We start from the raw sequence: 232,324 nt of genomic DNA on the forward strand, positions 1-232,324 counted from the left end.
AAGTTTGCTTGCATTGTTGTAAATGGTCAGAAGTTCATGTAAGTTTTGATAAGAATAAGCTATTGGAAGATCACACAATAGAGCACAGATACAGAAATAATAAAAATGCTGCTGATTGGTTTAATAAAACATTAAAACGATTAAATGATCTTAAGGTTTCAAATTCAATGGCACCTGCGGCTGTATCCTGACTAAATTATCTTTCTGAACTGGTGGAACAAGTCAAACCACACTAGCAATGTATTGACTTTATATACTAAACAGGACTCGGCCATGCTGTTAAGCAGGTCTCAGCTTGTGTCGGCAGAGGAGTGGCACTCCGCCTCTCTCACTGTTAGTGCCTCGTTTGGCTTCAAGGAACACGGATTATTAATTCTTCAACAACAACAGTAAGAATCCTGCTTTATCTCACTTCTGTCTCTCTTTTTTTCCACTTCTATGAAGTTTCATCATATTTTACTGGAGGAGTCCGTGTTGGAATTGGTTCTTAAGAGGCGTGCGCACTTTTTTTTTGGACTAAATATCTATCTGTCAAGTGTCTGAGCAGGGGCGGAACCAGTTTGGAGAAGCTACAAAAAAGTCAGTTTTGCAGAGCGTTGTGACAAAATACATGTATATTCTTACATGTATTTTGTCACAACGCTCTGCATGTTGTAAATAGTCTCGTCATATGACATGACGCAACTGGTAATATGATAAAACAGAGGAGAGGTTGCTGGCACTCTAAAGCGACCTGTACCTTAAATGCAGGTGGGACATTTTGTTTAATACTTTCTAGAGCAAACAAAAATAAGCAGTGAAATTTAGAATACAAAAGTACAGCAGTGAATTAAATTAATCTGTCCCTGTAGTTATTATAAATCATCATCTTACAGATAATAACTTAATTTTTGTAGCACTTATCTAAACAAGGTTAACAAGTGCTTCACAAAATACATGGTAAAAAAAAAATAGAAATAACACTGCGGCTAAAGCTAAATCTGACTGACTACTGGCTTGTATTGCAGTGCTATAAATACATGGCCTGCTCAGAAGATCAAACATTACCTCTATGCCTTTTTAAACCAAACACATACTGTCATAGGCAACAGAGTAAAAAGCTACCCCATTTAAAGTTACAGTGTGTCTAATTTTGTGATATCTAGTGTTGAAATTGCATGTTGCAGCTGAACACCCCTCACCTCACCCTCTCCTTCCAAACATGAAAAATAAACTGTGGTAGCCTTTAATTGTCATACAAACTCAAAAGGTGTTTAGTTTGTCCAGTCTGGACTAATGTAAAAAACATGTTAAAAACATGGCGGCCTCCGTAGAGAGGGTCCCCTCGATGTAAATATAAAGTATTTGAATATAAAGTATTTGAATATAAAGTATTTGAATATAAAGTATTTGAATATAAAGTATTTGAATATAAAGGGACTTTTCTGGTGTAAAGAAAACTACAATTCATACAATTTAGATGAAACGAACTCGTGAAATTAAATTAAATTTCAGCCAATAGTTATTAATTTTCAATTCAGCCTCCATCTTCTTGTGCTGTTGTTCATCCCTTTGTAGTTGTGGATTCTTTGTTGTAACTGACTGGCGCCATTTTATTTTGCGTGCAGCTCTGATTTGCACATTGCTTGTTTCCTCTTGTGAAGCAGGTGTTGGGTCCTCAACCCTCCCCTGATTTCTATTGTGCAGACTTCTCTCTGTGGTTTGTGGCTTCACTGTTGTTGACTTCCATTGATCTGCATTTTGTATTGTTCCTCACCTCACCAAATGTTGAAGTAGGAAAGAGTAACACATAGCAGAGCCTGTACTGTACCATTTTGTTTTTTAAAGCCCTGGGATTGGAAATAAAAAAGTGTGAAATTCCCAAGTGTTTTTGAAGGACGGCTACTAACTTACATTTCTGCACCAATATGCTATAAATATTTTTTCCTAAGAATGCAATGTATATATCTTTGTCTTTCTTTATAACTTTGCCATTATTTGAGGTCTCTTCCTCTAACAATATTTTTGATTATTATGAATAATACAAGATTTGGTGATAACAACAATAATCAAACGTGTGAATTCATGGGGCATAATGCAATCAAACTCAGTTATGTTTAAACCAGCACTGACTGTCTATGCTGTTTGGCCCACATGTGTAACACTTTAGTATTAATCCTCATTCCAGATGCGAAACACCTGCAGGAAGTTTCTTGGACTGATTTTCATTGTCGGTGGGCTGATAGCCTTGTTTCGTACTTTGAGCCATGAAACCAGTTCAGGAGTTGACTTACGACAGAGACACGGAAGTTCAGTTAAGAAACTCCTTGCGGAACAAATTGAAGACATCACCAGTGGCTATGACGACATTTCCTTCCTTATAAAAGACCAAGTGGCACGGTGTGTTAATTATTTGACTGTAATTTTGACTAAATTCTGTTTTTAAATCATATTTTTAATCTTTATCAACTGACTGCCGTTTTCTCTCCACACAGACAACTGACTCAAAACACATGTGTATGTCTGGCTGAAAAGGAGATGTTTCAACTGCCGTTCTCCAATCTGCTTTTCCCGCGCGTGTGGGCCCACAAACTCGATATTGCGTTTTTAGAGTCCCATCCTGACCCTGAGGGTGTAAAGCTTCACAGAGCTCAGGAGTACAGCAAATTGCAGATCAGGTAAGGTTCAGTATAACAAATTAACAGTAGTAAACCCTTAAGTAATCTTCTTGACTGTCAGCTTGGCTCTGCAAAAAGAGATAGTCATGAATAGCTAGGGACTAGTTTCAGTCCATCTTTATCAGTAACCACTCACTTTGTCTCTCACTACACTGACTCTGTGATCTATTTAAAGGCCTCAAGTTGTGTCTGCACAATGGTGCACTTTACTGTTGCCACTGCAGTGTTCACCTGGTTGTATTGGTTTTAGCTATGCCCACATGTAAGCTAAGGTATGTACTTCAGTGGGGCTGCATGGCGGTTATCATGCAAGGATGCATTGCAGGCTTTTATGTACCCCAAATACTGTGTTTGTCATAAGTAGCACAGGCCCATTAACAATACACTACACTGTCTGTGTGTTCACTGCAGCTCAACCACAGAGCTTCCTAATCTGCTGTTTGTGATATTTGCTATGCAAATTATTATATTTGCCATGAAGGAAACTTCAAATCATCTAGTCCTCGGTTCCATATTTTTAGAGCCTGACCAAAATTGATATTTTGGGGGGCTGCTGCTGATAGTGGGGAGTAAATAATATCAGATGACGTGGCATATTTAAATATATATGTAATTCGGCAATGATTTCTAAGTTCAAGTTAACACCCAATACAACAAAATATATAGAACTTAAATCAAGAAAATATACTATATTGTGACTATTATACCTTAAAGGTACAGTGTGTAGAATTTCATGATATCTAGTGTTGAAATCGCATGTTGCAGCTGAATACCCCTCACCTCACCCTCTCCTTCCAAACATGAAAAAGAAAACTGCGGTAGCCTTTAATTGTCATGAAAACTCAAAAGGTGTTTAGTTTGTCCAGTCTGGACTAATGTAAAAAACATGGCGGCCTCCGTAAAGAGGGTCCTCTCGATGTAAATATAAAGTATTTAAATGTAAAGGGCCTTTTCTGGGGTAAAGAAAACTACAATTCATACAATTAAGATGAAACGAACTATTGAAAACTTCTCAGTTGCTCCAAATCAGTGACAATGATTGATAAATAGATAGATAGATTACTTTATTCATCCCCAAAGGGAAATTAGGTCATCATAGCAGTCCGGTATTTTGATACAATAAAAATACAATAGAATAAGATACTGAGTCAGAAAAAATAAGAATAAAAATAAAAACACAGAATAGGACAAGGACACTTAAAAAACACAAGATAAATAGGTAGATAAGGTGCAGTGGCAAGATGATGGTAATAGTACTGATGATATGATGGTAATGTTATTGTTACTAAACCGTATATAATAATAGTACAGTATATATAGTGTATAATATAATACATAATAATAATAATAATAATATATAATATATATATACAATACCAGTATAATAACAGTATATAATAATAATAACAGTATATAGTAATAATGGCAGCAACAGTATATTATAATAATAATAATAATATACACATAGAAATGTGTCATATATTTGGCTGTGCAAGGTGTGCATATGTACATAACTGCAATATATAATATGTACACATGTATAAATATATGTATATATATATAAATATATATATACACAGGATATGATATAATATAATATATAGTATAGGTATAATATATGTATATAAATACTTGACTATACATGATATACATACATAGATAATATACTATGAATATGAATATGCTAGAATGTGCAAAAAGATAAGAATATTGTATGAAAAAATGTATATAATCTATACGGTTAATATACGGTTATTAACACATATCACATATGATATGAAGTAAATGTTCCAGTATTGGAGCAGAGTGTTGTACAGGGTACACAGTGCAAAGGTGACAGGTAGATTTAGTGCAGTTTTGTGATGGTGGCTCTTACAGAGGTAGATGAGTTGTAAAGTCTTATTGCGGTTGGGAGGAACGAGTTCCTGTATCGTTCCTTAGAGCAGCGGGGTTGAATGAGTCTGTTGCTGAAGCTGTTCTTTAGCTTGTCCAGTGTTTTGTGGGGGGGGTGAGTGATTGCCAGCCATTTTTGCCAGCATCCTGTTCTCCACCACCTCCTCCAGGGTGACAAGCTTTGAGCCAACCACAGACTCAGCTTATCTGATTCGGTGACTAGCAGCCGGTTTGCCAACATGTGTGTGAGTGTGTGTGTGTGTGTGTGTGTGTGTGTGTGTGTGTGTGTGTGTGTGTGTGTGTGTGTGTGTGTGTGTGTGTGTGCGTGTGTGTGTGTGTGTGTGTGTGTGTGTGTAAGTGAATGAATATATTCAAAATGAAAGTAGTGAGATGCGTGCAAAGAGAGTGAACAGCACAACAGAACTAACATTAGCTTTCACATATAACCAAATATCACAACACAAATCAAACTTAGAAACATGACACAGATAGAACAGTCCTTTGCTCAGCCCTAGTGTAATTACAAAGCCCAGTGGTGTAACCCGTCCATGAAAAAGGGGGAAAGGTCCTTTTTGATGTGCTGTTTGAGGTTCAGTTAAGTGGTCTTGTTGGTTTGTTGGCTCCTGTTGTGCATCTGCTGGTCAGACCTTGTTAGTGGCCAATTGCCCATGCTGAAGTTCATAGGCAGGCTCTTAAGTCACTGCCTTTGGAAGGTTTAAGCAGTCTGCTCCAGGCAGGCCTACTAGAAGTTGGAGAGCTTGGGTAGGTAGTCTCCCTGGCTGGGTGAGCAGGAGAAGTACCTACTCCTCCGGGAGAGGTCAGTAGGAAAGAGATAGAGGAGAGGGGAAGCTTTATTGGCCTCGTGACTTCATGGGTCATGGGGCACACAGTGACCAAAAGTGGTTGAGAGTTGTGTCCAGGAGCAGTTTGAACACCTAAACATAAATGCATTAGTGCCCAAATCAGCTCTACAATGATTACCTTTACCTCAAGACTCTAATCATGCAGTGAAATCATATTGATTGTGCAACTACATCTCTGTCTGATATTTTCTTTAAGTAAAGGTCCTACAGTCCTGCAGATGTACCTATTGTAGCCCAGGCCAACAATCCTCTTCAGTATCCTACCCAGGGTGTGGAGGTGCGACCCCTCAAAACAATAATCATTCCTGGTAACAGTATATTTAACATAGCAAAATATCAAAGAAATATGTTGATTAAACACTTCACAAATTATTTATTGAAATCACTAACCACCATCCTGTGTTGATGTCGATAATAATTTCCCTTTTTCCCAAGGGTTGGGCCTTAAAGAAGGAAAGAAATCAAAGCATACGGTAATTTCTTCCTTTTAGGGTTTTCATGTGGGTACATACAGGAATATGAAAGTTTTTGTTTTATTTTTTTACTTAAAATCATTTTACTTGTGCAACAGGTGTCTTTAACTGCAACTCTTGGGACTTTTGATGTTGCTGCTACAGTGGACAGTGTCTCTGTCAAAGGAGAAGGAGAGAAGCACATGATATTGTCTAGTCCTGTTCTCTCCGCTCTCAACAGGCAGCTACAGTTCGTCACCTACAGAAACACAGTTTTCCATCCAAAGACAGCAGATACAGGTGAGGTTATTATGTGAATACTAGTCTAAAAGTTACAGTGTCATTTGTAAATTCTGACTTCATCTTATGCACAGTGTAGCACATAACATTCTTTTGGAACAAATAATCAATGGATTACTGGACATGATGGTAAATAAGCAATGGAGTTCATGAAGTATCAGAGCTTATCTGTAAAGTACACTGCATTTAATTTCTACGAGATGGATGGTAATGGATGGTACGGTAGCCATCCCTGTGACCAACACTACACACTGCAAACAACCAGCCTGAGGAATAGCCAACTTAAGCAACGCCACAAGTCACCATGGCAACACATCTCTGTGTGTTTGAATTGCGAGAATTTGTTTTTATTGTGAGTGTTTGGTTGAGTTGCGATCATTAACTCACCCATGTTAGATGCATTGACTCCTTGGTGGATGTGGGAATATTCATGAACAAAAAGTCCCTATGTGGGTGGAAGTGATAAAGTAGAAGTTAGAAAAGGCATAAAACCTTGAACATTCATGGGCAACTCTCCTTGTCCACGGTAAAAATGAATGTTTGATGACTTAGTGGTATTGGGCATGTCAAACAGTAACTGGCTGTAACTCATCAGCAGAAAAACCGCCCAGTGATTTTTCCCCCCACACACTGTCACACATGGTTTTTGTTTGATAAGTGGTTGATAAGAAGCACTAAACCAGGAGCAATATAAGGACTATGGACCCCTTATCTATACATTTCATTTCACCTTGCACAACAAGCGCTCAAAATTATTTTCATTCTCTCTTATTACAATGATAAATGTATTACTTTCACTGTGTTCTGCAGAAACATCACTATATACATTCTGTTTGTTGCCTGATATGGTGAAATTAGGACTGGACACCATATTCACAGTATAGTTTGAACTCGAACAAAGCCATAGTTAGTAGATCATTTGCAGACTATGATTTCCTGCTTCTGACTGCTCTCTGACTCTGCACAGTTAGTGCATTGCTGCCCCCCACTGCTGTAGTTATGCCATTGCTACTTTAGATCTGTGAGTCAAAGGTACAGTCCTACCATGCAAATATATTCATATCCAAGACCTTTCTATACTTTTATACCATCCCGAAATTGTATCATACATTTTCACCTAACATTTTTACTAATATCCTTAAATGCAGAGGTTCTGCATAATTATATATCCACAGGGCAACAGGATTGGGACGAGTGTGCAAATTGGAAACAGTACAACCTCATGACCACTGTTTCTTCGGTTGTTCTTGGTTAGAAGAGTGTTTTATTGTGTGTTTAAAGCTCAGTGTTCTTGATTCATATATGTGTGTCTGTGTGTGTGTGTGTGGGGGGAGGGGGGGGGGGGGTGATGCTGTTGATATGTAAAGAATAACTTTAAGCAGCAATAGTGAGTGTCACAGAGTAATTCAATGACACAGTAAATACACAGAGGCAACAAAGTGATGTTTTAGATCTTCTCCACTCAAATATGAAAAAGTATGACAGGGTTATTTTGCTCTGCAGTTGAGTTTGTGACTGATGGTCACCGCTCATTCTTCACCATTAAAGTTGGACATGGCTCCATCCCTAGACTTTACAACACCGGACACCAAAAAGGTTTGTGATAAATTATATCGCTATCATTTTAATTTGATGGAAAATGTTTGAATGCCACATTGCAACATGTTTATTGATGTAATTTTCTGATTGTTTGTTTCCACTCAGAGTACAATATTAGTGCACTTGTCACCATCGCCACCAAGACCTTTCTACGTTATGACAAACTCAAAGATCTCATCAACAGCATACGTCAGTATTATCCCAACATCACCATAGTGATAGCAGATGATTCTGAACACCCTGAGCCAGTGAAGGGGCCTCACATTGAACATTACATCATGCCATTTGGAAAGGTAAAGAAATTTGAAGTTTGTCTATGGTATCATCATGATCACTGAGCCAAAGACTATGACAGTCAGGTCTTGTTTCTACGGCTTGAGAAAAATAATGTGGTTTAAATGTTTGAATACATCAGCTAAATGTGAATAATGATTTCATATGCTGTGCACCTGCAAAAGCTCAGCATTGTTAGCAACCCATCCATCCATTTTCTGGCACCCAGAGTTGGATCGTGGTGGCAGCTGGGTCGTACAGACATCCTTCTCATTGGCAACATTTTCAAATTCTTCCAGGAGGAGTGTTCTTTCCATCACCCTGATGATATCCCCACACAGAATCAATACTTCCTCCTCCACAGCCTGTTTCGGCCTGAATCTTCTCTATAGCCCTCGCAAACTCCTCACACTTCCGGATGTTTTGTCCAAAACTGCTGAATCTGCGGCACGTTTGGCCCTCCAGTACCAATCTACTTGTACTAACATAAGATAAGATCTGTAACATAGTGTTTCACATCATTCCTTCACTGTAGATCTTTGTACAGTGGATTGATTTGCTGAGTGCCTCCATGCCCTCCTATCGCTATTTCTTTCTCACAGATATATTGACAATAGATCCATCAGCCATAGTAGTACTGGCCATTGAGAGCAAATCCCACAGCATTGGGTGGATTATCATAAAATCAATAATATTATCACTGACCTTGGCAGGCAGGCAGAGCTCCACGAACACCTGTAGTTTCTGCTTTAGATGTGCATTCTCTAAGGAGAGAGGTGCTCAGTAGCCATCCTCTGACTCCTCTGTGTACCTGACATTCACGATGCACGCGAAAGTGTCCTTTGTGTTGGTATGTTTGTGTGCTGGAACTCTAATCATTGAGATTTAAGGATTGTTAAATCACAAACATATTTATGAGACTCAAGCTCACCTGAGATATCTTATATTTGCTGACTGATAGCAATTATGAAGCAGTTCAGTTAATGTGTTGTGGCTTTTGTTCATCCATTCTATACAGGGTTGGTTTGCAGGAAGAAACCTAGCAGTGTCTCAAGTGATCACCAAGTATGTTCTGTGGGTGGATGATGACTTCATCTTCAGTCCAAACACTAAGTTGGAGAAGCTGGTGGACATCCTAGAGAAGACCTCTCTAGATCTGGTGAGATTCATCCCCAGATAGAATAGAGTGTATCTGCTGAGTTAATGGTGAAATCAATACTGCACTAAAGTCTGCTCCTGAGAGGATGAGGAGCGTGCCGTTGTGTCCATTGTGCCTGTAATGCTAAAGCAAGGCTCTTTTCATCTGTAGTTCGCTTCTCCTTAATTTGGCCAATTGCCAATTTTTTCCTTTTCATCACTTTTCCGCTTCAATACAAACATTTGCATAAAGAAAATTAAACAATGTCAAGAAACAAAATTTTCCTGTTCTTAAACTCATTTCAATTTAAGGAGATCTATGCAGAAAAAACAGACACATACATAGATGCTGCAATGGCAACTTCTACCTGTTGACATGAAAACACAATTTCCAAACCTCTTTTTTGAAATTGCAATAACCAAGTTTTAATTAAAGATGCGTTGAAAAGAATGTTCACATTCTCAGTGTACATTGCAATTTTTCCCATCTGTATTATACAGCCGAACCTTTATATCTTATGATTACATCTGAGTTCTTGTTTGCAAGTATCCACAGTCCTAACATTGCCACGTAACGACTGTAGGTTGGTGGTGCAGTGAGAGAGGTGACAGGTTACACTGCGACATATCGTCACACCATCTCAGTGGAGGAAGGAGGAGAGGAGGGCGACTGTTTGCACATCAGAAAAGGCTACCACCATGAAATCGAGGAATTTCCCAACTGTGTGGTTGCTGATGCTGTCATCAACTTCTTCATGGGCCGGACATACAAGGTGCAGCAGGTCGGCTTCAACCCCCGCTTGGCACGGAAGGCTCATCTGGGTGAGTCTATCTGTATGTAACTGCAGAGTTGCCTCAAATTAAAAAGCCAGAAAACTAAACATTCCTTTGATGCTGCAGAGTTCTTCATTGATGCTCTGGGCTCCCTCCACATCGGCTCCTGCAGCGACGTCATTGTAAACCATGCATCAAAGATCAAACTACCCTGGGGTGAAACAGACACACAAAAGGCCTACAAAAAGTTCCGTTACACCAACGTTGAAGACAGCCTTAAAAATGAAGATTTCTACTTCAAGAACAGGTTTCAGTGCATGACTAGTAACTGAAACTCCCATAGAGTCAATGATACAAACAACTGCAGCAACTATATCACACAAATTCAGTGCCTCCAGCTGCCAGACTGCACAGAACAGAACTCAGTCTGTATGTAAGTGTAGAAATGTATTTTTCAATGTGTATATATGAGTATGAGTGTGTCTGTGTGTGTGTGTGTGTGTGTGTGTGTGTGTGTGTGTGTACAAAATAAGTCAATATCGCAGTTTGGATATTCACCAAACTCGGTGAGAATACTACATGGGAGCGTATCTACGGATGATAAACGTACAGAGCTAACAGTCAAGGTGAACAGAGATATGTTGCAAAAAAAACCACAAGCAAATAATAAGGCAACAGAGAATAAAAGTAGAGGTGTCATTGAATATATAGATACAACATAAAACTATATGGTGAATGCTCTGTATTTATGTGGTGGATTTTCAATGTATTGTTAACTGTGAGCTTTTATCCATTCCTAGGTGTCTTGTTGCCTTCATGAATTCATACGTACATATATGTACGTATGAATTCTTACAAACATAAGCACTGATCCAGTAATCATTATTTAGGCGTATAAATAATGATTTTGCAAACTTGGTGTCAAGATGTCATGAATGGGGCAGGAGGGTTTTCTGTGCTGCTGCTCGCTGGAATATTTATGATTTATTTACTTAAGATCATCTTGCTGCTTTGTAAATGTAGTAGTGTGTTCATTTTTCACCAGTCACAAATGTATGAGTTCAGTAAATATTTTCATGCATATGAAATATAAAATCATTTTCTCCATATCCAGACACTGTACCTATAATAATAAGGCTTCCTTTTTGCAGCTTTGATTTAAAACTTGTTACACTTGAATTTCCAACCATCAGGTATTCTTTCCGACCACTGTTTAATACTTTTTTTGAGACTCAAAAATATTGAGTGTGCATTTTCTTTGTTCTGAAGAAACAACTGCCCCCTGTAACCAATTGTGTGAAAAGTTGTTCAAGTCAAGACAACAATAGTAAATGTTTGATTGCACATTGTTCCATTAAATATCTGACAATGCACTTTGACTTGAGTATTGACGATTTGAGTTTGTAACTTGGTGACAGTGACGTTACCTCAGGGTAAAGGACTTGCCATTCCACCATTTCACCACAAGATGGAAACAAAAGACCAAACAAAAATATCTCTAGATGAGTCACTTCTTGTACTGTTGCCTAAATAAGTACTGGTAGGAGGAGGAGGAGGAGGAGGAGTAGAGGTATAGTAATAGTAGTTGTAGTAACATTTGAAACTATTAATGAGCAGTGTTAACAGTCTGCTCCACCACATCTTTGTGTTGCTTTTTCCACATAAGTAACAGAAACAACTTGATGTCATAAAATCTATTAAAAAACATTGCTCCTCTTTGTTTGACGTCACAGGCACTGTGAAAGAAGTGTTATTTCCTTTCTTTCATTTGAATATGTTGATTTCTCCATTTGAACAGCCTTGTATGGGAACACATTTTCATAGGTAAATCAAAGCTTGTCATTAGATTGCTGACCTCCTTGGAGTCATTTGTGTGTGTGTGTGTGTGTGTGTGTGTGTGTGTGTGTGTGTGTGTGTGTGTGTGTTAGTAGGTCTGCCGGTAGAATCTGGCGTGGTAAACATTTGGCCAGAGCCTTGTATACCATGTTTTAATTGAAGTGGACTACTTCCTGCCAATTAGTGAAACACTCCTTGAGCTTTAAAGGGAAAACCCAAAGGGTGCAGTGTCTAGAGGCCTCTTTGAAATATGGAAAAAAATAATAACTTGGCTATCCAACATCAAGCAAGGAAATAATTAGTTTTTTTTCTTCTTTTTTTGTCCTGGTTTTGAGCTCACACTACATATACTTTTATCAGGTCAAGGTATCAGGTCTCAGATGAGGAGCAGCGGAGGGGAAAGCTGTGTTTGTTGAACAGCAGAGGGCAGCATGGTGGTAAAACATATCTCCAATGTGATGTGATGACATTTACATCTGGTAAAAGATTCATGTTGCATGATGAATAAAGCAGAATGCTCCAGGACAAATAGCCTGGTCTTAATTCCCCAATTTCATTATTTTCTGTTGCACAACTTCCCTCTGTCTTTGTTGTCATATGAATCCTGTATTTTTTTCATGAAGTCTCAGTGCAGATATGCAGGTAAGCTGCACTTCACCAAATACAAAGACTGCTCTTCTTCTCTCTCCAATATCTGACAGACTGGCATGCTTCACATTCCACACTTTCTTTCCTCCTCAGATGTATCCATATTTAATAACCATGCTCATCCAAATATTGTAGACACTTATAACCCAGTTCTCTTTGATATTTAATAAATTTAGTTTGTAATCACTACAAACTTCTTCTTCTTTTAGATACATTTATTGTCAAAACAGCCCCTGCTTGTCACAGTTGCTGACAAATACAAAATCAGTCACCAAGTATTTAGTGCAGGAGTTAAAAGCCAGAATGTTTTTAAGGCTGTATTTGATGCTGTTTAATGTACATATTTGCATATTCAACCACATATTTATAAAAAAAAAAACAAGATATAAATATACAAACTATTTAAACAAAATGTTCAGTGCACTTCATGTATATTTATCCATATTGCAAAAGACAACAGAAACACAACAGAAACTAAATAAATATCTCTATTGTAGTGTTCCAGCATGTATGACAATAAAAAACACACAGCAACAAACAACTGATATCCGTCACATATAAGTACAAAATATTGGATTTCTCAGATGTGTTTATACTGAATATATGATTGTATGTTGTTTCTGCGGCATTGACAGCTCTCTGAATGTGTGACTGTTTATTAGATTAAAGTGTGACACGGTGTAGTCTTATGGAAACTAGTTAACACTGTAATATATTTATAATTTTAATTCATGACATAGTGCTACAACAGGCTACACTGGAGACTCAGCAGGTAAAACAAATTGTCGCCCTCCATTAGAAGGATGGTTCATCTGCGTCGTCGTGCCTCATACCCAAACAGTTGTGGTGTTCTCTGGAGGTTTTTCCTACAGTAAACAACATCATGATTCCTTAACAACAATCTAAGCAAATAAGTATATTGTATATTTGTGTATATGTGTGCTTTCTATCTTACCTTCTGCTGCTGAATATACATCACAGCATCATGAACTGTGACGAAAATATGTTGAGGATTTATGTAGTTCATTAGACCGCTGGATGTTAGGATCTTTAAGACACTTTCTACGGGGGACAGAAATCCCGGATCAATACTCAATCATGCAGGTGAAGTCTGACAAATGTATTCTGTATATAAATATCATCCTTACCATTGCAATTGGCCAAATATACATGAACCCCAACTTTCTGGCATTCAGTGCACATCTGCAAAAGCAACCAATCATGTAGACACAATGAAAAAACGTCGTGGAGAAAAGCCTATAAAGTGTAGTTGACACCATGTCATGCTTTATCAGGCTCACCTGTGTGAAGAGTCTTGCTCCAGCAACATCAACGAATATCACGCTGCTGCAATCGATTAACACTGCCTGGACGTCACTCTGAGACGTTTCTGCAGGACAAAACATAAATTCTAGCTTTCCTTAAAATGATCTGCAGCACAGGAGTAATCACAAGAAAATACAGGTAATCTGATGAAATGCAGAATTAGAAATGCTGGTAAATATAGTGATCGTTTTTGGAACCTTATTTAGTTAAATATGTTAATGGTACATATTTTTTTTCGTGCACACAGGCCACAATAAAGTCATTACTAACCTGATTTGAAGAAGTCGTTTTCTGAGGAAAACGATGTGTTTGCGATGCCTCTTTCCTATAGAACAATAGAGGAGGGAGAACAATAAGAAATTTATATTGAATTATATTTTACAGTGTGTTTGGTCTGAGCTGTGGCAGTGATTACAGTAGAGTACCACGGTGTTGATGGTGGCCTCTCTCTCCCGTTTCTCCAGGGCTTTCCTGGCCTTCTCCCAGCTGTGGATCTTCTCTGGCGTCAGGCCCAGCAACCTGCTCATCTCCTCCCTGAAGAAGCTACGGTTGCCATAGTAAATCGGCCCATTGTAAGTGAGAATCTTCACTCCAGGCACCTCGTAGCACTGCAAAGAAACCAGCACGAGCTCATGATCTACTTTCTGAAATTATGAACATTGTATTTAAGTTGAATAAGAAATTCCAAATTCATGGGCCTTCGAAATTACAGTAACTGTATTTAAACTTTCTTGAAGTGGAGGGTTTACTTGCTCATACTGCATGGAATAATGCTCAGAGAGCAGCTGGAGTACGTTCTCACCTTGCTGTGTTTCTCCAGAGGTCTGTAAATTTCTGTGTTGCTGGCTCGGCCAAGTACTGAACAACCAGCCCTGTGGAATCATGGGTAACACATTATGAAACGTGATCTACTTAGACTGACAGACAAGATGTGTCTGATGAGAAACATCTAAATAGATTCATATCATTGTCTTTGTGGGGTTTTAATATCTCAATAACAGATGCAGATGCGTGTGCTCTCAGTTCAGGTCTCGTGTCTCTCAGATATACATCATGTACATGTACGTTTGGCAAAGGTACAAGCTGGACTGTAACTTAATATTGATATTGTGCAGAGGGAATGACATTGTACCTTTGTGTGCGACAGATGACAGTCATCATGGAGAAAACCACTCCAATGGCTAAACCAAGATCCACATTTAGCACCACGACAGACAGCCAGGTTACCAACCAGACCATCTGCACAAAAACAGGACCATTAAAACATATCGTCATGTCAGGTTGCAATAATTATAACATCAGTCAGGCTGAGAAGAGGAGGATGAAGATGATTTATTCATTTACTAGAGGGGCATTTATTTCAAATAGCCTTGCAAGTTAATGTTTGAATATACATGCATCATCAGTTTGTGACCGGATGCTAAACTGCAGCTCATGCAAACCGTATAAAATCCCTCGATAGCAGCAAACAGAAATGTTTCAAATAATCACAAGAATGAAATTGATGTGTGTCCATCTGCCATTTAAACTATGAATTACAGAGGGTAAAAAGCTGCTGAAAGGAATAATGTTTCACTCAAGATAGAATGCATTAAATACAGTTTTTAATGTTTTCGATTTTTTACATGTTCTACTTTGTCAAGTTACTGTTAAAACCAATAAACTGCACTGGATCAGTATAATTAACCATCTTGCCTCCACGCTCTTGTGTTTTACTCCAATGCATGGTGAACCCATTGCAGAAAACCTTCATATCTCTCTTATAGTGCTGATAAATAGTCTTACGAAATCCATCTTGCTGATCCTCCACAGCTCAGGTAAGTCCTGGAACTGCAGAAACATCTGCCTGAGGCTGGTGACGTTGATGCATGCCAAGACTGCCTGAGCAGAGAGAGATAAAGGATGTGGTGAGTGAACGTTCCCTCGCTTGTCCTCTGTCCCATGTTTGTTAGAGACACAAACACATAAAATGCACCTTGGGTAGGAAGTAGAACAGAGGTCCAATCAGCAGCAGGACAATCAGAACGACCAGACTGGTGAACAAGCCAGAGAGCTGCAGGAAAACACACACACACACATGTCTGAATATCTGTGTGACAATCTTTGCTCCTCATTAGCTGCATTTTCTTTTGCAAGATAAAAGTTTAATAAATGAGCAGTTAAAAAACTTGAATATACATTTAATATTAAGGTTTTATTCAATTTCAAGTTGACATTAAACTGTTTTATAGATTATAAATATAAGGTACACTGAGATATTAATGATCGAACAATGATTGGAAATCAGCATTTGTATTTCTCTGTTTAGCATTAGGATGAATTTGATGATAACAATTAAATGTGCAAGACTAATCTGCTGCTGTTTTTAAAGGTTATGTAATCATCTAAATATAGTGTCTGTTCTTATTTTAACTGATCGTTCAATCAGTTTAGTGATAGCAACACATTCAAATGACTATATATATATATATATATATATGACATAATCAGTATAATATGCACAGAAGTTCCTGTATATCATGTGCACTACCTGTGTGTATCCTCCAGCACTCTCCAGTATGTTAGTGGTGGCTAGAGTGGCCGAGCTGGGGAAGCAGGTGAAAAACGAGGACACTGTGTTGGAGATGCCGTGAGCCAGCAGCTCCTGAAACCACACACAGGTTCAACACAGAGAGTTAACAGATTGGTGAGATTTCAACCAGCGGCTGTTTCTTCCCATTGTCATACTTTACCTGGTTGGGATGGATAGAGTATCCATGTTTATCAGCGTAAATCATGGCCAGCGAAACCGACACGGCATAACCAACAAATGTTATAGCTACTGTGTCTCCAGCAATGTCAGGTAAAGTGTGCAAGGCAGGCATCCGTGGCCGTGGAAATCTGAGGAAGAGAGAATCAAAAGTCAGTTAAAGGTTAAAATGTCCTTATTCAATATCTCCTTATACATAATGCACAGTATACATCCTCATCCAGTTATAAGTACTTTTTTCTACCCATGAAAGATGTATATAACGTACTGTATTTTTTATTCCATTTATTTAGTTTTATGGCCTGTTCCCTATTCTATTTCATACTTTCACATGTTCTCTTGTCTACCTCATTTTCATTATCTGCTGCTGTATCAAGTGAACTCCTCATTTATCTTATCTTATCTTGTCTTGTCTTAATTAGTATTTTACAAATTGAAAAAGAAACCTACCCAGCTGGGATGTGACCAACTATTTCGATGTTGTAAGACGAGTCCAGTGAGGAGGCATAGGCCACACCTGTAGCAACAATCACCTGAAGAGTGAAGGATAAAAAAACCCTTATAATCTCTTACTTTCACAGTAAATATAATTTCTACATTCACACAGCCACTTCACTAACCGTGAGAATCTCCACAGGAATGGGTGTACGCAGGCGGTGCCGGTAACGCATGTTGATCTCCTTAACTGGGACCAGGACGGCCAAACACATCAGGGAGATGAGCAGCTCAGCCATGTTGGTGTGAGGCAGGTTCTCCATCACTGACGCTAACGTCTGAACACACAAGTTTGTGAGCTGTGAGAAAACAGACAACCTGTTGGACTAAAGCATTGAGGCCTTGTTGTGAGGCACTGCTTACCTTGAAGAGGGAGAAGGTCCCAGTGTGGCGAGGGAGCCGCAGGCCCAGCATGCTTTGCAGCTGTGAGATGGTGACATGGAAGGCAGCAGCACTAGTGAAAGCCTTAACGATTGGCTCTGACAGATAAGTGGACAGGAAGCCCAGCTGAAGCCCACACATGCAGAGCTGTGACATAAGACATCAACAAAGCATCATGAGCTGTGTAACAGTGGGACTGTTTTTACTTACAGATAAATCAGAAAACCCAATTGTATTATTATTCCATTTGGTGTCCTCTGGACTTTGTGCGTCTGCCTTTACCATGATAATCCCTGAGAGGAGTGCTACGGCCGAGGCCACTCCAATTCTCTGGGCCTCGAAGTCAGACGCTTCAGACGCAGTGGAGTTCAGAGGACTGGGAACCAGCTGCTCCACCACGGAGCCAGTCATCAGACTCACCACAGCAAAGGTACCTGAGAGAGGATCCATCATCTCAGACAAAGACATCACACACAATGCTGTATAAAACAATGTTTTTCTAAAGTAAACAACAGATGTTATGTGGGCATGAGTTTTACCTGTGGACACATGGCGACCTGTGCCAAAAAACATATAGAGGATCACAGGGAAGAAGGAGGTGTAGAGGCCGAATATTGGTGCCACTGACGTGAGTAAAGCAAAAGCCATGCCTGTTCAGTGAGGGACATTTAAAAGAAGAGTTACCAATAAACACACACTTTTTTCACTTCATCCACATTCATAAATTAAATCTGTCCCTTTGTGGGATCATCATGCAAAATGATGTGGACATAGGATAATAAATAATAAGCCAGTATTTATCTGCACTAATTAATTGAATGGACATTGTTGTAATTTCATTACATATATTTAATTTCTATTCGTGCAGTTCAATGGCAAATTAGTCCAGTTACACTGTATATATTTTATATTTATATTGCATAGCCCATATTCTGTTTACACTATACATATTATTTCTATTCTATATAGAGTTTTATATGTCTTTGTGTTTATATTAGATGTTTACTTATTTTTAGGTTTACTGATCTGCATTGTGGGATTAAAAAGGGATTATTTGATTTGATCTGACATATCATTATTAATATTAATATTGCTTTTGGTGTAAAATATTGGCTAAATTGATTCTAAAATTAAATATTACATGTATACAGTAATACAATATTTGGATCATATTTAATTTAGTTACCTATTAATTAATAATTCAATGAATCCATAGATTTGTCTCTCTCCTGTGTGTGAATGGTCGTTGACTCACCCTGGGGGATGTGAAGAATACCCACAGTCAGTCCCGCCACAGTATCTCCTAAGATCCACTTCCGGAGCCTGTACCTCGGCAGCCACCTGAATATGGGGACTCTCTCCCTCAGCAGGTGGAGCCAGGCCCGCCTCGAGCACCTGCACCTCCCGGCCAGCTTCTCCCGGAGCCGCACACTTCCATCCGCGCTGTCCTCGGAGCCGTAGGCCTGTTGGAAGCGGTCCTCCGTGTAAATGTTCCTGTACACGGCCACAGACGCGCTCATCTTGTCCCTGCTGGGGTGGAGGCTCATGCTGTGGAGTCAGTGGAGTCTGTGATTATAAATATATAGCAATCTCAGCTGTGACCTCAGGAGCCATTGTGTTTTCCTGCCAGACCCTCAGCAGCCAATGACGTGGCTCAGAGCTCCAACTTTTTGTTTTTTTTGTTACAGTCCTGAGCAACTTTTTTTCTCCACATCTTGGCCCTGCCTCACAACATCAAGGTGTGCTGGGACTTTTTTTTTTTACAATAAATCCTCTGGGTCCTACTGCTAAGAGTTTTTTTTTTCAGAAAGTAAAACTTCAGACACACAATCTGCCTTTCCTTCACCCACACCCCCTCCTCCACCAACACACAACCATCCTTAGCCCTGCACGCCCCTGTCCTCCCTAATCTCCTGCCTCCTGAGAGCTGTGCGGGAGGTACAAACTCAGAAGAGGCACAGTTGACTTATACAATGTAAAGCACTGTGAAACGCCCACAGGGATCAAAGTGACATTGTTGCTGGAGATGAGGTGTAACCTCAAACCATCGTCTGTTAGCAAGGAGTTCATTTCCGAGAAGGATGGATGTCTGTAATAGCTTTGGGAGTTTAAACTGTGTGGCCATAAGAAAGAGTCCTGTACCCGTGAGACCACCTGTGAAACCCGATCACACATGGCAGCCTGGTTCATGGATCAAACTGCACCTTGACTCTGATCAGAGATCTCGTGGGATGAGTGAGATGTTGTTCTTTGTCTTGCAGGAGTGAATACACGGGAACTTTGGATAATTACGATATAAAATAGATAAATCTGGATCTATGTGTTTACTGCTATTAATATAATGTTTTTAAAATGTATCTAGAAATCAGCATCAAATGTAATCAAAATAGAGATGTTCTCATATGTAGGAGTGAGCATGAGGCATGAGGGTGATCGTGAAACAAAGAAGACGAAAATAATTTGTTTTAGATTTGTGACCTGATTGTGGTTCTTTGAATGAACCTCTCCCATCTCACGAGGCTACGTGAGGCAGTGCAGGCAATGCCAACATTTCCTATTGTTGCGCTGGGCAACACCCAAGGATTTGAGCTTGAACGCGCCTAGACCTTGGGCAGAACGATCGAGCGTTTGAAGCTGGAAAATAAACCTCACTACACTTCAAACAAAGATGGCAAAGCATTGTATTGTACTGATGTATCTGTTAAGACGTTTAACCTTTGTTGTAATTCAAAGTAAAATCATACCATCCACACACGTAGCATGAACACGAGGATACAGTTCATTTTACTGTCATCGTCAACTTTACTCTACACAGTGACAATGAACTATAAAGACTGTGAAGTATAGAAAACAAATAATATGGGTCTAAAAAAATTTCTAATGCTGCACATAGGAGAACATGCATTTGTTTCATATCGAAGTCATTGCATCAACTGTTACCCATGATACCCTTCTCTGCATAGACTGGAATGTTTATGCAGAGAAGGGTATCGTCTCTACAAACGTTGCCATCGTGCACATTTGGAGCCAGTGGCGATCAGGTGGGATGGAGCCGAGGTAGTGAGGTCCCCCGATACACATACTCGACCAATCACGGGTCAGACTTGGCTGTGGATCAAAACCAAATTACTGGAAAACATGAACTTGAACATCAACACAATCAAAACACTTGGGCTCCTTTTTGGGGGGGGGCTGTCATGTCATCCATCTTTGTATACGGTCCATGGCCTGGACTTGCAGACATTTATGTGTAAAAACTCAATGAAAACACTGTGATCCACCACAGACATTATATCACTATAAAAGCTTGGTAGCTCTTGTGTGTGCAGACAGTAGACATTGGGCAACAATAATGTTTATTAAGAATTCTCCATAAATAAGTTTAATATTCACTCTTTAGCTCCATATTGGTCTCCAGCAATTGAGGACAATTATAAAATCAGTCTGAGTTTTGAAATTGGATTTTGGAAGATTTGACTTAAAGATTAAACCAAAACAACAACATAAAAAAAGTCAATAAATGCTGGATATGAACTCATCATTTAGATTTTTGTCACTTGATGAAGTTATAATTAGCAGAGGAGGTTTAGTAATCCTACATACAGCAACAATACGAGACGGGTCAAACGATTTAACCCTGATAAACATCTCAATGTCTTTCTAATGAGTGTTGCTTCTAAATTTAACAAATTTCGCCCCATGCTGTTGTGTTTCCATCAGGAGAAAACATTACTGAACATGTATTTGAAGTCAAACAGTTAATAGGTGAGAGGTCCAGAATGAGATGTGTCCCTACCTCCAATACGCTAAATGAAATAAACAGGTGTGCTGCATTGTTTTCGTTCCAGTGTCATATATTCCTAGAATTTCTGTTTCTCTGGTTTAGAGGAGACACAGTGATATAAGGAATTTCCTTTAAATGCCAGGAATGTGGGCCATTGTGTTGATCAGCTCCTGAGGATTTATGAACATGCCGATGGCCTGGTGTGTCTGTGGGCTGTTTAAACAAGATATTAATCAGTGGTAAAGGGAACAATGTGTTGAATGGAAAAGGATATGAGTGTTAACCCCGAACCAGAGACGAAAACCCTTCTGCCCCATCAAAACACAGGCAGCACTTTATGAATTTCAAACAATGACAATGTGAATACCTGAGTGGCACGACCAGACACAAAGTACACAGCTGAGCCATTCATACAGCGCAGCTTGCATTCAATTAGCCCGGCAGCACCAACAAACAGGGTCTCAACACCTTTTCGTGCGCAAGATGTGTCAAGTGATATGACCTGTTTTTTTTCTCACAAACATACACAACACGCATACTTTAAATGTGAAGTCACGGGTTTTAATGGCTGAAGTTAGATGAAAATGAACAACAATCTGTTACTCTGTGGTATGTGTTTCCATTTCTGTTTCACGCTTTGACAACAACTGTAGTTGTGTTTGGCAGCGTAAACCTCATGATCCCACTTTGCTTGTTACATTAGCATTAATCAAATTATAAAAATATCTCTCCCACCCTGTCCCCTTCATGCTGAGTGTGTGTCATGATCTCGCAGGGTCTTTGTTTTACTCTCGACCAGGGAGAGGCTCCAGTGATTTTTGTGGCCTATAGTTCCTGCTATTGTTCTTTATCTGCTTTATGGGATGCTTTTCCCGACCCCCCATGGCATGTTGCTTTGGAAATGACCTTGTCTATGAAGCTGACTGCTGGCAGCCAACCCTCTCCTTGTATCCCTGTCTCCTTACCTCTCCCATCCCTTTCCGCCCCGTGCTCCTCTCCATCCATTAGAGCCTGTTCAGACCGGTTTACATTGTTTGACTTCATGAATCATGCCTCGGTGCAGAATTCTTCCTGTCAGTTCGAGAAGTTGTTGTGATCTGTCACTCACACCATACAAAGTTTCTGCTGGGGTTAAGAGCCGAGCACAACCCAGGAATTTGTCATACAGCCCTTTGATGTGTGTTACAGTGGCCTGTCATTATTAAGGCAATACAATAATCACACAGTTCTTGCTTTCTTTAATCTGTGATTCCTCCACTTATTCTTCTCCTCTTGATTGTACCTGAAATTACAAAACATTATAATCTAAATACATTTACACAAAGCTCTGTGGGGAATCTCCCTTCCATTATGTTAATATTCTCAATTCTCATACAGTGGTAAAGCGTCATAGTTTCTCATTCCTCTCATATTCTCCAGCTGCACTTTTAACTTTGTGTGAGTCCAGTATGTTTCGGAGTGATTCACTGATTTCCCTCTCATTCTTGATGAACGTCTCCTGACCTCCACCACACCTACACTGGTCATGGCCATTTTTCAAACATCTGGGTCATGCATCTCCCGGGCGGGTGAGGCAGCGAACGCCCAGATCAGCAGGCTCCCCAAGGCTCTCCACTCACAAAGCATCCTCCACAGTTACATTTTTATGTTCTCACTGAGGTTAAAACAAAGATGATGATGACTTGACGACACAAATCATTTAATCTGGGTTGATGCTGTTTCCATTTACATGAGGTGTGGATATGTTATTGTTTACTGGTGACCTATAAGTCTACATTACTTGGCAACAGATATGCCGGGCATCCACACTACTTCAGCCACTAAAATGATAAAAGTTTGGTTTTAATTTGAAAACTCCAGCATAGCGTTTTTTAGTTCTGATGGGCAGAAACGGAGATGTTCAGAAACAATGATGACACTTACAACCGCCTGCCGATTGGGTCTTTTCGGTCACGGCCTTTGCTGATTCGTGGGACTCCTATCACTAGACAAACAACCAGACTCGGCTAAAGTCTTTGCTAAAAGATGTGGTGCAGTTTAAGTTGGCATTTTACAATAATGCCACTGTTTACTTATGTAGGAAACGAGCTATTATTCAAGCAATCTCCGACAGTTCCCATGTCCAGCGGGCGTGCTCATATAGACGGGGATTAATACTGATAAGGAACCAAAACACTTGCACTGTTAATTTAAAATCTGCCTTCAAGCACTTTGGTCCTTTCACAGTAATATTAGGATAAATTACTATATTATTACAACTAATAATAAATAATAATAATTTACAAAACCATACAGGGGAGTTAATTTGACTTATAGAGGCCACTTGGTTGGCTGGAGAGTCTGGTTGTAGGATGTGTCCCTTCCTAGCCCATGCCAAAGCATTGTCCAGCTCAAGTACACGGCGGCGACACAGCCTTGAACCACATTGTGAGCATTCACATTCACATTGTCTGCTTCACCTCAATACTTCTGTCAACACTAGATTCACTTTCAGCTGTCGAGCGGAGAAATATTTCCCTGTGTTGTCATTCAAAGCCTTCAGGAAACTCCCTAAGCTTTGATTTGTATAACTGGTGTATTTAGGCTAGAGAATAATACCTAGCTCCATATTCAGTACAAATAAAATAATGGGCATGAAAATGGAAGAAAGACCTCCATGTGAAAATTCATCCATCCATCAATCCATCATCTATACCACTTATGCTCTTGAGGGTCACAGGGGTTGACACCGGGTGAGAAAATTTTTGTATGTTACTTAAAAATATTCTCATACAACCAGATATTCAGCCACAGCACTGGGGGTTGAAGTAAATGAGATTTTGCGCCGATCCACCAGTGACTCTGGTGGACTTTGTCTTGTGCGTGAGACTTCGATGGAGTGGGTCCTTGAGAATCACCAGTGCAGCGAGGCTCACCTCACTCTGGGTTCAGAGCAGGCAGGTTGTGCTCACTGCCCTTCAACGTTGACTCAACAGTTTTCATTAATTTGATTTGTGTGCACCGCAACAAAAAAAAAAGAAATATATGATTCTGCTTTTACTCCAGTACAGTGGAAGTGTGGAATTTAATTTATGATGCTCAAAGCATTGCTGGTGCTCAATATGATGCTCAATCCACTGACCTCCTCATCCATCAATGACTGTTCATACTGTCAGGTGTTGGTCCAATCAGAGCTTAGTGACTGTAACGCTGCTCATATCAGCAGGTTATGAATGACATAATGATAAAGTAGTAATTTGCCTAAAAAGTAAATGAAAGCTATAGTATCCAAATTAAAATCTGCCACCATTTTCAGTTTGAAAAAATAAACAAGTGTACACAGTAATTTAAAAAACTTAATTTAACTTAATCTGAGAAACATGAGATTTTCCCAAATTTTATTGAGATGTCCAAAACATCGGTTTACAATGGATTTTGAAGTACGTAAAATATTGTCTATATTAAGTTATAATCTTTTAATATAGTCTCCCAGTGCAGTTATAAATAGGCTGATCACAGTAGCAGAGCGTGCTCAGTTACAGTTGGGATCGTATCCATTTTCAGTCTCTTACGTAACCCCTATCGCTAATTCGTCATATTCCAACAGTGGATTTTCCTGACGTCCTGCAGCCTGTGAGTTGTGTGGATGTGTTCACAGGGCTGCTGCATCACCAGACACCGTCTGCAGCACGTATACCCGCCTGAAAGCAACAGGGTGGAGGGCAGGGAGACGTGGACCCAGAGCTGTAGTGGCAGTCGCTGCCAGACGGCCTTCCTGCCACAATGTGCCATCACTCATGCATGAACATCTGAGGCCAGACAACAAAAGTAAAACAAGGACAAGGGCTTTGGAATTACAATCACACTGGGCAAGAAGTCAGAACCAGTGCAAAAAATAAACATCTGATGAAGTTATTATGAATGAACTCTGGTGTCACATGCAGCCAAAGCAACAGAAACAATGTGCTGAAAAAAGACAGTTTTAAGATGGATGCACCATAAGGCACAGAGTGTTTTGTGTTTGAGTATTTTCCTGATAAATCATCACAGTGTGGCCATGTGAGCGAAACCTAACGAACACATTCAACATCAAAAGTCACACAATCTGCATGGTGGTGAACAATGGAGCAATCATTCTCCTCAGATATCAGCCTGATGATTTGGATTTGTTTTTGTCATGAACACCTTTTGTTTTGAGGCGCTAACACCTGAGCTGGACCCAGATCAGCTTCAGAATTTTATGATATCATCTCTGGAGGCCTTCATTTTTTCATTTTCTCCCCTCTTTCCTCACCCTTCTCTCGTCTCCTCTCTGCTCCTCTCTGCTCCTCTCTGCTCCTCTCTGCTCCTCTCTGCTCCTCTCCCCTCTCTCCTCTCCTCTCGCCTCTCCATCACCTTTCCCTTGCTCCCACCCGTACTTATTCAGCATCAAAGGCCACCCGTGGCTCCGGCTGGGTGGCCACCAGCTTCTCATTTCCTCTCGTGCTCTCCAGCCATTCAGTAGTGGCGTGCTCCGTCAGGGCTGAGCGGACCCCAGGGAGTCCACCAGAAGCCTCCACTAGGCGCTCACCGCCGCTTCCTGCTCATTTAAGAGAGCCCTCAGAATGGAGCACCATTGTCCTGACTGTTATCTGATGGCCCCACTCAACAGGCAGACAAAGCCAAGGGCCTGGGGGCTCCCCCCGCCTCGCTGGTTGTGATGAGACTCTCCCTGATTTTTTTTTCTTCTTTTTTTGTTAAACATGTCAATAGAAGAAAGGAGTTCTGCAAACACTGATAGATGCATTACACTACACCACTACACATTTAAAGATTAATTCTAACCAACTGGACTTCACAGACCAGTTGATAAAAGTCATTATGCAGTGATGGAAGGAAGACTGATCTGTGCAGGTATAATTAAGATTTTATTAATAAAGTAGATTTGGATAACACACCTACAGTTGTGTGGAAGTCAAGAGAATTGTATCATTCAACAGAATTAAAATAGGAGCAAAATGTAACCGATTCATCCGTGGAACCAGACGTCAGACATGTTAGGAAAATCAGAGCAGGAAAAAAGATGTCACATCAAATGAAGAGTTAAACAGCCAGATGTTAAATATATAAGATTAAATCTTTGTACATGTTTTATTGAAAATGAAAGTAGGAGCCTTAAGTCATGGGGTGGCAGGTCAGTCTAACATGACACAAGCCTGTCAGATTCAAGTTCCCAAAACAGGAAAAATAAATATAGTGTTAAAAAAAATATAAAAAATACTTTGAAGGCTCTAGTTGTGTTATTCTAGGAATAGAATATTTTTTGGTGTTTTTTGGTTTTCACGTTTATAGTCTCCCAATTTTCTAAACTGATGTTTATTGATGTCACTTCTCTTCTGTTTTAGAAAAAGATTTTGTTTTGTTACAGTTTAAATTTATATTTTATGCCTGTGTTGTGAACCACTTTGTTTCAAAAAGTTTCCTCACTCACTGAAGATAAAATGCTTTTGAAAAGTGGAGCGGTATTTTTTCATGGGAGCTTTGTTTATCAAAACCTTCTGTTCAAATCTAAAATGTTATTAGTATTTATCTGTCTATTTATTTTTCAGTCAAATCAATTTTATTTGTTTAGCTCAAATTCATAAATCACACATTTGCATATAAAAGGTTTTAGAATCGGTACAGCACATGACACCCAAACGTGTCAGGTTGGGGAACAAATAACAAACTCACCCTCTGTGATGTTCGTTTGTTTATCTGTGTGATGACTTGTTGTTTGAGAAAAATTCAGATTTATCACATAAAAGGTACAAATCTGCAGCTAATGTGCCAGTTTATATCATGACATGATGTTTGTCTAGTTAGGAGGCACAAACTAATGAAATAGAGTTCGACCAAATGTTTCAACTTAATCATTTCTTACAATTTTGTTATTTATACCAAATAAACTTCCCCAGTTTTGCAAACAATGCAACACACATGCTGAGTGACCGTCTAACTGGAAGGAAGCCTGGAGCAGATACGATATGGAAGCAGCGTCCTCTTGTGGTGAGGTATGGTAAAGCAAATGCAACAAAGTATTTTTTTTCCTTTTGATCCAGAATTAGCTTTGTCTCATTGAACATTTTTTTTGCAATGGACTGGTTTTTTTTCTGCTGACACACATACACACACACACACGCACACACACACAAACACACACACACACACATTACACACACACACACACACACACACACACACACACACACAGACTTGAGGGGTGTCCTATAGAGACATCATTGTGTGTGCTGTATCAAAGGGAGATTTGTTGAAGGGGCTTTGGTGTGTGCTGTGATATCACCCACATCAGTCGGGACTGCCCGTGCAGGTGCCTATAACCAGGGTGGGGGGAGTTTGTGGACTAGCTGCCTACTCCAATTTCATAGGCTTCTGACCTGAGAGGAGAGACTGTAACTGTAGAGGTGAAGCTGTATAACAGTCAACTTAAAGCAAAATAATGGATCAGTCTCCTCTTCTCTAACAATCTCTTTATGAAACTGTAAATAGTTGTTTTATTCTGTAAAGTGATGCAGTTGTGATTCTGTTTGGTCCTGGAACAGTCAGTCGGTGAACTGTGTGGCCTCCACCACAGCCCTCTCTACTGGGGTGGTAATGAACTGTATGGTACCTCACAGTACCAGGTAAAAGATCAGGTGAAATTGTAATACTGGTGGGAAAATAAAGTGGAACAGATTGGATTTATTCTCTCTAAATCACATGTGCACGGTTTATCTCACAGCAGAGATGTGACGGAAAACTATTTGCACATGGTCACATCTTGAATAAATATTATTTCACATAAATTTGTATAAATGTTTGATTAAATATTAAGAGAGACTCCGGCAGGATAATTCAGATATTTCTCTAACATTATGTGGGTATTTCTCATTGGGGATTAAGAGTTGCATGAGAATACAGGATGCAGCTATAAAGCAATTAGAGCAACTAGAAATGTGCAAAATGTCTGAATTTATTTTATTTATATTACACAATACCAGATATGCTGATATATGGGGAAAGAGAGAGGTCATCTTTATGTAATGCTCTGGTTTCCCCAAAGCTGGGCAACAACAATGTATGTTTCAGTTATTAAAACCTACACTGATATTTGAATTTTCTTAAATTTACCCTAAACGTGTCTTTTTAGATATTTAAAACACTTTTACTTGAGATAGAGGACGGGATCCAATTCTTTTAAGTATGCTTTGGAGTAAAAAACCCTTGAGCATGAGTCTGTTTTACCTGCACAGTGAAGCTGCCCAGAATGAAGACATTAAAGTCATGATGTAAATACAGTGGATAAGAAAAAAGACAGCCCATACAAAAACAACGAAGAACATTCAAACTGATTCATCCATCTATCTCCTCTACTTTTCCTTTCGTCTTTTTTGAAGATCAAGCAATGGCAAAAAAAGTTGAATAATTCTGCCTCTTTGATCTGCACACACAAGTGAGAGTTCATTTCCATTTTTGATTTTTTTTTTTTCCCTCTTCCTTTCTGTAAGAGTGCCAGCATCAAGATTTACCTTGGTGTGCAAATGTGCTGGAATAGGTTAAAAGGAAATCTCGCTGCTCTCTCAAAGCACAAGTGCAGATGTTATGAAGTTAATTAAAAATTTAGCAATTCGTTTCTCCTGTCCCAATTTAGGCTGCATCAAATAGAGGAAAACAGACGGAAAAATGAGAGAAGTCTGTGTAGTCTGTCTTCTTACATGTATGCTAATGTCCACAAGGAGGTATGAGGCTTCAATGTGGAATTCAGGATAATACACCAATCTCTTCTGTTCTTCATGAAGTGTGTATCTTTAAGACATGCATTAGTGTGTGGTATATCTATTTCTGTATTTGATATTTTTGAAGACAACCCTTCATTCGGACTTCTTCAATCACCATATTTCTATTTCTGCAAATCTGCAGGTTGGGCCTGTGAAGTTACTGAACGATCTCACATCAGTCACGTCAATAACCATCAGTAAACATTTCACATGGCCTGCCTCATTCAGAACACAACAGTGATAAACACATTTTAAAACCTCCCCCCATTCACCAATCAGCCCATACAAGTATCCTTGTTTACTAAAATTGCATCAGTGTGTTGACATCGGCCCAGAATCTCCTACCATCTCTCCCATCTCCTCCCAAATAATAGTGCCATCCACGGGAAGGATGTCAAGTCTCAAGGTGCTGCCCACCCCTCTCCACTCCCCCTGCGTGGATGCCGCTCCAGGAGCGTAGCAGAGGGAGGGGTAGCTTCTGCACAGGTGTTGCAGCTGCATTCGTACATAATTCCTTTCTGTGTGAGCAGTGCTCGGCGTTAGCCCTCTCTGCGCTGCTTCCCCCCTGTGGGACCCCTCCTCCACTGAGTGATATTACAAGCGGCAGCCGTGCGCCTCTGATCTACAAGCGCCGGGCTCCCTCCTGGTCCTGGGTGAATAGCGCTTGACTTGTTCAATTTGTTTAGAAGCCGCGTTGGATGCTTTGAAGCCACACATTTTAGCATAAATCATAACCTGTCTCCTTGCTCACAACTGCTTTGAAATGCAACATCTGCTTTTGAATCCCCCTGCCTTACAATTAGTTAGGCAACATCAATAGATTGACTTCCTATAATTTTTCTTGATAATGAACTGCTTTGTACATGTGCACGGGCATTAACGGTGGGGCCACTTGATTTTTTTTCAAAGGCCACAGTCGGATCAATCTCCATCAGCCCTGCAGGCCGGAGTGCCCTGAACTTCCTGAAGTTCTCAGCGTGTTGTGCGCAGACACACGTGTTAAATTGGGTTACCCTCCGTGGTAACCTACTTAGGAAGTGTCATGGTTGTGGGGCATGGTACCGGGCCGTGTTGTTTACTCTTTCATCACACTCTTCAGGTTCCCTGTTTGTTGGTTTGTTTTGCAAAGCACAGCCTTCTGTTCAGCTGTGGGAAAAGTGCGGAATCAAAGTCCCGGAGAGGAGCCGAACATTGACACTGATAAGCTTGGCCTGTCACTATCCATTTGTCTGAATGACAGTGATGCTCAGGTTGGATCTCTGGAGGAAGCACAAACACACACACCAAAGAAACCCAGGTGCTGCTGCTGTTGCTGCTGCTGCTCCACCATTGAAAGAAAGAAAAGTCTACTCCATCCAACTTTGCTTAATGAAGTTTGTCGCAAAGTTGATGGAGTATAAAAGGAAATAACACAATATTGGTATCAGTTTTAGTAAGTCAGTTCTGTACCAAGGTTCAAACTCTCAAAAACGGATCCATCACTCAGAAACCTCTCATCAGGTGCATTAAGAATTCTTTTTGCAGGTTGAAGGGGAAACTAACAATCCCAAAGATTTTATTTTCAAAGGCAAGCATTTGATCAGTAGTCATCAATTAAACTTACTGAGGTGCAAATTACACCGCAAGGATTAGATGAAAGAGCCTCTGTGTCATTTTCTCCCCTCCTCCTCGGAGCGGGGCCTGATTTGCAGTACACACAAACAGCAGGCTGATCCCTGGCATGGTGGTGACAGGGTGACACTTCCCCTCACATTACGCCGGCTGAGCTGACTGAGGGGCTTAACAGATAGTGGCATCACAGGCGTACATTTACAACAAAAAAAAAAAAAGATCTACTGCTCTGGCTGTGCGGCACTCCTCTGCGTATGTAGCCCTTGTATCTCTGCCGCCGCTTTGCATTTTGGATTCCAGCTTGAGCCCATTGCCTTTAGATCTGGTTACTATGCTGATGTGAGTCCCACTTCCCAGATGGCATGTTTGGGCTTCTTAGGTAATGTTTACGAAATGGGATGGATGACGTTTTAGGTCTGATGCTACTGTAGGGGCCTCCTGCAACAAAAATAGCTCTGCAGAATATTATTTTTTCTGCCCAGTGATCTTCAAATTGAAAGTTAAATACGATAAAACACAGGCTTTATACATCTTCTTTTTGAATAATGTGTTATTTTATTCCTATTTCCTACTGGAGTCAGTCCCACCTGAGTACAGTACTTTAGATCAGACGCCAGCATCTCTGTGACAGGTGCTCACATCTCCCACAGCCACTGAACAAAGCTATAAGATCACTTGGCGCGGGTCCCTGCCTGCAATACCCATTAGCTTGATGGCTGTAAGTGATACTGTCAAGTGCTAGAGCTAATTATTTACCTTTGCTCATCTTTGTCTAAACACGTTTGGAGACGCTTTATGATTGATAATCCCATTGTTTCTGTTTTTTCCTTTTGTCTCCGCGTTTGCTTTTTTATTATTCATTTTATGTGGCGTTGCACAGACAGGCATTTGTAGGGGAATTCATCGTTTTAGGGAATTTGCACAGCAAACCCTATGAATAAACAATCCATTCTTTTCCTGGGTAAATTAGTTATCATTAATTTTGAATGTTGGGTTGGTTGAAAATGAATCAACATAAATGTACTGTGCTCAGAAAGGGTCCAACAGTGGATACTTAGAGCACCAACAGGAAATTCACAGAGGATGTCAGACAGTTGACAAACATGCTGCCGGTGGATTTTATCAAACAGAAGTCATAATCAATGTCATCAGTTAACATGACAGATAGAAGGATTGACTGCGGTTTTCAGTAGATGCAAATATGACACACAAAAAAACAATAAAATTAAGATTTAAAAACTATATTTTAGATTAAGTCATACCTATAATTATACACGTAAATATTGTATATATATTTTCAAATGTACATATGTATTTATAGTCTACATGAAGGATTACTTAAAAAGAAATAAAACAAATTTAAACAGTCTGTTTGGTTGTACGGTTATATATTCAGTACGTACAATACAAGATGTTTGCTTTATAATAACAAACTAAAATATATCTATTTTTGTGGTTATGTCTAAATTCACTGAGCTACCACCCTCATGTCAGTGCACACAAATTTGACACACTCATATATCTCTTTTTTAAATGTGGCTAAAGCTGCTAAGAAAAAGGCAATTGTCTCCCTTCCCATTTCAAGCAGAGGAGTTTGCCTATATCCTTTTTTCCCTGTGAGTCACTCTCAAGGCCAAGAACCCAGGAACCCACCTCCACCTTGCTGTCTTGCTATATTACCACATTCACCCGACTGACATGTTTCCATCACTGCTCATTCATCTGCTAATTAAAATCTTTGTCTGCAGAGTCATTTGACCTGGGAGTGAATATCAAAAGCCAGATGTTAGCAGGTGTCAGTGGGTTTTTTCACCAGTGGAAAAGAGGCCCTACATAAGTCAGTTCCCTAAACATGCCTGATCTGATTCTTTACATCAAGATCTGTGAATTGTTCCCAGGGAAATCTGTGAAAATGGTGAAAAGTGGCTTTTCTCACATTGTTAAAGAAAGTTTAAAAAAATCCTGGATCTGCCCCAAGATCCTCCCCCCATACCACATCCTTCCATGTTCCATGTTTTATGGAAATCCATCCAGTAGATTTGATGTTTTATTGCTACCTAACAGACAAAAACTCCTTGTTGGTGGTATTAATCTAAATCTTATTGTGGAATTTGTTACATCTGGACAAACCCAGGCTGTTTCCCGCTGTTTATGGTCTTAATGCTCACCTAAGCTAACCAGCTTCTACGTCCAGCTTCACACTGAGCGGAGAAATATGAACAGAACAGTTTCCATTATATCCTCTCACTTTCTGCACAGAAGCAAATCCAAAATGTTTAATTACACTTTCACACAAGTGCAAATGACATACATTTACAGAACCATACAACTCCAGTCTTTGGTGGTGGTTGTCACTGATTATCTCTTGATTGACTACACGTCTCTTCGTGCAACTTTGCCACAAGTCTCTTTTCAGATCAAACGCCATATTTTATAGGCCGAAACCTTCAAAGCGCGTCGTATCCTGTCGAGATGATGAAATGATTATGAAGCACCATGAAAGTGACATTTGGCAGATGGACCGTATTCATCTTTATCACTGCAGAGTTCCTGTACTACTTTCCTTTGATAAAACATGAAACATATCCTCTGCTCAGATTTCCAGTCTGTGTGACAAGTGTTTCAGCTTCGTTGCTGGTACAGAAGTGAAGTTACTGAAGTTACTGTGACTCTTGAGTCTGTTAAAGAAAAAAAGTTAATGTCTGATTCGTGGGTTCATTTTCATCTTGTGGCACGGATTTGCCGGGTAACTTAACATGTTGTTGTACGCTGACTAAAATGTGCTGCAGGATGAAACATGTCGACTTGTGCTGCCGTGTTTCAGTAGATTACATTAGTAATGTAAAGGGCAATCCAGTTCATTTTATATAACTTCACCACAAAGGTGAGGAAGGAAGCGATTTCTTCAATCTACTCATTTTATATGTACTTCCCAAACCCCCTCCATCTTCCCTGGATCCGTCTCTCTCTCTCTACTATCTCTCTCTTTCTCTCTCTATCCCCTTTCGTCTTTCGTCTCTGGGAGTATGGGTGCATGTCAAGTGATTGTTGAATTGAAATATTGATGTGGAGTATCAAAGCGTGGTGTAGCACTCCTGTGTTTCCAGAACTAACCACGAAGCGCTTTGATCAGATACTCCTGTGATCTGACTTCTGAAGTTGTTAAGAGTGCTGGAAAACAAAATGCAAACAAACTTCAAGTGCTCTTGGTATTGATAAAAGTTTTCTTTGACAAGTGGAGATGCGTGCTGTCTGCCTGCGTCTGCCCAAGACTGGAGATTTTGGGGTTTTCGTACATGCTAATGGACAAGAGATGAGGGAGTTATTATTATGGTTTTTCTGCTTCCTAGCGCACCTAGAGATGTAAACTGTGGTAAAGGGGTGGGAATCACAACACAGAATCCTGCTGCGGTAGCAAGGTAGATTGAGTAGCAGTGCAAAAGTCTCACAATTCTCTGATTCATGCTTTCGTGTTAGAATTTAACCAAATTCTACCTTAATTAAACGGTTTCATTAAGACAGCTGAGTAATAAAATCTTAAATGAAATCCTTTTATGTGATGACAGCTGCATTTAAAAATAAAATACTATGAAAATATAATATAATAAAGTATTCTTTTGAATGAGTTGAATGTGTTTTCATAGACAGACGTAGGCTACTCTTCAATATTTAATGCAAATAAAGTATCCAATTTAAGGTGTGAGGTATTAATTCAGAGTGTATCTTTGCATTATCAGAAAATTTTTTTCCTTTTTTTTCGATCATCGTCTTGAGACAAAATATGCAGGAAGATTATTGAGAGCAAAAATAACTGAGGTTAGATAAGAGAGGAGATTTTCAGAGGTACGTTTGCAGCAACCTGGCAAGAAAAGTGTGAGCTTTTCAGTTTTCAGGCTCCTAAGTCTTAACTGTCGGACGAGGACATGAACCTTCAGAGATCAAGTGACACAGCTGATTAACTGTGGCCGAAGAAGAAGGCGGCAACGTGGTGTCGTGAAATTCTCCAGTCCGCAGAGGTGAAGCTAAAATATCCCTGATACGCAAACATAAACATCAATCTTTGCTCGTTCGTCTCCCTGTCAACACTCAATAGGAGACAGGAAAGACACTCCTGATGGAGGTACATCAAATTGTCGCCCTGAAAAGTCCAGCTGTTGCTGTTGCCGCTCATCCCAATGAAGCCGAGTGTCATGGTAATTACGACCCATCTTGTCCTGTCTTGGCTCGCTGAATGGTTAAAGAGTGGAGCACTACAGTTAGCAGCAGGCTTTTACATGCTGCTGCTCTCATCCATTAGGCCACATTTGTCACATGAGGGCCATTGAGGTGGCACAGCGCTATAAAATTGGCTTTTTGACATGGCCACCAGTACAAAGGCCGCTCTCCACTTACGGCTGCCCTTTTCGAGTGCAGATGGTCAAGACAGCTGGGACAATTTAGTGATCTGAGGCTTTTAAACTGGCCCCCAGGCATGATAAAAAAAAAAAAAACAGCTCGAGTGGCCACTTGCATATTCTACGCACTGAGTTTAGGAGTAAGATTATGTCTGCAACCAAAACAACACCTTTTGCTTTCTACAATTTACTAAGAGATATCATCCCAGATTGGGGACTTTCTGAAACATTAAACTCTCACAAAGACGCCCGTTAGACCTTTAAAATCTTTTTTTTCTTTGATTTCTTTCTGTCTGTTTGGAAACATGCATTTGAACACGTGTGGTTGGGATTTTTGGGGAGTCTGTGTCGGTTTTTGAAGTTGAAGACTCAGCCACCCAGTCATAGAGCGGCTATGCTGTGTATGACGGAGCAGACCTGATTACCAGCAATCTCACCAGCTGTTTAATGAACACAGGGACCTCTTTCTCTGGAAATGAGTTTTCCCTTGAAAACTGTGGAAGCCGTATCCAGGTCTATTTAAATGAGGTAACATGGGGAAGGTAAGCACCACCACATGAGCATTGTTTTCACAGTTCAAAGTGAGGAGAGGGTACTTTGCACTTCAAAGCCGCTCATCTGGGAAGCAGTACAGTGGGGGTGGGGTGGTGTGGGGGAGAGGGGACAGGAAATAAGAATCAGGGTAATTAACAACTTCTGCTCCGTAATAAACCAGAGACGTGGTATAACTCTGCCTGCAAGATACACTCACCGTTTCCATGTCCTCCCTGCTCTTTGCCGTTTACTGCTGTTTTCTTTTTATCTCATCCCATGTTCACTTTAATTTGGAATTAGGGTTTTCAGTTTTGTCAAAGCTGCTGGAGCTGCATCGTGTTTGTTAAGATCTGCTCGGGAAATTTGTATCATTAATGCATCAATGCATTTTCATTCATTTCTTTTTATATCATCGCTGCAGTATTGATCTGCAGAGGTTGCTGAAATCCTCTTTAGCCAGAGTAGTTGGAACACATCTGGAGTTCGTCATTATAATGATTTATGAGCCATGTTGTCCTTGTTAAATGTTAATCTGGTTTACCATCCTGCAAATTGTTTTATAAAGGAATTGAATCATTTTTTTAAAACACAGATTTCAGGGTTTCCCCAATCCAAAATAAACACAATCTGTAAGATTGATAAAACATGCTGCAGCTGAAGTCTGTAAGTCATCGGGAGTCTGGAGAAACCTTTTGTTTCAAGCTGGGGTGTCTCTTTGTCAAGGACATAACATGGTGTTGCACTCTGTCTGCTCGGCTGTCGCACCAATAACTTCAAAAAGGCCTGACCCAAATGGCACAGGTTAGTGACTATCTTTACTGTCTTTCACTTGTGTTTAAAAGCTGTCAATAATTTACATGGAATAGAAGGAATTTCACATTTCTGTTCAATTAATGTATAAGTGTAGATTTTGTTTAGTTATTTCTAATTTTAGCTGGCATCTCCTCAGAGTGTGTTTATTTAAGGATCACAGTCTGTGAAACAAGGAGAAGCAGATAAGTGAGGAACCAGGAATTTACATGAGAAACAGGTTCCCAGCCTGGATTTAAACTCCTAACATTGTAATGGTGAACAGACTTCCAGAATGAGATTAAGCCTCAATCTGCATTTAATGGAACACATCTGAAGTGGCCTCTACTTGAACTCCGAAATGTGAGAGTGTCACACAGGGCGTCCTATTTGACATGTCACCTACTGGTGAGAAGTCCGCGGCTTTGATTGAGTTTTATCAATTAGCTTTGTGAGGGAAAATACCCTGGCTGTCTTCAGAGAGGCCGGTGAGCTGCCTGCTGCTGCAAGAAGACACAATGAGTCTGTGTCATCATGTAAAAAAACTAAATATCAAACAGTAGATTAAATAAACTCTAAACTCCCTCCTGTGTCATCTCAAACAAAAAGCACTTTATCCAGCAGGTGGTGGGTTTTAAAGTGCATGGCTTACCTCACTTAAGCAGAGATTAGCATGTTATTGTTATAAAACTCACAATTAATAAAATATAAAATATAAACTAACTTTACTCCCCTTTTTGTGAACCTTGTGAACCTTGTGAACCTTTATGTTGTCCTGTGAAATATTTTATTAAAACACGATGGTTGTTTGTTTTGTTATTTGTTGAATGGGATCATACTTTGTCCAGCTTTTCATGTCACACAGCACAGATTGTTTTCATTTGTTGCCACAAATAAATAATAACACATTTATTTACTATCTTTACTTGAATCCCCACAGTGGAGTTGAAGCCGTATGCAAATACTCCCAGAGTGATAAAAGTATTTTTGACTAAGCCGGCTATGATAATCTTAGATATTTTAACAGACGAAGCACTTTGTTATTGTGCAAGTTGCTGAAAGACTAAATGTTAACTTCATGAAAAGTGTGTGTGTGTGTGTGTGTGTGTGTGTGTGTGTGTGTGTGTGTGTGTGTGTGTGTGTGTGTGTGTGTGTGTGTGTGTGTGTGTGTGTGTGTGACCTTATTTAAAAATGAAAGAAGTGGCACATACCAAAAAAACCCACCTCCAGAGATGTTGAAATAGACATGATACAGTGAAAACTACATATTTGACAGGACTATTTGCATTTTAATCCTTTCTCTGTTCAGAACAGTTGGAGGAGGAGCCATGATTTTGGGGTCAGCATTTGGTTGAAATTGAGTGAAATTATCAGTAGCCCACCCCTTCACCTAACAACCCCCCCTCCTCCTCCTCTTCCTCCCCCTCCTCCCTCCGTCACATCTCTCTATTGACTGGCTCTCCTGCATCATACTGGAGACCCCGTTGAGAGGATCTTTCCTCTCTATAAAGAGAAGATGCAGCTCGGGCGCCTGTGAGATGATCGCGAGGATTTATTGCGCGCCTCTCCTCTCTCCTAACTTCAGACGAGCATCCTCGGCTGCAAGTGATCTGGATCTGATCTGAGCTGTGAACTGTAGTGGACTGATGGGCGTTTGAGTGACACTGGATTTCCCAATCTGCTCTGCAAAAAGTGCCGGAAGAGCCGAATGTGAGCATCTTTTCTCTGTCGCGCGCTGTGATCTGTAGTTGAGACTTTGCGCGGCGCAGTTTGGGTTGCAGGTGCGTGGAGCAGCAGCAGCGCGAGGACAGATGGCTGCGCTGACGATACAAAGGACTGACAACTTTTTGCACACATTTTTACAGGTTTGTTGCACCATCGTCTCTTTTTTATGTAGCAGGGCAAAATATAGTTTTCAGAATACCTGCTTGTGTTTGTGGTGGAATCACACTTCTCCACAACTTGTGCGTAATGGATGAATATGTTTGATTTCTGAGGACATGAATAAACTTGTTGTAGTGATGAAATGTTGTATTGTAATTGGATAATTCATGTTATACTTTAAAATAGAAAACATGTCTTATTAAATCGATTACCCGTTTGGCTTGGAGTGACTATTTTTGACTTTTTACGAGAGTGCCGCGTAATAGAAAAAGTAGCTTTAAATCCTGTTGTCCTAACAGTGGCGCATGTAATCTGATGTGTTTTTGAATCATCTCACAGGACCGGACGCCCAGCTCCTCTCCAGAGGGAGCACCTAACGCCCTCTCCTTCCTGGCCACCACCTGTAGCCAGGCCTGGCAGGTGGGAGGCTCCATGGGCTCAGAAGGTTCCCAGTTTCCCTACGAGGGCACCGTCAGTTCCGCATCGGGAATGTTTCAGCTCTGGAGCAACGAAATGACTCCCAGCACGGCCCTCAGCACACACCAGATGACCTTCACGGTTCCTAAGGTGCAGTTCCCCGGACACATGCAGTCCGGCCTGGGTCACCACCATCATCATCACCCCCATCACCACCACCACCATGAGCTGCCTCTCACCCCTCCCGCTGAACCTCCCTCATCGTACTCATTCGAACTGTCCCCCGTGAAAGTCCTGTCCTCGCAGCCGCAGCCCAGCGGCCCCTACTACCCTCAGCACAACAGTGTGGGACAAAACTTCCCCAGCTTCCTCCAGAACTCCTCCGCCAGGCATCACCTGCCTGGTGGACACGTGGAGGAAGGGCAGCAGTGGTGGAGCCTGCCCCAAACCAATGCCACCCCTTCCAACCACCCCTTCTCCCTGGGCAGACAGCTCGTTTTGGGCCACCAGCCGCAGATCGCCGCTCTTCTCCAGGGCACCTCCAAGGGGCTGCTGAGCTCGACGCGCCGCTGCCGACGCTGCAAATGCCCCAACTGCCAGGCGAACGGCGGGGGGTTGGAGTTCGGCAAGAAGAGACTGCACATCTGCCACATCCCGGAGTGTGGCAAGGTGTACAAGAAGACCTCTCACCTGAAGGCGCACCTGCGCTGGCACGCCGGGGAGAGGCCCTTCATCTGCAACTGGCTCTTCTGCGGGAAGAGCTTCACTCGATCCGACGAGCTGCAGCGGCACCTGCGCACGCACACGGGGGAGAAGCGCTTCGGGTGCCAGCAGTGCGGCAAGAGGTTCATGAGGAGCGACCACCTCTCCAAGCACGTCAAGACGCACCAGACCAGGAAGAGCCGGTCTGCGCAGCCCGCACAGAGCACGGACCCCCTGCTCACCAACATCAAGAGAGAGTGACCACCACCATTCCAAAATAACCATCAATGAACACAGAGTGACAATGACGCACACTTGCTGCCATAGGTTTGCACTATAGTGGGTAAGCTTCCAGCTCCCTGAACATCTCCTCTTGTTAAAACCCAGTAGAACCATGCCAATATATTTAGAGACCATTTTTAAATCATAGAAAGTAACTGTGTGCTGTTTGAGGCAAGCCACCTTTAAAGAAAACTTGAACTCTTCTGTTCAGTGACATTGTGAGTGTGTTTTTTTGCTGCATTCATTGTACTTTTCATGATGCCACACAAACAGGTTTCACTGGAAAGAAAACAGACTTCATGCCTTTAACAATTACTTTCAATTCCAGCTGGTGGTGGAAATCTGTGCTGTATATATTTTATCTATGTGAAGGACGCTGAGCAAAAATATTATATTTTGTCCATATTTCCATGTTCAAAATAAACGATTGCCTTAGTACAGTGAAAGGTTGCTGTATAAACAATATCATGTCTGCTCAGAGTGGAGAACTGACTGTGTTGCTGTTGGTAATTAGATTTTTATTCCAAAAGAAAAACAAAATCCTAATTTGTCTACTTCAAGGTGAAGATCTTTTTTGAAATGCAGACATGTGAGTGTTAGATGTACAGATCTTGTCAGCCTTGAGAAGCATCATTGCTCCAGATTAGCAAACGTTTAAAATGTTTAAGTTCTTTGTAAAATATGTAAAAATATCATTAACAATTTTATCGGGGTCATGGCCGCATGTACATTTTAATAAACACTGTCCTTGCCGAAACAATTTCCCTGTTTCTAATGCTGTTATTCTCTTACATCTCAATGACTGATTGTTCATTAAATATGTGACTGACAGTGAGAGTCAATGTCTTAACCCTCTAATACCAGCTGATCCAGTAAATGTGTGAATTTTCAAAGATGCCCCCGGAGCTCCTCAAAGATTTAACATTTTATTTAAATGATGATTTATACATTCAAGCTGCAAACACTGCTCATTGTGCTGCTGGTGTGAAGGAAGAAGCTCCTAAAGAAAGAAGCCCCACCATGGTATTGGCTGTTCAAAGGTTTTCACACCTCAGAGCAAATACTCATCCCATTGACAGGGCTGTTTGTCTCGCCTGCTCCAATCAAGTTCACAGTCATGTGGTTTTTAATGAGTGTTTTCTTTCTCTCAATGGAGAAGATTGAGTCAACAGATGCAACAGAGGGCACTGGAGAGGAATTCCCTGTGAATGGGACCCCTGTTGCTGAGACCCCCTCAGTGGTGACAGGAACTCCCTTTGATTTTGCACCCTTGTGAAAGTTAATACCCCTCCTGCCCCCCTCCTTCCACAGCCTCCATATATCACAGCCGTGTTACGATCGACTCTGCTTTACTGCCCAGAATGGGGCTTTATTCAAGAGGCCAGTCAACCAGATGTCTGCTCATCCAGGGGTTTCTTCTCTTTGTTTTTAATCCTGTTTGAACTTTCTCCAAAGGGGGGGACACCAGAGCAAGCAAAAAACTTTGTCTTTGTCAGAGGTCCCACAGTGGAGTCCAAGGACCTCCACGGCTAAATAATACTTTCATTTCACTGTGTGAACAAGTATGGGTGAACGCATTGATCAAATATTTCCACAAAGTTATTACAAAGCACCGCAACAGGCTGTCGACTTGAAAAGAAAATCATGGTTATTGCTAAGGAGAGCTTGTGTAGAGAAGCACAAAGACGGCAATCAGCTTCAAAAAGACACTTTTTATTTGATATGATACAACAGTTTCTACTCAGTCAAACATGGCGTTAATCAACCCTCTCCTGGTTTTATATGTCCTTGCTTTTGCTTCTCTGTAGTGGTATTCCTTTTGTGTCACATGCAAAGCTGCCTGATTGGTATTTCCCATGAAAACCCACCAGTTCACATCACCTGTAGACTAAAGCTGCGATGTCTGTAAAGTCTAATGTCTTCACCTTTCAGTTTACTTTTATGTCTCAGAATGATTATGAAGTGACTTGCTAGCACTGAAACATGAGGCCTATTGATCTTTGGTGCAGCTGTATGGTCCAACTGATCTGGAATCGAAAGCCTTGTGGGGACCTCTACTGGCCACAAAAGAGAACAGACCTGATATTGACAGAATAAGTCCCCTTCATTTACCCTGCTTTCCTCTTTAATCCAGATAGGAACTCATATATCTACAATTATTCCATAAGAGTAATGGCAAACTGAACTATCGAACAAGAGCACGAAATATCTGAGTCGTGAGTTGCAGGTTTTTTTTTTTGGCACTGTTGTCTGAGGTTGCATGCAGATTCGTCAGCATCACATTATCCTTCATTTCAACCAACTGGAGCGGAAACATTTCTTGGCATAAACTGGGTCATCCTTCACCTTACAAGTGGCAATGTATGATTCCTGTAATCATAGGCACTGCACAGTGTTTAACCCATGCAAGCAAAAGTTAACAGAGGTTATATAAATGGTGCACAGCCTTGACATGACAACAGTGGACTAATAAAACAATCAGCATTTAACCAATGCAATTTTAAGGATGTGTCCCCAAATCTACTCCAGCCTGGACAGAAACTAGCATCGAGATGTAGCTTGTAACACATTGGGTCAGCACAGCAGTCCCCTTTGAATGCACCTATATAGCAACTCCTCTGGAATTTGCCCCAAAGTGCAAAAGTATTCTGGAGTGACGTCATACCCACAGAGAACCTCCAGGGGGCTCCCTCACGCCTTTTTTGTCCAGATCAAAAGGAGGGCAGGTCAAACAGAATAGGAGAGCACAGGGCCTCTCAAAGCTGTGGCAAGAAAGAAGGTTCTTTCAGAAGAAGCTCGAGCGGGCAGAGTCCTTGTGGCATGTTCACATCAAGTGTTCTGCCCTTTTCCTGTTCTTCTCGACATAAACAGCAAACTCAGTCGTCAGCAGGGGAATGACAAAGTATATTTATGTAGCTGTACTTCACAATGGGGCATCAGAAAAACCATAACCAAGAAAATTTACAAGAGAGTACGAGAAGAGCCACCAGCGCTCCGTGCACACTCTCATGCACTTATACACATCCGCACAGCTTTGCATAAACATACATTCAGGCACACGCAACTCCAGTGACCGCCCCGAATAGGAATGGATATTTCTTCATCAAGCAAATCCCCCTTGCCCTTCGAAAGAGAGAAGATTGTAGCGTACAAACTCTCAAAATGGTAAAAAGCAGAAATCGTCATAACACTGAGTTTCCACTGAGTGCTTCTCTTTTCATTCTGAGCCCAGTGGCTGCTATGTATGTACACTTATGTGGCTCTCTAAAAACAGGAGCAAAGTCTTTTTTATAGATGCAGCTCATAATTCCTTCATACGATCCTTCAGTTTCCTCGGTTATACTCCAGAAATGATTGTTGAACCAGGTAAGAGTCCAGCCTGGTATTAACAGACAGTGGACAAGTCCTCTTGTCTCCACAGCGGTAGCTTTAGCTGCTGTTCTCCACCTGACCCAGGGGACAGGGTAAGGGTGAGAGTTCATAGGTCATCCTCGTCTAGCTGGGCCAGGTTGCTGGGGCGACGTCCAGCTGAGAGACCCGACAGTGGACCCTGGCTCCCAGCGTCAACAGGCTGACCCCTTCGACAGGCCTCTCCTGCTCTCTGCTGGGAAGAGAGGGAACAATCATCACACAGTGTATCCACACAACTCTCTCAGATCCAACTCCACCAATTATTTTCACTTTCACACAAAACTATCCTGTACTGAAGCAACCACCCGAGAGATTGTGAAAAAGGTTGCATATCAGCAATTTTTAAGTTCCATCTATTCTCTCCAGTACAAGTACGGGAAACGATTATTTGCCTTCGATAGGCATCTCCCTCTGACCCAGTCTGCTTCCTGTTTGTTATGTGCCAACCCTAACCAAATAGAGCAAACAGAGACAAGAGGCGGAGAACAACAAATGCTGTCAACAGAGCTCAGTTCTGCCATGATGACAGAGAGACACTAATGGTGATGCAGAGCCCAACAACAGGATGGCCCTGTTGTTTGCTGCAGCAACAGATGGATGAAGACGTAGATTTCGAAAGATTTAAAATTCCATGTAAAACACAGATGCTTTGGTTGCATTCAACAAACTGAAACAAGTGAGAAAAGAATCAAAAAAATATATGGAATTTGATCAATTCCCTTTATTTCCAAGAGGGGGAGAAATAACTCTTCTTATGAATTGACACACCCACACAAACACACACACACACATCCACCCACACACACACACACACACACACACACACACACACACGCATCCACCCAATCTGTGTGTGTCTAAATAAATTGTTACCATTTGATTCAGTCTTTCATCTTTTAATTAAAATTAATGAGTGTATTGGAATTATTGTCAGTCGTTTTACAATGGCCCATTACTCCCCCAGTGGTTAGCTTCCTGTGGCTTGTTTTGTCATTAATTTTTCCCAGTGCTGCTGTTGAATAATGACTGTTGGACAACCTGGGAGAAAAATTTTCAACTATGTGCAAAATAATTGCATATTAGCTGCAACACTGAGGCCCTCAAATTAACAGCCTTGTCTTGAAATGCATTTATTTATATGCATGTATATATACACTACCTGTGCACTTTGTGTGGTGGGTGTGTACAGCCCATTTGACACAGCTTGACAGTTTGGCTGATCAGTGAAGCCCAGTTGGACTTGTGAGAGAGAAACAGTGTGGGAATCAGCAGGGCACGGCAGGACTACAGTGGGCTGTGGATGCAAAGGACAGGGTAGTCAGTCAATGCTGCAATGCATTGCACACAAAGCCAATTTTTATCATTTCATTTGATATTTAGTCAGTGTGTCATGTGTCTCATAGCTAAAAACAGTGTTTGAGAGCGAGGTAACTGCAGGACAGCTGGAGAAACCTACGTCCCGCGCTGAGTACGTCTCGTGAGATCCTTGGCCCTGGCCTTGACTGGGCAGGTAGAGGGTGGGCAAGGAGGTGTTGTGGGAGTGAAGGGACGGCAGCTTATGGCGGTCAATGGAGGCGGAGGAGTGGGGCCGCAGGGCACTAGCAGCAGACAGAGGAGGCCTCATGCAGCGGCCGAGGCTGTTAGACTTGCTCTCTCGCCGCTGGTACTCGATAGGCGACTGTAAGGCTGGAAGACACAGACAGCAAATAGCAGTTATTAATACTTTCACCTTCATATGAGTCATCATGTAAAGATTTATTAAATATCCAGTATTAGAAAACTATTTTTTTAAATTATCTCTACGACTTTGTCATTCATTTATTTGTTGTTCACCTCCACTAACCTCCCCTGTCCACAAGGGGCGTTTTAATTGTAAAAACAAATAATAACATTGTAGTGTGTTATAAAAATATTTGTTTGATGTTTAGGCACTGTATTTAAAGTTTATCTAGTCTGAAAGTTGTCCACAAGTCTCATTTCGACAAGGACATTAAAATTAGAAGTTACTAAAAGTACAGTAAGCTTATAATTAACCATGTCAAAATATAGATTTTTCTAAATATAATATTATTATATAATATATACTAAAAATATCAACATGTCACTTACTAGCTTATAGTTTTGACCAGGAATATTTTTGTTTTTTGTTTTTTATTTTACCACACAGCGAGACCGACTCAGCAACATGTGACCTGACAACAAAGTCAATAAATGGATAATATGCCAAGCTGAAACATGATTTATGGATCTGGGAGCATAATGGCATAGTCTTCAGAGAGCAGCTGGGAGTTACCATTGAGAAAGTTGCGCTGGGATTCCAAGATCTGCACCACATCATTGAACCAGGCCCTGCAGATGTCAGGGGAGGAGGCCTGCAGCTGGAAGCGCACGACACTCCCATCAGGGTTGCGTGACGTCAGCACAAAGCGCGCTTCATCGCTGTCCACGCTGGGCTCCACTCCTAGACAGCTCACCTGGAACATATCACAGTTGATTCACGTCTGTGAGGAATCTGTCCTGCTGAGTTGCTTGTTAAATACTTTGCTAACACATGCACATGCTCTAAAACGTCTCTGCCATGTGGGATTATGCAATGTGTGCTGATTTCTGCAAAAACTAGCGTGGCGTGAATCTGTTGTGTAACGCAGAACCTGCAGGAGGAAGTTGGCCTTTCTTATTTTTGGGGATTTTATTTTGCTACAACAGCACATGTGGCTGATCTGAGTTCACTGCAGGTGCTCACCTTGATGCTGTTCTTGAAGATGTATCCAGGAAGTGAGAAGCCTTTCTTCCTGTCGATTGGCTCACTAAACATGACCAGCTGCTCAAACAGGAAGACCCGTCTTTCCTTGGCCCGGGAGAGGAAGCTACTGTCCTGCTCCGTAACAGTGAAGGTGTCTTGCTGGAGCAGTTTGCCCTGAGCTGTGATCTTACCCTGGTACCACAGCGAAGACAAACATAACAGAGGAAGTTATTACAGTGCAGTTTTCATGGGCTGACATGAGAAATGTTTGGAAGACTTGAGGGATGGCCAAAAAATCCCTGAGACGTACCTCGAAGCCTTGTAGTCTGCCCACGTTCATCATGTCGTTGCAACGTTTTGGCACAAAGCACATCACTTCCACTGCTTTCTGTTTGAAAATAGTACGGTTGATGTCAGGAAAACGAATAAAAAGAAAAAGTTTGCAAATATAAAAACATCTCGACATATGCATCAGGACACCCACCTCCAACTCCTCCGTGTCCATCCCAGCTTTGGTGTAATACTTCAGGAAGTCCTGCTCAAATAAACACAGCATGGTCACCAGAGCATTCCGGGTTTTATGCTCAGAATAAGGTGAGGACATCTGGAGGAGTATTTATGAGTGTTGAACTCACCTTTCATTTGAATGCCAAAGGGCAACATTTTATAAGTTTTATACCAGAGGTGTCATTTTATGATCATCTTCAAAGACATATTTAAATCATGTGGTGAGAATGGAGTCTCATGATGTAATTGTTCCTCTTCCTCTCTGACTAGAAAGTAGTCAGAGCAGACAATACACCATGTGTGCCATTGCGTGTACGTGTGCGATTGTGTGTGTTTGTATGTTTACATCCTCGAGGCCGACCCTGCTGTGTGCCAGGCAGCTGCTCGTTGTGTGCGTGTGCATGGGTGTTGGTGTGCGATCAACAGCGCAGCAGTGTCCTGCTTTTCACCTTGAGCAGCAGCTGGTACTTCATGATCCTCTGGACGGGCTTGATGAGCAGGTCATTGAGCTGCAGCCTGTGGCCGAGCTGCTGCCGCAACTCCTGAGGGTGCAGACAGACACAACAACACAACACCAGTCATCGTGATGGCCGGCCGCAGCACAAAGCACAGAAGCTGACAGCCACTGCGGTCTGTCTTTAACAATATATCTCATTAATTATCCTGTTTGTCTATTTGTCTTGCATTTACTGACAATGAAAAGGAGCCGATTACAACCTGAATAATAAATGGCAGCTGAAAAGACATCCACATGTATAATATATAATAAAGGAACAATCAGGAAGTCATGCATATTAATGTCCTATTAACTATAGACTTGAGTGGCCAGTGACCAGTGCATGATGGGTGTGGGAATTTGCTAGTTTTCATTTTTGAAAATGTATTGACTTAACAAAGATTAAATATTGAACTAGAATGACACTCAGTAAGGTACATACCTGCTCCAAGGCCCAACAGTACCTTTATTAAACCACATTTAAATTCACTAGATCTGGATTTTTGTTTGGATGAGCACCGCAATTTGATGCTCTTCAATATGAGTCTCCTAAACAAGTCAGATTTATTCAAATATTAATTATTTGCTGAGAAATCTGTGAAAATGTTGAAAAACAATCTCACAATGTTAAAAAAGGGGACTAAATTCCTGGATTCACCCCCCCACATCAGAATATAATGGGTTCTCCCATAACTCACACCACATCCTTCCACCAGGTTTGATCTAATCCGTCCAGTATTTTTTGCAAAATCATGCAAACCAACAGACAAACCAACAGAAAAAGAGACAAACAAACCCATGAAAACATAGCGTGCAGTTAACAGTGGAAAAATATCTGAACATGTGCTCACCTCAAAGTAAGTCTCGATGTACTCTGAGACAATGTGCTCCGACTTGGGCTTGTTCTGACAGTACACAACGTACATATGCAGACGTCTCTCCTGCATAAACAAACATCTCGTTAGAAAATCATTCAGTCTGACCTTTGACACACATGATGACTTTAACATGAAACAACTGTGTCTTCTATTGCGTTACAAATACATGAAAACGACTGAACATGAGCAAAAAGCCTCAGCGATCGATGTGCAGCGTCTGGTTGCTGTTTGGGACGAGAGAGCGAGCGGAGCTAATGATTAGTCTCAGAGCGAGGGGCCTTTGAAGCTGACTGTCTGGTTAGTGCCTACTCTTCTGTGACTGATTGACATGGGGGCGCAGATGTGGCGGTCCTGAGCACCCTAATGGAGTAACATGTAGATGAGCATCAGGTTATGTATAATTCACCCAGGTTACCCTCAGTGTAACTGGAGCCTTTCAGAGCCTGCTGATGGAAGGCTGTACCTAGCAACAGGCTGCATGGCTCTGTATCCTAGAGACCAGTAAGCCACTCCACCTGAATGTGGACATGGTGTAACACTGCAGACGACAGCTGCATGTCAAATACAAGGCAGCGACTATGTCTACCAGCCTTCTGTGTTGCCACATGTTTACATGTGCTAATGTTTCGCATGTGCTAATGATCACACATGTCCCGTACTGGTAACAAAGCTCCTGTTAAAAGCAGACTGGGTGTCTGCTTCTCCTTCGAGCCGTGTTCTCACTCTGCCTGTCTTCACAGGTGGAACCATGCTTAGATCTAGTTAAAAGTTTCTTTATGCCCCCATAGGCTTTTTTTTAAAAGTTATCCAGTGAACTGAGCTTGGTTGGATTGTGTAAGGAGACTGAATAAAGCAAAAGAGCGACACAGGCATTAAAGTTAATCATTTCAGAGGCAAAGGCAAGTTGGTCAAATTACCAATCATGTTTTCCCAGAGTGAGTGTGCCACCACTTAACCAATATGCATGAATCTAATTTTTCTCCTTTTAAACCTCATGACTCCATGCCGGCTCAGGCTCTATCAGTGTACTCAAAAGTAGATATAAAAAATTCTTGATTCCAGATATGTATAGAGAAGCAGGCTGCTCTTTATGTTAAAAAAAACTAACCTTCAAATCAAAGGGCCTGAGCTGAGGGTGTGTTATTCCTTATCCTATTCATGTTGTCTCTTGGCTGTTTTTTCCCTGGTGTTTCCTGACCAGTCCAGCCCAGACTGGAAATCGGCCAGTGTGTCATTTGTGTGTGTGTGTGTGTGTATGTGTGTGTGTGTGTGTGTGTGTGTGTGTGTGTTTTGCCGTGTGCACTGTTGTAAAAACACAGCCTGGACGGAGACATATCAGTAACAGGGAAGTGGAAGGAGAGACGCTGGCAGTTTGAGAGAGAAGGAGAGACGTATGGTAAAGGATAAACAGGAGCTGTGCGTGTTTTCTTAGCTCTATTTACCCTCACTCCAAACAGCACAAGAAGCAGACCCAGACACTTCTACTGACTGTGTGTGTGTGTGTGTGTGTGTGTGTGTGTGTGTGTGTGTGTGTGTGTGTGTGCAGTAGTCATACTCACATGTTTAATGAAGAGCTGAGCCAGCCTCTCTGGCTCCACCAAACACTTCTCCAGCTCTCCCAGGAAGTAGCTGCAGAGAATATGCACGCACGCACACACACACACACACACACACACACACACACACACACACACACACACACACACGCACATGCACACAACCGCAATCATCCCCAAAACGGAAGGTCAGATTTGTCTCCCGACCTATTGTTCCTTTGTCCCCCACTCAGTCACAAACACAATTGTCTGCAAATCCCTGTTTGTCTTCCAGTTTGAATGCATCTAAAGCATTTACCCCCCTGAGGAAATATATATTTCTTTAAATCACAGACTTACTCTTTGTGCCAGTCAAATATTTGGTGGATGTTCCCAAAAACAATCTTGTCTTTTCCCTTCATGTCCTCCGGTATTCCTTTGGAGCTCATGGTGGCCATGTAACCCTGCAAGGGAAAACACACACAACCCTTTGATGAGAGATGGAAGAGGATACAGAAAAAACACACCCTGATGATGATGATGATGATGATGATGATGATGATGATGATGATGATGATGATGATGATGATGAGATTGGTGTAACTGCTTTGTATTACCTGTTCTAGCCCTTCTTGTAAAATTAAAACAATAAAAACCTCCCTGAGCCAAACCTAATACACTTATTTATCCTCTCTCCCTTTCCCTTCTTTTCTTTTATATATCCCTCTTGTTTCTTCTTTTACTGTTATTCTTTTTAACTTATCATTTCATTATTATTACCATTGTTATTATGCTGATGCTGATTATTGTTATTATCATTATTATTATCAATAATATTAATATTGATAAGCCTTGCAACATATAACTCATAAATCTAAATAGTCACAATTCTACGGTGGGATGGAGACACAAAGTGTGATGGGAAGTGGAGACATTGCATAAATAAGGATTTAGAAAGCTCTTTCTGACAGACGGCGCTCGATGTCTAAGTTCCGTCTTCTTCGTCTGTCGGTGCTGATTGTGTGCTCTCAGCTGGCAGACTGAGAGGTTTACCTCCACTATGTATCCCAGGTCTCCCACGTAGTGCTTCTCTGTCTCAACAAGCTCCTTCAGTACGTACCTGCAAAGTCACAAATGAGGGAGGATTAGTGTTAGAGTTTATTTATCAAAATCTCAGAAGCACTTTATTTTACAATTCCTGGTTTCTGAGTAATTTTCCAGAAAGGAACCGATACAGAACTGTAAATTTGTATATCCTGGAAAGGAGTGAGTGCGATCTGGTAACAGTTACAGAGAAAATGCAGCCAGGTTTTAAGTGCGCACTGTCAGCTAACTTAATCCAGTTCACCGCAGCCTCTCAGTAAACAAGAGGTAAACTGAACAGACAAACATGTCTATTGTAACAGAGGAGAGCATCTCACAGTCCTCATCAAGAAATACAGTTTATATTTGTAACGGAGGGGGCACTTTACATGAAGACGGTATGAAACTTCAGCTGATGAAGACCATGAGATGATGCTGAAAGTTACAGGAGGTAAGTCAACCCCTGAGATAAGATAAAATTGGTCTTGTTGTAAATTATGGACAAACACACAATTATATTCAGCAAATATGAAGAATAAGGACTGACACAAATAAATTAAGATTCTCATCAGTTAAATTTCTTTTCAGTCTTTTCAGTAATTAAGATTTCAGGAGCTCATACATGAAAAAACTAGTCTATACTATAACTAACTAACTATATTTACTTTTAATAATGTCCTTGTTTTTTAAAACTCTGGAATGTGAGGTTATGTTTTCGTTTTTATTTATTTTTTCTTTGTTTATTAGTTAGCAGGATTATGCAAAAACTTCTAAACCAATTTCCATGACCCAAGAAAGAAGCCAATGAATTCTGGATCCAGATCAGGGGGCAGATGCAGGAATCTTTGTTCATTTTAACATTTTATTGATTTCTCAGAGAATCATTTGTTCATGTTTTTAATTCATGTTTGCGTGGATGAAGCACATACAAGCTTTTCTCCAAGGCACTTCTCCTCTCCTCCTCAGTGTCCGCAGCAGCCGACCATTGGCTGCAGGTGTCATCCATCAACACGGAGCCGCTGTCATCCGGCAAAACATTGGTGGACTCCGTGTCCTGAGGAGACAGAGACGGACGGTGTCATGGATCATGCCAGAAGATGTAAGCGAGGGGAGTTAAAGCGCAGCGAGAGAGATGATAGTGATGCAGGTTTCCAAGGTGACCAGCGAGAGCAGAGCGAGACATGGTACAGAGATTGAATGATAAGAAGATCAGATTCAGATTGTCACCGTTAATGATCCGTGCTGTGCACATCAGCCACAGATGGATGGAGAGAGAGAGATTGAAAGATAAAAACCAAGAGTGAGAGGGACCAACACAGGAGACGTCAAAAAAAGCTTTGACGGTTCCTGATGGAGTTAAGAAGAATACAATTACACCATTGTCCACTGGATATTACATTATATTTCTGATTTACGAATTTACGAATTTATAAACAATACTCCCTTGTTTTGCCACCTGAGGATTCAAACCTATATGTAAACACATCACACATCATCTACAATAGTAGCATCTACGTCATAAATTCCCAGCGGCCTACTGCTTTATGGCTGCAAATAGAAATGCATGCAGGATAAAGCCAAGGCTACTGTGATCCAATCGATTGTGTTCATGTGTTATATACATGACCTCCTTTTCACGCTTTTTCCTGGAATTCAAATCATTTCCTGTGAGGATCCTGGCACAAATATAGCCATTGTGCACACAAAGCCCACAAAGACAAATATCATCACAAACTCAATGGATACAGGCTTCACATCTGCTCTCAACCCTTAACTCTTATCCGCCGCCATAACCTATATCTCATCATATTCCAGTTTCTTTCTAGCCTTTCACTCTCCTGACCGTGTAAACTTATAGGAGCAGCCGTCTGTCTTCACCTAAATCCCCACGTCCCATTGTCCCTGTCAAGCAGAACCTCCCCACCTTAAACACATACACAAACCTGCTTACCCACCACAGATATTCACCTAATCCCCAGACTACCCTGGCAGGCGGATGGAGAAATAAATAGATGGATGGATGGACAGATAGACATTTAAGCAAATGGAAAGATAGACAGAACTTTCTTTTCCACTTGTTCACCTGCCATTTCCCTGATAAATGTGCTGGTGTCTACGAGTTGTGAGCCTCCTGTCACAGTGATGTGTGTGTGTGAGAGAGAAAAAGAATGAAAGAGACATAGCTGAGTGGAGACACAGGGGTGTGGGGGGAGAGACAAAGAGGCTCCATTAAGACCCTCGCTCCCCCTGCTTGTCTTGCCCTGCTCGGAGTGCTCCAGCCTGGCTGACAGGTCTCCCTGGCTCCCTGATCACTTCCAGATGTGCAGTGGCAAAGCCCACAGGAAAGATCCCCCCCCCCCACCCCTTCTCCCTCTGTTAAAAGTTTTGTTTTTCTACCCAGAAGCTCACAAACGGAAAAAAATGAAAACAGTTTTATCAAAAGCTGAGAGTAGATTTTTTTTTGAAAATCATTTAGAGAATCTTATAAAAATTCAGTTATTCTCAAAATTTAGATGAGAGGAATTTCAAGTAAAACTATTTGTGATTTCTTAAAAATCTAAATTGTTGTAAACTTTTTCTATGGGGCTGATGTGTAATGTGCCTTTGTTCATGTTTTTATATTGGATGTGTTAATTCAACAAATGCAGATAAATTGTTTTTTATAGTTGTCTACGAGCACAATATTCAAGTCACTATAATTCTACATCTATTTGAGTTTTTACATTTCACATCACATTTAATTCAATGCATTTTTTACACAATTTGCTTTATTGCGTTGTTCCTTAGTTATGTGTTTATCAGTGGTCAAGATGACAGACTGCACAAACTGTTCTATGATCTGTGGTTCTGGATTTCTATTTGACACCACAGCTCAGTTGACTGCTGACACACAATCACAAAAACTTTCCACTGACCATGGAATAACAAACCTTGAATCAAAATGTTCTGAGCTCCTCTGCGGTCGACTTTAGAGACAACAAGACAAGATGAAAAACAACAACGCGTATTACACTGGACATGTGGCCAGTGACGGATGTGGAGAAGAGAGAGACAGAAACCACATCTTGGAGGTGACTGACCTACATAATTCAATTTCTCTCTCTCTCTCTCTCAATGCAAGAGATTGGCAGTGGAAACAAAACAGTGTTGACCTCATCCCCCCCATGATGTAATCGAATAATGGCTTTTGATGTGTTGTTGAGACTGAAATTAGGATTTAAGCGCACCGGTGTCTAACAGGAGACACTCCAAAGCGCTCGAAGGCTCAGATATCATTATTGTTTTATATTGACAGGACTCAGGCTCTGCTGATTCATACAATATTGTGGCTGCTCGAGCGAATCCCGGTCTCTGCCTCGCCTTCACCTCACAGACAAAAAGGAACCCTCTGACTGGAGACAGGTCTTTGCCATGAGCGACTGACTCAGAGAGGTTGATGGAAAAATGAAAGCGTATGTGCGCACACAGTATTGTTTTTCACTTCACAGAAGCGGAGTCATCTCTCATCTTCTCTGCCATTTCGTGCTATTTCCTATTTATCTCCGGGCATGTCCTTTTGTAACATTTTGAACGTGAGTCATGCATCAAACGGGCCACTGTCAAACTCTACCCTCTGGTTCTCGGCTGCATTGATCTGCTCAGAGAGCGCCTTGGATTCATTTGGACTCTGTTACGTGTGTGCTACAGTACGTCCATTGTGTGTGTGCGTGTGTGTGTGTGTGTGTTTGTGTGTGTGGTTACAGAGCAGAGATCTCCTGTGTGCTTGTTTGAGTTGATAGTTGAGCTCGGCCAGCAGCAGTACACTTAGTCATTTCCAGATCAGGCTGGGGGACCATGGATACAAAGAGAACTGATGTCATTGCCCTGCCAGGCTGGGTCCTCACAGAGAAAACATTTCTACATTACTCCTCTCACAGACAGTAAAATGTTAATTAAAATAAAAACTTGAAACCATTAGATGGTGACTGATACAACAGGTTAAAGTGTGTTAGTTCTATAGTATATCATGTGGACAGACCTGAGTGTTTGGCAGTGATGTGCAGCCAATAAGTGAGTCAGTTATGTAGCTGGGGGACTGCAGTGTAGCGGGTGACAGGTCCTCAGGGCTTGCAAGGCCATCTTTCCACTCCTGCAACACACACATATGCATATATACGTCCACGGTGTCAGAATAACACAATATCAACATGATGCAAAATATCTGGAGCACACTCATGCATTCAGGCAACAGAAACACACTCAAACAGGAAGCTGCAGAACATGAAAAGAGAGCACATGAGTCACAGAACATGGGTTCCTGCAGGCTGAGCCAGTAATGCTGCTTTTATTTAATATCATTTCCAACTGCCATCAAACCTGTGTCTCTGCTGATATTCGTAAACTACCCTGTGTTTATTTTGCCTTTTTACTTCAGAACCATACAGCACAAAGTGCATGTGACCAAGAACAAAATCAAAAAGAATGCATCATCATTACAACTTCAGATATGACTTCACTCACCAGTTCTCTGTGGGTGACAGGCAAGATGGTGAAGGTCTCATCAGGCCTCGGGGGGCTGCCAAGATCCTGGCTGTGGCTCTGGGATGGAAGAGACGGAGGTTTCCCCTCTAGTTTGCGGACCTGGCGCTCTCCTTTGGCAGTGGCCCCGGCGCTGAGTTTGCGGACGGGATTCGTGAGCCACTTCTTCAGGGTGCTCACAGAGCGTCTGGAGCCCGGGGAGCTGGGAGCTGAGCTGCCTGAAGCCTGGGGGGGCAGGGACGCCACAGAGGTGGAGATGCTGCCCTCACTGCCTGCTGCTGAGTACGAGTCTGGAGGGAAGCGAAAGAGAGAGAAAAAGAGAATTAGTAGAAGCAGTAGACACTCAAAATAATGGTTTAATGGGTCAAAGCGCATATTCTTCAAATTCAAACTTCAGTTGATGAATATTTTAATCTTTGGACGAAAACAATAATGAAAATATGAAAATATGAATTGACCATTCATTCAGAACAGCAGTGTTGGTCAGTGAGAGGTGATGGAGCACTGACGGCACAAGACGAGTCAACTCACCAGGAGAGAAGTAAAGAGAGTAATCAAAACAAAGTGTGGATATATAAATAGCCCTCCTCCTCAAACACAGCTGTGCAGCTGTGAGCTCCACTATAATAGACACACTGTTCTGTTTATGTCAGACAGACCTTTTTTTTTTCTTTCATATTTGAGCCGTGCGTCCAATCACATGACCAGTGCGCGCTCTGATGCGAGGCAGACAGCTGAGGTCAGGATGTGAAAAATACTCCGTTGCAGATCGACTGCTGCTACATTGTGATGTCAGGAGGACATGGGAAGTGAGCTGAGGGGGGGTACTGAGACCGGACATCCACTTTAATCCTGTGTAGGGAAGGTCTTTGCTTGGGACTGTTTGTTTTTTCTGTCTTGTCCTCCATTCCCATCCTGCCTGCCGCCCTTCCTCCTGCCTCCTTCAGTCCCGAGATAGCGCTTCCTCTGAGCTGCATGTCTGGAGTGTTTTATCTGCTGTGTGCAAACGCAGGTCAGTCATGCCTCCCCTCCATCTTCTTGCCCTAGACCCGACCTCTGACCCCTGATCACCACTCTCCTACAGATGGAAAAACACTCTCCTCTGCTAAGACTCACTGCCTTGGTGGATTTTCACTAAAACGCAGCAGTGATTTCACAGCAATTCTCTGAGTTCTCACAGATGGTGGAAAAACTAAATAACTTGCCTTTGGTTTTGCAAAAATGCACTTTCCAGAAAGCTTTTATTAAGTCTGTGAATTTGTTTATAAGAAGAAAACACTGACCTCATTTCTGGGCTCCTTATGTGAGCCATCGAGGAAGATCTTATCACAGTAATGCCCAGACTGCAGGAGGCACACTAACACAGCATGGCCCATTTTGAGTCCTGACTTCAAAGACAAAATAAATTCACAATCCTCCTCCCGTGTTCATACTTAGAAGATTGAGCTTTTCCAAACTTTCTTCATTTGATTCAACGCACTGATCAATGCAAATGAACTGTGTAAAAATGGCCCCTGCACAAACATAAGTCACAATGTTTGAGAGAGGGTTAACCTCAGAGCATAAATCTCATGTTCATGAGTCCACCGCTCACAGATTTGGATAAAATATGTATTTTGTGGATTCATAGTACAAACAAAAACCCTGTAAATCGTCTGTTCATCGCCACCACAGACATTCCCTCAGTAATCTTTCTCCGGCATGTCGCATCATACATTTTACAGGCATCATGCATGCATGTGTCTGATCCCAGGGTGGCCAATTTCCCCATCCGCCTCTCCACCACCAACCCACCCCCATCCACATGAAAGACTGGAGACTGTAAGGAGATCTGGCAAGTTGGGGGGGGGGGGGGGGGGGGGGGGGGCAGAGAGAAGCGATGAGGAACAGAGAGGGGTACAAAGAAGGGAGACGGCTAAACCCTGCGGGGAATAGACAGAAATTTAAACAAACACTGGATGGGTCCACAGACCGTGAGACGACATAGCAAAGAAACAGCAGTCTCAGTTCAAGCCCTTTGCTCTTTTGAAATGTCGGAGCTGTAGAATGCAACTGGAAATCAAAAAGCATCTGAAAGCCATTGCATTTACGACCAGTGATGTAAAAAAGCCTGAGGCAACGCCTGCACTGTCTCCTAAGGGGTCCTCAGTTAGAGAGAAAGGAGAGGATGTAAAAAAGATTCTGAGCACATGTGATATGTGTGCAACCCCCCGTCCTCAGATTCTCTGACCTCTAACAAGGTCCAGACCCAGGGGTTTGTGTTTCCTTTAGTGTTCCCTGCTCAGGTTTGAGTCAGGCCAGGATTTAAGGAGGTCACAGTGCAGAGACACAGCCAGTAACTCTGTTCCTAACCATCTCCAGACATCAGCTGAGATAGCTGATCAACAAAAAAAAGAGACGCTGACACCCTCTCTGTGTCTAGAAGCAATTAAATATGAGCAGAGACAGCAGTGCAGCTTCATGATTTCTAACTCTGTGTCAGAATGACACAGTGGCTCCGTCAAATGTACAGATTTACACATGCAGTGTGTACATAATTTACTGATTTTATAATGAGGATAGTTACATCAGCATCTGTCACCATGGCAACCTGGCAGCTCTCATGTCGGATCGTTGTGTATTCATGGGTCGGTTTCCCTGTTGACCCACAGAACTTAAATCTCTGTATTGTTATAAAACCTTACGCAAGTGATTACAGCGACATATATATAACAGACCAGTTTTTTCAGAGTGACAGCAAGGGAAAAGCACAAGGGGAGGTGATGAGCGAAACCTCAGAGCAACTCTGCTCCCCCACACACCACAAGATGAGAGGAGTTGATAGCATTTCACACCTACACCACGGAAATCTTCGTTTCGCTGTGTGCTGATAGAGCCTTGTGACATTCATCTCCATAATGGCACTGAGAAGAAACGGTTCCCCCGGCTGTTTTTGTTAATGCGATTGGTTAGTGTGGTTGTGATCATTAACAGTTGAAGGTGCAGTAACAGGATCAGTGGGGATCAGTGACCAGCTCATGGCTGCTGGGGTGGATGAGTGGGTTCTGCTCAGAAGATGTTTCAGACTTTATCTTGATGTTCATTCAAAATATTGTATTGCAAAAGGGCAATGAAAGGTTTAATTCAGGCCGTCATTGGTTCAATAATCACCTTGGCCAAAGACATTATGTTTTCGTCAGCATTTGTCTGTTAGTCAGCAGGATTATGTAAAAACTGCTGGACAGGTCACCATGAAACTTGGTGGACAGATGTGGAATGTGTCAGGGAAAAAAATCCATCTTTTTTCTCCTTCGTTAACATTGAGCACTTTTCAACATTTCTGTTGATTTCACAAAGAATAAGTAAAAATCTGACATGTTTGGGGGACTGATATTTATGACTGTTTGCACTTTGGTGCAAATCCAAATAAAAATCCAGATCCATTTAAACGTGGTTTCATAGGGGGACTGTTGGGCCCTGGTGGAGGTATATGTGCTCTCTGTCTGCTATTCTAGTTCATGATATGATTAGATTACAGACGATCGGATCATCTTTTTTGTTCCTGTTGTTGTATAATTTGCAACTTCTTTTGTAGTAAATCAAGCTTTTGAAATGAAGGGCAGCAAGTAACTATTAATTATCTTGATTAAGTTGTCATCAACTCATCACTTATAAAATTGCGAAAAATGTCCCAGAAAGTCCCAAATAAATCTATTTATATGAAAGAAGCAGAAGATCATCACATCTGAGATGCAGGAAGCATCAAAACAAATATTTTCCTTTGACAGCAATTCCAATATAGTTTTCTTAAGATTGACGCATCAACTCATCACCTGATATCTGCAGCTCTATATCATTTGATTTCCCTGTTTTTCATGGAGTTCACGGAGTAAAGTTTTGAATTTGACTGCACTAAATTTAATTATCCAGTAATCTGTGACACAGTGCACAGTCATGTGGAAAAGGAAGTTGCCTGATTCTCTCCTGAAGGTCACAGAGGTTCAACTTCCTGACGAATTATGCTTGAAGCAGAAAACTGGAGCGAATATAAGGTAGAATCTCGGAGGTGAGGCAGGAGTTTGTGAGTGGATGGATGTGTTGGTCCCCCCGTAGAAGTTTGGTCTGGCTTCCTTTTATTGATCAGCGGATAAGTGAGAGCTGCTGAGCTGACTAAAAGCGTTGGCTGTAATGGAGCAAACTTGTTCACAGCCGCTCCACTCTGGATCCCTCTGTCAATCCTGCAGTCTCTCGGGACACATACACACACACTTGCAATGGCACATGCACATTTTCTCCTGGGCTGCTGTCCAGATGGGTTGCCACAGACTGTTCACCTGTGTTCCAGGCCTCCAGTGTCACCCATCTGTCAGAGCAAACAACGCACAGCACATCAGAAGCACGCAACCTGCTGGTCACCACAGTGCCAAACCTGTCAAACGTCCAGCTGAGTCTGAGAGACTGTCGGACTTGTCCATCAATGCAGGCAGCCTTGATGATAACAACCCTGAGGGGGCCTGAGAGTGTGACGGTTGACCCACAGGCACCAGACGCCCACCTGCATCGTTGCTAACAACTCTTACCTTCTCTATTCTCTCGGTGGTTCATTGCCCTTCTACCTTATATGCTCTTCAGCCCCGGCTCTACTTGAATATTACATTTCACCCACTCAGAGGAAATGGACACTCTTCCCATCAACCAGCAGGACCTGGGCAGCACTCAGGCACTCAGATGTGCAGACTGAAAGACCTGGGAGACAATGAGGCACTTAGTACCTGAAACATATGACCGGAAACCCTCTGAATGTCCTCTCATGAACCTTTATAGGAATATTTTAAGATAATCTTAATCTTTAAATCATAAAGATTACATTAGATTAGATTAGATTTTAAAGATTACAACATAATATTTAAAATCTCCTTTTATTCTTTTGAGCTGAACAAACTCTCTTTAGAGCTTTTTAAACTCCTGACATTTTGTCTTATATCTTACTATTTTCTCTCATTATACTTCATCTTATCGGCCACAAACCAGATGTATTGGACTGCGTCTCATTATTAAATCCTGGTCTTGGCTGTTCTCTCTCCTCCTGTCCTCCCTCTTCCTCTCTGATTGTCTCCTCTTAAACTCTGCCACCTTCTTTTTCACTCTAACCCTCTCTCTCCCTCTGCATTGTTCTCTACACTGCAGCTTTGTTTTTGAGACTCTGACTGCAGGTCCGGCCTCGGGATCAGGACACGCAGCGCTCCCTGCTCTGATGCAGTGCCCTGCTCTGCTCCAGGGGCTGCTGAGATCAGCACAAGCTCGACATGCAAAACCAAACTGGCCAAGAAACTGCTGCACACCACAGGGATGGAAATGTATTGCTGTTTAAAAAAAATCTAAAATAGGTCAAAATAGGTTTGAAATATATATATTACATCATTTTTGTAGCAGTAGGATTACATTATTTAGTGGGTGATATAACCTTGAGATATTATTGACTATAACTTCACTCTTTAAAGATGGCATTTAAAAAACTATAGTCCTGCCTTGGACCCACCATCGGGAGTTTGCCTATTTATCACCTTTTTCACCCCCTGATGAATTTACATCTAGCAAAAGAAAAAAGTAATAGAAAAACCTCTCCTCTCCTCTCCTCTCCTCTCCTCTCCTCTCCTCTTGACAGTTCACAGTTTAAGCAACTGAGCCCACTGCCTGAATAATCCTCAGCAATTATCGAGCCAACGAATCTTCATTGAATATGAACTTGTATTTTAATGAACAGCGTAATGAGGGAGAGGGATACAAGATGGGTAGATGGACCTGAGAGCTGGGATTTATTCATGATTTTAAAGTGAGCAATAAATTAAGGTAAAGCAGGAGGAAGGCAGACAAATGGCAGCCAGATGGAAGCTGGAACCTAGAGCGAGAGCAGAGGAGAAGGAGGGAAGGAAGGCGAATCAGACACAAACTACCCTTTGAATATAAATAAATATTTAAATTAGAACTGTGCTTATTTCTTATCTTACGCATGGGCATATGCAACAGCAACAATGTGCATGTGTTGTGTCCTGTGCAATAACTTTGGCAGTGACACACTGCATTCACCGGAGATTTCCTGTCCTCCTACTGACCTAGACACACATGCACACGCATCCGTGGTTCCAGGAGCACTGTAGGAAATACGTAGTAGACAAGGGACATAAACAAGTCATCAGGGTGGGTCTCCCGCCGTCAGCCCTCGCTGCCCGACTCTGTGTGGCACGTTTTTCATCAGATTAAAGCATTAAAGCGAGGTCACTTACACAAAAACCCTGAATAGAGGATTCTGCCATTAATCCTATTGTCTGTGGAACAATGTGAAAGAGTTAATTCGCACACTTCTCCTGATGAAGGCTTATGGAACAGCCCTAAGTGATAGATCTAAAACTGCCCTTGTGCCGCTGACTGAAGGTCAAAATCAGGTCAACATGTGTGGAGATGCAGTTCAAGTGGTCAAGGTTGAGCATTTACATCACACTCACTGCTTTCCTGTTGAGAGACTTTGTTCCCACCATCCCAAATGAGGTTTCACTCATTCCTCCTGCATATACTGTGCATTTGAATTGTCAAAAGCAGTCCATCCGCATGAGTGGGCGGTGGCATCTCACCGCAGACACTGGTTTTTCCTCCAGTTGCTGCTGCTGCTGCTGCTGGCTCTTGACAATGTGAGACCGTGTATGTGGTTAGTGGCTCTGAAAACTCAGACATTCCTCCAGAACCATTCAGAGAGAGAGAGACCAGCCAAGTTGCAAGAATCATCAGCAGTTATTTCTCTTGGTGTAAAATCCCAGGAACCAAATGCATATTATATAAAAATATAAACACACATACTGATGGAGACACCGTTGAGTGCACCAGGATATTTCCTGTTGGCCTGAGGGTTGTTTTGGCCATTAACAGTCAACCTCACCAGGGCCAGTAAAAGTAAAAGTACCCCATTAACTTTTCTTCTTGAGAAAAATGAAGTAGCCTAATCTGTAATAAATATAATACTACTCCATCACTTACAATGCCTATTACATATTCCATTAAATACAGGAATAGTACAGACTCAGTCATATTAATAAAGAATGCTGCAGCTGATGCTAGTGAAAACCCTTTGCATTGTAACCTTCATCAATGAAGAATGAATGAATGAATATTGTTTGCGATGTTATATGATTCAAATATTAAACACATTCTGAAAGTGTAGTCCTATTTGATGATCAGGAACAAACAGGAGTGATTAAAATGTCAGAATATGATTTTGATTATGTTACAGTGCTGAGTATCACACACAAGTTCATTCCTTTGTAAAACAAACTTTCAGACTCAGTGGATGAGCCTAACACTGATATTACAGCTTGAATTAGTCCAGAAAAAAATATTTACTTTGCTTCTCTTGATCTGATAGAGATGTGGAACATGGAATTTTATCCAATAATACTAATGGACTGGATTTTATTCAGTTACTGTATTTATATAGTGCTTTTCCAGTCAACAACTGAAAGCACTTCACAATTTAGTCTCATTAACACACACATACAGCGCTTCTATACAAAACGCTTTCTCTATCAGACACCATTCACACACCTTCGGCGCATTTAGGGTTCAGTGTGTTGCCCAAGGACACTTCAGCATTACGACTGGAGGAACCACAGAACCTCTGATCGGTGGAAGACCAGCTTGAAAAAAGTGATGTGGAGCACTTGCATGACCTTACAGTAACTACATGAATTGGTGTGTGTGTGTGTGTGTGGGCCCAGATAATTATAGTGATGATCAACACTACTATTTCAGCCTCTTTAGCAGCAGGCAGCAAGCACTGTGTGATTATCTGGGCACTTACATATGCACACACACTCTTGCTCTCTCTAAAGGAAATTCAAAAATGAAAGCGAGAGAGAGAGAAAGACAGAGAGAGACTAACACTTGTGATGAGGGGTAAACAAAGCTGCCATTAAGCCAGAGGTGGCTGAGAACACAGAGCAAATTAAAAGCGATTGTGATTCCATATGGCAGCTGTGACAGTGCCAGTCAGGGGGCCTGCGAGGAGAGCTGGAGACAGAGCTGTGGTGCCTGCTGGGCCGTGGGGACATGGAGCCTCTCCTCCCGGCCCCCGTCTGCTCTGGTACTTTTAGCTCTGGGTTCTGTGCTCACGCTGTTTTTCACGCTGGCTGGTGCACAAGGTCACTTCTCTGAACCGCACGAAGCCAGGACTACTGTATACAATGAAACAACTCGGATGTGACCTGCGGGAAGGATTCGTTTGAAGCCTCTAGCAGGCAAATCGCTCAGAGGGTCGCGATACATGTCTTCCTCATCCCAGCTTTCAACACAGCCTGATATGTTGTGTATTTGAGTTGAGCAAAGGAGTTTCACATGTCAAAACCACAGAACTAAACAAAAAGCGAAGCACAATTCCTCATTCAGATGTGGCACGCTGTGTTGACCTGCGCATGTAAAGATGTGTTAGTACAGTGATTCTCAGTCAGACTTGATGGACTTTCCAGACACATATTCTCATTCCTTTCCATGACTCTCCACTTCTCCCCACTCTCATCGCCATAGCAACTAAACCCACAGGAGAGAGAATGAGGCACGGCCGCACAAAAGATATCAGCAAGACATGAAATCAACCTACACATGTGGGCACACACGCATTAACTCACATTGCACATAAGGACACACACAGGCACATATGTTCACAAACACACACACTAATAATTTGCATAGATTTGCATGAATATTTCCGTGTGTACAGTAACACTCCACTAAATGTGTGGCATGCCTTCTGGTTATTTGCAAAACAATGATGTGAACACAAATGATGCTTTTGAAAAGCTAATTCCAAATTCAAGAAAACCATCTGCACCTGTCAGCTTTTGTCTATTTCAGTTCCAAATCCTGCATTTGTAGCCAGAGCTCTCCATATGGTAATTAATTAGGTGGCTGACTAATGAATGCTAAAGCTTAGAAATCCATTCGTGTTACAGAAAGTCCTGGGGATGGTCCACCTGTGATCCATCCACAGATTGAACAGTGCTGACGACCTGGAGGATACATCAGATCTAGAGAGCTTAAAATATAAGGATGATACTGAAGCAAAGCAATAGAAAAAGTATTAATGTTGCAGTCTGAGTTTTCCTCTTTTTGTCAGTCGGTGTCATTCAGTGCAGACCCACATCTCTGTATTCTGAGATAGCCTTGGGGCAATGTTGCTGAATAAGTTCTTTTAAAATGTTCATAGCTGAGGTAATGTTTAACTGCTATCTGAAGACAAGCAGCTGAACAAAAATAGAATAAAACTGATTGCAAAGATGTTTATTACATAGTTGAACAGGGATGATGTTGATAGGGAACATGAAGAGAGAGAACATGCTGCTCATTAACTTTGAATGTGGTTATGCGTTGCCGAACTGCATTGTGGTTCTGTCGTGTCACGTTGCTCATGCCAAGTAGTTCAACTTTGAATGTGGCAACAGAGGCACCAACCAATGACATGGTGTTTAAACAAACACTTGAGAACAGGTGGGGGGGGGTGATAGTAAACAGATTATTTGAAGATTAGAATGATATTTGGTATCACGTTTTTCTTTAAGGATTATCGGGGGTGTTTGGTTTGATTCGCTGTAGGGCCCTTCTAGGTCCCTTTTTGCCTGAGGCCTCCGAAGTCCTTTTAAACACTGTTAACTGTAGTGGTAAAGACATTTGCTGTAATGCTAGGCTGCGTGCTCCATCTGAGCTGTGTCTGGTAACTATCAATAGTAGCTACTGATAACTGAAAATCAATGTCATCTGCTGACGAATAAGGAGAAAACAGATCAATTGTTGGTTTGCTAACATTGTTGTGGAGCAGGCAGTGACAGGGGGAAAAGGTTTATTGAGAGCTTCAGGGTCCTCTCCGATGTTTTCTTTTATCTTTTTTCTTACTTTATCGTTGAATTCCCCAGCAAAGTTTTATCACATAACACATTTTTTGTTGAAGTGAACAGAGCTAAAAGGCTATAGGTCAACAGGGTTTGTTAGTTGTGTTTCATACCAAGAAGTCACTATGATTTACTTATACTTAACTGATTAACCATGACTTTGTTCAACTGTCATCACAGAGATGAACAAGAGACGTAATCTAGGTCAGAAGTCAACACGGCAACAATGCTCCATACTGATCTTCTATTTTTAGACAGTGGAACCAAAGCTGTTAGAGCTATCTTTAACATAAACTGTACAACTAACAAACTGGTGGAGGCTTATGTCCACTGTCTGAACTGAAGATTTGATTAAGAATGCAACCTTTCCCAGACGCAACAGTTGTTCTCAGGGTCGACTAACAGAGATCAGCAAACTCACTTCATCAGCACAACTTTACATTGACCTCAATATTGTCACTTTCCATTGTTTGCTTTGCTTAGAGCAGTGTTTTGGAAAGTTTCTCAGCAGAGGCGTTTATCAAGAATTCTCTGAGGAGGATCGCTGAGGAGACAATCCAGAATCAGAGACTAGTCTGAAGGGGCGTCGTTGTAGGAAACCTGTTACTGAGGCCTATGGTGAGCATGCTCCAGTCTGACTGGATGAAAAGAGATGTAGTAAAAAGCACTGGTGGAGTATTCCAAAGTACATTGAGCACTTTTTTCATGTGTCTGTACATAAGTAGGTTTATTTTCTGCTACTTCTCACTTTTACTCCACTACATAAATAAATAAATTTTTATACAATTTCACAATGCATTATGTACATGAGTTAACTAAATAAGCTTATTTTCATCTGTTGTCCCTTGTCAGTTTTACAAGGAAACCTAAAATAAAATGACTATCTAATACAAATATATAGCATGCCGTTATCAAAATTAATTAAAAGAATATGGCCAATTATTGGTAAAAAGATGGAAAACCCATGATTAAACACTATGCCTAGGCAAATAACCCATAATTAAAATACATAGTAGAGATACTATACAAAGGCAAAGATACAAATGTATCTAAATCACATAAGATAAAGTGGAACGTGGAACATGGAACATGGTTTTATATATAAAGTCATCAATAACGAGAGGGGAATTGGTCCATTGCCCAATCAGAGTGGGCAGGTTACATTGGTCTCCGCCTCCTGCAGCAGCAGCACTCACTCATAACAATGAAGTTGAACGTTGCGTTAGGAAATAAACTACATTTGGCAGGTACTTTTAATACATTAAGTATATTAAAAAGCAAGTACTTACCTACTTTTACTAGAGTAGAAAATTTAATGCAGTACTTTTACTTTGACTAGTGATTCTAAGTTTCCACTACCGCAGTCAACACATTTTGCACTCCACTCAATTGCACCTCATTACAGCAGCATTAGAGCTTTTTGATTGAATATAATGAGGAGTGAGTGGGACACTAAGACTCATATCTAAGCTTCAGTGTGGTAAGAACATGTGTAACAGATACCCCTAAAGACCACAGACGTAAAAAGACCCATATGGCCTGAAAGCGGGGGTAGAATCGTAGGGGGAAGTGGCTCCTCTCCCCCTCTGCACTGTTGGAGAATTCTTTCTAAACAAGGTATGGAATGCACTCCTGTGTTTCATAATTTGTTCCCTCATTCTTCTCCTCTGCACATTTACAAACAGAGGCCTAAGCAAGAGAAAGAAAAAAGAGAGAGGAAGAAGTGCACTGGAGCCCTGGAAATATGTCAGGGCAAGGCCATTTAGTGAAGCAAAAAGAAAAGGAGAATGAACTGTGAGGAAAGGGGAGATGGTGAAAATGGTGAAAAGGGGAGAAGATATAATTAATAACTGGCTGACTGGCTGTTTGCCGACCAGTCTGAGAGACAGAGAGAGAGAGAGAGAGAAGTTGGAGACGAACTAAGGGAAGAGGAGGTGAGAGAGAGAAAATGAGAATGCCCCAGGAATGATTTTTAATGCTCCACTTGGTGTTCACATTCCAAAGCCAGCAAATCATGCAACATTCAGCCCGAAATTCAGACCGGCTGATTTCTTCATCCAGCCGGGAGACTGGGAGCACTGGGTCGCTGTATGAGCGCACTCGTCCCCTCTCGCTCCATTTCTCTGCGTCCTTGTCTCCCTTACATGAGTGAGAGAGAAACAATGTGGAGGAGATCGGTTGCCCGGCGCAGAGGAGACAGGGGGTTGGGTGGGAGGTCAGGAGGCGATGACGAGGTGCAGGGTGGGCCGGGGTGCAACGTTTAAAAATATCTCAGCCTGCCGAGCACAAGGCCGGGCCCACAGCAGTGCAGCAGCATCCCTTCAATTTCAGCTATTTTTGTTGCTTTTTCCATAATGTCTGAGTTCTGCCTTATAAGACAAAGAAGGTTTCTCCCGCTGAGACATAAAAAGACAAACTGGTCAAGGCAATTTTCCCCCAGCATTTGCCAAGAGTGCTGCTCTATGTCAAAAGTGAACTCCAGTTGTTATCAAGATGTATTCAGGTCGTAGGGTCACAGGTTAGCTGAGGAAACCCTTGAGGATCATGTTCCTATGTGTCTAAAAAAAAACAACCACACTGCTAAAGTGCCCTTGAGCAAGAGGGACGCTGAACCCTCCCACATGAAGGGGCTGTAACTCATCCAGCCCTCAGAGTCTGAAATGGAGGGCAAGTGGACAAGAATAATTTTAACGACTATGATCAAGTATTTTTTTTTTAAATTGTCAAATGAGCCGTGTCCTCTCCTGAACATAGTGAAACAGTTGACAAGTATGAGGAGCGGATACAGAACATACATTACAAAGTCGTACAGGTCAGTTACAGGGTGGAACGATTAGCCGATTGATCTGATTTAGTTGTGAAAAGTTGTTGCTTTTTATTTGATACTTAATAAAGAAATCTTGAAGGTTTTGGAATGTGGGTCAGTCAAACAAATTAACAAGATGATGTAGTTATTCACAATTGTTTGATATTTAAGACCAGTTTAGGGGACTATTTGGCATTTGCAGAGGTATATGTCCTACTGAGTGTCATTCTAGTCGATAGACATAAGGTTCCATTGGCCTAATCTATTACAGCAACTTCATAATCTAAGATACATTTCATAAAATAAGTTTCTCTTCATTGAACTAGGTATTTCTGTTTGTTTTGTCCATGCCTGGTATGTACAGTGATTGTTTAGGTAAAGTAAAAATACTTTTTTCAAAGATACAGATGATGCAATTTATGGTTTTGGGCTATAGATAGAGATTATATAATACACCATGCATGTAGGCAAAAACACATCTGTACGTGCGTATGCCTTTTTGCATGCAATGGACACACATACAGCACTTACGGTTCCATTTAATGTTCTTTGAATTAAAAGTGTCTTTTTAATCTTTTTCCTTGAATTTGAATTTGTCCTTGTCATTCAACCATGTAGATAAATCTGCATGTGGGGGAGTGTGTGTGTGTATGTCATTGCTGGGGGGGATCCTTGTCCTAACTCATCGCATGCATGAGTCAACACCAGCCCCCAATGCCCACAAATAAACACACTCACAGATGCACAGGGAGCACATATAAATGCAAAATGCATGTACAGGGCAGCTGTGGAAGAAAACAGAGAAAGACAAGGCCGAAGAAGGACGGCAGTGGTGGGAACAGAAAGATTGAGATATACTTATTCAGGGTAAAGATGGATATTCTGGGTCTATAGATAGAGAAGTTGTTCTTGTTGCTATGCTGCTGTTACAGTTGCTACCAAGTCATCTCAGACACAGGTAAAGCTGCTTACTGTCGCACTGTGGAACAGAGCGGGCCAGGAATATTTTGAGAAAATCTCGCAACCACAAAACTGGAGACATCTGTAAGTGCATGTTGAGAGAAGAGAAACAGAGTGAGAGTGAGAGTGAAAGGGAAGCTCAGATAGAGCCTTTCGTGTTAAGTTGAAAACTAAATCTCTCTTTGCTGATATATATGGAAAAGCCTTCTGATGAGAGGCAGCAGAGTTTGTATTTAAAAGATTCAGATTAACATTCAAATATATTGATGAATGTTAAATCAAAAACATTTGAGAAAGATTGCTTCCTGGACTCAAACTGAGTTTGGTGAGAGTGATTTTATTTTATGCTAGCGTGTGCCAATTTTATTTAAAGGTATATTGTGTATCTCAACAGATTTCAGAAGCAGTTTTCTAATCATCATCATTCATCTCATGTGACATGTTTTCATAGAGGAAATTAAACAAAGAAAAATATTTCACCACGGCTTAAAATGTATATCCTGAAAAATGAATTCAGACCAACGTCTGCAGCAAAGAGGCTTATATTCAAAATACATATTTTTTAAGAGTTGACAACCTTGTTTAAGCACAATCCAACCTCCACTTTATCCTTATTTTTCTTAGATTTCTGTTTCTCTGGTAGTCTGCATTCACATGTGACAGCTTCCTCTTCAGTGTGCACCCCGATGTGAATGTGTGTGGGAGGCTGTTCCACACTAAAGATGTGATTTAGAAAAAGGTTGTGTTGTCTTTGAATGCAGTGGTAATATGTTTATGTACTGTATGTAAAGGAAAACACTGTCAGTGTCATGGATGACAGTCTGCAAATGGCTTTTTTTTTTGTTGGAATATTTGTGTTTGATCCTCAAAAAGAAGTTGAACACACGTGCAACCCTCCCATTAGATGTGATTTGATGAATCCACAGGTTTCATTTCCTCCCTCAGGACTGTGAAAATCATTGTGGACCATACGAAACAATGGCACACCATCTATTTTTATGTGGCTTGTCAACAGTCTTTTACTGGGAAACAGCCCTCACTAATGGCCCTCTGGCAGCCAATCTGCTGATGCGACCGGTTCTTACATCAGAGCTTAATGATACATGCTTTTCTCTTTCATTACACCCATCTGTCCACCTGTCCATCGCTCCGGCCTCCTCCATCATGTTCAGATCAATAACTCCTCCCCTTCCCCCGCATTCATGTTTATAAATCCTCATACCTCCTCTGTTTTTCATGCCTTCTGGCAACTGTCTATCCTGTAAGAAACATGAAACATACACACAGAGCCCCCACACACATCCAGACATCCACATGTTTAGCTAAGGCCCATGGGTTCATCTTTCAATACACATAGATTAAGAAGTGAAAAAAACAAATGTGTGGCAGCAGAGTCAGTAAAGTAACACTGCAAACCATTGATTCATCTGTTTTTCTGACGCACTGCAGTCCCTCGTCTGCACGAAAGAGTTGTAGGAAGAACTGATGACCATCATCTAGTCTGACTGACAGCAGCTGAATGATTTAGTTTAGCTATTTATTTACTTTAAGCTACAGGTGCGTGTTTTGATCTGAGTGTGCGTGTGGATGAAGCTAGGCACCAAGATGGAGTCATGTAATGGCACACTGCACTGTGTCATCACATAGCGTACAAGTAAGTGTTATTATCCCTGAGTAGGGAATGAATCACACAGTACACTATCATTTCCTCTAGTGTAAGTGGAGTGGCTTCTTTTAGAATCAATGAATGGTGTGGATCCATTGTAAACAATTACATCCGAGAAAATAGAGCAAGGCAGCCTGGGAATTTTTTTGTTTGCTGCGGATATCAGTGTCACATTAGAAATCTGTTAGCTCACACGATAAGCCATCGTTTTTGTATTTTGATCTTGATTATCTAAGGTCAGTCAATCCAGGCACGTCTTTTATGTTCGCTACGCAGAGAAGGTTTTGTTTTTATCTGCGTTTGTTTGTTTGTCTGTTGGTTAGCAGCAAAGAACTGTTGGACGGATTACCACAAAACATCAGAGGATGTGATATGGGTGAGGGAAAACACCAATTAAATGTCAGTGCGAATCCGGATCAGAGGACAGATCCAAGATTGTGTTTTCCCTTTCTTGAACATTGTAAAAAAAAATCATTTTCACAGATTTGAATAACTGGCTGCTCTTGATGAAGAAAATAGGGCAACTTATATCTGAATGTGTGAAATTTGGTGCAGCTTGATTGAATTAGACTGTTGGCGGCCAAAGGTGATGAGGACTCGATCTAGAGAAGTCAGACCATCATTGTTCAGTGTTTTTCCTGTAAACACCACAACAGAATCAGCCGGGTCCTGAGTGTCAGAGCAGGTTGTGCTCCCACTGGAAGTTTCCCAACAGACAGATTCAGTAAATGAGTTTGAAAAGTCAAAAATGTGATGTGTCTCTCAGTGAAGAGACAGAACTGTAAAGAGATTAGATTAAAAAAAGGGAGAAAGAGGAAGTGCTATTAAAGAAAAAGCCCACCAGCCGCCCCTTCTCCACCAGGTTAATTATAGAAGCTGCTTTACAGCAGATTAGAATAGCACTGTATGTGAGCTCCATGGCATAGTAGTGAGTCGTAGCAACATAAAAATGTACTTTATATGCTATATGAGGAGACTTTATAGACTACACAGCTTCACATTAATAGTTAACTTACTCTAAGAGACTGCTGTAGTTTTATTATGTGGCTTCTCTAGAGGAGACAGAGGACTCATATTTCTCCTGCTCCAGATCATAAAGCAAGATCAAGAGATTTTCTGACTCCAGCCCGTGATACTGCACCAAAACCAGCCACATGCAAACACCAAAAGTTTTCTTGTAAAATAAATCCATTTGGAAAAATGCTCTTATCAAAAGTTTATAGAGATTTATTTTAATAGTCTGAAATGTTTCATTCCTCCAATCTCCCACATGTTTATATATTATGATCTAAGTGTGCATGTGTGTATTTTCTATGATAACATGGTGGAGGTGCAGCAGGGAGCTGCGGGTGATGGAAAAGGAGAATATCCATTACATAACAGATTAAACTGGAGGAATCTGAGGTATGTATCCAGCAATGCATGCCAATAATATGAAAGCTTACTTCATGAGCCCCCCTATGTACAGCGCCTCAGCGGGTCGGGCCACACTTTATCCCTTTGATGTAGGCTTGTAAAAGGGAACAAACACATAGCGTGGCACCACAGTGCAAACCCGTACGCTGCTATTAGACTACAAGCCAAGTGGCAGGGGTCATGTGTGTGCACGAGACAGCGACAGAGGGGAAAGCGACAGGCAGACAGGAAGTATCCAGAGAGAGATCTGATTTGTGATTCGCCCTGCTCTCAACTTGATGCTACACTGAGCCCAGAGTTTTGTATAAACTCTAAACAAGCAACACGGCCTGCAGTGGACGACTGCGCGCGTTCACCAGCCTCGTTGTTATTACATACGCCACCCGCTGCTTTTACTCGACCACACCATTCTAATGGACCGCTGCTATCCGTGCTGCACTTCATTACAGAGAGAGAGGATTACTGCTGTTTTTGTTCTCTGAAAACACTGTTTGGGGTTGAGGAATGTTTCTCCCCCTGTGTGTTCCATCCATCCACGTGCTGCACATACCCAACTGACACACACTCATCATGATGAGGATGGTCACTTTCCAAATCACACACACACACACACATACACACACACACACACTTCCTCTCCCTCACTTTTCCTTCTCTATCTTTAAGCGAAGAATGTATAATTCTTGTCCTCTTTCCTGTTCCACACTGGAGGAAGGACGTCTTTTATTTTTTTTTCATATGCTTGCTCAGATGTGTGTGTGTGTGTGTGATACACATCTGTTGCTGTAGCTGGAGGCGAACAGACCAAGTGAGAGAATCGAGGTTTACACTTAAACCATTAGCACACGCTCAGAGGGAATGGAAAGAGAGATAAGGGAGAGGTCTGTGGACATCTAAGAAAATGTGGAGGAGAAATAAAGAGCGAGGTATTAAATGGAGAGGAGACGAGAGGAGTCACTTATTCCTTCAGTTCAGTATGATCAACAGATAAGCGTACAAAATACTCGAAACAACACTCACAAAAGCATTCTTCCCACCTAAATGTAAATAAACTTCAGAATGACAATGACAAACTGTGTGTGTGTGTGTGTGTGTGTGTGAGAAAGAGAGAGAGAGACTGACCTCTGACTCGGGCATAGCAGCAGCCACACTTGGCGAGGACTTTACGGAACAAGTGTTGGCAGCCACAGCCTCGGTGGTGGCGATGGTGATGGTGGCCCCCTTTCATGCTGGTGAACCATGAGCAGAGGTGGGCATGGCCCGGCACTCTCTCTTTCTCCTACTCCCCCTCTCTCCCCCTCTCACTGTCTGTCTCTCAGCCTCCCTCGCTCACCCTCTCCTAAGTAGAGGTTCCACTCCTCAAAGTGTAAATCCCCCCCAAAAGGGTGAAGGTTGATCCTGCTCCTCAGTGGACTGCAGACAGAGTTAAAGCCCACATCCACACAGAGAAGAAGAGGAAGAGTCCGCAAAGAAAAAAAGCAGCAGCCAAGAAGAAAATCCACTCTCAAAGGTTTTTTTTTCTTCAGCTGGTGATAAACAGCCAGGGAAACATTCCAGCAAGCTTATTGTGATATTGAATGAGCCCCCGTCCCTCTGTTTTCTTTTTGGTGCTGAGCTCTTGCCTCTGTGAACTGCCTGGTCAAATGACAGACTGGGAGACTGCTTCAGAGAGAGAGGGGGGGGGGGGGAGAGAGTGAGAGAAAGAGAGATAGTAAGGGGAGGGGTGAGGAGGGTGGAGTTAGCAGCTCTAGTTGCTGGCTATTCTAGGATAAGGTTCCCACTCCCCCAATTTTCTCTCTCCTTCTCCTCTGTTTCTCTCCCCTCCTCTCAGCTGTTTTCTCTCCCCCCTCCTCCCTTTTATTTCCTCTCTCTCGTCCACTGTCTTCTCTTCTTTTTTTTTCTTTGTGCATGCTCTTAAGTATCCAGCACTGAAAGCAGATTAAATGCCATGCTCGCCACTCAGAGCTGACCCTGCTAATAGCAACGTCTGTAATGATGCATAATGCTATTTACAGAGAGGAGGCCATGTTGGGTTGGAGGTGTCATGTATTTTCCAGTAAGGCAGCCACAGCGTCAGAGCCACAGTCTGTCAGTGTTACACACTTTCTGAAGAATGTGTGTACATATGTTCACTAAATGGATCGTAAAGGGCTTTCCTGGCTGGGACCTCTCCAATACTGACTCCTGTGTTCACTTATCATCCTGGGGGGTCAGTGCTGTTTTTTTTTCTTAGTGTTTCCATGGAGTGAGCAGGAGGTCTCACGTTTCATAATGTTGGCATTCTGTGTGTGTCTGTGTGTGTGAGTGTGTGTGTGTCTTTCAGCCTAGCCTATAGGCCAAAGAACAGTTCACAAGCTTAACTGAAACTAATCCCCAAATTTACATAATCAGCAGTATATGATATAAAGATACATCACAGGACAAGTTTGTTTATATTATGAGTCATGTTGATTAGAAAATATGTGAATTCATCACTGAAACTAGTAGAGCACATACCTCCGCCAAGGCCCAACAGTCCCCTTAAGAGACCACATTTAAATTCAGTAGATCCAAATTTGGATCTGCACCAAATTGCACACACGTAAATAACTGTCCCCTAAACAAGTCTGATTTTTATTTATCATGTCTGATTCATTCTCTAAATTATGGAAACATTTTTTAAAAACGCCCTATTTCGCAACGACAGTGAAACAATAATCCTGGGTTTGCCCCCTGATCAGTTTTCACACCAAAATTTAAGGGATTCTTCTCTTTAGTAATCCTCCTAGTTAACACACAAACGCAGACCAAAACATAAGCTCCTTGCCGGAGTGATAAAGAAACCTATAAACCTATAAACTATTCTTGGAATAATGGCCTTACACATTATAGAAAAACGTCTGACATGTTTTCCTGATAATAAATTGTCATACTGCCCAACTGTGCTCTCAAAATCTGTGTTTGAAAGTAGATTTCAAAAAACCACCATAGGTCCTGTTATTTATTGATTGACCACATTCTGCTTGCATGTATGTGACACTGACGCAACACATCCATGTATGTGCGCATGGGTCTGCATACATGGACATCACTGAGATAAAACACACACACGATACACAATCTGCCAGTCTCAATCTTTTCATCATCAGTATAATGTCACTTCCAAGCCAATGTGATGAACCTAAGCTGCAGATGTGTAATCACCAACATAGTATTACCATATTTAGATGTGCGCTTTGCATCAGAGCACATTAAACTGAATTAACACTAGACTATGAGTCATCAGCTGTTGAAATCAGAGTGTTGAAATGTCAGCGAGATGACTTGTCCAAGGAAACAACTCATGCAACTACAACAGGACAGAAACCGAAAATGGTCGTCAAGAATGCTTTTATGAGACGCTGCTCCTTCTGAAACCTGACTAATTATTTTCTGACCAACAAACAGCATTTCTTAAGCCTGAGGCAGCTGAGCTCATGACTCAGCGAGTGATCTCATCTCACTTTTGTAGGATGCACTCACACTCAGTTGTTTGGAAACCACCACACCATGTTGGTTCTGTGCCAGCACACATATGCTGCTTTCAGACATGCGCTGGACTCCGCAGTTCCTCCCTATTTTTTCCGGAGGATGTGCATGTGTGAACGCATATGTCCAAGTGAGACCCTCCATAGTTTCCAAGGACTCTATCCGCCTGGCCGTCTAGTGTAAAGTCTGGAGAAATCAAGGAGAAGTCGAAGTGTGAACACTGCAGGGTATCCCCCGCTGGATTTACCGCAAATTCAGGTGCACTGTCAAGAGCTTCAACAGATCGCAGGACTGTCTCTTCAGCATTCATCTGTCATGGGAGACTGCTGTCAAGATGTGCCATTAGACTCCTCTCTCTCTTCCTATCTGTTTCTTTTCATTCACTCAAAAACATTCAGAGAAAAGTAAGACGTTATAGAAGAAAGTTCTGCAGCAGAGAGAGAAACCCCAATGTGACAGATACATTATCCATTCTCAGGTGGAGGCAGCACACTGATTTGCCACATGCAACACTTACACATAGATCACAATCCTCCCCCCTCACTCTCTCTCCTGGCCTCCGTCCCTCCCTCCCTCCCTCTCTCCATTTCTTTTCTCATAATGGATGCCTTAAGCGACTGTGATTGAAGGGGCGACTCAGCAGAGGAATATTGAATAGTGCTGCTGGAATGGCTCCGCTTGTCTGATACTGATGTGACTGACAAACACTGTCGAAGCACGGGAGCTCAATTCAAAGTGGGTTGAGAGACACAGAATTTGACAGCAGAACAGACGGAGCGAGGCAAAACAAAGACACGCAGATGAGAATCCAGGGGGCAAAGCAGTACAAATTGAATGAACACATGCCTGCTCAAAACACAGGGGAGCGGTAAGTGTTTTTCTGCGAGACACCCAGTAGAGGGCATTTTACTTGTTGCATAAGGTTGGTTCACCCAGTCGGAGGGGATGTTTCAAATGCAAACATTAAATGAACTGTTTTATTTTGGGATACAAAGTATTACACTATGGAACATACTGACATGCAACTGATATAATCTTATTTCTGTGTATTCAGCACCATCAGTATCTTGTATTTAATGAAACCACACTGAATAAATGCCATTGGCACAGGCACCGTGTACAAAGCTTGCAGAAGTATGGAAAACATTTTCCTCCCCTGTCTTAAAGGGAGGAGCAGGGGATGTGAGATGAGGCATACATTAACACCGATTCATCTCTCTCCTTTTATCTCTCCCCTTCACTCCCTCACGCCATCCTCCTCTCTATATCCCCCTGACGAGTCACATAGTCACACTCAAGATGATTCATCTGCACACGTATGCTTGTGCAGGTGTGTCGAAAGAGACCCAGACGGCTAAATGGAAATCTATATAAGTACATTCACACTGGGATGGATTAAGAGGCTTGTCTGCAGATCTGTACACTTGCAGATAAATGGGTGTGTTTTTCATTTGAGGCGAGCGAGCCAAATAGGGAGAATGCAACTTTCCACCAGAGACACTCAGTCACATTTAGGAAGCGTGTTCAGAGTGGAATCTCAACAATGATACATGATGTAAAGCGGCTCATGCCGAAGAGTGGAATAAAGATACTATAAACACAACGTTCACTGCTTGATTAAACTTAATGCACTGACTACAAAACATGCACCTAAACTATAGGAGGAACAAGCAAATACATGGAATACATGTGACATAAACATGCACAATAATACTGTAGCTAGAGCAACTCTCACATCAGCAGATATGCTGTTGCTTATTCGTGGTGTGTTCCCCAACCCCCCCACTGACATTAGCCTCTCCTCACTTCTTCAGCCAGCTGAAATCCTGCCAAGAAATGCTCACTTAGATTTCATTTTCCTTACTCCTTCTCCCCGATCCCTCTCTTTCTGTCTCTCTCCCTCCCCTCATCTCGAAGCTGAACGCCAATTAAGGCAAACTGGCATTCTGGACAAGCCAATGTGAGGGGATGTTTTTTTGGGTTCTTTTAGCTGGGGTCCCATCACGAAGCAGAAGTCACAGAGAAACTGTCCTGTTCTCTTCTCTTGTGTCCCGCTGGTCTGCTGAGAGCTGCTGTTTTCCTCCAATTAGACTAAACTACAGTGCTAGCATACTTACACCAGTGAGTGTGTGTGTGTGTGTGTGTGTGAGTAGGTACCACTCCATACCTCCCACTGTACCTCACTATGCAGGCAGCTCTGCAGGCAGCAGGAGCTCTGCACCACACAGAGGGGAGGTGCACCACCCACCGAGACTTGTTTCTCAAAACTTCCACAATACTCATGTACCGCCCACAATTACAATCATACACACTTTATACACACACACACACTCCGTTCAAACAATCACACACTATGTCCTCTCACTTTGGGGAAATTACTGGAGGATGGAGGAGTTTTCCTCCTCTACTTGACCCGCAGTCTTGCTCCATTGCTTTTTCTCTCTGGACCTAGACTGTGAACCTTGCTCTAGAAGCAGAATGCGAGCACCGAGACTCAGGGCCTGCTGATTTGTTCAAGGCTTAATCCTGAGCTAAAACGCCACCCAAAGGAGAAGAAGTTAATTAAACAAAAGCAAACCCAGGGACCACACATGGAGAGACACTGCCGCGTTATCTTTGATTAATAATTAGTGAAAGCAGCAGTTTTGCTGTTGAGGGAAATGTCAGAAAAAGTGATTTGTTTCGGCTCTATCACTAAATTAGTTTGAATCATGCTGCCAATCCATACAAACAAGCTGATGGAAATACAAATCTCTGATTTTTGCTGTGAGTGCTGTTGCCTGTGCACTCACATGTTTTGCTGTCTCCAAAATCTGCGTTCTCCCTTCCAGGTCAGTCTACAGACTAAATGCCAGCTGTGCTGTGGAGCAGTGACCTGTGAGGTGTCTGAGTGACCTGGCTGATGTGCACCTTCCAGCCAGCCCTGCCTGACCCATTTCTCTAAAAGCACAACACGAGCCTCTGCAATTTAACTCTACAAACTAGAATTACCTCCTCTCGCTTCTCTGTCTGCACCAACCAGTCAAGTTTCATTTTACGTCTATGTCTGCCCATGCTACAATCAGTGTAGTGAAGACCTTTAAACAATTTAATAAAAGTTGTCATGTTGTTTTGAAAAGCATACAAATTCTTGGCTACATGTGGTGGGATACCACAGTGACCTTATAATAATAATAATAATAATAATAATAGCTTCAATTTATATAATGCCTTTCAGGAGATCCAAGGAGCTTTAAATATGTCCATTGGGACAAAAGAAAAAAGAAAAGAAAGTGATTAGCACTAAACAGGATAGAAATAAACAGCACTAATGGCAGGGTGGAGCATTAACTGAGACCAAAGGCCTGAGTGAACAGGTGGTGTTTGAGTAGTTTTTAAAGCTGTCCAGAGATGTAGTGTTGAGGATTTCATCAGGGAGAGCATTCCAGAGATTGGGGGCTGACTTTGACTTTTGAGCTTTGACCACAACATTTCAGATCTTCTTCAGTAAATGTTTGTGCCAGTCAGATATAATTAAATTTGTTCTCAGCATTCCTGATGAGTCGTGTTCACAAAAATGTAAGGTCGCACTGATCTTTGACCAGCAACTGAATGTTTGTACTGAATTTGAAGAAATCCCATCACAGCATTCCTGTGATATCATGTTTATGAGAGTGGGACTGGCAAACAGATGGACAACCAAGTAAAACGACTATGGCTGCAGCTGCCGTCGGCGTAGAGGCAAAAAAACACACACATTAAATATGTTTTGGAACTAAATTATTCATGTGGAATAGGCAGCAGAGAGTTGAGCCCTGTGAAATATTGCTAAAAAGTTACAGGATTTAATATTATATTTTCAAGTTGGAATATAGGGTATTTGGTCTTATGTATACAAACAAGAATTGCCACTCTGTGGTTGTATGCCTCTGCTAACCAATGCAGTTTTTTCCTGATTCATATGAGGTCACTGTGACCTTTGACCTTTAACCACTGAAAATCTAATTAATTCATCTTGAGTCCACGTGACACCTGGTCAAATTTGAAGAAATTCCCTCGAAGTAGACTTGAGATAGTTTTCTGAGGCCACTGTGACTTTGACCTTTGACCTTTGACCAAATCTAACAAGTTCATCTGTGAGTTCAAGTGACGGCTTTACCAGATTTGAAGAAATTCTCTCAAGGTGTTCCTGAGATATCGTGTTCGCAAGGATGGTACAGACGCACAGACGACCCAAAATCATTTTGCCTCAAGCCACAGGCCATTGTCACGCAGAAGCATAAAACACACACACAGACAGACACACACAAACTTACTAGACTGCATAGATAGACTACATTGAAAATACTGGCCCCAAAGTTACAACCTCAACATGAGTGCACCTGTGACCACTGCAGCGCCACAACATAAACTTCACAACGATACTTTGCCAGAGAACCATAAAAGGAAGCCTGATGAGTTTTGGCAGAAGGATCTTCAAATTAAATTTGTTTGGATCAGACAGGGTGCAGCACATCTGGTGTAGAAGGGGCAAAGACATCATAGTTACTGCACAGAAATGCATGAAATCTGGACATGAGAGTGTAAAGATATGAGACTTTTGTGTGCAAAGACGACATTTATAAATGGAATTATATTATATTATATAGTTTATAAACCTAAATACTGAATGAGTCTCATGAAGCTTGGCAATAATGTCTAACACAATGGAAAAAAAGTTTTTAAAGAAGAAAAGGGTGAAAAATATGACCTGAACAAATATGTCCACTGACTGGAATCCAATCGAACATATTTGGAGTAATTTAAAAAGGAAGATAAAGCAACAACAACCTCCAGCGCAGAGCAGCTGAAAAGAATCATCTGTGAAGAACAGCAGAACTTCTCCAGACTGGTATCATGGACGAGAGGATTAAATCTGTCATCCAAAATAAACCAGGACAAAATACACATAAAAAACAAAGAGGGGAATCTCATGGAGGAAGAGAGTGAATTAACTTTTACTGCATTTGGCTCTTTAATAGGAAACAGTTTATAGTTTAATTAATCATTTCTGTTTTCCAAATCAGCTGGCTTCAGTTTTCTCAGGCCTTAGATAAAAACAAGTAAGATTGTATTTAAAGGACACAGTTTGTATATTTATGGTTTGTGTGAGTGCTAGATAGTAAATTAGCAACTTTTTGTTTAAAAGTTGATGATGTTGATTTTGTGTCAACATCTGTTGTCCCCTTGTGGCTAAAAAGAGAACGAGCTATCACAGGTTTAACAGCAAGTTTACACACACAGGTGACTTCGGCCGCTTGAGGCCTCTCAACCAAAACATTAACAAAAGAGCCAGTTTGAGGATGGTGTTGAGAAGAGTGGGATCATGGGAGTTGTTCTACCTGAGGCGAGTCAGGCACAAATCATGTTTACGGATGTGAAATGCTTTTAAATCGTATTCACCTTACGCAACTAACCTACGTTTAAAACTGACCAATGAAAACATGAATATAGCTCGCTCAAGTAAGTACATGTGGACAAAGCCATAGGTAAGGTGGATATGACATGACATGATAAGTTAAAAGGCGACTAAAATAAAACTGGGGGTTTCTCTGAGTTTGAACATGGTTGGAAACAGTTTGGATAATGTAGGTACACAAGTCATGAAAATATATGACATAGGTTTAGTCATTGTCAGACACTGTTATATATTATAATGTTTTTCATAAAGGGCCTACTCGATAGGTCAAAGGTGCAAATAACAGATTTAAAACAAATACTGATCCATCTATATACATTAAAGAGATTAGTGGTGCTGGTTATATTTTACAGTTCAAGATGTAAGGAGTCATCTGACATGCATTTCAGTAGACGCTATTATAACTGTGTAGATATACACACACAAAAGAATACACTATCTACCTGTGTGAGGTAAAGCTGTGTAATATCTGGCCCTTACTATATAATATGATGCAACTTCATGATGATCTCTGCCCATTTAAGGTCACACACATACAGTTCAGTCCCAGGGTCCTCAGAGATCAGCACTTCTCCTTGGATGGTACACTCAGCCTCTCACACACCCCAATATGGACAAGGGCATGCATTTCCTGCATAGTTTACTACACAGCTTTTCATAAATAAGGTGAATGTGATTCAATTTGCACTCCACCAAACTGGGTTCATATATTCCTTCTGAACATATCGATGTTTTCACTCTATATGTTAGCTCAGGTCTTATATTTCAATATCAATATTTCAATATTAATTATTTGAGGATATGTAAAACCAAAAATTCTTCACTATTTCTGTGAGGTAATTGAAAAATGAGAACATTCCACAAATTGCACGTGAGCACGTTCATATTGAAACGGACACATGCATAGTGTATGTGGGGTTGTACACATGAACGGTGTACTCAGTAGTTGTGTGTCGATTACAACTCTGTTATTGTTACTGCTTCAATGCAGTTTCCTGTTTTCCTGTGGATTCATGTATTTTATCTACAGGAAAAGACAACATAGTAAAACACAGAGTGCTCGGAAACACGTGGCCATCCATTACTGGTCTGTGTTGCACAACAGACACACATTTTGTCTGGAGCAAGAGTACTAACAGTATAGACGGGGGTCTGAGGAGCCGAGGGAAGAGAGGGCGGAAAAAAACTGATCAGATTTGAGAGAAAAATGATCAGCAGCTCTGTGTACTCGGAGGAGGCCAGGTTTAACATACCACTGCTGAGGAGATACATAGATACATAGAGAAAAAAAGACGAGTGAAAAGAGGGCAAAGAAAATGATTCGAGGGGAAGAGAAAGTCCAACTGTGATAAAGTTCAATGCTGAGTAAGAGGGGGGGTTAAAAGTAAGAGAACTGGTCTTTGTGAAGACAAGAAGTGTGTAATGCCACTAGCAGATATCAGACAGCCTTGTCTTTAATTGAATGATGTAAAAGACAATTTTCCACATTCCTCAATAACGTTTCACATAACCTCACCTAAGTGGTAGAAAAGTAGTTTGCATATATAGGTTAGGGGTTACTAACTTTTTTGTAAAAACATATGTTGCCAAAAGTTTGTCAAAAATTCGTTTGCATCTAGATTTAGGTCTTTATTGAAAAACAACAATGGAATAACTATTTAATGGCCAATATTGATTAAATCTAGTATCTACTACAAATTCATCAACATTACTTTTACTTAAATTATTTTCTTCAATTCCTCTATTTAAAGAAAATCACTCAATGTGTTTAACATTATACACTGATTCTGATCAAAATCTAATTAGATCATTCACACTGAGCCAGTATTTGATGATATGAATATTGAATGGAGAGGAAACAAATCAAAACATGCATAGTGGAGCTCTACTCCAGGCCACGGCATCATCTGTATTTGTTTGTCGTGGTTCAGATGTTTTCCACCTTGTGTTTCATTGATTTTTCCATCCAATTTGCCATCCGGAGGAAATTGGGCTACACAAAAACAATTGAACAGAAGAGCTCGTCTGGAATTGAAATAAACAATCTCCCTTGTGGTCATCATCCCTCACATCCACATGGCCCTCATTTTTTTTTTGCTTTTTCTTTTTGCTTTTCAGAGCCCTGAGCTGTGAGCTAAAATAATATTTGGCAGCATTAACCTCAGCAGCACACCCAATCCTAGTAAGACCATTACAGATAAGCATCGCTGACAGCTTCCTCTGGCCTCACTCACATGCCTCGTGTACGCCATGTACTGCACAACAGTCAGTGGACCAGCCGCACGGTGCGCACCAGCAAACCTCTCATGCACACACACACTTTCCCTCACCCAAACCCTGAGCCAGCTACAGAGCTCCTTTTGTTCTATTCCACTCAAGGAAAATGGTAATGCACGCAACCCTCTCACAACAAAAATCAAAAAGTGCAACAGCGATGGGGCAGAATGGGAAGGCCGGCAGCTGAACATGTTTTCTTGCCCCATCTGGAAAGTGTTGCATGCAAAGAGGCACACACACAATAACTCTCAGTCTCTCTCACGTATTTATATATGCTACATTACAGCAAAGCAATTCAACTGTCATCAGTGCTAATAGAGGATACAGAGGGTGGAGTTCAATGAGAGTAAACACTCAGGTGACTCCCATCTGATACTTTCCCTGAAGTTATTACTGCCTAATGACCACCATCAGATATGGCAGATGGGACTCAGACCTGTTTTGACTCACATGTGGCTAACATGCAAGAGCAGGCTGAGCTGAAACTACGCTGTAAAGGCCTGGGCAGTAGCTCACATGGCATGTAATAGATTCAAGATGTTATTTTATGACTCCTAAATCAAGAAATCGTCTCTGTTTACTAAGTTTTTTTTCACGGGCGTGATGGAGTGGCTGAGCAGGCTGTTTAACATGTCACTTGTGCTGAAATCTGAGACGTCTCACACAAAGAATCAAAGCTGGGACGGAAAGTTTGTGTTTCGGTGAGTGTCTAAGCTCTGACTGGTTTGGTCAGAGCCAGTGTTTGGACTAGCATTGTGGGTTTATTGAACAAAATGGTCTGTCACGCTCAGTGCGGCTCTTTCAGGTCTTACCTGTTTTTTCTCTCCGCTCTGGGTTTTCTGTGTTGGTGGTGGTGGGGGCGGCCTGCTGCTCCCACTCCAGCCCCTCTGGCTCCCACAGGCCCTGGACAGGCCCCTTTTCATCCTCACTTGATGGGAGGTCCGCCTCACCCCCCTCTGAGAGCTACACACAGAGATGCCCTTGTCAGCGGTGGAGGAAGTGATAGTATTGTACAGAGTATACCTTTGGTCACATAACCACAAAACATACCAGAAGCTGCTTTTGTTTCCACAATTCCCGGCATCTTTTCCACCTTTTCCTCCATTACAGACTGAACAAGAATGCAATGGAAATCACTGAGGTTCAACTTTTGCCACAGAGCTTAAATAAAAGCTGCCTCTCAGACAGCAGTTTCAATCTGTTTTTAAAGCCCGGCAGCAACAGAGCAGAGGAACAGAGGTTTAAAAAGCAGTTATCGCTCCTCTGCAGAGATGGAGAGAGATTATAATCACTCTTATGGTTTTTACCACTATTGGGCAGGGAGGAAATGATTCATCAAGATAAACATTTTCAAAGAGAAAGCCATTTGGACCTTTATACTCACTCTGACCCCTTGACTCTTTGTGCTAGAATTTATGTTGATTTTGTAGAAAAACGTTTTTAAAATTGCTGACAGAATAAAAATGGAAACCAGATCACCTGTAACTGTTTTAATGCAGAAATGTGTGAATAAAAAGAAAAAGAAGAAAGGAACAGAAAGAAAAAGTTGAGGAAGAAGGAGGATGAATTTGCAGGGTTGCAGCGGGCCGTCAGTCCAGCATGACTTTATTTATGGTCAGTTTAATCACCACTACTCTGCTTCCTCTTTGGAAACATCCAAGATTCCAGCCGAGCACTGAACGGAGACTGGCAACCCCTCCATCCTCTCTCTCTCTTTCACTCTCCCTTGCTCTGCTTCTTCGGCTTGACCATTTTAGGTTTATGACCAAGTAATACTTATGGCCCAAAATAAACTCTGCCTGAGTGTTATGATGTCGCGTTACGCTCTGCAAGCTCTGAAAAATGCCTCCACATGGATCTGTTGCTTTCCTTGGTTTGTGACATTAAGCTTTCATGTAACCGCACAAACACAGCTTCACGACTCACCCACTGTTGATTGGGCATGGCCACAGAAGTCAACACGTCAGCCATGGCTCCCAACATCTGGTCAGTGCGTCCCTGATTCTTCTGCAAAGCCTTCATTGTCCACAACAACAAAACAAAACCTCAAATTATTCTCCTCCTGCTGTTGTGGCCTTCGATGTCCAATTCTGACACAGCCTCTCTCAACCTGTCTCTGTGCCCTGTGTTGTGTGTTTCGTTCCTTCACACTGAGCCACAGTTTTGGAGCTTGAGCCACCGTAGCCCACCTTGTTCTACAGTCTGGAACAGAGGAAACCTCACACATATGAAGAACTGATCCTGGACGCAGGTGGCATGTCTCCTGCTCGTGGACAGGAATTTCAGAGCTCTTCTCTCTCCCAGTACACACACATTAGTTGGCTGCAAGTGTCTCTAAGTCCAGTAAATACGTCCACCCTGTGTTCTCAATGCAAGCGTCCACCTGGAAACACAGATAGAAGGTTTTCTTGGGCCTCCCTGAGCACAGTCATTTGTCCTCTTCTTTGTCATTCTTTCGTCATCCTCCGTGTGTCTCTCTGTGAGGTGAGTCCTCTCCTGTCCTTCTCTCTGAATGCTGAACGGTGAGTTGTTCCTGCTTCACCCTCCCTGAAATCCTCCTTTCTTGTTCTCCATTGGCTCCAGAGGATCACCACCCCCTCCCCAAAACCTCTCCTCCTTCCATAATTCTTTCTCTTCCTTCATTTTCTTGCTCTGTCTTCACTACCTGGATTTTCTTTCCCCCAAAACCTCAAACTATCTCAATCTTTTCTTTATCTCCTCTGGTCTTACTTTGACCCATCCTGGCACCCGACAGTCTCTCTTCATCTTTGCCCAGGTCTCACACAGTGACACAGATTGTGTGAACTGGGCAGCCCCAAATAAGGCATGAACACACAGTCCACGGAGCTCAACTATTCAAGACAATGTCATCAATCGTACACACATTCTACAACTTCTGTAACTCTGCTGATTGATCACAACAGTGTTGTTTGTTTGTGGTCACTTGAAAGATTGTCTCCTTTTAAAATGATTTAATTAAAAGGTTTGCAAATTTGCTCACTGACAGATTAACGCTGCAGGCCAGAGAGCGTTTGTACCAAATGTGTGTGTGTGTGTGTGTGTGTGTGCGTGTGTGTGTGCATGTGTGTGACAGTGTGTGTGTGTGTGTGTGTGTATGTGCGTGCGTGCGTGTGTGTGTGTGTGTGTAGTCCTTCAAGTAAAACATATCGATCAACCTTCCTGCACTGCTAGATTTTCTTTCTTCTTCTTTTTAAACCTTTGTTAATACAATCGAGAATATAGAATTACAAATCTGGACATACTGTATTTCTAGCCAAAATAACTGCGTAAATAAATTCACATATACAATACAAATGTGTCTGTTACTTGGCATTGTATGTTATTAATATCCACACTGTGACTGCACAGTTATGAACAACAGCAGAAAGAAAGCAAAGAAGAAAGAAGAGGCACCAGAGCCCTCATCATAAATCTATAACTGGGAACAACATAGAATAACACACATGTACATATTCATATACATACCAAGTCTGTCATTAAATAGATAAGAGACTCGTTAGACTTCAGAGGCAGAAACAAACGTCTCTATAAAGTACATAGATACTTTCTCAGTTGATTCATTTCTTCTGTTTTAGTCTCAGTTTGTTCGGGACCATATATTTTTATTGTGGACCCAGTTTGACAAATGCTCACAACATGTAATTCTACTCTTAGAAGCTGCTTCACAGTGGTGTATACACATTATTACTGTGTTATAATCACTTCTTCAACACTAAACTGCAGACATGCGTTAAATATTACAGGATTTGCTAAGACTTTGGCGTAATTCTACTCAAAAATGCCTGTCTATACTTTTCGGCCACTAATAGGAGGTTAAATGTCAGAATGCTAACACGCACACATGCCAATGCTAACATGCTATAAGTTGCTAACAGCACTAAACACAGAGTATAGCAGGGGTCTCGAGAATTCCCAAAGGGATGCAATTCATCCTGATGCCATCATGAATGTCTGTATGCCTTTTTATGGAAATGTGTCAAATAGTTGTGTAGATATAAAGTTTGAGCCAAAATGAAGGACAACTTACAAGTAGTGCTGCTCATGTAGACGTCCTCTAGCATCACAGAAACAGAGTGGACTCAAGTTCATAAGGGGTATCCGTCTGTGCTGTAATCATTATTTTCCTCATTATTAAATGAAACAATTTCTTTACAGGCCATGCGATATGCTTGTGATCGGTCCAGGGTTGAACCCCTTCTCTCGCCCAGTCTCACCTGGGATTGGCTCCACGTCCACATGGATGGACAGATGGATGTAGGGATTGATGGATGGGTTTTTCTCTTCACTTTAAACATCATTCACCTTTTTGTCTTTGAAAACATTTTTGAACTCTCTTGTGCTGACACTGGGAGTTATGACTGTGTTTCTTCTACACTTCTTGAAGATTTCATAAAAATCTATAAGGTAGAAACTTTATCATTTTGATTAAAAAGTCGGCCAGACTGAATAAAGCTGCTGTTCCTCTGAGGAATTATGTTCAGTTTTGGCACTAGTATAAGCTACAGATACATACAAAGTATTTGCCTTTAAATAACCTGGAAACTATGTTGCATGTTTTTTCTTTTATCTAGAACTTATATTTTATATATAACTCTCTGAGCAAATAGATTGGTACAACTGTTTTGTTTTATTATTATATTAAATTTCTCTCAGTTTCTGGAAAATGTTCCAGTTGTGTCTTAGAGTTTTTAATGTCCACTGAGGCAAAGTGCAGGCAGAGATCCATTCGCTCTCCTGTTTTGGTCATATGCAGACGAGGCCGAGGGTGATCCAGCTTCTTCCATGAGAGTCTCTATGACCCTGTAAACTCCTGGTATTAACATGCGTTTTTTTGTGATCCAATCACAAGTGGACAACTCTAACTACAGGTGTGAACACTCAGATTAGATGTCGATCCAATCACACCGGACTACATTCAGAGGTGGTCTGGGCAAAATGTGTCCATATTCTATCAGCAGTGTGAACGCAAATGTTGTCATGGCTACATTGGAGGACCACCTACTCAACTGAGGTCCTCTACATAAGCGCAAATACATACTGGAGGCATCATTTAAACTGTAGCAACAAGCAACAACAGAAGTGATCTGCTCCGCTAGCGGAAATGATGTACGTGTTTATTTAGAGGGCGGGGGGAGTGAGATCCGATCACAAGACACGTGGGGATGCTTTTTAATGCCAGGTGTGAATACACACACTCAGAGCTGTGATCGGTTCACATACCCCACATGTTAATACAATGTATGTAGGAGACCTATAAGACCTGCCCAGTGGTAAAAAAGTTGCCACATTGGATTCTGTATTTTATTCTCATTTAAATTTTCTCTGCACTTTTAGGATATTTTTAAAGATTTGAATTTACCAAAGTGAGAGCTAGTAAGGCTACAAATCCTAGTATGACTCACTCTGCTCCACCGAATTCATCCAGTTCATTTGAGCTTTCAGTCACACAGAGACATAGCAGACACAGAAGGAATGTTGGCAGTCAGAAAACGATGCACCTTTAATAAACACCAGAGACACACAACAAAGACACATAGATTAAAAACTGAATGTAATGGTAAATTAAGCCCTGATCGTAAATGCGTTGAAACTGTTACTTTCCACCACCACAGCTCTTAATCCCTTTCAAATGATCCTTTGAGCTTTTGACTTTTCATTGAGCAAAGGCAGACGTCTAGATTCCGTAAAGAAAGAGCATTGGAAAACTGAGCAGTGAAAGAATGAAAAGTGCACAGGGAGAAATGAAGATTTGAGTTGAGCAGAGGTTGCTTTCACCAACTACTTTGTGTTTGTTCAAAGTTTCCACATCACTAACACCCACCATTAGCACAAGGTCAAGACATCAGACTCACTTTATCCAAACCAGGGCTGCCAAAAGAGGAGCCGATGAGACTGTGATGACGTGATTATTCAGTCAAATAGCAAGTATAAGCCTGAGGCATTTTATAGTTTCATAAAGTAGGACTCCCATTCTGCATGATAAGTTCCATGGAAATGGGAATTTGAATTTATATATAATTTAGAAAAATAAACAAATATGCAAAACACTGGTTTGGGTTTTTGATAAATTTTTTACTGAAATACTTTAGTCATTTAGATTCATTATGAAATCTCCCTCTATCTGTAGAGGTTTGTATGTCTTGTATTTTAAAGCAAGAAAACAAAATGAATTTAAAGTTAGAGAATTTAGATTACAAAATCTGCTTTATCACCTTACAATATCTGTTAACTTGATGATTCACATGCTTATATCTTCCAGACTCGATTACTATCTTTATTTAGCGCCTCAGTCCGATGTGCTGCTGCTGCAAAGCTACTGCCTGGGTCCATCAACATAACGTACTCTGGCTTCAGAATTATTTTCAAGCTAATCAAACATACTCCATGGGCAGGGAACTACATGTCCAACCTGTTGCTACACAGGTAAGTCACTCTGAGAAGAGTTTACTAGTTGTCCCTCTCACGAGATTTAAAGGTGATTGCACATTTGAAGCCATGGCATGACACTATGGAATATCCTTACTATCGAAATAAAATCTCATCACATAAAAACTGATTTATTCTATCTGCCTTTGTCTACAGTGACTTGCTCTGTGAAAGATGTTATATTAAATATACTTTATAAACGTGTCATGTGTTTGGGCTTCATCTAAAATAATTTAAATGTTAAGTATATATGATGCAGAGAGTTACACACTGAGCTGTGGTGCTCACATTTCCATACTTCTCTTTGTTTTATGTTTTTTGTGTGTGTTCTCTGGCACTGACCAATACATCTACTCAATATGCACTTTTTGACCCTCACTGTTTGACCAACCCTGAGTAAAAAAGAAAAACAACACAAACTTCCACTTCCCCTTGTTATAACTTTTCCCAAATCATCTAAAAATCCCCCTCTTGCCTTGCATAACACATTTAGCTGCTTCCTCCTCACTTCCTGTCATTCACCTGATTACCCGAGGGGTTCCCAATGCTTTCAAATTAGCAGTAAAGGGATTCTGTCTTTACTCCAGAAAAAAAAAAAAATGTTTTTAAAACAATGCATATAGAAACTGCTCACAGATACTGAGCAGAGGAGGTGCTGGTAAGAGAGGCCATGGAGAGACTACCAACAATCTAAAATTAGCTGAGCACTGACTTTAGAATCAGTCACTAAGCCGGATAAACTTAGTTCACTGCTTCCCAAGCCTCTTTCCAAGTTCTCCTGCTCTACCACTGACCTCTGGTGGGTACTGTGGTGTCTGGGGAGAAGCTGAGCTGCCATTTGCAACGATGAGTGAGTGACTCCGTGAGGAATTTGCAGAATCGAGAGGAAAATGACTCTGACCCTATAAGGAAAGTGTGCGTAGGTGGGAATCAGGACAAATTGTTATTTACTCATTTACCACAAGTTTGATAATCATTTGTAAAAAAAATCAAAAGCTTTGAGTGCTGGGGGAAAAACTAAAACCTCAAGCTGGAGCATGCATTGTGTGCTACACTGCCCCCATCTGGTGCCACAGAGAGGTCATTCTTGTGCTGCTAATAGGATAAAGGAAAATTACAAATGCACACACACCACTACATTCTCCCCAGTTGTGCCAAACACACTTCCCTTCCCTATCAGCTCCTTTTCTGTTTTGGCCTCACAAGCGATAAATCTTTGCCCCCAAGCATGTCCTCTTCCTGTGTTTCATATCACTACAGAGTCGAGACACAACTCAGGCCCTTGTGGCTAAACATAGCACCTTCTGAGTTGGAGTTGGAGTTAGAGTTAGAGTCATGGTCTGTGTCCAATCTGATGGTTTATTTCCACGGGGGCAGCATCTAATAAGGAACTGGCTGAGGCATTTGACAAGTAGGGATTAGTTGTTGGAGGTGTTAAAGCGTCAGCTGGCCACAACCAGAGACTTCTCTAGTTAACTCTTCAAACAGATCAGCGACTATAATTCTCAAAAAGTGGTTTCAAAGGGAGTCCAATTTGTCACAGTGGCTTTACCCGGCCAAGACAGGGCTTTACAGTGACAAACTAATATCACAATAATTTTATTAGGGCACAGAATTTGAAGACAAATTGTTCCACTCATGTCAAATGGAGATGAGAGTCCTGTGCAAACTAGATGTGTCCTGTTGTGAATTTGTAGATATATTTGGAGGCGATGTAGACAGCAGCTGAAAGCAGGGAGGATTAATGTTGGGGCTATTTTAAACGTGAGCTGTCTAAACATCTTGCTCACCTACAACACAGTAACTCTAACCTCACATCTGAGTTCTGCACGTCCCGGTAGTTTCACAAGGGGGCAGTCAACATTTCTACGACAGAGAAGAGGGTGTTGCATAACCCAGGCTACATTCACATGTACAAAGTCACTGATTGGCCTCACTTCACTTCAATATGAGGGTTAATCTGTTTACATGCACCTTTGACACCATGTGCTTGAGTCCCTGGCGCTATGAATAAACATGTTGACACGATACTCCTATTCCTATTCACATATGGGATTCAGACCTCAAACAAAAAGGTTATTTTTACAGTTTAGACTGTGCAAAGAAACTGAGTACAGAGATGTGTTGAGGAAAAGCTATGTCACCAGATTAACAATATTCAAAAATAGAAGAACTGTAATATAGAACATGGGGCCCTTCTTATTAATGAACTCGTCTGTGAAAGTTTTATATATGCTTTCGAAGATATTTCGTCACATAAACATGCTGATCAGTTGTTTTCTCCACATTTTACATTGCCTGTGTGGGTGTAGTATGAGTTGTGTTTGTGATTGCCATGTGTTTGAGCATGTTTGCGTGTCATTCCTGTCATGGAAATAATTACTGCCAAGGCCCCCTGGCTTAGAGTAACAGCAGAGTTAGATTGTTGTCCCAGCAAATGGATTTCCATGGGAAAAAAACAGGCCCAAGGCACTGTCTCCCATCGCACAGGCTGAAATTACTCAGGCAGGGGGTCTTCGGCAGCAGAGCAGATTTGAAAACCATAACTTCCATAATTCCGTCACAGCTCTTATTTGGACAGTCATACAGGTTTGCTCTGACACAACAGACGGGCAGCAGAGAGCTGTGAATTGACAGATTCTGAAAGAGCAGTGGAGATGAGTGCGGGAGAGGAGGAAGAGAGAGAGCAGAGTAATATCATCAGACTGTAAGGGGAGCAGGTTGGCTTCTGTCTGTTTCTTTCTCTTAATCCGTAAATCTTCTGTAATCAGGATGAGAGGGACAGAGCATGTTGCCTGACTTAGGACGGCAGAGTCTAAGTTGGGACCTGGACGGATTGCTGGCTGATGAGGGAAGCTAACTGGCCAGAGGGAGACATGGAGGGAGGGGGGAGGCTAGAGCTGGAGTCAGTTTGGGAAACTTAAACATAAACCAGTTTCCACCAAGAGCCATCAGGAAGAGTGGAGGTCAAACACATGAGAGAAGAGCAAATTCAAAAAGAGAGAAAAAAGAGAGAAGAGGACCAACAATCCCTGGATTGTTTTAGGGTGAGACTTTTGACTATTACTATTTGACTTTTCTTTACTTGAGCTCAAATGTTTACAGTTCTGTTTACAGGATTCAGAGGCAGAAACATTACTGGACTGCAGCAGAAGTTTCGACCACTGTTGCAGAGTAAAGTCAGAGCTTTCTATGTTTGTGCAGAAAGAGGAAGAAGAGAGAGAAAATGTGTGTGATCATAATCTTCATTTATTTCTGCGAGAGATAAACCAGAAACTTGTCTGTGGGATTAAAGGAGTTGAGCATCTAAAGACAGCTTATCCAAACAATGCTATTACGCTAATAACTAACATATAATTGTCACCAAGTTCAAAACTAATTCTGTGCAAACAATTATTTGTGTGGTTTAATGATGAATGCAGGGCCGAGGAATGGAATCCCTCTTTGGACAGCTTGTTTTACAGGTTAAATTCATCCACTGATGCACAGACATATATTAAATCAGCCAAGATCTTTCTCTCTCTCATCTGCAGCTCCTCACAACACATTTTCTGGGTGTGTTTGGAGGTTATTGATTTAGATACATGCATGAGTAGAAAAACACACATTGTAAACCACTGGAAAACCCAAGTGTACTTGAAGTGCAGAGCAGTGTGACACGTTTAAGACACCATGACAGTCACTACACTGGCTTCCCGTTGCTTCTGGCACCATATGGCCTTTCTCAACCCTGTATGCTCCTCCTGCTCTGCCTTCATTCCCATTACTGTCACAGACTGGGCTCCTGCTGAAAGTAAACACTGTTTATCTGTCATTACTCTACCTGTTGTGAATTTCTTAAAATGGCTTGCACCATTTTATACATCTGAGTTTTATTAGCTTACATATGGGGACATTACTCGGTCATAATAACTATTCTCCTACTCTATTCCAAACACTTGTGAAAAGCATGTTGTACAGGCAATGATATGGATGTCTTGTAAATGACAGACTTACAGTTGAGCAAGAGAGCTGAGCAGAGATGAAGCTCCTCATCCACTTTAGGCATCACGCCTTATAGTCGAGGCCCTCTCAGGTCAACAGATCTATTTAGCATGCAAACCTTAGAGGCTGTCATTGTTTGTTGTAGTTTTGCAGTCAAACATCAACTGAGACTTTGGTTTTAAGGAGAAGAAAATCATTGAAGGTTCCTGGTCTAAAATCACAGTTCGGTCATTTTGTGGAGGTTGTGGGTTTTCCTCCCACAGACCAAACACATGCAGATTGGAGTGAGGTTAATTGGAGACTCTAGAATGACTGTGGGTGTGAATGGGAGTGTAAATGGTTGTTTGTCTCTGTATGCTGGTCCTGTGATACGCTGACAACCTGTCCAGGGTGTACCCGCCCCCTCAGCAGTCCTCATAGATGGATAGGGAATAAATAATGCAAATCCCCCTTGAATTGGCTTCTGAGAACTCAGAGGAGGTGTATTAGCTGTCGCATGGATGAGAGGAAAAATGTTGAACAAAAATTCAAGAAATTGTGTTCATTATCTTAAATTTTCTATTCAAGATGTGGATGGCAGACAGCAGACCTGACACCGAGGCATGATCCAAGGCAGAGTGCGGGGTCCAATGGCCACTGTATGTGATGACCCCCACCTGGGGGCAGGCCCATCCGAGGACTGCGACATCCTCCTGGATGATTCAGACTCAGACAGTGTACTTTCTGATGACTCAGTGCTTCCTGACTATGACATGGATGAAAATCCCACAGAGCCGGCTAGAACACTGTACGAGGCCTGTGCCAGGAACGACCCCACGTCCCTGAGCAGCATCCTGGAGAGAGGAGTCACTAAAGAAGAGGCCAATGAGCAGGATATCAATGGCAGGGTGAGGAGTTTATTTTTGTAGATACAAATAAATATATATATATATATATATATATATACAAATGTATAAATAGGTACAGTTACATTTTAACAAAGGTCACTTTATTTCTGACTTGTTTGTCATCAGAATGGACTTATGTTGGCTGTGGCAAAGGGTTTCGTCGATATTGTCACCATGCTGCATACATGTCCATTAATAGACATCAACCACCAAGATAGTGATGGTAATACTGCCCTCATGATTGCTGCCCAGGCAGGTAAGTTTGAAGTCTGTAATAGCACATAAACTCAACATCAGGTCTCAATTCAATACCCTAAAAAAATAATGATGTTGTTTTTTCAATTCAGGCTTCATCACCATTCTGAACTATATCATTAACTTCTACTCTGGCGTGGACACTGAGGTCAGGGATCCCCGTGGCTTCACTGCCCTCATCAAGGCAGGCCTGCAGGGCAGACAGGAGTGTGTGTCTGCCCTGCTAATGCATGGTGGGTTTATGGCATCTGAGAAATGTGTTTGTCATGTTGCTTTTTGTGCAAATAAAATGTCGGCCAAGTTACAAAAGCCTAAGCCGAAGAGTTTCCTTGCTTCTGGGGAATCTGATAAGTCCTTTTTGCATTCCTGGCTATTTTCACTAAGTTTTATGTAACATACTACGAGTTAGTTTGGCTCAAATTTTAAAAGCAGAAACAACAGCATTACTGTGGCAGATGATCAGGAAGCCTATGGGTAAAGGGCTTGCATTTCTAACACAGGCTCTAAAAGCAACCACATGGGGGGGTCATTTGACTGTTTAGGCAGCATTTGATTTCCTCAGTTCCCTCGTCATCCAATAACTTGTTTCCTTATTTTCTGCTTTTTTCTCATGTGCAGGTGCTGATATGAATGCAGTAGACATGGTGCAAGGGAGAGGCCTGAAGGATTGGGTCCTGAGGACAGGAAGGTTTGAAACTTTGAACAGAATACGCCGTCTGCAGGCTCATCCTGTCGCTGAGCATTTCTGTGAAAGCTACATCCCTGAGTGGCCTCAGCTGAAGCAACTGGTGGAAAAGGCCACCGCCCCAAAAACAACCAGTCAGAGACTGAGGCAGCGTCTAAAAGACAGCCTTACTTTCAGCTTCCCTCAGGACCCACAAGACAATGGGGTCATGGACTATATGGTGCGAATGACCACTAGCATCCACAGCCCCCTGATAGCCATTGGCTGCCGTCCTTTCTGTCCCACCAGTCCTCCAGAGATTGGCAAGCGACGGTTTGCCGTGCCTGAACTGCTTGAAAAGCACAGCATCAAGGAGCTGGAGGAGAGCACAGTATCCCACAGCAACGGCTCCATCACCTCAGCTTCTCCTACCACTGTGTCAGCCACCTCCATATCTCTGACCTCCTGCTGCCAGGACTCCAACCGCAGGGAGAGCCAGGCCTCAGGTGGCATGAAAAGCTTCATTCCCCGCAGCATGGCACACAGGAACAGCATCTTCCCCTCGGGCTGTATCCCTAAGATTGAAGTGACAAGATCTGGCGAGCCCACTCCAAAGAAAGAGAAGAAGAAGAAAAGGGAGAAGGGCTACCTGGAGCCTCCTGTCTGGAAGTACAAGGAAGCCAAGGAAGAGAAAAAAAGAGCGAAGAAGCAGGAAAAGCAAAAAGAGCAAGATAAAAAGTCCAAGGGGTCCAAACGTTCATCAAACCAAAAATGAGGCAGCATTTTGTTTTCCACTGAGAATTTTACTTTGATTATGTCAAACATGATTAATTTAACAGAAGAAAACAGATAAAACCCATTGGTGGATTTAAACTTTGGCCTTGGATGAACAGGAGAAAACTGGAGCCACTTGAATTTGCTTGACATGCAGTCATGTTCCGCTTAACTGGAAGATATTTAATAACCGTTTCTTATTTCATCTGCGAAAGATGGATTGGTAAATGAAGTCACATGGAGATGGAACGTTATTGCAGAACCCTGCAATTTCATCATTTTATGTTGAAAACACTGTACATTTGTGGGGACTTTGTCAATCTGTGAATTGTTAAGAATTCCAGGTAGCGTGCCATTATGGTGTTAATGCAGAATAACTAAAGCAATAACAAATACTGTATGTGAGAAAAGGCCTTCAGCAAATTGATATATAATGTTAGTCATGGACTGTTTACAGTGTTCAACACAGAGAGGAGAGGTCTCCATACTATGTGTTTTGCTCCCCTACACAAAAGCTCAAAGTGATAATTCATAATATGTTATATTATGTATATGCATTTCCAAGGGCAAAGCACTGACATTGCATCTAGTTTCAGCTATTGTACAGTTTATGTAGTTTTTAATGTCTCCACTCTGCAGTGAGTGTAATGGCATCTAAACAAACTGTTACCATACAGCCATCAGCTTGTCCATTTAGCTCATTGTTTGAACACATTCAGTCAAAAGCATCTTTTCTATTAAATTGATCTGCCCTTCCTGTTTTTATCACATGCAGTGTCTGTGTAAATATGTTATTAAGCAGAGTTTTCATTCTTCAAACAGCAAAGATTCAGAAACAGGAATCGTAAGTGAATTGTAGCTCATCATCCTGAAAACAAGACAAATCCATAAAATCCATACAAATCCTGCTGTTCCTTAAATACCACTACCAAACCAAAGTTACTTTTAGATTTTACAATTTTCTTTACTGAGCCTGAAACATATATCCCTAAATCGAACTCCATTAAATTTTATAAATCATTTTCTAGCACGAACTAGGCTAATTCAGTCTTCATGCAACATAGCATCTAGCTATGTGTAACCGACACACAACTGTTAGTGGTTTAAGTACTGCGTTTGTTAGCATAGTCCAAACATCTTTGCACATAATGTTACTCAGGAAATCCTTTGTCCATACTATGATGTCCATTAAACCTCTATCAAAGCAAGAAATCAATTTGAAGGTCCAGTTCACAAAAAAATATGTTAATAGATAAACATGGTAACTCCTCAAATGTATATGTGTTATCTAAAAGAGAATTAATAGATGCTGAATTTAAAGATTAGAGTGGTTTCTGGGTTTATTTTAAAGTGGATGTATGAGACTGGAAAGCTCAGGTCTTTTACATCTTTATTGAGTGTGAGACGGATGAAAACATTTGTTTACAAGCTTGGAATAAAACTCATGATGTTTGTGAATGAGTTTGGTTTTATTTCTACCTTCTCAACACTGCTCTTTTAAATATTTTCACTCTGGAAATGTAATATTTATCCGATGAGCCTCTTGTTTCTCACAAGAACTTGGTGGCTCTTTCACAATAAAAAAATACTCTGAACGGAATAATGACGCCTTTAATATCTCTCAATTGGCAAGTGATTGCTTTTGAACGCTCTGTAATATTTGAATCCAATGTGCAATATCAAAACATTCAGCTTTTATAGGTTTCTGCATCAGCTGATATATTGTTTACTTACAAATTACTTTCCACATTCAGATTTTACATATGAACTTAAAAACTTGTACATTTTATATATTCAAAAACAGAAATTCAAGTGGTTGCAAAAGCTCCTTGTAGACCAGATTTTGACCTCTGAGAATAAGGTTATCATACTGTAACATTACATTTTGGCTTTATGTGCTCAGCAAAGATAAAGATTAGTCAATACTACTAAAGTGGAGGAGAAGTAAAACTGGTCGTCTATTTATCAGGAATTTCATGCTTTTGAAAACAAGTCAGCTGATGCAATATCAAATTTCCCCTACTTTATTAGATAAAAGAACAAATAGAGGCTTATTAGAGAAACCTCGGGGGTGCAGTAGGACTGTGTGGTTCTCTGAATCGCAGAGATTAGCAGGAAAGAGGAATATAAAAAGAACAACAATTTGCTCTGTTTTCGACATGACAGCTGATGTGAGAGCTCCCAGCTGCGTCTGCAGCCGCACGCCAAAAGTGGAGCGATTACAGAGCCTGAGAACAAGGAGGCTAATTTATATTAGAGACATGAAGACATCTCTCTCAGGCTCTGCTCAGTGAAGTGTTTTAACACAGCTTAGTCTCTCTGGCATCTAAGAGATAATTCAGCATTTGCCACTTACACACATTTTGCCATAATTGCTCTGATTAGTTACTGTAGCACCATTGTGTTTCTAAATGTGTGAGAGCAAACTTTACAGTTCTCACCAAATAGATTGAAAATACAGATTATCAGAATAAAACACTCAAATTGGGTTTATCTTGTTGTTACTGCACTTGAGTGTTTGCCCTTGACTGTGCAGAATAATGCACAGTCTGAAGAGCCCGACGAATAATGGATTTTTTTGGGCCAATGTTGATATTAAGGAATAAAGAAACTTCTGATATTGATACACATATATTTAAAGAAAACTTTGGCAATGATTCCTGATATGTTGTTATCAAACTCTTACAGTTTAAACATGAACTCTATTAAGAATAAGAATACAAAAACGTTTTTCATCTGTCGCATGATACGAACGTGATCAACACACCGGCTCATTAAAGTCACAGTTCAGTTCATGTGGACATTCTCAGGAGTTTTTAATGGGGGCCTGGCAGGAGAAACTCCGGGCAAGTCTCATTAGGACATTTAAGTTCTCACATATGACCCTCCAGAAAATGTCTTGGCCATATCGCTATGACATCTGCATTCTGACATTCAGCCCCGCGGGACAATGTCTGCAGCTTCTCACTAGCACATTTGCATTCTCACACACAGCACCTCCTGAGAATATCTGGAGCTGATTTGCGTTCCTGCATACAGACCCTCCAAAAAATATCTGGAACGTCTCACTCGGAAATTTGTGTTCTCACATACAAGCTCCCTCCAAAAAATGTCTGGAGCATCTGACTTGGACATTTGTGTTCTCACATACAGCCCCTCTGCATAATGTCAGGAGATTATCCGGCGTTAGGAGCATTTTTGAAAGCAGTTCACAAGATTTGCCTTCCTACATACAGCCTTCTAGAAAATGTCTTTTGCATCTTGCTATAGGACCCTCAGGACAATACCCGCAGCTTCTCAATATCTGATTTGTGTTCTCAAATACAGGCCCTCCGAATAATGTCAGGAGAGTGTCCGGAGTTCAGTGCCTGTCTGAAAGCAGCTCAAACTAATGGTGATATTGCTCTGTAACTGTTAGATGTGGGCATAAGCAACTGTTTTCTAACACGTTTGCCGAATCAATTTGAAAGTGTCTAATAGTGTGTTCAGTAAAAAAAATCGGTTGCAGTCGATTTAGCTTTTGAAACATCTCTGTTGTTAGATGCATAACAAAAGCCCCCCCGGCCTCTGAACTTCTAAAAAATAGGATCATAGTTTAATAACTGATAATAATGTTGAGCTGTTCAGCCAAAGACGTGTTGTTGTAAGTAAGGGGAGGGGGGTCTTTGAAGCACATTCCTTTCAGTGCAGTGCAGACACCAGTCCACAGGGGAAAAGGGAAAATGAGAGGTTTTAGCAGGCAACAGGAAAACCGCTATGAGAACACATTCCAGTCAGAGTCTGTGCGGGACAATAAGGGGTGGGACACAGCTGTACACTATTTAAAAAAAATCTGCAATCTTGACTTTAGATCAGGAACACGGAGGACAACAAAAGAAGTTTCTTACTCCTCGGGACTCGGAGGAGGAGAGGAGCCGACGCTGAACCCCTGAACCGACGACGATGGTCCGTGTCGCGGGTTTATCAGCGCAGATTTGACGGAGATGAGATGAGATAGGAGGCGGACAGCTCGTCCTCCCTGCCCCCGGAGCCAGCTGCCCGGTTCCTCTTCACTTCCTCCATACTTTCATGTCACTGTTTGTATTGTGTTGAACCAGGAAGCTGTGGGTTTGTGGAGAAACGAGAGGAAAAGCAGCGGACGACGTTTTTTTTTTATTTCGGCGGGTGGCTCGTCACCGAGGCAGAGGAAAGGATGTGAGCTCTGTGCGGAGAAAACATCTGCAGCTGATCAGCGAAGTGTCGGGAACTCTTAGGAACTGGATCCAGTTGTGTTTTAAACTGGTTTCATTAGAGGAGAGAACACCTCGATCAGAGAGGAGGGACACTGTGATATGGAACATCTGCGGAGTTTGCATGTGTTGAGTTAAAGGCGAGCAGAAAACAGGTAATGTGTGGGGTTTAATAGTTCTTCTCTTTATTACTGAACTCTATCTGAGTGTTGTGTGATGTACTGTGGTGGATTTACATAGAGATAGTGTGACAGTGGACCTCATCACCTTTGACAGCCTCACACCAAACTCCACGTGTTTGCAGATGTGAACCAACAGGTGTCGAAGAGTGGCCTATACCTGAGCCACACACTAAACTATACTCTCACATTACATATCTATATTTTATCATGTGTTCATGTTCCTGTATCCATCTCCTTGGTTTTTACTCAAGGTTTTTCTCATTCACAGACTTGAGACAGCATTAGGTTAAAGTATTTCTATTTTCTGCCACTTTACACTCACATTTTGAATAAGGGCCGGGCAATATTGCCAAAGAATGTTATCAAGGTAAAACAAATATCGATAATATCACGATATCGATATTTATCTCCGTGAATGTTACGTTACTTTTCCCTTTAAGTTTACAGACTGATTTCAGATCCTGAAGGTTGTGCTCTTAAACTCTTGATAAAGAACAAAACATTTTACAAATCTGACACTGAACATTAAATCCAACTATGTGTAAGTGATGTATTGATACATCTGTTGAGCTTTTGTTGGATTGTTGCTGATGAAAATTGCATGGCGCTAATTATTGGCATTGTTTTATCGCCCAGTCGTATTTTAAAGTACTTTAAATAGATGAACTGATACACAGATAAAGTTTGCAAATTGGTGGATACTGGCTTATCACTGCCGATAATAGTTAACTCCTTGTTGACCAGCTTCAACATTTTTTAAACTTTTGCTTTCAAGTGAATGCATCAACAATATCAAACAAATTTTGAAATAGTCATTCCATTGAGATTTTTAATGTCTGATCTCTACTATCAAGGATCTGAATACTTCAGACGCAACACGTGGCCTGTGCATGTGCTGAAACCTTTCTTTGAAAATTACGTTGGGGTGAAAAGTTCACACAAGTTTTTTTGAAGATAGATCACGATGGCAGAGTCACATAAGCTCTTTCCAATTGGCTGCTGTTGTTGGTCCATGACATCATATGAGAGTGCAAGTCTCATACTCAAACTCACACCTCTGTGCATGTGACTCTTTTGATTTCATCTTTTTGTGTGCACTTAGGTATTTTCTCCAGACATGTATTTGTTGCAGTATATGTTAATGCGAGCAGGGCAGACAGCAAATGAGTCATAAAGCATGCCAAGCCTAGTTGTGTCTGCAGAATGAAGATATAATCAGTCTGACGCTGGAACTCAAAAACGGTCACATTCACCGATAGACAGATTTAATCTTCTTCCCATTTCACACAAGCATCTCAAATGCTATCAGAAAAGTGTAACCATGTAAACCACATGATAGAAGCTTCCACAGTAACCACTTAAAGTCACTTTCCAGAGAAGAGACACAGTTACAGGGCTCACTGGAAGACCTATGCAGTTCCTTCCCCCACCATCCACCAGTGTAATCAGTCATCCAGATGGAATGAGAGATTTGCCTCCCTGAGTCAACGCTCTGTAGATGAGAGGAAGAGATGACAATGGATTCTTTCCCCTTGGGTCGGGCAGGTTTAGGGTTTGGACAGAAAAGAGACAAACAGGAGAGAGCTGAGAGAGAGTGCTGGAGTCTAAACTCAGGCTGCCATGATGGAGGATGTGATTACTGCTCTTTCCAGAGAAATAAGACATAGTTGTTCTCGTCCATGGAGAATAAGTTCTTTCTGAGGGTGGAGTTGTGTTTATGAATTTCTTCCACTGCACCCTCAGATTAACCGCAGTGAAATGTAGACTGTGTGATACAGGAAGTGCTCTTTGCTGTTTAGTGAAATACGGCTTGTGGTTTCAGTGAGACTTCTCATTGGTTGAGCTGCAGTCCCACAGCTTTAACACAAGATAGGGGAAGTCGTAAGATTTCTGTTTGGCACACTTATCAGATTTCTCAGATATCTCTCTCAGGACATGTTTTTTTTCTTGTGAAGACAGCACTTTTTATGTATTCTTACATTCAACGCATTAAAAAAAAAAAAGGTTAAATTTGAATGGAAAAAGACACAAATTACATTAAATGAGCAAATATACAAATATACACATTTGACAGCTGCACTGTCCTGGTTACTCTCCAGTAACATTTAGCACGACTGAATGAAAGGTGAAGATCATGTGATGGTTTCCTGTCATTCGTGCTTAGATATATCTGTCGAGATGCATCAAAACTAAAGGAGGATATCCGCAGTTTTTGCTGACAGGTGCAAGTTCTGCTGCCAGATGTGTGCAGTTCATTTATTGTCTGTGAGAGATCAGTCTGTGAGAGATCTGCTTTACTAACTGCTGTTAGTTATGACTAGAAAATAGGACCATTTTAGGGAGTATATTTTTGTTTTTATATACACAGCCTTACTCAGATTAATCCAAAGAGGATTCTGTATAGACTACATGATGCTGTATATTCTTGTGAATGTATTAATGTTTAACTAAGTATTAATATAAATAAGTGAGAAGAGCCAAGTATGAACTTAACATTTTATTTCCCACATTGAATTAGATTCAGTCTTCTACATTGTTTTTAATGGGCTGTGACTTAGTTTCCTTCAAGTATACCAGTGGTGTAAATCACTGGCTTAACAGAGATTCATTTCAGTTCACAATTCAATACTTGACTATTATATCCAAGTGGTTATTTTTGATCAGATTCATAAATTAATCAAAACACAGCAAACTTTGTTTCATAATTTTCCTTATAGGCCTTCTCAATCTGTTCAAATGTGTTGTCCTCTGTCCTTAAACAATGCAGAAACCTCAGGGAGAAACAAGTGTAACAGAGCACAGATGACAGGTAACTGTACTTTAAAAAGACAGAGTGATTCTTTCCATTGATCTGTTCTACCAGAGTTAGTTACAGGACATTTACTGATGAGAGGATGATGAACAACTTCATTGCTTTGAACTTGATCTGGTAACCAGGCTCATGGTGCATTACTTGTGTAAAGCTTTAAGGCTCTAGTTGAACTAACCCATCCCAAACATTATAGTACATATAGTACACATATAGTATAGTACTTGAGTTTTGTGACAAAACTAGAAAGTTTTTATAATTTTTTTTTTTTTTGGGGTCTCTGTGGCAACTGTCTCATTTATCTGAATCCACAATGGCATCTATCTTAGTTCAGCAATTTAAATACATTTGAGATTTAGTACAAATTAATATAATATCAGGTCAGACCTCATCACATGCTTTTTACCTGGCACTCTGATGCCTAACGAAGTTGCCAGCAGGCCCTGGTCAAAAACAAATGGTGCCATAGCTGAATGGCCCTTTGAACCACCTCTCTACAACAGTAGCATTTCCTGAACTCTTGCGTGTTGGCTGATAGAATTACTGCTGCTATCGCTTTTTGATAAAGACCTCGGCCCTGGAGCTGCAGTTAGCCTGTGGGTGCTGCGTTGTGACTCTTAAACAGTGAAGTCAAATGTAGTACAATAATAACAGGAATTGATAGACTGTAAATTAATGAAGAGGATCTTTTAAAGACCCCAGGGTTGATGGGGAGTTTAAATTAGTCTGTGCTTGTTCACTTTTTTTGACATAAAATTGAAAGTATGGTGAATAAATCAATATATTTGTAGATTATGTAATTTCTTTGATGACAATGGCATGTTAAGAAAAAGCTAGAGGTTCTATGCTGCATAGAGAAGATATTAACAGAGCACATTGCAATATAATAACCAACACTCTATTTTTACAGTAGATATTTTTCAATGTTTTGTGGTGTGAAAATATTGTCATATATGTAATTTAACTTCCATTTCTATTGAAATGTAATGTGTCTAAGCTCACCTGGGTGTCAAGTTACAGAGAGCGTGTGACGACCCTCCTGCTTGCGTGACCCTCAGCTCTGCAGCCTTAAACAATGAGCAGACCTGAGTCTCGCCAGCCAGCCGGGTGGGGCCACTCAATGGCAGGAAGCACAGCCATCAATATTTACTCTGCAAGCAGGGTAGTCGAGGAGTCGACAGGCCTGGAGCCTGGGTAGCACAGCGCCACACACAGTCTCAGCGCACATACACAAACACTCTGGAGTGCTGTTACAGCCTCCTTCCCCTTAGCCCCCTTTTCCCACTAAATGCAATTACAACGCAGGCAGACAGGCAGGGCCCTCGGACTGTTGTTTTTGACCTCATTGCTTCCTCTGCCAAAGAACAAGCTTTAACCACTGCTCAGCTCCTGATGGACACCACGATTAATCTACAGTCTGTACCATTCAGTCATGTAGCAGCAGAAATGTCTGGGAAATTAGCTTATTTTTTTCATTACAGCAGGTCTCAATCAAGAGACATCTTTTAACGTATTATCAGTTTAATATTATATTGTTTTCTTCCTGTTTCACAGAGATGGGAAGCTCTGCTCTACTCACACTGGTGTTAGTTGGAGCGTTTCTGTGGATCTCTACCACGCATGCAGGTGAGTGAATGGTTTTATTTGAAGAGTGAAAAGTATTTATTTTATTCTATTCGTTTAAAGTTTCCTTGTTAAAAGTGGGGGCATTTTACAACTTTATTCATCAGGGACAGTGACAACGAACAGAAATTGTAGGAAAATGACATGCACCAAATGGTCCAGTCAACCAGAGAGTCACTGCTCAGGGCATTGACGCCCCATGAGTTATGCATCCTAACCACTCAGCCGTCAGGTCACATATTCTAGCTCAATTGAAGGATACTTGGATGTTGACGGTGAGTTAGTAATACTGCAGAATCCACTGACAATGCAGATTTGAATTCTTTGTCTGGGTTTTTCAGCCTGGGCATAGACCGCATGTCTCATGGTTCTCACAAACCCTCCAGGATAAAATGATAGAGCGCCTGGCATGAAACAGCAGAGTCAAAGTAAAAAAGAGGCTGGTGAAGAGAGTGAAACATAACATTAACTCAGATCTTGTGGACCAAGCCACGGCTGAAAGGCCCAGAAATATCTGACTTACATTTGTGTTTCTGCCTCCTAGTGGTCAGAAGCGGAATAATGCAGCTTTAACTTCTTAAAACCAGTCTTCTGTTCAAGCATTCACAGTGGACCGCTTTTTTTCTCACATATGTTGAATAAAATGTTCATTCAACATGTTTCTCTGTAGACATGTTTAACTTGCCACTGTATTAAAGCTTCCTATAATACACATTCTGCAACAGATCAAAATCAAAGAAAATCTTTAGTACCGTAATGCTTCAACATTCAAAGTAGTAATTCAGACTTCCCATTTTCTGTTGTTCGGTTTTTCTGTTACTTTATAATTTCAAACCTAAAATACCTCTCCTGGTTAACCACTCTGCCACGGTCATCAAAGTGTTGTCATGTGGCTGCCTGGAAATGTAGTTCTTTCAATTATTACGTCAAGCCCTCCTTAAAAGGCGACTGTGGCCCAGGGGGTAGCGCGCTCGTCCTCTAACCAAAAGATTGGCGGTTTTATCCCAGTCTTCCCCTTTACGCATGATGAAGTCTCCCTGGGCTAGATACTGAACCTCAAATTCCCCCTTCTCATAGAAAAGAATGTGCTGCACATGAATGCACTGTATGAATGTGTTTGCGAATGGCAAAAACTGTACTGTAAAACGCTTTGAGTGGTCATGAAGACTAGAAAAGCGCTAAATACATACAGACCATTGAAATGTGTAGTTTATCACTTCATCACTAAGCCTCTAAAAATATCTGTATGTTTAGTGTTTCACTATTTGTGTGTTCAGTCTTACTTTTATTTTACATTTACATTTCCCAGAGCAATCATATTCAGAAGACTGTTAATGATTGATTGATTCATGTCTGCTTGCCTCTCCATCATCGCTGTCTGTTGTGTATTTTTATTGTGCTCCAGGTACCGAAGATGACGGGAAGCTGCTGTGTACATGCGACAACGAAAAAAACACATGCATGAATGGAACTTGCAGAGGAGACATATGTTTCTACACCTGGGTGCACGGCTACGAGGAGAGAGGCTGTTTCCCCGCAAAGGACTACAAGGAGCAGTGCCTCAGCTCCTTCAAGCGATTCTATGTCTTCTGCTGCAAAGAGAACCGCTGCAACGCCTTTGCCACACCACCTCCAAACATTAGTTAGTACCCATAGCATTGTTTTTTATAATAATTGAACATCACATCCACGAAGTCTGAAGAACTAGTTTGACACTGAGCCTCATAATTGTTAAGTCCTTTCAGGCTCATTCCACAGTTCACATCCTGCATTACTTTGATGTGATGGGATTCAAAGCTTTCCTCTGAAATAGTAACTGGTTCCCCCTTGTGGTCACTTACAGCAAATTAAAACTGTGCTGCCTTCTTTCTATAGGAATGATGATGCACAGCAGGTTTTCATTTAACCAAAAATAATTTGCAGCTAAAACTTCTCCTTAATGTACTGATATGTCCTCACCTAATTCTTGCATGTTGTGTGTATCCAGATGGAGAAACAACAACAGAAACGCCCCCAGAATTTGCTCGTCCAGAGCTGTGGATAACTGTCTCCGTGCTGCTGTTAATCGTGGTTGCCAGCGTGTTAGGCCTGGTGCTGTTCCTGCGCTTCCAACATGCTCGCTGCAGACTGAACGATGCTGAAGACCAAGACGTCACCATGCTCAAGGTCCCTAATGGAGACGACCCCACATACGGCGTAAGAGATGTTTCATGTTAAGATAGTAAACAGAATACTATTGGAAGATTTTTGAGTTGAGATGTGGATCATCTTTTTTTTCTTTCTACAGGATATATTTGATGAGTTTTGTACATCAGGGAGTGGGACAGGGCTGCCTTATCTGGTCCAAAGAACCATGGCCAGACAAATCTCACTTGCAGAGTGTGTCGGTCAGTCTTTATTCTCACATCTGCTTTGCCCTGTTTGTATGACTTTACAGTTGTGTGATCATGTCACTCTCCCTCCAGGTAAAGGAAGGTATGGGGAGGTGTGGAGGGGAACCTGGATGGGGGAGAGCGTGGCTGTAAAGATCTTCTCCTCCAGAGACGAGCAGTCCTGGTTCAGAGAGACGGAGATTTACAACACTGTGCAGCTGCGACACGACAACATCCTGGGTACAGCAGCAGATTGTTGTGATGCCTTCCCTGTGCTGAGACGTCATTTCAAAAAACCTTCAACCAAAAGGCAGACATTGAAATAGATATCTTCTCTTCTGGCTTGTAGGTTTCATAGCCTCTGACATGACATCCAAAAATTCCAGCACCCAGCTGTGGCTCGTCACTCACTTTCATGAGCTGGGTTCACTCTACGACTTCCTGCAGTACAGCAGCTTGGAGCCAGAGAGCTGCCTGAGGATGTGCCTGTCTGTGGCCTGTGGCCTGGTGCACCTCCACACGGAGATCGTCAGCTCCCAGGAAAAGCCAGCTATCGCCCACCGAGACCTGAAGAGCAGAAACATCCTGGTGAAGCGGAATGGACAGTGCTGCATTGCTGATCTTGGTGAGAGCCATGTTGAAGCTAGGTCACTAGATTTCTAGCTGCATCTATTTCCAAGTGTTGAGACATAACAGCCATTTCATGCTGATCTCAATAGTTTTTCTCTTGTGGTTTGGTTAAGTTAAAAGTTGGTGATGCACTCTATATTAAAAGCTTGAATCTGCTGTGTGTCTGCTCTCTCCTCAGGTTTGGCTGTGATACACTCTCAGTCCCATGACTACCTCGATGTGGGAAACAACCCTCGTGTTGGGACCAAGCGCTACATGGCCCCTGAGGTGCTGGACGAGACTATTCGAATGGATGTCTTTGAATCCTACAAGCAAACTGACATCTGGGCCCTGGGCCTGGTCTTCTGGGAAATTTCCCGCCGGACCATTGTCAATGGTAATAAAACCACAGCTTATCAGAAAGCTGTGCCATTAGTAGAAACATTGGGTGTTTTTACTGAATCAAACTACAGGAAGAAAGTAGTATATAATAATAATAATGTATATGTCAATGGAGCTTTTATAGGTTGATGTGTTACTCTTCCACACATCATCCTGAAAATGTGTTTTCTCTGTCATGTCTGTCTGGCTCATAGATAGTGTATACATAAGAGGCAGCTAGTCCCATGTCTCTCAGCACTCCAGTGTTTTCCTAGTCTGTGTCTGTCTCTACTATCCTCTCATGATTAGCTCTGCAGTAATTATAAACACTCTTATCTCGTGTCAGCACTCACTTCTACATAGTCCAGATGCCCATGCACACAATTTGTAAATTCAAGCACACACAGACGCACGCGACTCATGCACAAATGCACTTTCTCAAGATAGGCAGACATTCATAACTTTCTGCGTACGTGTGTGTGGGTGTGTGTTTTTACAAAGACAAGCACACACACACACATGCGCTCAGCAGGCCTTGTAGGTTTTCATCCCAGTGTAGTCGCCAGGGAATTGATATCTTTGTCTGCTCTTTTGTTTGGTCACATCAACTTCACAAAACTCTCACTGCAGCCAATCTCCATTTCCAAGTGGATATTTCAGAATGAGTAGAATTGTTTGTTCTAAAAATGCATTAGGACTTAAACTCAATGCCATTTAACATTGCAGTCTGCACATTTCTGAACCCAACCACCCCATTGAATCCCACCACCAAGGCTGTTTTCGATAGTTACTGGAGAACATCATACTAAGTCTTCCTTTTTCTTTCGGCTTACTTTAGGGATCGTCGAAGAGTACCGTCCTCCCTTCTATGACCTGGTGCCCTCAGATCCCAGCTTTGAGGAGATGAAGAAGGTGGTGTGTGCGGACCAGCAGAGACCCAGTCTGCACAACAGGCTCCATTCCCACCCAGTAGGCCATCCGACAACACACACAAACTTGTACACGGACATGTGCAACTATATTTGTCAGGGCTTTGAAAATATGACTTCAGGGTATCACCTGGTTTGACCTTTAGCACCGATACATTCTCAAATTTACACAGTTATGCCTGACAAACATGCACCAAGCAAAAACATTATTGCACACATTAGAAGATGTACTCATAGACTCACATGTGTAAACACAGATCCATCCTTCAATAAAATATAAAATAGCACTCCCTTATAGTCCCTAAACAGCAGTATGGACACGTTACACATAGCCATGTCTTATTTTACATTTATCTTTGTGTGTCCAGATTCTCTCTGCCATTGTGAAGATTATGAAGGAGTGTTGGTACCAGAGCCCTCCAGCTCGCCTCACAGCGCTGCGGGTGAGGAAGACGCTCTCCAAACTGGACCATGACAGTGACTTCAGCATCGAAAAACTCAAGCAGGACATCTAGACGAGAGCACCGGAACGAAGGAGGGACAAAGGATTAGAAATGCCAGAAGGGATTTTGCATCACATTCGGAGCAGCAAGGGGTGCATATCATTAGCATATTTTGAGCTAATGACTCACACAGTCAGTGAATTACATTAAAGCCATATGACTTTGAGCAGTAGCGTCTAGACTGTCTTACACCCGAGGCTATGTTCTTTTTGCGTAGCCTAATTTTCTACTGCCAGATATCTGGTGCTTTAAACAAAGAGGCCCCTTTTAGGAGAAAGACCAAATACATTTTCATTGTTTTTTTTCTTTTTCTTATGTTCAGCTTATAAATGCCAGGATCATACACTTCCACAGTATAATAATTGTACCCAACAAATCATAGGCTTTTTTTAGACTCACAGGCTTTTGCTCGATATTGTCAAAATTCCCCATTGTTATGACGTAAGGGAAAATCTTCTGTGGCACAATTATTCATTCTCTTATAAAGAGGAGGAACTCTGGAAACTTTATTTTTCCATCATGGTCAAATAAACCACAGAGGATGAAGGCATCAGCTAACAATGCTGATACAAATGCACTTGACCTGACCATGTTCTGTGAGTATATTTATCTTAATATAAAATAAGCATTTATCTGCACATAGACACATCAAGCTATTTAGTTGTACATATTAGCAGCATTGAAGCTGTTGTCTTGTATCTCCTATGGGTTTATTGTAAATATATTTCTAAAGGGATACTTTTATTCAATAATAACAATGACACCTTTTATATTCTTTTGTACAACACAGTTTTTCAAATTATTTTTTTACATTCCAGTAGCTTTACATGTACCATCACTGTCACTATGGTAAAGGAATTCACATGTAATACTGTATATGTTGAATAAAGGATTGTATTTTTAAATGTGCCTGAGACGCTTCTTTGTTTTGTAACAGTGCAATGCTTGCATTGGCCAGTAGAGGTCGTCAGATAATAGACAAACATTGTGTGCAGGCAGCAGTGTGGCTAACCTCAGGAAAATGATGGTGTAATAAGTCTTGCAATCCTGTTGTCATTCACATTGCATCATAGTAAAATGATTAAACAAACGAGTTAAGACACGTTTGAACGTTGAAGAGTAATCAACACTCACCAGTGGCACGTAGAGGTGAGTGACTGATTCAGTCAGGAACATACCTGTATATACATGACCTGACATTAAGATAATGATCACATGTTCTCTTAGTCACACTAACTTCGCATCATGAGATACTAAATTAGAAAATAAACAATGTGAGACCAGCCCGACTGAATGAGGACTTCATGAATCGACATTTAAACTACTTTGCTGATTTTTTTATTATCATTATTATTAGCCACAGACACAGATCACACAATAAACACAGTCAACACAACAACCAAATCACTGCATCCAATACTGAATCAGACTGATACATAAATCACAACTTTATCAGTATGTTCAACAACCTACGTAGGTAACAAAGGAACAAAACAAAACAATGAATAAATAGATAAATAATCTGCTTCAAGTAATTTTTGTCATAAGGGAGAGCAAGAAAGGAAAAAGGGGTAAGTAGTAGTAAGTAGTCAGTGGGTTTATTTTGATGAATTTTTCTTTGTTATTATTGACATTATATTCTTTAATTGAAAATACTAATGATGAAATGTTCATTTGTAACGAACACGTGCAAGCATACAGACCGATCGAATGTCAGGAATTTCGTATCAGATAAATGTTTAATCCTGACTGGGTAAAAAATTACTATAGTCAACAGAGCATGAAATATATTAATGATTACCTTCTCAAAATCAAAACATTTCTTTGTCACAGGAGTCACAAATCAAACCAGTTTTAACTTTTCTCTGACTAGTATTAAAGTATGATAAAGTGTCAGATATATCTCTTTTTATTTACTTTGTTTAGAAAACATATTTATATCACTGGGCAAATGATATGATCAGAAATTGTGGCTGAAATGAAGCGCTAAAACGTGCCGAGACTTTAAACACAAAAAACACAACTTCCACAGAAATCCAAATTGTATCTGCAACAGCTTTCTTGCCTTCATGTGATGTCTGTTTTCTTTCGGTATCTGTTGTTTGTACTTCCCTTATCTTTGTTTGTGTGTGTGTGTGTGTGTGTGTGTGTGTGTGTGTGTGTGTGTGTGTGTGTGTGTGTGTGTGTGTGTGTGTGTGTGTTATCTGTCGCCTTGGTTGTTCAACAAACTCCGGAGGGATAATACTCCCTCAAAGCCCCACTCTGTCTGGTCAGTCAGATGAAGAGCTGGTTATTTTTATCACTGTAGGGGAGGGGGGGTATGTTCAAGTATCAGAGAGGCCACCCCCCGTCTGTGAGTGCTAAGGCCCATCTCAGTTCTCCCTCTGTTTCCCTCCTCTGAGTATTCTTTTTCACAGGGGGATCATTCCAAATGGCTCGATTGAGACGGAGGGATTTGTGCAGAAGATGATGCGCACTGAAGAAATGTGGGCGATAAATTGGTCAGAGTCGATAACAGACAGATATTAAGCCATGGAGGAGAGTGTGCAGACACAACGAGAGGAGAGATCAGTGAGAGGATAGGTGATAAAAAGCAGCTGCAAATAAAATCCCAAATGTGCCTGGTTACAGCCGAACTACCTCCTCCTGAGCTTTAACCTCAACCCATGACAGCTGGATATGTTGATGAGCTGAGAGAAAATCCTGAATGAATCTGGGACATATGACCTTTAGTTACTTCAGGTTGCTTCATGGTTATTTTACACCTTCTCACTAAAAGCTGATTCTTGAAATGAACTGCAGGAGCTGCAATTCATGGACCCTGCATATGATTCAGATCATTAAATCATCATCATTAAACAAGACATTTGTACAAATTCAGTATTCATGCCAGTGGAAGGTAGTTAGTTATAGACTCTAACAGATGAGTCACCAAAAGTACAATCATGAGTAATAGCCTCAATCAGAATACATTAATTAATCAAACCTGAGTTAAACTTGGCAGCTGAAATGGAACCACTTTGTATTATTATCTGTTTGTTTCACTTCATGAACTAATGTACTGAGTCTGATTTAATCTGCAGGGAATTTACATTTTTCAGACTTAGTTTCCCCTGTGTTTCTGAACAAGGGAAAAAACAACAAAGGTGTGACCACATTATTTTCCCTTGTGCAGGATCATTTTTTAAGTAAAACTCATTAAGGTCATGAACAGATATTTTATTATTCCAACCAGTGCAACCAGTAAAAGCAGGTTTGTCCATTTGTTCCATGAACAACTTTTATCACCTAGTCTTTAGGGCATAAAAATAATGAGTAATAAGAAAGTACTTTGAATTAATGTATGATATTGTTTCTAATATTTTCTGTCATGAGATCATCGATGTTCTGTTCACAGATTTTGAACAAACACTAAAATATCATTAGAGTACTTTTTGTTGCTGTTTTTTTTGTTTTTTTTTCAAATTCACTGTTGTAGAGTCACAAAGCTCATCAAACCAAAATGTATCTAGTATTGTAAACCATTATAATCTTTGCAAAATAATGGATCATATAACATTCAAAAAGACACTAAATAGATAATGTGGGAGCAAATTCATCATTGGTCTGTTTTCCGATAAATCATTATTATTGACTTCAGATCATTAAATTACTGGGTGCATGTTCTAAGGATTAGATAAACATTATTGATCCCATGCTGGGGAAATTCTCCGTCACAGCAGAAGACAATCAAAAAGAGGTAGACAAGAGAGCAAGTTGATACAAGTTAATACAATAAATAAAATAAAAATAGAGGCAATATTGTCAAAACAAGTTTCCACCAGAATACATCTTTGTTACCAACGGATCCACCAATAAATGCACAGTGTGAATTTATTGCCTCAGTCAAGCATTAAGGCTCGACACCACTGCTAACACTGCTCTCTTGTTAAAAGCTTTGGAGAATATTTATTATACATCTGCACATCCGTCATGTCTATTCTTTGTCTTTTTCAAGGGACTTGATTATCATGATGGCTTCTATTATTCAATTAATGTGTGATTTTTTTTTTCCGTAGAGTTTATTTTATAGAACTGTGTTTTATTTATTCTGTTGGTTCTCTTCAAACTTTAAAAAATATATCTTTGCACATATCAATGAAAATGAAAATTTTCACTAAAACTGTTGTTCTGTGATATATTTTTAGACACTTGAGATTTATATCCCCTGTGAGTGAGGCCTCTGTCTGCAGCGTGACAATGACCCCATACAGCCAGGGTCATAAAGAGCTGGGGTCCTGAAACAGATGGTGTGGCCCCTATACAGAGCCCGGATCTCAACATCATCAAGTCAGTCTGGGACAACATGAAGAGACAGAGGACACCGACACAGTTTAAATCCAGAGAGGAGTTCTCATAAGACTTACCCTGAAAAACTGATTAACCTCCCCGCAGGCTCCTGGCCCAAAAAATTTTGTTGCGTCCCAATTGACCCAAGGTTAATTTCCAGTCATGAAGAAACCAAAATGTGTTGATGAGCCAATCGATTTGTTTGACAGAAAGTCATTCAATAATTTTGCTAATTGATTAATCTTTTTTTTTTTTGGCAAAGATTCCCAAAAATCACTAGGATCAGCCTCTAAAATCGAAATATATCCATCAATTTCCCAGTTCAATAGCATGGTAAACTAAATATATTTTTATTTCTATACATCAATATGTTAATGTAGGTTTGAGGTAATAATGAAGCCATACTTCCTGCTGTTTTCTGACACTTAATGCACTGATCACCAGATTGATTATGAAAATGTGAATGTGGGGGCCCTGGACATTGAGTTCAATTCAATTACATTTTATTTGTATGGTGCCAAGTCAATGACCAAGATCAAAACCATAAGAATTATAAAGAAACTCCCTCATTAACTGGAAACCTCTTGGAGAAAAATGGGCCAGAGAAGAGAACTGGGTCTATTTGTTTCTGTTCACTGGACGTTGGTAATATTTAACTAACAAATAAAAAACAATCAATTCAATTATATTTAATTATTTCTGAATGTTTTACTTTAAATCTTAACTAATTATTTAGCGGCACGTGTTTATTTGAATTATCTCATCTTTATCATATTTTTTTTCTCAGTCCTCCTGACCTCAGTGATGGTGGCAGACGGGGACACACACACACACACAGACTCACACACACACACACACACACACACACACACACACACACACACACACACACACACACACACACACACACACACACACACACACACACACACACGCCCCTTTAAACACGTCACTCCCTGGCTGTCTAGTATCAGTGTGGTTGTGTGCGGTCGGGCTGTGGTTGTGTCTCAGGTCTGCTGCTCGTGTTCATAGCGACACACCGAGGACGCGTTTCATCGCCGGGAGATGGGAATGCAGACGGGATGGCTCTGAGACGAATTGCCCTAACGCTGCTGGCCCTGTCCGGGCTGGTGGTCGTCAGTAGCGGTAAGTTTTCCTCCCGAGCACCTCTCTCCGGCTTTTGTCTCGGATGTGTTTTCCTGGACCGGGCATCGCCTGCTGTCGCTCCTCGCCATGGCGCTCTGAGCCGGAGGATTTTGGCTAACCGTTGTCTAGCTAGCGTCGACCTCAAAAAACCCCACAGCTGCCGTGTGGTCGAAACCAAAAAGTCTCGCTGCTAGTTTTGTTGTTTAGTGGGAATTTAATCGTTTTTTTTTTTTTTAAACCCGACGCGTTAATAATGGTCGCTAATGAAACACGGAGCAAGTAGCTAAACCACAACAACAACATGGTGGGGCTGTTTGTTCCGAGGCGGCTGCTAACGTCTGCTAGCTAACTGGATAATGACCTGAGTAAAGTTCAAAATGCTTCATGTGTAGGTTAGAAAACTGAAATAAAATAATGGTGTAATGTTGTGAGGACACATTAGATGTTTGCTTATAATCCACAATGTGCTGTTGTGATGTCTCAGCGGCTCTTGTGCTCATTTATTTACAGAACAGCCTCTTGTTTACCTGAGCCTGTGTATCACTGTGTTCTTCAGAGATACGTGCAATGTGCTCACTTTCAGTCGGGACACACGTCTGAGTGCTGGGTTCCACAGAGAGCAGCAGAGAGCGAGCCTGTGAATGGGAGGCCTCCGCCGACTGTGTGCATGAAATGTGTTTTTGAGAGTAAATACTGGCAGCTCCTCCATCGCTGCCCGTTTGTGAGGAGAGAAAAGCCTCCTCAGTGGCCTCCAGCAGAAAGTGAATGCTGGCATAGGGCGACAACAGCCGTGCATTCAGCCATCCCAGACACAAGTCAGAGTTGAAGTCTGGGTTCATTGTGATGGAAATGTGGCAAGTGGGGTCTTTTGAGGCGCCAGTTTAAGGGGCTGCTTCAGTCTGAATCCTGCTGCCGGAGCAGCTGATACCCAGCCCCACACCTCTGCACCCAACGGGCTGAAGTTGAACTGAACTTGTGTGTATTGGCCTCTATGGTCTACTCATCTTGGACTTTGTGCCCAAGTTTCACTTGAAGGTTTTTCAGATGTCTTGGGTTACACAAACCCCCCGTGGTCTCTGCATTTTGCCTTGTTGCAGCCTGCCACGCTGCACAAACTGAGTAATGAAAAGACATAATTCAGTTGCACGTGCCAGAATAAACACCCTGGCTTCATGGTGGTCTATAAATGTGTATGTTCTGCTTTTTTAAATGACTCATCCTTCCAAGAATCATCAGATTGTGCCTCTTCTGCTGAGTTGAGATAAGGGCATAGTACACCAATGATGCCTTCATGCCAGTCACACGGGGGGGAAATGATCACACCTGAGTGGCAGGTTTGTTTGACTGGGTTATTCTAACATTGACAGTGATGTGTGAGGGGAGAGCTGGTGGGGGTGTGTGCGTCTATCCTGAGCAGACAGAGGGTGATGATGGGTTTGTCCAGCTGGTGGGGTCTGTCATGCAAGGGGCCCACAAGTCTGTCTGGAGCCATGGTTTCACACCATATAATGGATTACACCATGCAAGGGCTGAAACCAGACAAACCTGAAAGTAGCTGTGCTCGAGCAGATTCCAGGGCTGTGGCCAATGTGTCGTAGGTTTTTCGCTCTACTCTCAGGTTGGATGAATCCATCCCTTGTTGTCGAATCTAAGGATTAGAAGTCAGTGGTGTTATGGGCATTACAAGCCTGCGTATGCAGTCTGCCTGAGTGCATTGAACACAGTAGCAATGTGATATGGGCTCTGTCAGCCACACTGCCGTGAGGTAGGGTGCGTCCCTGTCGTTCTCTTTTCTTCCCACTCTCTCCATTCTCTCTCATATAAAAAGGCCTGGTGCTTTATCAGTATTTAATCTGTACTTTGTTATCTCTGGTCCCACTTCTGCTTCCACTTACTCACTGCCACGGCAGGGAGCTGGAGAGAACTTCAACATTGGCTGTTTTGTTTGTTTTTAGGCATTGATAGCGCTTGCCATCTCTGAACTCTTTTAACTCACTTTTAGTCACCCTTCTAAATACTACAGTATCATAAGTCCTGCCGGAGTCATCTCATTCCCTGATGTGACTCTGTGTAAATTAAAGACAGGGTAATTGGGTCAGTCACTTCCTTTCAGCTTGCTAGCAGAGCTTCCTCTGGTACAGGTGCTGTTTAATGTCAAATCAGATGTGAAGCGGTTCAGGTGGAGGAAGTACGGGCTAGTCAAAATCGGAGCATGTGTACACCTGCCCATTAGATCAGAGCCAAGGGAATGTGCGAAGAAAGGCTGAGACTTATTGGGTTCAAAGGTGTGTGCGTATAAAGAGACTTGTGTGGGAGGGTGATGGTGATATTTCCAGCTGTAAAAATGGAGAAAGTTGTTTTATTTTTTCCTTTGAGTTAAGCAGTTGTTGAGGCCTGTTCTCAATAGATGGAGTTTTATGCTCATGGATCCCTGCAGCTAAATCATTAATAAAAAAAGCTTCACGCCTCCTATTTTAGAAAAAGTCATGTTACTTTCTGACTTAAAACCTCCTCGTCCTCTGTGATTTGTGTTTACCGATAGTTTCTATAATGTGGTGCTGAGTCTGGCAGGGTCAGGGCAGGTCTGAGATGGGCTAGTTTTCCCTCCATAATGACCACTGTTGTTAATGACCTCCAATGGCCCAGAGGCACAGAGCTCTAATTGCTACAGCAGACAGTATAGCCCCTTACTGACCCAACTCCGCCATTACCAATGTCGAACCACAAGGGATTACTGCCACTGCAGAGCCAGCCCACTGCTCGGTTGCAAAAATCTCCATGCCTTTAATTTCATTCTAAGCACTTTGTGTCTGTTTACAGGGTTTTTGCAGTTTATGTGTTGGTGGTACAACATTTGCTTTTTGTGTCATTCCTTAACTGTTGGTGATAGAGTTGTTATTGTCACAGTACACCCAGACAGGTCCGCTAGCTATGCAGGTTCATGTCTATAGGGCTAAACCTGACACCCATCCCCAGATGTCTCTCTGAAGAGGTGTTTGATTTGCTGTTTTGGCTGCTGTTGGAATGCAGATCAGACCTGCTCCGCCTCCTGTTTTCTGAAGAAAGGTTTGCAGTCGCCTTGTCAGGCTTTTTTCTTTTTTGTTTCCAGTGTGTATTGTCTAACTAGTTCTTGAAGTACAATTTGAACCTCTACCGTCTTTCCTTCATCAGGCCCCCACTTCCCAGTTGTGTTTAACTCACCTAAGCAACCATCCTTGAAAAAACGTTTAATACAAGAAGTTCCTTTTTTTTTTTAAATTAGTAAATGTAATATTGTTCTGATGGTATGATTGGGCAGAATCCTTTATGACTGTCCCTTTGTATCTTCCACATCAGCAGAGTTACGGCTGGGTCATTTGATTATGATTGTTTTGGTGTCATCGCATTACCAGATAATGCATTGTATACAAAATATTATTAGATAAGCATCATTTTTTTCCACTGCGTAATGGCACATTTGCACATTTCTGTTTGCTGTGAAATATTTTTGTTCTATTAAGTTTGTGTTTATTCATACAATACAGTTGTATAATATATCATTTAAACAATGAAGATGTCAAATATAAAAGCAAGTAAATAGCTGATTAGTGTCAACTCCTTTACGTTAATGCTAATGTAATACATGAATTAAATTACTGATAAAGTGTTAGTATTTTTTTGTCTTGTTTATTGTTGTTGTTGTTTTCAGTACCACAACACTGTTGACATTGTTGTTTGCCAGTCAACCAAGCCAACAATCTGGAGCCAGAATAAAACTTAAACAACAGTTGTAGTGTGGCAGGAAAAAAAAGAAATTAAGTCTCTGTTCTGCTAATTCTGAGAATGGGTTTTAAGATGAAATCACATGGCTGATGCATTGGCTCACAGTGCTGCAACACACTGGGTCATTAAAGAGGCAGCATTGACCAGTTAAGGGATTTGACCCCCCAGCATCAGCAGCAGGTCTGAAGTGAGTCTGTGCTCACAGTTGTGTGCCTTTCGAACTCATTAGGATGACGGACAGTCAGACATACAGACAGACAGACGATCAGACAGGATGCGCTGTAGCCTAGAGGGTGGTTGGTAGAGATAGCTGCAGCCATAGCCCCAGAGACCTCACTTTAGAATCAGATCAGTAATCTGACCCTGAGATGCAGACAAAGGTAATGACTTTCCTCCTTCCCCTAGCATTGATTAGGACACAGTTGTGGAGCGTGCGTGTGTGCTCCTGTATGTGTATGTTGCACTCACACTGTCTGGTGGCGTCTGCTTGTCTTGATCAGCTCTCAGTCTGGTATCTGTATGGATCTAATTTCAGCCGGTGCATTTTGGTAATGGTGCTCTGCTCCCCATACACATGCAAGCACAGACGATCTCTGCGCGCGTCACTTAGCCCCCAGAAACCCACTGTGTTGTTGTAACCCCACCGCCTTGCGCTTGGCACTCTTTAAGTGTTTACCACAGAGTTCAGAATCTCACAACCCTCGAAAGTTCACCTCTGTTTTGATAGGGCTGCTCCACACAAGTAAGTGAACAACACCCACGTCAGAACAAAACACCGTCATTGTGGTGAATGTGTAAAGCTGTTTGGAATGGGACTATGCTGTGGTTTTTAGCTGCGTCCAAGTTAAGACAATGCTGGTTATGGCAACAATGTTCTATTAATCCTTTCCTCACTGTGTCTGCTATTTCCTGTCTCAACATGAACGGAATGATAGGAACTTCACACACTAGCTTGAAGGAGTAACTTTTTTTGGTTTTCTCTCCTTTCCTCCTCCATTGATCCCGTTTTCCTGCTATTTACCCCCTTCCGCAAGTCAAAGTCTAGACTGGGTTTTAATGATGGTCGCAGCTGGTCACTTGGGTAGACCTCAATCACAGCTGGGGGGCTCTGTAAGTCCCACTCGTTACCCCCTCTGCCCCCTCCTCTCTGTATTGTCCTGCTCAATATGGGACCAGCCCCCTTCCTGTCTGGCCCAATGCAGCCCCCCAAACATAGCGGTCGTTACTGCTAACCCTGGTCTGTCCCCTGCGCGCCACCCATCCCCCTCAATGCTCCACGCTGAAGTGTGCTCCCCCACTCCACTCTGCTCTTTGTTCGTGCAGGGCCAGTCCAATCCCTCCTCATGTCGTCTTAATCTCCACACAAAGGACCAGTGTGAAGACCACCAATTATGTGGATACAAGAGCAGAGTTCACTCAAAAACCACGAACACCCAGCCTCCACTCAGATCCTTGTATATTTAGGCTTGATATTATTCCCAGTCTAGCTTTGTAACACTTGTGCTGTGAATCCAGTGAGATATGCAGAGCAAACAACGTGGTATTTTGGTAAATGCCAGTGGGCCACAAATTCTTCTGAGTTGGTTATACAGCTTTTTTATTTTTGAGGTCACAATTTCACAGTGTCTGTATATACATCTTTTTCTGTATCTCCTTGTGTTTGGTTGTAATGGGCAATATGCTAATCAATAAGCACAGCTGTTAACTGACAGTATTTGGTTCGCAGGATTACTTTCTTATATAAAATGACATAATTCCTTGTAGACTTTCTGTATTGGTCAGCCAGAGGCTTCTTGTTCTGTAGGGAGGCAGCTGACATACGGTGTAATCAAATGGTCGCCATTAACACATGGGTGGGGAACCTTTTTCCTATCACTGACCAATCCAATTTTAGAAAATGTAGTCTGAGGGCCAGACTAAATTATTGAACTCGTATATCACACTAACCTGTCTAATGCAGTAGCTGGAAGTGCTTATCCTCAGAGAGACTGTTAATACTGTTAGCATCCTTTTTTCTGGGTTTTGGGTAGTTAAGCTGCTTTTCAGACAAATGTTCCGGAGGGGCTATAAGTGAGAATGCAAATGTCCAAGTCTTTATTTCCTGTTGTGATGCATCTGACTTGGACAATCTTCTGCTATATTACTCGTATGTGAAAGGCAAACTGAAAAATGTCTGGACTTAATTTTCTGGATATTTTTCTTATGTCTGACAGTCTTGGCAAACACTGAGTCAATTTTGATAAGGACTATTCCTAGCAGTAGGATGTTCCAAAGAGTGCATGACTCCTCAGAATGGAAAAAATGATCAGGATCGGTCAGATGGGAAAGATTAGGGGTTCTCCTTGCTTTGCATGTTTTAGGTTGTGATGTTGTAAGTCCACAATAAACAACGTAGCAAATATGTTTTTTAACTTTTGATGTCCTAAAGGAGTTTTACAAACTCACCAGCATATAGAGATGTCATAGCAGGTTTTTGTTCTTCCAGAGCAGAGTGGAACCCACATACAGCGCCCCAGTTCATATCAGACATTAACATGTGTCTTGGGTCTCAGGTGGACAGATCTGAGAACATCAGTTCACACCTGATTTTAGAGTGCGTCTCCACATGTGTTTCAAGTGACCACTTATGTTCAGATCTCACCTGCACTATATGCCCCAAAAAAGTGTACATTTACATAAAAGAATGTACAGCAATGTGCATTGCTGTACCATAGTGATAGGGTCTCAGAACTCAAATGCATTCACACCTGTATGTAGAAATGTCCACTTGTGATCTGATCACCTGAGATTGATCTTAATGCCAAGTGTGAAAAGTACCAATGTTGCCCCCTCTCCGATTTCACTTGCCACAGCATATACAGCTGGCAAAGACAGCAATCCCTTCCTTTTTTCATATTCCGCAGAGATCCCATATACAAAAAAGGCAAGTTGTGGGATATGTGTTATGTCTGTTTCATTGCGGGTGAGAGAAATACTGGAAAGTTCTGCTGGATCACTCTGTCTCGGAAGACTTGGCATAAACCAAACTCTCGGTAGACCACAAACCATCCATGGCAGACTCCAAAAGGGAATGTGTTTGTTTCCAGCCATGTTTGGTTTCCTTCCTGAGCTTCTGTCTGTATGTCTGTGCACCATCTGTCTTACCGCACACAGCGTCTCTGTGATGGATGTGCCTGCTCATTTCACATCTTGCTTTTCTAATCGGCTCACTGATGATAATTTATTGCTGTGAATAGATGCAATATGGTTGTCATGTTAACTCTTATATAGTCCTCACTTTGATTCTTGGGAGAAAAGACGAGGACTGTGTGTTTGCTGTGAAGAACCGCTTGCTCAACAACCTCTGGTGAACAACAGGCCTATAAAAGGCTCAACTCATCTGAATTTGATGGTTAATGAGTGTTGTCCTGCTTTTCAACCAACAGCTGTTACTTATATCATCTGTTCTATGTAGCTAAACTATTTGCTCCATTACTGCTGCAGATTAGCGTGAGGTGGCAAAACACAGGGCTTGTTTTTCTGTCTTTATCAACCCCAGCCTGCTTCACCTCTGTGTAATCTGCAGGAAATTCCATCTGCATGCGAACTTTACTGAATTTGGACACACACTGCCAAGAGTTCCTGCCACTTTCCCGCTCACCTCCTGGGGAATAACACACACACTCACGCAAACACCGAACAGATGAGAAATATTACTGAAACCCTGTGTGTTCCACATTTCCAGTTACTGATCAGTGAACAAGCATAGACACATCATCATACAGGCTACATGCAAAAAATGCTCCCACGCAAAGCAACCTCCCAGAGTTCTGTTAAATGGAAACCACTCCTATGACACCGGGTTTTGTGGTTTTGTTCACTAAGATGTTACATGGTGATGGTGCAATCTTTGCATTAGTCACTTTTTTAAAAGTCAACCATACCGAATAAAAGCCTTATCATGTGACGACTCAGTTGGTTCAACAATGTGTTAAAATCTGCTCACACGTCTTTGACAGAGACTTGGTACAAAGAGGGAAGATCAGTGAGCTCCCCTGTTCAAAGAAACCCTCAGGATAAGACACAGAGGATTAGTGGAAGCTTGCCACTCTTAAAACCTTTCTTTCCTCTGGGCCAGACATTGTCAATGGTCCAACCAATGCTGAGGCTCTTTTTTGTTGGGGAATTTGGAGCAAAATTCCTCTCTGCTTTGTGTCCTCTCCTCTGTTGTTGTTGGTGCGGTGGTCTTGTCTTCGCTAAGTCCACAGTGATTAGTCTTGAGTGGTCCAGTCTTTGTTTTGACCTAGGATCAGCTCACTCACGGTGCTGTTGTCAGTCAGACAGTATGTCATTTACCACTGACTGGGCTTCAATTGAGCTTAGCTGCTTTCTTAGGCTTTTTTCCCTTTTTTCCCATGTGAAAACTAGACCCAGCAACCATGTAACCTTGCCTGGTCCTGCTTTGCACTGTTTGGAAGAAGAAAACCTTGGAAGAAGCCTTTTTGTGCTGAATTTACCCCAAATGAGAAGCATGTGTGCTGCGACTGAAAATCACATTTCACTCCAAATCTAATCAGTTTGCAGTTTCTTGCTCTCCAGGTCACCCAACAATTGCTATTTTGTTTTGAAGTGACAGATTTGTGTAGACGTTCTGGCACTGTCCTCAATTGACTGTGTAGGTGGACCGTTGTAGTTTTATTACAGCAGCGGCAGGAGTTCCATTCTGTCAGCTTTAATAGGTCCCCACGCAGGAGTGTGCTGTGTTTAATAAAACTCCTGTCTCATTAGCTCAAACAGTGGCAGCTCTCTGTGTCGGTGTGAGAAAGGCAAGGGAGAGGCATGGAGCAGAATGCTGCATTGGGGATTTGGCAGAAAAACCTCTCCCCTTGTTGGGTTTCACTTTGTCTGTCCCACCGGGCAGGTCCATCTCCACCCTGCGTGTTTGGGTTCATCTGCAGTGAAGGATCTGATTTCAGGGCCATCAAGGCTGTCTGGCTGCTGCTGTTGAACTCCCAGCTCTGTGTCTGCTGGAGTCAAAATGCCTGCAGCTCAATGGGACACTACACTCTCTACATCCTGTGTTGAATCTGTGGGCTTAGCGTGCCTCCTGCTGGACAAAATGGAGCAGTGAAATAGAATTTTCTTGGCCTCAATTTGATAAATAGTTACTTACTTAACTGTCTCTGTCCTTCTCCGCAGCTCTGCATTGTAACTGCACAAACTGTGAGAAGACGGGTTATGAGTGTGAGACGGACGGCGCCTGCATGGCCTCCACATACTTCATCGAGGGGAAGGAGCAACATGTACGCATCTGTATAGACCGGGACAACCTGGTCCCCCCTGGACAGCCCTTCTACTGTCTGAGTGCCGAAGGGCTGCTCAACACACATTGCTGCTACGAAGATTACTGCAACAGTATTGACTTGAAAGTCCCAGGTGAGGCTCCATCCTCATCATTATTATTATTATCAGACTTCTTTCAGTTTATCAGGGACACCTTTTCAGTCTGTTGAATTTGAAGTGATTTCCTCTGCTTATCTGTTTCCTTTGTTTGCCATCATAGTCCCAACAAAGAGCGGAGACTGGTCAAGTCCAGGAAGTGCCTGGGGGCCAGTGGAGCTGGTTGCGGTCATAGCAGGCCCAGTGTTTCTGCTATGTGTACTGCTGATGGTCGGAGTGTTCCTCTTCCAGTATCACCAGAGAGCCTACAGCCACAGGCAGAGGCTGGAGGTAGAGGACCCCTCCTGTGACCATCTGTACTTGGCCAAGGACAAGACCCTGCAGGACCTCATCTATGACATGTCAACTTCCGGATCCGGCTCTGGTCAGTACATGCTGAGCATCTGATGTAATGAAATCAATGTGTTATGGAGACTATGCTGTTTCAAATAACTAGGTGTCTTGTCAGCAGAAGCAGTAGCAGAACAGTCGTTCTATAAATATACAAATGAGCGATTACTCAACTGCCACACTAGTGAAAATGATCCTGACCTAGAATCTGCTGAGGGTATTTCCACCACCTCACATCGACAAAACCAATCCACGGGGAACAATGGCTCATTTTCTGTTTGTCTCTGCTGCCCCCTTCAGGTTTGCCCCTGTTTGTGCAGCGGACGGTGGCCAGGACCATAGTGCTGCAGGAGATAATAGGAAAGGGTCGTTTTGGTGAAGTGTGGAGGGGGAAGTGGCGAGGAGGAGATGTGGCTGTGAAGATCTTCTCATCCAGAGAGGAGCGCTCCTGGTTCAGAGAAGCCGAGATCTACCAGACAATCATGCTGCGACACGAGAACATCCTGGGATTCATTGCTGCAGATAATAAAGGTGAGGAAGACGTGGAAAATTCTAATTAACATTTTAAACACAGAATTAATAATTTCCTAGACCTACCGACACTGTATAAGAAAGTTTCATTAAGAATAAGTCATTTTCAGACAAATTAAAAAGAAGTGCATCTTGTCAATGCTATTTTGAACCTTTTTATTTTCAGATTAAACAAGATGTCTTTAAATCGAGGACATGTCCTACCACATACGAGTGAATTTCGTGATCTCTGACTCCTGTTGTTTTTTTTGCTCTCTATCAGATAATGGTACTTGGACTCAGCTCTGGCTAGTGTCAGACTATCATGAGCACGGCTCTCTTTTTGACTACCTGAACCACTACTCCGTCACCATCGAAGGCATGATCAAACTCGCACTGTCAGCCGCCAGTGGCCTGGCTCACCTCCACATGGAGATCCTCGGCACTCAGGGTGAGACAAACCTCTTGTGTTAAATTGCAGCTAATACTATGAATAAACAGATGAACATGAAAACACACACATAAGTTATTTACATTCTGCTAGCATGTGCTATTTCTGCTGAGCTCTTGAGGCAAATGTAATGATGTGTTATCTGTTCGGCTGCAGGTAAGCCTGGTATTGCTCACCGTGACCTCAAGTCTAAAAATATCCTGGTTAAGAAGAACGGCATGTGTGCCATAGCTGACCTCGGCCTGGCAGTCCGCCACGAGTCCATCACAGACACAATCGATATAGCACCGAACCAGCGCGTGGGCACGAAGAGGTAAATGTTCCCATGCTCCATTCATTCCTAACAACACAGATGTAGTTTAACATCAGCGACTCTACAGGTCTTCTCATATAAACACATGAGATCAAAAACAGCAGTGAAAAGATCAGACTAACAAATATTATCCTGATTATTACTCTCTGTCATTAACACCATGAAGGACTATGGCAATTACACATTAATGAGCCACACTATTGAACTGACACTGTGGTGTCTCTTTATCTTTTAAATTTTGGAATACAAAAAGCAAAAAAAGTTGGAAATAAACAATAGATATGAATTGAAAATACAACTTCTGAAATTGATAAATGGCTTTGAACCTTTTGGCTTTTCTTTTTTTAATATATTTTATTCTACCCTTCTGGGAACTTTCATCCATTGACGGATTTTTGTGTTGAATACGAATTGGATCTTTTTACCAGCGACAAGCATTATCACTAAACATAATTGACTGTGACTCATTTCTGTCCTGCATGTCCACACCAGGTATATGGCTCCAGAGGTTCTGGACGAAACCATCAACATGAAACACTTTGATTCCTTCAAGTGTGCAGACATCTATGCACTGGGTCTGGTGTACTGGGAAATTGCCCGTCGCTGTAATACAGGAGGTAAGACCGCCAACAACAAATGAGTCCTATTTTTATTAAAGAAAAAACAACCCTAACGGTTCTCGATGTGAACAAATTGATGTAATAAACAGGAGCTTGGGACTGAGAACTATTTTCCATTGTGTCCTGCAGGTATCCACGAGGAGTACCAGCTGCCCTATTACGACCTCGTCCCCCCTGACCCCTCCATAGAAGAGATGAGGAAGGTGGTGTGCGACCAGAAACTGAGGCCCAATGTGCCCAACTGGTGGCAGAGCTACGAGGTATTACACACTATTTATACACTGAAAACTAACAGCTGCACTGAGGCGTCTCTAAAATTAGACTAAGTGGCTGTTTTGGGAGTCAGACCTCAGTGAATTTGTTTTTCCATGACGTTAGGTGAACTCGTTTTCATGTATAAGATCCAACAGCTTCTTTTTTCTCAAATCTTTCATAAGTTTGCTCAATGTTGATTGCTGTAATGAGCATGAGCCAGAAACAACAACAATGGCGGCTATATAGCGGTTTCTCTGGAGTTTGGTTAGCACTGCTAAATCTAATTACAAGTTTGCAGCTAAATTTAGCATCACTCGACCACATCACTGGCATTCACCTAAATCGTATTTTTCATATTTAGTCAATCTAACCTGTGTCCTCCTCTCCTGTGCAGTCACTGCGTGTAATGGGGAAGATCATGAGGGAGTGCTGGTACGCCAACGGCGCGGCCAGACTGACGGCCCTGCGCATCAAGAAGACTCTGTCTCAGCTCAGCGTGGAGGAGGACATCAAAATGTGAGAGTCAGGCGCTGTCAAGGAAAATTGACGCAGCAGAGACGCACAGCCAGACCACACTCCAATAGGAAAGAAACACTAAAGACAGACTGCAAATGAAAACCCTGCCAGTTTTAAAGCCACACTCCAAGTTGTGACAAGGCCTACCTCACCTTTTTAGCCAAAACTACTGAGAACCCCCCCTTCTCCTTAACTTTTATCTCCCCTGCCTCTCCTTCCATTCCTCGTGTCTCCCCCCCGTCTCCCTCGACCCCTCTCTTCTCCATGGGCCACAACACTACCACTGTTAATATCATCACACTCAACCTTTTTCTTTTCATTTCCCATGGCAGGAATTATTACTGTTGTACAGCAACGGGGTTTATTTAGTTTTTATCTTTTTTACCTCTGAAACTTTCCCATGATGGACTAACCTTGTCCAGACGAGTCAAGCATGTTATGGGTTTTTAAGTTTTAGAAAAATAACTCTTTATAACACACTGATGTTCTGCTGTGTGCGCAAAGATGCTGAGGTGCTGTTTCTCATTGCGTCTGGAATACGAGACACTCGGACGTCCTCCGGTGTCGGCTGTACTTCTTTAGACAGGAGCAGTTGTCGGCCGTTCGTTCTGTTGATTAAGCATGAACAGCTGGATTGTGCTTTTTGTTTTTTTTTTAAAAATCCTACAGACAGAAATTAGTTGCACTCAACTGTAGCTTCCTCATCATGTGTGAGACCTTCAGGTATAACCCTTAACGGATCAGTCCTGGTGTTTAAGTGTGAAATGTGGCAGGGATAATGTTTGGGAGGGTTTTAATTTTTAATTTATTTGTTGATACTTTGATTTCATATTTTGATGAACACTGTGAGATGAGATGTGACAAGCCAGAGTCAGGATATGAAATGTTATATTGTCGTTCAGTCCGAGTCTTCACCACCATCTTCCAGACGATGGAGGAGGAGGAGGAGGAGGAGGAGGAGGAGGAGGAGGAGGAGGATGATGATGATGAAGGGGTTGTTGCATTGTTTTAACAAAACACTCGGTTCAAACCTGGATGTAGCTGTGACCCCTTTAGCGAAAAGGCAATGACATCGTGCACACTGAGCAAATAAGAAGCGTATGAAATGGCAATGAAAATACTGTTTTTTTTTCCTCAAGTATATTTTGTGTTTTATGTAAAGATATCATGATGGGGTGTATTTTTTTCTTTTGACACTACTGATGGGTGCATATGATTTGTATATAAAACATGCATTTGTTCCTTTTATACCACAAGCACCAGTGTGATGTTTTTTGCTTGAATGGTACTTTTCAGAAGTCTGTTATGTGATCTGTCCGCATGGTGTCTAACTGTGCCAGGAAATAGACTGTGTCATTTGCTGGAATCTGTTTTTGTTTTTTTTTTCACTTGCTCCTCTCATGGCAATTCGGTGGTACTACTGATCCCAGTTGATTTCTTTTTCTTTTTCTCCTGCAACTTCTGTTTTTATTTTTAAATGTGTATTTGTTTGGAATCACTTTACGAGTTCTTGTGAGAGCTCAGTAATGCAGATCTGCTTCTACATCCGACCTCTTTCTCATTGACACTGGAATATTACGGCGCATCGTGTAAAACCCTGAATGCTGATTTTGCCAGCGGTCGTGTGGAAGGCGGCCGCTGACAGATCACACGCAGGGAACACACAGTTAGATGTTAAAAGCAGCTCACAGGTTTTACTTCAAATACTGACATGCTGTAAAGTGTAACTGCACGTTTTCATCCTCCTCTGTCGCCTGCAGCTGCGAGTGGCTGCGGACGAGACTATCAAAGTATTACACTGACGTTTTGTCACCATCAGGCTCTGCACTGTTACGTCCACATGGACTTTAGTTAATGTTCATCACGTCATCACTTGATCAAGAATCCATGTCATGTTGTTATCCATTTTGCATGCTGTCTCAAACACTGGCTCCTCTGCACTACGGTAGATGAATTCTTGAAGTCTTTCCCTCTTCCTGCCTGTTGTTATATCTTTAAAAAAAAATCTCCTTGCGTTCAGGTTGTTGGCTGTGTACCCCGACATGTTGCTGCTACTGTTAACATGGGGAGACGTCCAGCAGGCAGAGTGTAGCAGAGGGAGGAGAAGAGTTGGGAGGGGAGATGGGAGACTTCTGTCAGTTGAACCAAAATAGTCAAAAACACTCCTGTCCATGTTTGGTTTGTTGCCATGGGTACTTGTTCACCAGACATCCTGTTCATTCTGTAATACTTCAAGATTCAAACATCATGTTGTGCAAAATCTTTTCAGAATTAGTGTAAATAGATGAGATACAATAAATTCCTCTTTTTCTTACCTGCGACTGTGCTCGTCATTCAGGATGGTTGTTGTCAGCAGCTGTCACATGAACACAGAGGTTACATTTTCAGGATTTGACTCCTTGTAATTATTCCTTCCGTTCGACATCACTGATGTATCACTGCGCTCCCACATAATGTCAGATTTATTTCGGTTTTAAAAAGGATGAAGCTAAACAAGGTTTTTTTATCCCATGTATTCATCTTTACCAAAACTGGTGCCTGACGTTTCCCACAATGCATCTCAATAGTTAAGTTAAGTTTCAGTCACAGCTAGAATAATCTTGAGCTGCTAACCTCAAGCAGATACATCTGGTTCGCTCACTTCTCTCTAACGCCATCCCATCACAACCTCAAATGACATCACTTGAGGCAGGTTAAGAGATTACACAGCTTTTCTCAGAGTCACAAAAAGACTTTTCTTTGTTCTTCAACACATCCCTCCATCAAGCACTGCCAGTCCATGTTTTTGGCAGATAATGTGAAGTTTTAGCCACATGTGGTCATCAACTCGAGTGGGAATCACACAAAGTAGAGACGGATATGGATCTTTATGGGCAGAGGCCAATACCAATATTAGATTTCAATTATTTCAGTATTGTATGATATATAGAAAGATTTCTAAGATTTTGTTATCAAACCCTCATGACCAAGAAATGGAAGCAAGGCATATTTGAAATTTAACATAAATGTTATTACAAATAAAAGACATAACAAATACAACTAGAAAGTATTTTACTGCAAAATCCCCTTGTTCTCTCACAGTAAGATGTGACTTCAGATCGACTTGAGTAAGATCGACTTTGGAACATACCAACTAGTTTTGTTAAACTCATACAACTGAAGCCTTGTGTTGACGGTAGATTAACTCTGTAAAGTATTTTGAACGAGGACTCTGGACTTTGTGCCGCATCGTTTACACGATCAACTGATGGCCAATATAAACAGGATTGATTATGGAGATCAAAATCTGTTTCAGTGTTAATGTTGGTACCTGAAAGGAAAGAATGTTAAAGCTTTCCTAGTGAATTCTTAACTCATTTTAGAGGCAAATGTTTTTCAAGGTAAAAAAACCTGAGAAATGAGCACATATTTAAAATGCATTTTATTTTCCTTTACAAGAAACAAAAGCAGACAAAGAAATAAGATGGAGGGGAGAGGGAGTGGGAAAGCTGTATATAAAGAGATTGCAACCTCTGGCGTCCTGAAAAAAATATGTACAATTCAAAATAATATCCATACAAAACATGCCACATACAATAAAAATGATCATTATATTTATTCATATTCCCTAAAAGTATCTCTGCTGTACAGATGCAACGTCTTTTCTTTTTAAAAAGTAGGTGAGGTTAAAAAAAACCTTCAATTTGAGCAAACTTTATTAAATTATAAGATATGCAGAGAACTTAAATTAAGATTCAGAGAAGTTAAAAATTATTCATTCTAAAATCCAGTGAGCGGCATAATGTCTCGTCATTGTCTTCCCTTGAAATAGAAACATACCAAAAAATATATATATCACTGCTTCGGATACTCGATCAATATCTACCACTTTAGAGAAGTTCTCCATTATACTATGAGAGTGCAATTCATTACCAGGTTAAGTATGGGATTAACTTTGAGTATTACATCATAACATACATGAGGCCAAGTAAACATTTCACAAGGTTTACCAACACATTCACTTCTATAGGGAAGATATAAAAAAGCAAAACACAACAATATTCTCGGGACTTCAAGATTTTCCATTCAAGGGTATATTAATCCAATTATAACCGATTAAGGGAGAGGTTTTGGTAATCAACAAGCAGTAGCATAAATAAAATGGAAAAATAAACACGAACAATATTACATAAATACAAATGCTATGCACCATTGTACTGCTTTATGCAAGAAGTGATTTTCATGTCTTAACTATCGACTCTCCGCGTGAACCGAGCGGTTTCGTGATGACCTCGGCTTCTCGTCGTCACTGATTGGAGAAGACCGGACATTGTCTCACACCTATTTTAACAAACTTGTCTCTGAGAGCTTATAGCAAAAAACACTAATAGAAAAAACAGGTAAATGCAAAACACTCTGGTTCATATACATAAAGATATTAGTTTGCCATTTTACATATATTTATATTTATATACAGCTTTATCTTTGTTAAAATGATATCCAGTGGTTGATTTCTTTTTTTTTCAATTTTATTTCTCTACACTTTTGACTTTATTGATTACAAAGGGGCTGGATAAAGAGTTGCTGTCCCCTAATGCATATACTATATATACAGTTTGTACAACTTTTGCATTTTTAAAATCATGTGAGGTCTTAGGTTCGGGGGAAGGAGGAAACAAAGTAGTATGGGAAGGTGGAGTTTCAGTAAAGCTCCCTTTAAAGACTTTTTCATTCATCTTACATAGAAATGAAAACAAATGCCCTTTTTTCCAATAAGTCTTTCCCTGCCATCGGTTCAGCCTCGAGAGGACAGTACCAGCACTAGGGGAAAAAAGCACACTACAGGGGAAGTAGAAACACTGCAGGCTGTACTCAGGCAGAGGAAGACTTACTACAGTAAAGTTTAACAACAGTCCACTAAAGAATAGAAGAGAGGAAGAGGCATGATTCAAGGTTTAAGGTTGAGCCGTGAAAAGACTGACCTGCTGGGGGGTGGGGGTGGGGATAAAAAGCATTACATGGGACAGTAGTCATGCATCCACCGGCTGGTTTCCAACAAGCGCAACTTCAACGTACAAAGCGACAAGCAAACGTGGTACATTTTTGGACTCGGTAGTCGAAAGCGTCCTGTGATCCTGGAGCCGTTCACCCGCACCGTCACTGTCTTGAGCAACTGAAGAAGGTGGATGTTATTGTGCTTTCACACAGCTGATAGCATGGTTTTCAGACGCATAAATAAAAAGTACAAAAAAAAAGAAAGAGGAAAAAAAGCTACATCAATGTCCAGGATGATTTGGTGGCATTTATCATGATTGTGATTTTAATGCAATATCTTATCAAAACTGTCATATAATTCCTCTGTATAAATAATTCATGAATAATAATTATGTTGGCTCATTTTTTGTGTGTAAATTACCATCAGCATAGAGTAGATTGAGAGCAAACCTGCTGCTTAAGATTCCCTGCTTGTCCGAGAAGGCTAAGCCCATAAAAACATTCCCCCTTTCCCCCCCCCGGTTCCACAGTAGCAGTTAACAGTTTTCATACAAAGCAGTCACTTCCCGCTAAAATCAATGAGGTAGACTGGGTCCAACTAACCCACCTTGGGGCTCCGCACAGTCACAACATCTGGTGCCTCGGGAGCCACAGATCTATAGCATCTCCAATTTTATATTAACTTACATCTTTTTTTTTTTTTTCTTCTCCATCGATCATATGTAGTTCTTTACACAGAGCCACATCAGGATTGTCTAGCTAGCCAATATCCGTGTTGTCTTCATTGATGACTTGATGGGAAAGTGCCTTTTCTGGGAGGTAAAGAAGGGGGGAGGGGTCGTGGTTAGGTGGGACAGGGAATAGGTCCGACTTAAAACATAAAAATGCATCATTAGTTCATTCTTAGTACTTTAAAAATGGCTTTTCGTCGGAGCTCCGGCTGAGCTCTGCACTGCGAGTATTGATATCAGAGGGTCAGAATCATTTGGTAGGCGTTGAGGATTGTTTTCCAGCCACTGGGAGCTTATTGAGAGAACAGTCGAAGAGGGGAAAGGGGATTTTGGCTGAGGAGAGGGTGTTTCACACTAGTCCATTAACATGAAAGTCAGTCCCACCGTCGAGCAGTTGCTGCCGATGGTGGTGGTCGGTTGCTTTTATTGATTAATGCTCTTCAAACCTTTGGCTACAGGTGTCACCGTTTTTATCTGTCAAATGACGGAGGCCAGACTTCCTCCCTCCATCCACGTCTTTCACAACAGCTTATGCACTGGCTATGTAGGATTCAAAGGCTTTGGCGCAGGAGTGTTCTGGCACCAGCGAGACGGGAGCTCCAGGAGCTCCATTTTTTCCATCCTTCTCGTTAGTTCATCCACTTGCGGCAATTCCAGGCTCCACAATGGCAAGGGATCTTGTTCTGATCGTCCTCAAAATCAAACTGGTAGTCGTAAGTCAGCTGGAATAAAGAAATGGATGCGGTTAACAGCAGCTGAGATTTTGAACTTCAAAAGCATAGAAAAGACAGTAAAACTATAACTGAGTCGTGATCGGATTTCAAAATGCACTGCACCTCTTCTCCCTTGGGAATCCTGCGGCTGGAGATGATGATAATCTTGTCCTCTTTGTCAAAGGTCACAACCTCTGCAACACAGTTGGGAGCACAGGAATGGTTGACGTAGCTGGAAAAGAAGAAAAGAAAGGGTCCGTTAAAAACATACCAGACTCAACAAGTTTAAGAGACAACGGATAACAAACGGACACTTACCGAGCTGGGCCGCCTGTCAGAGTGGCATCAATCACCTGCTCGTTGTTGATGCGGAACATGTAGATCCCACGGTTCTAAGTTAGAGGAAAAATAAGAAAAATGTTTAAAAAGGCTTTACAATTCTTTTTTTTTTTTCTTCCATTAAATGTTTTGTTGGTTCTCATGTGTCGTCCAGTGAAAGAATACATTTGGGCACTCCACCCAAATAAAGAAACAGAGAAAACAGTGTACCTGGGACTCATAGATCTTCTCACGGCTATTTGCCACCTCGTTACGTATGACAGTACCGATGTACTCGATGACCATGGTGTGCCTATCCAGATCCTTGGCAGCGTACAGACCCAGGCCCTGAATTCGGGATCGAGCCAGATACACGTTGTTCTTCCACTCGGTCTTCAGGCGTCGGTACTGGGAGGACTTGGAGTGGACGAACTGCTTGCTGTATGGTGTGTTGAGCTCTCCAGTAAACGTGCTCTGGTAGGCCTTTGATACGCTGGTGCTATTGAGAGTGTGAGGCCTGCAAAAACACAAACACAGGTGAGTGGATAGAAAAATGTTATTTGACAAAAATATCTACAAATCAAATAACAAGTTTAAAAAGCTATGGTCCTCAACATTAGGGCTGTATCATTGTTGGGTTATCTACTAAGGAACTCACTTTTTTCATTTAATTTGACAGAATATGTTGCCTGCTGGGGGATAAACTTTATAATACCTGACAAGACACAGTGCTTTAATGATTATAGACCAACCACACAGGTTTTCACTCTGTTTTATACTGAGTCAAGAACAACTTTTGCTCGAACTGCAAAGTCCAATGTCTTGTTCTGTAACGATGCCTTACCTCTTGCAGTGTGTGGGGACCTTAGCCTCAGAGCGAGCGCAGCCACTGGGATTGATCATAAGGGGAAGCTCCATCAGAGGATGTCGACCATATCGGAACTGATAGTTCTGGCAGTTCTCCACTCCAGGCAACTTAAACACAACAACACAAATGATGTTTTCTGTACTTTTATGCACAGTAGATTCGTTTTAGGACAGCATGACTTGTGCGGCCATGTAGTAAAAGGGTTGAAAATAAATGGGACACTGCTGAAATTTCTTACCGACTCTGTGATTCGCATGACAGCATGAACTGTGAGGCCATACAACTCCTCTCCTTTGACATGTTCGGTGAACAGCTTCAACATGGATGATTCGTCTCGGAGTTTAGCCACCTGCTGAACAACCAGGTCCCAAATCCCTGAAGACAAACAATTAGATTCAGTTAATGGTGATTGACTTAAGTAAAACATTGAGAGATATCATATAATAAAGTGGGTCCAGTTTAAATTCTTACCGTCTGGAGTAGTATCCCGGTACTGCAGATCCTCCATGCCATGCTCCAGAACACGCACTTCAAACAGGGGGTGACCCTCATCCTCGCTGATACGGCAGCGGTAGCGACAGCGCTTGTTGGGCACACGTGTGCTCCAGTAGATGCGTGTTGCCTCATAGCCGACTGGGAAGATAGCAGTGGGTGAGTGGAAGTTGGTCATTTGGGAGGGGAGCAACTGGCCAACAGCATGAAAGATGAGACCTCCGACACGGAACAGGTGGATACGGTCACCTCGCTGTAAGATGCTGGCAATCTGCTTCACCTCATCACGCTCAATGTAGACACGCCGCAAGACAGCAAATGTGCTTAGTTCATCCTCACTGGGGCCTTTCAGCTTGTGCTGGGTGCACAACATGGTCTTGTCCTTGAAGAACATGCAGCGTGCCCGGATGGCACAGGCGAAGTGGTAGACGTTTGGGCAGCGCAGTCTGTTGCAGCTGTTGGTGGCACCCGTTTTCTGGCAGAACGCGCAGAGAGTCCGTAATCCACGACGCAATGCTACCTCCACATTGATGAGGGCACCCCCCTGTGTTTCATACACCTCTGTGGACCACAGGGCACAATTAAGGTGCACCCACAGGTCCACATCAATGTTAAGCAAACGGGCAGGTCCATCCGTGGCTCCATCACCTTCATCATGGCAGAAACAGCATTTACGTTTATCTCGAGGCAGCTTGTCTGGTCGGAGAGTAATGCGCAGGCGTTCCATCAGCTCAGACACCTCACGGCTGCTCTCTTTCTTAGAACCGCCCTTACGTATTGTGATGATAATCTGAAGACGCTTCCAGCGAATCCCCTTCCATTTTTTTAATTTGGGATGTACCACCTCCTCATCAGGGGACAGAGGCCTGCGCTGCTTGAGAGCCTTAGGGGAACACTCCATGGCATTGGGAGAATCTTTAGGAGGGTGAACTGGATCAGCAGTCGTGTCCTCCTCCTCCTCCTTGGTGACAAGACTCAGATCTTGATGCTCTTCAGCAGGAGCAGTGGCATCAGAAACTTCAGAAGCAGGCGCTTGATCATTGACCGACTCCGGAGCAGCAACTTCAGACTTTGTGTCATTAGATGGTTGAGCAGCATCGATTGGAGGCACATCATCCAGGTCGGGCTCGATCTTGATCTGTACCCTGGTGGGACTGAAAGGAGCGGGGGAGGGACAAGCAGATTTTTTCGAAGGTTCAGCTTCTGTAGATGGAGCTGAGACAGATGGAGGAGGTTGTGGCGGAGATGGTGAAGGGGGTGGAGATTCCTCCACTGGTATAATAGGTAGGTGGCGCACATCCAAATCATTTACTTTGGTTGTGTAACAGTGCTGGACCGGTTTGTCGTCATTTTCTGAGAATTCCTGGGAGAAAAAAAATGCACCCATGAAATCTGCCGCTTTCAATAAATATATAATAATATATAATAACTATGACTAAATATAAGAAATAATTCACATAGTTCTTAAAAAATCTGTAGTGACTGACCTGTTTAATAAGTGCCAGAATGTCCACTTGTTTCTTCAATGTGCAGCCTGGTAGAGACACATCAAACTGCCTTAGCCACTCATCCTGACTGGGTGAACTGTCCTTTGTGCACAGAGCCCCTGAAAAACAACACAATCTTACAATCTGTCTTAACTTACCCATTACACTTAAACTCTGCTGTCAGACACAAAAACAAGTATGTGAGTGTTTCCAGAGCGGTGTCATCAACCACAGTGCCTTGCTCAGCTCACAAGCAAGAGATTATTCACAGGTTCACACCTGTACAACAAAGTTCCTAACAAGGTGACACGACAGGACAGTCTAGATAAACAAAGTAGTCCCATACCTGACTGACCGGGTCCTTTCCCCGACTCATCCACTCCTGGAATGTCAGGGTTTTGTGGAGGGAAAGTCACCTCATAGGAACCTGGCATCCGAATGTTGAGCAACTGGGCCATGGCCATCATCACATGGTTCAGTTTCTGGAGGAAAAGCCATTCCAAGGTTTTGTTAACAATCCATGTAGATAAAGAAAGGCTACAAAGAGTGAAATGATATCATGAGTTAGTACCTTGGCTGCAGCAGAGGACAATGTGAAGGTGACGGACACCTCGTTGCTTTTGGCCTTGTCCCAGTGGTTGGATGTGGAAACTACTTTGCCATCAACTGTTTCTAATTGTTTGTTTTCTGGGAAGGCTGGAAGAGAAGTATCTTGTCAGTTAAGCAATATAAATGGATTCAAACATTAAGTGCATCTTGAACAGCCAAATGTAATTCACAGAATGAATGTTGCAATGTTTGCAATGTTGTATATTACCGGGTATGGCAGTGCGAGGGATGAGGGGGATGATGGGGGATATTGCTCTCTCCGTCTCCTCCTCTTTAGGCTCCCGAAGGTGAGGGAAACGTGGTGTTTCATCTCCCACATTACTCTCGGGGGATGATGCTGGGATGATACTTTCTGGGGCATCCTCGTCATCGCTCTCCATTCTGATTAAAATAGGACGTGTTTATTGCCACTTAACAACATGCAAACTGTGTGGTCTGACTGACAAAAAATTCAAAACAATCATCCTGCTGTACCTGATGTCCTCATTCTGGTTATGTGGTGGGGTAGGGAGAGCTGCGAGGATGTCAACACTCTTTACCTCCTCTGTAACTGATTCTACAAGGCAAATGATTGAGAATTTAGGACCCAGTTACTGTACAACTACATATCAAATATTCAGGAAAATCATCAATTTCATGAAAATTCCTTCATTGTTTACCCATTGGCACTTCTGCTGGCTGCGTGTCTTTCTGACCCCCAGACAGCTCCTCCCCAGGAGTCACTCCATTCAGCAGCTTGTGCTGTACGGAGGGCGGAGGTGTAGGGGGTAGGGAGGATGGGGGTGTTGGTGGGTTGCTGAGATTACTCTGTAAAGGCATAAAAGGATTTGTTCTTATTTTTTAAGAAGTATTCAACAGCAACAAATTGTAATCACAGTCTACAGCTGACAGCGAAGCACTGGTACAGCTTAGTTTTACCTTAGTGAGTAACTGAGAGTAGTAGTCTGGGATATTGTCCAACACTGCATTTCCAAATGATCCTTTGAGCTGGGCTTTGCCGTTGGCCGGGCTGCTTCCAAAAGGGGCAAACAGATCCAGGCTTGCGGTGATTGAAGGCTCCATCAGGGGAAGCAGAGAGAGACCCTGAAGGGGACAATCAATAGTCTATATGATGAAGAACCACTCTTCAAAACATTCATGGCAAAACTCTTTCAGGAATTTAATTTTGTTTTATCCAGTCACCTGTTTGAGTTGTTTTATTAGGGCCTCAGCACTTTTACCAACTTCCTCCTTCTTATTCTTCTTCCGTGCATTCGGCCCTCTGTCTCCAGCTGCCTTATTTGTGCGTTTTGGCTTTTGTACTGGAGCCCTTTTTGTTATAGACTGTAAGTCCTGTAAAGAGTTGAGAAAATGAATGAGGTTATTTTCCCACAAACAAGTGTGGAAAGGGCAAAATGAATGAAGTTACGAAAGAAAAACGTACCTCCATGTTTCGTGGAGTTCCTTGAAGTTTTTGCTCCAGCATTGCTAGTTTGCTGTTGATATGGCCGTTGATCTCATTGTGGATGCCTTCAGAAGGCCTCTGAGCACCAAGTTGAAGGTTCTTGGTTCTCAGGAGTTTCTGTAGTAGTTGCTGTCCAGTCTCAGATCTGGGGCCATGGGTTGCAGGGTCTCCAGCCATGTTTCCAGCATTGATAAATCTAGTGTTCCCAGAGGTTACCGCCTCACCTGTTGCTTCTCGCTTTATAGCCCCGGGATGAGCCTCTGCTGCACCATCACAGTGAACCTCCCTTGGTTCCTGTTTAATATTCTGTAGGGTCATCTTACACAACTCCCCTTCTCTGGAGCCATGTTGCATGTGAGGAAGATGACTCTCAGTAACCTGATGTGAACGTTGCTGAAAATTCATGTCTTTTTGTGGCCCATTGTGGATCGCTGCGAATGTCTGAGGTGTTTCATTGCCTGACATCTGAGTTTCTACTTTAAGCCCTGGACAATCAAGTGGACTTTTAGCTCCAGGTGACCTGAGTGGGGACGCCTTGACGTGGCTGTATGGACTCCCCCTTCCAGCCCTGCTGTCAGGTACAGAAGGCGAGGAGACATGGGATGAATGTGGTGAGCCTGGGTGGGCTGGGCTCATTCCAAAGGGACCTCTTGGAGAATATGCATGGGACGGAGAGCCCTGCATGCGGCCTGCTGCAGCTGCCATTAGTGCTTGCTGTTGGTTTTGGTTAGGAGTGGGTGGACGCATACCCATAGCTTGATTAAATGCGTGCCGTTGTGGGTCGATAGGAGAGTTAGCTAACGGCTGTCCTGGAGATGTTGGCCTTATCATACGGCCCTGGTCCATTGGGGAACGTGGCACCGGCACCTGGCCTCTCATTATATGTTGCTGCATCATTTCCCCTACTTGTGGCTGCTGTTGTCCAGGGACCATCATTCCATGCTGCATCTGAGGTGCAACACCAGGTTGTTGGCCCAAATGTTGTTGAGCGCCCACTACTCCTGGCTTCACCATGGCTCCATATGTCATCTGTTGGCCTTCCATCCCTGGAATCTGTTGCCCGACCAGTGGCATCTGTCCTGGTGGCATGTGAGGCCTCAGCTGACTTTGCTGTCCTTGAGCCACTGACATCCGCAACATCTGTCCCTGTTGGAGCTGCCTCTGGGCAATCATAGCCTGGATATGCTGTATCTGCTGGTTTGGGGGAAGATTGCGGAGCTGGGGATTCTGAGCAATACTAGCTGGGATGCGGATCTGTCCGGGTGGAACCCCGGGTCTCTGTGCCATCATTCCTTGCTGTTGTGCTCTCATCATGCCCATCATGGCCTGTTGTTTTTGCTGCTGGGCAATGAGGGCTTGTTGTGGATTAGGACCCATAACAACAGGCTGTGGCTGGCTAGGATGGTTCTGGACCATGATCTGCTGCTGCATGCTAGGATCCTTTGACTGTTGCATGGCATTTTGAGCTGCCTGCTGTTGCTGCTGAGTTAAGAAATCAATTGGTTTCCCTTCTTCTTTGACAGTCATCAAACCTGGCTTATCAGCACTGAGGGAGCCTTGCCTCTGGAGAGTGAGTGGAAATAGTTGCTGCTGTTGCTGAAGTGCGACAGTTTGTTGGTTTCCAACCAAAGTTATTTGCTGTTCAGGAACAGACTGAGGATTTGGCTGTGCCATATAAACCTGGTTTTGATGCTGCTGCTGTTGTTGTTGTTGTTGTAACTGTTGCCTTCCAAAGTCAGTTTGATGATCATTTGCAGAGCCTAGCTGACTCATCTGATTGGGAGTGGGGGGACCACTCTGCTGAGGTGGCGTTCTTGGATCAGGGCTCAGAATACCGCCCTCTTTGGGGCCTGAGTTTTGACTGTCTGTGGATACCTGTGGCTGGGGTGTGATACTTCCTGCTGAGGGTGAGGGGCCCATCTGTGGGGTTGAGGGTTGGGAGAGCCCCCCTGCTTCTTGGCTAGGCTGACTGATCATTTGTGTTGGTTGTCTTTGCTGTGCCATCTGCTGTTGCTGGAGGTGGGCCAAATTCTTTGCAAGATGCTGCTGCTGCTGCTGTTGTTGCTGCTGCTGCTGTTGTTGCTGTTGAGATGCCATCATGCGCTGAGCCAGAATGCTCTGTTGTTGAGGAGTCAATTGGACCTGAGGGCCCCTGAGGCCAGGATGACCTGGAGATGCAACCATTCCCTGCTGACCCATCATCAACTGAGGCCTCTGTTGCTGTGATGGTGCAACTGGTTGATTCCCCATAATCCCTGGTTGAGCTGCCATCATAGCTTGTGTGTGGTTAATGGGCTGGCCTCCTCCAAGGTTCTGTGGTGGTGGAGCACCAGACTGGCCTCCAACCATTCCTTGTGGAACCTGCACCATACTTTGCTGACTGGCCTGGTTGGCTAACATTCCCTGTTGTGTGCTTGCTTGTTGTTGGGCCATAAGTGGGTTCCCCATCATACCAGACTGTGGTTGAGCGATTAAGCCAGGCTGTTGATTTGGGTGTGGCATTGACTGTTGACCCATTGTCACCTGCTGCTGTTGTTGTTGTTGTTGTTGTTGTTGTTGTTGCTGGAGCTTTGCCATCTGCATCCTATGCTGGAGCTGTCTTTCTTGTAGAAGCCTGGGGTCTGCACCTTGCATTCCAGGCCCCTGTGGAAAGAATCCTGGTGGAGCGCCAGGAGGAACTGGGGCCCTAGCACCGAGAGCTGCTGGAAGCTGAGGCTGGGCTCCTCCAATAAAGGGCTGCCCTTGGGGCATCCTGACAGGCATTCCACCTTGCGGCATCATGCCAAGGTGCTGGCCCATTACTGGTGTTCCTTGTTGCCCCATCATCATCTGGCCAGGTATCTTGGGAAACATGTGAGGAGGTGCCCCCTGTGCAGAATGACCTGGGGTAACAAGACCCGAGCCTTGCTGATGCTGTTGCTGCTTGCTTCTGTACTCTGCAATAAGATTGGTGTGCTCCTTCTGCTGCTTGCGCACCTAGAACAGAATCATTTAAAACTGATATTAAATTTCATATCAAGATGCGAACTGGTGGGTGACAAGTTGGAAAACTTGTCAAAAGTCAGATTCTTTCAAATCTACATACCTGGTCAAGCTGTTTTTGAATTTTGCTTTGCTCCTCTGTTACCAACTTGAGCTTCTCTGCATCTGCCTCAGCAAACTCCCTGCCAGCTTTCTTAGCAGTGCGTTGTTTTGCACATAGTGCCTTCCGTGACTTGCGGTGAACTCCAATCTGTTCCTCCAGAAATTTTAACTGCATTTGGAGTAACTGCTGAGTGTGAAGAAGCCATTCTTCATATTGGTGCTGCTCTGCATCATCTGTGAGAGAAGATAGCAAGATATAAAAGGGTATGTGGATGGCAACATAGCACCTTTCCAAATGATCAAAATTTCTATTTATGGGGAGTACTGGTGGAACATACTGATGATTCCTTGCACAAACTGTGGAGGGTTAGGTCTTGACTGGGTGGGATCACTCGTTTCTCCCTCCTAAACAAAGAAGAAATGATAAATATAAATCTTTAATATAACATGTAAAATTATATCAAATCACTGTTGCAAAGCAAGACAACGTACCTTTGGAGGTCCAGATATAAGTTGACCTGGATCTGTACCTGGGGCAGAAGCCAGCCTTTGAGCAAGCAAAGACACTTGTTGTCTGAGAAGAGAGCAAAACATTTACAACTTACTCTACAATGATCTTTAAGGGTCTGAAGTTTCCAAATTACAGTGTAGTATTATTAATTAAGCTGCAAAACCATAGTATTACCACCATACAACAGCATCTATCAGACATTAGACAGCTAATCTTTGGCACTGGAGATCCTGTAATTTAACTGTTTAGTACAAAATCCCATTTAGATATTGTTGTTTAAATGTTTTTGGTAAAGGTCATTGTCCAATGTCCATCACCCAATACCAACTTGGATTGATTCTTTTGTTGGATTATTAATTGGCATGGATGTATTCAATAAAATTGTTATGAAATGGGTTCTCCATTCTCAAACACAAATTATTCTTAAAAAAACATTTTATAGGAATGCATTTTAATGTCTGATTTTTACTGGCTTTAAAAGATGTTTGATAATATATGTTCTTTTGTTATCTTTAGTTTTGGACAAGCAGAGAGTCTTGAACAAAGAAAGTTCATTTGTCCGGCCACCTGAAGGCAGCAGAGGCCAAGAGTAAGTACATTACTGACACACATCCAGCAGACACTATAATTTGACATTAAAATTTAGTACAATATTCACTCTCCTCAGTGGAGCATTTACTAGCTATAGTCAGAGCCCTAAGTTTACCAGGCGGTAGCTACTGTAAGACATTTCACTGCTATACTGCACTAATGTTATTCTGTCAAAAACCTTGGCCATTTTCAACAGCCTCTCTGTTTTTTTTTAATCTTTCCAGTGAAGACATGCTCTGCGGGGTTTCAGCAATATAACTACAAATGTTTACAGATGGAGAAGCTGAAGATCTATTTTAACATTTTTTTGCCCATTTAAGGTTTTGCATAAATCATAAAACTGTTAAAAGAAAACATATGGCCAAAACTGTAAAAATGTCCATCCAATGGAAATTTACCTGTTAATGCCAGGTGGACCAACCATTGGATCTTGTGCCAAGACTCTTTTGATTCCCTTAAGTGCCACCATTTTTGCCTTGGCAATGGGGTCCATGATGTCATCAGTAGCAAATTTGTCTAAATCTGCAGTGAAAGAACAGAAAATCTGTTGTTATTGCATGAAACGAACATCATGACAGAATAAAGTAAGTGATAAGCTGAGTTCCTTACCTTTATCAGGGAAGAAATTGTTGGTCAGAGGTGACTGTTTAACCACTGGCTGTGGCTGAGGTTGATGACCGAGCCCTGTATGGATCCCTGGCTGCCCCATCCTCATCATGGCTTGCTGCTGTGCCATTGCCATGTGAGGTGGAGGTGCCATTCCAGGTCCCATAAGCCTTTGCTGCTGTTGTGGCATGTGTGGCGCACGGGGTACCATCCCTGGCTGAGCCATCATTCCTTGAGATGGTGGACGTTGATGGTGTGGTAACATTATCTGTCCAGGTGCCTGTGGGTTTGGCTGTTGGAAATGAGGAGCCATGCCTCCCTGGTGGAGGGAACTGAGCTGTTGTTGCTGTTGCTGCTTTTGTAGTTCCTTCTTTTCATGCTCTAGCAGATCCTGTATGAGAAGAGGCAGTTCCCCATCTAAAGAGCTCTCTACCTTTGCCAAATCTACAGCAGGGGAGTGATGCCCCCCTACATCAGGTAGCCCCAGTGGATCATCACCAATATCTGCATGTGGAGCAGCTGGAGGGAAAGGCAATGGGTCAGCTTGGTCTGGCAGAGGGTATTGAAGTCCCCCTAATCGAACAGAACTAAGTGTAGCAGACTGGTTTCCTGTTTGGTTGGGCCTGGCTGATGTTGTGGTCCCACCAAGAAGCATAGACACAGCCTCTCCCATTTCATCTTTCACCACCGTCTGTCCTGGCAGCAGCTGAGGGGTAAAACCTTTGTCTTCTATTTTGACTTTGGAGATATCAGCTATTTCTGCAGAGGGTGGCAGTTTGGTAGCAGAACCAATTGTGGTGGCTGTTGTGAGAGACTTCTGCTCCCCTTTAGCTTTTCCTTCCACTTTAACTAGCACTGATCCAGAGGGGGGATCACTTTCTGCTTCTACCAGCCGCAGCTGCTCTGAGAAGACATCCTTTGGGTCTCCTTGGTCCAGTTCAGGGTCAGTGTAAGCCAGCAAGTCAAACTCATCACTGTTAAGCAAGTCGTCTAGATGTGGATCATTGGTTTCAAGGTTGTCCAGGTTTCCCAAGTCATCATCCCCTTTGTCAGGATCCAAGTCTAGAGCCAAATCATCCTCATCCTCCACACCTCCATCTCCTGGAGCCTCCCCAAGACCCTCAAGATCAGGCTCTGGCAGTTCCACACTGTTTTCAGCAGCAACAGTCTGGTGCCCTGTAACCAGGCCAGACTGTGGAAGCTGATGCTGCTCAGTGCTTGGATTATTGGGATTGGAAGTAGCCTGGGGCTGCAGGTGGGGCTGTTGTGGTACTGGGCCTGCAGACTGCTGAGGCAGTAAAACTGACAGTCCACCCTGCTGTAACCCCAGTTGTGACTCACCACCCCCCCCTGTTTGAATGCCTCCAGCTTGAGCTATGGCATGTTGCTGAACATAAGGTGATGCCATCTCTTGCTGTGGAAAGAGACGTGGTCTGGACTGGGGTCCACGAGGCATAAACTGGGGTCGTAAGGGTAGCCTCTGTGAGTTGTGCCTCAATTCAATGAACTGTGGGGGTCCTTGAGCCATTGGCTGCATCGTCTCCCCTCCATGCCCTGGTATCATGGTGTGAGGGTTACCCATGCTCTCCATACCCTGAATATTCATGGCAGGGTTGTGCCTTATACCAATAGCTTCCATGCCAGGCTGGGGGAACCTCCTTGGACCCGGGGCCTGGCCCTGCCACTGTTGAGGGAACGGTGGACGGGCAAACATGCCCTGAGGTCTGGTGGGCCCTGGTGGCCTGAAGGACAAAAATGCACAGAAGATTTTTAAAACTGATTTAAATTGAAAAGTGTTGATTGCATTACAGAATTGAACATATAGGCTAAGAATAATATGGGGTGCTAGATTTTTCTTTGGGATTAAATGATTTGTTCGATAAGCACTTTACTCTTCTGGCCCCATTTCATTCAAATATTATTTCCAGTAATAACTATGTTTTAGAAATGTTTTGATGTTAATATAGGTACCGTCATGCTATAATTGCCACCTGCTGAAATGAACAGAAGCTCAGGTTTCCTAGGTTACCATTATTTTAACAGTGCAGGAAAGTCAAATCCTACCATTCAATAGCAATTGTAAATCTGCTTCAAGAAAGCACTTACCTTAGTGCATTAGGATCCATGATGGCAGGGGTTCCTGTAGGTGGTGGGCGGATGAGCTTGTCCTCCATTCCTCCAACAGCCATTGGCATCTTCCCTGCCACAGAAGCCTGAGGTCCAACAGTGCTAGCAGCAGCAGTGCGATCCTAAAGCAAATAAAAACAAGAAAAGGTAAATGTTCCATTATGTTTACTTTTCACCATTCAACAAAGACCTTAGAATACAACTCTAAGACATCTTCTCAACTGCTGTAGCAAAGTGTAGCATTTGTTATGTTGGTGGCATCCTGTTTAAGACGTGTACCTGTGGATAAGGTGGGGGTGCTCTGTGGACTTTGTTGTCTTGTTGAAAGGCCCCCATCTCTCCCCCAGACCAACCAGGGGACACACTGCCGCCAGCAGCCGCAGCAGCAGCCGCCTCCTTCTCTTGTCTAATGGAATTTCTCTGCATTTGTTGTCTGATTAAGAACTCCCTCAGTCTCTGGCGCTAAAAAAACCCAACAAAGCACAGATAAACAAAACACCTGAGATAGTGCACAGAATGACTGCTTACTGACTGATAACTTACCTGTCTGTGCTTCTCCAGCTCAGAGGGGCTAAGGCCTACCAATGTAGGGTCTTGCACTGCTGACATATCAGGCATTTCTTGAGTGCCTTGCAAAGATGGCTGATGAGGTGTGTCTGAAGGACGGACAGCTGGTTGTTCTTGAGATCCAGAAGGAGGGGGGACCCTGGAACTGAAGCCGTCTGCCCCCATAGTCTGCTGAGTATGCGGCTGTTGTTGCTGGAGCTGACCCTGCACCAACTGACTCTGCTGTTGAGTTATGTGGAGGCCCCCCGGGCTGCGGCTGAAATTAGGAGCTGCTGATGGTTTACCAGAGAGAGGATCCCCTATTGAACTGTTTGTGAGGTGGGCAGCAGGTGCCTGGTTGGGATGAGGTGACCCTGTATAACTTGCTGTTCCCTCTGGGGCAACAGAGGGAGGACGAGGGGGTTTGTGGATAGTTGCAAAATGGTCTCTAGATTGTGGCCTTGGAGGTGGCTGAGAACAAGGATCTGGGGATTGGAAACGTTGGGTAGCTGGTGACTGGACATTATAAGCATCATTAGATAGTCCACCAGGAGTATGGGGAGACTGTGAGTTGCCCTGAGACTGCGGGCTGGAGGGCACTCTTGAGCATAGTTCCTGTTGTACAGGTTGTCTTTGGAGTCCAAGAGAACAACCGTCACCTGACTGCGGTTTCGGAGTTAGCGGTGACTGAGAGTGGGGTTCAGAAAAAGGGTGGGAGGGAGACTTCCTGTAGCCTTCAGAAAGGTGGTTAGGGGAAGCTCCAGGATGAAGTGCGCCACCCTCCCCTTGGTGCACCCGTGGCGTCATAGGTGCCTTGAATAAACCATCCCCAGACTCCAACATCCCAGCAGGGGAGCCAGAGGATAGGTCAGGTCTCCCAACAGAAGACGAGCGTGGAGAAGGTGCACTCATATCAGCCCTGTACTGTCCTGTGCTTGCAGGTGAGGAAGCCATTGCAGAGGGTGATGGGGATGAACCATACTCTGGTCGCCCCATCCCTTGTTGGGTTCTGAAAGGGTCTCCATAGTGAGTATTGTGGGGTGGCGAGAAGATGGGTGACTCCCCAAGCCCAGCACTTCTTGAATGAGGACTTTCTGGAGGTCCAAGGGACTCCTGAGAGCCATGGTGGGATTGTGGTAGATGTTGCTGCTGTAGCTGTGATCTGAAGTAGGGGTCAACCTGCTGAGCCCGTCGGGGTGTTCCAGGAGTTCCTGGTTGCATGTCAAAGGGGCCTAGACTGGCTGGCCGTCCCTGAGGAGGACCCTGTGGGCCGGAAGCAGAATAACCTGAGGAAGAGGCCTGTAAGGAGCTGGCTCCAGCATGGGAAAAGGGTGTGGATGGGTGAGAGTGAGAATGGGGTGACTGAGGGGGAAGCTTGGACAAGGGATCTGTCCGGATTTCAGCTGAACCCGGAGTCTTAACATGTCCATCTGAGAAAAATACAGAGGATGATCCTGAATCTGGAGGGAAAGGAAATGGGCTCTCTGCAGAGCTGGGCTGAGAAGGGATTGATGCAGAGCCTGAAGGTGGAGGGATCTGGAGGTGTAAACTGGGCCTTTCTCCCTTTACACGTCCTGGCTCTGTCTTGACTGGCCTGCACACCTGACTCTCTGCTTGCTGTGAGAATAGAAGAGAGGAAACATGAATCTACAGCTTTAATGTGACAAACCACATATTCAATTTAACGATGAAAATGGATGGTGATGCCTTAACTCACCTTCTGTGCCTTGTTGATCCTCTGAGCTGCTCGATTATCTTTGGCCTTTTGCTGCAGAAAATAATTAGATAAGAATATGGATAATCTTAATGCCAAATTCCACTGTAGTTCTGATAAACACAACCCTCAAGAAAACAGTACAGTTAACAATTATGTTTTGAGTTCAAACATTTTCAGTTTTTTATTTATAAATTGTTTTACTTTTTAAGTGATGGTAGCACTAGCCACTAGGTAGATTGTGACCAAACAAAAGATCAAGATTACTATATTTTAAGTTATAACATAGCTTAAGGAAACAATAGTTACATTAATATAAACCATGCCTTAAAAAAAGAACCTACCAGATATGGAGCCTTGTCAGCAGCTGACACCTTCCTCCAGATCTTCATGATTTGCTTACAGCGACTCGCCCAGTCTGTAACAGGAGACATATTTAACAGATATCTAACAGTGATATAATCCTTACTTTGAAAAAGCACAGCTGAATGGTCTAATAATATACTATGCTTGGTGGTGTAGTTTTTTTATTTTTATTTCCAACACTCACCTGGGTAGTCCTGTTTGAGGGTGGGAAAGTTGGTATTGGCATAAAGCACAGGGGAAATGGTTGAGAGTTCACCCAGCTCCTCATCTTTCTCCCAGCGCTGGAGACTGCGCTGGTTGTAGGACAGCCCATCACCCTCTGCCTCAGTGGGGGTTGGTGGGGAGGAGGGGGTTGCTGGGGTAGAGGGAGTCGCCCAGGGGCTCTCCTCACCTGCATCTGGACTGAACAGCCCTCCTCGGTCCCTGTACACCACATGAGACGGTATTAGATATATAAAATAAAGGGTACAAATGTGACAACATCAACAAGCTGCTTTTACACCATTATCCACAGCAGCAGTTATTGCAGACCTACATATTACAAACTGTAGTACAATAAAATGCTTTAATCAGTGCAATCATGGTCCTACCGCATGTCAAAGAACGGTGACTGAGAGAGGCCAGGAAAGGCATCCATCATTCCAGCAGAGGGCAGAGACCCTACAATAGATTTTCCATGTTTGAAACCCAAGCTGAACTTAATTTTAACTGTACTTCATAATCCTATAACAAACTTCAAAAAGGTTTTAATAATATGAACACTGTACACACCTGAGAGGAGAGCTCTCTGTGGCAAAGTGCTTCGATTGAGTTCTCCTTTACTGCCCTCCAAGATGGGGTTCATGCCCTCTAAAGAGGAGCCTTCTGACACTCCTAGAACCTTCCTGAAGAACTGCTCAGAGTCCTGACTGTCCACCCCTTGCACAAGACCTGTCACACAAAGACAGTAGCATTATGTTAACATCAGTTACTATTTCAATACGTTTGGATTGTGTACTGTATGGTATCCTCTCAGGGGGGATTACCTTCACTTTTTAGTGCACCAAAGTCATGACGATCTGTTGACGCCTGGTCTTTCAGCGACGAGGATGGTGCAGAAACTCCTAAAAAAGTGTAATTTTTTAACAAACCTAGATTTTCATCATAACCATAAAAATAAATCAGTAGCATCAGTGACCAGACACTTACCTTCACCATCTCCCTGAGCTTGGGGGGCCTCACCCCCCTCTTGCTTGATAGGAAAATGAACCTCTACAGCACGATCCTTCGCATCAGCTAGTGATAGAAGAAATAAGGTCAAACACACTGTACTGATCTTTTCCAAACACATAGTTTGACAAATACAAATGCATGTGTCACAGGTAAAGTTAGTATTCTTACTCTCTGGTGCAGTAGTTTTAACCCCTGATGGTGCTGGTAATGAAGGTCGGACAAGGCATGCACCTGACCTGTGCCCCGGGGATATCATCACAGCCTTCTTACTCAAGTCTATTAATGTCTTCCCAAAGAAAGCCTCCTGCAGTGAATTACAAACATTTAAGATATGAACCTTAAATCTGTGAATACCTTAAATTTCAAAGCTGTTAAAGGGAAAGGGATTACAAACCTGGAGATAAGATGGAAACATATCCTCCAGTTTGCTCTTCTTTCGACCTCGGCGTTTCTTGGCCTGTTCCTCGCCCTCCACTGGTTTTGGATCCATTATGTTATCCGTGTCAGGGTGGGGTCCTATGCATGCAAAACCAGGGACTTCAGTTTCCCAAATTAACAATGTTCACAAAAACATCAAAGACAGAAGTATGATCAAAAGTCATTCAAACAGCCAAATATTAGAAGTTATTCATTCAACTGTTTATTGTTGTGACTAACCTTCCTCAATGGTTCTTTCTATTGGCTGTCCATCTAAAGTAGTCTCTCCAGCCAGCTGGGCAAAAAATTCTTTCTTCATCCGTGTGTGACACTTTCTTTGTCGCACCATGAAGCCTCCAATTCCTGTTACAATTTAAAAATAAAACATTTGTTTACATTTCTCGATGCTCAGACATCTGTGTGGATGTCAACATGGTTTAATTAAATTCTAGGTTGCTCACCAGGCCTGTAAGGTTTCCGCTTTCTTTTTTTACTATCCTCCATCTCATCTGCTCCCCCTTTGAGATCAGCCATGCCTTCATTGCCTCCATCTGCCCCACCGTCTCTGTCAGGGCTCCCAGGGTTCTCCATCTTGGAATCACAGTCCATGGGCTCCCCACAGCCTTGATGTATGAGATTACATAGATTTTGTCTTGCATTAAGTCTTACATTAAAAGGAGCCTAATACTCCTGTAAATTGGCTAAACACGAATGGATGAATAGAGAGAACACAAACCTTTTCCATCCTCCCCATCTCCGTCGACCTCCCTCAGATCCATTCCATCAGGACCTCCTTCACAACATAGAGTCCCAAGACGGGAGCGACGCTGCCTTCTCTTGTGCAGGGGAGACATGGAGATGCTGCGAAGCAGGGACATACCTGATTCTGTCAGCCACACTCCCTCCAGCCGGTAGAACTGAGGCTCTGTAAAGTGACAATTGCATATGTGAATGATTTTTGTTACAAAAAACAAAGGATAACCATGCAGAATGTGTTCATGATAATAAACATGAATAAGCAAAATTCACTTACCTGGCTCTTTGATCTTTATTGAAGCCATAATGGCTGACTCTACTACTGTGAACAAGGGAAAAAGCAGGAAGAAAAAAAAAATGAATGTCTCCAGTAGACAAGTCTATTCTGTATAATCAACAATTTTCATATGTTCACTTTTAAAATGCTGTCCCTCTGTGACTTACCCACAGGTTTTGGAACATATGGAGTACAGGATGTGCATGCAAAGCCCTCATCAGAAGCTTGCTCCACCTCATCCTCTGTGTACAGACTCTCACAGACAGCATGGACCCATCTGCACAGGCACGCAGAAATACATTGATACGCACACTTTTCATCACAAATCACACTGCAAATCAAAGATGTTATGGAATAATTCATGATGTGAAAAAAATACATGAATAATCCATTCCCCACTTCTCTTCATTAGCAGTAGTCTCATGAATACCTCAGTTTCTGTGTCTGGTGCATGCGTGTGGAGTTCTAATGAGCAGTACCTACCGATCACAGTACTGACACTGCAGCAGCAGTTCCTCCTCCATGAAGTTCTCTCTGCATACTGGACAGGAGACCAGGCTGGCACAGGGGCCACAGTGGGTGTAGTTGTTCTGCCACTCACAGTGGAAACCCGGTGAGTTGGAACCACACTGCACACAGCACACACACCTGCACAAAAGTAATGATACACTCAGTAACAAATAGACAGCTAATATGCAACAACACAGATGCCACTGTGAGTGGAGCAACAACTTATCTGCTAGTACAGAACCAGGAAGCAGAGGGATGGGCCTCTGAATTGCTGTTGCAGGGCTGAGGCTTGTTTTACATAATATGCAAATGTCCATGTATTAATTTCCATTTGACCCCATTCAAAGCTGCAAAGCTGAACAAAGCATTGTTGTCTTTGAGTTCTTTTTTACCATTTGCACTTCCAACCACCCTTGGGTACAGTGTGCAAGGGAGGGTCCAAGCAATAGGTGTGATAGCTGACGTCACAATCATCACACAGCAGCAGACGGGAGGGGTCCGAAGCCTTTCCACACATTTCGCACACAATACATTCCAAACAACGCCAGCCTTTACGGAGCATCGTCTTGGTGATCTACAGAAGATACGAGGTTTAATCTATTTGGATGAACAAAATACAGTCATTTAAAAAGATAGAGGATATGGTTGTGCTTACTTTGCTGTTAACACAGTAAGGATGGTAACACTGGGCACACTGAGCACAAGCCAACAACTGCCCCTCCATGCCCTTTCCAAAACTGCCACACACAACGCACATGTCCTACAATAGAGGAGAGAATGTGAGAAGAGAGGAAACAAAGTCTTCAGCATTACATTTAAACTGTGGTTTTTGGCACAGCAAATGCCTCAGGGTATGTGAAAATGTCAAACTACAATCGGAGTTATACCTGGAGCAGGACAAATTTATCCGTGTTTGAGAAAAGAACAACTGTGTTCTGCATTGTGTCATCTTCCTCATCATCTTCATCCTTATTTATTCCAGTGTCTGTGGTCATGCTTAGCTGTAGACAAAGGGGACGAATTATATGTGATTATGACCACATTATAAAAGGGACTAAACATGAGGGAACATCTAAATGACATGTAAAGCACAGCTCACCAAGAAGGCATCAATGCAGGAGGCCATGGCTTTGAGGCGGGACCTCCCACCACGCCCTCTCCCTCCACCACCGCCGCCTCGAGGTCTACGTTTTCCAGGGAAACTATTACTTCGCCCCTAAAAAACATTTCAATGTCAGGTTGTATTGTGACAATGACATCTTAACAACAAGATCATGATTTACATTTAAATGTCCGCAGTTCAAGGATAATAAATCAATGAACAAGATTAAATTACATGTTTGACCCTTGAGCGGCCTGGGGATCCTCTGCGTTTCACCGTCTCTCTGTCACTCCTGAGCAGTTCAAAGGGAAGAGAATCATCAGTCTCAGTGAGCAAGTTATCTGTACGCGAGCGCCCAGCGTGTATGAGGCCAAGCTCCAGGGAGAGCTGAGGATCGGGTTCTCCTGGAGAGCCCAGAAAGCCACTGCTGCTGTCATCTCCATGGCTCAAATTAGACGTCTCATCTAGCAGAAATTCCTGATTAACTTCTTGCTCCTGCATTTCCTGTTTTATCTCAACATTATGTCCTTCTCGTTGCATTTGCTCATCATCATCTTCTTCCTCCTCCTCCTCCTCCTCCTCAGAGTTAGTAAGTAACCTCCCCTCCATGTCCACAGAAGAGAGGGTCTCTTGTGCATCTCCTGATGAAGACAGCAGAGAAAGAAAGTGCCGATCCTGGCATGGACTTTTTTCCCGCTCGTCAAACATGGGCAAATGCTCCGTTTTTACCACAGAGGCAAGAGAAGCAGGTAACTTTGGTGGGTCCTTACTGCATGTTTCTTCAATAGAGCCCCCCTTTATCAACTCTGGTGATATTTGTTCTACTAAGGGAGTAGTCTCCTGCTTCTCCACCTCCATGTTTTCAGGGCCCTGTTGTGATACTGGTGTTGGATCCACATTGGGGTCGTTTGACTGTGTCTCTGCTTTGGGGGCCTCAGAAATGGTGGCTTGGGTCACGTGGCAGACTGCCTCTTCTGCTCTGTCTTCATCAGCAGGTAGACAAGAGGACTCCTGTTCTGTTGTTGCACATTCTGCAAATAAGAATATGGAACAGTTAATAGTGTTATGATCTGTCATTAGCAGTGTTTCAGAGTTCGATTAAATCAATGGCTGTAGCATGCAGTACAGTTGCACAGACAGGGCAGGTGTTAAGCCAGGGTACAATGGTCTAAAAACATTGAGGATGTTCTGACAGGCCAACAGCGCAAAACATCAAGTTAGAGATCTTGTAAAAGAAATGTTTGTATCATCATACATATTAAAATTATAATGTGTTCTGAGTTTACCTGCAGACTCAATGGGAGCAGTGGGCTCCTCAGAAGTTGTTTCTTTTGCTGGTACCATCGGCTCCTCCTCCATGGTTCTCTCCCCAACATCTGTGGTCTCCAAGACTGCAGCCTCCTCCCCTAGAACAAAAAGTAGTTAGTTAGACACATCTCACACATTCATCCTTTTATTAGTCAACCTACAGGCAAAACTCACTCTTGACATGTTTTGTAAGTTTTGTCTTACCCAAGTCCATGGGTGTCTCTGTGTCAGTCGTAGCTTCTCCTTGACCCATCTCTGATTTGCCCATCTGTCCTGGTGTCACCTCTACTAAGCCTTTCTGCTCTTCTGTCACCACATCTGCATCAGTTTGAACGGTCGTCTCCACCAAATCTTCAATCTCCTCAGGTGCTACTCTGGTTTGGATCTCTGTTGTGTGTGGATGAGTGATAGACTGCTGATGATCCACCTTGCAAAGCAGGCAAATGCACTTGGCTTCTGGAAGCTCCCCCGGTAAAGCACACTCACTGTGCACCCACCTGAGACAAAGATCATCAAGATGAAATAATGAAAGACTGTATAAGTGGCACATAGAGCCAATAGTTATATCTAATGAAATGAGCTAACCTGTTGCACATGCTGCAGCATTGCAGAGCAACAGATGGGCTGGCAGCTTTGCTGCACACTCCACACATAGAGATGCGATGCCGCTGGCAGCCCTCACACACAGTGTAGTTATCAAACCACTGTGCCAAACCTGGCAGCACCAGTCCACGGACACCACACTCCGTGCATACACGACATCTCTGAAATACAGATAATGGGGATATAACGTAGAACAAAAAAATCAGATAAGCACACAAAATGAGTCTGTTTCAATTATCATGATAGGGGCATTTCTTTGCACGGAAGTGAATGACAAATGTGACCTACTCTGCATTTCCATGGGTCCGTAGGGAGAGAATCCATGGCTGGCTGGAGACAGAAGGTGTGATAGCCCTTATCACAGGCATCACATACCAACATTTTGGAGTCTTCTCCGGGTTGTCTAATAAAATTAAGAATCAAGACGTTACTTTTTGAAATGGAAATAAAGCTCATGTTAATTGTTAAGGCTCTTGTAATGGGTTACCTGCAAGTCTGGCACACTTTACACTCTGGGCATTGCCATCCTGCCCGCTGGATGGGCGTGGCACCAATCTCAAGACAAGCTGCATGATAATGTAGACCACAACCCGTACAGAACAGCAAGTCTGTGAGCTCACCCGCTGAGTCGCACACGGCACACCAGGCCTCTTCACCTGCTATAACAAACACACATTAAGTTTGCATTAAAAAGATTTAACAACATTTGAACAATTATTTATTTTTACTCTTCTGAGTATAACATGAAAGTCACCAGGGAATAACTGCAAGGTACTGGATGTTCAGAAAGTGTTCAGACCTCTTTGTTTTTCTACACCTTGACTGGAGTCCACCTGTGGTATATTCAGTTAACTGGACCTGATTCAGAAAGGCAGACTCCTGTGTATTTAAGTTCTAACTGAAAATTTATCAGAGCAAAAAAGAAGCCAATACAGTTGAAGGAACAGTCTTTACAGCTCAGAGACAGAATTGTGTTGTGGCACAGATCTGGGGGACTCAATATCAGATTGAGGGGAAATATAATTTGAATTAAGTTGCAACATCACAATCTTTTTTACCTGTCAAATTCTATAATAACGAAGACCAATTTTTTTCAAAGACTGCAGGACATCCACACTTGATTAGCACAAATTTTATAAAACACACATGTTATTCAACAAGAATTCTAGGAAAGCATTCCAGCTTTGTATTTCAAATGTGCACGTTTTATACGTTGAGCTTCCACCAAGTAACATCTTATATTTGGTTTTCTTACCCAACTCCTCAGCTTTGTCTATGTGTTCTGGACAGAGGAGAACCAACTGCTTCATGGACTGGAAGGATCCACTGGCTGCTGAGCAGGGGAAGTGGTAGAACCGTGAGCAGCCCTCAGCATGGCATGGAATGGTTGCACCCAGCCTTTTGCAGTATTCGCAAAGCTGAAAAAAAATATATCATGGTAACAATTAAGATTTTGGAAAGGAACCCCCTGTTAATCTCTGTATTTTCATCTGATACATCTAATTCTAAACCCAGTCTAAGGATAGTACACTTACCCGCTGTGTCCCTGAGATAACGGCCTTATCCACGTTCTCCAGCTCCTCATTCTCCATCCGCTTTACTCCCTCCGACCACACCGCACACCAATGATGAACCCAACACCCCCCTGTTTAATCATAAAGCTTAACATCAGTAATATCTCATAACCAAATTCAATTTTATGTCTGAACACTTTATTTCTTGTACATGTAACACATAATTAATTTGTAAAAATAACAATGTATTGTTTACTGATAAGATATAATAATGTAATATTTCAATTTCAACCTGAATCTTCAAAGAGAGCCGCCAGACAGGGGGAATTGGAAAATCCAATGGAAGACAGGTCATCATTCCCAGGTTGAGGCAGTGGAGAACCTGATGGCTTGAGGGTCGGCCGCTCTGAGGATGGCCCAAAATGTCTCAGTTCCTTCTGTCCATGCAGGCTCCGCTCCACACAGTTACAAAGCGCACAGGCTTGAATGTTCTCTCTGTACAATAAAAAATGAGATTATTTATAACATGAGTGAAGATTAATTTTTGGTATTCCTAAATGTAAGCTATGTATGAAAAATACACTTCAGATCTAAATGAACTTACACTGGTGTGCTGGAAGAGGCTGCTGTAACAGCTGGCATGTCCTCAGCACCAGGGAGGCCTTTAGACTGCTCCTCAGAGGAGACAGGCTGCTTTGCAGTGGCCCTGTCATCAGCTAGAAAATGACAAAATAAGAAAATAAAGAAACGGGAAGCATGAAACTGTGAGAATAAATGGATTTGACTAAATTGTATTCGATTTTTCTTACAGAGCAATTGCACATTGTGATATTATTCAACTTCATGAGGCATAGTGTACATCCACAATGGATGATGTGGGAGAATAAGAATAATTAAAAAATAAAACCATACCTGTTGGTTCAGAGTCATTCTCTTCGCAGTTTGATTTCTGCTCGTCCATCCCCTGTACCAATTTTGACCTCCTTGACAGAGATCTGAAATGTAGAGACACAAATAACCTTGACTTGTGAATACTAAGCAGAGGAGTAACAGTTTAATAAAATAATTCACAGAATTCACACATTCTGTGAAAGGCAGATGATGGTGACTGTGCAACTACCTTTATCTGTTATCAATGCATAATGATCAGAGAGAATAGATCTGATAATGAAATGACAGAAATTACTTGATGTGTAGAATTTACATTTACTCCCATTAAACTATTACCATCTACACTGTATGCAGGTGCCCACATACCAAAACAGAAAATGAAATGGTACATTAGCCAACAACATAACATGTGTTAAACATCCAGAGTCATTAAAATGCTTCTTTTTTTCTTTTATAAACGCATCAGCTTTCCTTCTCACCCAAAAGCACATTTAACATTAAACACCTATAACCAACAAAGCAACCAATTAAATAAATGTTATGTCCTCGGTTCTGCTGATTTCCTTGTGTTGATTTGACTGACGTTAGCTCTAATGCAATCGAGCTTCCTTGAAAACTCATGGAAATGGCACCAGTGTTACAGTAGACAGGTCGATCGGCAACCGCTTAAACGATTCAAGTTATTATTTACCTGGCAACGCATAATCATAAATCTGGACAACTGCAACGCAAAAAAGCCCGAAGTGTTGAAACTGAAACGGTGTTTTCCTAAATAAAACAACCGTAATACGGGATACACAAAGAAAACACAACTTCCGTATGTGGAACTTCCTGTTGCAGCGGACAGCTTTCGTGCAGAACCTTGGTCGCTCGCTTCATAGTTCCGCTATGACATTCAGGCCATATAAATACTGTAAAACAAACAACGCAGGACTGGATCGGCTCACTGTTATTTAAATCACATTGTTATTAACGCGAAGTCACAACAGATTATTACAATTGAAATTCCGGCAACAAACGATTCTTTACAAGGCGCCAATCGGCTTAAATCCCCAGTGTGTATTTGACTCTTTCTATATAAACACCCATCGGTATTTGTTCATCTGATCGTGAATCTCAATTTTTGGAAAAAACACGATGCTGTGCGTCCCGATCTAAGAAAGGCCCACACGACAATAAAGGAAGCAGTGTCTTTGCGATATAGATCGAGCAGAGTCTCACTGTGTTTCATTGGTTACACAATGAAAAATTGTGCCATCAAATCTTCCTTCTTTTCGAAATATTTCCTTTTCATTCTCACCAGTGTTGCTAGAAACAGGGCGATGTGCGATGACGCGTGTGTTTTAATGCATCCGAATAGAATCAATCACGAATAAACATCAGTATGTAGTGAATTAAAACACTGAACGTGTGGATATGCGTCTTGGTCCAAATGGTTAAAGGCTGCTTTGCATGTCTACAGTTGGTGTTTAAACCTCACTGGCAAAACTACTGAACACAACCTGCAACGCTACGTTAAACCGTGTTGAGCAGATGGCACCAGAAGCTGCTGAAGCGAACAGAGACGGACAAAATGAATTTCGCCATCAAACGTTAACGTTACATCTCCGTCATAAACGTGTCCGGTGGCAGCAACACCGGAGACGCACTTTCTCCTCGATAACAAACTACGTCGAATGAATCGCTACATAACCTCACTGGTGTTAAATAGCACATGATGTGGATAATTAGGCTTTGTCTCTGAAGATGAAGTTGGTGATGTGCAGAGCGAAGTGATGCCATGATGGCTAAGTTAATGTCTTAACACCCCGGCTAGCTAAGTTCACGTTAAAAGTGTTTACGTTTACAAATTAACTTTCGCGGTTAACGTGTTGTTATTTTAAACCACAGCAGTAGCGCATTGTGTGCAAAGGCTCGGTGAAAGCGACAGTGGTTTTTATAAGTGAATAATTGCAGCGCTAAGCACTATTTCTCAATGTAAACACCGACTTCAAAGGGTTGGTTCTGTCCAGAAAATAGCCATGTCCATGTTACTGGCAATGCACTGATACGGAAAAGCTACCATCTACCATCGGTGACGTAGCATCAAAGTGTCCCGAGAAGGTAAAACTGCGAGAAATACATTCACCCTCATGCACACGAGCAAACACTTCTACCAATATTAACCGGATACTTTGGTTTTCAAGCCGTGGACACGGCCAACGCAAAACATATATCAACCTGAAGTTAGCATCCAGGTAACGTCGCTAGTCCTCCAGAAAGTAGACGACCCCATCTGGTCGCAGCTAGCAGCTAAACGATTCGGGTAGCAGGGCTAACGTTACCCGGTCTAAGGTCAGGGTTGGTGTGTCTTTAGGTATGTCTGTTGCGAGAAGTTCGAAGAGGACATGAATAAAACAGCTCACCTCACAAAAACAATATCGTCTCCTCATACATCAGCAAAATCCAAACAGCCACACAGCTTCCCCGAATGCTGATGGTCGCTTCATTTTATGTACCGGACTAACGCTGCGGCTAGCCGGCTGGAGGGAGAGTGGGGGAAGTGCACGTCGGCGGAAGGCAGGCTGTGCGGTGATGCTAGCTAGCTCCTCGGCTAAAGGGATAATGCTACGGTTAGCTTGCTAACCAGCAGCTCGAGCTTTGTGTCGATTGGCCGTGCGCTGCCGGGGGAGCTGCTAAGCACAGAGACGAGCCTTCAGCCAGTCCCGAAAATGGTTCCCCAGCCTCAGGCAGTGAACCCAAACACTGCCCGCACTGCTCCTTACTTGTGGATGTAGCTTGAAATACTTTAAAAGCTAACATTAGCAGCTAGCATCTGTTCTGGAATCTCGCTTGCGAGGTCGTTGAAGCTGCTGATAGTTGAAACTCAATTACAGGCCCACACGGTGTTGACACATCAGTAAATATGTCTTTGCTGGGACTTTCAGTCCACTGGGGACACTGGTTCATTACATGTGCAGCTCAACTTTGCAGGGGGGACCCGTGTGTGTGTGTGGGTCACTGGTGTCTCTTCACTTCGCTGCATCTGTTCACACGGTTCTTCCACCGAGCTGCTAGCCGCTGTTAGCATTGCTAGCTAATAAGAACTACGTCAAATTAAATTCATGCAAACGAACGAGCGATCGAAGTGTTTCATGGCTTGTTTCTGGTGAAGTGTGTTGACAGCTCGGGTTCGGTGATGAATATAACGATGAGTGAGGTGGTTCACGATCACACGGTGGGAGAGTTTAATGTGCTGGGCGCGGGCCGCTGAATTACCGTGGATATTAGATATTGGGTCAATAGATTTTCGGATCCAGGGAAGCCATTTTTCATTAGATTGTTATGATTGTAAGAGCAAAGCAGCTCATGCCTCCGGATGAATGCGTTTTGATGAATGTGTTTGGTGGAATCAGAGGCGAGGGGATTGAGATCGATCAGGTTGTAATTTACTGATGCAAATTCACTTTGTTAAATAATCGTGGTTTTTCATTTCCTATCCCACCTCTGATTATTTATCTGGATCTGAACGAACGTCGATCAAAACAAGGCGCGTAATGTCAAGTAAACCTCTCGACATGTTCTGACCCTGCATACATCTGAGGCTACAATGTCACTTCCTTGTTTCCCAGATATTTCCCCCACATAACGACACGGAGATGAACAATCAGAAACATAGGTCATAATAATGCTGTGTTGAAAACATGCTCAGCCTTGCAGCAGAGCACCATCGCTCCACTTCACAACCCTGACAGTTCATTAGTGGATATCGACTGGATGACCTTACCAATATTTTTTAAATTATTAATTATTCCTTCATGTGATGGGACTTCAAATCTGAAACCTCAGCTAAAGTCGAGGAGCAAACCCGATGATAACTGTGGGTGAACATAACACAGATGCTGTGGGGGTGGGATTATGTTGTTGGCCTCCATGTGTTTGTTTTATCACTGTGAGAAAATCACAAAGGCATGAATGACCCATGAAGGATTGGTGCAACAAAGCTGCTCTGAGTAGTGCTCAAGTGCTTAATTGTTAGTTTTAAAAGTGGCTACTACAGAACAACATACTGTAATATTTATTTTCTATAAAGTAATCCCAACAAAGCAGCTATGTAGACAGGGTATCATGGTACATTTATTGTCCCTGAGGGGCAATTTGTCTTACAGCCAGCAGAACAAACACACAATCAGTGGACATATATACAACATAGAAACAACAGAAATATCAAGTGTATAAGTGTATGTTTTATAAGTGTGGTATAGTCCAAAATAATCTTCTGGGGGATTTTTTTTGTCTGTCCTGTAGATTTTGGAGCTGCACTATCAACACTTGCAAACTATCTTGTAGGTTTATAGTCGTTCTTAAATCAAGACACCGGCCCCCCCATGCCATCGTCGTCATGAGCCATACTGTGAACCAAAGGCCAGAGGCAGTGCATGCAGTTAAGCTCGGCAGTCAATGGTATTATCCTGTGAACTCACAGAAAATTAGATTAGTTAACAGTTTGTCCCATTATGAGACATTATGAGGGTCACAGCTTTAATCCACATCAGCTTCTGTATCCCATGGCTTTTTATTAACCGTAAATCTATAGAGCAAATCACTGAACTCTTACAAGCAGCTTACTGAAGCTATAACTCAAAGCTTATAAGTAACTGTAATGAAGAGCATCTGCTAATTGTCTCACATGGGAAGGTGTTGCTAGTGATTTTACCAGAATGTGTGACAGCTCATCTGTAACATACTGTAGTGAGTGATCTTCAGCCAGTGGCATCTGTTGCTTGGGGGGATCTACAGTTGACCCTGCACTCTGAAATGTCTGTGGTAATACAGAGGCATCTGTGAAAAAACTCAGGGAAGAGAAAAATGTTCCAAAGATTCTGATCAACAGAGTGAATGTTTAAAGGCCTGTGCAATTAAACAGAGAATTGTCCAAGTTTTGAATGTTTTGAGTATGATGGTATGCACCCAGAAAATCTAGTTCAAGGCTTTAACATGTGGTGGTGAGTGCATCCTTGATTATTTTCTTAATTATCATGAGCTGTTTACACAAGCTCACTCAAGTACTGCCCAGATGTTTCCACTAGAGCCAGATGTGAAACCCATCCTTTTTAGACAACTTTGCTTTTTAAAATTATACTATTTGATTCAGCAGGACCATTTAAATAGTAATAATCTAATATTTCAAGAAAACACAAGGTTTATATTTGTTAATTAAATAAAAAGTTGGTTGTGTAAATAATGAAAAAACATCTTCAAACTGTTTCAGTCACATGGTTTGACGAGCTCTAATGTCTCCCATGCAGAAAACATTAACCAAATTCCTCAGGTGTGGTACGTGAGGTAAGTTAAATTACATTCAGGGAAATGTTCAGTGCTCGTGTTAGTTTTCCTGTGCTTGAACGTGGGGTGTTTGCAGGTTTTAATTTTGAAAACAGGTTATTACTGCTCCCCCTGGCAGGATTAGTTAACTCCCCATTCAGCTTTAGCTAGATTGGATTAGATTTTGGGGGGCTGACACTGTTTGGAGGACAGTGACTGATTGGCCAGTGGATGTAAATAGAGGGTGGTATTAGGACACCGGGCCTCTCCCATTGGTCAGTGAATAGAGCGGGTGCTTTCCCATCTGCCTCTTCCATCTCAAGGATAATCCCTCAGAATACCTCCACAGATGTTAACAACAGAATATAAACTGAAGAGAGTGTGCAATGTGCAATTTTAACTTAGAATCAAAAACCTTACAGTCCTGTCGATAAAACCCAGATGGCTACTTTTGATATAGTTTGCTCTGTTTGGATGCTGTCTTTGTATGGTTTTAATAATACTGTGTGTAGGGCTCCCTTTAAATATTTGCAGCATTGTCAATGTTGTAAAATAGATTTCTTGAATAAATGGCAAATTAATAATGACATGTTGTAGATAGACGGTTGACAAAAACCAAGAACTATAATGAATAAAAGTTTGTTAAATTTGACTTTGTTATTTGAAGCAGTAATTTTGGAGAATTGAAGGAAATTATATCAAGAGAAATTCACAGGAATAATAAAATCCTCCACAAGGGGGTGTATAACCTTGGACTTCTTGTGTAGCGCAGACCTGCACATTATTATGAATATTGTATGAGTTGTTTCACATGAAACAGAATTTAAGTGACATTTATGAGAAATTGATGAATCACATTTAATCTAAGCATGAAATGATGATAATATAACATGTTAAAATATTTAATGTACTGTAATTAGACCCTCACTCAATAAAATTTAAAAAAAAAAGATAATTACATGTCAAAATTGAAAGTACAAACTGGTACAGGTATGGAGCATATAATGGGCTGTAATAAATTTGTAGATAATATACCACAGTACTTGTGACCCTGATTGATCTGTATATAATGAAAGTGTCTCCTGCAAGTGTCAAAGACACATGATAACTGCATTCAGTTGTCTGTTAAGTCTGTGCCTGTGATAAAGTCAAGTTGGTGGCACAGTGTGGGGAATATTAAGTATGTCTGGGCTTTTTATTAACTGCTCGGCCCCTTAGACTGGATTTCCAGAGGGAGTGAACACTGTTTACACACCTAATGCTCAACTACGAACCCGTGATTCCCCCTCAACAATAAAAAGTAAAATCATCTTTACAAACCAAATTCTTTCCAGATCCGAAGAAAAAGCAGAGTGTTGTTCGATAAAAATTACATTTTAATTTGTTTTATGACAAGAAAACACGTGAGGGCATACAGTGCATGTAGTAGAATTATTATAAAAAAATGAAACACTTATATATTATGATTCAGAAAGTACAAAAATAGATTCTATCGTTGATGGAAAACTTGTTCCAGTCCCATTATAATAGTTATATATGTATATTTTTACATATATAACTGAAATCATTAAAGGAAATAACTTGATATACAAATAGGCTATGATCCAATCATTTTGATATTACAATTTTTACATCACCATATCTATATATATAGATATATACATCTCAATGTAAAAGATTATAATATAAATAGTAAAAGAACAAGCAAGCCATTCCAATGCTTTTAATTTATTGAAGAACAGAACAGGAAGTGTTAGCGTAAATGTATCAAGGCTGCTGTATGACTTGTGACGACTTGAGTCTGAACTTGGAAGTTTTTAAGGATGAAATGATTGGGAGTCTAAAAAGATCCATCCAAAACTGTACAGTAATCTAGCATACCAGTGCACGTGTGATTTCTGTCTTTCAGAAAGATGCTTCTCTTCCATCCCCAGAGGTTCGCTCAGATTGTCTTGTTTGTCTAAAATATCCTTATTCACATATACATATGCTTTGTCCTTAATGGGAAAAGTGCTACTATGAAATGGAGCTTTATTGCAAGCTGCTTCACTCTCAGGGGTCTGCTGTTCTTTGGTTGTCTCCCCCCATAGTAGCTGATTGAATGAGGAGAGGAGGCGCAGAGGACCAAACGCCCAGTGTGCGAGACTGTGGTGTTCCACCAGCGCATAGTTGGATGCAAGAACTCCATCAACGAACAATGTTCCAGCCTCTGTCAGGGGCGCATACACTCCTATACTCTCCTCTACTGAAACTGAGATGATTCGAGAAGGACGCACACGACCCTCTGCTGTATGGACGAGAACACAGTCTCCTGTTTTGGCTCTGTTAGCAAACAGAGCCTGGTACTCACTGCTGTCGAGTCTGCAGTGGTGAGCTAAAAAGATCAAGTGATGTGCAGTAAGGGCCAATCTGTGGCCATCCTCTGTCTCCAGACACAGAAAAGTAGAACAGCTTTCTTGGTCGCGGTGCAAAAACAAGATGACTTGGCTGAACACGACCTGGCCTGTCCCAGACAGGGCCATGACTCTGTCCCCAGGAGCCAATGATGACAGGCTCTTCTGTCCTCCTCCAGCGACAGTCACCCGGGCCCAGCCTGGGAAACAGCCTCCCTTTTCCACTGCAACGGAGTGATCTGCAGGAGGGTCAGCAGAAAAAAAACACAATTAACAAAAATGATGTTCCTTTTTCTTTTTTTAACTGTCCTGATGCACCATATAGTGATGCAATGACATTTGACACAGTTAACAGCATGATCTTGGTCAAACTTACCAGCTTTTACTGAGCAGTGGATGTGATATTTGGACTCGTAGTGGACCCAGTCAAAGCCAGCCTCCACAGCCAGCTGGGCGAGGAGACCATACTTCTCTGTCTCTCTGTCATCAGTGGTTATGTCCACAGCACGGCCCTCATAGTGCAGAGAGCCAGGAGGATGGTGTCCGTCTTCATCCCAGGCCTCTGTCACACGTAAGTGTACCCCTGGCCACTGGTTCATCACTGCAATAGCCAACCTGTTCAAACAGTCCTTGCATCGCTAGAGCAGAATGAAAAAGAGGAAAGGATTTCATTAGGGAATAGAGTCACCTCATAAATTGGATGATCAACAAGACATTGCAGTACATGTACAAAGAATATATTTGAGGTAATTAAAAAAAGATGTCTCTATTGCATACAGCTATTTGTTTACCAGAGAGCTCTGACAATACAACAAAATATTCCTCCCAGTGCACATGGCCACAGTTTTGAATATAATTGAAGAAAAAACAGAAGGTGTATGCTTAACATTTATGTTTAATTTATGTTAAAAGTGCCAATAAACTAGTATATGATTTATATACTGACTCAAATATCCAGTGTGGGTCAAGTGTAACAATTATTCTAAAGAAAACTACATATGCATACAATTGGGATCCAATAACTGTTTCCAACTTGGTAAAAATCGAATAAGTTATTAGATATTTTGTTAATATTTTTTATTGAAAAAGACTAATGTGTAAATCACTCAAGTAGCAGCTAGCCTTAGATTCAAAAAGGTATTTGAAAAGAGAAATGTATTTAAATTTAGACTCAAACGTGTACTTGAGTCTAATTTATAATTTCTATATGAGTCCATTGTTTTGTCTTTTAAATGTATGTATGTGTGGTTGTAGTTGTTGAATTAGGAGGGTTGAGGACGGAGTCAGGTTTATTCCAGGAGTAAAAATACTGTATCGTGTGACTGTAATTTTCTTTTGTTGTATTGTTGGATGTGTTAGCTTTATAACTTGAAACTGAGAAGAAAATTACAAGAAAAATTTTTCCTGAGGTTAATTAAGATAATTTTATTCACTTCGTCTGCAGCGTGTACAATGTATTGTGAAGGCCTGTCTCAGCCAAACTCAAGTAGAAGTGACAGACACTGGTAATCATTTATTAACAGGGGGAATGGCACTTATAAGTCAAGAGGTATGTACAGTATGCGACTCTACTCTACCTCCGCTCACAGACAAACTTCATTACATCTCAGAAAAACAAATGATGCCAGTACTTCCTCAGCATCTCTGGCTTTATCACACAGTTCCTCCTCTGCTCTGCTTAAGTCTATTTCAACCTTGCTCAAACAAGAACAAAGCTACTGTAGCCAGTTTGCGACATTCCTCTGCCTTTTTCGACAGGGTGACAGAATAATCAAGGCCATTCTCTGACTCTCCAGATTGTTCCAGGCATGAGTTTCTCGTCTTCACCCCTGAGACCTTTGATGAGAAATGCGCACAGTGACTCTTAACACCCCCCGTGGGCCGTAATATTACAGACTGTGTCAGCATTGTCACAAAATAGCAGGCAGAGAAATGACAAAGTCAGCATCCGAAGTGATACAGTCATCAGCATCTCCTGAACGTGTATTCGCTTGACTTGTGATGTGGCCTGTAATTGATTGAGTAAAGCTTATCTTGCAGCTGAGTTAGAAAAAGAGGCTTTTGAGAGAAAGTGACAGGAGTGTGAGAGAGATGGAGAGAGGGGAAGTAGGGTGAGAAGAAAGCAGTTTAGAGAGAGAGTTGAGGTTGGGACTAAAGACAGAGGCCAGAGGGGAAGAATGTATGGGCATGAACTTGGGAATGTGACACCGAGAGTGAGAAAGCGAGAGAGACAGAAAACAAACTGGGAACATTTTTCTCGCAATGCCATTGAAGAGAGGCGTTTCATTGTCAGAATCACAATAGTCGCCTTTCCAACGGTGCCATTACTTCAGCAAGCGAGAATTTTGTATAGGCGACCCCTCCGAGTCTCCAAGTGACGCACAATGAGTGTCTTTCACATCTGGGCAAAAGAAGGGCACATGCACACATACACACACTCATACTGGGCATCAGAAGGGCACACACATAAAACCGCAGATTTACATCGCAAAAAAATCACTCGGAAAAAGGAAGGAACACAGATTTTATAATCCTGAACAATCACAGAAAGCCGCAGCATCCGAAACAGAGTGACCCCAGTGGCATTCAAAATGTTTTGTCCAAAAAGTCCTTCATCTCCCTGACCAGATCTTAAATCCTCTCGGCCACCGATTGTCTTTTCTATGCACGATTTTTAAATTCAGCTTCCTGTCCCTAATAAACAATCAAGAGCTCAAGTGCAAGTGCCATGCCTGGGTAATTTTTCTCGGCAGGCACACTGTGAACCTGCCATAGGAATAGTTTTATTTCCAATAACAAAGACTTTGGTTAAAGATTAAAAGGAAGTGTTCCTGGAGGAGAGCTCGGTCTCTTAAGGGGTAGTGTTGAATTACATCCTGATCTTCTTATCTCAAGAAAAAGGGAGGGGAAGTTTGGTTAAAACATACACACTCTGTGTTGAACATTTGTTTGTGTGTTCAGAGCCTGGAAAGGGCAGGCAGGGAAGAGTACAGCGAACAATGAATGAGGTTATTGGTTTAGTTTTTGTGGGGGGCAATGCTCCTTATGCAGAGTAAACTGATGTCTGTCCCTTCATGTAAATGCGGTTTATCAATCATCTGGAAAATGAAACAATGAGAGCAACATTAACAGTCTGTGCACTGGTTGTCTATTTATTGATCGTACCACACAAGAATCACCAGGTATCACTTGGGTTTATGGAAACAGGTGATCCAGCAAACCATCCCTTTCAAATCAATCCTTCAAATCTTAGATAACTGAACTCTACAACAACACCACAGTCTCACCTTGGTCATGAAGCGGTCAGCGTTGGTGTTCTCCTCATCCTTGAAGACAATGTCTGGATTGTAGTTGCACACAAGTTCATTGAAGTGCTCTGAGTTGCGTGTGATCTTGCCCTCTGCTCTCCCGCTGGCCCCGAGGTTGTTCTCTGAGAAGTTGGGGAAGAACTGCTTGTAGTGCATGGCCGTGAGCTTCCTGGGCCTGGGGCGTATGCCGTACCCAGGACCCGGTCCACATCCCTGCACCAGCCATATACAGGTCCAGGCGGCGAGCAGGCCGGGCTGTGCCAGGCGGGCCCACCGGGACTGCTTCATTGGGGGGGAGGGTTGGGGCTCCCAGGGGTCAGTGGCTCACAGTGCCTACAGTGACAGCCCAGGTCCAGATGTGTGATAGCATGTGAATGAGGATCAGAGCTCGGTCCATTCCAGATCATGGAGTATTGGTGATATTATTTTTAAAATCACAAAAACTTACTAAACATTGGAATTCGTTGGAACTTCTTTTGACAGTTTTCACCCTCTGATCAGAATAGAAGAGTTCAACAGTCCTGCGCGCTGGAGGTCATCTCTACACGCGTCCTCCACAGCAACCTGTCTGTGCACAGGTGTTCTTTCAGGGTTTCTGCTCACTTACCGCTTCTCTCTCCAAGCACTTCCCCTCACCAGACACACAAAGTGGCGCACGCCTGAAGCCCGTCGGCTCCCTCCCTGACTCCCCGCAGTTCCTACACGCACACTCCTGTGGACGCTCTCATCCTCTTTGTTCATGCATAAAAATGAGTTGTGTTGTTTTTTCCCCCTCCTTCTCTCCTTCATCCACCGTCTTCTGTCGCGTCCCAGCGCTCCTGGCCACCTTGCACCAGCCATTGGGTCTTATTAGTGTCCGGACGAGATTGCCCTCCCTTCCTCTGCGCGCTCCCACTGCGACAAGCACACGCCTCCAAAATTCAACCTTACAAAGGACGTATGATTAGCCTACTTATGTTAACACAATGACCCCCCCACACCCCACACCCCACCCCAACCTCCATCTCCACCTCATTAAAATCTAGAAGAAGGCTAAATACTATTCTTCCACTGCAAGGTTAAATCAATGCAACTGCTCATCATACATATTCTAGTTTGATGGTTTTGATTTTAAGTATTATCTTAATAATAACAACAATTATTTGTATTATTATTATTGTTAATATTATAACGAAAATTCTATTTATGGCACCTTTCAAAACCGTACAAAATGCTTCCCAGAGGAGAGACCAAACAAGACAACAAACATCAGAGACAACCAATGACATAATACAAATTCTAAAACCAAACACAGCTAGATAAGTTAATACAACATCAATTTAAATTATAGACAAAGGAGAATTGTAAAAAAAAAAAGAAAAAGATAAGTAAAAGTTAAAGCCATGCTGTAAAAGTACATTTTGAGAGATGATTTCAAAACAGACAGTCACATTCCTCAGGTTCCTCAACTATTCCAGAGGGTCGGCATCCTGACAGCAGAGGCCCCGTCACCTTTGGTCTTCAGTCTTGACCGCGGAATATCTAACAAGGCCTTATCAGAAGATCTCAGGGTGAGGTATATGCAGAACATATTTTATATAGTTCCAGTTGTAAAAAGTGTATCATATCAGAGGTGAATATATTTTTACCATTGCTTCTGTTTGCTCATCCCACCCATCAGAGTAGACGAGTCAACTGTGATGACTGTGTGTTATTAATAGACAGAGTTTGAGGTGAGGGTCTCTGAGAGGGAGCACAAGTGTCCAGCCTTGACACCCCTGACTGTGACTTACAGTGCTGCCTTCCTGTGTTTGGGGAGCCAGCCTGACCCCCCTGAACCCAGTGCACCCGAGACCCCTCCGCTGGAAACACCCTCCGGCCACATCAACATATTATTTTTATCCATCTCAGAACAATAGCTGGGAGAGTCGTAAAAATGAGTCAGATAATACCAAAGAGGGAGCAAAGAAGAGAAGTAATCCTTGTGTCTCTGGGGTCTGACATGTGTAATCACATACGGAAGCTTAAATTAATGACGGTATAAAGGTCGTCGTCGTGTGTTACCATCCTATCTCCAGCTTCCTGGAACACTTGAGGTCTCAATACATCACAGCCAGTTCCTTCACAGTCACTTTGTTTCAAAGAAACTTTATCACACTCACAACAGAGCTGCTCATCTGGAGTTTATAGTTTTGTGTCAGTGTATATCATGATGGTTTGCTTTGGCTGCATCCTTAAGATGCTTTCCGAATATATCACTGTCAGGGAAGACACTTCTTATCCATAAAGCACCTGTGAATTTATCATCGACTCCCTGATCCAAACAGTTCTTACAATTTTGCTTAGAGGGATGACAAATAGGTCACAGAGCTCCACAGTGACCATGGAAAGGCATCCATGTTAGGGAAGTTTCCAGAAGATCCCAGGATGTTGTAGGGAGGGGTGGCAAGGCGAAGCTGCATCTTCCTGCCCTCATGATAAACACGGAGGACGGCTCAAGTCCGGCCAAAGCAACGCAGATGGAAGATATCAGCCCTCATGACAAATGCAGGGAATGACTCAATCAAAAAAAGCAACAAACACTTTCATATCTACAATTACCCACACCGACATTTCTCTTCAAAGCCGCACAAGAGAAGAGATTTTCATCCGACATGAAAGGGAAAGGAAGGAAGCAAACATCTGCGGGTTGGAGATGGAAATAAAGTCATTATTATTAGTTTTTATTTTGGTGCCCCTGTCCCCCTGCCTTCCCCTGCCTCCTTCTGGCTCTTAGCATTTTACTCCCCCATTTCAGGATGGGAGTACATGGCTGGATGAATGGTTTGGTTTCCTGCAAAGCCACAGCACAGAAAATGAGATCTTTCCTGCCTGAGTTACACTACCCTGCTTTGTTCTGTACAAATGGACGGCTGTGGGTACACCTGAGAACTGCGTCATATACCGTTTGTACCTGTGAGTGAAATGTTACTTTGTTTGTGAAGGCTCGGGGGGGGAAACAGAACTGGCTCATGTTCTGCAAATTCTGTTCATAATCAAGTGCAGCAAAATATGAATTTAGGATTGAAAGCTCATACATTTATTATGGTATATAAATTTGATTTTGAAAGAACTCCGGCTCTGACACCTCAAGTGTTTGTCTTGTCTCGTGGAGCTGAATAGACACTCTGCAGGATCCACTTCCTTAGATGGAGGCCGTTGGAAGGGAAAAGGAAAGTCAAGGAACTGACACCTAACCACCTCCCTCCCCGCTCCCAAACAGACACAATCACCAACCCGTCCTTTCTCTTTGACCACCGCTGCTGTACCGCCCAGCCCACTGTCTCCCAACGTGTTATCAGCACAGGAAGAGGCAGGGTGGTGCATTCTGATGGCTGCAAACACTGGATGATTCTAGCCCCATGTAGTTTAATTCTGCGTCGTAACCATACCTTACATGATACACCCCACACTGCATGTCATGTGCTGATTTCAGGTCTGCCACATGAAGTGATGTGAAAAGGGAAAATAGATATGTTGGGTCCAGAGGTTGATCGGCCTTTGAAAGTGAGCACCAGTCGAGGCGATGCTGCACTGAAGTGGACAATAGACTCAGCAGGGTGGAACTTCCTGGCCACAGACAAGCAGGTCAAACGTCAAATATGATGTTTTACCTTCTTTTGGGACAAAATATTATTTACATTGTCTATATCACATTATGTATCCTTGAATGGGTCTCTATCGAAATTACTTAAATTGTGAGATTACAGGTTTCTTCCTTTAAGTCCATGTCACATCATTCGCCCAGACCCAGTGAAGCAAAGGCCTGTGCCAATCAACCGTGTGAAGCAAGTGTGCCGTGAGTGTGCAGGCAGGATGGCGGGCAGCTGCGGCAAACGGACAGTATAGCCCATTATCAGTTGATTAGCGAGCAAGTCTCGCCTTTTCCTGTGAGTGTTTCTGTATTTGCGAGCATAAAACGAGGGAATAACAGCCCCTAATGCTCTTTGGCATGAACTTCAAACAGCAGACTGTCAGGAAAGCTAATCTGTGTCTTTGTCCCCCCTTCATTCTTATGTTTTGACAATAAAGATAGCCTATCTCATCCCATTACAAGCTGCCCGTCTCCCGCCTTGTCCCTGATATGCCCGACAACCACTCCAGCAGAGCGTGTTACCCAATGGGACTGCTGGGACACCTTGATTGCACTGCTATCAACCCTTTAATATTTTGCTGCAGGGAGAGGTGCTGGACCATTGTTTCTCCAACAGAATCTGAGGTTAAGAGTGATATTATGGGGGGGCTGTGGCTCAGGAGAGAGAGCGGGTCGTCCACTGTGTCAGTGGTTTGATCCTGAGTCAGTGTACCGAAGTGCCCATGAGCAAGACACTGAACTCAGAATTGCTCCTGACGATCAGTGTGTGAGTGATGTGATGAAGTGCAGCAATTAAAAGTGCACTGTATAAATGAGTGGGTTAATGGTTGAAAGGTAAAAACTGTACTGTTAAGCACTTTGAGTCATCATCAAGACGAGAAAAGTGCTTTAGAAATACGAAATGTTGGTGGCTTTACTGTGTTTGTGTGTTCAATGTGCCTTTATAGAGCAACATTGTCAATGTTGGCTTTATTTGCTCAAATGAGGCAAAAAATTGAATCCACCATCAGCTCAAATTGTGCACAAATCCTGCAAAAACAGAACCCAGAGGGTTGGATGGATGGACAGACAGACAGACAGACAGACAGAGACAGACAGATGGACAGATGGACAGACGGACAGACAGACAGACAGACAGACAGACAGACTCAGTAGCCTTGTTTCTTTAAAGTCGAGGAGCATTTCAATTTTAGGAGTGGCCGATTGGACTTTGTGCATTGGCAGGTTTTCTTATTTTACTAGAGGTGTGTATTCACTTAGCATCACTCACCAAAACAAAAGTTTTAGTCTATATATGCTTTTCAACTCAATATTGTGTGTGAAAGTATAAACTGAATTTACAATTGTTTTTGCCCTCTGAACCAACAACTGTCAGCATCACTCTGAGTTTGTTCAAATTTAATTTACTGTACAAAGACTTCCTCAGAGAGAACCCAGTCTCCAGATGTGCGAGCGATGTTGCGTCGACATTTGAGTTCATTTCCTTTTGGCAAAGGAAACGCAGTGCAAAACAAAACCTAAAGCAAATAAGCTCAATTAAAACATCCAACAAAACAAGAAACGCAAACAAAAATCAAGAGGGAGAAATTAATCAGAGCTGGGGGGTTTCTTGAGCTGACTTCAGAAATGAGGAAATCAACAATAGGCAAGGAAAAGGGATGGAAGAAAGGAGGTGGGTGGGTAGGTGATGAGGTGAAGGAGTGAATGTGAGTGAATGTCTCTTCTCCTCCTAATTTGCTGGGTTTTTATCTGGCGCTTGCATCAGAGTGGGGAAAGCGTGGGCTACGGCTGTAGTGGCGTCGTGGCTGGACACTGCTGACAGACAGGCCAAAATATGGCTTTCTTCTGCTGCTGATTAAAGAAGTGCAACAAAAGGGTGGAGGGATGCAGAGGACAGACGCCCTTCACCAGTCACACACACCCACCACATCAGATCACTCACGACGTAGCTACATTTCTCTACAATTGTAACAGCATCAAAGAAACTGTAAAAGTCAGCGTGATGTGTTTCCCAAAGGACACAAAGACGTTAAAAACACAGACATTTTATTGCTTTCTCCTCATAAAACAATGATGGTTAAAATTTCAGTTTTAAGAAAATCTGAAACATCAGAGCATTTCGTAAGTAAACACATTATTTTTTATATCTTTGAGAACTACTCTAAAGATTTTTTGTCTCAACTGTATCACATTCAAAGTTTTTAACACTTGTTAAAAATCCTAAGAGTAATAAGTCAACATTATTGATCCCAAAATGCCCATAAATAATGATAAAAATACAACACATCATAAACTGCGTGTTCCCAAAAAACAAAAGAAAAATCCCAGAAAAAGTGACAGAAGTAAACCTCAGAGTGCTCCATATACAATACATAGAATAACTAACAACTAATTAACTAGAGAGAAGTTTGAGACACACTGTCCCCTGCTGGTCAAACCAACAGCTATTAACCTGCTGATACAGCAGCAAATGGTGACACGAGATCATTAACACATTGAGGATAAGATACAGCTGATAAACAGAATCTAAATATAAAAACAGACTCCACAGAGGATTGCATAGATTGACAGTCACATTTGCTATTTGAAAATACTCTGAGCTTTCACCCAATGTTCGAGGCGAAATTATACAAAAACACTTCACAGAAAGAATCCAGAAAATTATAAAAATTTCTTTTGGTAAAGATAAAGTGTGCTTTTTACTCATGAAATATTGCACTTTCCCCACACAGATTTGTAATAATTCACAGTTAGATTGGTCTAAGGCATAAATTGCTCCTAGTGAGAGTCACATCGCTGTCAGATTTCTTGCATAAGACAAAGTAAAGCTTTCTTTTTTGTGTTTTTGTAAATCGCAGACTAGTCCTCAGACTCAGTAAGCTACCTGTCAGCTTGAAAAACATCATAACCCTGCTCAATTATAAATCCCCACGAAGATGTCCTTTACTCTACTAGTTAACCTGGTTAGTAAAAAGCATTCAGACTACGACCCACTCTCTTATCTTGCCTGTGTAACCTGTGGATCCACAGATAAGACAAGGCACTCTGTGTCCTACTTGGACCCTATAACTACTTCCTCTCATTACTAACATAACACTGGTTCAGACTGAGCCACTAAACACATGGAGGTAAGATTCCCCACTCTTAAAATAGTGGTGTAGCCTAAGAGAGGAAAGCGTGGGGAAGCCACGAAGAGAAGGGAGAACACTCAATCGACCTGAAGCAGGAAGAGGAAATTATGTCACAGCGACAATGTAATATTTCAAAATAACTCTGCTGACTTTCATATGTGTCAAAAGAGCAACGGCTGTCCAATGAATCCTCTTTCTGTAAGGCATCAGGTTTGTGGGGGATTGTTCTGTTTTTGTCCACTATTGCAGGACTACCAGAATGGCTGTAATCCTTTTCCCCTTACTCCAGTTATAACCATGACTCCGCTAAGCATGTGTACTATTGCAGTTAACTAACTGCACAACTTTGGACCCTGACAAACTGGTCACAAATTTCAGTAGAGCTCCCACGTGACGGATGCAGACAGAACCTGTCCAGTCTCTTCACATGAGGCCAGCTGATCTGGGCACCAACTGGCAAAGGGACTAAACCGCAAATGCGTTCAATCCAATACGTGGACATTTGAACGTGGCTCAGTTTCTTTGAGGAAAGGCAGTGGTCAGGAGGGCACGTCACTGGATTTTAGAAAGTCCACTGGCCAGGAGGAGTCTGAAGGGGACGGTGGACCGTGATACAGTTAAAGGCAATCTGTGGAGACCTGCAAAAACAGTGACAGAAAACCAAAGGTCAATCGCATCACACACAATCACAAGGTGGAGCAACACTAAGAAAAGCTAAGAAAAGCTAAGAAAAATAGTGATTTAGGTAAAGTCTATTAATCACAGAACAAAAGTAAGCTGGGAGGCAATGGGAAAGTGCAAGAGAGCTGCCACGGTGCAGAGATGCTATCTGCGCTGTGAGGAAGGGGATTGCGTGTGTATGTGTGTGTGTTTGGCGTGTCCGTGCTTGGAGCGCTTGTTTGTGTTGGGTGGAGGGTTGAGAGGGTGTGTGTGCTGCTAGGGGTCTGGGGCGGTGTGCCTGAAGGTCCCCAGGGGGACCGGACTCTCCTCTTGTCCCTTTACACTTTCCTGAAAGAATTGTATTCTTTCTATCTGAGGAAGAGAGACCAGCCCATTGGGGAACTGGGCCAAAGGTGGGAAAACTTATCACACAACTATCCAAGTGCAACTAATTTCAGCACGACACAATCCCAAGGACAGAAGAATACATGGACACATAGTGTTCTCATCTTAGTTAAAAAAGGGGAACTGACCAAAGGCCCGGATGAGCTCTCTCTGAACTGCCCATGTGACTGTCTTGATGAGGGAAGCAGAGGTGAGACCGGCGAACATCATGTTGTACAGGAAGACAATGTAGAAGTTCCCCAGCCAGTTATAGCGACCAAAGTCTCCCAGTAGATCGAAGCGGGTGATTCCTGCCAAAAAGGAGGACAAAGAAAAAATGTTCCACATGTGAACCAGTTACGCAATCCAAGCTTTTCCTGCAGCTGCAGAATATGTGTGATACAAACACCCTCTTGTGGTGAAAGATAAAACTACAAGTAAAATGTTCTAATGCTTAATATTAAATAATAGATGTTGTGTCCCAGTTCTGTACTACAAAGTACTTCTACACAATCTGCTGCACATCAATCGTCAAAACTTCACAGCTGCAGTACAGCTCCTATAAAATAAATCTTCAAAACATAAATACAGAAATCAACGCAAAAATATTTAGATTAGATAATACAAATATTTAGATGTATGCTTACTAAAACTTTTCCACTTTGTGTATACTGCGTGCTCAAAACCTGATTATTGTTAGCGTGCAGAATGGAACTGGGATAAATACTGCATTTGTCATTTATGCTTCTTATTTACCAAGGGTGCGTGAGAAGACCGGCAGTGCAGAGCTTAGGATAAGCAGTGAAACACAGTTTGCAATTATCTGAAAGGAACAGAAATGTCAAGATTACATAAAAGGTGTCAACACAATACATAACTACTTTCTCATGGTATCTCACTGTGAGATTAGATACATGTTAAGGTCAGCTGTCAAGTACCTGGGTGAGGTTGGTGTCCTGTGCACGAGGCAGGAGGCTGATGAAGAGAGGAGAACTATAGAAACCAACTACTGATGATACCATTAGGTAGCTGAAGATCATTTTTAAGGAAAACACAGGGAAGATGAGTAATACTCTCACATAGATAGTAAAAAACATCCAGAAAGTACATAAGCGTCTAATTTACGAATGAGATTGCATGAATCGACATCACACACACTGGTCAGAGACGAAGGACAGTCTGTTGGTAGCTGAGTCACGGCCACATGGACATGACTAGTTAACGTCTGTGTACACACGGTCATAGGTGAATGGAATGAAAGGATACAGGATGAGGACTACTTGAACTGCAGCGCCCAGTGAGCCAAACATAGAAAAGGATGCCATTCCCAGGTGAGGGTCCTAGAGAGCACAAAAACAAACATCCGTCAGTGAGCACGAACAACAAGCTGTTGATCATTTCAGTTTCTCTCAGGCAAAACCTTCACCTCCATTCCTCTGGGCATGGCCGTCTCATCCAGGAGCAACTCCAACACATTGAAACAAACCATCAGCACACACATCACCTGAAGAGACAGAAACAGAAATTATACAAAGAAAACAACCATCTGTGTTATTAAATTAAAGATAAATAAGTGTGTACCGTCAGTGCGAGGAGCACAAGCATGGCCAGAGGATAACCAAGGTTTCGCTGCCATGGGGACGCTTTCCTACGCATCTCTGTTTGGGGAAAAAAGAGAAATGAGTGTATGACAGTAAATGAATATAAATGTAATCACTGTGACTGAGCAGAGAGCAGCTTGTTCAGCCTGTCTTACCCAGAGCGATGCGCTTGCCCCGCACTGTTTGGTGCTCTTTTTTCATCACCTCCCTGTTCAGCTTGACCCAGCATGATGTACTACCACCTTCAGTCAAACATCACATGATAGAGACGCAAAGTTAGTCAGCTTTAAATGAATCATCAGAAAATGGCAGAGGACTGTTCAGGTTAGTCTCTTACAGTTCAGTTTCCTAGAGAGCGAGTCTTCCTCAAACATGGTGCAGTTTAGTGTTTCATCTACATCCTCCAGCAGCTGCAGGCGACAGGATCAATAGATCAGTTAGGAAATTACAGTTCACAGCCACAACACAATTTCTTAATGTAAAGGCTATTCTATGTTCTATTCTACCACTTGTGTCTTCCTCAGGCTGAATTGTTGTAAACTTCAATTAAACAGTCATTACGTCAACATTTTACATTGTCTAATACTTTGGTATAGTTACGGTACTGTACCTGCAAAACTAACAGCTGTTCATGTTGCATATCAATGAAACTAAAGACGTGTCAGATCCATGCTTCATACCAACTGAAGTATTTGTGTACTACATAAAAGTTGTCATATATTAGTATTTTATGTTAGCACTCATAACAAAATACTTTTTTATATTAACGGGAAGTGCTAAGACATTGGTTCTCAATCAAACTCTAAAAAGCTACTGTCAATTAAGTAATACACAGACATTCACATTTTTTCTGAAAATAAATTACATTTTTCCAAAGCTTTTAAAAGGTGTTGTTTTGTTTTTTGTTTTTCAAACTGTGAAGCTCGTCCATTTCCTCCACACTCAAAAATCTCCTGTATTTTGCAAACATACTCTCTGCTGTGGTTAATGTCCTACTTTCCTGGAGTAAGCACACTTCACATTAAAAACCTGCGAAGAGTCCCCATATGTATTATGGATTTTGGACATAGTGTAAGATGTGTTTACTTTTTATGGCTATAAAATGAGATCAGTGACTCACCCGTGGTTTGACCAGCAGGCTGCCAGTCACACTAAACATTCGGGACAACCCAAAGGGGGTGCACACTGAGGAGAGAAACACACAGATGGTGATATCAAACTGTCATACACTACAGGTTTTAGCTGATCAAGTAATTATAACTGACTATATACTCACATAAAAGCAGCAACACTCCAAACAGAGAGATGCCAGAGTACAGATAGGGGAGGTAATACTCCCACAGGTCTGAAATTCACAGGAGGATAGTGTAAGCAATTAAAATGATGAAAACAAAAACTGTTACTGAAGGATCATTATGTATGATGGAGGTGACTCACCGTAGAGGCTCTTTCTGGCGATGTTGTCATGGAGCAGGGCAGATGCCACCCACACAATGCCCAGCACGAGCAAGGCCAGCAGCAACAGCAGCACAACTGCCTCATACACTCGTGCCATCACCCCCTACACACAAAAACAGATACTCTTATCAACAGGTTCAAATGCAGAGTCCCTCTTTCTTAAATGGTTTCCAAGTTTAGAGCCACCATCTGTAGCTGAATGATGAAACCTCTACCTTCTTGGACCCCGCAAATCCCTCAGACTCTGTGAAGAAGTAGGCGAAGGGCATGAGGAAGACCAGGGACAAATTGGAGAAGAGGAAAACTAGGTTCCACAAACCTGACAAGTGAGGAAGAGAGAGATTAGTTTTCAGTGAAACATATTTGACTGCGTTCAAGCATTTCAGCAGTACCGCTGAAAACCACAAAGGGGCATAGTCCTACGGTCCTCAGGCTTAAAATGTGCAAATAAACCAGATTTAAAAAAATAACAGAAGGAATGAAATAATGTGCGAGAGACAACCATCAGAACAGTTCTCACACAAAACAACACATACAAGAAGTGTTTATTTGAGGTTGAAGCGTTGGACTAGATCAGTAAGATCATTTTTTCAAACTGAATCACTGCGGTGAGGTCGTAGCCCTCCTATCCGTGATAATTATCGGTTTCTGTTTGGACAGAGGCCAGTGTAGTATTGATCTGGAGGTAACTCCCAGTGATCCTCATTAAATCGGATCCAGCTTCCAACAGCAGTGACCTCTACGATCATCAACTGTTGTCTTGGTATTGTCAACTGGTAGAAACATTATTAAGTACCATGGATAAGTGATCCATTGAGCCATTGCATGTAGTAGCTCTGTGGGAAGGTGAGCAGCACCTCGTTGGACAGAATGGAGATGGGGAGGAGGAGTACAGCACACACTGCGACGGACAGGGTGAACGTACACAACCACAGCCTGGAAGAAGAAGAAAGAGAGGCCATCAGTGAAGTCACAGTCTGTTTTTTTATTTGGCCTAAGCCTAACATCACTGTCCAGGTGAAAGGCTAGCGTGTCCTGGGGAACACACGGCAGCGTGTCGGGACAAAGGGCAGAGTGACACAGAACTGCCCCACTCCCCAACAACAACCACACAAACACACAAGCTCACACAAGACAGGGCAATAAATTCACAGCCAAAGGGCCTGAAGCCACAACATGTCACACTGACTGAGGTACCAGCACAGTACCTCACACTGACACCAGAGTGAGTGAGAACAGTTTGCTGTGGGTCAGTTAATCATTAGAGATTTATACTTACGCAATTTTGTTGACAGTGGCATCTTCAATATCATCTGAAAGAGCGGAAAGTATTTTTACATATATTTTAATAATCTATTTGCTATCCTGAACATGGATAATAACTTATATCTTAAACACAGATTGCTGTAAGTGTAATCAGATAAAGTGTTGACATGTTAATAGATGGTTTGAACTAGGTATAAATTAACATTTCCACAAGGGGGCTGTGTACCATACTGTGTGTACACAGTGTAGAGGTGAATGTTGCAACAGAAGGGGTCTATATGAGGATGAGGGAAAAAAAGCTCACTGAGTAGGGAGTGGAAGTGGAGGAGCATGTTAAGAATGTTCTGTCCAAGCAAAATCCAAAGTCTAGTTAAAACTAAATAAATAGAGGCTGCATCTTTGCAATTTGTTATCAATCTCTTCAAGCAATACTGCAAGAACCTCTGCAGTGGTAATATGCAAACCAGTGCACAGTACTGTAACTTTTTCCAATGCAAATGTTGGCACAGCTGTGAAGAATGAGGTAAAGTCAGTGAAGCAAAAACCAGTTCTTGGCTCCTGTCAAAAACAGCTATGTTTATTTGTGTTGCTCAATCTTCATTTAGCTGCAAGGCACAACTGTTTGGTTGTTGCTGATGCATAGACAACAGTTACAGGGAGTCACTGCAGAGCAGGTTTCCAAAAAGTGGGCTTTGTCCCAGGTTAAAACCCAGCACACTCACAGCCGAGCTGAGACTTGGCCAGTTGGACATCCGACATCTGGTTCCAATAGTGGAGAGTTATTGGATTCATTATGTAACTGTGAGCCCAGTCCCACTGCAGGTTGTTAGGCAGTTTCTTTGTTTAACAATGTGAGAATGCATGATAGAATGAGGAATGTCAAGTTTATGAAATGCTTCTTTGTAGGCTGCAAAGTTGTTGTTTATCCATGCAGAGTTGAACACAAAGTATTTTCTCACGTTGTGAACAATTAAAGCCAGTAACTAAGAGTTAAATTAAGCAGATCATTAAGCTACTTTTATGACATTAAAAAACATTTTTCACTGCCCCTCCACCACCCTGATCCACCAGGATTCAGCCTATAGTGTGGTTACATGTTACATGACATGCCTTCTTCACCTCTGTGATACTCTGGCCAAGGTCCAGAGCTTTGGGTTGAAATAGGTCATGTTGTTGCGCAAACACTATATTTACATGTATGGAAACATGGAAAGTGGGAATGATTCATATCTCAACAAATCTACACATAAATGTCTACAAACAAGTGAGAAAACTATGATTAAGAAATGAGTAAGCTTTGTGAAATGGGCCATGCTCATTTTATTGCTTGTCTCAGTGTTTTGAAGCTTTCTGGTGCAAGAGAAGATATGCAGTTATCTCCTGTATTTATTTACCCTCCCAAAAAACACAAGAAAAGAAAGTGTGGCCTGCATGAGAAAAAATCCACAGAACTTCAAAGTAATAATGTGCTTGTCAACACCATCACCTCCCCTCCCAGCAATTCTCCATAAGGCGCTGATAGAAATCTTTCTCACACAGTAGCTTTCATTCGGTATTCTCTTTAGAAATAAGAGAGTCACTATAATACTCACCTGTGACAAACTCGGCTGTCTTCTTGAAGTGGGTAAGTATGAGGTAGGATAATATGTAGAGGCATGTAAACAGGAGCACACAGATCTGCAGAAGAGACAGAAAGGAATTTGTTTTTTTCAAAGCTTGAGAACATGGAGATGGTGTTATTTGTTTTTCTTTTTTATGCAGCTAATCGCACAAAAAGACAAGCAGTCTTGTTCCATCATAAACTACTGATAATCATCATATTTATTTAAGATGACTCATATTTTCTGAATAGAATGTCCTGTTATGTTTTGTGACTGATAAAGAGCAAGGTGTAAATAAGTATGCTGTGTAGTAGTACAAATGCAAAACATTCCCTATCTTAAAAATTCAAAAAGAGACAGCTGGACTGAATTCAAACAAAGAGAGTGAAATGAGTGGCAGACCAGCCGTGATAAACTAAGACGGATTAAGGGGGAGGGGGTTAATACAAGAGAGACAGATCGCCCTAAAGCTGCCAGTCAAGATCACTGTTACACTCAATTTAGGTCAAACCTATATTCACTGAGCAATCTGTTGTCTGGTGGAGCTTTCAACTTTTCACTACAAAAACTAGGGCAAATAACTCGTGTGAAAATCATAGAAAACATAAAATAAAAGACAAACGAAAAGATCCCCGGAATACAGCTTGGCGATATGGACAAACATTATGTTGATGTAAAAACATGAAGATCACTTGATATTGGTAATGGTAATGATAAATTATTATTTCTTTTAAGTTTTAAAATCTTCTGTAAGGCAATGTGGAAACGTATACTAACTACATGTGTTTAAGCCGAACCGCTCCATCCCACTCATGCCTCTTTAAGCAAAATTACACAATTGAATATGAAGGCTAAAAGTTCTCATGGTTGCTCTGATGAGGATGTGGTGTTCATTGAACACAAGAAAACAAGTGGACTATTCTATCATGACTGCTCCTGGACAAATGCATGTAAATAAAAATTAGCACGCTTGCAAGACACACACGTGAGGGTCCTTTGCACTGCTCCCTTCCATTCCACATGATGTGCATGCACCAACATTGCATGATAGAATTGATACAAAATGCATGTGAAACTGACTGGAATTTACAAGCAACATTTTCCACTCGTTCAAAATGTTGGTTCAAGACCCACAAGTGGAAACGTTGCTGTGCTGGTGATGCTGTCATCGAGAGGAATTCTTTGAGGGATACGCAAGTCTGTAATTAATTTGATGTCAATCCATTTAACAGTGAAAATGCAGTGTTGCAGTGACAGATGAATGAACTGATGCTGCTAAACCTCAAGCAACGATCAAACATTTCCAAATGCCAACTTAGAGAGCCAGTATGTAAATGTTTGTGCCTAAGGTAACGACAGCAACAAACAAAGAGAGGCTCTCTGGAGAATGACAGAAATGTGACAACATGCTCAGGGGTGTGAAACCAGTTTCTTAGACCAATGTAAACTGAGCATCTTGAGTTCCTTAGAGAGAACAATAAATGTCCCACATCAAAAGAGAGCTTTATTTAAAGTTATTCATATTGACACAGTGTACATTTACAGAATATTTTGTTATGAATGACTGGGACTTGGTTCTGGCAAAGGGTACAATCTTATGTTTCTGCTTAAAAAAATGTTTGTACAGTGTTTTTTTAAAATGACGGAACACCAAGCTAATCCTGTAGTCAAACTGGACTTGAACCCACCAAGCAGGACTGCATTATGCTTCACATTGTCACATACATGCCATTTTTTGTTTAGGATATGAACAACGCAGCAGGAGACTCTCTGGTGCAGACATGTGCATAACAACAGGAAAATCTCAGGAGCATTCAGGTGAAGGGTGGTGCCTGGGTAGAGCATATAAATTGCACTGGGGAAATCACATGTACTTCTTTACAGCACAAAAACAGTGGCGTCTGCTCATATCACCAAAAGCTCTCAAATCTGATTGTCTTTCCAAATTAGCCTCTATTGAACGCACCCACATGGTCGTGATGAATTCTCAATGTCCGGCTGTATTCTCAAATGGGCTCCGTGGGTGTTATCTGGGTTTTGGGGGCTGGCAGGAGAAAGTCCACAGATTGTCTGGAGCATATGACTCGGAAATTTGCGTTCTCACATACAGTCCCTCCGGATAATTTCAGGAGAATATCCAGGGTTCAGTGCATGTCTGAAAAGAGCTTTATCTGTATAATTTTTTTGTTTTTGGAAATAACAGTTCCTCCAATGAGAAAACAACAGCGTTAACTGTGTAAGTAACACTACTGGTAACAGACTAGCTGTATCATGCAAATAACAATGGACTGTTCACAGCAACTAATCAGCTCAGTCTGCAAAATTGTTCAATATTGCAGCATAGTTTGGAAAGGAGCTTGTAATGGTTAATCCAACAAAAGGGTAAAGAAGGAAACAAAGGATGGGTATAGAAAGAAATAGATGGAGGGGCAGAATAACACCGTGTTAGTCACGTGCTGATTGGCAGTGTCAAAGAGCTGGCAGCACAGAGTGGGCCACTGGGAAGGGAGTTTAAAGGAATTCAGCATCCAAAAGGACAGCTTTGTGTTGAACACAAAGTCTCAGAGTATACTCTGAGCAGTTTAAAATTCACAGAGGAACCTAAAAATCTTCAAGCTGCTTCAAGCAAAAAAAACCCCAATGGAGTTGTACTCTTTCCACTCCTCACCAGACCATGTAGTTCCTGAGAAAACTCAAAAGGAGCTGGAGGAGGCTGGCAGTGGAACAGCATGTCCTTGCAAAATGTCAAATGGTCTCCCTCAGAGCGGGCTATTTCAGGGGCACCTCGACCAGCTGTACACGTTCAGGCAAGGCATGTCTGTTTCAGAGGCTAGATTAGGCAAACCCTAACCAATTCAGGATTCATTCATAACAGCCAGAATTAACTTTAAATATTGCAGGTCATTGCCATCCTCATCCAAAAGAAGGTGGGCAGCCACAGTCTGTTGTTTTGATCATTTTACTGCATGTGTTATCCAGGATTTTTAATAGTGAAGTAATGTAACATTTTAGAAGTAACATCTCAAATTCCTGTTTGGTAAAAAGGTCCTTGACAATAGAAAATATTTGACATCAATGACAATATATTTTGGATTTTCCTCCTCAAGTGTCCTACAGGAATTAATTCCTATAAACACACATTTGACATGGACCGTTAATGTTTTAGTCTTTTGTTAATTATGCAGAATATGCTGGGTGTCCCATTTCCCACATGAAAGATTTTATTGTGACCTTTTATTCTGTTAAGCATTGATCCTTGTTGATCCCTCTAGGCTCAGGGTGTGGGCCTGTAGGTGTGTACGCCCTGCTCAAACTTTAATAACGTCTTACGCAGACAGTTTTTGCAACCTGCACCAGTTACATTTGCCTCTTATCTCAGATGATTTACAATGTTACATCAATTAAAGTTAAGACAATCTGACAAATAAAATGTTACCGTTTATTAGCGGGTTCTTTTGCCTAATCATCCATTTTAAAACTTGGTGGGCCCTACTTGGGCCTATGATTGCATTTTGAGCTACATGTTCGCATTTATACAGAAAAATAGCTAAATCCATATTTATCTTTTTATAGAAAAACTAACACACCAACCTAGTGACTAAAACTTGTATAAATTCCTGTTTATCATGTCACATAAATATATTTCTGCCACAAAACTTGCTCTCTGTGCTTCAACAACATATACTGAGTACTGAAGACTATTATTATGTAGAGATAACTGTGGCAGTTCCTCTGCCCTGCAGCTCTGACCACAGAAACGTATAAAGTTGTGACCAGAATTGAATAAATAAATACAACATTTTAATACGTGAATCAGTCCCTGGCTGCTGAGATGACATAAAAAATCCAACTAACAAACACTGGTGCTCAGAGTATTTGAAGAGTATGGATTTAGATCAGCGATCACTAATATACAGTTTCAAAAGATGCTTGGTTAAACAGGAGGATATTTATTGTACATGTGTAACAGGAAGGTTTTTAAAAGAATCTACAGTATCTATCCATCTGGTCTTGTGATGTACAAAGCCTTTATCAATTCAATACTGTGTTATATATGAAATACTAGAGCTGGTACTTAGACTGCAGCCACATATCAAGTCATTTTAAATTAGATGATTGACGATAAGCTTTACATAAACCAATTAATAACCGGAGATGCAGGGGCAGCTGACCAGCCTGAGGCAGCAATGTGACGAGATGGTAAGCAGGAGACTTGAGGCCTGCCATGGCTTAAGATGGGGGTGTCGACTAATAGCATTAGGTCTTTAGGTGAAAGGGACAATGACAAAACAAGGGCATTAGAATAAATATGGGCACTTCATCGATCGCTCATGTAAAAGGTACAGATAAGGAGTTTTGCTCGCAGTTTAAAATAAATACTTGCCATCCAAAGTGCAATTTCCAGTGACTTCCTGAAGACTGATATTATCCAGAGGATGTCTATTGAGTCTACTTGGGCAATGTGGGCAGACTCAGGAGTTGCTAATAACTTTTAGGTGGAGATATATTTATCTGATGTTAGAAGACTGAACGGAGAAAGACATTATGGTGTTTGTGGAGCCTGAAAAATCTTAAATTGAGTCTGAGAATCGCCTCCACCAAGTAGGTTATGTTTTCACCTGAGCTTGTTTGTTACGTAGCAAAAATACACAAAAACTCCTGGACAGATGACCATGAGAATCATAGGGATGTGGTTTGGGCCAGGGAAGAAATTCCAATACATTTTGGTGCAGATCCAGATCCAGGAATGTTTTTTCACTTTCTTTAACACTGTCAGATTTCAGATTTACGGGGACTAATATTTAGGAGTGTGTGCAATTTGGTGCAGATCAAAATGAAAATCCAAATCTAGTGCATTTTAATGAATGCCTTTCTAGTTCTGCTTTTAATGTTTTTACAATTTAAAACAATCTTGTCCATGGCAGACATTTTGATTCATCATAGCACGAAAAGAACAAGTACAACCCAAGAACAGTAATCATTATTAACAGGAATAACTTCATGTGTGGCTTTGCTCTTAAGACATGTCAGTGACTATTCTAAAAAAAAAAAAATCATTTATTTTAACTGATATTTGTTGCAGAGAATCAGTTTCGCTAGGGGGAGAATTAATCCATAATGTTATGTTCTCCTGCTGCACAGTTTTTGCTCATCTATAACTAAAGTCCGTGAAGAATCAGGGCTGAGCAAACCAGTAAACCAGGACAAATTGATAAGTCAAACACTGAGTCAAACACATGAAGCAGAACTGATGCTGTTTGTCATCGTCCCTTGTGGTTCACTGTATCTGACATATCTCCATTCCATGGACATGAACTTTCTGTGCAATCACACTGTACTTTTCAGGGTTAAAGGTCAGTCTCGCTGTAACTGAACTGAGCTTTGTGGCAGGTCTGAAGTTCAGTTGAGCAGGAAATGGTGGAGTCACACAAAACACAGACAAGACTGGAAGCTCTGACAGGTAAAACTGCAAATATTAACAGCATGTGAGAACAGAAAATGAAAAGCAGGATGTTGCTGCACAGACACAATGAGTCGCGAGGTGGAGGGAGGATTGAGGAAAGTGGTTAAAACACAATAGGAAGGCTGCAGATGTTGAGTAGGGAGTTCCTGTGCCAAACCAGTGACCAGACGCATCCGTGCAACCATAAAGTTAGGCTAACTGCTAAAAGAAGCTAACGCAACCAAGATGTCCCTTTAACCTTATTGTTGGAGATAAAAGTGAGCTGAGTGAGCGTGTTCTTTCTGCCAGTGATTAAAGAGGAGGGGGCTGTGTTGTTTGCGGTGACCCTCATATGCATATTACCGACTGGTCCCTGGTCCCCCCCCCCCCCTGTACTCACGATGGTCTCCCGGACACGGTTGTGGAAAAGTTGCTCCCGAACCGACACGTCGTCCGTTTCCATTTTCCGAAACCATTCCAGTATCCGCTGAGGCTTTAGAAAGCACCGGGGGTGAGGCTGGTTAAAGAGCTGCAAGACGGGACATCTTTTCAGAAACGCCACGAGAGTGTGTGCGCGTGTCAGTGTGTGAGAGAGAGAGAGAGAGAGAGAGTGTGTGTGTGTGTGTGAGAGAGAGAGAGTGTGTGTGTGTGTGTGAGAGAGAGAGAGAGCGAGTGTGTGTGTGTGAGTGTGTGTGTGGCTGCATCAGCGGAGGAGCCTCGACCCTCCTGTTATGATCTAAGGTGGGAGGGGTCGAAGGGGGAGGGGCTCAATGGAGGGGAGGAGCCTCCGAGCCACAGGTACTTGTCAATCATCTTTATAATTAATAGTTTCATAAGGTATAGACCAAAGGCTTACATTTATAGTATTTTTAGTGGAGGTATGTTTTAAGGTACTTCTACCAAAAGTAATTGAAAAATCCGTCCACCCATCTATCCATCGATTCATCCAAATTATCTATTTCACTTATCATCAGATGATCTGGAGCCAATAGCTGACATTAGGCATAATTATTTTAAAAAATTAACAAATTTAAGAAAATACCCAACTCGGATAAAATCAGAAGAGGCTTTCTAGTAGAGGTGCATTCCAAGAAGTGACTTCAAATATGTAACTGACTCTGCCTAATTACCTATATAGTGACTATTTTTAATTCTTTTAAGTACCATTTCCTGATAATACGAATTTTAGGCAGAAATGTGCTCTCACTTTTAAAGACTTTGCTGCTTTACCATCACAAATTTTTATTGTTTTCCAGTATATATTTGGCATTCATTGCCAAATATATACTGGAAGTATGTATAATATATATATAAGTAAGTCACTTTTTTGTGACTTTTCTCACCTATAGGAATCTAATACGAGACCTCTAGTAAGCATCTTAATTTGTTTTTAGCTCCATTTGCAGCACATCCTTCATTAAAAGGTGTAGACAACAGATGATTGCTCTTTTTCAAGCATTTACAATGTCTTTTATTTCTTACAGGGATCCTCATGAAACCTTTCACCTACTTTATCAGGTAAGATGATCAAGAGGCCTAAATGTTGAGGGTCATTGTGTGCTGAGATTGAGAACGCTGCGTAGTTTCATTGTCATGATCCAAAGTCCAACTATTGCAACAGCCAGCAGCAGCCTAAACTATACGGAAAGGACTGGAAAAGACTTATCGCGTCAAGGATTTGAAATAATGGACTCAGTAAGTTACCAAGTGTTTAATTCACAAAACTAAATATATTTGAAATGTACTTAGAAGTAAAGCATTTGAAGATCAGTCTGATGTAAATCTTTTTTTAGTGAGGGTTGGCATATAGTGGAAGGTTGGTACAATCTAAATTTCTGTTTTGTATAAGGTGAGGATTTATGTCAAAAAAGACAACCTACCAAGTTTTGGATCACGCAATGAATCAAGTTAGAATTGCGATGCCCATCATGAGCTAAAATTAATCTCTTATATAATGTATTATTTAACCGGGGAAGTGGACCGCAGAGATTAAAAATCCCACTGAACGTGCCAAGTTACCAGCAGCTGGTAGATTATAGAGGAAACATTACACAGTACTTCAATCAGAAAGATATTTCTGAAAAGATGTGAACACATTAGATCAACGAGTGTGATGTAATCAAAGATGTGATCTACAACAAAATGGAGAATTTTAAATTAGCACAAAGCATAATAGATAAAGAGATGGACATTAAAAAATGTATCAGGTTAATAAATTGTAAAACATGTAAAACAATGTATCCAATAATTGTGAGCAAATGGAATATTAATGAAATATTGGCAGGTAGATTGACTCATATATAAACCGTAATAAATAATCTTACATACTAATATTCACATTATTTAAATATGGAAGTGGGACTAAACTCTTGTGTTGCTCCATCGCAGGTACTCACCAAGGATGACTATTAGTCGGCTGTACAGAGCCTGATTTGGCTGCAAGATGGGGAAGAGTGTAATGGTGGCCTATGCCCTGTGGGCATTAGGTGGACCTTTAGGCCTTCACCATTTATACCTAGGAAGAGACAGCCATGCTCTGTTATGGATTCTGACCCTGGGAGGCTTTGGCTTTGGCTGGGTCAGAGAGGTCACACGTATCCCTGCTTACATCAGTGAGGCCAATCGAGATTCAAACAGCGAAAGAAGACGACCCTCTGTAGTGGTCCCTCCACCTGTAAGCCCCGTCAGATTCGCTGGTCAGGTGTGCGTTGGGATCTACTTTGGCACCGTGGCTCTGATAGGACTCAACTCCCTCAGTTTCTTCTACTTGATCGTCCTGCCTTTGTGTGTGGGTGCAGGGGTGCATCTGGTTTCCACTGTTGGGCAACAGACCTCCGACCTCCAAAAAACTCTGACTACTTGTATTGTAACTTCCTCAATATTCTATGGCAGCAGCTTGTCACCTTTGCCTATAAGCCTAGCTGCCAGTGTGGCTGCTGCTCAGAACCGCAGATTCAAACCCCCCGGAACACAGCAGAGAACAGAGGAACTAGGTGATAATGATATGATGATAACCTCTGGTTTCCTTTTAGACATAAATCTAATTGCTTCTTTTTGGATTTCTAAGGTCTGCTAACGGATTTTCTGTCTTTTGCCCAGGGCCACGACTTTACAAGCTCGGCCTAGCTTGGCTGGCCTTCTCTGCCCCATTGGGTTACTGTATTTTCCATAACACCACAGCCACATTGTACTATCTGTCCGACTGTGTGGCAGCGCTGCTGGATATCTTCTGGTTCCTGCCTTGGCTCAGAGGTGCGCTGGAGTACGTTCTTTTAATGCCATATCGCATCTTGTGTGCTCTCACTGGAGGGGGGTACTATGAAGAGGCTTGGAGGAAGGTGCTGGAAATTCTGCTCAAAGAGTACACCGAGGAAGAAAAGGAGGCACTGCACGTAAGCATCCACACATCTCTGAAAAGGTTATAATATAAGTAATGAATCAAGTTTGAGGTGTATACTACAGTGTGTGCATTTTCTGTTGCTATGGCATGATCCTAATTTAAAACCTATGTTGTAGGTATTGTCATTGGAGGTAGAGGCCACACTTGCAGAGATAACTCAAAGCTATAGGGAGCTGGTCAAGACGTGGCATCCAGACCACAACCCCAGCAAGGAGGCAGAGGTGACGTTTATAAAGATCCAAAAGGCTTATGAGGTCCTTCTCCAGCGCCACAGGCCCCGTCATTCATTTAAATAGTTGCAAGAAGAAAAAGGGATGTGAGACTCTTGATTGCATTGTTTTACAGTCATCATTTTGTTAGAATTATAGAGTGCTGACATTATCACTTGTGCAGAAAACACACTTCCTCTGGTCTAACAGCCTTTGAGCAGCTGTCTGAGTGGTTACTTGGAAGAGCTTGCTGCCACCTTGTGGCGCCATACGTGTAACAACACCACAAACTATTTCATCTCAACAAATTGACTTATGTTTTAATGTCTGCTTTATTTCTTGCAATTAAAAGCTGAACCACCACAGACACACACATACCTTTAATTCAGATTGTGAACAATAAAATGAAGCAGTGAAAGGTGTAATAGTTGTGTTATAAATGTATGTTTGCAGCCATAGAGACGGAGAAATTGTAAAATAACCCCTCCTCTCTATTTTCCACGAGCATATCCGGAAGAGGCCTTGATCACAAACAGCGTCTGGATCATTTTTGCAGGTTACTGACAGTTTATATTCCAGAATCTCTCCAAGTGGACATCCATCCGCAGCAGTCTGGTTTCTGTGGAGTTCACCAGTTGATCTAATGACATCGATTTCCCCACATCCCTCGTTTTGTTGGCCACCTGCAGAACAGCGCTGACATGCATCGATGCTTTCGACAATCGCTTGATCCAGAGCTCTGTTGTACCATTGTTGGGTCTGTATCCCAGCATGGGCCCGGAAGTTGTTTGGGATTCCCAGGTAAAGAAAAAAGAAAAAAAAATCCCGGAGATGCTGTCGTCGCCTGGGAAAACAAACAGCTACCCAGACAGTTAAAAAGGGGGAACAGCGATCGGTCGCCAGGTAAGGAGGAGGTCGGTGGACTTCACCGCGGCTGCCGGTAAGACCCATCCGTCGGTTTAGATGTGGGAGTGCGGCATGTTTGTGAGGAGTCGGTCGGGGTGAATGCCAATTGTCGTGTGGTCGGGTGCCATAGCAACGGCTCATGAGAAACACTGTAAAGGCGCAGGCCGGTCAGACGCTGCTGGGTGACAGCGGCGTTTCATCGCACACGCAGCGGCAACTCTGTGCAACATGTCACCGCCGCCGATCGGTGCCGGAGCGGAGCGCGTCCCACGGGCGGTCGGAACAAGTAGGCGCGGATTACACGGAGAAACATGATAGTTGGTGCGGTCGATGCATGTGTGTGTCTCTGCACATTCGCCCACCTCAGGCAGAAAGGGTTGTCATGCAACAGGGTCGGTGCTGCTGCTGCGCGTCTCCCTCCATCTATTTCTTTATTTTTCTGCCCTGGTGAGACTGGCGTCCACTGTTGTCATCCATTTGTGCAAAAAGCTGCAGCAGCGCGCAGCTGGATCCCCTCACTCTCCTTTAGTCAGCATGATGTTCAACATGGGATTAAATAAACCATCACACAACATGTCTGGATATTATAACTCAGCTCAGCAGGTGTACACACCTCACTTTGTTGTCTGCTGTTGAACAATCATCTACTGTCCATCCTGTGGCTGGGACATGAAACAATAATCAATAATAATAATAATAAAAACCATGATTATAAGAATAATCACAACTCTATTTGTATAGCACTTCTTAATGCAAACAACAAAGTGCTTTACAGCAGGCAAATGATCTAATACAACTTAAAAACATGAGGATGTAGTTTAATTAAATAAAGCACAGGTGAAACAGAAATAAACCACGTGATAAAAGCCTTTTTTATAAGAAAGTGTTAAAATATAGTTAAAAGAGAAACATTGTTCAAACATAATTTTCCTCACAAAAGTCCAGAATATATCAATATATTGCTCATGAATTATGGATTCACAGAGAGGAGACACAACACAAAATGACAAAATACAGTTTTGCTATCTACTAAGTGTTTGTCATTTTCTGCTCTCAGAGAAGAATTTAAAAACACAACCTTTATTTATCGATATGAACATTTCAATCCTTGCGTCAATGATATATATATATATTACAATATGCCATTACATCATAATATATGATTATATATTATATATATATATATAAACTCTTGATTAACAGTAAAACATTTTAGAAGTCTGAGGTAAATCATTAAAACCACATGTGTTGTACCTCCTCATGTGTTTATACAAAACATAAGCAGTGTATCATTATCAATGTAGAATCTTTGCTGAATTGTCATTGATGAAAATGATATTGCTTGAATTTGTTTTATTGCCCAGCCTAGGTATTTAACATAGATCACATCAGAAAACTGCACTCCTGATTTTTCACATACACAAATTCCCCTCGGCTGGTGTAATATTCTATAAATACATTTCTAGCTGAGTTTTATTCAAATCTGTATATAGTAATATTTTGTATCTTTTACCTATCTGCGTTCTTTAAATGCCTAAGTGATTTTAATATCATATTTTAATATCGAAATATTGATACTGATTAATATTTTTGTTGAGATTCCTCAAAGCTTAAATTAAAGTTGTAGTTTTGTGGTGCTTGTGTGACACTGAATTGCTTCATAGTGTCAAGTGTTCCAGCTATTTTGTCCACCCCCTCAAGTTGTAACTCCTCCTTCAACACTCTTGGCCATTACCTCTCTATAAATGTGGAGCTTCTCATATTCATGTGCAGAAGAGTCTGGTACAGAGATAGCAGGGCCCAATCCAAGTTCAATCCTCAATTAGAAGTGAACTTATTCTTAGACACTTGGAACTGAGAGGGTAAAGCTATCTGTGTCCTTATTCCTGGACAGCTGCTAAATATATTTTATATGGTTAGTATCCAAGACATGACATTTATAGTTTTGTCTTTTAATAACGATGATTATGAAAAGTAATATTTCATATCTTTATTTAAAACTGTGTTTCTGCAGGCATCTGGTGAGAGAATGAATGCTGATGACTGCAATGGGCGCTCATATGCACAGGGTAAGTTTACATATAAACCACTATACGTTTGTGTGCACAGTCTCCAGACTTAATGTTTACTTCGATTACATGGACATGTTTTTGTGTTTCAGGTAATGGAGGCGAGTTATCAACAGAACAGGATTTTTATGGAGCACTGCAGGGCCCTCCAGCGAAATCTCCTACCAGTCAGCAGTCCTCGCCACACCGCTCCCTCAGTGGTCAGTTATCATTCCTTTGTTGCATCATGGCCGTTCTGAATTCTTTTCATTAATTCATTAAAACAATTGGGTCTCCACACACAGCAAACTCCATCAAGGTTGAGCTGTGCAGTGACGATGAGTCACTAGATGTTCCGCAGCCAGAGAACAGAGAGGCTGTGAGGGTTGATAGTGGTGGAGATGACAGAGGGGACCCCATGGAGGAAGGAAACACAGAGTTCACTGGAGCTGGAAGAGACAAAGCGAGCACTTACGGTGAGATGGCCAGTCCCAATGCAGCTTCACCAGGACCTATCCGGCTCCCCAATGGGAAGCTCCAGTGTGAGGTTTGTGGGATGATCTGCATCGGACCCAACGTGCTGATGGTGCACAAGCGAAGCCACACAGGTGAGGAAAAAGCTGGGCAGTACATAATATGAATGAAATACACTATTAATCTGAATACTGATAAACAAAGGCAATACTTTAAATTACTTACCTCTTTTACAAATGTCTTTATAGGTGAGAGGCCGTTCCAGTGTAACCAATGTGGGGCCTCCTTTACCCAGAAGGGGAACTTACTGCGTCACATAAAGCTGCATTCAGGAGAGAAGCCTTTCAAATGTCCCACGTGTAACTATGCTTGTCGCCGGAGAGATGCACTGGCTGGACACCTGCGCACACATGCAGGTAAACCCGAGATTTATCTGCAGTTACACAGAACATATTCGAAGACGAGATTTTTAATCACTCACTTATTGAACTTGGTGGATGCAGTTGTTCGATAATAATATCATCTCTTGTTGTTATGATGTATAATGTGTGAAACACAGGTGACAGGTTGAAGAGGGGATTTATTAGAACAGTCCATTTCCCCTTTCTGTGAAGCTCAGGGGAAATGGGGCTTCTTTACCAGAATGTATGATGTAAAGCACAAAATGTGACATTTAAGATTTTGTGACAGGAAATCCTGTTTGGTTCTTTTAATTTGTGAACACACGTGCTCACATACAGTATTAGTACAGTATAGGTCTTGTGGATTTCAGCAGGTTACACAGGTTCATTTTCGAAGAAAAGATTCTTGCAATATGTTTTCAGCGAATTGACGTCAATCTCTCCGAGAGCTTAGTAAGATGGAGCGTTGCGGTGAAGAGTAAGGCGTGTTTCTTCCGTCACCAGTGAGAAACATGCAACAATGTCAGGAATTCTAAACCAATGGGGGAAATCCAATCATTCAAACTTACCTGATAATAAGTTATTTTATGAAAAAAAACTCCTGTAAACAATTAACATGAAAAAAACAATACTGTGACACTTTACTTTTAGACATGAATTTGCTCATATTCAATGACAATAACCAATATCTAGGGTCAAATGTTGTCCCTTTTATCAAACTTGGGAGAAATCAGTGCGCTCTTTTTTCTTTGTATTGCAGTCTCATCTCCAACGGTGGGAAAACCTTTCAAGTGCAGCTTCTGTAGCCGCAGCTACAAACAACAGAACACACTAGAGGAACATCTAGAGCGCTGCCATAGTTATCTGAGGAGCCTGGACCACCAGACATCTGTCAACGCACAGTCAGCACAGGGTAACATCTCACACTGACATGAAGCTCACTGACATAGAAACACAAAATACCTGCAAGTACAAGGAATGATTTATTTTGAATACTAATGATTGTGGATTTTCTGTTTGCAGGTGAAGAGTCAGTCAATATGGAGATTATCACTAAACCTGTGCTCCAGCCATCCAGTGAAAAAATCCAAATTGTAGATAGACTGGCTATTAGCATCACCAAACGCAAGAGGTCAACACCACAGAAGTTTTTAGGTGGGATTTTCTTTCATTAATATATGATGTTTTTAAAGAATGTACCCACCAGACATCCTGTTTTTTTTATTGTGTATCGATTACGTTGTAATAATGATATATTTTCAGCTTGATTAAGACTTTTAAAGTAGATAGATAATAAGATGCTGGTCAATGTCAAGATGCTTTTGCCAGTGTCAGGAGACTGAGGTCATGTTGCCTGTGGGCCAGACGGTGCAGATGAAGTCAGTTTTTCAGAAGATTTACAAATTGTAGGCAACTGGACTTGCTTCTTTTCAGAGGAGTCTCTATCTCAATCATTGTTTATCTTATTGTTTATGTGCTTTTCACAGGTGAAAAGCACATGCACCTTGATATACCTGAAGCACCTTATGAATTGTCCTCTGGCTCTGAGAAAGACGGGGACTTCATGAGCTCTCAGCCTGCTGGGCTGGCTGATTCACGCCTTCAAGGCGCCAGGGCTAAAAGTGACAACCATGGGTCGCCTACTCTGTCTCAGCTCCATCCTGCCTTTCTGTCGGAGCTCCGCACAGTTATGGGCTCCATTAACAGCAACGTGACTCCTCAGGGCCCCCGAGCCCATGGCGGAGGTGGACTGGCCGCGATGTCTCTCGGGCTGCCTGGGCGGGAGGCAGGCGAAGGCCGTGTTGACAAACCCTCAGTGCATAGCCATACCACCTCACCCAATGGCTGTCCCGACTCTACAGACACAGAGAGCACAGCAGAGGAGCAGAGCACAAGGGCTACAGCCCCAACAAGTACCTCCAACAACCACCACCTCCACTATCAAACCCCAGCACTGCCCCGCAGCCATCCCACTTCCAGCCCCAGCCAGGCCAAATACTTGAACCCAGAGTGGGAGAGAGCATGTCCTGTGCCCTCCACCGTAGTAAAGAGGAGCCCTGGCTCACCCCTTTCTTCCAGGGAGACTGTGCTAGACAGGGACGGCAGGCCTGTGCGCGCCTTCCACTGCCAGCACTGTCGCATCCTCTTCCTGGACCATGTCATGTTCACCATCCACATGGGTTGTCACGGCTTCCGTCAGCCCTTCGAGTGCAACATCTGCGGCCACCTCAGCCAGGACCGCTACGAGTTCTCGTCTCACATCAGCCGTGGAGAGCACCAGGTGGGCTGAGGGGATGGGGGCTCGTGTGGCAGGAAGGCAGAGAGGCAGCTACTGCTTTCTAAAGTTGTGGGCTCACGTTTGTTCTGCACCAGATCAGTTGCTTTAAATCCCGAGTGTAAGTAAAAAAGTTTTGGTTTTAATTTTGAGAGTATTTATGAAACTAGAAAGTAGACGCAAGTGAAGAATCTTTTCAGCGCACCATTTAAAGTTTAGGAGTGGGCTAATTACATGCTATGATTGAATGCACTCCCATATCAAATCATCCAGCAAAACTACTGGTTTTGCTTCAGAAGTGCCTTCTTGGGGGATTACCTCTTAAAAAACTGGGGTGGTGGGGTAGGTGCTCTTAAATTTTGACTAGCCATCTTTTCCGAAGTGATATAGTTAGCACTTTTAAAAGGTCATGCACAGAGGCATTTAAGAAAAGCATGGCATGTAAATTCCAAGAATTATATTTGGTATACTTAGTATGCACCAGGAGCTTTGTTTTTTCTGTTTGAGGAGGGTATTTTGTCTCGGGTGTCAGGTAAGCTTAATATGCACTGAAGAGCTTTGTGCTTCTGGGTTTTGGAGGAGCGTTTGTCATTGAAGCACAGAAAAGGATTGCCTTAACTCCTACACTAGTACGCTGCTGTAGGAATACATATTGTTTACAGCACGGTTTAACGGTGTGTGAAGTCACCTCAGAAGTAGATATTGTACAGCTGCACGGTGAGAAGACTATCAGGACAAAGGAAAATCATGAGAGGAAGTAAACTTGAAAATCATCTGCAGGGTGAAAAGAGGCGTTCAGGGCTCAGATGTAAAATAGGTGTTTTTTGGATGTTAAAGTGAGCCTCAGAAAACTGGTGCAGATCAGACCATGAGCCATGTAGTGTACAGCCTGACTGAGACGACCTGGGGTGCTCTACCTACACAGGATTGCACTTATAGGTTCCCTGCTTATATATGAGCATCTTCGCCGAAAGCACTTTGACGGCTTTACAATGTTTTGTTCTGTGATTGTTTCTACTGCACTGAGAAATCGCACCACACTCACAAAAACTGATCACGTAATTTGCAACGCCAGTGTGTTTTTAACGGAGCTGGCCTTCTACAGAGTCCCACGACATTGCACTGGTTCCGTGAGGTCTCCACTCGAGTTTTCTGCAATGTGAGACTACTAAATCAAATCAGTTTAAACTAGAAGAATTCTTTTGCGGTTTTGCTCTCAGCGGTCGAGGCTGAAGGTTTTAAATCAATCTCCATCAAGTAAGTGATTTAGCAAATGATTTAAAAATGAATGAACAAATCAGTTTGGATCTGTTGAGTTATCACTTGTGATTATCTATTTAGTGTTGTTTGTTTCAGCCTTGTTGTATTTAATCAGCTATATTCCAAATCTTATCCAGCATATTCCTCAAGTCCATGAAATGTTACCTCCTGCTTCTTTATAGCACCCAAATACCTTATTGCTACAGTATGGTGAGTTATCTGATAATGTTAATATTGGAAACACGAATGAGACCAAACTCAGTATTCTTACTTGTTGTTGTGGAGTTTGCTGCTTCATAGTTTAACTTGATTTCCTTTAATCGCAGGCAAAGACGTACTTGAAACCGTTGAAGAAAAAAAAATCTAAAACTGCACTTGGTTTGATAAGTAGAGACGTGTGTGTGAATGGAATATAGCATGTGTGCTTGTCATTTTTCTGCTTTTACCTGAACCGTGAATTATTTTTGAAATGTGAAGTAATTTCAAGAAGTGAAAATGAGGCATGGGTTTCTGTCTCCTCGTGTGGACTTTTCAATGTTCTATGATATTTTGTGAATGATGTAACATGACAAAACACTTTACCTCAAAGTTAAAGATGTACAACTGCCTCATTATTTAAAAAAAAAAGTCATGTTCCTTTCTGAGATGTTCTTGCAGTTACAAATGCGTGCCCCTCGATATTCTCAAAACTTTTTACTGTCAATAAAGTTACGTTTATTGTAAAACGGATTATCTCTAGTATGGCTATGATGACATCCACATATTCTTTGCCTTTACTTCAAATCCAAATAACAAACACACATATATTTATGTTATTTAATTAACAACAATTCCAAATATATCATCATACAGGTTTTGCAGGGACTCGGGTAAGAGTGGTTTATACAGTTTAATGTTTAGACACAATTCATTTAACTGTGCTTTATATATATAATGTCAAGAAACAGCACTTAAGTGGACCATTTATCATAAACATAAACATAAAACTCAATAAATACATACAAAATATCACAATTATATAAAAAAAACCTCAACAAACTATAGACCAAATAAAACAGAGTCATTTTCAGGTTTTATTTAAATCTATAAGATAAGAAATGTTGCTCGATTATTTATCAGTGAACTAAATTTGTGATAAAACAGGGAGTACCTAATATTTAACTTCCTGTTTTCTGTATCTGAATTTTGACATTTTCAAATTAGACACATATTGTACCTTGAAAATGTCAGTTTAAAAAAAAAGAAAAACACTATATACTGTATACACAGAACAGGGTTTCACTGTGATAAAATGAAAAGGGGATATAACCTTTTTTCCCGTAATGAGATAAATTGTGTTTTCCTTCTGAAAAACACACATGAAATGGTTGGGTGTTCACCATGAATGCAGCCAATGTACAAGTCAGACTATTCATGCATGACCTTTTGGCTTGTGCATGTGACAGACATTTGTTTTGTCTGTTTCAGGTTAGTTTGACCTTCTTTTTTCCATCTGCAGTGGAAAATATGTTTTGGTAACTTCTACATACAAATTGCAGATGAAAGTCAAAAAGTACACAAATAAACCCAAATCCTACGATGAGGATGAAGAGATCCGCAGCTAAATTCCCTGACTGTTTACAAGTTTCTCAACTGCACATTAAGTGACCTGCAGACAGATGAGCTCCGGTGCACCCTGCACCGCCTGATCTTGATTTTCTAACCCCATTCATGTGCCATTCAAAACATGTCTTTGTGCATCCACCATTAGATTTAGTCTTATTTTTCTATATTTGCAGCCTTGATGTCAACATCTCATGAAAACACACATGACTGTCCACACCCATCATGCACAGCTTCTATTATGGTTCACCATTCATTAGTCTGGCTATCGATGCTATCAAAACAGGCAGCTGTAAAACAATACATTTTACACAAGATCATTGCAGCTAATTTGAGGATTGGCGCGACTTCTTGTGGTATGTGCAGCTTTTACACTTGTGATGATATAATCTACTTCCAATCCCTGCTTGAATATACTGGGTTGCTGGAGAGAACTGACAATAACAAAGAATTGCCTCTCGCCCGTCTTCAACAGGAAGCTTTCAGAAGACACAAGCTTCTATTTTTCTGTTTTTACACATTTTGTCCACTTTGCTTCGCATCTCTAATACAATATATCTCACTCTTTCACAACCATGCTTTGCATCTCAGCGATCACACTGAACAATATATTTTGATCGGTGTTTTGTCAAATTTAAAATCAAATGTAAAAAAAAAAAATTCTAAAGTTTTCCACATGGGTGGGTTCGTGTGATTGTAAGAAAGTCTGACATCTAGGACTCGAAGTTGCTTGTCAAACTGAACTTCAAAGTAATGTCGCTGGAAATGTTACCCAGAAGGAAAACATGATATCATAGATATGATGAGATGGATAAAGCAAATTCTTTTGTATCTAGTTTGTTATGACAAAACATTTAAAGTGAATACACCAACACCAAGGCTCAACTACACAACATTACCACAAACTCCTCATAGCTTTTATTAAAGGACATCACCAGATAAAGCAAATCAATGCTTAAACAATTCAACAAATTTTACTTAATGTATAGAAAGATGTTCCACAACCAACATAGGAGCAGGAGGATTTTATTTTATTCACATGTGGTCAATCAAAGTTGCATTCAAAAGTTCTAAATTACAAATGTTGTTGCTTTTTGATGTGGAAAAAAAGTAAATATAACAACTTACACACATGAAAGATGGACCTTTCTTAAAATGTTAGTTCACTGGAAAGGTTTAACTGAGTGTGGAATGTGTAAAAGGTTGGGCACGTGCGCCCCTTTGACTCATAAACAGTATTTTTAACAGCCAAGCGTCTTTCTTTTGGAATATTTTACCATGTCTTCCTTCAGATCACATAAAGTTCAGAGATATTTTTAGACTGTTTTGCACACAGAGCATGTTTCAGATCCACCCACGGATATTTCAGTGATGTTCAAATCTAGAGACTTTGAGAGTTGTTTCCAAAGGCTTCAGCTCCCTTCTCCCCTTTTCACCTAAAAATGAATAAATGTGACAACTGTATCTTTCTCTGAGATTTGCAATAAGCCTCCAGTCAAACTCTGAGCGTGACCTGTCGTGGGCACCATGCTCCTGATACTGGTGATTGTGTTTAGCACTCTTGGCAGACTTGTCCACCGCCGGTCCAGCAGAGGACCTGAACATGATGTCCACTGCTCTTTAAGGCAACATACATTAATGTAGTTGCACATACAGTATAACGTGGCTGTTCATTGTCGACCATGAGCTAGAAATTCTTACTTGCTTTCTTCTTTTTCTTTCAAACAAATTATGACTTGCAACTGTAGCTGGGTGCCATATCTGCTTATATCTTCAATTGTGTAAAAAATGTAACTAAAACAATAAATCTCATGTACTTTCTGACTGATTGTATTTAAACCTTTCATTGGATAACAAACTCACAGACAATTGTACACGAGTTAATGTCGCGTAGAGACGTGTTTCCCCCAAACCATCATGTGGGCGGAGAGGTGTAAATGCAAATGGGGAAACTCCATCTAGAAGGGGGAGCAGATTTCAACATAGCACCTGTGCATATGTTATTATTAGCACTAGGAGTGTAGTTTATTTTAGTATATCTAGCAAGTATAAACTGTTCCAGGTAGTCATCTGCCAGAATGGAGTGTAATGAAAACATCACTGTACTGTTAATAACTATAGAGCAGTTGTGAATAAGTATTTTCATTAGGTTTAACTTCAGGACTAATGTTTGTGTCAGGCCTGTTCTGGTCATGATCTTCAGAAATTAATCCTTGACCCCTTCACTCTTATAACACTTAAAAACAGTTATACGTTAGGCTGCCTAATACCAACTTAAAGTCAATATTCTTACTATAAGTGTATCTGTTTGATAAAATGGTATTTTATTAGATTGTAACCGTCTTTCTAAACTATTAAGTTTTGTCTGAATTTATCAATTTATAATGTAATTGGACCCTACCGCCACTAGATGTCAGCCTTTTACAGCACTGCTCAGTGATACTGTCAGAGTTCGTGCCCTGTTTTAAAGCAGCACTATTGACCCTCAGTGATGACCTATGATCACACAGTGGTAGTATAATAACAGGCAGTGATTACCACACAAGGCTTGATGCAGAACTACTGAGACTAAACCTGCCATGCTTTATCCTAAATTCTGCCATGAGTGGATTTCATTTATCAATTTACAAAGTAAAGTGCAGTATATTGAAAAAGAACAACTAGATAACAACAAAATGTGCTGTGACGACGCTTTGCCAATAAATACAGCAGTTGTCCTCAGTGCATTTGTGCAGTTTTCAAGGTTCTTGACAGGTGCATTGTTGTCTATTATCCCAGACTGACCTTATGATGTTTAGATCTGGCTTCTGTCGTTGCTCTTCCATCCACTGCAAGACTCCTTCTGCTTCATCTTTGGAGCTGGAGCTGTGTGTTTTAGCCAGTGTCACGCTGAGGGATGAATTTGGAAGCAATAAGATGGCTCTATGATGGAAACTGAAATTTGAGCTGCTGTAGAATATGTTCAGCAGTCATGTTTGATATCTGTTTAAAAACCTGAAAATCATTCATGTTGAAGTAGTTGACTATAACTGCACCTGTGTGAGAAAAGTCAGAGTGGCTCATGAGTAAGAAAGTCGAGGGGTGTTTTCAGTTAATATCAGCATGACTAAAAGATAAGTCAAATTAAAAGATAACAGATTCATGTCAGGACATGGATTTACTGTCCTTATTGTTTCTTTTCCAGGATCTCAGAGGAGCATGCCAGATTCTGAATCCTGAGAATGACGACAGGGGACAGAAGTCCACAATTATCAATGCAGGATGACCCCTGAATAAAAGTCTGCAGACCCCCGATTATTACACTCGGACTAATACATAATCTAGCTCATTAATTTCTCCAAAAAAGTGAATCAAGAGACAATAAAACAAACTTGTTAATATCCCAGATGATTAATAGTGTAAACTCTCTGGCAGTCGGACAGATGCTTAGCTGGTAGCCCATCAAAACCAGACCAGTTATTCTATCAAGCGATTCCATCACACCCATTTGTCTTTCAGATGATCCAGATGCCAGAAAACGTTGTGACCATCAGCCAAGCAAAACAAAGTTGTCCTCACATGCTTGCAGTTCAGAGAAGCTGCTCACTGCAGCTGTTCCCTGAACGCATGTGATATTAGTTAATGCACTTACTGAGTCATTTCAAGTATAAAAAAAGATGTGTTTATTATTTGGTATCTGAGTTTTAACTACGCATTCAGATGCACTCACGCTGCATTTAACCTTTCAGTGTTCTCCTCTGCAAGACAGCACTGAGGGCTCAGTGCCCGTACATGTCCCAAATGATGGCATGATGCACATGTCGATTTTTATTAGTCAACTGTGCACTTGTGGACATTGCCAACAACATGGAGTCATTAATGACACTAAATTAAACAGGTTTGTACATAACCTCACAGCACTTGTGGCTGCTGCAGTGTAGCTCTGTGTATTACAGACCTAATGAAGGGGATTGAAGACATTTTTAAGGGAGCAAAATGTATTGAAAGGCTGCTGGCACAGTTTTTCAGATAGCTCTGGCTCTGGAAATGATTAGCTCTCAAAGCTCGGTTTAGTGTATTGCAGAGAGTCAAGGGTGGGTGGGCGCAGTATTGAATGTGTGTGTGTGTGTTAGTATGCGTGGGACACAGAGAAAATGTGTGTGTGTGTGTGTGTGTGTGTGTGTTTTGAGAGAGAGCGAGAGACCGAGGTGGTTCTGTTATGTAAGCAGTTCTCAGTATGTAAGTAGATTGGAAATGTGTGGCTCCTGTGGTTGGCTGTCCCCTGTGTCACTGCCTTTAAAAAGCAGTTGCCAAGAGAAATGTCTTCTTTACAGGCTTTGGCTGCCAGATGCTGCGGATAATGGATAGGACTGCAGAGGGGAAAAGATGGAGAGGTGTGTGCAGCCAGCCACACAGACACGCAAGAGCGCACACACACATATTAGTACACACAAACATGCACTTTTGCAGACTTTGTGGGTAGGGATTCCCATAATGCTGAAGTATGGTGTGAATAATTCTTCACTGCTGTACAGCTGACACACACACACACTCAGACAGGAAGAATTAGGCCTAGTAACTCACTAAGTCGATGTGAATGAGCACACAGTTCAGGCATGCTTACAGATTCTAGAGGTGCCACATTTTGCGGACGTGTGCGGGACACGATGGAGGAGGTGTATGTCTGTGCAGTTGTGAACCAACACATGGGGCGCCAGTGTATGAATGCGATGGTGTGTCTGTGAGTGGGACAGTCAGTGACACAAGAATGTGTCATAGCCACTCAGCTCCTAAACTGCAGCAAATAAACATTCCTCTGCTGCTGTGTCAGTGCTGAGCCTTCGCCCACTGTCGCTGTAAAACACAGCTTGTAATTAAAACCAAAAACGGAGTATTTTTCCTTTTGTTTCCAGCAGTATTTGTAGATAATGGACGCCATTCCTTCAGACATTTCTCAGCGCTGTTTATTAACTGTGAGCTGCCACGGTGTCGTCCAGATAATGTCAACGTGGGCCAACTGCAAAGAATATGATCAGAATCATCTTTATTGATGAGGCACAATACAGATGAAGTCTAATAGCTTCAGGTCAAGGCAAGATTTTTTTGAGGATTTTTTGGATATCAGTATACTTCATACCCAAGTAAAATTCAATAAGCAGATTTATTCTGTGAGGCTGTGGTAAAAAAAAATCACAAGAGAATACAAAAGATATCGCGAGGGAACACGAAAATAATCTTCCCCAAAAATCCTTGGTGTGACGCTTGGGGGGGCTCCGTGCATTTTGACTCACTATGGTTGGTCGTATTTCTCTTTGTAGCAGAGATGATCCCACATCCAGGCAAATAAAACAGTACAATTCACAAACGCCATACACTCAAATCCAGTGTTTCTAGACAGTTTCACAAAAGATACATTTGGATGAAGAGTCGAGTTAACATTCAGTGCAGCCAGACACATATTGCTGCAATTCATCACTGACTCGTCTGCCTGATTTGGATAAATGCAGGCTTCATCCCTGCTGACAGGTGAAATTACGCGCAGGCTTATGTTGTGTCACATAAATTCCATCAGTTTGTGCTCATATTTCATGCGGATCTCAGGCCTGAAGCGTCGCCGTTGCTGCACCCATACATTGTCAGATGTCTGTAAACATATTCCACTGTTGGTTGTTTCTTGCCTAGAGTCTCTCCCTGTCATTACAGCTCTGTTTACAGGAGGACTTACAATGTTTGCTAGCATAGGATCTCCCCTGGAATATACAGCGGTTTAAAGTCGCACTCTGACGCACAGTTTTCCAACTAAAGCACTTTATCCCAGTGGAACCCGATTTTGACATGTCGCTATATGTTTGTTGTCACTTGTCTGGTCTGGCCAGGTTAATCATTAACAGATGTGCGATTCCAGAGTTACAGCATCTTGTTGGATATTTGTTCTCACTAAATTATTGTGTCGCACAGCAGGAGTTTTTATTATTATTCTATTAATTATTGTATATTTACTGCAGGATTTTATTTATTGTGATTTTATGATTGTGTTGGTTTCTTTTCACTTGAAATGAATTGTGCTTTATGTTTATAATCTACACTCATGTTGATGACGTGCAACTTTACCTGTGAACTAACAGGGTGGATGAAAGGACAAACAACAGGAGAGAGGAGGCTGTGAGAGAGACACAGAGGGAAGACATGGCAGGGACCAGATGCAAGGAGAGGACGAGAGCAGACCATTCAGTGTTTGCAATAAAGTTAAAGAAGTGATTCACTGTGAAACTGGAAGTGTGAAACTTGTGTATCTATGCAGTAGAGGGTTGGAAAAAAAATCTAAATTGGTAAAACATGTCTGGAGAAAACAGAGAAAAAAAACTGGGGTATTCCCTTTTCTCCGAAAGGTAGAGATACTACAACAACCAAAATGCACTGGGCTCCCAGGCAGCCTTTCAATTGGATTCTTGACCTGAGCTTCACTTTCTCTATGAGGGGCAATTCAGGGTTCAGTATCTTTTCCAAGGACACTTCGGCATTGAACCACCAACCTTCTGGTTAGACGACGACCACATTTGAACTCATCAGTTCCTGATTTCTTTTCAGATCTTTCCCTCATTGCTCACACTCTTGTTTTTGCTCAATCCTGCTAACTAACAAACAAATGCAGATGATTACATAACCTCCCTGGCTCCTTGGCGGATGTAAAGATGTGGAGGATTTGATGCTATTTGACGAGCGACCTCAGAGTCAGGACTTTCCTCCTGCTCTCAGCCTTTTCAAGATGAGCAGCTGGAGGATGGTTCTCCAGAGAGACGACAGACTGTGACTTTTGCCCTGCTGTGATCCCAGTTGGAGAATCGACAAGTGGCATTTACTCAATGGAGCCTTTAAAGGAATTCAGGAATGTGTTGGGACTGTTGCAACAAGAGTCATAAAGTTAATTATAGCATTAACTATCACAATGCGTTTCCTACTTTACTTTGGTATCATTGGCCTTACATCCAATCAAGCTGCACCAAAAGTAACATTCTCAGAATTATCAGTTCCCTAAATGTGTCTGATTTTTTTCATCAAGATACATGAATGAATCCCAGAGAAATGACTGAAAATGCCCCCATCACCAATTGTAATGAGGGTCATAAACAATTCCTTGATCCACCCCTGATCCTCATCTGCACAACATTTAACAAGTTCTTTCCTCATCCATACCACATTTTTCCATCTTTCATCCTTTTGTGGTAATTGGTTCAGTTGTTTTATTGTGATCCCGCTCACAAACGAACCAACCAACAAACAGACAGGGGTGAAAACATAACCTCATTAGCTAACAAAAAAGTCAAAGGATGTGATTTGGGTCATAGAAAAATCTATTCTGGTGTGAATCTGGATCAGGGGGCGGATCCAAGAATTGTTTATCACTCTCTTTACCATTGCCAGATATGTTGTCAACATTTGAACTGACATTCATTCCGCATTTTCAGGGAACTCTTGATATGAGTGTGTGAGATTTGGTGCAGCTTCACTTGGCCCTGGTTAAGGTATGTGCTCTACTGAATGGCATTATAGTTTCCCTTTGGTTCATCCCAGATGTTATCAGAGTTTGTTTTGGTGATTTCACTCCAGTAACTGGTTTCCAGACACAATCTACAGTAATTGCTTATTGAAATAGTAGATATCCTCACTTTGTAGCATATTAGCATGTTCAGATTTCCACTGCTGACTCACATGGAAACCAAAAGTTACATAAAAAAATAATGTGTGTTTTTCAAGTTTTGATCAGCTGACACTGTCAGGGTTCAGATTCTGGCATCAGGTTGCAGATTAACTAATGCAGCTTTTTTTTTAAACAGTGGACATGTCTTTGTTGTACACTGAGAAGCCCAACATACTATGAGTATGAAGTATCAAACCAAACTTTGTTTTACTTTCTGTTCTGATAGAGGCCATCAAGCCAAGACAACCAAGAGGTCACACAGTGTAAAGGGTGGTGGGGGGTTGTTGATAACTCAGAACATCTTTATATATGTGTGAAGTGTGCTGGCGTGTCCCATACACACGCATGCATGCACAAACACCGCAAAGTTCTCTCCCTCCCACCTTAACTGCAGGCCTTGCTCTCCATCTCGCTCCGCAGGGGCACAGAGCCTGACCACAGACATCATACTGATTGCTCACCGTGGTTGAGTGGTCTGTCCGCATTCCCACCCCGATTCCCTATGTGCAGAAAACCCAACAACGGAAAGCAGCGGTTTGAGAGTGTCTGGGGGTTTGCGGACAGTAGAGTGTGTCCACCGTGTCTTTTCTAAATCTATCCTCCTCCTCCGCATCTCCTCGACTGCCTTGCTTCTTACCCCTGCAGCAACATGGGAACAATTGAGCAGAGACTCAAAACTAGCATGTGTGGAATGTTTTGGACTTGAGGCGAGAGGCTGTAAAAAAAGAAGAGGGCACTTGAGTACGTAGAAGCGTGCATCTGCTGGGATGAGTGCAACCTTCCCTCTCTGCTGTGTGACGGGTTGTGGCAGGCCGGTAGATGATGAAGTGATGGAGATGTTAGGAGGCCACAGCCATTGTGATGCTGGGTGGCTGTTACTCTGGAACTGCCATCTGCTGAAAAGGTCAGTTGCTAGGGGATGATTCTCCTGGACTGTGTCTGCTTCCCAGCTGCCATCCACACACCCACACGTACTGGCTTCGGTACGCGCACAAACTCACACACACATATGTGCACACAGCCACACTCACGCTCTTTTCGTTGTTTCCTAGAAATCTGAAATGAATTTTATTAAATTTGACCATTGGACTGACCACTGTTAATCCACTTGGTAGTTTTCTGTAACTCAAGGTGAGGTTTAGTTGATTATAATTATTTATGCAATATGTGTGTGACCAGGCTGTAAACACATATCTTATTACATAATAGCCCTGTGGTCACTTAATGGCACCAAAACAACTGCTTCTGATTATCATATGAGCGGTGTGAGGGTGTTCCCATCATAACAATGCCCTAATTAATTGGAACCTGGCCGCTGGTCAAACTCTAGTATTACAATGACATTTTTGGGCAGCACGGAAATCAAATCAGGGTCAAGTGCCAGATCCAAGCCACGGCGCATTGTCCGTTGCAACCACTGCGAGCAGCCTATCATTCATTGCGGCGACCTTAACCCAATTTTAAATTCTTTATCATACGCCCTTCAAATTAAGGCCGACTCCACCCAACGGGCATACATTTTTCCACAATTTAGCAGGAATTTTAATAGGAAGCTGCTGTGCCTTCATTATGCCATATCATCTTCTCTGCGTGTTCTCCAGTGATTGACCACATGGCTGCATTATTGTCTGGAGAAAAATTTGGGCTCTGGGAAAACCGTTTCCTTTCTGAGCTTAAGTCATGAACACCCTTGCAAAAAATTGTTCTATTAACTTTGGCCTTTTCCTCCTGTTGTTTTGCTCCTGAAGTTGAGAGTTCCTGGAATGAGCACATTATGGTTCAATGAAGCTGTTTTGCTGATGAAATGAGAAATAAATCTATCCTGAAAGGAAATAGACCATATAGCAGTTAGTAAGCCCGAAGACCAAAGCGTTTTCAGCTTATAAAGGAAATACTGCTGCAAAAATGTTTCACTATCAATGTGAAAAAGTGCCGGTTTGATCATGAGTGATACTGCCAATGTGTTAACCCTAAACATAACCCTAACCCTAGCCCAAACCAAAAATAGGACTCAACTGTACCATCGTGCACATCTCCATCTTTTTTCTATCCTCCCTATCAAACTCTCCTTCTCTTCATCCCTTTCCTCCTTCCTCACACCCTCACCTCCAGCCTGGGCTTGTCCACTGGCCCTCCACAGATACTGACTTTTGTGTAGCAGTTGTTTTTGTTTGTGCCCTTCTTACCAGGGCTGCCTGCTCACCGCCTGGCAGCCCCGTGTGTCAAAGGTGGCTGCGGCAGAACAGACTGTGGGAACAGCCGGTTAGCCTCCGCTGGTCCCCTGCTCCCCAACCAGAGGGGCAACCATCAATCCAGCACTCCCCCTGCCCTGCCCTGCACACACACACACTGGAGCACAAACACACAAATGCCCAACCAAACACACACTCACACACAAAAAGCCTACAACGCTCACACCGTCTCCCAATAATCCTCGGAAGCAATTTCATCTCGACTCGGGTGGCGGCCCATTGTCGCCAGCCCCTTCAATCTTTCCTTATTAACTCTCGCTTTGTCCCGCATCCGAGCTTCTGGACTCATCTCTCCTACATTCCGATCGGTGCCGCTCCCAGCACTCCCAGGCAACCTCCATTCGCTAATCCCACTGCCTCCCCCACCAGCCGCCCCACCCCAAGGAACTCTTACTGCTTTTTTTTTTTCCAACCTGCCGATCACCTACTTACAGAGTAAGGTAGGGGCATTAACTCCATGGGTTTTCTGAAGGCAGTGTGTGAAGGCGGGTTGGGTAAAGGAGGAGGCGGCCACAAAGTGACTCCAGCCCAGACAATTAGAACAATGAGCCGGGCCTGTAGGGGGCTAACTCGCTGCGTCACGCCTGGACGGTGGGGTATTTTGTCAGTTTAATGAATTGTCCGTCAGGCCAGGGCCACATCGCAGGCTGCGCAGGGAGAGGCCAGCAGGGACCCAGACACTAAGTCGGTATTTATTACACTGCCTTTGTCACTAATTGAGCTAATTATCACTGACTCCTCAGCACTCCCACAGGCAGCACCCCCTCCACTCACTCTCTCCACTGACTCTCCCACCTCACTCTCACGCCTGCGATTTGAACCCTGCCTTCCCTCCTCTTTTTGAAATTATCAGACACTTTCTCTGTCTTTTGCGTTTTTTTATCGCCATGTTTCCATGATTGTGCATCATTTTTCTCTCAAGCCTGAGTTGTGGTTTGCTTTCACTGTCCCTATGTTCGACAATATGCAACTTAAAATTCAAATTTTAATTTGTCACAAACACCAACCATACACAATACAACATGCAGTGAAATGCTTTGTATGACTCTACTTGATGTAAGGATAAGAAAACCTTTGAAAAATAATGTACTATTTTGCTGAGAAAATATAGTATGAGGAAGAAAGGAAGAGATATAGACAAATATATATATAGATAAATGTACACTGTGAGCCATTTTGTTTGAGCATGTGGTCGCCCATGTTCTCCTGTAAGAGACTAAATATTAGAGATTAGATCTGTGATCAATATAAACTCGAGGTCTCAGGCTGTCCACCTCATCTGTCGCCCTAATTTGCAGTATATTGGAACAATTTCCTCTAATTTCTTATTTGGATTATCTTCATCTCTTCATCTCTCTGCTCAGTCATAACCTCTAATTTCATGGCACAAGCAAAGCAGCCCCTCGTCCTCCTGCACTTTTCTCATCACTCTCCTTGGTGTGACTGTACGTCACCCTGTCTGCCCTCACAGCTACAACTCTTGTCGCTCTGTTAATTGGACTTCTGGGTTGCAGGGTGTGCGTTGGTGGCCTCACTGCGTCTCCACTGCGTTCTGTCTGAATGACCCCGACTGCTCCTATGCTGCGGTGGGCTCGAGAGAAAGTGCAAAGCTTTCCAAACTCCCGTGGTCAGTCAGGTTGCCAGGGGTTTGAGGGGGGGGGGAGCATTCTTTTTTCTTCACATTATTTCTTTATTTCTTTCCGACATTAAACAAATGAAGCAAAAACATTCAATGCAGTAAAATCCTGTATAAAATAAGGTATGTGGCTGGATAAGCTGGGGCCGTCTCTGTGGTTGTGGGAGCACAGATGCAGGGATGTTTTGTGAGCTGGGGGAAAGAGGCTGCTTTGGTGGTGGTAATAGGATTAAGCAGAGGACACCCAGGGATAGGCTTATATGTTCACTTTGTTGGTTGTCAAAACTATCTCAAACACAAACCACAACAGGCATAATAGCATCTTTTGACACATTCAGGAGGGCAACTTAATTGAAAATATAGACTTTATTGTTCTATTATACAATACGAAACCAGCTGGCACCTAAATCTTTTGATTAAAATCTAAAAAAAATGTATTTTCTTACATCTCTCTATAAAAGTATAAAAACATCCCCAGAAATAAATATTTCATATGTACAGTGATAAAAAGGTAAATATTCAGTGCATGACCAAACACAAGTGTTTTTACAGGAAACAAGCAAAAAAAAGTGATAATGTTCTGTTTCTAGTAAGAGTCGGATTTGTGTCAGCTACATTACACCAAAATAGAAAAAGGCGTGAGATCCGAACATCCCCTGACTTGACGCTAATGATAGAATATTGTCCAGCCACTGACATGTGCATAAATCATACAGCAAAACTTACAAGAGACTTCATTATAAATATATTCATATATTTTAATATTTACAGTATTTTGGTTCTCTTAGCTGATATACAGTATGATTTCTTTTGCACAGGCTCCTTCAAAATAAAAGGTTTTCACTGAGATGTGGCCTGACATAATACAAATTTTCCTACTAAATGGACCAGCTCATGAACAAAGAATTCACTTTTGTTATTTTTATGTACAGTTGTATGTTATGTTCTGTTTTGTCCCACTACAGGCGGTGATATTCAGTGTATTGATAATACATTCAAATGAATTTCCCTTTCTCAGTTTCTTGTTTTACGTGGCAAGCACCGGTCCATGTTGTGCAACATCAAAACCATCCTGTGCGAAGTCGGAGTAGAAAATCAGGGTTGAGGTGTTTTTTAAACTCCGGAGAAATCTTAATTAAAAAAATGAAATTATAAATCCAGGAGCCGAATTACACAATTTGGGAAGAGAGAGTCCATCCCTGGAGATTAACTTCACATGAAAACAAAAACTTTCAGCAGAAGAAAACAAAACATAGATTTGTTTTTCTTTTTAAATAACTTCCCTCTGTTTTGAGGTCTCCGCCAGTTTATGAGAGAACATGTCTGTGGCTCTCATTCCACAAAAAACATCTGTATGACTTTGTGTCCAGTTTCCTCCCTCAGCAGGGGAGAAGAGGTTTGTGGTATGTGGTTACAGGTGCAACCTCATCTTTATCACTATGTCCCTTTATTTCTGTTTCTCTTTGTGCACACTAGTGCAAACTCTCAAGAGATGTGGATGAAATCACTTCTACATGGAGAGTTGCAGTGTTTAAATACCTTCTTTAAGTACACGTTCTCCTCCTGTTACCTGTTGTATTTGTGCTTTTCTCCATCTCCCCCCTCTTAAAAACTACTGATTGTGTTTTTGTGCCAAAGTTTTCCCTGTATTAGTTCACCAACCTGGAAGCTTCTCTAACTTCTACCTAACATCTCCAACCACCTGCCTGTTCGTCGCTTTCTCAACCAAATACCTGTTTTTCTTTGCCTTTCAAATATGCCTAAATATTCATTTGGTTTTCCACCTGTCATCATAGACACTGGTGTAACGTTCGTGTGCTGGTACAGTTCAAGCAGCTGACATGGCAGCACCAGTGGAAGGTGCAGTTGCAGCGCTCAGTCACAGTCTCTGTCCGGGTCTTAAACCCCCGTCCGCAGCACAGCAGCTCACACCCATCCAGGCCTGGAGATGAGCTGTTGCATGTTCTCCCAGAGGTTCCCAAAGTGCCAGTTTTGCTGTTGTGGGAGCAGAAGTTTGGTGATTTCTCAAAATAGACCAGGTCCATGGCGGAGGGGGGTTTGTGAGCTGGGTTTTCAGGTTCCAGGTGGCGGGGGTCAGCTCGATGAGAGGCTCGATTGCTTCCCTTGTTGGCGTATACGACTCTGGAAGCTCCATCAAACCGATCTTTAAGGAAGTCCCCCACAGTGCGGAAGCTGGGCAGGCGCATCCAACAGGTACGTACGGTGCAGGAGCCTGACATACCATGGCACTTACACTCCTGACGCATCTCTGAAGACACTGTCTGCACAGAGGAAGACCAAAGGTTACTGATAAGATCACCCACAAAGTGGAAATCACAAAACATTTGGGAATTCTGACAAAACAAACAAACATGGCAGGTTCCAGTATCAAATCCTTACCATTCTTCCAGCTTCGTTATTGTGTAGGTTGGTGAGGTAGCGCAGATCTCTGCCCCTCTCGCTGGAGTCTACGAACTCCTGACTGAACATCCTGCCAAAGTCCACATTGTCACTGCAGCCCCCCCAGTGCCAGTCCGGCCCTCCAGGACCTCGGCGGCGGTAATCGCATGTGCACGATTCAATTGCTCCTTCTGAGCATGAGCGGGCCACAGCATGGGTCACCCCTGCGCTGGTAATTGCGAATACAAACGCTGTCTCTCGGCAACCTGAAAAGACAACATCACCACTCACCATTAGAACTGATCCAACCTTTTTCGCCCAAAATTGGAAAATGTTTAGGAAACAAAACCATTTGAATGCATACATGTTGTTCTAATGCATCCTGCCCTAAATTGTCCAATATCGACTGGTGAGAAAGATAAGAAAGGCTCACCACGATTGAGGATTTTGCCAAAAACTGCTGGACTGTGGGTGGTCGGGCAGTTCCAGCGGCGGTTGCGGAACTGCCACTTGCACTCCTTTATGGCGGTGTGCAGCCCAGCAGCGATGGCATGCAAGATGCCAGGATTCTGGCGAATCAGCCGGCGCTGGCGACGACTCAGCAGGGCCAGGCTGGGGTCCAGGACCAACTGCACGTTCTTGGAATTGGTGAGGAGGTTGGAGGAGGAGGCCACATTGACAATACCCCTGGCACAAGACAAGGACAAGGAAAATGAAGAGTGAAGGAGTGAAGAAGCTGGCAGTGTGTGAGTGTAGCTCCCTCTGTGACCTTCTAAACTCTCAAACTGAAGTGTCTTGGCATCTCACGTGCCTTTTTAAAATTACTGTTTTCATTATGTACTAAAATAACAAACAGTGACACATGCTGTTCCAAGACCATGAGGAGACAGTGAGTCTGAGACAAAATGCAGGTTTCTGGTTTGGCAAATAACATGAATCTGAAGTATTTTCACCTCTGGCTGCATTAAAATCACTTGACCCTGGTATAGCTCCTCTCAATTAAACAAGAATATTTCTAATTATTAATGATATTCAGTATCAGTCATGCACTCATCAGGATAAAGACACCGTTAGATTGTGTGCTCACTTCTCCACAGGTTGTATTGTCCTGTTAAATATCACATATTTTTATTATCTGTTCATTTTTCTTGTTGGTTATAAACCAAAAACTGAAAACAAGTGAACGACACTCCTCTGCACATTGACCATGAATCTACAGATTTGTCCAGACCTGGTATACAGTATGATTGGATTTGATTGAAAATAGAATGTTTTATCTGAGACTTGGCTGCTTTTTGTTGCCTGGCCTGGTACAATGCACATTTCAAACATGGACAAACTCATTAACAAAGAATTTAGTTTAGTTTTTTCAATTTTTAAATGTGTCCAGTCGTCAAAAACTCACCAAACAGTTGGCTATTTGATAAAAGAAAATTGAAATCTTCTATGCGGAAAAACTTGATAAGAGTAACATGCATTTTCTAACACAACTCAGTTTGTGTTAGAAGATATTATGTTATAAGCTGTTGTTATCAGTACCCTGTGCTTTCTTTCTAATGCTGACTCACTGGCTCAAATGAACTCTTTACTGTGATCCAACATTTCTAGTGTTTCAGTTCACAGGCTGTTTAATTTTCCACTTTACTCGTTGGCATTTCCCTGTGAGATTTCTGTGTCAACATTTAATGGCTGTCTCTTGTTAAGCATTATTATCGGGAAAAGCGTGCGAGTCTTGGGCCTGTTGAGAGGACTGACCCAGGCAGGCAGTTGTGTGGTGAGTGCTTGCAAGATTAATAACGATCTCGTATTTTTGGGGGTGTTTTCCCTCATTCCTCATTCCCGTTCTTTTCCTTTTTTCTCTCTCTCTCTCTAGCTGTTTTCTTGGATTCGAGCTGAATCTTGGAATATTTGAAAACGGACGCTGTGCGCAAAATGCTGCCCATTTGATGGCACCGCAAAAACGACAAAAACTTTGTTGAAATCATTACCTCAACAAACCCAGCCCACAGTTTATGGATGTTTAAACAAGCGAGACAATAATCTCACTGAAGCAAAACTACACAGATCGGATTTTGGTTTTGTTTTCTTGAACAAAATATTGTGCAACTGGCTGGTTGTAGTTTCAGGTCGCAGTATATGGAGTGAGGAATGCAGGCTACAGTATTAGATCAACACGAGCATGGCTGAAACCTCGTATTCCTTTCAGCTGGGCTATGAAATAAATCCATATTTAATTTGTCCCGCATTGGACTGAAAAATGTCTTGTGTTCAAACCACATTGTCCATATGACGGGGAGGCAGAGAGGGGGTGTGGGGGGAATCACATTAACCACAAATAAAAGATAAAACTTTAATTAGACTTTTAGAAATGTAGTTATGTTATTGTCAATTAAATTCAGCTGCAATCTCATATAAATGATGCCAAAATAAAAAATAAAAAAAAGAAGTTGAATAATTTATAGCTGCGCTCGTGGGGTAATTTGGAAATGAAATCCCACAAGATCATGTGGTGGCTCTTTTTTTCAGAGGCTGAACAGAAGTTGTGAGCAGTGCCAAAACTAACACATTATTCCAAGCGCGCAGCAATAAAGGAGCCTGTTCATATGGTCTTCCCCAGCTCCAACCAGCGTTTAACTGGAGATTTCTATGCCTGTATGCTGACATCTGAATGAATGCATCATCACACACACACACGTTTATATAGCTGCTATATATATATACAGGCTCGTGCAGGCCTCCGGGAATCGCTGAACTTACCACCACCGGCCGCTGTTGTTCACGGCCCCTGTGCCCGAGAGCGAAGACACCAGCAGGATGCAAGCGGCTTTCACCCCCAGCAGCAGCGCCAGACTCCTCATCGTGTCTTCAGGAGGAAAATATCAACAATCAGCAACAACACTCAGGCACAATTACGCACGATTAAAAAAACATTAAAAAAAATAAACAGTAAGCTTAAAAACAAGGTGGTAGGCTGTGTTTTCAAATTGCAAAAACACTTAATTTCTGATTATTTTAAGGTTAAGTGGTTAAAATGACCAAACGCTGTAAGGTGGATAAATACTCACCAGAGTCCAGTGAGAGGGCTTGAGAGGTGAGAGAAGCAGACAGCCCCTATGATTGGCTTGAATGGATGTTAAGTGGAGACAGGTTGTTAAATGATGTGAAGTGTCCGGGCAGGATGCTACTGCTGCTGCTGCTGCAGTCCTCCTCTTCTTCTTCACTCTGTCTCTCTCAGTGATGCTCTGCGCGGCGCATTGAACGCGTGGGACAGTCCCGAAGACTTGATCCCCTCGGTGACTGATAGGCAACACATTCTTCTCTTATTGAGCGCTACGAGGGGAATAAAAAAGGGATTTGCTGCTCTCATCTCCCTCTGTTTTTTTTCGGAGCCCTTTCAATAGGATTGGAGGGAGGGATAGTTAATGCTCTTCATAGGGCGCACAATGAATAAGGAAACACAACTGGGCAGAAAAGAGAAAGGAAGAGAAAAAAAATGAGGGCAATCCACAGTGTTGCGCATATTAGGCTACTGGTGAAATCTCACGGTCATCTCATCACAGAATCGATTCCATGCAAATGTGTGCGGCGGCTGAGAGTAGTTTTCCCCACTTGTTTCCATGCACATCCAGTCCTGCGTGCGTAAAGCTGAAGTGCCCCTGGAGCAGTGATGTGTTGGTGCAGATGCTGCTGTGGGTGCGCCCGGGGTTTGGTGCTCCGCCGCTGCTCAAAGTTGGTGTCACGGTGCAATACAGTTACAGAGGAATATGAGCCATCTAAAACTGGCCTTTTTTACCCGGTGGTTGGAATAGCCCACTCCCTAACCGCATCTCCTCCTCCTTTCTGCGAACGCGCTCTGAAAATGTGCAGTGACTATTAGGACATTTCTGTACATGTCCTTTCCGTTTTAGACTGATCCAACTGATCCACTTACATTATTTACATTATTATGCTGATCATATCTTTAATGTAATTAATAATTATGTATTATAATGTGCCTCTGTGACTGTATCTCAACATATTTAGATACCGATTTGCATGAGGCCGAATAAATAAAACCATTATCACCACTCTTTACAGCCCAAGACGCGCGCGCACACGCACAACACATCTTGAATGCAGAAATTAACCATAATAAGCTCTCAGTTGTCCTATAACTCACACATGCCTGCCGGGCTACAGTTTTTTTTCCTGAAACGCGGGAGAGATTAAGTACGGTCTCCAATCAGAAGTTTGATGTATGATGAGCAGGAAAAGTTGGGGGACGAGTCAGAATAAAAACCATTCCAAACATCTGGCCTGCAGACCTCCCTCGACGCACATGTAGCCCAGTGTAATCACAGCTTGAGCCACTTTGCGGCATCTCCATCTATAAGCCCCAGACTAGGAGCGCAGTGTGCGTAAATGTCCCCAAAACTCCTCCATGTTGGTTCTCGGGTGAAATGCTTCATTATGTGACATTTATCTGCTAATTTGCATGTCCCACATTAGTCACTGCAGCGGTTTGCACGTAAAATAATCTCCCTCCCCCTACCTCGCCATCTCTCTCGCTTTCCCTCGGATGACAGTAAAAGGAAGTGGGCTTTTGTAAAAAAAAAAAAAAAAAAAGAAGCTTTAATGACAGCCACCCTACGTTTATACTCCAGTCTTATATGAAGGTGCTCAAATGGGCTTCCTGGAGCAGTCAAGCGACACCGAGCAGATTAAAGCCTCAATCCGGATAAAGGGGGCCTTTTATATACAAATCAACTTCAAATCACTTTTTAAGCCACTTAGATATACACGCCAAGCCAGAATGCTAATGCACTTTTCATTGCTGCAGCTTAGGGAATGGAAGGAGATTAGATGAATTGGTGTCACTGTGCGAACCGTGTTTGAGGGGGGTTTTAACTTAATTTTATGAAAGTAACCCACATTCTGCTTATCGGTCGCAACAGCAGCGCCTGTCATTGTTGGAGATTTGTTCGAGAAATACCAATTAATTCGTTGGATGATAAACATTGTTACTGATGACCTGTGGAGCTGTGGATATTGCGCTTATTAACTGAGATCAATATGCTGATTGATTTGATGCAGAGCTGCCACATCCTCATCAAAGTCCGTGCAGAAAAGCCTGAGAATCTGGTTCCACAGGCCTGGTCGTTACCGAGCATGACAAACGAATTTGAATACAGGCCATAATTAATATAATCTCTTTTATTGTGAGTACAAGTCATTAAAACTCGATTCCCGTAACGCATCATACTCATTTTAACGAATCCATAATTGTAACTTGCAGATAGTTTGTGTGGCAGCGTGTGACACCACAATTTGATTAATGATCATACAAAAAATCCTGTCTCTCCCCTGATTTATGAATATAATGTTATACCCTGAAATAAAGACTTTGGCGTGACAAAGTGAAGTTGTTTCAAACACAACAATGAAGAACAGCCGCTGTGGTGGAGGTGGGAGGATGGAGGGGAGGAAGGAGGGGAGGGGGGGACCACATGACTTAAAAAACAGTATTGTTGCAGGGTCTGTTAGCGGAGCCGCCTGCCTGCTGCTGCCTCCCTGTCGTACAGTGGAACCGGCAGCTCTACCCTCCCCCCCATTCATCATTTAACTCACCCCTCTATGAACAAAAATCTTCTGTTGACTTTCCATATTTCATTTTGCAGAGCGTTTCTTTTGTTCTTGGTCTCCAAAGATCGGTGTCTTCTATATCCACCCACCCAAAAGACAAAAAATCACCAATAAAAACATTTATGTATCATTGTCTCATTAATATTTGCATATTTTTCAGTATTTTAAATTAACCACAGAACCTGAGACACGATATGTGCACGGTTATGGAAAGTGGTGCCCGTGCGTAAAAGTTTGGAGACGTGTTTTTACGCTTGGATCAGAGATCACGCTTATAAAATAATACAACGATCAACTGTTGATCCGACTTTGATATTGGCCAATATTTTGCAAACAGTCGCCTGTGGAGGCATCTCCTCCCCTCCCCTCTGTCTCTCCCCCCTCCCGTTTACTCTCGCCCCCGAGCTCCTCTGTTCTCCGTCTTCACTCTTCGGTCGTTTGGCGGTGCATCGATAATACTCCACTCGTCTTCTTCTTTCCCCCATACATTCTTATCCGGTCCAGGACTTCATCACGAGTGGTTTAATGTCACGTCGCGAAAGACGCTTAACAAAATGGAGCTATCAAACAAACTCCGTTGGGACCAGTTCTTGATTTTGGCAGCAGCACTTATGTCACCTGCATTAACGTAAGTGCACTTGAGAGCGCCCAGGAGAGCTGTTGGTACATGCACGGGTCTGGCTTCGTGGATTTCAGGAAGAGTTAGTGAAGTTTACTGTGATGTGTGATTTAAACCAACATTTTACATGTTCAGTGGAGAAGTGAAACATCTGCCTCTGATTTCACAACATGGAAACATAGAATTCAATGTTTGCTGATTTTGTTGCCTTTGATAAGTCTGAACTGTGCCATTCAGAATTCAACCTGAGTCCCACTGTTGTTATTTCTCATGAAGATGTATTTGTCTGTTTTGGGACTGCTCGACTGAATGATCTGTTTAGCATTATCTTTTTCCAGCTTCAAGCAACATCAATAGACACACAAATACGTGTGCAAATGATTAACACGTTTTATTGCCAAGTGTATCCAGCAAATCCCTTGGAGGCGAGATGGATCAAACGAGATTTGTCGCATATCCTTCTTAAATCCAACTGGTTTCAAGTTTTTTTCAGATTTCCTCAACTTTCCAAATCATCTCTGCTACACACTGCTGTGGATTTGACTGATGAACTCTTGACCATCTCTAATGATCCATCATTACCAACCACCTCTCCCTCCCTCTCTCTCTCTGCAGGGTGCTGTGTAATGATATCCTCAGCCTGAAGGTGGCAGGAGATCCAGTACTAACCCCCAATTCCGTGTGCCTGAGGCTGGCAGGCCTCAGCAAGCGTCAGATGCGGATGTGTGTGCGGAGTCCCGACGTGACAGCCTCCGCTCTGCAGGGCATCCAGGTGGCCATCCACGAGTGTCAGCACCAGTTCAGGGACCAACGGTGGAACTGCTCCTCGTTGGAGGGCCTCGGCAAGGTGCCACACCACAACACCATCCTCAACAGGGGTGAGAGTCCGAGGCAAGCCAAGGATGGTCAAAATGTTACCAGGGGTTTGTGAAGGAAACGTTCACCCTAGTATAGAGAGTAAATATTATTTTACGCGTGACATTTACGCACAGACGCTGGACGATTATAGAGATACTCTGTTGACCATTTTCAACTCCTGCTCCCAGGTTACCGCGAGAGTGCCTTCTCCCTGGCCTTACTGGCAGCGGGTGTGGCTCACTCTGTGGCCACGGCCTGCAGCATGGGCAAGCTGCGGGGGTGCGGCTGCGAGGCCAAGCGTCGCCAGGACGATGACAAGATCCGACTGAAACTCACACAGCTGCAGCTGCAGACCCTGCAGAAGGGCGGGGTAGGCATCGGCATGACACGGTCATTACCCCTGGAGTTAAACGGTCGCCATGGCGACCTGCCCGCTAACCTGCGCTCCACCCACCCCTCCGCCCTGCTCAAGCCTTTACCAGATGAGCTGAGCTCCATGCAGGAGACCTGGGAGTGGGGGGGCTGCAGCCATGACGTCCGCTTTGGGGAACGTTTCTCCAGAGACTGGCTGGACTCCAGCGGGTCTCCAAGAGATATCTACGCTCGCATGAGGATACATAACAACCGGGTGGGAAGACAGGTGAATGATGTGCTTATCCACAGTGTATTCAGTGCTGCTCAGAAAGCAGACTCTCTGTTCACTGGCATTTATAATCAAAAGGGTAATTTGTTTTTTTGCTGACATCACTTACCTTTCTCCACACAGACAGTGAATGACAACATGAAGAGGAAGTGCAAATGTCACGGCACATCCGGGAGCTGTCAGTTTAAGACCTGCTGGCACGTGTCTCCAGAGTTCCGGCTTGTGGGTTCTCTACTCAAGGAAAAGTTCCTGTCAGCCATTTTCGTCAACTCCCAGAACAAGAACAATGGGGTTTTCAACCCTCGAACAGGAAACGGCGCCAGCAGGAGCACGGGGGGACTCAATGGAGGCCGCCGCCGCAGCATGTCCAGAGAGCTGGTGTACTTTGAGAAGTCTCCTGACTTCTGCGAGCGTGATGCATCTGTGGACTCCCCAGGTACACAAGGGCGCATCTGCAACAAGACCAGCTACAACACAGACAGCTGCAGCTCACTGTGCTGCGGCCGAGGACACAACATCCTGAAACAGACACGCAGCGAACGTTGCAACTGCAGATTTCACTGGTGCTGCTACGTATTGTGCGAGGAGTGTCGTCTCACAGAGTGGGTCAACGTGTGCAAGTAGATTCAAGTTCACCCCGCAGTCCCAGCTGCCTTTGCCCATCCAGGACTCAAGACTATGAGCCTGTCCCTTGGCCCACTCCTGTTGTTTCGAGTGTTTGTTTTGCTCTTTGTGTAACTCTCCCAGAGAATCTGTTTACCCCCTACTCCCCCACCTCTCCTTTTTTCACTCCATCATCTGGGATCTATTTTCTCTTTGTAGCCGCTGTTATTCTGAAAATGCCAAGTCAGAGATTGAAGAGGTGATTCATGACATTTGTCTTGTTTAGACGCTGCCCTCTCAGCCATGAAAACCGCCTCTACGCCATCTTTTCTATCCCACAAAACAAAAACGAGCAACAGCAAAAAAATGTTTCTGTTAAAGCATCACACTTACTCATCTCTTTGTACAATAGCTGTGTATTTTACTGTGTACATGTATATTTGTAAATTTATTATTAATATTAATATTATTATGGTGTTGGGACCTGTCTTTTTGGTTGTTGTTAATGACTGAGTCTGATGTTGGCTCAGGATGCTGAACCTGTGCTGTTAAAGAAACAGTCTCACTGCAGAATATATCCCACATGGTACTTTACAGTATTTTGCACCTGTGGCTCAGACAGAGGAGTCAGTCTCAAAATCTGTCGGGATGAAGGTTTTACGAAGGCAAAATAGAGTTTAGTGGGGTTTTTTGTGATGTTTGAAGCACTGATACTTTTGATACTTATCCTTCTCACAGAAGCAACAAGACAGAAAGCACATGCATGCCTTCTCTAAGCTTATCTTATTAAGACTCAAGATGAGATGACACCACATTAGTTCTGGAGACAGATCGGGGCCTCTAATCTCTTAATGCTGAATAAACTAATCGTTTACATTTATTTATATCATTGTAATATAGAATTACTTCACAAGAGCAGTCACTAGTCCTGTTTTATGAATTCATGTCGATATAATGATATAAAAATATGCTTCTTGGTATAACTGTGATATGTCACTTTGCTATGAAATCATGACTGAGACCCTGTTGCTCTGTGCCTGCTTTTGTCTGTATCATCAGTCCGAGCACTCCTTAGATTCTTCCCACATGTAGTACATGTCAAAGTGAGAGATGGACTTGCTTTAGTCCTGAACCAGTGCTGAGGGGTGTGTGTATGTTTGAGTGTGTGCCTGTTGCTGTAAAAATGGGGGGTAACCTCTACGCATTGCAGATTTGGGAGGTGAGAGCCTATTTTATGGCCACTTCATGCTGAGAGAAGGACTTTTTATGGCCGCAGGATATTGTTTCCTTAAAGTATGACTTTTATTAGTGGAGAGAAGCATCAAGAGAGCAGAGTGGGGGTGACTATACCAGTCTTTGCTGCCTGAGTATCTGAGGGGATCATCTGTCCAGGGTTCATAGCCAAGGAAGGGGCTCGCTGAACCACGTGCTGTTGGGACGCTCAGTCCCTGTTACCTGGGAGACAGACTGCACAAACATAAACACAAGCACGGATTTATATATACAGAGACACTCGCATGTAGAAATGCTGGCACTGATGCACAATCAAAAACATGCATGCTGGTGTGTACACTGAACTGTCAGAACTCCTGGTGACCCATGTGATTTGCACTCTCATTCTAGTCACACAGCAAAGCGCTAATGTCAGCACCTGGCTGGATTTATGATCGCAGCATTCCTAGATATCTTAGATGATCCAAACTGTCTCCATGCGTGGCCTACTGGGAAAACTTCTCCTGCTATATAGGATTTAATACCAATTAAGTCCTGTTTGTATGGACTAAGGTAAATATCCCTTGACTCCTGAGGAATGGCAGTGCCAGTGGCTGAATCAACTGTTCTGTCTGTTTAGTATTTAGCAAAGGAATAAAAAGGAGACAGTGACTGGTGGGGAATAATAAAGGACTGGATTTCTGGTTTGCATTTCGTTATTCCTTTATCATTTCACCCTCCAGCTGCTGCAAAAGGGAATTTCCTGTCACTCTGTGACATGTGTGAGACAGAGGTTGGTGGACAGCCTGGGATTGCTTTCTCTCTCCCGAGCTCTCCGCACTCTTTTCCTCCCTTTTCCATTCTCCCCCTCATCGCTGCAGACACAGACACATGCATGGCAACACACTGACTGCCCCCCCCCCCCGAGTAATGACATCCAGACTGGGCTGAAATTAAAGAGAGGGAGGCAGAGAGAGGAAGTTAGGAGAGATAAAAGTTACCCACTTTGATTGACATGATGATTATATGTATAAAGTAAGGCGATTTAGTGTGTTTAGTTGGCTATAAAGATAGAAAGATAGATCTTCGCTGTACATAGAGCAGGGATGCCAGAGCAAAGGACAACTGGGGTATGGAGGAGGGGGTGAATAAAGTGTACTCTGTATAAATACATGCCTCAAAACATCTGCTTCTCAACTCCCCTTTCATTTTTGATGTGGGACAGGCAGAGAAGGAGAGCGGGAGAGAAAACACAAGGAGCCAGCTACCCAGAACATCAAAGCCCCTGCCCTCAACGCAAAGGGCCTCATTAGTTCAGCTAGCAGAACCAGCGAGACTTGTGATTGTGTTTGCTGGGGTGCACGCTGGCAGACACTTCAGAGGAAAGGCTCCTTTAAGTCATCCCCACCCCACCTCTCCTGCCACCACCCGAGCCCGCTGTAACCCTCTCGAAACTCCCCATGCACACAAACTCGGCAGGCTCCCCCACCATCCACTCCACCCCGTAATCTGGTCTGCAGCTGCAAACATCTGCTCCCCTCTTTATTCCCCGGCCTTCACCAATGACTTGATAAAAACATCCAGTGCTGGACCACTGACTGACTGACATGCAATAGAGAGGAAGAGGGAAATAAATGTTGGATTCACCTATGACTGTGGGGCTGCAGGTCACAGGTGTGTCTTCTCATAACAATGGTCGATGCTCATATGTCGGGTTGGACAATATGGCCACAAATTATATCATAATATCCAACGATAGCAATATTTATCATGTTGAAGGTCACATTATTATTTCTTTCAACTTTAAAGTCTCATTTTTACTCCTGAGTTAAGGTTGTGGTTTTAAAAACTTCTTTTGGGCAGAGAAGGACAAATCTGAGATAAATCAGTTCAGGTATACCTTCTCACTGTGCTTGTACAATGCATAAACATTAAATCAATATAGATAGGACTTTTTAAAATTGTCATCTCTCAATTTATTATTTTTACAGTTGCATCCTTAGAGGATCACTGGGGGGGGGGGGGGGGGGGTCAATCTAGAGTCTCCAATCAACCATTCCCCAATCTGCATCTCTTTGGACCATGGGAAGAAGCCAGAGTCCCAGGAAAGAACCCACACAGCAAAGGGAAGAACATGCAAATTCGATAGAGAAAGAAATATATATATAAATATGATGAAAATGATCTTGCAATTATTATTGATTTTTTATATCAACCAGCCCAAAAACCTTGGAGGGAGGTGATGTTCCTTCCTGGTTTTAACCTGTAAGAGCACATAAATGAAAAGCATCACCTTTAGAAAATACATTAAATCTTAAAACATCACTACCCAAGGTCAGTAACCTGCTACAATATTTATTCAACTTATGTTTGTTGCCTCCTGTCACCTCATTATCAGTGACACAAAGAGAGGCTGCTGCCAGGTAGTATCACCCAGCATCCTCTTACAGCGAGTCATTTACTTATTCATTAGGATGATTCCTGTTTTAATTATGCAAGCAGGTTTGCCTGAAGACCCACAGTTACATTTCATATTGGTTAAGGCGTTGGGCCTCTGGAACAGCAAGTAAACATTTAAACAATGGTAATTCATGCTTGTCAGACGGATAATGTGTGATACAAGCTGTGCAGACAGTCAACTGTATTTTGAGATACTAAGTCATCATTTTAAGTTAGCAAGTCATTACTTTGAGATCACAAGTCATTATTTTGAGATACTAAGTTATTATTAGGAGAAAGTTTTTCATTATAATGCCATACAGGATTTATTTTCTTTAACAAAGAGGCGGAAATGGGCTTCCATACTATCCAGCTTGATGCTGCAGTTGAATTAAATGTTTGATAAGGAGACAGTGGGATGACAGTTGGCTGACGGTGGCCCTGCAGCAGAGATCACATTATTACACTGAGATACTAATTTATTACAAGAAGAAAGTTATTTATTATAATGTTGTATAATACTATAATGTTGCTGATGCGGTAAAATGAATTGTTGGGTGTCAGTACTGCTGTCAGTGTTGATGTCAGTGGTCCTGCAGCAGCGCCTCTGGCCTCTTCGATCCTCCTGGAAGACGGACGTGTGCTCTCGCGAGAACACCCTGCCTCCCAGCAGCGTCGTGCCATCGCGAGACTTCGCCGCAGTCCTCTGCCTGACTCCAGCTGGTCGCGCTGCTTCCTGCCGCGGACGGGTGAGTGTGAATAATGGTGAAAAAGCTCCAGAGACGGTTCACGGGAGTTAACGGTGACCGCGGCGGAGTCAGTGCTGTTTAAACGGCGTGCGACGCTTCCGGGTAAATTAGCGATCGACGACGAGAGGCCGACTGGTGCCGCTCGTCGTGACTGTACGGGGGGATTACGGAACACCAATTGACCCGGGGGATTTTTTTTCCCGCAACACCGATGACACCAGTTAATGTTTGCTCAGTGTAATTATGTCATCGAGCTGTAAATACGTGATCAGCCTCATTTCCATCCCCGGGCTGTGCAGCAGGAGCCGTCATGACAGATGTACACGGATGCACGGCCGCTGCAGCTGTGACAGGCTAAAGCTAGCAGCTACACTGCGTTTGATATGAAATGAATGGGCAGCAAGCTAATCAGTGAGTTAAACCCACTGGGATGTTCAGCTTCAAAAAGAAAAGCCTCCCAGAGAAAAGAGTGATGCTCAGTCTGTCCTCCATTAAACCCCGGATGCTTCCTCTCCTCCTTCAGAGCAGCCAGTCAGGCAGAATGTGTGTGAGCACAAGTTGCCTGCAGAGTTGGCCTATTACAGAGCCCACAGCAGGCTGGACCACAGACAAGTGCTTACAGGCTGTGTGCACAAATACACCCTCAGCAGCTGAGGTTATGTGTCACATAATGTGATATGAATTGATTGTTACGCCGGTGTTTATTCGGCTGCCAGCAAACAGCATATAAAAGGTGGTTACCCTGCACCACTTGAAAGCTGATCCACATAACAGAGATCCAGTGCGGCGGGCTGTTTCCCCAGTGAGCTGTCAGTGTAAAGCAGCAGCCTTCAAGTCAGGTCAGCGGCCTGCCGAGGTGTGAAGTCTGCCTCTTACCGGCTGCTCCTCTGAGGTGGCTCAAAGCCATAATGAGGTGGTAATGTGGAGAGTAGCTTTTGAAGAACTACTGTGTCTCACTGTGTGTGTGTGTGTGTGTGTGTGTGTGGTTTTTGACTTGGCTGCTGAACGGAAAGTGGTCCTTTCAGCTCGCTGTGTCACAGTTCTGTTGCAGTTGGGTTGAGAGCCGCCAGTCGTCATGGGGAACATCTTCGGGAACCTGCTGAAGAGCCTGATAGGCAAGAAGGAGATGAGGATTCTCATGGTGGGGCTGGACGCTGCCGGGAAAACAACCATCCTCTACAAGCTGAAGCTAGGGGAGATCGTCACCACCATCCCAACAATCGGTGCGTGAGGAAACACATATTTGCTGATGGCTTAAGAGAATGTATAGCACCAAATCACAACATACATTATTTCAAGGCACTTTGCATAGTAAGGTCAAGACCTTACAAAATGAATAGAGAAATCCAACAGTTCCCACAACGAGTAAATATTTGGTGACTATAGAGAGGAAAGATTTTTTAATAACAGGAACAAACCTCTAGTAAAACCCAACTCAATGTGGAGGCTGGTGGGAACTGAGAAAAATTAGGGAGAGAGGGGAGGTGGGTGGAAAAGAGGTGAGAGAAGAGAGTGAGACCAGGAACCAGATAAAACCTCTGAGTTAATCCAATTTAATATCTATACTTTTTTTTTCAGGTTTCAATGTAGAGACGGTGGAGTACAAGAACATTAGCTTCACCGTGTGGGACGTTGGTGGCCAGGACAAGATCCGTCCCCTGTGGAGGCACTACTTTCAGAACACCCAGGGTGAGCCACACCAGCGGCCTTTCACACGATTGCAAACAGCCTCCAACTCTTTCAAATGACCCTCATCTTAGTCATGTTGAACGCCTTGACAATGAAAAGGATTGATTAAGCAACAATATGATGTGAAAATGGGATGTAATCGATTCTGGCATAGGCGAACTGATGTTTTTTTTGTTTTGTAATTTGTAAAAAGATTCTAATACCCGCTTCTGATCTCTCCCAACAGGGTTGATCTTTGTAGTGGACAGCAACGACCGTGAGCGTGTGAATGAAGCTCGGGAGGAGCTGATGCGGATGCTGGCAGAGGACGAGCTGCGGGATGCCGTTCTTCTCGTCTTTGCTAACAAACAGGTAAAGTCTTCTTTGCATCCCTGCCTGTGCATTTTCTTCCAATTCGCACGTGCTTCCTCCACAACTGTAGCCTGCTGATTGACGTTCTTCACCCCGTCATTTCAGGACCTACCCAACGCCATGAACGCTGCAGAGATCACAGACAAGCTGGGCCTGCACTCCCTACGCCACCGCAACTGGTACATCCAGGCCACCTGCGCCACCAGTGGAGACGGCCTCTACGAGGGCTTGGACTGGCTGGCCAATCAGCTGAAGAACAAAAAGTGAAGGGGTTCAAGTCAGTAAGAGTAGGGAAGGGGCCTGGCTGCCAACTCCAGGTAGTGGTTATAGTGGATCCATTGTGTTTACATGGAGAGGCAATGCGTAAAAGTTCCCACGGGGTGACTCTCAATGGCTTCCCCCCCCCCCCCCCCAAATAATTAGATTTTTTATTATTATTTATTATTATTATTTATTATTAGACTTTTATTTCTTTGCTTTGATTCATTTCATTTGTTTGGATCTGCTGTGAGTGTTTTTAATTATTTAGAAACCAGTGGAGTTTAAATTGATCTTAATGAATTACTCTATAAGCCGAATGCATAAATATCAGGATGTAATAGTATAATATTACTGTGAAGGCGTATATGTATTTCCTCTACTTTGCAGTCTATGGCCTTTGACCCCCTATTAATTTGAATTTGTTCAGGAGATGAATCTGGACTCATGATGGCAGAGAAACCCTCCCTTAGATACTTGATGTGATTTGGGATTGTCATCATTTCCTAAATTTCTCTCGGGATCAGTAAAGTATCTATCTATCTATCTAGTGTAGTGGGAGTACCACTATTATCTCAGACTGAAAGAATTCTACTCAAACAGGCTCAGATAAATGTCACATTACCATTTTCCATCCGAACAGATGTTTAATTCATCAGCAAATTTACATTTTAAATAATAAATAATAATAATTCTTCAATACTACATGTGCTGACATACTGGATAGTCTCAAACAATGAATATTGTTGTTTATTTATATTTATATGTTTGTCAACATTTATTCTCAAGTTTGTTTATTGAAGTCCATCATTTTTTCTCTCCCTTTATTGCAATGTGCATCTAATGGTATGGCAGCTGGTTTAAAAAAAAAAAAAAAGAAAAGAAAAAGAAGCCTCTGTATCAAATGTATAATACTGCTTCCCAATGTGCATGGAGATATCCCAGTATTGGCTCATGGGCTTGTAAGAGCTGTGAACTGCTGCAGGCCGCTGCTGTAAATAAAGTTCCTAAATCAACTTGCTGGGCACAGTGAGGGTTAAAATGGTTTGTCTGGCCTCAGCTAGGTGCGACAGCCAAGTTGATACAGATGACAGAACAGGCGCACTGTGCCAGCTCTGTGGCTTAGGGGGAAAAATTGCTGCTATTGGCCCGCAAGCAATTGGCAGAGTGATGCAGCAGAGCATGTGATTGGCAATATTAGAGAGCTTACATGGTTTTCGAATGTGTCTTTTTTTAAAAGTCAGTTTGTGCAAGCAGCGACACTATATCTGTCAAAAGAAGTCACATCGCTTGTCACCCTGATTTATTCATCCCTAATTGGCGTGACATCACACGTGTTTCTTGTGTTGAATTGTGTACCACGGTGCACAAAATAACTCTAGATGCGTTATTGTTGTAGAAAATGTAACATCTGATTTTTTTCTTTTTCTTGTGTTTATTTATTTTGGACCAAAAGGCAAAGTGTTGATTTTATTGTTGTTTTCAATTAGTCTGCTAACTAGATCAGAAAGTCGTCTTTATGAGTGTTCACAAATCACATAATTAAAAACTAATAGGAGAGAGGGTGATAGTAATAATACTGCATCATAAGGCATGTTAATACTGTACAAGATCTGTAATAAAAGTGAATTATAATAGCCTGTTTCCTCAGACTATATTTGTTAGTCTAAATTACTACTGCTGGTTGGAACAATGCTGTACTGATAAATGTTACGGATTTAGTGTAAAGTTTACCGAACAACCTTCTAATATGCAAAAGCATGCTTTTCTATGTCAGCGCAACTGTATATATGTTTATGTAACAAGAAAAATATATCATGGTATTCGCTGTCAAATTGAAAGTGCTGTTGATACACCCTGTAGATATTGGGTTCAGTGTGTTGGCAGATATGCTTAAATGACAGCAGCTTGTGTGTGTGACGTGCCCTCTATTACTAGTTTGGTGTGTAAATTGTTTTATGTGGCCTTATATTGCCAGTGGTTTATTTCTCTTTGATAACAGGTTTGTATGTAGGAATGTCCGACATTCAAGTATCTCACCTATACGATCTGTAACACTCATGCACCCGCAGTTCTGTTGTGGCTGAACGTCCCTCTTCCAGCGACTATTGGCAAACTTTAACTTTTATGAAAAACAAGATTGCACAACATTCCAGCTGATAATGTAGGTTCACAAAGAAACAAAACCGAAAATGAATTTTAATCAACTTAGTGGAATCTGATCAAGTGGAGGAAAATATAAACAACACAAACTGGTGGAAAAGTGTTGAATGTTTGATTTCTGGCACTTCACCGATCAGTCAATAAAAGACCAAAATACAAATTTGCTTTGCTTTGCTCATTTTCTTCCCATATTTATTTACTATTTGCTATTGTACCATTGGATTATGATTTGACTCCTCAGCGGAGGCCATATAGCTGAAGTTTGTGTTTATTAGCTCTGCCAAGGTTTGGTTTGTTTGTTTGAAAGCAATATAAAACAAAAACTGCTAAATGGATTTCCACAAAACTTGGCAAAAGGATGGGAATAATTCAGATTCAGATAAGGGGGAAATCCAGTCATTTTTATCACTTGTTAACATTGTGATATAACACATTTTTGCAGTAATTTTATTTTCTTTTGAAATAATTATTGGAATTGGATGAAAACAATCAGGGAGAGTTAGGTGGTTGGTATCAACAACTATAATTTGGTGTGGATCAGAATAAAAATCAACATCTGGTGAATTTAAATGCTGTTTCACAAGGGGCCTGTTGGGCCTGAGCAGAGGTATGAACTCTACAGCCATTCTTGTCTATTCATTGAGATATCTGCCCTTTTCCCTACCCCTTTGTAAACGTTTCTATTCCTCTACTTGTTTTAAGAATACTCTGCCTTGAATCTTAATTTGTCTGATCTACAGATTGAAAGTCAAACATTTGTATAAGGTTACAACTACAAGCCTCTCATTAAGGGGATTGTTAAGTTGTTAAAGTAGAAATATAAAATAAAAAATAAAATGATCTGATAAGCTAAATTATGTAGTAAAACATAATTAAAGAAAGTGAAATAAAAAATCCTGCCACTTAAAAGACATCCTCACCAAAATGTAATGTGCTCTTCCAGGACCCAGGACTCAGCTCTCCTCCAAGTTGGTTTTAAATCAGTTTTACTATAAAACAATAAACAGACATGAGTGAAAACATATCGTCCTTGGCAGAGGAAAAAAGCAAGACATCTTTTTGAGTGGAGAGTGATACCAACTTGGTCAAGAATTTAACTTCAGCTTCAACTTTCATATGATCCACCAGATTAATCCAGATTCATTAACAGCACATATGACAAGCTTGATCATCAAGCACGTAGAGATGAACATGTGCAGGGAAAGAGCAGGTGAACTATGGGAACAACATGGGTGTGGGTCATCTTTCTCTGTTGTTCTTTTCTATAACTGCTGCCATTAAGAGTAGTTTGGCACAATCGTATAGTTTCCCTGTCGAATAGCTGCCCTTCACAGAGTCGTTTTATCTGAGCCAATCTGAGGTCCGCTCAGGGGAGAGTGCCGCTGTGTCTCCAGGGGTGTGACAGCAGTATGTGGGTCAGAGCTGCTCCCGGGGCCACCAGCCCCCAGGGCCCCCTGCAGGACGGCCACAATAGTAGCCCCAGGGCGGATGCCATAGCTGGGATTCCCACCCGTAACCGGGACGCCTTCGCCCAGTGCACAGACACACTGGCAGCAGCCCTACAATCAATTCATCAATCTCTGAAGGGAGTGGTAAATGCAAAAGGCCACGTCAGTCGCCCC

The 232,324-nt window shown here is 42.2% G+C and overlaps 15 protein-coding genes across 31 annotated transcripts; 9 read left to right on the forward strand and 6 right to left on the reverse strand.

Annotated features, from left to right (window-relative positions):
- The first annotated feature begins 246 nt into the window (after window positions 1-246).
- On the forward strand, window positions 247-11,327 carry b4galnt1a (beta-1,4-N-acetyl-galactosaminyl transferase 1a). Its single transcript, XM_020088788.2, has 11 exons — window positions 247-389; window positions 2,168-2,379; window positions 2,475-2,657; window positions 5,615-5,721; window positions 5,849-5,886; window positions 5,985-6,165; window positions 7,669-7,761; window positions 7,870-8,057; window positions 9,056-9,196; window positions 9,759-9,996; window positions 10,075-11,327. Exons 2-11 carry the CDS (start codon window positions 2,168-2,170, stop codon window positions 10,278-10,280), a joined length of 1,587 nt encoding a protein of 528 aa, XP_019944347.2. The 5' UTR covers window positions 247-389; the 3' UTR covers window positions 10,281-11,327.
- Window positions 11,328-12,748: 1,421 nt separating this feature from the next.
- On the reverse strand, window positions 12,749-19,024 carry slc26a10 (solute carrier family 26 member 10). Its single transcript, XM_020088975.2, has 18 exons — window positions 18,639-19,024; window positions 17,923-18,033; window positions 17,666-17,817; window positions 17,366-17,530; window positions 17,128-17,280; window positions 16,958-17,040; window positions 16,491-16,638; window positions 16,289-16,402; window positions 15,734-15,811; window positions 15,544-15,639; window positions 14,891-14,997; window positions 14,561-14,630; window positions 14,184-14,366; window positions 14,029-14,083; window positions 13,734-13,822; window positions 13,581-13,635; window positions 13,388-13,494; window positions 12,749-13,298 (listed from the first exon to the last, which is right to left on the reverse strand). Exons 1-18 carry the CDS (start codon window positions 18,928-18,930, stop codon window positions 13,260-13,262), a joined length of 2,097 nt encoding a protein of 698 aa, XP_019944534.1. The 5' UTR covers window positions 18,931-19,024; the 3' UTR covers window positions 12,749-13,259.
- An 18,735-nt stretch (window positions 19,025-37,759) lies between these two features.
- On the forward strand, window positions 37,760-40,307 carry sp5l (Sp5 transcription factor-like). Its single transcript, XM_020088781.2, has 2 exons — window positions 37,760-38,135; window positions 38,494-40,307. Exons 1-2 carry the CDS (start codon window positions 38,082-38,084, stop codon window positions 39,532-39,534), a joined length of 1,095 nt encoding a protein of 364 aa, XP_019944340.1. The 5' UTR covers window positions 37,760-38,081; the 3' UTR covers window positions 39,535-40,307.
- Window positions 40,308-41,247: 940 nt separating this feature from the next.
- Window positions 41,248-84,854, reverse strand: arhgef25a (Rho guanine nucleotide exchange factor (GEF) 25a). 4 transcript variants are annotated; one of them, XM_020089486.2, is made up of 17 exons: window positions 84,630-84,854; window positions 83,516-83,666; window positions 54,709-55,016; window positions 54,227-54,337; window positions 51,138-51,262; window positions 50,179-50,245; window positions 49,486-49,589; window positions 49,150-49,219; window positions 47,564-47,653; window positions 46,666-46,758; window positions 46,194-46,244; window positions 46,020-46,097; window positions 45,710-45,901; window positions 45,260-45,440; window positions 44,423-44,652; window positions 44,126-44,260; window positions 41,248-43,159 (listed from the first exon to the last, which is right to left on the reverse strand). In XM_020089486.2, the coding sequence occupies exons 1-17, from the start codon at window positions 84,723-84,725 to the stop codon at window positions 43,034-43,036; spliced, it is 2,208 nt and encodes a 735-aa protein (XP_019945045.2). In that variant the 5' UTR covers window positions 84,726-84,854; the 3' UTR covers window positions 41,248-43,033. The 4 variants fall into 4 exon arrangements, with proteins under 4 accessions (XP_019945045.2, XP_069383216.1, XP_019945047.2 ...); XM_020089487.2 differs by having other exon boundaries at window positions 42,445-43,156; XM_069527115.1 differs by lacking the exons at window positions 83,516-83,666; window positions 84,630-84,854 and adding an exon at window positions 72,605-73,126 and having other exon boundaries at window positions 41,248-43,156.
- A 7,111-nt stretch (window positions 84,855-91,965) lies between these two features.
- On the forward strand, window positions 91,966-97,172 carry ankrd33aa (ankyrin repeat domain 33Aa). Its single transcript, XM_020089023.2, has 5 exons — window positions 91,966-92,197; window positions 93,702-94,021; window positions 94,148-94,277; window positions 94,369-94,509; window positions 94,895-97,172. The coding sequence occupies exons 2-5, from the start codon at window positions 93,737-93,739 to the stop codon at window positions 95,713-95,715; spliced, it is 1,377 nt and encodes a 458-aa protein (XP_019944582.2). The 5' UTR covers window positions 91,966-92,197; window positions 93,702-93,736; the 3' UTR covers window positions 95,716-97,172.
- A 2,233-nt stretch (window positions 97,173-99,405) lies between these two features.
- Window positions 99,406-110,256, forward strand: acvrl1 (activin A receptor like type 1). Its single transcript, XM_020089546.2, has 10 exons — window positions 99,406-100,098; window positions 104,489-104,560; window positions 105,963-106,199; window positions 106,545-106,753; window positions 106,845-106,944; window positions 107,023-107,169; window positions 107,279-107,554; window positions 107,738-107,935; window positions 108,758-108,888; window positions 109,217-110,256. The coding sequence occupies exons 2-10, from the start codon at window positions 104,491-104,493 to the stop codon at window positions 109,361-109,363; spliced, it is 1,515 nt and encodes a 504-aa protein (XP_019945105.2). The 5' UTR covers window positions 99,406-100,098; window positions 104,489-104,490; the 3' UTR covers window positions 109,364-110,256.
- Window positions 110,257-113,538: 3,282 nt separating this feature from the next.
- acvr1ba (activin A receptor type 1Ba) lies at window positions 113,539-129,336 on the forward strand. The gene is made up of 9 exons (XM_020089277.2): window positions 113,539-114,826; window positions 123,767-124,003; window positions 124,131-124,391; window positions 124,658-124,888; window positions 125,151-125,318; window positions 125,475-125,631; window positions 126,124-126,248; window positions 126,381-126,511; window positions 126,901-129,336. The coding sequence occupies exons 1-9, from the start codon at window positions 114,763-114,765 to the stop codon at window positions 127,024-127,026; spliced, it is 1,500 nt and encodes a 499-aa protein (XP_019944836.1). The 5' UTR covers window positions 113,539-114,762; the 3' UTR covers window positions 127,027-129,336.
- A 1,090-nt stretch (window positions 129,337-130,426) lies between these two features.
- On the reverse strand, window positions 130,427-159,361 carry kmt2d (lysine (K)-specific methyltransferase 2D). 8 transcript variants are annotated; one of them, XM_069527260.1, is made up of 55 exons: window positions 159,199-159,361; window positions 156,815-156,897; window positions 156,507-156,618; window positions 156,195-156,397; window positions 155,924-156,033; window positions 155,644-155,806; window positions 154,876-155,044; window positions 154,677-154,791; window positions 154,371-154,549; window positions 153,990-154,282; window positions 153,764-153,883; window positions 152,712-153,508; window positions 152,475-152,591; window positions 152,263-152,376; window positions 152,031-152,135; window positions 151,768-151,949; window positions 151,349-151,513; window positions 151,033-151,142; window positions 150,866-150,910; window positions 150,569-150,757; window positions 150,294-150,455; window positions 150,073-150,195; window positions 149,810-149,931; window positions 149,584-149,719; window positions 149,392-149,478; window positions 149,229-149,306; window positions 148,975-149,133; window positions 148,794-148,863; window positions 148,388-148,626; window positions 148,182-148,255; window positions 147,841-147,891; window positions 146,121-147,740; window positions 145,857-146,039; window positions 145,557-145,699; window positions 143,454-145,192; window positions 143,243-143,366; window positions 142,235-142,316; window positions 142,081-142,147; window positions 141,744-141,976; window positions 138,638-141,634; window positions 138,397-138,546; window positions 138,133-138,297; window positions 137,874-138,021; window positions 137,689-137,770; window positions 137,423-137,595; window positions 137,177-137,301; window positions 136,952-137,087; window positions 136,606-136,724; window positions 135,098-136,481; window positions 134,865-135,001; window positions 134,603-134,733; window positions 133,990-134,275; window positions 133,759-133,832; window positions 133,564-133,672; window positions 130,427-133,449 (listed from the first exon to the last, which is right to left on the reverse strand). In XM_069527260.1, exons 2-55 carry the CDS (start codon window positions 156,861-156,863, stop codon window positions 133,357-133,359), a joined length of 15,138 nt encoding a protein of 5,045 aa, XP_069383361.1. In that variant the 5' UTR covers window positions 156,864-156,897; window positions 159,199-159,361; the 3' UTR covers window positions 130,427-133,356. The 8 variants fall into 8 exon arrangements, with proteins under 8 accessions (XP_069383361.1, XP_069383358.1, XP_019944647.2 ...); XM_069527257.1 differs by having other exon boundaries at window positions 149,810-149,952; XM_020089088.2 differs by having other exon boundaries at window positions 150,866-150,907; window positions 154,876-155,047.
- A 4,093-nt stretch (window positions 159,362-163,454) lies between these two features.
- dhh (desert hedgehog signaling molecule) lies at window positions 163,455-168,652 on the reverse strand. 2 transcript variants are annotated; one of them, XM_020089384.2, is made up of 4 exons: window positions 168,247-168,386; window positions 167,778-168,131; window positions 164,867-165,128; window positions 163,455-164,729 (listed from the first exon to the last, which is right to left on the reverse strand). In XM_020089384.2, the coding sequence occupies exons 2-4, from the start codon at window positions 168,084-168,086 to the stop codon at window positions 163,915-163,917; spliced, it is 1,386 nt and encodes a 461-aa protein (XP_019944943.1). In that variant the 5' UTR covers window positions 168,087-168,131; window positions 168,247-168,386; the 3' UTR covers window positions 163,455-163,914. The 2 variants fall into 2 exon arrangements, with proteins under 2 accessions (XP_019944943.1, XP_019944942.1); XM_020089383.2 differs by having other exon boundaries at window positions 167,778-168,652.
- A 4,788-nt stretch (window positions 168,653-173,440) lies between these two features.
- lmbr1l (limb development membrane protein 1-like) lies at window positions 173,441-187,655 on the reverse strand. The gene is made up of 17 exons (XM_020089382.2): window positions 187,356-187,655; window positions 181,504-181,588; window positions 179,925-179,958; window positions 179,442-179,581; window positions 178,861-178,964; window positions 178,625-178,748; window positions 178,464-178,532; window positions 178,308-178,372; window positions 177,525-177,597; window positions 177,343-177,429; window positions 177,168-177,244; window positions 177,013-177,090; window positions 176,853-176,926; window positions 176,525-176,615; window positions 176,343-176,409; window positions 175,736-175,897; window positions 173,441-175,180 (listed from the first exon to the last, which is right to left on the reverse strand). The coding sequence occupies exons 1-17, from the start codon at window positions 187,416-187,418 to the stop codon at window positions 175,095-175,097; spliced, it is 1,479 nt and encodes a 492-aa protein (XP_019944941.1). The 5' UTR covers window positions 187,419-187,655; the 3' UTR covers window positions 173,441-175,094.
- Window positions 187,656-188,512: 857 nt separating this feature from the next.
- On the forward strand, window positions 188,513-190,876 carry dnajc22 (DnaJ (Hsp40) homolog, subfamily C, member 22). The gene is made up of 4 exons (XM_069527262.1): window positions 188,513-188,650; window positions 189,344-189,948; window positions 190,055-190,347; window positions 190,472-190,876. Exons 2-4 carry the CDS (start codon window positions 189,399-189,401, stop codon window positions 190,649-190,651), a joined length of 1,023 nt encoding a protein of 340 aa, XP_069383363.1. The 5' UTR covers window positions 188,513-188,650; window positions 189,344-189,398; the 3' UTR covers window positions 190,652-190,876.
- A 208-nt stretch (window positions 190,877-191,084) lies between these two features.
- On the forward strand, window positions 191,085-202,908 carry ikzf4 (IKAROS family zinc finger 4). 4 transcript variants are annotated; one of them, XR_011243269.1, is made up of 9 exons: window positions 193,240-193,385; window positions 193,485-193,539; window positions 193,632-193,739; window positions 193,824-194,126; window positions 194,241-194,408; window positions 195,154-195,306; window positions 195,417-195,548; window positions 195,881-196,789; window positions 202,715-202,908. XR_011243269.1 is itself a non-coding variant. In XM_020088701.2 (8 exons), the coding sequence occupies exons 2-8, from the start codon at window positions 193,500-193,502 to the stop codon at window positions 196,681-196,683; spliced, it is 1,707 nt and encodes a 568-aa protein (XP_019944260.2). In that variant the 5' UTR covers window positions 191,085-191,467; window positions 193,485-193,499; the 3' UTR covers window positions 196,684-198,653. The 4 variants fall into 4 exon arrangements, 3 of the variants coding, with proteins under 3 accessions (XP_019944260.2, XP_019944258.2, XP_019944257.2); XM_020088701.2 differs by lacking the exons at window positions 193,240-193,385; window positions 202,715-202,908 and adding an exon at window positions 191,085-191,467 and having other exon boundaries at window positions 195,881-198,653; XM_020088699.2 differs by lacking the exons at window positions 193,240-193,385; window positions 202,715-202,908 and adding an exon at window positions 191,091-191,504 and having other exon boundaries at window positions 195,881-198,653.
- Window positions 202,909-211,447: 8,539 nt separating this feature from the next.
- On the reverse strand, window positions 211,448-218,834 carry wnt1 (wingless-type MMTV integration site family, member 1). The gene is made up of 5 exons (XM_020089275.2): window positions 216,562-218,834; window positions 216,254-216,359; window positions 213,930-214,183; window positions 213,497-213,762; window positions 211,448-213,378 (listed from the first exon to the last, which is right to left on the reverse strand). Exons 2-5 carry the CDS (start codon window positions 216,352-216,354, stop codon window positions 212,887-212,889), a joined length of 1,113 nt encoding a protein of 370 aa, XP_019944834.1. The 5' UTR covers window positions 216,355-216,359; window positions 216,562-218,834; the 3' UTR covers window positions 211,448-212,886.
- A 671-nt stretch (window positions 218,835-219,505) lies between these two features.
- wnt10b (wingless-type MMTV integration site family, member 10b) lies at window positions 219,506-223,945 on the forward strand. 2 transcript variants are annotated; one of them, XM_069527250.1, is made up of 4 exons: window positions 219,506-219,746; window positions 220,353-220,660; window positions 220,784-221,235; window positions 221,362-223,945. In XM_069527250.1, exons 1-4 carry the CDS (start codon window positions 219,673-219,675, stop codon window positions 221,860-221,862), a joined length of 1,335 nt encoding a protein of 444 aa, XP_069383351.1. In that variant the 5' UTR covers window positions 219,506-219,672; the 3' UTR covers window positions 221,863-223,945. The 2 variants fall into 2 exon arrangements, with proteins under 2 accessions (XP_069383351.1, XP_019944833.2); XM_020089274.2 differs by having other exon boundaries at window positions 219,509-219,746; window positions 220,353-220,615; window positions 221,362-223,941.
- A 2,156-nt stretch (window positions 223,946-226,101) lies between these two features.
- arf3a (ADP-ribosylation factor 3a) lies at window positions 226,102-230,862 on the forward strand. 2 transcript variants are annotated; one of them, XM_069527017.1, is made up of 5 exons: window positions 226,102-226,241; window positions 227,255-227,464; window positions 227,820-227,930; window positions 228,157-228,281; window positions 228,387-230,862. In XM_069527017.1, the coding sequence occupies exons 2-5, from the start codon at window positions 227,317-227,319 to the stop codon at window positions 228,546-228,548; spliced, it is 546 nt and encodes a 181-aa protein (XP_069383118.1). In that variant the 5' UTR covers window positions 226,102-226,241; window positions 227,255-227,316; the 3' UTR covers window positions 228,549-230,862. The 2 variants fall into 2 exon arrangements, with proteins under 2 accessions (XP_069383118.1, XP_069383119.1); XM_069527018.1 differs by having other exon boundaries at window positions 226,107-226,241; window positions 227,267-227,464.
- The last annotated feature ends 1,462 nt before the right edge of the window (window positions 230,863-232,324 follow it).

Source organism: Paralichthys olivaceus, chromosome 6, assembly GCF_024713975.1.
Source record: "Paralichthys olivaceus isolate ysfri-2021 chromosome 6, ASM2471397v2, whole genome shotgun sequence".
NCBI lineage: Eukaryota > Metazoa > Chordata > Actinopteri > Pleuronectiformes > Paralichthyidae > Paralichthys > Paralichthys olivaceus.

Coding starts and splice junctions, on each gene's coding strand:
- b4galnt1a (XM_020088788.2), top strand. CDS start 2,168: ATGCGAAACACCTGCAGGAAGTTTCTTGGACTGATTTTCATTGTCGGT. Junction 2,380..2,474: donor ATAAAAGACCAAGTGGCACG/GTGTGTTAATTA, acceptor CTCTCCACACAG/ACAACTGACTCAAAACACAT. Junction 6,166..7,668: donor TCCAAAGACAGCAGATACAG/GTGAGGTTATTA, acceptor TTTGCTCTGCAG/TTGAGTTTGTGACTGATGGT.
- slc26a10 (XM_020088975.2), bottom strand. CDS start 18,930: ATGAGCCTCCACCCCAGCAGGGACAAGATGAGCGCGTCTGTGGCCGTG. Junction 14,998..15,543: donor GGATCAGCAAGATGGATTTC/GTAAGACTATTT, acceptor GTTTTTGTGCAG/ATGGTCTGGTTGGTAACCTG. Junction 14,631..14,890: donor GTCATCTGTCGCACACAAAG/GTACAATGTCAT, acceptor ATGATTCCACAG/GGCTGGTTGTTCAGTACTTG.
- sp5l (XM_020088781.2), top strand. CDS start 38,082: ATGGCTGCGCTGACGATACAAAGGACTGACAACTTTTTGCACACATTT. Junction 38,136..38,493: donor TTTTGCACACATTTTTACAG/GTTTGTTGCACC, acceptor ATCATCTCACAG/GACCGGACGCCCAGCTCCTC.
- arhgef25a (XM_020089486.2), bottom strand. CDS start 84,725: ATGAAGGCTTTGCAGAAGAATCAGGGACGCACTGACCAGATGTTGGGA. Junction 83,667..84,629: donor CCATGCCCAATCAACAGTGG/GTGAGTCGTGAA, acceptor CTCTGTGTGTAG/CTCTCAGAGGGGGGTGAGGC. Junction 47,654..49,149: donor CTCAGCTCTTCATTAAACAT/GTGAGTATGACT, acceptor TTGTTTATGCAG/GAGAGACGTCTGCATATGTA.
- ankrd33aa (XM_020089023.2), top strand. CDS start 93,737: ATGATCCAAGGCAGAGTGCGGGGTCCAATGGCCACTGTATGTGATGAC. Junction 94,278..94,368: donor CATGATTGCTGCCCAGGCAG/GTAAGTTTGAAG, acceptor TTTTCAATTCAG/GCTTCATCACCATTCTGAAC. Junction 94,510..94,894: donor GTCTGCCCTGCTAATGCATG/GTGGGTTTATGG, acceptor TCTCATGTGCAG/GTGCTGATATGAATGCAGTA.
- acvrl1 (XM_020089546.2), top strand. CDS start 104,491: ATGGGAAGCTCTGCTCTACTCACACTGGTGTTAGTTGGAGCGTTTCTG. Junction 106,754..106,844: donor GAGACGACCCCACATACGGC/GTAAGAGATGTT, acceptor TTCTTTCTACAG/GATATATTTGATGAGTTTTG. Junction 106,945..107,022: donor CTCACTTGCAGAGTGTGTCG/GTCAGTCTTTAT, acceptor CTCTCCCTCCAG/GTAAAGGAAGGTATGGGGAG.
- acvr1ba (XM_020089277.2), top strand. CDS start 114,763: ATGGCTCTGAGACGAATTGCCCTAACGCTGCTGGCCCTGTCCGGGCTG. Junction 124,889..125,150: donor CATTGCTGCAGATAATAAAG/GTGAGGAAGACG, acceptor GCTCTCTATCAG/ATAATGGTACTTGGACTCAG. Junction 125,319..125,474: donor GGAGATCCTCGGCACTCAGG/GTGAGACAAACC, acceptor GTTCGGCTGCAG/GTAAGCCTGGTATTGCTCAC.
- kmt2d (XM_069527255.1), bottom strand. CDS start 156,863: ATGGACGAGCAGAAATCAAACTGCGAAGAGAATGACTCTGAACCAACA. Junction 154,550..154,676: donor CGGACCCATGGAAATGCAGA/GTAGGTCACATT, acceptor TCTGTATTTCAG/AGATGTCGTGTATGCACGGA. Junction 147,741..147,840: donor GGATCAACAAGGCACAGAAG/GTGAGTTAAGGC, acceptor CTATTCTCACAG/CAAGCAGAGAGTCAGGTGTG.
- dhh (XM_020089383.2), bottom strand. CDS start 168,086: ATGAAGCAGTCCCGGTGGGCCCGCCTGGCACAGCCCGGCCTGCTCGCC. Junction 165,129..167,777: donor CTGACCGCTTCATGACCAAG/GTGAGACTGTGG, acceptor ATTCTGCTCTAG/CGATGCAAGGACTGTTTGAA. Junction 164,730..164,866: donor CCACTGCTCAGTAAAAGCTG/GTAAGTTTGACC, acceptor ACCCTCCTGCAG/ATCACTCCGTTGCAGTGGAA.
- lmbr1l (XM_020089382.2), bottom strand. CDS start 187,418: ATGGAAACGGACGACGTGTCGGTTCGGGAGCAACTTTTCCACAACCGT. Junction 181,589..187,355: donor ACCGTGTCCGGGAGACCATC/GTGAGTACAGGG, acceptor TCTCTTCTGCAG/ATCTGTGTGCTCCTGTTTAC. Junction 176,927..177,012: donor CCATGCCCAGAGGAATGGAG/GTGAAGGTTTTG, acceptor TGTGCTCTCTAG/GACCCTCACCTGGGAATGGC.
- dnajc22 (XM_069527262.1), top strand. CDS start 189,399: ATGGGGAAGAGTGTAATGGTGGCCTATGCCCTGTGGGCATTAGGTGGA. Junction 189,949..190,054: donor GCAGAGAACAGAGGAACTAG/GTGATAATGATA, acceptor TCTTTTGCCCAG/GGCCACGACTTTACAAGCTC. Junction 190,348..190,471: donor AAGAAAAGGAGGCACTGCAC/GTAAGCATCCAC, acceptor CCTATGTTGTAG/GTATTGTCATTGGAGGTAGA.
- ikzf4 (XM_020088698.2), top strand. Junction 193,540..193,631: donor TGGGCGCTCATATGCACAGG/GTAAGTTTACAT, acceptor TTTGTGTTTCAG/GTAATGGAGGCGAGTTATCA. Junction 195,549..195,880: donor AACACCACAGAAGTTTTTAG/GTGGGATTTTCT, acceptor TGCTTTTCACAG/GTGAAAAGCACATGCACCTT.
- wnt1 (XM_020089275.2), bottom strand. CDS start 216,354: ATGAGGAGTCTGGCGCTGCTGCTGGGGGTGAAAGCCGCTTGCATCCTG. Junction 214,184..216,253: donor AACAACAGCGGCCGGTGGTG/GTAAGTTCAGCG, acceptor GTCTTGTGCCAG/GGGTATTGTCAATGTGGCCT. Junction 213,763..213,929: donor TGGCAAAATCCTCAATCGTG/GTGAGCCTTTCT, acceptor TTGTCTTTTCAG/GTTGCCGAGAGACAGCGTTT.
- wnt10b (XM_069527250.1), top strand. CDS start 219,673: ATGGAGCTATCAAACAAACTCCGTTGGGACCAGTTCTTGATTTTGGCA. Junction 219,747..220,352: donor CTTATGTCACCTGCATTAAC/GTAAGTGCACTT, acceptor CTCTCTCTGCAG/GGTGCTGTGTAATGATATCC. Junction 220,661..220,783: donor TGGTCAAAATGTTACCAGGG/GTTTGTGAAGGA, acceptor TCCTGCTCCCAG/GTTACCGCGAGAGTGCCTTC.
- arf3a (XM_069527017.1), top strand. CDS start 227,317: ATGGGGAACATCTTCGGGAACCTGCTGAAGAGCCTGATAGGCAAGAAG. Junction 227,931..228,156: donor CTACTTTCAGAACACCCAGG/GTGAGCCACACC, acceptor CTCTCCCAACAG/GGTTGATCTTTGTAGTGGAC. Junction 228,282..228,386: donor TCGTCTTTGCTAACAAACAG/GTAAAGTCTTCT, acceptor CCGTCATTTCAG/GACCTACCCAACGCCATGAA.